Below are 288,358 nucleotides of genomic sequence, written 5' to 3'. Positions count from 1 at the left end.
AATGACATAAAATAACAGGCTCGATGGTTTCTATATGGACGTCATAAGGGTAGTAGGCAATGTAGATGAGGAGACAGGTGCCTGTGAAGTCCTGCATGGATAGGTAAGGGAAGTAAAACAGGAAATCTCGGTACAAATGTTACAGTTTGTGGTAGTGGAACCCAAGAGGGCTATTTGCGAAGTAAGGTCTGATCGGTAGCAAAAATCAAAAATGTTTTATTTGCAGCTACTTATCAACATAGTTGCCGCTCTAAATTAGACATTTGCCGTAGCATTGTACCAACTTCCCAATACTCTCGTTACGGAAGGCAGCCACCTGTACTTTACTACTGTGGTCCACAGCTTGTTGCCTGTGTCAGAATGCTTCATAGCTAGCGGTACATCTGAGCAGAAGAACTCAGGAGGAACCAATAACGGGCTTTACTGCGGGTTATCAAATATTTGAAAACGCTGGTGGAGCGTCTTCGTTCCCCCCACAGAGCGCGGCCGAGAAATGTCATGAGGAAGAAAACGCATGGCAGTTATGTTATGTGGGCTGCATGACATCAGGAGAAATCTCTCACCGGGCCGTCATACTTGGAGGGGGACACTATCTTCTAAGCATCTTTACATGCTCACTGTGCACTCAGAAATGAAAAGAGCAAAGTGACGCGATCGACAGGCATGCTATAGACGCTGCCAACACATCTACGCAAAGCTTCATCGGAACTTCACTGCGGTTTCCATTTCACGCGCGATCGGATCTTGCTTTCCGAATAACCCTCGCAGATCGAAGGACTGGAGCAGACTTTAGAAGGGATCGTTGGTTTTGTGGAAGGAGTTGTGGACAAAAGGCCGAAAGTCACTGTCGAGAGTTTGTTGGAAATCTCTCCTCTCTGTCGAAGAGACATTTACTAAGAGTAGAGTGAAAAACTACTTAATCGATTAGATAGCGAGGTACAGTATATGAATGCCATAATAGACTTTCTAGTCCTTGTAGTAGGTGGTATGCCGTTGCATTTGGGTAATGAAGTCAGTTTACGTACCATGAGGAGAAGCATCTGTGGCCAATAGGGCACCTTTCGCCAAGGAAGGAGTCAACAAACTACCTCGCTGTGCATCCAGCATAATTGTCAATACGGGCAACCCGTGCCACACTGACGACAGAACAGGCATCTGGGGAAGCAGCTCGAGTCACGACAGCCACCAGCTCTGTTCATAATGTCTCACACAGACATGTTTCAGGTCTACGAAAAACGCCTACCTGGCAACTGCCTACCAATATCCCTACTCCGTCTTGCGAGTAGTTCAAAGGGCTGAATTTCAGGAGTCACCTTGTGGACTTTGTCTCCCAACCTCCGAGACTTGATTCCTCGCTATCAGACAGACAACATTTAACCTATTTCGTGGTCACCTGTGGGGATGGAGCCTAATATGGCTGAACACCATTACCTTAAAAAGCAGACGCGGCTGTGTGAGTGCGTCTTGTTGTGATGGTGAAAGGATGCGTGACTGAGTATGCAGGTGTTTGACAGTTGACAGTGGCGTGCCGACCGTGCTGGGTTGGACTCAGTGGCAATCCACACAAGGATTGTAGCGTTTGACAGGATGTAGCGGCATGAATGTCACTTGGCCCAGCAGACAGTTACAGACATCAAATTCCTGAGGGGCAGACACTGACAGCATGAGAAATCACACAGCAGCAGGAGGGCAGCAAGTAAACTCTTGGTTTAGTGCGGTGTCTGGAACATTGTAGGAAGTTTGGCAGTAGGAGCACGGAAGCGGCTAGCCGACGTGGTGAAAAAGAATGACCACATAAACCTAAATTCGATAAAAATTTATCCAAGACAGTAACAGAAAACCCCGCATCGCCTTTAAAAAGAGAAAATTAAGACAAGTGTTTGTGTGTGTGAATATGTGTCTCCCGTGAAATCAGTAGCTTTTAGGTTATTCATTTCCAAAGTACAATTTTTTATTTAATTGCCCTGATCGTAGTTCTTTGAACAGAATTGTCTGTGCCAGCTGACTTGTGTTATTTTTATGTGCTTATGACTTGCTACAGCGCAGCAGAAAGAGATACTCTGAAGATGGCTAGTGTATAGCTGAAACAGGAAATTCTCTTCAAAATCTTTGGGAGCAAGACAGTTAAGTAAGAAAAACATGTGCATCACGTGATAACCCTCAGAACAGATATCTTATGTGAAATTATATTCATTATCAAAGGCTTTACAAATAATAAAAAATTAACAAAATTATGTCTTTTAAACGTTAAAGTCGGTTTTTGTAAACTATGTGTCCAGGGATAGAGCTTGTGCGCTCTATCAGAACACATTATTAAAATTTTTGTAAGTTATATGTAGTTTAAACAAGACAGAACATGCGCTACAACCGTAAAAACGTCAGTTTGGCACAAAACTGTTAATATAATAATAAAAGTAGCGGCAGCATATTAATTTAGATGTAGTGGTTTATGTATAAGGGTATTCACTGCTATTTGTTTCTGAATGTTTAAGAGCAAAATATCCAAAAGTAGATATAACGCATACAAAACTTTAATTTTTATTAAAACTAATGAAATCAGCAAAAACCTGCCGACAGCATCAGAAAGATTGGAAAATTTCCACTTAATATGATGTTTTGCACATATGTGACAGTAAGATAAATGGCTGTTAACAGTTTATGGTAAATACATGTAAGGGGAATATTCGTAACAGCAGTGCGAGAGCATAAAATGGTATCTGTCGCAATTGCAGTGCGAGAGCAGAAAAGGGTGCCTGTCGTGTGGGAGAGTTAGAGTAATATGGACGTATATATCCATGAATGTCGATTGGTTTCCAGTTGTTTAGCGTTCTTAAATTTTACGAGTCGGAAATATGTGAATTCGTGCACATCAGTGCTACACTTGGGAAAATGATTGCCAACATGAGGTTAATTCCCCTTGAGGGCTGAAAACTTATCTTTTTAAGGGTAAAATCAAAAGGTTACAGTAATGAAACTAAATTATTTTTATTAGATCATTACTGTTATCACTGTTTCATGAGATGGTCATGCAGATTATAAAACTTTCCAAATAATTACAAATTTTATTAAATTATTAACACTAACATATAACACAATGTGGTGTGGGTCACACTTTGTGTAACAAATATGTGAGCCGTGCGTACCCTACATAGTACACGCCCTACATACATACTTTTTAATTTCTGGTATGGGTCTATAACAACAAAACTGAGACATACACATCATATATATTTAAATATCTCATGAACATGCCTTCTCCAAGTTGTGTGTATTTCCCAGAGTTGATCAGATGTTTCTTCATTATTCGTTTCGCTACAATAAGAAGACCAAGTGAGAGCATAACATGGCAGTATTACTATTACTATTAAAATTGTAAGTAGTAGTAGTACTAGCAGTATCAGTGGTCAGACACAAAGAACTGACAGCCAAAAATCTTCCAATTATTCCCAGTTGAGAAATAAGGAGTCCAGCGATCAAAAGAGTTACAGACAGCAGTTCATTGGCACACTTTTTAATTTGGTCGATCCTAAATGGGTTGCAGGTATAGATGAAAAATTTTCTGTACGGAGAGAAGTCGTGCGGAAGAAACATGTTTTGTTGTAAGTATCTAGCTTCAGCATGGATAGCTTTCATTTTTGAGAAGATATTGTATGTAACTCCCGTGATGCACTAAGAATTGCGTCATCATTACGTAAATAAACTGGCTTTTGGAAATAAACAGTACCAGCTGTGTCATTGACTCATCAATACGATATTTACAACGACACAATATCATTTACCTTATGTCATTCAAAAAGTAAGGGTTCAAAGAAAATTGTTTTCCGTTCTAAAGATTAATTATGATTCTGGAAGTACGGGTATGGGGGATCGTACTAGATAACATCTGATTACACTTAAGGGTAATGGTCCCAGAATGGCTGCCAACCAATGATTTACAAAATATTTGGGCGTATAATATATAACTGTGTTTGGTCAAGGAGCATGTTAGTACTGTAGATTCAGCAAATGTGAATGCAACAGAAGTATGAGCATGTACAAGACTGTTGCGACAATGAGAATCTTTTATCTTGACTTCTTGTTTCAAGGACGGAACACATCACGTGGTGTGAGTTTAACAATGTGTTAACACATTGTGCGAACGGTTACAATTGGATTCACTTGTTTGAGACAGGATTTAATCAGTGTAGTCGTAGAATATGGAAAGCAAAGGGAAACCACGATATTAAAGTCCCATGTTGTACCCATAGTCTAAGGGGATTGTGTTCTTAAGTATGGTTGTTCTGGAAACCGACATCCGGGTGGGCGCCTACCTGGGACAGTCAGGCATTTTGTTAAATCAGTACAAGAACACAAAAGGTGAAAATACCTGTTGAGGATAGCTGCATTGCATGTGAAGACGATGAAAACGAAAGGAAAGTTAGAAAACTGGAAGAAATAAGTGGAGAGACATAATATCATTCTCTTGGGGTTAAGCGAGTTTCGATGAGAAGGAGAATTTGAATCTGTAAGGTAAAAGACAGTTTACAAAGGATAAGAGAGGAAGGTAAGTAGAGTCGGAGCTATATGCAGGAAACATCTTTGGAAGAATATAACTAGGGTTCTTCCACTTAGTGGCAGAGCGTTAGTAGTGAAATTAAGCAGTACCCCTGTGGATACATTTTAATTCAAGTGTACAAGCCGGCATCAGACGCAAACGAAGATGTAGTGGGCAAAGTACACGAGAAGATCTAGGAAATCTACGAAGAAAATGGAATAGGAAAATAAGAACTGTAATATTGGGAGACGGAATAGTACAGGGGCAAAGGGGAGAAGAAACGACGTAGTCTGAGATTATGATCTGACAGATAATTTTAAAACTAGCGCAGCCACAGCTAAAGTAGTTATACATAACTGGTTAACGAATTCATACAGTAGAACAGGTATTTACATGTATGTGTTAACACCTATATATAAACACCTGTTATACTGTATGAATTGGTCAGTCAATTATGTATAAACATGAACTGGAAAAGACCAATAATAAGTGGCAAACCTTCTGCAAAAGATTTGATCTCTCGAGACCTAATACTTGGTTTAAGCAGCAAAAACGACGATTATTTATTTGGAACGCAATGGGTGATATTTCTAGACACAAAACTGACTTTCCTGTTGTCAACCAGAAATTCAAAAACAGCATTGAGGCGGTAAATACCTGTCCAGGATACGAAGCCAGATTAGACCAAAAGTCACTCTTAGCTGATATTATGGCAAAACTGAAGCCAATAAACAAAATAAAACACATAAATAAATGGGATGTTGGGCAACTGAAAAATAAGAAAGTCAGCAAGGACTTCAGTTGTAAGGCAGAAAACGGAACGTGTAAAGAGAAGTGCAGAGATCGCTGAAGAGTGGAATATCATCAAAGATATGATGTATTAGAGAAAGAAACTGGAGAAGTGGGAAGAACAAGAAATGAGAGAGAATGGGTAACGAGAAGTCTATTTGATAAAATGAATGAGCATAGGACACAGAAAAGTGACAATTCGGAAGGAGGCAGCAGACAACAGGGACTATGTTGGACTTGTAGGATACTGTACCTAGCAACACATGAGGGTTCCTGGTCGGTGTTTCCATCTGGCGATCGATATCAGAGTAACGCCAAGCAGTGCACACTAGAGACCACCCTAAGCAGTTTCCGGCGTTTTCTACAGTTTTTGTTGTGAGAGGTGAGGCAATGTTTTCTGTAATATTTGTAAATATTATGAGATCTACATATTTAAGTGCTGTATAATATATTATAGCTATTTGGAGGATATTGTCAATACTTCAGTTACAGTTGTGTACAATTTTTTAACTGGTTAGATAACACTTGCGCGCCCGGAGATCAGAACGCGCTACTGTTGAGGAATCTTTTGCCAATGGAGAGATGATCATGACACTTTTTCAATTACAGGCCTAATGTTCTGTGGATACACACAATATGTAGTTAATGCACTGGTTTACATTTCCTTCTGCATCCTCATGCTGTTGATCATCGATGATTTTTCCATCTTTTGAGGCAGTTTGCAACCCCAAGGCCGAGAGAGTGCGCTGCCTGTCTGTCCTCTCCTCCGCCCTCTTTGACGAGGCCATTGGCAGAATGAGGATGACTTCTTATTCAGCCACAAAAGCTGATAATTTTTATGCAGAATTTAAGTGCATAAAAAGTTCTCGGTTTACTTGCCGCGTCAAATTTGGATAAAATCCCAAGCTTTCGATGACTACCTCTGTCATCTTCATCAGGGGTAAAACTGACTGTCGTGGACCGGTGCGGCTTACGCTTTTATAAGCAGTGGACGGCTTCTCATTGGCTGGATGACGTCACGGTGAAACCGATGCGTACTGAGGTGGCGGCCTCTATATCCATAGATTTTGTTTGCGCGCTTTATCCAGCGTTGCTTGCAGCGCCATCCATCGCAACAGGCGGAGAACTGCGAGGAATGTAAGAAGTCTCCCTCTGCACTCTTTCTATTTCAATTGCGCGCTTCCATGCATTGCTGAGCGCATAACCGGAATCTCTGTTGAAATTATTTTCACAGAGTCTAATTTCAACTGCTTCCCTGATGACAGAGTCCCAATAGTTTGAAGCGTGAGCAAGTAGTCTTGTTTCATCGAATAAAATCTTATGTTTATTTAACAAACTGTGCTCAGCCACCGCTGATTTTTCTAGATACCTGTATTTCAGGTGACGCTGATGTTCCACACAGCGATCGGCGACAGTTCTTATAGACTGGCCCACATAACTTCTGCCACACTCGCAAGGAATGCTGTAAATTCCCGGTACTCTCAGGCCAAGATTATCTTTCACGGGTCGCAGCATTTCCTTAATCTTCCTGGGTGGCCGGAAGACTGGTCTGATTGCTTGCCGGCTCAGGACTCTGCCGATCTTGCTGGTCGTTGCACCGCAGAATGGTAACCGCGCGATGTGTTGGTCCTCTTGATCTGTTCGAACAGCGTCCTTTCTTGGTTTCTTCGCCAGAGTAGATCTGATATCACGAAAAGAATAACCATTTTTTATGAATACCGTCGTCAGATGGTTAATCTCGGAGCCGAGATGATCCTTGTCCGAAATAGTCCTTGCTCTGTGTACCAAGGTGTTCAGCATAGCTCTCTTCTGAGCTGGGTGGTGAAAACTACGCGTGTTTAGGTATAAATCTGTATGCGTCGGTTTTCTGTGCACAGAATGTCCGAGACGTCCATCTGATTTTCGCTCCACCAGTACATCTAAGAAGGGTAACTTTCCATCCTTCTCCACCTCCACTGTAAATTTTATGTTCTGATGTATACCATTCAAATGTTCAACAAACTGCTGCAGTGCCTCATTCCCATGTGGCCAGATTAAAAATGTATCGTCAACATACCTGAAGAAGCAGGATGGACGTAAGGGATCACTGTTCAACGCTCGTTCTTCGAAATCCTCCATGAAGAAGTTAGCTATGGCTGGTGACAGTGGCGAACCCATGGCTGTTCCGTCAATCATTTCATAAAATTTCCACCATACAAGAAACAGGTGGTCGTCAAAGTGTGTCGAAATAACTTCAGTATTTCAGGAGAGAAATGAGCAGCCAACATTTTAACGTATCTTCCACTGGAACCTTTGTAAACAAAGAGACCACATCTAGGCTGATCATGATGTCATTCGGACCTATCCTCATCTGCTTTATAATGTCAACAAACATTTTTGAGTTAGTAATATGATGGCTACAGTGGCCGACTATAGGAGCTAATAATTTGGTTAAGTATTTTGCCAACCGATATGTAGGAGACCCAATAGCACTAACAATAGGTCTCAACGGAACCCCATCCTTATGGACTTTGGGTAGACCATATTACCTGGGTGGCCTTGTTGCTCTTGGTCGTAGATTCTTGACTAGTTCTTCTGGGAGGCCAGAGTTCTTCAGTAGCTCCCCTGTCTTCCTACTAAGTGCTGCTGTGGGATCCCGTTTAAGAATACGGTACGTGGCATCTTCCAATAATATGGCCACTTTCTTATGATAATCGGTAGCATTGAGGATAACTGTGGCATTCCCTTTGTCGGCTGGTGGTACAACTAACTCTTCATCATTCCCCAACGATTTCAATGCCAGTTTCTCCACTCTGCTCACATTGGGCTTAGGAGGCTTGGCTGTTGCTAAAATCCGACTAGTTGCAAGCCTTACCTCATCTGCTGCCTCTTCAGGAAGGTGCCGAACCGCTTGTTCTACTCCACTGATAATCTCGGCCACTGGTAGCTTTTGTGGAGCTGGAGAAAAGTTCAGTCCCTTACTGAGAACCGAGATGGTGGCGTCGTCAATTTCCTTGTCGGAGAAGTTGATAACAGTGCGATGTGCGTCGCTGGACCCAGAAGTTCCATTTCCCCGGTTTAGGCGCACAAATTTATCAGCCTGTTTTGCTGTAGTCTTGCTGTAGGATCATCTCGGCTCCGAGATTAACCATCTGACGACGGTATTCATAAAAAATGGTTATTCTTTTCGTGATATCAGATCCGCTCTGGCGAAGAAACCAAGAAAGGACGCTGTTCGAACAAATCAAGAGGACCAACACATCGCGCGGCTACCACTCTGCGGTGCAACGACCAGCAAGATCGGCAGAGTCCTGAGCCGGCAAGCAATCAGACCAGTCTTCCGGCCACCCAGGAAGATTAAGGAAATGCTGCGACCCGTGAAAGATAATCTTGGCCTGAGAGTACCGGGAATTTACAGCATTCCTTGCGAGTGTGGCAGAAGTTATGTGGGCCAGTCTATAAGAACTGTCGCCGATCGCAGTGTGGAACATCAGCGTAACCTGAAATACAGGTATCTAGAAAAATCAGCGGTGGCTGAGCACAGTTTGTTAAATAAACATAAGATTTTATTCGATGAAACAAGACTACTTGCTCACACTTCAAACTATTGGGACTCTGTCATCAGGGAAGCAGTTGAAATTAGACTCTGTGAAAATAATTTCAACAGAGATTCCGGTTATGCACTCAGCAATGCATGGAAGCGCGCAATTGATATAGAAAGAGTGCAGAGGGAGACTTCTTAGACCTCCAAAAGGCCTACGACCGTGTCTGGCATCCCGGTCTCCTGTTTAAACTCCAAACCTACACCCTTCCTATCAACTACACCCGTCTGGTGGCCTCCTTCCTCTCCCACTGCCCCTCCTATGTTACCATCCACAATGCCAATTCCCACACCTTCTACCCCTCTGCAGGTGTGCCCCAGGGCTCTGTCCTCTCCCCTCTCCTCTACCTCCTGTACACGGCGGATATGCCCCAACCCCCCCCCCCCTCCAGTACACCTCTTGCAATATGCTGATGACACCGCATTCCTCGCCCTCGCTCCTACCCTCCGACGGTCCCAACGCCTTCTCCAGAATCACCTTGACCTTTTTGCTGCATGGTGTAACCAGTGGCTCTTGATACTCAATCCTTCCAAGACCCAGGCAATCATCGTAGGTCGTACCACTCGCTCCTTCCGGCTCCTGGATTTCTCCCTTACTGTCTGCACACGTCCTGTCTGCCTCACCCCCACCCTCACCTACCTTGGCCTTACCATTGACCGTCACCTCAGCTGGATCCCTCATCTCCGCTCCATCCAATCCAAAGCCCGCAACCGCCTCCGACTCCTCAAACTCCTCTCTGGCCGGACATGGGGGTTGCACCCCTCTACCATCCTCCACACCTACAAATCCTTAATCCGTCCCATCCTCTGTTATGCCAGTCCTGCCTGGATATCTGCCCCCCCCCCCAAATTCTGTAAGTCCCTCCAGATCCTTGAGCGTCATGCACTCCGCCTCGCCTTCCGTATACGCCTCCCGTCCCCCACGCAGATCATCTATTATCTCATTCCTTTCCCTCATCTGCTCCAATTCCTCGAACATATCCGCATCTTCTACACCTCCCGCCGTCTTGAACCCCCTCACCCCCTGGTTGCTCCTCTCGTCTCCCAACCCCGCCCCCTGCCACTTCTTCACCGTTGTGTCCCCCCTACCCTCCATCACTCCACCCTACATCTCCTTTCCCAAGGTGGCTTCCATCAACTCCCCCTCCCAGACGATGCCCTCTCTCCCTCCATTTATCCCTCCTATCAACTCTGATCCTCACCCCCCTCCTTCCTCCGTCCTTTCCCAGGGCTCCCTCTTCCTCCCCCCTTCCATCCTGCGTTTTTCTCCCCGCCCAACCTCCCCCAATGTCCCTTCTGCCCCCCCCCCCCGAGTCCTTTTGCATTCCCCTCCTCTGCCTTCCCCACTCCCTGGCACGTCTGCTCAGCATCCCCCACCCCTCTTATGGGTCCTCATTCTCCATTGGCTTCTTTCCCCCCTCCCACCCTTCACTTTTCCTCTCCTTCCCCCCCTTTTTTATTTCTCCATCATCTGTCTAGTTCCCCCCCCCCCCCCACCTGCTCTCGGCTGTGGTATGTCATATTTGTGCCAACTTTTTAGTGCTGTGTTCAGTGTTGTGCGCCTTTCCACAGTGTTGCAAACAGAAATCATGCTGTCGCTGGGTGCGCATTTTATATCTTGCGAACAGAAACTAGACTGTCGCTGTGTTTTTCTTTTTGTTTTTTTTTTAACTGTCTGTCTGTTATTTTTCTGCTTCTTGTGTATTTTCTTAGCATCATCAACCCTGTGTTGTATGTTTTAAGTTCTAGAATTTACTGCCATTTTACCTTAAAGTCACCGATTTTATCACCAACTGTTATTTTTTATTATCTTCATCTTTTTAACACAAATTCTGTAGGCTGAAGAGTGGCGTAGTAAGCTGCTGCCAGCCCGCCCCCCTTCAGGGGGAATTGAAATTCAATAAAGAAAAAAAAAAAAAAAAGGAGACTTCTTACATTCCTCGCAGTTCTCCGCCTGTTGCGATGGATGGCGCTGCAAGCAACGCTGGATAAAGCGCGCAAACAAAATCTATGGATATAGAGGCCGCCACCTCAGTACGCATCGGTTTCACCGTGACGTCATCCAGCCAATGAGAAGCCGTCCACTGCTTATAAAAGCGTAAGCCGCACCGGTCCACGACAGTCAGTTTTACCCCTGACGAAGATGAAGGAGGTAGTCATCGAAAGCTTGGGATTTTATCCAAATTTGACGCGGCAAGAAAACCGCGAACTTTTTATGCAAGGACTCCGTCGCGAAAGACTCCATAGTCATAACAGAATTTAAGTGGTGGCGGAGTTCGACCGGGGGGCCTACGACGTATTGATTACTAATTAAAGATGCTACTGTCACACTACGGATTCTGGGTTATAGAAATTATTACGACAACGATAGGCGAGCAGTGTCTCCTCAAGGTTGCTTACCGCTGACGAGTGCACAGAAGATGTGAACTGAATGGGAACTGGTTGTGTGTGAACTTCGGAATGAAGTAAGTGCCGAGGCCATCTGAAAATTGCAGTTAGCGTGATCATGGCTCAACAGCAACACTCTTTCTCAATCTGACGAAGCAGATGCACAGATTAAGAAACGAATTCCTAACTACAGGAAACGAATCCACAAAGAAAGGGCAGGAATTTCAAGATTCGATACATAAAGTTCTAGATTTCGCCGCAAATATGTCGAATCATGAGATTACCAAGAACGCACTTTTTAGAGCAAGAAGAGAAGCTACCGAGACGGTCCTGTACCCTGGCAATATTTCAAAGATTCAGCTGAATGAAGACATTTTGAAAGTAAATGAAGGTAACAGATTTTGAAGCCTGGCGATAGGTCTGCCCCTGACTAAAGAATCCTGGTGTTCGGTTGTGGAGAAAGGGAGAAAATCCTGTGCAAAAATGGAACTGTTCTTACGGGCAGGGCAACGGCAATTGTTCGAAATAATTGAAACAACTGTACAACGTACATGGTAATATCGGAACCATAGGAGAAGATACGAAGGTAGGACACCCGATAGGTTAGCTGAGAGCGCTAATGCGATGCTTCCTGGACTCTGGTAGGCGCGCCGGCCCCGGACCAAATCCGCCCGGCTGCTTAACGACGGAGGACGGTGTGCCGGCCAGCCTGGATGTGGTTTTTGAGCGGTTTTCCACATCCCGGGCTGGTCCACACGTCCCGCCTCAGTTACACGGCTCGTGCACATCTGAACACATTCGCACTCTCCCATGGATTACACTAGACACAGGCAGTTGGGGTGCACTAATTCTGTCCCGGGGGGTACGGGGTGGCGGCTTGAAGGGCATCCGGCCACCCCTTACATTAACCTTGCCAAACCAACTAACTATGCCGACCCTGCGTCATTGCGGGCTAAAGGCACAAGCATAAGAAAGAAAGAAAGAAAAGAAAGGAGGAGATATGAAGGTATTTCCTGTTTAGTTTGCATTGCACACAGACTAATCAAAATACAAACAGAAGTCTTTTTACTGGACTGAATAATGACGATTCCTGGGTGGTCACCAAATAAGTGCAGTGTTATACGTTGAAATGGTTTCTATTAAAGCTACGAAAACCCTATTCCACGAAACATCCGTCTCCGGTGGCAAGTTTCAGTTCATCCAATTTCTGTGGAAGAAAACACAAAAACTGGGATTACAGACCGAATACAGAGAGAAGAAGTCAAATTGTTCTGCTGCATGTCTATGCTGTGCTACATCTTCTACCAAACTGTGCTCATGAAGTGTGGATGGTAATAACGGAGAAAATTCCCACTGGAGACAATGTCAAATGGCTCTGAGCACTATGGGACTTAACATCTGAGGTCATCAGTCCCCTAGAACTAAGAACTACTTAAACTTAGCTGACCTAAGGACATGACACACATCAATGGCCGAGGCAGGATTCGAACCTGCGACCGTAGCGGTCGCGCGGTTCCAGACTGTAGCGCCTAGAACCACTCGGCCACACCGGCCGGTTGAAAGAGTCCATGACAAATAATATGTAACATTGAAAACAAGCCCATTCAGCTAGGAGGTTAACTAGTATTCGAGTAACTTACCAGAGCATAGCATGCGATAGGGAGCGGCAGCCATCAAGATGGCGACCACAGCGACAGAGATCCTCATGTCGACTGCTGCCGAGCAGCGAGTGGCGGACGTTTCCTGTACTGCCACACCCTCCCTCACCGCCCCCTCCTCCGTCAGGTGGCGTCATATAAGAGCCATAACGGATCTTCACTGGCGAGTTATGTTCTCTGACTTTCTGGAAAAGAAGTTCCTCGAAGTGTCGGTTGTTACATCTCTGAGCTCAGTAAAGCAGTTGTTTATGTCAGCGCCTTCATTGCAGTGCACGATGTCGGACGCTCATCCGTTTACTGCAGGTCGTAATGCACACCGATAAAGTGACGACAAAATTATCATACCTCATGAGTCTGCTAGGGCCGTGTAAGCTACGTCTCTAGAAATTCTTTCTGCGTCTGTTTCTACATGTACAGTCGTGGACAAAACGAGCGAGACCCCTCGCATTTTCGTTATGCTGACCCGCACAGCTTTAAAGCCTGCTACACAGCATAACAGGCAAGGTGACGAAGTGCTACCAACATACTATGCACAGGCGTCATATTGAAAAACTATCCGAACTTTGTCAGCCTGTTTTCAATCATGTGTTAAACACAACACGTAAATATAAGATATAAATGAAAGAAGAAACGCTAATTAGTATGAACTGAACTAATAAAAATGAATTTCAGCTTATCGAGATAACATAACTGTTTTAGTAAGACAAAGTACCCCAGATCGTTACGAATTAGCAAAATATTACGCGCATTCGGCCGCGAAACGATCTGTGTCAACGTTCAGACCAGTCATATTGGATTACCATTGCTGACCTACCAAAAAAGTGTGCAGATTTAGCAATGTGTGAAGATTCATAACGAAAGTCAGTTAAAAATAATACAGTGCCACACGTAAATCAATTCAGTTATTGACACAAGCGGAAAATGTAGGCAGTAACAAGTATGAAATTCTACAAGAGTTTTATATTGACATCCGCAGGGCGCCGATACCGAATAACGGTAGCAATAAAGCGCACTGGGGGCTCAAGAATTTCTTAAAATTGCTTTACTGATGGTCTATCTGCCTGCATCGAGATTAGAACCGAAAACAAACCAGACCTCCCTTGCAGTAGCAAACAACTTACACTATGACTACAGACAACCCAGGCTAAAAGCCCTCTATTATTACTCCAGTCATGAATAATCCGGCGATTCCCCAATGAAAATGGCAAAATGATCTGCAGTTTCTGTTGCATAGCGCTTTCTGGACTCAAAAACATGAATTTTCTACCTCTATGTCACCGCTCATTTGACAGTCAAAACGTTCACTAGCCGAAGTATTTCTTAAGCTAGCTAGCAATGGTAATGCTTGAACTTCTAAAACGCGGTGGCATTAATACTGGGATCTGAATTATCACGTGTATAGGCAAATGGATTTTATTTGCATTCCTGTAAAGGTGATTTGGATCGAAAGCGTAGCTACGATTAATATGCTGATGTATCGACTGCAACTAGAAGATTTCGAGTGAAGAGTAGGGGAAATTATTTATGGCCGGCCACAGTGGCAGAGCGGTTCTAGGCGCTTCAGTCTGGAACCGCTTCACCGTTACGGTCGCAGGTTCGAATCCTGCCTCAGGCATGGATGTCTGTGATGTCCTTAGGTTAGTTAGGTTTAAGTAGTTTTAAGTTCTAGGGGACAGATGACCTCCCATAGTGCTCAGATTCATTTAAACCATTTATTTTAAAATATTTATGCTGCCCTCATCTTCAGTAACTGTCGTAGTTATTTTCGTTGTTAGGATTTTGTCACCTAAATCGGTAAAAATGGAACCCTACTAGTCTCACTTTCTTTACCATCTATCTGTCTACCCAACCCTTAAAACCGGTTTACCTCGAGTACGGGTAGACATAATAAGCGGAAATGTATCGTACTTACAGCGGTATACGGTCCCTTGGTGGAGTAAAAAAGTGAGCTATGTCAACGCAACCTAAAGATACGACCGTTAATGTAAAGAAAATTTACGCGGAAGGTCAAAAAATCGCCTAAGAACTAAGCGACCAAACTGCTTAGGTCATCAGTCCCCTGGACCTATAACTACTTAAACCTAACTAAGGACATCACACACATCCATGCCCGAGGTGGGATTCCAGCCTGCGACTGAAGCATCTGCGCCGTTCGTGACTGAAGCGCCTAGAACCGCAAGGCCACCGCACCCGACGAAACCCAAAAAAATGTTCAAATATGTGTGAAATCTTATGGGACTTAACTGCTAAGGTCATCAGTCCCTAAGCCTACGCACTACTTAACCTAAATTGTCCTAAGGACAAACACACACACCCGTGCCCGAGGGAGGACTCGAACCTCCGCCACACAGTCCACAATTGCAGCGCCTAAGAACGCTCGGCTTATCCCGCGTGGCCTGACGAAACCCTGCTCACCTCATGTGTAAAGATAATATATACCGTCTAGTGAGGATAAACTGTATTCACTAGCAACTGGGATCGTTTGATCACGGAACTTTTACGAAGCTACATTAATTTTTTTTTTCGAAGTCGTGTGCAATATCCACTTAAAAACATCCTAGGAACGTCGTATGCGGTATCCACTTCTGAAGACGCTGACAGATACTGCAGTACCATAACAAGTTGTTAAGAATTTATTGTTATTGGTCAATGCATGTCATTTTATTTCAGCATCAATTTAACGCACTTAGGTATTTGTCTATGGTTGAAACAAAAATGGGTAAACAGCAAACAACTTCGATGTTGAATCAAATGTAACTCACATGCCGCAATTACAACATAATTTCGTTGTTACATCTACAGGATTTCTTTGCAATCCAGACTTACGTGCCTGGCAGGTGTTTCAATCGAACCGCCTTCGGACTGTTTCTCTACCGTCCCACTCTTTAACAGCGTGCGGGAAAAAGGACCAGTTAAATCTTTTCTTTTTGAGTCCTGAATTACATTATTACTATGGTCATTTCTTACTGTGTAAGTTCCCGAGGAAATAATGTTTTGGCGTTCAGAACAGATGTTGATGATTGAAATTTCGTGAAAAGATCTCGCGGCAACGAAAAATGCATTTTTTTTTTCATGAATGTCACCCCAACTCTCTTATCACATCTGGGACTCTCTCTCCCCTATTTAGTGACATTACAAATCGTGCTACCGTTCCTTGGACGTTTTTGGCATGCACCGTCAATCACGTCTATCAAGGATCCCATACCGCCGGCCGTTGTGGCCGAGCGGTTCTAGGCGCTGCAGTTTGGAACCGCGAGACCGCTACGGTCGCAGGTTCGAATCCTGCCTCGGGCATGGATGTGTGTGATGTCCTTAGGTTAGTTAGGTTTAAGTAGTTCTAAGTTCTAGGGGACTGATGACCTCAGATGTTAAGTCGCAAAGTGCTCAGAGCCATTTTTTGATCCCATACCGCGCAGGAATACTATAGCAGTCGACGAACAAACGTAGTGTAGGCAGTGTTTTCAGTAGACCTTTTGCGTATTCTTAGTGTGCGGCCAATAAAACGCAGTCTTTCGTTTGCCTTCCCCACAAAAATATGTTTGCGATCATTCCAGTTTAAGTTTTACTGGGTACTGAGATGAAATGACAGCATTTCGACTTTTGTTTTGTCAGGTAAAATAAAGTTAATTATTGTTACTGGACGCAGTTTTCGTGTTGAATGTATTCCTCATTCAACAGAGAACACTCCTCATACACCACACATAACTGTTTCAAAGTATTAAATTGTTACTGATGTTACCAAGTTGCAGTGGTCAACTGAACTTGCAGTTTTGAAACAAAGGAAAATATTATAGCAAAATATGTAAACTAAGAAGCGGACTATCCAAATAAACAAACATTTCCGGTTCAAGTCGTTGCAGTAGGTCTACTACACAATAACGTAAAGTAGGAGCAAAGTCCATTAGTAGATCGTTATCAGGTTCAAATGGTTCAAATGGCTCTGAGCACTATGGGACTCAACTGCTGAGGTCATTAGTCCCCTAGAACTTAGAACTAGTTAAACCTAACTAACCTAAGGACATCACAAACATCCATGCCCGAGGCAGGATTCGAACCTGCGACCGTAGCGGTCTTGCGGTTCCAGACTGCAGCACCTTTAACTGCACGGCCACATCGGCCGGCATCGTTATCAGGAAAACCAGCCCTCAAGATGCAACTGCCACTACAAGGACTAAAGGACTTAAGTTTCCAAACATGTCAGTGAGCTGTCGAGGAAAGTGGACGCATCCCGTCTCCTGAATCGCAACGCATGCCACTTACGAAGGGACACGTAAGTATCATAACCCGATCTTTCCGAAACTTCGCTCAATGAAAGAGGGGACAAAATAAGCGAACACGTGTCTCGGCTTATCTGCATACACTCAACCGTTTCTGAGAAAAAGTTTTCAATGTGCTGTTGCTATATTGCAGATACCCTTTAGCGTGTAAGGATTTAATTGAAGCGGTGGCTCAGCGGCTACCGTCGCGACTTCAGAACTTCGCGCTGCGAGTTTGAAACCCGGGTGTTTCTTATTTCCCCCTCCCTCCCCTCTCCCTCCAATTTATGTTGAAACAATGTCGTTATTCGTCAATTAATTTACTGTGTAGCCGGCCGGAGTGGCCGATCGGTTGTAGACGCTACAGTCTGGAACCGCGCGACCGCTACGGTCGCAGGTTCGAATCCTGCCTCGGGCATTGATGTGTGTGATGTTCTTAGGTTAGTTAGGTTTAATTAGTTCTTAGTTCTAGGGGGCTGATGACCTCAGAAGTTAAGTCCCATAGTGCTCAGAGCCATTTTACTGTGTAATGAGAGACGTTAAAAAAATAAACGAATGAGAAAATGATGTGCAATGTTTGTGAATGTACTTGCAACCCTACAAGTTGTAAGGATGTTCAAAAATATTTCACATTATTTTCTCACTCGTTTATTTTTTTTTTAATTCATTAATTACACAAAAAGTTAATTGACGAATAATGACAACATTATTTCAACATAAATTCGAAAAAAGACATTCGTAGATAATTCTGATAGAGAGGGAGGAAAGAATAATAATAAAAAAAAACAATATGGTCTCGAACTCTTGAATCAAAGTTAAGAAGGAACGACGGTAGCCACTGAGCCACCGCTTCAAATGCACTCTCGGGTGTAAAAGGTATCTACACTACAGCAACAGCGCGTTGATAATTTTGACCGTCGTTTTCTCGGAAACGGTCGAATGTCTGCAGATAAGCCGAACACATGTACGCTTATTTTATCCTCTCCTTCACTGAGCAACGTTCTCGGACAATCAGCATATGGTACCTGGCGAGTTCCCCTCGTTAGTCGAGTCGCTTTTTACGCCCGGCGAGAACTATGTATGCATCACATTAAAGTGTGCCACTTGGAAACACGACGAGCGAGGATAAACACGTTTTCCCTATTATAAGTCAAACTTCTACAGCTAAAATTCACGGAGTGTTCTTCAGGTTGCCTCAGATATTTCAGAAATGTTTCTTGCGTTAGGCCTGCCGTATATGTAAAACGTAAAAATTTCATTTCATATAATATTTATCAGGATAATTCATGACAAGAGCGGACCAGTCCATTCTGAGAAAAATTATAGATTCTAAGTTGCTCCACAATGTAATGACACGGGTACGGGCTTGCGATCTCTCGTTTATACCATCGATTTCCAAGTTACACGTACTTGGCCATTACGTTGTGGCTGCAGTCGTGGAGGAGGCAGTCTGTTTCCTACTAGCGCTGATTTTCGCAGCAGACATTAACCGCGAGGAATCATTCAGTCAACTCTAAATGGCCCATCTGGCTGAGGCAGACAAGGGCACTATAATAGCACTCCATGCAGAGGGATTTTCTAATGGCTATATAGCCGGAACTAAGTCGACGGTAACCAGGTGGATTAGACGAAAGGAAGAGGGTGGTAACCTGAATGGAAGGACTCATGACCGTCGCTTCAAAACAACAGCAGGCCAGGATCGGCAGATACGCCGTTTCAGTGAGAACCACTCATTTGTCAACTCACGACAAATTCAGCAGACTTTGGGTCTCAATGTTAGCAGTGAGACCGCCACTCGTCGTCCAAGGGAAGGCGGACTGAGAGCAAGAAGCACTGCTGTGAAAGAGACATTGACTGTTTCCCACAGAGAAGCCCGCCTTGCTTTTGCTGCTGAAAATGTCGACAAACCTCTCCAGTTTTGGAGGCGAGTGATTTTTGCGGTTGCAAAAGTTTTCTCTACGCCATCAACCGGAAAGTACTTGTTTACCGGCCAAAAGCTGCTAGGTATAGTCAAAATTACATTTAAAGTTGCCGAAGGAGTGGCAGGCAGTCGGTAACGGTATGGGCTCCCGTGGGAAGTGGAAGGAACACTCGATGCGCGAAGTTTACATGTCAGTTCTGGAGAACGTGATGTTGCCTTCTGTGACAGCAACATTTGGCCATGATCAGATCATGTTCAAACAAGATCGGTCGCCTAGTCATATGGCACGTGTGGTTAAGAGGTGGTTCGACGACCATAGTAATATTACTGTAATGGAATGGCCACCTAAAGGAGCTGATTTGAATCCCATTGAGAATATTAGGGCAGAAATGGTCAGAGTAATAAGGGAAAAGGGACAGTCACCGTCGATTCGCAGACAGATTTCTGATGTGATTCATGACGCTTGGTTCAAATGCTTCAAATGGCTCTGAGCAATATGGGTCTTAACCTCTGAGGTCATCAGTCCCCTAGAACTTACAACTACTGAAACCTAACTAACCGAAGGAGATCACACACATCCATGCCCGAGGCAGGATTCGAACCTGCGACCGTAGCGGTCACGCGGTTCCAGACTGTCGTGCCTAGAACCGCACGGCCACCCCGGCCGGCCATGACGCTTGGAATGAGATACTTGAATCTCCTAGTTATGTGGCTAGAGTTGTGGGCTCAATGCCCAACAGACTTCGAGCCGTTGTGGAAGCCGAAGGAGGCTATAAGCGATACTAAGCAGCATCAGCAGAGGCGTTTCTTTTTTTCAGGCCTTAACCAATCAGCTGCAACAGATGTTTCAAGTTTTTTTTTACAGGCGTATATTTTATATAATTTTAAGGAAACACAGTAAACGGAATCTGGACAAACAAATTAATTCACAACAAGGTATGTACTATTTAATTTGCAAAGATAAGGAATACTCACGTTATACGGTATATTCATGCAGTCTCTAAAAATACATGACGCACGTGTATATGCATGAAGGGTAAAAAGCAGTTCAGCACAAATGAAAAATACTGAGGAGAAGCTGGCCGATGAAGGCGTAATTGGACAGCGAAGTTTGGGCTAGAAGGGGAGGTAAGGAGGCCCGAAAAAAAAGAGAAACGTCAAATACCCAATATACTTCGAGTCGTTCTCGCAGCAGAGGGCGGTTGGTGTATGCGATTTGGAACAACAGTAGAAGAATAGTTTTATTTACTGATTTTTGAGGCTTTATTTTGTGACGGCTAAACAGTGCTGCTTCATGAGGCCCACTATTTGTCCAGATGCGGCTAAACATAAGAGGCGTAAAAAATTTTGAGAGATGCCGAAGTTCTCTGGAACAGTAACGTGTCACAGAATGCTTTGAGATTCTAATCTATGATTTCACTTTATTATTATGTATCTTTTCCTCAGTGAAAGTGAACGGTAGTAAGTTTCAAGATATAAAGAATAACTGTAAGTCACAGAATGCTTTGAGATTCTAATCTATGATTTCACTTCATTATTATGTATCTTTTCCTCAGTGAAAATGAACGGTAGTAAGTTTCAAGATATAAAGAATAACTGTAAGTTTTTAATTTGTGGAATGATGTATTTAACAGTTGATATTTTCAACAAATCTGTAGTTATAGGACATATTACGAAGCAAGTCAAAAATGGCATTGTGGAAAGATCAGGTTGGTCTCTAAAGGGTGACGATGGTGAAATAGTAAATACAAAACTATGGATAACAACTATTGCTGATGGTAAGGAGCCATAATCGATATGCCACTATTCTTAAGATGTATTTCTGAAGTTTATCTTCGATCCTAGGATTGAAACCGATACTCTGTTTTACGTAAATTATATAATCCTTAAAATTTACGAAGCAGCGCGGAATGTTAGTATACAGTATACAGATCAGGAACCTAATCCCACTGCCTTTAATTTTGTTCTCATGGATGATATTGTGACAGTAAATAACAAGAGGAATAACAAAACTCTCAGAAGCAGTATAGAGAATTCAAGTGTCCAGTGGATTCAAAAGTTTGCTATAATAGCGAATAATTGCTTCCACTGACTCCTTCATGCCTACATTTTCTCCGTCAGACAATGTTTGAAACTAGGACTAGCAAGGTAAAACATTTTTCCACAAATTATCAAATTGGAAGTCGAAGGGCAAGTTACATAGTGTTGTGTACATAGTTCTGTGTAGTCAGCGCGTACACAACTTTCCCACTAGAGCGCGCCCCGCTAAGGAAAACGGCGCAGGCGCAGCGCTCGTCCGTGTCCGCACTAAAAGATGGCGCTGCCATAGAGACAGACCAAATTCTGCTTCCACCGATCCGCATATTAATATGTAACGCAGCCAATGAGATTGCTGCTAATGTAGAACCTTTTCTCCTCGCGGATCACACTCCCGCAGTGATACATGAACGCACGAGGTATTATAATGAGTGTACAGACCTCCAATTAGTCAGTCTGCATTAGTCTGTACCAGTCTGTACGTGTTCTATATTTGTCTGTACCAGTCTATAGTCAAGTTTCAGTCCGTGGCTGATAAGATTACCATATTCCTGTACATAGCCATGAAGATAAATGTATAGACACTTTTGTCAAGTACCAGAGATATACGTGAGAATAAGATTAGCGTACCAATACCAAAGGAACTTCAGCTTGTCAATTGTAAATAGCATCCAGAACCAAATTAAGTAATTTTTATGCTTGTTATTATTTTAATAAATGTGTGTAAAAATTAATCAAGTTCTGTTTAAAGTTGTTCACCGTAAATCTGCTACTCTAAGCGTGCAAGTGGCATTTCTATTGTCTGACCTAACGGCAGAAGATAAACACGCCACAATAAGACCACAAGACATATTACTGACACTCGCCTACTTCGTCAGAGCGACAAGTCAAATAACCTGATGGCATGTGTACTGAAGGTCTTACAGTACGCACACCACACATAGAATGTAAATCTTCCTGGCAGATTAAAACTGTGTGCCGGACCAAAACTCGAACTCGAGACCTTTGCCTTTGGCGGGCAAGTGCTCTACCAACTTATTTTTGACGATTACCATTTTTTTTATTTTTTTATTTAAGGAACCGCTGCAGGAGCAGGACGACGGGTAGGGCAGGGGTCGACACCGGAAGCCTGGCCATCCTGCCGCCATGCCCAAGCAACGTGTCCGAGGATCGAAGGATCAGGCAGAGGATGTAGTGGGTTGGTCTATGTTATTTTATTTTTTATTTCTTTAATTTTTATAACATTTTTAATTTTTTTAATTTTTATTTTGTATTGTATTTATGGTTTTGTTTTTGTTTCATTAGAAAAAAAGATCCTACAACTGCCGTAGCCGAGCGACCGAGTCATCTTCTCGTCTGTTGGGAGGGGCTCCCCCTATTCCGTCCGTAGAGGATCGATATGCTCGAGGAGTCTTCTTCATTTTCAGCGTCTCATACCCGGAACTCCCCAGTGAGCAGGAGGATCTGCAAATAATGAACCTAAATAATTTGCGAAAGGAGTTCTGTACTTTGGGTTGCGGCTGAAAGCTGCATGTGTCATCATCAGTAGGGACCAAAAGTCGAGTGTGCCTTTGGTTGGTTGGTTGGTTGGTTTGGGGAAGGAGACCAGACAGCGTGGTCATCGGTCTCATCGGATTAGGGAAGGATTGGGAAGGAAGTCGGCCGTGCCCTTTCAGAGGAACCATCCCGGCATTTGCCTGGAGTGATTTAGGGAAATCACGGAAAACCTAAATCAGGATGGCCGGACGCGGGATTGAACCGTCGTCCTCCCGAATGGAGTGTGCCTTTGGGAGCGTCGCAAAATATATAGTAAAGGACCATGCCTTTTAGCCAGTAACGGCGTTCGTCCTGGTTGATGGAAAGTATACTCTGTCGGGGCGTAATATATGATCAGGGGAGATAGACTCCGGCAATCGCCGCAAGAGTAATGCCAGTATGCGCCGCGTCAGTAGCAAGCACTCGCTGGTCACGGCACAAGTCAGACGGTGTGCATCCGGGTCCACGACTGAGCATGTTGTGCACAGAGGGTCGACCGTCAGGTGTATGGAATGTAGCCTCTGACGAGTAGCGAACATCCCATTCACAATCACGTACCACAATGAACGTACCGTCGTAGGTAGAAAAGGCGTGTGTACCGCTCGCCACACCGTGTTCCGGGCAACTTCAGGATGTCTGTGTGCGAACACATTGATACGTTGCTGCGGTTGATGGAGGCGATAATAGTTTTTCGTGCTGGGCATCAGTGTCGTCGGATTGTCTGACCGTAAGTAGCTGAGGTCAATCGAGAACTATCTGGTGTGGGTGAGTGCCGGTGAAATGTGTCCTACAGAAACCGGGGGATGCAGAGAGTGCGGTGCCACTTCCGCTATCAGGGTGCCCGTCAGAGTGGCGTGGGCAGAGGTCCACGTGCGACGCATAGTGTTGAGATAAAGCGATCGCGCACGGTTATATACACGAATTAATACGATACCGCCCGCCCGCTGCGGCAGTTTCAGGGTGGCGTATCGGACTTTAAAAACAAGGCCGGTTCTTACGAAATGTCCATATGATGCTTTAAATCTGTAGGCCATCGTAGCCGTCAAGGGAAGGACATGCGCAAAATAGTTCAGTTTGGAGGGAAGATGTAACGTTGATGTAACGTGTTCTGAGGAGCATATTCAAGCGACGCAATTTGTAGTTCTGCAGCAGAGCACGTGTCTGGTGTAGGAGCCGGCGGTACGTTGCCGCCGCCGGGCGGCGAACATTGCTATAGAATTATTGCACTCCTAAACACTTGAGTACGGACAGATTGTCAAAGGACACCGCCGTTGCGTGGGATAGCCCCCTCCGACGTCCATGTATTTTGTCTTCTTTATGTTGATGACGATCCCATCAGCGACCGCCCCGTACTGGCGTAGTCCTTGTAGCGCCGTATGCATTTCATCCTCTGATCTGGCCAGGAACACCAAGTCAGCGGCGAATGCACCACGATGAAAGGTCACGTGCAGCTTGGAAATACCTGTTAATCGCTGCCGTAGACCATGTAAAGTTGGTTCAAGGACCGGCGCAAATAATATACCCGACAAGAGGCACCCTCGTCGCACTGACCGTCCAATAACAATGTGACCAAACTGATAACCGTTGACCATCATGCGGGAGCGCGCTCCGTGGACCAGACGAAGGACCATCTGTGCAGACTCTGGAGAGAGGCCCATGTGTTGCAAAACTGCGCATAAGAAGCCGTGGTCGACGCGGTCGAATGCGTAGTCAAAATTTACGGCGACAAGGGCGCCTCGTATTTTGCAGGCCGCCGTCAAAGCAATTACGTTGCGGCATGCTCCTAACTCCGTATGAATGTTGCTGACACCACCTAAACATGTCTGATCAGTGTGGATGGCTTTTCCGATAGCGGTGTGGAGACACGCGTGGAGGATGCGGGCGAAGATCTTGTAGTTGTTGTTGAGGAGTATGAGTGGGGGAAAGTACTGCCACCTACAACCACCATTCGGTTTCGGTACTGGGATCAAGATGCCGCCTGTGAATTCTGTGGGGACAGTGAAATCAGGGAGGATCAGGTCTTGAAACATTTGGAGCCACTTGTCGCCCATAAGGTCGTAAAAAGTGCGGCAGAATTCCAGGGGTAAACCGTCCGGTCCAGTTGACTTGTTTGGTGCTCCACGTGCCAAGGCCGATGTCGGATGTAGTGCGCAACAGCAGACCAAAATCGGGTGCCACGTCCCTTCGGGCTACACGTACGTTTCACGGATCTTCTATGTACAAGGTCCCACAGTGTCAGGCGAACGTGTGCGATATAGTCGTTTGCGTCACTGCGCGGCCGCCCTCCTGCGTGTTTACCGCCCTAATGAACTGACGTTTGCGGTGGCGCCTCTCGCGCACAATGTGATGCACTGATGCCGTTTCGTTGGGGATGCAGTCTTGCACTCGCGCACGGATGCGGACACCTTCTAGCTGCTCTGCCCTGATGCGAAGTAGACGAGCTCTGATGCGTTGTACGGACATCTGACGCTCGGGAGACGTCGGTTGCGTCACCAGCTCACGTAACGCTGTATAGTAAAATTCCGATGTTGCCCTCTGCCAGTTAGATCTGTGACGCCCATAGGCCGTCAGGGAGTTTCGGAGTGCGGGTTTGACACATCCCAGCCACCACAGCAACGTGGAAACATACATGGGCAGACGCCTGATACATCGACGCCACGTGTCAGTAACTGCCTGCCGACACGCTTCCTTGCGAAGGAGGGAGACGTTCAGCGTCCACGGGCCTCTGCTGCGTCTTGTGAGTTGTCGCGGTAAAGTGATAGATTAGGTTAGATTAGATTTACTTTCATTCCAATTGATCCGTAGTGAGGAGGTCATTCAGGATGTAGAACATGTCAGAAAAACCATACATGACAAATATTTACAACTCAAACAAATAAGCTAATGTACCATTCTACAGGCCCCAGTGGCATGGTCGTCATTTTTTAATGAATGCTATATGAAAGAATCATTTTACAAATACTAATGCACTGAATTTAAAATTAAAAAAGTCTTTTATTTATTTATAAGGTAATAAACGTTTAATAAAACTAGTAAATACTTATTTACAATGAACACATTACTGCACTGAACTGGTGCAGGAGTTAGATTGTACTTACACACACACACACACACACTTATTTACAATGAACACATTACTGCACTGAAATTGTGCAGAAGTTATATGGTACTTAGTTGGTCTACTGAGAAATTCATCAATGGAGTAGAAGGAGTTGGCCACCAATAAATCCTTTAGGCTTCTTTTAAACTGAATTTCATTGGTTGTTACGCTATTTATGGCTGCTGGCAAGTTATTGAAAATCTGTGTTCCTGAATAATGCACACCTTTTTGTAAACAACTAAGTGACTTTAAATCCTTGTGAAGATTATTCTTATTTCTGGTATTCATTCCATGAATTGAGCTGTTGCTTTGAAAAAGTGATATATTTTTAATGACAAATTTAATTAAGGAATAAATATATTGGGAAGCAGTGGTTAGTATCCCTAGTTCACTAAACAGGCTTCTGCGGAATGTTCTTGAGTTCACACCACATATAACTCTTACTGCACGTATTTGTGCCAGTAAAACTTTAGCTTGTCTTGATGAATTACCCCCAAAATAATCCCATATGGCATTATGGAATGAAAGTAAGCATAGTATGACAGCTTTTTCATTTTTATATCCCCTATGTCTGACACAATTCGCATTGCAAATAAGAGATTTGTTAAGAAGCTTCAGCAGTTCTGTGGTGTGCTCCTCCTAGTTGAATTTATTATCAAGCTGTAATCCCAAGAACTTAAGACTGTCCACTTCTTCTATCTGCTTGTCATCGTATGTTAGGCATATATTCGTGGGACACCCCTTACAATTTCTGAACTGCATGTAGTGTGTTTTTTTCAAAGTTTAGTGACAAAGAATTGGCTAGGAACCAGTGATTTATGCCCACAAATATTTTATTAGCTGACCTTTCTAAGACTACACTTGATTAGCTATTTATTGCAATGTTTGTATCATCGGCAAACAAAACGAACTTGTCTTCTGGTAATGTTACTTATGAATGGTCATTGATATACACAAGAAAAAGTAAGGTCCCTAAAATGGAATCTTGTGGGACCCCACATGTAATTAGTTCCCAGTTGGATGATGCCTGATATCCTGATGCATGTCTCTTTCCTAATAACACCCTTTGTTTCCTGCCAGAGATATAAGATTTGAACCATTTTGCAGCATTTCCTGTTCCACTATAATATTCTAATTTACTTAAAAGGATATTATGATTTACACAGTCAAAGGCCTTTGACAGATCACAAAATATACCAGTTACCTGCAATTTTTTGTCTACTGAATTAAGCAAATTTTCACTGTAAGTGTAGATAGCCTTCTCAATATCAGAATACCATAGTGCAGATATACGCGATATGATCCGTGAAGTTCGTCGGCCAGAGTTCTGCATCACGGGTTTCTGTGCGGAGGGCACGTGAGACGTATATCCGGTCCAGACGACTGGCAGATTGGCTGGTAAAGTGCGTATATCCACGCTGGTTCCCATGATGTAACAGCCATGAGTCGTGGAGCGCGAAGTCACTCATCAATGCTTGTAGAGCCGGGCATAGGACGTTATGCGGTATCTGGTCCTCGGGACGCAGAACACTGTTAAAATCGCCGCCCACTATGTAATGGTCCATATTTCCTTGCAATAGTGGGGCTACCTCCTCCGAATGCCTGTCACCTCGGTGCGAAGTACAGGAGGGAGCGTAGACGTTAACGAGGCGGACTGCGCCAAGTGTGAGTGCGATGCCTCGCCCGTTCGGAAAGTACGTCACGTCCGTCGCGACTATTCCATCTCGGAGAAGGATCGCCGTTCCTCCTGCGTCATCACCAGAGGGTAGGCTGTAGGTGGTGTAGCTATATAGCTCTAAACGTAGCTCGGGACGGACCTCCTGGAGAAGTGCAATGTCCAAGTCTGCCACTCTGATCATGACGTGTAACATGCGGGTCTTGACAGTGGAGTGGACACCATTGACATTGACTGCTCCCACACGGTATGACTGAGACATATCATTCGGCGGAGGCAGTGTGCTGGTGCAAGCCCATAGTGATCTCGCACACCACACAACCATCCAGCCGCATGCTGTGCCTTACTGTGCCGTATGATCCCCTGACTGGCAGAGCCCCCAGGCTCAATGTCAGCCATGGGCTCTAGTGGAGATATCGATGTTTCCTGTGCATCATCGGCCTCCATATCGTCTGCCAAATCACCAAGAGAGGATTGTGATGTCAGTGGTGGATGGTCGCTTTCACAGGAGCCCACATTTTGGGAGTCGACGCAATGCGCCTCGTTTTCTGGGCCACCAGATGTAGGAGAGTGTTCCTTGTCTTCAGGCACCTTCTGGTGAATGATGCCACTGGAGTCCGTTGCAACTGAGGATGAGTCAACGAAGTCGATGTCTTCCGCCAGCTTCACATCCCTGTCCCGTTCTTCAAATGACAATCGTCTCTTCTTGTGTCGCTTGGGTGATTTCTGCTTGCGGGTCCGACATTCGACATCCACTGGAGGGCGGGGCTCGACACGGTCTCGGTCATCAGGAATCCCTGTGTCGGATCCCGATAGTGACGAAGCTGCGGTTGGCAGAGGCTGTAGGAATCTCTGCACCGTTTGGCTGCGGCGTCCTCGACGGCGCTGACCCTCCAACGGAGCTCGCAGCGGCTTGAGGAGGTAACAGGTTTTGATCATCCGTCACATCGTGTCGTGCCGCCTCCACATACGTTAGCGGGAGAGAGGTCATCATGGATCGTTGGGGAAGTTCATAGCGGGTCACCTGAACGAGGCGGCGCAGCAGACAGTTCTAACATGGCCCTCCTGGCCGCAGCCCGAGCGGGTCCTCGGTTGGCCATTATATATAACAATTGCGCGGCAGCCACCAACGAAAATATACGATGGAACGTGCTTTTTAAGTTCTATGCGCACTTGTTGTACCCCGTTAAGGACAGGGTACGTTTCTAATGTGTTCCATTTCTCCTCTGTGTGGCTCAGAACTGTGCCGTGTGGGCGCAGCGCATCAACGACAAGGTTGGCAGGAACTTCGAACGGTAGTTCAAAGATGCGCACGGTACGCACCCCCAGACCGGCATGGTCAACTCCTACCACGCTCACATTACCGTCTGCGTGACAGAAGCGAAAGCCGTTTGCAGATCGTAGGAGTAGTCTGTCGCAGGCCGCTTCGTCAATCAGTTTGAGGTACGCTGTGCTGGATACAATAGACACGTGAATGCCTATCAGTTCTTGCGGTTCTATGTGCATGATGTCTCGAAGAAACCGTTCAATTTCATGGGCCTTCGGTCTCTTGTACGATGCGTTGAAAGTTAGTTTGATTGTAGCTTTTCGATATGAGAACGCCATGGCGGGTCGGTACAGGTACTATAAGGCAATACAACGACGCGACCGCGCGCTAGCGGGTAAACAACAACACCTGCGGAGCGCTGCCCGGCGCGCCCAGCCCGTCCACACGATATCACGGCTGAAAGCCGACTGTTGAAGCACGACTCACGCCCCGTCTCACAGCTTTACTTCTGCCGGTACATCGCCTCCTACCTTCCAAACTTTTGCAGAAACTCTCCTGTGAATCTTGCAGAACTAGCATTCCTGAAAGAAAGGATATTGCGGAGACATGGTTTAGCCACAGCGTGGGGGATGTTCCCAGATTGAGATTTTCACTCTGCAGCGGAGTGTGCGCTGATATGAAACTTCCTGGCAGAATAAAACTCTCTGCCGGACCGAGACTCAAACTGTAAAGGTTTGGAAAGTAGGAGACGAGGTACTGGCAGAACTAAAGCTGTGAGGAGGGTCGTGAGTCGCGCTTGGGTAGCTCGATGGTACAGCACTTGCCAGCGAAAGGCAAAGGTCCCGAGTTTGAGTCTCCGTCCGGCACATAGTTTTAATCTGCCAGGATGTTTCAGCAAGTTACATAAATTAGGATGACAACAAACGTTTTTCAAGTAGACTGATCACTCTAGCCATCCAACGCTTTTACTGTCTGTTACATGCCCAGTATGTAAACTGGCAACGCCACCAACACACAATACCACTAAGGCATGAAACAACTGTAGCAAAACAGAGCATCCACGTTGTCCATGTGATGGATAGGACGACTAATTTGCAACATAAATGTCAATGTAAGCAGCAATTTCTGTTGGAACGTGCATTCTGGACCAAATAACGTACATTGCCTACGTCTTCAGTGCGAATCATGTAGCAAATTAATTTAAAGGACATAAAAATATCTAATGGATTTACTAACATAGTTATGAACCACTCATAGATGTCGAACGTATTCTACGGTGTTACCATTGTCCATTAGACTAGCTAGAAAACTTTCGATCAGCTGATTAGCTGAGATTGCTGGCGAAGCTCGAACTTCGAAGACGCCACAGCATCGTCTGCCACCACTTCTGGTAATGGATAGTACGTCTGCTCAGGTTCCGAATGTAACATCATAAATAAGGACAAGGGGAAACGTATTCCATAACATAAAATATATTTTAGTTATTCTATCTCAAATGAACTGCGCAGAAAAACATTCAGCAGAAGTGAATAACTTTTTAACAACATTAGATGATATTAACAGCTTGCCGGCGCGGGTTAGCCGTGCGTTCAACGGCGTCATATCGCGGACCGCGTGGCTGCTTGCGCCGTCAGTTAGAATCCTTCCCCGGCCATGGATGTGTGTTAGGTTAGGTAGTTTTAAGCAGTTCCAGGTCTAGGGCACTGATGACCTTAGCTGTTTCGTCGCATAGTACTTAGAGTCATTTTTTGACCATTCGAGTAAATTTTCTTTACATAAACGGTTGTATCTTTAGATTGCGTTGACATAGCTCACTTCTTTACACCACCAAGGGACCATACACCGCACGTAGTGCAATACATTTCCGCTTAAAATGACTACCAGTACTCAGGGCAAACGGGTTTTAAGGAATGGGTGGACAGATAGACGATCAAGAAAGTGAGACTTTTACCGATTTAGGTGACGAAATCCTAACAACGAAAACAGCTACGACAGCTACTGAAGACGAGGGCCGCATAAGTAATTCCCGATACTCTTTATTCGAAATGTTCTAGTTGCAGTCGATACATCAGCATATTAATCATAGCTACGCTTTTGATCCAAATCACCTTTACAGGAATGCAAATAAAATCCATTTGCCTATACACGTGGTAATTCAGATCCCAATACCAATGCCACCGCTTTTTAGAAGTGCGAACATTCCCATTGCTAGCTACCTTAAGAAATACTTTGGCTAATGAATGTTTTCTGCTGTGGCGAGTCTAATAGAGAACTCGACACATTGTAGAATACGTTTGGCAGCTATGTCGCCTTTTATTTCCTGGGACGGTGCAGAATTTTCCTACTAAATTTACTCGCTAATAAAAGTATTGGGTTATTTCGATAAACATCCCGAATGGCTGTCAAATGACCGGTGACATAAAGGCAGAAAATTTATGTTTTGAGTCCAGAAAGCGCTATGCAAAAGAAACTGCAGATCATTTTGCCATTTTCATTGGGGAATCGCCGGAGTATTCATGTCTGGGGTAATAATAGAGGGCTGTTTGCCTGGGTTGTCTGCTAGCATAGTGTAAGGTGTTTGCTACTGCAAGGGAGGTCTGGTTTGTTTTCGGCTCTAATCTCGATGGAGGCAGATAGACTGTCAGTAACGCAATTTTGAGAAATTCTCGTGCACCCAATATGTCTTATTGCTACCTTAATTCTGTACCGGCGCCCTGTGGATGTCAATATAAAACTCTTGTAGAATTTCATACTTGTTACTGCCTACTTTTTCCGCTTCTGTCAATAACTGAATTGACTTACGTGTGGTACTGAATGATTTTTAACTGAATTTCGTTATGAATCTTCACACATTGCTAAATTTGCACACTTTCATGGTAGGTCAGCAATGGTAATACAATATGACTGGCCTGAACGTTGACACAGACCGTTTCGCGGCCGCACGCGCATAATATTTTGCTAATTCGTAATGATCTGGGGCACTTTATCTTACTAAAACAGTTATGTTATCTCGATAAGCTGAAATTAATTTTTATTAGTACAGTTCATACTAGCTAGCGTTTCTTCCTTCATTTATATCTCATATTTACTTGTTGTGTTTAACACACTAATCAGCATTAATATAGTCTTACACATGATTGAAAACAGGCTGACAAAGTTCGGATAGTTTTTCAGTTTCACGCCTGTCCATAGTGGGTTGGTAGCACTTCGTCTCCTTGCCTGTTATGCTGTGTAGCAGGCTTTAAAGCTGTGCGGATCAGCATAAAGAAAAGGCTAGGGGTCTCGCTCGTTTTGTCCACGACTGTACATGCATACTCCAAAAGGCACAGTTCAGTGTTAGTGCAGTGCACACTGTGTCACAAATATCTGTATTACTCAGCACCTGCCAGCCGATGTCGCCGAGCTGTTCTAGGCGCTTCAGTCTGGAACCGCGCGACCGCTACGATCGCAGGTTCGTATCCTGCCTCGGGCATGGATGTGTGTGATGTCCTTGGGTTAGTTGGGTTTAAATAGTTCTAAGTTCTAGGGGACTGATGACCTCAGATGTTAAGTCCCATAGTGCTCAGAGCCATTTGAACAATTTTTGAACTCAACACCAACACTAATCTCCCCTTACTTTGCCTTTTGATCCTTTACATTTACGTATGTTACAGGTGGGAGAATCCTTCTGATTTCTGTCGTAAGTCCAGTTCGTATGAACTTCCTCAACAGTGTTTTCGAAAAGAATACCCCAGTTCATATGAACTTCCTCAACAGTGTTTTCGAAAAGAATACCATCTCAATTGCACAGCTACTTGGGGAATTTCATTGATTAATCGTAAACAGTTCATTAAATACAATCGCACGTGTGACACAATGAGGTATTTATGGTGTGTTCATATTCTACGTAATAGTGGAGAACACAATCGTCTGACAAACACTTGCATAATGAAAAAGATATAGAATACATCATAAATCAATAAATATAACAGATACAGTTAGGTACCTTTCAGGGATGATGGCTGTAGTGCAATTCTATAATCCAAGATATCGTATATTGAAGCATTTAAATGTTGTTAATTCGTAGGTCCATTGTGAAAATGTTTATTCGTTGTGAAATATTAACTTCTGTAGTTCCAAAGATATTGAAAAACTATTTGGTCACTCGATGTGCCTAATTTTGTTGGGAGTGCACGTTATTCAAATTTCCTTAAATATGTAACAGATTTATTGTCGAAGATCAGAGAGCTGTGACTTAGCCATGAGATTGTCTGACATCTCGCCCTTTCTTGGATCACTTCCTGTAGTACAAGGCGACCGTCGTTCGCCACATTACCCCTCATTGGGCTCTACCGACGTCCGGCCCACTGCTGAAGTGGCTGAGGCTGGGCTCTCCTGGGGCCGCAAACAAATTCACCTCACTTTCTGACAGTCGCAGCCAGATGATTAGCTCGCCTACACACGTATAACGTTACACACCTCCACTTAATGTGGCAGATTAGCTTGCTAACTCGACACATTGAGTCACTCCGAATGTGACATACAAATACAATAAATGAGTATCCTACGAGGTGCATTCAAGTTCTAAGGCCTCCGATTTTTTTTCTAATTGACTACCCACCCGAAATCGATGAAACTGGCGTTACTTCTCGACGTAATCGCCCTGCAGAGGTACACATTTTCCACAACGCTGACGTCATGATTCCATGGCAGCGGCGAAGGCTTCTTTAGGAGTCTGTTTTGACTACTGGAAAATGGCTGAGGCAATAGCAGCATGGCTGGTGAATGGGCGGCCACGGAGAGTGTCTTTCATTGTTGGAAAAAGCCAAAAGTCACTAGGAGCCAGGTCAGGTGAGAAGGGAGCATGAGGAATCACTTCAAAGTTGTTATCACGAAGAAACTGTTGCGTAACGTTAGCTCGATGTGCGGGTGCGTTGTCTTGGTGAAACAGCACACGCGCAGCCCTTCCCGGACGTTTTTGTTGCAGTGCAGGAAGGAATTTGTTCTTCAAAACATTTTCGTAGGATGCACCTGTTACCGTAGTGCCCTTTGGAACGCAATGGGTAAGGATTACGCCCTCGCTGTCCCAGAACATGGACACCATCATTTTTTCAGCACTGGCGGTTACCCGAAATTTTTTTGGTGGCGGTGAATCTGTGTGCTTCCATTGTGCTGACTGGCGCTTTGGTTCTGGATTTAAAAATGGCATCCACGTCTCATCCATTGTCACAACCGACGAAAAGAAAGTCCCATTCATGCTGTCGTTGCGCGTCAACATTGCTTGGCAACATGCCACATGGACAGCCATATGGTCGTCCGTCAGCATTCGTGGCACCTACCTGGATGACACTTTTCGCATTTTCAGGTCGTCATGCAGGATTGTGTGCACAGAACCCACAGAAATGCCAACTCTGGAGGCGATCTGTTCAACAGTCATTCGGCGATCCCCCAAAACAATTCTCTCCACTTTCTCGATCATGTCGTCAGACTGGCTTGTGCGAGCCCGAGGTAGTTTCGGTTTGTTGTCACACGATGTTCTGCCTTCATTAAACTGTCGCACCCACGAACGCACTTTCGACACATCCATAACTCCATCACCACATGTCTCCTTCAACTGTCGATGAATTTCAATTGGTTTCACACCACGCAAATTCAGAAAACGAATGATTGCACGCTGTTCAAGTAAGGAAAACGTCGCCATTTTAAGTATTTAAAACAGTTCTCATTCTCGCCGCTGGCGGTAAAATTCCATCTGCCGTACGGTGCTGGCATCTCTGGGACGTATTGACAGTGACCGTGGCCTCATTTTAAAACAATGCGCATGTTTCTATATTTTTCCTGTCTGGAGAAAAAAAATCGGAGGCCTTAGAACTTGAATGCACCTCGTACTTGCACGTCAGAATAACGGCGTAAGTATCTTTGCGGTGTTGTATGAAACAGTGTATACCTCCTAGGATTTGTTGTATTATCAGCTTAAATTTCCTAAATGTAGCACAAATTATAAATTTATGGTTTGTTAATTTCATATCAAAATAAACACGTAAATTTAAATAAACTCTTGAGTTAGCTCTTTCTTCTCAAATGCTTTTAGCACTTTTGCGTTCATTTAATGACACCTTTCGCTTCGACCAATACACTTCAGTTTCAGAAACACAGCAAATGATCAGTGTTGTGACATGGAAGTTTAGATTGTTCGCAGTCCAGTTGCCTCTGCAGAATCTCTTTACCCTCTTGGCCACTTGCCGTCATTGCTGAAGGACTATAGCTGTCACATTACTACTGTGGTTTGATTACCAATAAACCCCAAAGATCAGGCACTCCCCAGTGAAATCGATACATTCACAAACAGGACAGAAAAGTTAACTGATTTATAGCCTAGGCCAAAGACTTGAATCAGCTCGATATTTCAAACACTCTCTCCGTGTTCCCAGCAGAAAACATGTTTCTCGTGCTATGAATCGATTAAAATTTTAACGTTTCTCTACCATATTACCACATCTAATTAGAAACTTCAAAACCAATACTATCCCGTGCAGATATAACCCACTTAACGTTTCTTTTAACTCAATGGATAGCTGGATCATACGATCAACAAATGTTCAGTGACATTCGCAATAAAGTAGCAGTGATTAGAAAAATTGCTTACGTAAATCTATTCAAACACATTTCCAAAATAACATATATTTCAAAATTAACCCACGTAATATACCCAGAAAAGCTTAGCTCGTACTTTGCACGTAACCCTGTGGTCTGCTCCAACAAACAACTGACAGTTTAATGATATCCGATGAACTTCACATGCCAAATTTTGCGAGATCAATAATCATAAATGGACTACTAGCCGCGTGGTGGCTTGCACCGCTTCCCGAGCGGGAAGGCGTGCCGGTCCCCGGCACGAATCCACCCAGCGGGTTAGTATCGAGGTCCGCTGAACCGGCCAGCCTGTGCATGGTTTTTAAGGCTGTTTTCAATGTGCCTTGGCGAATGCGGGGTGGTTCCCCTTATTCCTCCTCAGTTCCACTATGTTCGAGATTGCTGTGCAAACACTGTCTATTCAAATGTGTGTGAATTCTTAAGGGACCAAACTGCTGAGGTCATCAGTCCCTAAGCCTACACGCCACTTAACCTAACTTAAATTTACTTGAGCTAAGGAGAAGACACACACCCATGCCCGAGGGAGGACTCGAACCTCTGACGACAGGAGCCGCCCGTGGTGGAGGGGGCGGGGGGGGGGGGGGGAGGGCGGAGGGCGCACTGTAACGCTGTGTTCTGCGTGGGGTGGCGGTGAGGTGTGTGGCCTGGTGTTGTGGGTTGTGAATCACTAAGGACTCGGGAGGGACGAAGCCTCTCCGTCGTTTCTAGGTCCCGATTCAATACACGATACACACACACACACACACACACACACCCAAGGAACCCATGGAACCCATTAAAATAGTACAATGACACATTTTAATCACCCCTATAAATTCTTCTGAACCCCCTCCCCCCACCCCCCCACACACAGACATCTTATGTATAGTACAACTCATTCCTCTCTCATGTGAATAACGAAGTCAATTACGTTCTTCCGAGCTTCGCGCACCAAGAATCGTGCGGCCAAGGTTTAAACACTCTTTGCAATGAGTTGCGCCTTCGTGCATCTTACAGACATCTTAAATTCACCAAGTTTACACTTGACACCAAACAGAAATAGTCCCCACCATTCTTATAAATTACGCTTTAAAATGTATATACCCACACATTTGTACACATCTACTACTTTCTTCTTTCTGTGTATAATCGCAGCTCTGTCACGTTCCGTAGACCCGGTAATTTTCCAAAAACAGAATATTTGAGCCTATTCACATTGGGGTGTGGACTTGCAACTGCAACAAATCGTCCATAGAATTTCGAAGTACTTTACTCTCTCTCTCTTTTCATTTTTCTTTCTCTTTTTTTTTTTTTTTTTTTTTTTTTTTACATGTTCTACAGTTGATTTTTCTTTGTTTTCCACATATACGCGGTCCCTATTCTTGTACTTAATCGTCTTTTAAAGCCCAAAATGGCACTTTTTTCTTTAATTTGCCTTCTTCTCTAAATGAGCCTTCACTAGATCCTCTCTTTTGCCTGCTCATACTAGATGACCTAATGGAAAATCCACGACCTCAGTAAGTAAGAGCTTTCGCTTGCTTCCTGTCATTACTTGTAATGGTGAGTGTCCTGTGGCATTACTCTTAATAACTCATATCAGGTGATACACTCCGTTCACATGGAATATTTGTTACTGAGATACTTTCTACGCAGGCGGCCAATTTCTCGGATATATCGTTGATAGCGTTGACATATGCTACTTGCTGGGTGGTATACTGATATCTTTTTCTTTTATACCTTGATTGTTCATGCAAACATTCCATAATTTAGACGTAAATTGTGATTCCTTTTAGGACAACAGCCACTCTGGTTTTGTTACCGTAGTAAAGAAATCCATTTCTAGTTTACCTAACAGAATTTTGCTATTAGCTTTTCGTATCAGATACCATTTGATAAACTTTGCAAGTACATCGCCAACCACAAATATATACTTCATACCACCACGGCCAGTTGGGAGTGGCCATAAATTGTCTACAACAACCAACAGCTCGCACAACTTTGCCGGGATGATACTTTGCGTTTCCCACTGGTGCGAGGTAGTGTAACGCCTCACCCGCTGGCCTTTGCCACAAGCGGCGAACATTTTTAACATATACACATTCTTCAATGATTTCTGCAGCTTTTTGCTGCTCGTGGTCTAGTGGCTAGCGTTGCTGCCTGTGGATCACGGGGTCCTGGCTTCGACTGCCGGCCGGGTTGGGGCTTTTCTGTGCCCGGGGACTAGGTGTTTGTGTTGTCCTCATCATTTCATCGTCATCATTCATGACAGTAGCACGATGCGATTGCGTGAAATGTTGGACCGCGCAGAAAACTGGGACTTGTACAGGCGCTGATGATGGCGCAGTTGAGCGCCCCACAGACCAAACATCACCCGCATCTGCAGCTTTTTGTGCCCCGTCAAGCCCATAACTTAATTGGGCATAATCTATTTGCTGCTCAATATAATTTTACGGAAATCACAGTCTCCTCCGCTCTCTTTTCGCGTCTTTCCTACGAAACAAAGCATCCTCATGAATTTTACTGTAACGGGGTGTCTTTTCGTAACCCTAACTACCAAAATTGTGTATTTTTCAGTTAGGAGTCGTCAGTTTGCGCTCGTCGCATTGAATATGGCACGAATCTCTCTTTTTCCCCTTCTACTCCTATCATGTGTGAGAGTCGAAACTCTTCATTTACTTCTTCCTCATCACTGCACCATTTTTCCAACAGGTGTTCATGAAAATGCGTCAGCTAAGCAGTTTTTTGTTCTTTTTGTATATCTTATGCTATAGTTGCATTACTGCAAAAACATTGCCCGTTGCATAATACGATCGTTTAGCAACTTACCATCTTGCAGAGAAATGAGAGCTTTATCATTGGATAGCACAGTCACTTCGTGACCTATCAGATACAGCCGGAACCTTTTGAACCCGTACATAACAGCAAGTAACCCTTTTTCAAATATGCTATAGCCGCGCTCATGTTTATTTAACATACGGCAAGTAAAATCTACATTCCTGTGTTCTGTCTTTCCTTCTGCTACTTTTCCTGAAATATCTCAGATCTGATGCCGTAGCTTGACAAAATGGCAGCGACACGTGATGGAAGTATAATGTTTTACTACAGCGTAAAATGTTCTTTATGGCTAAGAATACCCAGTCACACTCCCCGCTCCATAGCCAAGTCGAGTTTTTCTTTTCGGTAAAAATAGCACAACTATAGGTCTGATTTTACTTGTTTTCTGGCATTTGGCCTTTTGCACTGGCAAAAACCGAACGGTGTGGCGCAATGGTCAGTGAACTCGTGTTTAGGAGGACGACGGTACAAACCCACATCGGGCCATCCTGATTTAGGTTTTCCGTGATTTCCCTAAATAGCTTAACGTAACGTTTGAAGGGGCACTGTCGGTTTCCTTCCCCATCTTTTCATTATCTGAGCTTGCGATCCGTTTCTAATGACCTCCTTGTCGAAGGGACGATAAACGCTAAACTTCTCCTCCTCCGCCGGCCCCTGTGGCAGAGCGGTTCTAGGCGCTTCAATCCAGAACCGTGCTGCTGCTACTGTCGCAGGTTCGAATCCTGCCTTGTGTATGGATGTATGTGATGTCCTTAGGTTAGTTAGGTTTAACTACACTCCTGGAAATGGAAAAAAGAACACATTGACGCCGGTGTGTCAGACCCACCATACTTGCTCCGGACACTGCGAGAGGGCTGTACAAGCAATGATCACACGCACGGCACAGCGGACACACCAGGAACCGCGGTGTTGGCCGTCGAATGGCGCTAGCTGCGCAGCATTTGTGCACCGCCGCCGTCAGTGTCAACCAGTTTGCCGTGGCATACGGAGCTCCATCGCAGTCTTTAACACTGGTAGCATGCCGCGACAGCGTGGACGTGAACCGTATATGCAGTTGACGGACTTTGAGCGAGGGCGTATAGTGGGCATGCGGGAGGCCGGGTGGACGTACCGCCGAATTGCTCAACACGTGGGGCGTGAGGTCTCCACAGTACATCGATGTTGTCGCCAGTGGTCGGCGGAAGGTGCACGTGCCCGTCGACCTGGGACCGGACCGCAGCGACGCACGGATGCACGCCAAGACCGTAGGATCCTACGCAGTGCCGTAGGGGACCGCACCGCCACTTCCCAGCAAATTAGGGACACTGTTGCTCCTGGGGTATCGGTGAGGACCATTCGCAACCGTCTCCATGAAGCTGGGCTACGGTCCCGCACACCGTTAGGCCGTCTTCCGCTCACGCCCCAACATCGTGCAGCCCGCCTCCAGTGGTGTCGCGACAGGCGTGAATGGAGGGACGAATGGAGACGTGTCGTCTTCAGCGATGAGAGTCGCTTCTGCCTTGGTGCCAATGATGGTCGTATGCGTGTTTGGCGCCGTGCAGGTGAGCGCCACAATCAGGACTGCATACGACCGAGGCACACAGGGCCAACACCCGGCATCATGGTGTGGGGGAGCGATCTCCTACACTGGCCGTACACCACTGGTGATCGTCGAGGGGACACTGAATAGTGCACGGTACATCCAAACCGTCATCGAACCCATCGTTCTACCATTCCTAGACCGGCAAGGGAACTTGCTGTTCCAACAGGACAATGCACGTCCGCATGTATCCCGTGCCACCCAACGTGCTCTAGAAGGTGTAAGTCAACTGCCCTGGCCAGCAAGATCTCCGGATCTATCCCCCATTGAGCATGTTTGGGACTGGATGAAGCGTCGTCTCACGCGGTCTGCACGTCCAGCACGAACGCTGGTCCAACTGAGGCGCCAGGTGGAAATGGCATGGCAAGCCGTTCCACAGGACTACATCCAGAATCTCTACGATCGTCTCCATGGGAGAATAGCAGCCTGCATTGCTGCGAAAGGTGGATATACACTGTACTAGTGCCGACATTGTGCATGCTCTGTTGCCTGTGTCTATGTGCCTGTGGTTCTGTCAGTGTGATCATGTGATGTATCTGACCCCAGGAATGTGTCAATAAAGTTTCCCCTTCCTGGGACAATGAATTCACGGTGTTCTTATTTCAATTTCCAGGAGTGTAGTTCTAAGTCTAGGGGACTGATGGCCTCAGATGTTACGTCCCATAGTGGTCAGAGCCATTTGAACCATCCTCCTCCTGTGCTTGGCAAAATAACTTCCGATCAGAGTTTATGACCTAAAAACTGAATATCAGCTCTAATAAAATCAAACTTAGGGAGTGTTAAGGTCACTCTTCCCTTTCCTAAGACCAAGAGCACTTCCTCCAAGAACTTGCAGTGTTCTCACCAAGACTGAATGTCATTCTAAATATAAAACAACATGTTCGCTCATTATTCGACCTTCCAGTACGTGACTTAAACTCTCACGGAAACCGCAACAGATATTGTTAATCCATATGGCATCAGTTAGAAGCGATAACTTCACCCTTCGAATAGGAAAGCAGTGTACAGCCTAGTCACTTAAGGCAGCGGAATTTTCCAAAACCCAGAGGTCAAATCGGCATTAGTTTCATATTGCAAAAATTCTGTATGAGTTATTCCATGTCGCCTGACTGATGTAGTTCCCTTACTATAACCTTGTTCAGTTTTGCACGTAAACCATTCTAACCAAATTATCCTTCTTTTCAACGATTACAGCTTGACTCTAGTAATAACTCCCACATTGTTTCACAATACACCATGCTAACATCTGCTTTAATCTGGCCTGCACAACCTCTCGATTAGCAATAGCAGTCATGTACGGTTTTGATCTGATAGGCTCTTGTACTCTCACCTTAATTTAGTGTCCGGAAACGACCACCCTAACAGGCTTGTCTGAGAATATATCTTCGTACCGATTCAACAAGTTACCAATTCCTCCTTTTCCGCGTTCTAAATATCTTTAGCCGCTTCAGCAGTTTTCTTTATTCGGTTATACATAGAACTATCTTTGTAGAACCCTGTAGTAATTACTGTATGAACAGTTCGTTGGTCTCCAGTTAACAGATTTCCAACACCCGCTTCCCTTCTCTTATCCTCCAGCTCAAATTTAAGGTACTTTTCAACACAGTTTAAAGAAGGTTTACATTTACTCAGGAAATACCTACCCAATGCGTCTTTAACTAGGCAATTCAGTATAAAACATCTCATACTAAAACAGTAACCAACATACTTAAACTCTAAGCGCATTTAATTATTTATAGGTTTAATTAGCCCAGCAACGGCGGTCTAGACACTACTACCCAAAAAAAATCAAAAATTCCTTATACTTATTTCTATTTACAAATTGCTCTAATACAGTTGACACATTTCTACCGGAAACTAAAAGTGCACTTATTTCTTTCGTTACCCACCTCGATTTCTAATATAGGTTGCACAGTGATGATTTCTTCTTTCCCTAAAGACTATTCTCTCAAAAGATCATTTCCAATATCCATAGCTTTCTCCCCCATATCTATTGTACACATTACATCATCAGACCAACCTCCGATGTCATCACAACCATCAAAAAATTCATTAAACACTTCCTTCACCCCGGTTCCGTCTCTCTTTCTTTCAAGACCGGCTGCTACTTTAAATTTATTCTGTGCCCACCAGTGGGATAGTAACGCCTTCATAATTTTCCCTTGCCATTTCCAATCATTTATGGAGTAGTCACTTTGTTCCTTGCCGTACCATCCAGCACTAACAGCATCTCCTAAACAAATATTTTCCCCGTTATCCACTTGTGTATTCTCTCGATCAACCTCTAAATCATTTGCAGGCTTTAAATCGCCGTCAAAACCCTTTGTTTCATCATCCTGTTCAGAATCAAATAAAGTGTCTCCTTCGTCCGAATTTACGGTATTAGTAGCTGTAACATTTTCACGATTAACCACATACCTTAAAACTTAGTATCCCTTACCCAAATACTCACTTGTTCCCACCGAATCACTATAAGCTTTATAACAATTAACTCCGCTAACATCCACCGACAACTCATAAGCTTCTTTATTTAAAACACCTGTCGATACATTACAGAAATCATCACCAATAACTCCGCTAACCTCTACCGATACACCATATAAATTCTCGTTACCGCATAGCTCTGCATTAGAATTTACAGTACATACCAATTCCGGCACATTCGAAACTACCTCTGCGTCCGTAACATTCTCTCTGAGCTCAAATTTCTCCGTTACTTTGCATTCTGACCCACTAGCTGACACATAGTTTTCACATTCATCCCTCCACATGCACTCGTAATTCATGCGTTCATCAAGTGCCATCGGTTCACATCCATTAAGAGAAGTAAATGCACGAATTCCTGCCTCCGAGATACCTACGACTAGTTTCAACCTTCGCACCTAAAATATCACCTTTACCTCCCTCTAACAACTACTCACCCATATCTGCCGATATATAATAAAATTCATCTACAGCTGACGAGATTACCGCTTCGCCACCAAACAGATAGATTCACTTACTTCCTCCAATACAGAATCTTCTACATCCCTTGCACTTATTTTACTATACTCGTTGCTACAGACAAGTACCTCATCAGAATTCGTCGTACATTCCACCTCTACCAAATTCAGCTCCACCTAAGATGATAGAATCTTTCAACAAAAATACATTCACTCCATCATTTACTTCCCTTTCAATAAATAAATTTTCCATACCCATGTTACCATTATCGTATCTCTCAACCAACTATACAATATTTCTTGCGTCCTCTTTATGGTTGAAATGCATAAAAATTATTCCCCATTTTTTTAAATTTCGTATAATCTCCATCTTCAACATTTGTGGCATACTTACCGAATTTCTGGCACCAGCAGAATTTTGAAAATAACGTGTCCTATTCAACGCCAGTTTATTTCACCAACTCCGGACCTGAGATGCGACAATCTCTAGTTTACCGACCTTCGTAGTCTGGCGTTGCATTTCATGAGGCTCCTGTACCTCAAATCTTCTTTCCACGTTTCGATTTCCCTTATGAATGTTACCGTTTCGATTTCCCCGTTGAAGATTGTAATTATGGTGATAATTATTTATGTTATGATCATTATAATTATCGTGGATATTTCTGCTGTTGCCGTTCTGGTGTCCATTTTCCTGTCAAAGTTCCAATTACTTATCTTCAATTACAATGCCTGTTCATGTTTCTCAATAAAATATAAGACCTCGCCAATGGAATTTGGTGGACTGTGGACAAGATTTCGTTGAAGGAAACTGCGATAGTTGTCTCTTGAGCGTCGTAATCTCCGTCAACACACTCAAAGCACGATTTATACGCGTCAACCTAGCCAGTCAAAATCACAAAAATCCCCGCATTAACCCACTTCCATGTTTTCACAAAACTATTCTACATGCAGCAAGAAAATCAATTGGGTGGTATTTTCCATCATCTGCTAAACGTTTTGTCGTTCCTGAATTAACCCATGGAATATCTATCATAGTAGTAGCCTGATTCGCTAGTTGCAAAATTATGGGTGTTCTTAAGCGCCTCTTTCTCACAGTCTACTGCTCTTACTGATAGATGGTTAACCGATTCCAACCGTATATATATATATATATATATATATATATATATATATATATATATATATAGGGTGTAACAAAAAGGTACGGCCAAACTTTCAGGAAACATTCCTCACACACAAAGAAAGAAAAGAAAATATGTTATGTGGACATGTGTCCAGGAACGATTACTTTCCATGTTAGAGCTCATTTTATTACTTATCTTCAAATCACATTAATCATGGAATGGAAACACACAGCAACAGAACGTACCAGCGCGACTTCAAACACTTTGTTACAGGAAATGTTCAAAATGTCTTCCGTTAGCGAGGATACATGCATCCACCCTCCCTCGCATGGAATCCCTGATGCGCTGATGCAGCCCTGGAGAATGGCGTACTGTATCACAACCGTCCACAATACGAGCACGAAGAGTCTCTACATTTGGTACCGGGGTTGCGTAGACAAGAGCTTTGAAATGCCCCCATAAATGAAGGAGGGTTGAGGTCAGGAGAGCGTGGAGGCCGTGGAATTGGTCCGCCTCTACCAATCCATCGGTCACCCAAATCTGTTGTTGAGAAGCGTACGAACACTTCGACTGAAATGTGCAGGAGCTCCATCGTGCATAAACCACATGTCGTGTCGTACTTGTAAAGGCACATGTTCTAGCAGCACAGGTAGAGTATCCCGTATGAAATAATGATAACGCGCTCCATTGAGCGTAGGTGGAAGAACATGGAGCCTAATCAAGACATCACCAACAATGCCTGCCCAAACGTTCACAGAAAATCTGTGCTGATGACGTGATTGCACAATTGCGTGCGGATTCTCGTCAGCTCACACATGTTGAGTGTGAAAATTTACAATTTGATCACGTTGGAATGAAGCCTCATCCGTAAAGAGAACATTTGCACTGAAATGAGGATTGACACATTGTTGGATGAACCATTCGCAGTAGTGTACCCGTGGAGGCCAATCAGCTGCTGATAGTGCCTGTACGCGCTGTACATGGTACGGAAACAACTGGCTCTCCCGTAGCACTCTCCATACAGTGACCTGGTCAACGTTACCTTGTACAGCAGCAACTTCTCTGACGCTGACATTAGGGTTATCGTCAACTGCACAAAGAATTGCCTCGTCCATTGCAGGTGTCCTCGTCGTTCTAGTTCTTCCCCAGTCGCGAGTCATAGGCTGGAATGTTCCGTGCTCCCTAAGACGCCGATCAAGTGCTTCGAACGTCTTCCTGTTGTGACACCTTCGTTCTGGAAATCTGTCTCGATACAAACGTACCGCGCCACGGCTATTGCCCCGTGCTAATCCATACATCAAATGGTCATCTGCCAACTCCGCATTTGTAAACATTGCACTGACTGCAAAACCACGTTAGTGATGAGCACTAACCTATTGATGCTACGTAGTGATGTGCTTGATGCTAGTACTGTAGATCAATGAGTCGCGTGTAAACACAAGCACCGAAGTTAACATTACCTTCCTTCAGCTGGGCCAACTGGCGGTGAATCGAGGAAGTACAGTACATACTGACGAAACTAAAATGAGCTCTAACATGGAAATTAAGCGTTTCCGGACACATGTCCACATAACATCTTTTCTTTATTTGTGTGTGAGGAATGTTTCCTGAAAGTTTGGCCGTACCTTTTTGTAACACCCTGTGTGTGTGTATATATATATTGTGGTCCATTGATCGTGACCCGACCAAATATCTCACGACATAAGCGTCAAAAGAAAAAAACTACAAAGAACAAAACTAATCTAGCTTGAAGGGGGAAACCAGATGGTGCTATGGTTGGCCCGCTAGATGGCGCTGCCATAGGTCAAACGAATATCAACTGCATTTTTTTAAAAAGGCACCTCCATTTTTTATTACGTATTCGTGTAGTACGTAAATAAATATGAATGTTTTAGTTGAACCACTTTTTCGCTTTGTGATAGATAGCGCTGTAATAGTCACAAACATATGGCTCACAATTTTAGACGAACAGTTGGTAACAGGTAGGTTTTTAAATTAAAATAGAGAACGTAGGCACGTTTGAACATTTTATTTCGGTTGTTCCGGTGTAATACATGTACCTTTGTGTACTTATCATTCCTGGGGAGGCATGCTGTTACAGCGTGATTACCTGTAAATACCACATTAATGCAATGAATGCTCAGAATGATGACCGTTAACCTAAATGCATTTGGCGATATGTTAAACGACATTCCTGTTAATAACGAGTAGGTCGCCTTCCGTTATGTTCGCACATGCATTGACAATGCGCTGACGCATGTTGTCAGGCGTTGTCGGTGGATCACGATAGCATATATCCTTCAACTTTCCCCACAGAAAGAAATCCGGTGACCGTGCGGGCCATGGTATGGTGCTTCGACGACCAATCCACCTGTCATGAAATATGCTATTCAATACCGCTTCAACCGCATGCGAGCTTTGTGCCGGACATCCATCATGTTGCAAGTACATCACCATTCTGTCATGATGTGAAACATCTTGTAGTAACATCGGTAGAACATTACGTAGAAAATCAGCATACATTGCACCATTTGGATTGCCATCGATAAAATGGGGGCCTATTATCCTTCCTCCCATAATGCCGCACCATACATTAACCCACCAAGGTTGCTGATATTCCTTTTGTCGCAGCCATCGTGGATTTTCCGTTGCCCCGTAGTGCATATTATGCCGGTTTACGTTACCGCTGTTGATGAATGACGCTTAGTCGCTAAATAGAACGCGAGCAAAAAATCTGTCATCGTCCCGTAATTTCTCTTGTGCCCAGTGGCAGAACTGTAAACTACGTTCATAGTCGTCGCCATGCAATTCCTGGTGCATAGAAATTGTTACGGGCGGAATCGATGTTGATGTAGCATTCTCAATACCGACGTTTTTGAGATTCCCGATTCTCACGTAATTTGTCTGTTACCTGACGTGGGGATTAGCCGCGACAGCAGCTAAAACACCTTCTTGGGCATCATCATCAGTTGCAGGTCGTGGTTGACGTTTCACATGTAGCTGAACACTTCCTGTTTCCTTAAATAATGTAACTAACCGGCAAAGGGTCCGGACACTTGGATGATGTCGTCCAGGAGGCCGAGCAGCATACAATACACACGCCCGTTGGGCATTTTGATCACAATAGCCATACATCAACACGATATCGACCTTTTCCGCAATTGGTAAACGGTCCATTTTAACACGGGTAATTTATCACGAAGTAAATACCTTCCGCACTGGCGGAATGTTACGTGATACCACATACTTATAAGTTTGTGACTATTACAGCGCCACCTATCAAAAAGCGAAAAAAGTGGTCTAACTAAAACATTCATATTTCTTTACGTACTACACGAATATGTAATAAAAAAATTGGGGCTCCTATTTAAAAAAAACAGTTGATACGCGTTTGACCTATGGCAGCGCCATCTAGAGGGCCACCCATAGCGCCATCTGGTTTCCCCCTTCAAGCTAGCCGAGTTTTTCCGTTTGATGCTCATTTCATGAGATATTTGGCCCAGTCACTATCAGTAGACCACCCTGTATGTATATATATATATATATATATAATTTAAGTTCTTAACAGTGTCGTCCTGTATCTTTTCCAGCTTCCCCCAAAATCTTTTTCTACTGTATCGACTCCGGTCTTACCTCAACTTTTACTCTTCCGCTACCTGAATTAGGATTAGAATTTCCCTCTTCCATTGTTGTAGTCACTGCCTAGTAGAGATCAAATTTGACAGAACTTCCTTTAACCACGTCGCTGTACCAACCGCAACAACATTTCTTTCCTATGATTTCGTACTATTTGCCCCGCTAATATTGTCCCTATCAGTAATACTCCGTTCAGATTTAGCGCTAGCTGGCCTTCTAGCATTGTATGAACCACACATACTGGGTGATTGCTTAATTATTGTAAGCTTCATCACTGACAATGATCCTGTGGGATCACACATATTAACACTATCGGCTCAAGCATGCTGGTTGCTTCTGCTGCGCTGCTGCTGCCGAATGCGCAGATGCTGCCGACGTTGACAATCTCGAAGTCGCCACCGGTGGTTCGCGTTGCTGTGGCCGCCGCTGACACTTTGCGGCCCCGAGGACTTCGCTGCTGCTCGCCGCTGCAGACTCGAACTAAGCATGCCCCTGTGTAGCCCTCTTCTTCATTCTGATTTCCCGACATGTAACTCTTGCTACCGATTCCCATACATGCAACTGCTGCAAAATCTTGCGCTTGGAGCCCCCACGAAAACTGCCTGTCATACAGTAGATTTGGGACCTGTAGCATAGAATATTGTAACGTGTTAGAATTACAACTGCATTTCTGAAGGGGTTAGATTCATATCCTGGACGAGATAACCTTATCTGCAACGGTGCGTAGTGTTATTGCTACTGCAGTTGCTATTCCAAACAGCATCCCATACAAGCGAACAAGTTATGAATTAGTCTGATATTGCTCGCACCTTAGATACTTCGGCTGTGAACATATGTATTGAAAAAGCTCTATTTAATCACAAGGTCGAGCCCCGCACGTCTGCTTTGATGGCCTGCTACTAACTCTCTGCAAATAACTCGCTTCAAATAATAACCTGTAAATGTGATCCTGCTGTCACATTGTCTACGCATTGATTAGAACTGCGAGTTAATACAAAACTCAAAAATCCAAAATAAAAGGTAAATGAATGATTTAATAACAAGGGGTTTTATTCTAACCTCTGCAGTTGATGTGGACGACAGAGAATTATGCTGAATAAGGTTTACTCAAGGAAGGGCGGCTCCACTATATGAGATCTGGTCCTATGTGATTAGTTAAAATACAGACAGAAAATCCCCTTATCAAACGAAGCGAAGATACGTTGACAACTTACAAGAAAGATAGCAAAATCCCAAACTAAGTAGACATCAAAGATGCCCAAAATCTAAGTCCATTTCCTACTTGCAATACACGAAATATTCACTAGATCAAAAGGGTTCAGAGTTTAGCATGATGATATACAAATTCTAGCATACAATACAAAGAACGTAAGACACACTCTATTCTTAATTTCGTAAATCAAGCGGAAAGCTTTAGTCCCACTCTGGAGCAGATTCAGAGCTCTCCAAATATAAAAGTCCAATAAGAAATTAAAGGAAGATAGCGGCTTTTACCGCCCAGAATCAATCAAGTTTACAATGGAATCATGCACATTACCGAAGACAGGTCAGCCTTCTTCAAAAAAGGGACCAGATTCGCTCCATTGAGCTCTTAACTGGAAAACTCCCAGTCTCTACTTGATTCCCATAATGTTACACTACTATCGGCTTTTCCATTGGCTGAAAGCCATGCCCACAAAAAATACATCGTTCTTACATGCTACAGACATGATTTGACTCATCTTTACCACTTCCTAAACTAAATCAACGTTTTACAACAATGAAGAGATGTTATAAATATTTTCTTACACTCAGAACATTCCAAATAAATATAAATAAACGTTTACTCATAAATAAATACGCCAGTATTCTTCCACAAGTTGGCTCTCGATAAATGACCACAGTTTGTCGTTAAGTATGGTTTGAACAATTATTTATGCCGGTTTGACAGAAGCGTCTGTTTGCTCTCTTTACCACAGTGGTGTCAGGTAACACAAGAGATTCGTCATTTTGAAATTGTCACGATTTAATAACAGCACTTTCAATCAACATTTTTGTAAAGTCACTGGTGAAATAGTAAACAGTTCATTAAATACAAGTGCAAGTATGACATAATATGAGGTAGTGATGCTGTATTCATTTTCTGTGTAATTGTGGAGGCTATGATGTTCTGACAATCGTTTGTATAATGAAGAAGATATAAAAGACGTCGTAAATCAGCAGATGAAATAGATACAGATATTTAGGTTTCAGGAATGATAGCAACATTACAATGCTATAATCTGAGATATTGTACACCGAAATCGCATGTAGCGCTTAAGAGTTGTTAATTCAGAGGTTCATTGTAAAAAAGTTCATTCTCCGTGAAATATTAATTTCTGTAGTTTTAAAAGTATTGAAATATTGTTGTGTCACTCGATGTGCCTCATTTTTCTGGGATCTCAGATATATTCAGATTCGCACTCATATATAACAATTATTATTGTCGAGGTTCAGAGAACTTTAACTTAGCCATCTTTAAGACCGTCTGGCACCTCGCCGTTTCTTGCAGCATTATCTGTCGTCCTAAGCGACCGTCTATCGCCATATTTCCTTTTAATGTGATTTGCCTGCAACCGGCCCTTCGCTGATGCACCTGGCCCACCTGGAACGACTGTAGTGGCCGCCAAGGCCCCAATGCGCTCTCTGCCCTCACTCCTTCACAAACAAATTCACCTTAACTTGCGTGAATTCTAGGTGGCCGATTAGCTCGCCTGCATAAGCAGGACGTTACAGTATCCAGATACCGTGATAAATGCGGAAAGAACGCCAGAATAAGAAGTGTGGAGAAACCTGTGAGGTCAGGAGGAGCTAAAATGTATCAAGATTTCTCTTACCATTCTGGCGGCGTGGGGCATGCAGATGTGAAGTGTGCCTACATAACTTATTGAAAAGTATCAGAGGCGTGAGCAGTAGCAAACGACTGTCTGACGCCCAGACGTTGTATGAGTGTCTGCTGGAAAATAATACCTCTGAATTTTTTGTCCTGTTCTTACAAGGGAACCTCCCCATCGCACCCCCCTCAGATTTAGTTATAAGTTGGCACAGTGGATAGGCCTTGAAAAACTGAACACAGATCAATTGAGAAAACAGGAAGAAGTTGTGTGGAACTGTAAAATATAAGCAAAATATACAAACTGAGTAGTTCATGGGAAGATAGGCAACATCAAGGACATTGGGAACGCAGGAGTGCCGTGGTCTCGTGGTAACGTGAGCAGCAGCGGAACGAACGTCCTTGGTTCAAATCTTCCATCGAGTGAGAAGTTTAATTTTTCATTTTCAGTTTATGTGACAAACTTTTATGTTTTCATCACTTTTTTGGGAGTGATTATGACATCTACAAGAAAACCTAAATCGGGCAAGGTAGAAGAATCTTTTTACCCATTCGAAAAGTGTACGAGTTGGGTGGGTCGACAACATATTCCTGTCATGTGACGCACATGGCGTCACCAGTGCCGTATAGAATATATCAGATGTGTTTTCCTGTGGAGGAATCGGTTGACCTATGACCTTCCGATCAAATGTTTTCAGTTCCCATTGGAGAGGCACGTCCTTTCGTCTACTAATCGCACGGTTTTGCGATGCGGTCGCAAAACACAGACACTAAACTTATTACAGTGAACAGAGACGTCAATGAACGAACGGACAGATAATAACTATGCAAAAATAAAGAAAATAAAACTTTCACTCGAGGGAAGACTTGAACCAAGGACCTCTCGCTGAGCAGCTGCTCACGCTACCACGGGACCACGACCTCCCTAAGCTCATTTGTCATGATGTTGCCTATGCGACCCGTGGACTACTCAGTTTGTATATTTTGCTTATTTTTTCACAGTTCCACACAATTTCTTCCTGTTTTCTCAATTGATCTGTGTTAAGTTTATCAAGGCCTATCCACTGTGCCAACTTATAACTAAATCTGAGAGAGGTGCGATGGGGAGGTTCCCTTGTTAATATCGGCTGAGGTAGGCTATTCCATGTTGTGCGTATTACGTGGTTGACTTTCCCACTTCGCTGGCACAAGTTGCAACATTCTGCCGCTAAAAGGCTCCAAAGTGTAATATGTAACATGACGACACGTAGTGTAACTGCGTCATTGGCCGAGATACAGACTAAAGAAAACTGAAACCCCGAGTACGAGGATTTTGTTCACGCAACGAGCACCCTCTTCCTTCAGCATGACGGTGCCAGACGACACACTATTGTGGCCATATTTGCAACAAGCTGACGCTTTGTGTTCACTGCCATCTACCGTCTTCCATATGTTGCCAACTTGGCCCTATACGATTTTCACATACTTCCAAAACATAAGGACACCTCTAAGCACATCACATTGATAGTGATCCACATCTACATGGATACTCTGCAAATCGCGCTTAAATGCCTGACAGAGAGTTCATCCAACCATCTTCACAGTAATTCTCTGTTATTCCAATATGGAACAGCGACCAGAAAAAGCGAAAACCTCTTTCGTTCCATGCGAGCGCTTATTTCCCTTATTTTACCACGATTATCGTTTCTCCCTATGTAGGTTGGTGTGAACAAAATATTTTCGCATTCGTAGGAGAAAGTTGATGGTTGAAATTTCTTGTGGAGACACCGCCGCAACGTTTAACGCCATTTTGAACTTCCGTTTCTTCTTCTTGTTCTCTTGGCGCTGTCTGTCTGAATCCGAGTCTTATTTGCTTCTGGTTGTACCAATTTTTCCGAAATGTTGTTTCGAGGTGATGCAGTTATGCTGGAAGGCTCTCTTGATCGCAGATCGATCGTGCCCTGTGAACAAGTGCGCAAAACGCAAATCGAGGACCACCCCCACGGCGGCAGCAGGGATACTGCAGACCCCAGTTCAGACCCAGGCGCCGCTTCCCTTACCACCCCCAGTGGCCGCACCAAAGACACCAGGAGAGGAACGGTGGAGGGGGTAACTGCTAGTATATATAGGCCGCCGTGAGCAACAGCACAGCATTCGTCAGGAACCACCTGAAGGTGGACGCGTGTACGCCTGCCGAAATATTGTGGAGAAATTACGACGCTACCCGGTCAGAACTGTTCAAATTGGAAATACGCCGGGAAAACCTCAGTTCGCATTAACGCCTTTGTTTTAATGATATCCACCCAAAATCCAGTATGTCAGTGACACAGTCTCTTGTATTTCGCGAAAGTGCAAAACGTCCTGTTCTTCTTTTTATTTTCTCGACGATCTCCGTTCACCCTACCTGGTATGGATCCCAGATCGCGCAGCAGTGTTCCAAATGAGGACGGACAAGCGTAGTGTAGGCTGGCTCTTTACTAGATCTGTTACATTTTCAGATTCTTCTGCCAATAAAACACAGTCTTTGGTTTGCTTTCCCCACAACACGTTCCATGTGTGCTTTTTTTTATTTTTTTATTTCAATTTAAGTTGTTAACGGTTGTAATTCGGAGGTATTTAGTTGAATTTACGACCTTTAGATTTGACTGAGTTATCGTGTAACAGAAGTTTAACGGTTCCTTTCAGGACAAATGTGGGTGACCTCTCAATTTTCGATATTTAGGGTCACCTGCCAATTTTTGCACCATATAGATATCTCTCCTAAATGGTTTTGCAGTTTGTTTTGATTTTCTGATGACCTTCCTGGACGATAAACGAGACCATCATCTGTAAACAACCCAAGAGAGCTGTCTCCTAAATTGTTTATACAAATAAGAAGGCAGTGATAAAGTAGTGCTTTGGGGTGAGATTGTAGACTTGCCAACATAGCCAAAAAGTATATACTGGCTGTATCAACAAACTCGTCTACCGTTGGGAAAAACGTGTTCGTCGCCACGGTGACTATCTTCAGAAATAAATATGTAGAATAAAGAAGCAGATTGTTCATAAGGTTCGTTTTATTTGAAAAGCTTTATGAGTTTTCACATACAAAATTCAGATCCATTACTTTCCATCATACCCCCGTATGTGTATAGACACACATGGTTATGGACATACAATTACGCTGTAGAGCAAAGCTCAAAAAGCCTCTAGGGGAAAAGATGGGAAATTTAGCACACGTTACACCCAACAATCACACGTTGCCACCTTCAAATGGCCCAATCTTTGGGTAGCAGACTGTAAATCAGAGGACAATGTAATAATGGCCGACTGGAAAGACTTCGGTAAAGACTTAAACTGAACGTATATGGGAGCGCATATTATTTTAATTAAAGAATAAGCTGTGATGAAATATATACCGTTTATCAGTCGTGAGGTACGAAGTCTGAAAGAGGTAACACAAGGTACACTGATCATGCTTGGGATGGTGATGCTGCTGGTGGGGATACCTGGAAACGTGTCAGGAGAGCAAAAATTCCATGTTTTGATGAAGGGAACAGACGTCCTTTGCAATAGTTTATTAGGAAGGGATTTCTTCACAAGACAGGGACTGGTCATTGACTGTAGGAACAGATGGTAAGAAATGAATTTTTTTGGAGGGGGGAGGGTGGAGAGCAACCCACTGTTGACGTTGTCTGATGGTGAGATAGTGTGAGGACAAACGTCCCCACAAAAGTTTATTGTACGGATCGATGCATGAAGAGGGCATCAGGAATATAGAAGCGTGAGAAACGTGCGCGCTGTTGGTGAAGCAACTGACCAAGCCAGTTGTCAGGTGAATGGACCACAGGAGGAAAAAGAAACTTCGCGGCCGAGGGAGAACGATAAGAGCAAAGTAAGAGGAGGTCACTAGGAATCGAATAAGGGTAATTGGGAGTATTCCGGACAGTGAAGAAATGATAGTGCTGAAGCAGAAAGTACTAGAGCGGATAAACATTCCAGAAACTCCAGCATGAAATACACGCGGATACAGTATTAACAACGTTTTACAAACTATTAAAGTTCAGTAAGCACTGTCGTTAGGACGACAAGACAAACACTGGTACAAAAATAAGAATATAAGACATACTGGTCAGAGATGTTTTGCAAACAGGACACCTAAATGCAGAAGAAAAGGCCGAATTAGAGAAACTGTGCATTACATATTGCAATGTATTCCATTCAAAGGGTGACAGATGGTTATTTATCAAACCTGTGAAGCGTTCACTTCCTACACTACCGAAATATGAAGACAAAGTAGTAAGCATCAGACCCTATAGCGTCCTAGAATCACAGAAAAAGGTATTACAGGAACGTATACCACAAATTCTAGCCAATGAGCTAATAGTCTTAAACGAAAGTCCATGGAGTGTTTCGGTATCATTAACTCCTGAGAAGATAGATGGCAGTGCTCAAATGAAATACAGGTAACTTACAGATTAAAGTAGTGGAAACGAGACCTTAGTAGGAGGAATGTTCCCAATACAGAACACTGCAGATATGCTGGAACAGTTTGAACAAGCTAAGTATTTCACCGCACTGGACTTAATAAGTGGGCGTCATCAGATACTAAAGACCTGGACGACAGGGAAAAAAACCGCCAACAATCAGAACCATGAAAATAGTGCGATGCCAATGGGATTAGAAAGCGCACTAAGTAAATTTCAAAAATTGATGAATGTCATATTAACATGGTTCCAGGGGACTAAATGTTTAGTATATCTCAACGATGTTGTTCGTTATAAACTTCCTCTGAGAGAGCATAATGAGAATTTGCGAAATAGTTTTCACAGGCTAAGGACAGAGTGACTAAAGAAGGAGTCACAAAAGTGTGAATTTTTGTGGAAGTAGGTATTGTTTGAAGACCTAACATGTAAGCAATGTCAAGCCACATTCAGTGGCAAACGGCGCTACTCAAATTTTAGGTGATTCACTTTACTACTATTATCTGAAAGTAATACGTTAATCCGAGGGACAGCAGCTGTACTTCGAAATTCAGATTCTAGCTTGTGGCGTCTTCGAAAAGATGTGTGCATGTAAACACTGCGCAGCATACCGATCAAATATGGACATATTACTGCGAGCCAAAACGGTGTACTGCAACAGTGCTGACAGCAGGTTGTGACGAAACAGGTTTGGACCCAACCTTCACAATTTGTCTTTTATACTCCTCATTAGAATAGCTAGTTTCTTATTCTTTTCATGCTGTTATTCTTTCAAAAAAATTTTATGATAGAATAATTTATCTGAGCACACATTGCATGAATTTAAGAACTATTATAATTTCCTTGTGCAACCTATTTTTTCACTTTATTTAATCAACTGTTCTAAACATATTTAATTAATTAATTAATTTTGTTGGAAAGATGCATTTCAAAAATTATGGTATTTCAAAGTTTCCAGTCTAGAAGGCATCCAAGAAAATCTAGTGAGCTAATAAATAGATTCAGAAAGTAGATTATCTGTAAACTGTAGACCAGTTTTTGCAAATTACTATAATGTCAAGACATGTTTATTTTAGTTCAGACCTAATTAATTCAGAAAATACAATTAATCAAAGACTTCAACCAGTCCAAACTTTCAGCTCTTATTATGACCACATCAATACAAATTTCTGGAACATGTTAACATACTATTCATGGACTAAATTTCCTGAATACAACGACCCTAGTAACAACTATTTAATTGTCATAATTAAGAACTGCATAATTTTTAATATCGAAATTTTAATCATTAATATGGTTGCCATGCCTAAAAAGAAGTAATTTTAATTGTGTAAACATTACTTGGTTTTGTGTATATTAACAGCTAGTGCTCATATTGGCAATTTGATAAACAAAGTCTCACAGTAATTATTATATCTGTTTAAAAAGGAATAATTTATTTGATCTATGCCAATTTCAAATAATAATAATAATAATAAAATAACCGAGATCACATAATATTCTAGCATGCATCTGTGTAAGAACGAAACGCTTGCAGTTCCGTAATTATGCTTCTAGTTTTTCTTGCAGTTAAGTCTTGTTCAGTATGTAACTTGCTCCAAGATATCAGTATTCTCTACATTATGTACTGTAATATTCTTTTGAAAACTTCCCTTGGGATTATTTGAGGATACGAGTAGTGACTATTAGAACCAGTGATAGACCGAACAATAACATTCTTAAACATGGTACAATGCCTTAACGAACTGTTATCATCATTCTGTGAGCCTTTCAGGCAATTTGTTGATATCCTACAGGAAAAATTACACTGTGAGCTAATTAATTAATGATTTTCATCCTTTTGACCGAATACGGTTTAAGGTTATCTGTCAAATGTGTCTACAAGGAGACCAGCATGAACACTTTTGATCTGTAATGAGTCCTGTTCGTTAGCCATAGGAACGAACTTCCGTAAATGAATATGTGTAGGGATTTATTGTGATCATTTGAAAAGAACTACTTCACTTTTGTTTTTATTTATTAGGAAATTCAATTCAGTCACGAACATTTTCAGCTAAGGGACCAATGGTGCAGCTATTGTGAGCCACCATTAGCCTACAAGTTGACTCCCTTTGAATACTTACGTCTGGTACTCCATTCGAAAAACAGTACCAGACTTAATATAGTGTCTGTTTTCGGACTTGCGAGTACTAGAATAGTGTGTAGAAGTGACTTTTAATGGACAGTGGTAATAATGGTGTTTACCCCTTATTTGTATAGAAGAGTGGGAAGCAATACAAAAAGTGATATAACGTTGTCGGGTGTTCTGGTGGAACACCCGTCAACCCAAGATGTCATTAGATCGCCGGGAAAGCCTGAAGAGTTACATGATATAACGTGAACGAGCAAGCGAGTGTTTAGAAAGTAATATAAAGAAGTGAGTTTCACTTTACATTATGTACCTGCAGTGTAAAGTACACTTTAGTAAGGCACTTTATATAGGAAATTATGAAACATTCAGGTGATTGTTAGAGGAGTGTACACTCGTACAGAGAACAAGAATGTGGCTAAATAAAATGTACAGTGGTTTGTAAAAAGCATTTTCAGAACAAAGTGTCTGTGTTAAACTACGACTGGAGCTGGACTGTGAGACAGAACAACAGAAGGGCGCCATAGGAATTATGAATAACTGACCTGTCTGTGGAAGAAGCAATGCTGAATACTTTAGCAGCTGAGGTGGCAGCCTGTAACCGTATTACCAATACTAACTATAATGGTCTTATCTAATTTATTCGTCTGTTTTTACTTAATGTGGCTTCTGTGTACCCATACTCTTTTATGTAATATTCATGTAAATATTATTGATATTCATTTATGTAATTGTAATTAATATATGAATCTAATGTCATATGTACCGTGCTGTAATAGAATGTAAAACATAGAGCTTTAATTGTAATGCTGGTTCTGGCATAAGAAAAATGGGTTTGTAATCATGTAAAATTTGGAGAGAAGTCCCTCCACAATGGAACTGGTTAGGTGGGAACAGAAAAGATGGATAATCACTCAGTTTCATATGATATTTGACGTTATTCACATGGCTCGAACAGATTTTTCAGCATACAGTGGTAAATTAGATATTAAACTAATTGATAAACATAGGTTAAAACTGTTTGATATTACAGTTAAAAAGGAAGACATATTTTATATAGAATAGAACATCTATTTATTTCTTCATCAGCTCTTATTAGATGAACATCTCTATCAAATGAATTGGCTATGGAAGGACATATTCTTAACAATGATAAAAGTAGAAACAAAGTGAAGTACTTCATCTATTCGCATTATTTGGTGAATTTTTCAGAATTTTAAAGAAATTATTTGGGTTGGAGATTTAACAGTAATTTTCACTTGGAGTTCAGAAAAGATCAAGAAGATTCTGTTCTTCGATGTACCACTAATCACGATAATGGTACACTTGGAGAGCAAGGTAAAATTGTTGTAAAAAGAATGAAAATTTGTGTTCTTGTTGTTAAATATGAACCAGAATATTCTATGAACTACAACAAGACTGAAAAATTCAAAAATTCCAGTTTCTTCCTTTGGGCTACAAACAACTGAAATTGCTGGATTAAAAGGAAAAAGAGATTTCGAACTGGGTATTACCAATTACTATAATTCTGTTGAATTTGATAGGCCTTGCTTTATTTTCTTTGTTTTCCAAAGTAATCTAAAAAATAATCAGTTAAGTGATTCTTCTTCATTTGATGATGTTAAATCACATAATATTAACGTAAAAAATGGAAGAAAGTAAGTTTTTTCTCAAGAATTACAGAATCTTAATCCTCCAAATAACTTTTTAAATGCTTACAACGCTTTTAGAGATTTTAAAAGACTAACACAATTAAATAACGATGTAAATGTAAATCCATTCAATTTTATTCAAAATTATCCTTTCTATGTCATAAATATGACTATAAGAATGAATTTTTTAACTACTCAAAAAACAACAAAGAAATAATGTGCATTTTTAATAAAAATATACCTAATGATAAAATTTCCTATATAATTATATATGGTAAAATGAATTTGTACTTCTGATACACAAAACCGAATAATAACTCAACATTTTCAGTTACATAAATGAATAAAAATTTTAAAAAGCTATAAAAATATTATCTTTAATTTTACCTTTCCATTTGAAATATTTTCAGAAAGATAGGGAAGATAAAAACAGAAAAAATTAAGTTTTCAAAAATTAAAGTGCTTGATAAACATTTTAATTTATAAAAACCTAAATATTTCTCTATGTAAATGAAAGCAAAACAAAATTGACATTAATGGTAGAACAGAAAACCGTGTATGAGAACTTAACAATTATAGTACTAGGTGTGCAGAATTCTTCACTAAATTATCAGAACATCAAGTAAGTAAATCTTACAATATTTGAAAAGTTAAAATTTTAATAACTAAATAACGTAAAAAAGTTTTATTACTCTTACATGATAAATATAAAATTACTCTTCCTGATTGTTTACTAAAATCTTTTAAGAAGCCAATGGTAAATTAAAGAAAACTGTTGGATTATAATTGTTTAACGAGGTATAAAACAAAATGCGGCTAAATCATTTCATGTTATTGAATCTGTATAAATTTTAGTTTCTTTGATTTTTTTTATTTTTAGTTAAATGTCACCATAGATAAATTTTTGAATGTGGAATGCAGTAAAACTAAAATCTTGGTTTTAAATATCGGATTAAAAAAAAAAATTCTCTTTGTTCCAGAACTTTCATAAATATACTACGCTTTCGGTGTCCTGCATGGTCACCTCACAGCACTTTTACCTGTGTTCCTGAGGTTCCAATCTCATTTATCTGCCCAGTTGTGCAGCACATCGGTGGGCGACAGGGTTGCTGCATACTTGCCATTGACGTCTGCAGTGCTCCTTTTCAGCTAGGAGGTTCTGCAATTATTGCGAAATCGAGGATATGGTATGACGAATTGTTGTTGTTGCTGCTTCATTGCTGCTTTATATGATGGTGTCCCTTATCGATTGGATTGCTTCGTTTATCGATGCCTTGGTGGTTAGGTTAGGAATATCTGGTATATTGTTTGTCACGAACATGTTGAAGAATGGGTTCCACTTTGGTCAGATGATAATATTGCTTGCCAATCATCAGGGTGATGGGCATTTCCTCTAAGCACGAGAAGGACGTCATTGTGGTCGGAATCGAGAGCGTCTGTGACGAATATGTCGATGTTTCCCGAATGTTCTTAGAGCAGGAAAACGCCGAGGATATGGGGTCGATGTCGGTGATTTCGTGGAAAGTGCGTAGGAGTATCGGGAGTCACAACAGTAAGTCCCTCGTAGCTTGCAAGATGTCGTATATGATTCGCCAATTTCTGTTTCTGCCTCTACAGTTCCATGTGCAGTCCTATGAATTCAACTCCCCACCGAGTATAACGTTTCAGCTTAGGTCTGTCACAGCTCGAAGCTCTGCTCCTCGGATTTTGGTTAAACTTGCTGGACTGTGCGTAGCTGTTAATATCACTGTAGTGTTTTTGACTTGGAGGTTTCCGTGTCATCATTGTGGGGCGTCCAAGCAGCCAGCCCAGCCGAACTCTGCAGCCATTGACCCAGTGTGCTACGCAGTGCAGGTACTCGAACAAAACAGTTGTTGTACTGTATTTCCAACTGCCTTTCTCTTGAGTCCCCGGGATTTTCATGCCAAGTCCTCCATCCACTCACATCATCTCCAGTCTCTACAACCTCTCCCTGCACTGAAGCATTGTCAGTGGTAAGCCCCACAAACATGGCTGCCTGTAGTCATAACGTGTCCAGTGGTCATACCAAGACAACTGTTACCATTAAATGAGCTATATAAATCTGATGGTCCTTCGTGATTTCTCGAAACAACCAAATGTCGCTTACTATTGTTTACAACCAAGATCTTCATTTTGGGGCCATAAAATAATGGGTATGGCCATATGAGTGGAGTGTAGAAGAAGTAAAAAACTTCCCAGTGGTATTAACTAGTAAGGAATTAAAGTGGTGCCTAGGTTTAATAGGATGTTACCGCAAATTTATTAATATGTCATTAAAATTGTGCGTTTATTGCGATGTTACAAAAAGCAGATAGAGAATATGAATGTTGAAGGGGACATCAATTTGCGCTCAAACAGCCAAAATTAAACTAGTAAAGGGATTTAGAGATATATATTAGAACATGTAATAAGTAATGACAGAATACATAAACTAAGAGAAGGATACAATTAGTAATTATAGACACAGAAGAAAACTATTTTGATAAGTATAATCTGAGCATAACACGTCAATTACAAAAAAATTGTTCAAATGGCTCTGAGCACTATGCGACTTAACGTCTGAGGTCATCAGTCGCCTAGACATCACACACATCCATGCCCGAGGCAGTATTCGAACCTCCGACCGTAGTGGTCGCTCGGTTCCAGACTGTAGCGCCTAGTACCGCACGGCCACTCCGGCCGGCAACACGTACACTACATTTAACATTGAAAGGAAATAGATACATTTTGACACTTCAGAATACTGCTGGTGTGTGAATTATGAAGGAGAAAGAAGATACAGACCACAGCTTTCATTCCCCTGACAAATGGAGCGTTGGAAAGAATTTGCAGCACGTTAGTAGAAGATAAGAGATATTCCACACAGGAAGACTGTAGCAGTTAGGATCTATTGGGTCTGTACTGTGTGTTTGTTTTCAATACTACACAACAAAGCAGCATTGAATATAAACCTTTCGAGTGGATATTTGGGAGTACAGTATATCTACTAGGAGTATTACAAAAGGACATAGATAAGACAAACTATCCCTAGATAAGATAGGCTACAGTTACGAAATGTGGAATTAGCACCAGCATTCAATATTTGACGATGCCACTATGTCTGCAGTACATTAGGACTTTGTTTTTATGAAACAGATCTGATAATGGTCATTAAAGATCGAAACCGGTAATCTGTTAACAAAAAGTTTGTGTCCATAGACGTAAATTAAAGGAAACTTGTTACATATGCAGGTCACTGTTTTTTCGCGACGATGTCGCAGCTTGTGATTCTAGGGGAAGAATTTCGCTTACAAAATACCAACCGATCCATGATGACTTAGCTCTCGGTTGTTACCTGCGGGTGGCGTGCCTTCAACATTCGAGTACATAGAACAGTGTACAATAACGTCGAGCAATGTAAAATAAAGGCATCACTAGGACTATATTACCGTCATAAAGAAGAGCTCGAAATTGCCATACAACCTGGAAGCTGGTAGCACATGTGAGTCTCAGAACAAAGTATTAAAAGTTGAAAAGTGTAACGACAGTAGATTTGAAGGCAGTTCAGCTGTGTTAGGACAAACTAGAGCATCTAAATACTAATAAAACATAGTGCGATATGTTGATTAATGATGTAATAGAAATTACTTTAGTGTAGAGAGATTACAAGAAAAGAAGTATTTATTACGCTAAGTAACAAGATACAGGGACACCCAAAAAAGAGGGGTTCTTAAATATTGTAGGAAGCCTTGGTCGTAATCAATTCTGCGTATTATAAGACGCCAGAACAGCTGCTGGAATTATACGAAGAGTAAGTGGCTCTAGTCATGGCCACATTGTCTGGTTTTAATCGTATGGAAGATTTATTCGCCACAAGCGACCAATTGCTCAAGAATGGAATGACTAAACTGAACAATTCCTCAATACCCCTTGAGAACTATTTATTTGGATATAAAGGGAGTTGCAGCTTCCATAACGATCAATGAATTACAACACAACGCAGTTACAAACCCTATTTAGTGAATTAAGTATAGAAATGAATAACTAATTAGGACCATAGTTCATGCATAACAAGGCATATATGTACGACATATATTGAATCCAGTACAGACTGTTCAACACTTAAGACTAATCTAAGCTGAATTAAAGATGTAAGGTTTCAAATACCTCTAATGGACGAATATGGATGTATATTACCTGAAAATTACGAGCAACTTACATTGGAAAGAGAACATCGATAATATTATGGGGAAGGCAAAACAAAGACTGCGCTTTGTCGGCAGAACACTTAGAAGATGCGACAAACTCGCTAAAGAGATAGCCTACATTACACTTGGCTGTCCTCTACTGGAATACTTCTGCGTGGTGTGGGAGCCTTACTAAATAGGATTGACGGAGGACATCGAAAGAGTGCTAAGAGGTGCAGCCTGTTTCGTGTTATCGCGCAATAGGGGTGAGAGTGTCACTGATATGATACGTGAATTGAAACAAAGGCCGCTTTCTTTGCAGAGAGATCTATTTACGAAATTTCAGTCAACAACTTTCTCTTCCGAATGCGAAAAATTCTGTTGACACCCACCTACTTAGGGAGAAATGATCATCATAACAAAATAAGAGAAATTAGAGCCTGAACGGAAAGATTTAGGTGTTCCTTTTTCCCACACGCCGTTCGAGAGTGGAATGGTAGAGATTCGATGAACCCTCTGCCAGGCACTTAAGTGTGAATTGCAGAGTAGCCGTGTGGACATAGATGTAGATGTAGAAAATCACGAATCTACATTTGCCTGCAACCGATGATGTGTTAGGCCATGCATTTTATTCACCAATTGTTGAGAGGAACGAGTTCGCTCTGTACATAATTTCAAGGCAAAGACTGGAAAGGAACAGTATGAAAATACACCAGAAGAGACAAATTAGTTATTGGTTGATAGGTCAAAGAATTTATACTGAAAGTTATCAACTCACCATATAGAATGTAAGGAGATGGACAAAAGAAAGAATTTATGTAAGTAAAATTTTGTGTCAATATCGATATATAACCAAGAAGACAAAATGCAAGTTCTGATATAAAGCTGGTATTGTGGCAAAGATATGAATTCATAGGAGTTTAGGATCACACGTAATTGAAATGAAAGGTTGTATGTAGTTCCTAGATGGGAAGACAGGAAGATATGACAGCACTGTGTAATGCGTATTTATCTCAAGATATGAAACTAAATGTTATGGAGATAATAACTGTATTCTGGAAGATTGGTAAAATGCGCAGATCACACACATATATATTCAATCAGGTGCAGTGATCCAGATGAACTTGGAGGGATATAGCACTACATTCGGATTTGAACGTATGTTGTTGTGAGGACCCAGAAACACATCTTAATACGTCAGAGATACGGTTAAATCTACACCTGAAACAAGTAACGCCGAATGAGATGATTGAAGAATGGCTGGTAAGAGACTAGAGGAAAGTGAAAACTTCAATGATACGAAACAGCTCGAAATGGAACTTGAGAAAAGGGCCCAAACGTGTTATATTCCTACACATATAGTTGCAATTATAAGGATTATTGTATTTTTGTGTTGTTGCAAATATAATTGTTGCAAATATTTGGATAACAATTATTAGATGAACCTAGAAGAAGTGTATGTAGCGGTTTTTTTGTGTAAGGAAAATTGTAGTCAGTTCACCAGAGACACCTAGATTGTATCTGCAAACAGGAGAGAGAGGACGATGAAATGTTGATATATGGCAGACATCCTAGAGAAATGGGTTACAAAGTAGTCACAAAATGCATACAGTAATGCATAAAATGCAGTTCTTTTTTTCTTTCAGGTCAGTGGAACGAATCCAAGTAAAAGTCTTACTTTATTTACAACACCAAGTGTAGTGCAGGTTAATGTATATTTCGGGATGGTGAAACGTGATGACCTGGAAATATTTTACTTAAATGTCAGAGTATAAGTGGAATTACTTTCTACGAAACCTCATGGTAGGCATGCATGTGTTTACGTGGGGAGTAACCCAGGCGTGCATGATAATTGCTGCAGAGATTACTCTGGAAGCAGCTGGAGCAAGTTATCACCTGAAGGTCGGCCAAGGAACCAGCACACAGCTACCACATTTGAAAAGGGCCAATAATGTGAGGGTCGATGCCATACTTACGATGCAGCAGGAAGCATACAATTGTTTAACGCATATACTACGTTGATGGCCTCACAGTCGAGGTCCGGTACTCATGGCTCATATGATTTAACAACATGTGGAGCTTGGTGGAAGCGGGAGAGAAGGCTTCAGGCATACAATTACAATTTGGGTAACTTCTGTGTTACCAGTTTATTTTTATTAAAGATTTACACAGTGTAAACTTTTGAACAAGTCGATGTCGTTGTTAATTAACATTTGCAATACTACTGTTGGCATGGGACGATGTTACTGCAAGCTCAGGTGCTAATGCTGCGCAGGTAACCAGCACTCAACCTGAAATTAGAAACAACCAGCATGAGGCAGTTTTTTATGTATCGACAGTGGAAATAACATATGAAAGCTATATAAGTTTCTCTTTCTTCGAAAAGTTGGATGCAATGAGGACCAAGGTACTTCGGCCATAAGTACACAGAATCTTCTGGATATTTTCGTTGTTTTTATGTCCACTCTTCTAATTTGTCTTACAGTTATTTAGGAAAATAGTCAAACATCAAAGTTTACATATTGTCTAACTACAACATGGGACCATATGCAGTTACAAAGATTCCCCTATAATAACTGCAAATATTCTCATTTTCAGTTACATGGTAAGGGAATTTGCAAGTCTGACTGTTTGGAATATCTTTGAACTTGTACTAAAGTGTTTTCTAGACATTTTAATGTGTACGTTGCAAAACAAAGTGTACATTGGGCATTTCTTCCTGTAGTAGAACATTTCAGAATGATTGAGCATCGCTACTATGCAACACACAGTAGAATAGGTATTGTAAGTTGTTGTTGTCTTCAGTCCAAAGACTCGTTTGATGCCATTCTGGTATATCTTGTGCAAGCCTCTTCACCTCCGAATAACCACTGCTACCTACATGTCTGAATCTGCTTACTGTGTACATCTCTTGGTCTTCACTTCCGACGGTTTTAAATTCCCAACCTCACACACGCTTCCGTCCAACATTAAATTGGTTCAAAATGTTCAAATGTGTGTGAAATCCTATGGGTCTTAACTGCTAAGGTCATCAGTCCCTAAGCTTACACACTACTTAACCTAAATTATCCTAAGGACAAACACACACACCCATACCCGAGGGAGGACTCGAACCTCCACCGGGAGCAGCCGCACAGTCCATGACTGCAGCGCCCTAGACCGCTCGGCTAATCCCCTGCGGCATTAAAGTGGTGATCCCTTGTTGTCTGAAAATGTCACCTGTACTTACATTGGCTTGTACTACAACGATGATGTTTAGTTTGTATTTACAAAATAAATGTATATGAATCGATCCTCACCTTTGGATAACTTAGGAGGGCAGACTCTTCGGTAATCAATTTTTTTGGGAAGGCATTTACATCTCCAGGTGTTCTGTGTTTCATAACACATGTGGGATTCGTGAATACGAATAAGTTGGAGGGTAAGAAGAATTATGGGTGCTTTATACAGAGATCGAAGTTATAAGTGGTTTATTTTCTGCGCACCTACATGACCATTCAATAATAGGTATGCAGGTTCAATATTATAGTGTGTGGATGGTTCTGTCTGAAAGTTGAACTTTTCCTTTCTTTTGCTTGATGCTACTGGTGTTAAGCCTCCAAGTAGTACTGCTCAGTAACTGCTCCCTCTAGTGACAAGTGCTCCACTTTTGCCGAGGAACAGAAGATAATGGTGAGCAAAACCGACACGTTCTGAAGAACGTAAAGGGCTTTTCTCGACCTTAGTTCCTTTTGTAGTGCTAGTGTATGCAACATCCCTTTGTATGCAATATTTAGAAGCAATGATGGATAAGTAACTATTAGTACAACAAACAATTTGAAACTTCCTGGTAGATTAAAACTGTGTGCCCGACCGAGACACGAACTCGGGACCTTTGCCTTTCGCGGGCAAGTGCTCTACCAACTGAGCTGCCGAAGCACGACTCACGGCCGGTACTCACAGCTTTACTTCTGCCAGTACCTCGTCTCCTACCTTCCAAACTTTACAGAAGCTCTCCTGCGAACCTTGCAGAACTAGCACTCCTGAAAGAAAGGATATTGCGGAGACATGGCTTAGCCACAGCCTGGGGGATGTTTCCAGAATGAGATTTTCACTCTGCAGCGGAGTGTGCGCTGATATGAAACTTCCTGGCAGATTAAAACTGTGTGCCCGACCGAGACACGAACTCGGGACCTTTGCCTTTCGCGGGCAAGTGCTCTACCAACTGAGCTACCGAAGCACGACTCACGGCCGGTACTCACAGCTTTACTTCTGCCAGTACCTCGTCTCCTACCTTCCAAAGCTGTGAGTACCGGCCGTGAGTCGTGCTTCGGCAGCTCAGTTGGTAGAGCACTTGCCCGCGAAAGGCAAAGGTCCCGAGTTCGTGTCTCGGTCGGGCACACAGTTTTAATCTGCCAGGAAGTTTCATATCAGCGCAACTCCGCTGCAGAGTGAAAATCTCATTCTGGAAACATCCCCCAGGCTGTGGCTAAGCCATGTCTCCACAATATCCTTTCTTTCAGGACTGCTAGTTCTGCAAGGTTCGCAGGAGAGCTTCTGTAAAGTTTGGAAGGTAGGAGACGAGGTACTGGCAGAAGTAAAGCTGTGAGTACCGGCCGTGAGTCGTGCTTCGGTAGCTCAGTTGGTAGAGCACTTGCCCGCGAAAGGCAAAGGTCCCGAGTTCGTGTCTCGGTCGGGCGCACAGTTTTAATCTGCCAGGAAGTTTCATATCAGCGCACACTCCGCTGCAGAGTGAAAATCTCATTCTGGAAACAAACAATTTCTTCGAATATTTCATTTGTGAAGAAAAGCTATAAACGATCAATTGGACACTTGGCGTTTTTTGCTTCGCCTGTGACTCCCAGTAAATGCTTGACTACATTATGTTGAGGTCTTCTTACCCTCGTGTTTTGAATTAGATGTCCATGGCTCCACTGCATACCGCCTTTCTCAACACACAAATCAAATTTATCGACAGTATCATTTTCGTCCAAAGACTTATCACTTTCAGAATTGCGATCGCTATCGAATATTGACTCTAGACTGCTACGGTCTTCATTAGCTAACTCTTCGTCCAATCATTTCAACAACTGCTCATCAACTTCCATTCTTTTCAAGATAATGAAAAGCAAAACTTTATTTAATAATCAATGTTGGTCAATAAAAACATTTACGATTGTATGACAATTAAGTTAAGTAAACTTTATAAATAAAGAAATAGATATACAACATTTCTAAGCGTTATTTTTTTATTTCATAATGTTACCATCAAGACTTACTTGCAATACAGCATCAGAGAACAGAAGGCTGAACTGACTCACAAGAATGCACTTGCCTGGACTGACTCTCTGCAACTTTACAATTTGCTGCCTTAAACAGTGATATCTGTCTCCAATTTTATCCAGTGATTTGTTAATGAAGGAGGGAAGATAGAAGAAGCTGCTAAAGGAAATCTTGAATTTCTAATTCGTTGTTGACGAGAAATTAAAACCACAGACTTACCTTTCATCGTATGTTGTGTGTAATGGAGGATTTAGATTAGATGCAACGAATATGTATGTAGTGGTGGACTGACCAATAACGAGAGTTGTGAGTGGTAAATAGTACAACTATTTGTTTGGCACAGGGGTGCATGTTTCGATTGCCCATAGAGAATTAGTAGGTTGAAAGCAAAGGAACCTTCCACAAAATAGGTTATATAGAGTTTGGGGATAATGAAGTGACAGTCCTGGCATCTTGATGTACAAAAAACCTAGTGGAATGACATTCCAGCTATAGGAAGCTGTTGTCATTGCTGAACTACCATGAGCAGCGTCTAGCGTATTGAACAAACCAGTTGAACGGCATATAATTGCACTAAGGCTTCATTCACATGACTACATCTCAGGTTGACCCGAGAAGTCACTTTGGGTGAATGTGCAGCCAGATCTGCCTCTGGATATATTATGTGTTGTGGAGCCTCAGCGAAGGAAGAACATACTGATCCAGCAAGTTGTTTTATTAAGAGAAATGTTGTACAAATACAAGGGAGGAATGCAAGAGAGCGGCTTCCATAAATATAGATAATTTTGGCGCTGGGGAAGTTCTCAAGGATTTATTTTGTCTACACATTTGTGTATGTGTGGGACTGTACTGCCTAAGTTTTCTCTTTGCTCCATGTGAACGGACTTGCTGTGCCAGAAACATTCTGAGGAGGGAAGAGGGGTGAGAATAGTACCTGTCCTCAGACTGCAATATATTGAGGCGAAGAATGGAAGAAATGCGAGTCTCAACAGTATTGTAGTTTTTCGCCTGGACCAGGACACTGGAAGTGATGAGTCGGAATTTGGGATTGCTGCAAGCACAGGTAGAGATAGTGGCCACGGGAACTAAAATGACAAGGTTTATTACAAAAATAAGATGACAGCTTATGGGACGCACGAGGAATACTGTCAAACTTGCAAGAAGCCATAAATCACGCATTGCATGTACAACAGAATGCTAATCTTTTGTAGGCTCGACAGTAATTGTCAGGGTTGTAGAAAGCCCAGAGCGAGATACCGCCTGGGTTAAGCCTAACTATGGAACTCAGTACACAAAAGCCACCTTTCTTGTATCACACAGTAGCAGCAGAAGTCAAAACTGACGAAGAACGATTATACATTCTAGCTTGATTACCAGTAAGAGGAAGACATGCACAGTTTAAGTGTTATGAAACTGAGTAAAGTGGGGAGTCCTTGGAAAATCCCTGCAGGTGAGGAACTGTGGGCTGTTTAATTTCGGCAGACGTTGCAGTGGGTGCTCAGCTAATTGAATACGTTGGGAAATACTAATCGTAGAAAATGCTCCAGTTGTTGTGTCTTACTTACTGTAGATTTCTCACCTAAAATCATTTGATGGTTCTTCATGTCGAGTGTGCTTAACAATAACACATTTTCTTCCTTATAGTGTTGTTTTCACTTGAATAAACGTAACTTGGATCGGAAGGAACAGTCCGTCAGGAGCTTTGGGAATGTGCACAAATATGGAGTCAGGAAACCCACCTCAAGGAAAAGGAGAGGGGCACTTTTTGTTCGTGCATATGACGTCGGTGCCACTCTTGTTGCAGGCACACACGTTGCAGTTCTTCATGAATACCATCTGTGGCAGGCAGTGAATCCCCCAACGACTGGTGGCATCATGGTCATCTGTATGACAACGAGCGAAAATATAATTTCCAACAGTTATAATAGAACAACTAAAATGAACACATCGAATAAAAAAATTTATTCTTCGATGCAACTGTAGTTCGATTACTATCGATATGTGTGTTTTTTTAATGTAGATGTCTGAACAACTTATGAAATCAATAATTTAATACATGAAATACTTTCAAAAGAAAATCAGGTGGGAAAGTTGTTTTTACAATTGTAAATGGCTCCACATCTCCAAGGGTTTAAATCACGAGTCAATCAAGATTAAAAATGTAGCCACGAGAGTGGAGATTCTGATTGAAGGCTGTTAACGAAGGTATGAGCATACGCAATACATTCCCACATATGTGACTGGCTTAAAGACTTCTTAAGTAAAGAGACCCAGTAGTTGACCTCGATGACGAGTGTTCATCAGAGAGAACGCTGACGTAAGGGGTTCCGCAGGGAAGAGTGCTAGGACTGTAATTATTCTATGTATGCATAGATCATCTGATTGACAGGGTGAGCATGAATCAGTGGGTCTTTGGTGCACAGGAAGGTGTCATCTTTGAGTGGGTGTAGGTGGATATAAGAGGATAGGTAGAAAAATATTAGTTAATGTAGATGAGTAGGATAAACTGTCCAGTAATACTCGAATGCAGCATTAGCAATGTGCTACTTGATGCATTCATATCGATTAAATATCAGGGCGTAACTTTGCAAAATGAAGTGTGACAAGCGTGTAAGAATTGTACTGGGGAAGGCGAATGGTCGACTTTAGTTTATTGGAAGAGTTTTAGTAAAGAGTGGTGCACCTGTAAAGGAGACCTATTTTATGACCCCGCTGCAACCCATTCTTGACTACTGATGGAGTGTTTGGGAACCCCACGAGGTCGCATCAAAGAAAGATATCGAAGCAATCCAGAGGCCAGCTTGCTAGATTTGTTACTAGTCAGTCCGACCAAAATGCAAATATCAGAGAGATGCTTCGCAAAACCAGATCGGATCCCTGGAGGGAAGGCGACGTTCTTTATGAGGAATGCTACTGAGAAAATATGGAGAATCGACTTTTGAAGTTGAGTGAAGAACAATCCTCGTGTTGCCAACGTACATAAATAACAGTAATTAGGGCTCATAAGGAGCCGTATAGATACCTGTTTTTTCATCGCACACAACGTGTGCTGACTTGTAGAGTATGTATGTAGATGTAGAAGCAGATGTAGATGTACATTCCATTCTCGTAATATGTCCGGAGATTCGATCTAGATAAAACGGTAATTTTCGGAGGAGAAGAACACACTCCAAATATGAGGTTAGCGCAAAGTAATACTGATTTCGATGTTTATTCGCTCCACGAGACAGAAATAAACAAACATGCAGCAGCACAAATGATTCTGAAGATAATGAAAGCAAAGAACATATGGTATTTCATTAGACAGAAACCACTTTGCCCCAAAGTACATATATAGAAGTTGATGTAACACAGCTGGATATAATCACTAGATCAGTGGTAGATGAGCACAAATTTTATGATTCTGATGATTATATGATAGAACAGATTGAATTTGAGAAAGGAATATACAGATTAACAGAAGATCTTATGTTATCATATACGAATAAGGAAGCCGACTATAACGAAAGCGAAACAGGTGCTCGTGAAAATGGAGGGGAAACATGTTTACAACAAGACGGGTTTGCAGAGATTACCGTAACTCTTGAAGAGACAGCAATTGAAGGTCGAGAAGATGGTAGCGTTTGATGAAAAGAAAATACTGTGAAATATGTAAAGGATAGGATGAGGAAGAAACCTCTGGACAAGAAATAATCACTAAAAGCAGGAGGGGTTTCAAGGAAAGCAGAGAGAATAATAAGATATGTCTTTTATGGGAAGTAAAGGAATTACGAAAGGTTGATAGATGGCAGGGATATTGGTGGAATGGGAGAAAAATCGCATATGTCGAAATGGTATCGTGAAAGAAGAACCATTCCACCCACACGTGATATGTAGTATTGTAAGTAGGCTATTTAGGTTTTCTTATTGGTAACGCCACGTAGCGCTCTGTATGAAAATCACTGCCTGTGCTGTGTGCAGTCTGTGGCTAGTTTGCATTGTTGTCTGCCATTGTAGTGTTGGGCAGCTGGATGTTAACAGCGCGTAGCGTTGCGCAGTTGGAGGGGAGCCGCCAGCAGTGGTGGATGTGGGGAGAGAAATGGCGGATTTTTTAGGGCGGATGATCTGGACATGTGTCCACCAGAGGCAGTAAATTTGTAAGAATGGATGTCATGAACTGCTGCATATATTATGACTTTTGAACACTATTAAGGTAAATACATTGTTTGTTCTCTATCAAAATCTTCCATTTGCTAACTATGCCTATCAGTAGTTAGTGCATTCAGTAGTTTGAATCTTTTATTTATCTGGCAGTAGTGGCGCTCACTGTATTGCAGTAGTTCGAGTAATGAAGATTTTTGTGAGATAAGTGATTTGTGAAAGTTACACCTTATTGTTAGTCAGGGCCATTCTTTTGTAGGGATTTTTCAAAGTCAGATTGCGTTGCGCTAAAAAAATATTGTGTGTCAATTTAGTGTTGATCAGAATAAGTAAAGATAATAATGTCTGAGTACGTTCAGTTTTGCTCAGCTGTTTGAAAAGCAAATAACGTAAGAGGTTTATCAGCACAGTAATTCAATAATTTTTCTAAGGGGACGTTTCAGTATTACACCTAAATGTACTGAAGTTTATTGTCGATCGAAAGCTGGAGAACTATATAATTTGCGAAAAGCAACAGACAAAGCATTATAATAATTTGGTGAAAGAATTGATAGACTATCCTATATGCAAAGAGTTTATAATTATTGAAATGAAAAATTTATTGAAAGATAAACGGATAATCAAGCTGAAGCTAGAATATGTAGTTATGATGGAAAGATAAATGGCACAAAATTTAATATTGATGGCTTAGTTTGGATTAATACCCATGAGAAATGAAGTAATATTAACCATAAAATAAATAATTTGCAGTCTGTGCATAAAAGTCAATTTAAAAAGTCAACATTCACAACCCCAACAAATATTACTTAGTTCGTTACATCTGGGTAACCATTAGCAGTACAGAATATTATAGATCTATAAAAATATGAATCAAGACTGGTAAATGGTAATAACCAGACTTAAAAGTATAGTCTGAATGATAAAGTGATTGACGTGTCTTGTTAATGTAGAAATGGTATAAGATATTTAAATTTCCTGATTTAGTAATTCAGTGTATGCATAGATTTCTTATATTTCCCAAGTATCAAAATGCTTCTTAAAAGTTTCAGATAATGCTGTACGTAAAATGGTAACGCAAAAGATTAGAGAGAAAGACGTTTTATAGCTGGAAATGCATTAATGGACGTTACAGCAACGACCAGGGACCATACTAAAAATTAAGCGAGTAACATAAAGGTAAAATATGGTTAAAAATTGTTTTGTGGAAAATAATACTTCACACGTGAGTACGAAATAAAGAGTAACGTTTCAAAATTGCAAGAAAAGGTCTAATTAGGTAACCAAATGTTTGAAAAAAGCAAAATAAAAGATTAGGAATATGGGATGCGCAGAGACACATTGTCCTAGTGAAAAATATTGATATAATATGTTGTAAGTTTTGAATTATTTGTGCAAGTGGTGAGGTGATCTATGCCTTTACAGAAAATAAGGCAGAGAAAAATTGTAAACTTCATTATGAATATAATTTATCCTGTTAATGAAAAGCAAACGTTCTGATGAAAATCATCAGACCACAACTTCGTAAAATTACATGTACACTGTGAATATTTACTGAATATCCCTCTGTTTATATTGTTGAGTATATATAAAACAGTTGATACACAGAAGTAATAGTTCTTGTGAGGTTACATTTTCTTGCAATCATCCTTTAGATGATAACTGAAAATGTGGGGAATACATAACAGAACAACTATTCTGATCATATTTTAATAAATTTTTAAAAACATTTTTCGTGCAGTTGTAAATCGGTTAATATGAAGTGTGTATTTTAACATGCAGATGTCTGTATAACTTATATGTAACACTTGAGAAAGAGAATAAGTTATAACAGTTGGTTTTATAGTTGTAAATGACTTTTAGTGATGGCGTGCGCAACTCTAGTAAGAAGGACACGGTAGCGCGGCTCTGAAGTGAGCAGATGAATAGCCAATGGACCTTAATGTAAAATTAATATTGTAGTGAATTGCGAGTCGAAAGATTTATAAAATGCTCGCTGTTAAGTCGTCACTGAAATTCTGAAGTCGCTGATATAAGGATTTCCGAGTTTATGCAGCAGTAAGGTTTTGCGAGCGGTGCCTCCTGTGTGAAGAATGGCTCTGGAATGTAAAATGTTGATTGGCGTTTAAACTATTTGTGGCAGTTATGAATAAGGTGTGTAATATCGTTGGCCACCACAGTTTCCATGACGCGACTGCGATAATTCGAGGTTGTTACACGGAAGAGCCAAAGAAACTGGTACGTCTGCCTAATATCGTGTAGGGCCCCCGCGAGCACGCAGAAGTGCCGCAACACGACATGGCATGGACTCGACTAATGTCTGAAGCAGTGCTGGAGGGAAGTGACACCATGAATCTTGCAGGGTTGCCCTGCTCATAGATTCGTAAGAGTACGAGGAGGTGTAGATCTCTTCTGAACAGCACGTTGCAAGGCATCCCAGACATGAATAAGAGTTTCGCTCTGCAGCGGAGTGTGCGCTGATATGAAACTACCAGACAGATTAAAACTGTGTGCCGGACCGGGACTCGAACTTGGAATCTTTGACTTTCGCGGGCAAGTGCTCTACCAACTGAGCTACCCAAGCACTTCTCATGACCCTCCCTCACAGCTTCAATTCTGCCAGTATCTCGTCTCCTACCGTCCAAACTTCACAGAAGCTCTTTGTTTCGCAGAAGAGCTTCTGTGAAGTTAGGAAGGTAAGAGACGAGGTACTGGCAGAACTGAAGCTGCGAGGGCAGGTTTGAGTCGTCCTTGGGTAGCTCAGTTGGTAGAGCACTTGCCCGCGAAAGGCAAAGGTCCGGAGTACGAGTCTCGGTCTCTCGGTCCGGCACATAGTTTTAATCTATCTGGAAATTTCATCCAAGATATGCTCAATGGAGAGTTTGGTGACCAGCGGAAGTGTTTAAGCTCAGAAGAGTGTTCCTGGAGCCACTCAGTAGAAATTCTGGACGTGTGGGGTGTCGCATCGTCCTCCTGGCACTGCCCAAGTCAGTCGGAATGCACAATGGACATGAATGGACGCAGGTGATCAGACAGGATGCATACGTATGTGTCTCCCGTCAGAGACATACTTAGAGGTATCAGAGGTCCTATATCACTCCAACTGCACACGCACCATTACCATTACAAAACCGCCTCCAGCTTGAACAGTCCCCTGCTGCCATTCAGGTCCATCGATTCATGTGGTTGTCTCCATAATTGTACACGTCAATCCACTCGATACAACTTGAAACGAGACACGTCCGACAAGGCAACACGTTTCCAATCATTAACAGTACAATGTCGATGTTAACGGGCCCAGGAGAGGCGTAAAGCTTTGTGTCGTGCCGTCATCAAGGCCTCACGAGTGGGCCTTCGGCTCCGAAATCCCACATCGATGATGTTTCGTTGAATGGTTCGCACGCTGACATATGTTGATGGCCCAGCATTGAAATCTGAGGCAATTCGCGGAAGGGTTGCACTTCTGCCACGCTGAACGATTCTCTTCAGTCATCGTTCGTCCCGTTCTTGGAGGATCTCTTTCCAACCTCAGCGATGTCGGCGATTTGATGTTTTACCGAACTGTTGATATTCACGATACACTCGTGAAATGGACGTACGGGAAAATCCTCACTTCGTCGCTACCCCGGAGATGCTGTGCCCCATTGCTCGTGCACCGACTATAGCACCAAATTCAAACTCACACATCTTGATAACCTTCCATTGTACCTGCAGTAACCGATCTAACAACTGCGCCAGACATTTGTTGTCTTATATAGGCGTTGCCTGTTTACGTATCAATGTATCTGAATAAGCATGACTATACAGCTTCTTTCGCGCTTCAGAATATGTTGTTTAGTAAAAGTAGAACTGTAATAGAGCAAGAGTCATAATAGCACAAGAGTTGGATATAGTTTGAACATTACAGTTCATTATTCAATTTAACTCGAACTTTATTTAATAAACAGGTAAGTCACGGTCCTAAATCCTGCGTCATATGTTCTAATTAGCAATTTATGTTAAAATTATGATGCTAGAAAACGTATCTGCATAATCTGGAAGCTTACAGATTCAAAGCATTTATCAAAACAGAGTGGAATATAAAGTTCGTGTGCTGGTCGCCTTTGTTTGTCCATCACCCGACGTGATTTTGCTGAAAGGAAGTTCATAATCAAATACGTACAATTCAGTGATTTACAAAGTGATATCTATAAATATGGCTCCCTCAGCGTAGCAAAAGAAACAATACTGCTTGCTTCTAAATTCAATTTTATGTACAAATTACATTTAAAAAACTGGCTATAAATTAACAGTAAATTTCAGAATTAATAAATTAAATTAGTTCCTTTGTAGCTTGCTGACCACAAAAAAAAAGGTATGGGAGTTATTTCAGAGGCTTAATAGACGAAACAAGCAAAATATAAGATACCTAAGAAACTTGACGCAGGTATATGTAATTTTTCGCCAGAAAATGTTCAAAGTTAACTAACGTAAAATAGTTAGTTATTTCAAAAAATTTCAATTTAGTGTTGTGAGACCGTTCAAGTGTCTTTGGCACTCACATTTACACAGATTTAACAATAAGAGTGAAAGCGCACCTGGTTACTAGGGATGAGAAGTTTTATAATCTGCGGTTTACTGTGAATCGATGAAGAAAAAGAAGAGAATAATACTCACACTCTCGAGAGTTTTGTTTTTACCTGCCCCCCCCCCCCCTCCTCCAAATGCATCTCCAGCCTGACGTACAAATGCCTAAGATGGAGGTCACGTATTGGGCTAAGCGAGTTTTTTAAGTAACTGTCGTTCTAAAAGATGCTCGCTATAGGTGTGAGTTCGGCAATCTAGGTATTTGTACTCATTGCTTTCATCTATTAGCTGCCCACAGGTCTGCTTTGCTTGCTGATTATTTTTTATACCTACGCCAGTCATAAATCCTGCTGAATGTACGTAGGTGTACACTGGTTCGATTCCTGTGTCCAAAAGTAAAATTAGTTGTCATTCATCAATAAGTGGCTGAATTTCATTGAGGAAACACTGTGGAGGATTAAATGAAGAAAATTGGAGATTCCAGTGGTGGTCGTAGTGATTTAAACGTCGAAGTGCAAAGTGGGCATCCACCAGCCATTGCTAATGACTAGTAGAGAAAGTTGATGTAAAGATCAAAGGACCACTTATATTGCGATTTCATCATTATCTAAGTATTGAGAAGCATTAACAAACGTTATTAATTAAATTCTTACTGAAGGCACAAGCTACTGTGAAATCCACCATTCAATAGTGCTTAACAAATCGGCCAGGCTGTTTCTATGACAATGAAACACAGAAGTCGGTAGTTCATTAAGAAAAAAAGCGCTGAACATTGATGGCAGTGACGTGAGAAAGTAGATGAATGTACAGGGTTAAATGAAATAGTAAAATTACTTTAAAAATACACTTCAGTTTATTAATGGAAAACGGTATCTTGTTAAAAAACCCTTTATAGGTCTCAATAGCTTATGAATAGCAGCAGTCTTTAGAAATGCAATAAGAAGCAGTTTATCATTTGTTGTTAAGAAAAGCATTCATTGAAGGGATTTATAATATAGAGAATATACATATTCTAAATGGGCCTTTGGACAGCTGGACTTATTGAAGAGAAGTTAACAACACATTTAGTACCTTATACGGTGCTTTGCTAGCAAGGAAACACAGTTATAACTTTTCATAAATTAAATATAAAGGAAAGACAACTGGCTTCCACATTATGTCTTTCAAATCCTAGACAGCCATCTGAAGGTACTAAACGTGTTATGTCGCAATTATTTCTAAATGATACTTTCCACTCGTTTTGCGTAAATAAAATTCAGCTTCATGATTACATAAGATAGAGTACTATAAATATTTTTACGGACTCTTACAAACTTATTCTGTTCATTACATCTACATCATACTCCGCAAGCAACCTAATGGTGTGTGGCGGAGGGTACTTTCGGTACTACTATCTGATCCCTCCAACCCGTTCCACTCGCGAATAGTACGTGGGAAGAATGATTGTCGGTAAGCCTCTGTACTGGCTCTAATTTCTTGAATTTCCTCGTCATGGTGACTACGCGACATGTATGTGGGGGGAAGTAATATGTTGTGTGACTCCTCCTGAGAAGTGCTGTCTCGAAATTTCAATAGTAAATCTCTCCGTGATGCACAACGTCTCTCTTGTAACGTCTGCCAGTCGAGTTTGTTTAGCCTCTCCGTAACGCTCTCTCGCCAGCTAAACGATCCTGTAACGAAACGCAACGCTCTTCGTTGGATCTTCTCTATCTCCTCTATCAGTCCTACCTGATAGGGATCCTAGATAGATGAACAGTACCCAAGAATCGGGTGAACCAGTGACTTATAAGCCACATCTTTCGTGGGTGAATCACATTTCCTTAAGATTCTTCAGATGAATCTTAGCCTTGTGACTGCTTTTCCCACTACCTGTTATCGTTAACAAGGACTACTAATGTTTTAAAAACATATTTTTAACACGTAGCTATTCGAAATTTCAACATATCAATACCAACTGTAGTTGTGCACTTATCCTGTTTGCTATTGGTGAAGCTAGGAAAAGCTTCTGGCCTTCTGCCAGCCTGAGGGTGATGGGTCAGTCTACCTGTAGATTCTCTGGTTGTGGTTGCAACCTCCCACCCAGGTGGGTGCTTTGCAGTACCTTTAGGAAAATCTCTGGAAGTTCTGGCAGGAAGCAGAACATTGCAGGAAAGTGCTGTTAGTGGGAACAGTAGGAGACCAATAGAAATGACCGCACGTGGTTCCTGGGCCTGACTGCTAGATAGGACTGACGTTAAAGGAATTTCGCAGAAAGGTCCGAAGCTCGCAAATCTCTGGGGTGGAACTGAAAGCTCTCGTCTGGTGTTGCAGGCCCATTGTAAGCCCTATGAGGTGAAGTTCCTCACTTAATGTGTTTAAATTTCTTATTATTGATGCTTGGTTCCAGTTAGTGGTACGTAGTGCCCAATGAAGTTTTGTTTTAAATTCAGAATACTTGAAAAAAGTCTCTTCCGTGGTCATTTATGTCTGTCATTTCTGATTTTTCTTCTACAGTGGTGCTATTAACTGAGTGCACACCTGCTGAGTACACAGACTCTGATCCGGTAGCTAGATGGATATAGTGCTGAATAAAAGTGATGTATTTGGACAGATTCAAACGAAGTCAATAAATGAAGTTTGGTTTTGGGAAATAATTGAGTCTAATGTTTTTGTGTGTTTGTTGACCAATTTGAGACATCACAGCGGTAGGTTATTCCACTGTACATGCTAATACACTCCTACTTAATAAGTTATAAACTTAAGTAATGAAGGAGAGAGGCAACCAGGAGGGTTCATATCTAGTGCTATGTAGGATTTTATTACAGTAAGTTTAGTGTAAACAGCATCATGATCCAAGTGCCTTATCATGAGATATTTCAATTTTAACGAAACAAAAAAATTAGAATTTATGGGACTGCACAAAGACAAAAAGCTACCATTGTTAAGTTACCAGAGCTGCGGCACACTGCACGACGTCACGACATCATGGCAAACTGTAGATGTTTACTGAAGCTTTCGGATGGCCAATGCAGGGATAGAAACAGGCACAAACTAAAAGTAGAAGACAGTTTCTGAGGACTGGCGGCTCTCGGAGATCAGTTGATGGACGAGTACAAGGAAGGAACGACAGAAGAAAGAGAAACAGCCCACCGAAACAGGGCATTTTATAAGAATACAAATGAAGAGAGCATTGCTTTAAAGTGTGTCCCTAAAGAGTTTCCACAGGAGGAGTCGATGTAGAAGACTACAAAGTGAATAGAAAAGTACCTGATAAAGTCGCTTGTTTGACAGCACAGAAAAATGAAAAGTTATAAGGGTAATCGACATGCCATTATGTACAGGCGAACACCGAAATTGACTGAAGCCAGACCTATCACACATGGCAGTCCACCTTGGCAAATTATACGCTTTTTATTCATTTTATGTTAAATATGTTTGACTGAAATCAGTCGTTCGCACAGGCAGTGCCTTTAAAACGTATGTCAAATTATATTTCAGCTGATGACAATATCTACAGAGTTGGACAGAGATAATTTAATTGAATGAACAAAGCTTACATCACATTTTACGTCATCATGACACAACCAGCTGTCATTAACTGTGATGAGGCTAATTCTTCATTTGTGTGTTGACTCAGTATTAATATAGGATCTACGTCATGGTCATGGGGTGAAACCTGGTGATGGCGGGGGGGGGGGGGGGGAGGGGGGGGGAGGGGTGGCGTTAGGTTAGTTTATGTCCTGGAGAAATCGTGTGTCTTACTGCTGGCGGAATCTAAATCTATCCTGACGGTTTGTGTTTTAGTCCCACATTATAGAAGAGCAAATTTATAGTCACGTTGTGCACGAGCAGATAAATTCCGCAGGGCGGAATTGTTTTGTCAGTCTGATTTGGTTTCAGTGATGCAAGTTCCATGAATTCTAATGGGTGCTATAGTCAACTCAGCATAAATGTGGTAAATTTAATTGGATGACAAATGGGCTCAGTAATATAGTTGATTTTACTGCATTATTTTCGTCTTTCATTTTCATATATGGTACCCTCTCCTACTGTTACTGTAGTCAGGTAAAGTTCAGTTAGATTCGTAGACGGGAGTGCAGTGTGACAACAACGGCATCGCAGGTAAGGACCGGTAGATTTATCAGGCTGAACTTGCGCTACCGCATTTTAGTGCCACAACATCGGAAAGTAGGTCTGTGTCGACATTAAGTGCCGCAGTCCTATTTGATGGCTGCATACCATCACATGCGATACTATGTTTCAGAACTGGATATTGGACTACTTCTTTCTCTTGATGTAATATGATGTACTTAAAGTGCTGAAACAAATTATTCAAGAAAGTTGATGCATGAGAAATTTTATTTTTATTAACCTCCATTCGATGGACCTTATTTATAAAATAACCAAGAGGAGGTAAACCATGTTTGTAAATGAACTGTATTCCTGTATGTTGTTTAGGAAGTTATCGTCAGATGCTACCAAGAACCAGCTCAAGACAGGATATAAGATGCTAGTCGTTGCATTTTTCAGTCTAACTGTCAGATCAGGGAATCGTTTCCAAAGTAATAAGTAACGAAAGGGCTTTAGTTGTTAACTGCAAAGTATTGAGAAGTTTAATTGGATAGCACAGGCCAAAGCTAGGCTGGCGACACTTAAGCTGGCTATTTTAGAAGTGCAGCAGCTCAGAGAATTATTGCTGGTCTGCCTACAAACGTTCCTGATAAACATGTGGAGCAGTACGTTCTCCATTTTCTATCGCGTGCCACACATAGCACAGCGGTACACGGATTCATGCTGTGATACCGAGTGCTACTTCAGATGGCTTCATGGATGTTCCTGGGTATGGAATATGGAATGATTCCAAACGTTAACATCTGAATGTATGGTCAGTGTGATTTTCTACACTTCAAGAATTGCCATGAAGAAGGAAATGCGTGGCAGTTATGTTAGGTGGGCTGCATTCACTAAGGCGAAGCCTCTCAGCGGGCCCGCCTACTTAGCGAGGGACATTGTTAGTCTAGGCACCTTTACTCGCTCACAGTGCGCTGACAACTGAAAAGAGCGTCTTGTTGCGATCGACGGGCATACTAGAGACACTCCCCAAAGCATCTGTGAAACGCCTCGTGGGATTTTCACAGTGGTTTGCATTTCGCGACAGATCGTTACTCACTTTCCAAATAGTCATCGTACATTTGTTTAGATAACATATTTAAGCGATTAATAATGAAAGATCACAGGGTCAGTGTGAGTGCGAGATAAGCCACCGCAACTGTCAAATGTGATATGCTGGTACATTAATGACAGTGTAGCCTCCAGAATGCTAAATACAAACATGTAAACGTGCATGCATTGTGCTGTGCATGTGCCGAATGTCAGTTTGTGGGATGCAATTCCATGACTGGAGCACTTGGTCGGTCAATACAGTTAGGGTTAATGCTGGTTGTGGATGATGATCGAGTTGATGTCCGGTGAGTTCCCATATGTTGTCGTCCCATGACGTTCCAGATGTGCTCGATTGGAGACAGATCTGGTTATGGAACGGGGCAAGGCAACATTTTGACACTCTGTAGAGCATGTTGAGCTACATCAGCGGTTTGTTGGAGAGCGTTATCCTGTTAAAAAAAACACCCTGTGGAACATGAATGGCAGGCAGAACAGGTCGGATCACCAGACCGATGTACAAATTTGCAGTACGGGTGCGCGGGATAAGCATGAGGGTGCTTCCGCTGTCATACCAAGTCACACCCCAGTCCACAACACACGGTTTAAGTCCAGTGTGTCTAGCACACGGACAGGTTGGTAGCGAATCCTTAACTGGCCTCCCTCTAGCCAGCATACGGACATCACTGGCACCTAAGCAAAAAAACGAAACTCGTTCCTGGAATCCAGTGAGATCTCTTTTGACGCCACTGAAGTGGCGAATAACGTTTGTTTGGGGTCAGTGTAATGCACGCTACAGGCCCTCTGGCTAAGAGCTGTCCTTGAAGTAATAATTTGTAAGAGATTGTTGCATAACTGCGGTGTCAGCTGGTGCTCAGATTCCTCCTGCAGATGCAGTTCGATGCGCCAGAGCCATATACCGAACACGATGGTCTTCCCACTGGGAAGTCCCACATCCTTCTTAGTACATTCTCACGATCGCCGCTGCCAACAATCATGTTCCGTGATTACATTCCTGCCAAGTATTTCTGCAATATCGCAGAGCAACATTCAGCTTAGCCTTAGGTGCGCGGAGTGGCCGCGTCGTCAAGGGCGTCATGTTACGGATTGCGCGGTCCCTCCCGCCAGAGGTTCGAGTCCTCCCTCGGGCATGGATGTGTGTGTTGTTCTTAGTATAAGTTAGCTTCGATTAGTTTAAGTAGTGTGTAAGCGTAGGGACCGATGACATCAGCAGTTTGGTCCCTTAGGAATTGACACACATTTGGACATTTCGTAGCCTTATTACACGACCTCGTTCAAACTCAGTGAGGTGTTGGTAATGGCGTCTTTCTCGCCTTAAAGGGATTTTCGACTAACATCAACTCACCACGACCAGTCTCTAAGGTAACTAACTCTCGCGACCGTTAGACTGTGTATTTAAAGCAAACCTTATTTCATTCCTGTTAGTGATCCTACTAGCGCTACTCTTATGTAACTAGCGCGAAATTCTAATAGTCATCATCTTTCAGATTGGCAACACGCCCGCCAACTTTTGTTGATGTCGCACAACTCCTTCTTAGCGTTGCGATTTTTTTCCACCAGTATAGCATCTTGTAAACATGTTTAATTTAGCCACAGTTGGCTCATTATCAAACTGAACCATATTTTTGCAGCAGAATCACTGTGAACAGTCATTTAGAAGTAATGATGCAGTAGTAAGAGGGCCTCAAGGGTTCGACAAGCATGTCGGTATTCAAAGAAACCATAAATTGAAGATATGAAGTGAAATGGTTTCCCAGGGCGACAGTAACAAAATCGGCGTTCACCAGCAGAATCACTTGGCCATTGAACGGACATCATCTCTACCTGATGACTGGCTAGTGCCAAAGCTTTGTGCTGTAGAGATGGCGACGACGTACACAATATAGGTATACTGGAAACATGGATTTATTAGGGAAGCAACAGCAATGTTCATACGTCGATATTATACCGATGATATATCTAAAATGTCACTACAGCCCCTCGATATACAACGTATTTAATAAAAGGTGGTAGTAGAGCTAATACGAAAATTTCCTACAATGAAATGACCGGACACCAGTGTGTGTTGAGATATGGGCAGTTCAAGTTCCACAGCTAATTTGAAATTTGAACAATCAGCCCTAGACAAAGCTAATAACAAACCATCTCTTTGCTATCGATATGTAGATGACACATTTGTGGTTTGGTCCCATGGCAGAAAGGCCTTGGACGATTTCTATGATTATCTAAATAAAATTCACCCAAAAATACAGTTTACCATGGAAATAGAAAAGGATAACAGAATATCTTTCTTGGATGTCTTAGTTATGGGACGGTCCGATAGAAGCTTGGAATATAAAGTTTTTCGGAAGGCAACACATACGGACAGATATTTACATAAAAATTCTAATCATCATCCACAACAAAAAAGGGGTATCATAAAAAGTCTTGTCGATCGAGCGGAACGGATATGTACACCTTAACATTTGGATGCTGAAGTGAAACATCTGAAGCAGGCTTTTGAAAAAAACGGCTACTCAAGAAAAGAGATAAATAGAATTTTGCGTCCAAGGAATAGAGGACCAAAAGATAAGAATGAGCCTCTACGACAGAAAAATACAGTAGTTCTCCCTTTTATTACAAAATTAACAGATCGGATCGGTAAGATTTTACGAAAACATGACATAAAACCTGTCTTTAAACCAACAAAGAAAATAAGTCAAGTACTACGATCTGTGAAGGATAAACGCCCTCTCCTGTCGACATGTGGTGTGTATAAAATTCCATGTACCTGTGGTAAAGTTTATATTGGTACTACCAAAAGAAGCGTAAACACGCGACTGAAAGAGCATAAAAGTTTTTGTCGACTCGGAAAAATAGAAAAATCAGCTGTAGCGGAACATGCTCTTCAACCAGGCAACCACCAAGTGAAGTTTTCGGATACCGAGGTTTTATCTACAACGTTAAATTACTATCCACGGCTATATAGAGAAGCTATTGAGATTTATAAACATCACGATAATTTTAATAGGAAAGAGGAGGCTATGAAACTTAGCGATATATGGACAGTGGCTCTACAAAATTGCTAACAATTTTTATCTTTGACAAGGTGGTAATCGATAGTCAACCTTATCTTTGCTATGGATTATCACTGCTCATCACGTGTCACATGAACCACGCCCCCCTTTCTCACAATATATAAGTCGCTCTCAGACACACGACCAGCCAGTCGGCAAGACTCAGCGGAGCAGCGCCTCTGAGGAAGTCCAGCGCAGTCCTGGACGAAACGTAAGGAGCAGAAAAGTTCTTGGACCACGACCTCACATCCCGGAAAGTATATCACCAGCCACAGCTAACAGCCTGCATTTTACTGACACGTGAGGCAGGGGTCAAAAGAGATGTCTTAATAAATTGCCGTAGTGTGCACTTATTGGGCACGTACATATTGTCGAGTGATCATGGAGGTGATGGGCAGGGATTGTCGATGACATACTCATAGGGCCATTCACTTCACCAAAAAAATTAAAAGGTGCTGTCTGTCACCCGTTTCTGCAGGATGATTTAACGGCGTAGCTGAAGCGCGTTACCGTTGCAGAAGAAAACGAATATCTTTTATGAACGATGGCGCAACGCCGCTTTTTTCACGTATCCTCCCTCAGCGCCTTACTGTTACGGTTCATGAAGCACGGATTCGTCGAGGAGATCCGGTAGCATGGCCTCCCCTTTCATCGCACTTGAATCCTTTGGCTTTCTAGCCGTGGGCACGTTTAAAGGCACTGGAATATGGCCAACTGATCGACAATAAGCAGACCTTACAGAACGCGTGAGTAGTACGTGTGACGCACTCCGAATGGAGCACAGTGTATTTAAAGGAGTGCGTGGTTCATTACGACGAAGGGCTGAGGCATGTGCTTGGATCCGTGGTGACGACATACAGCACTGCCTAATGAGGCAACAACTATGGAACAGACTGGTGACAGATGGGAATGTGGTGACAAACTTGCCCATATTTGTTTCTGGTCATATTGTTGCAGGAGCTTTTCTTCTACTTTCCACACTGCCACATCCTAATGGAATGTACGAGACTTTACTAAGAATGCTGTATAGTGCCGCCATTTTCTGTAAACATTTCCTTTTTCTCATATACTTCTTCACGTTAGTCTATCATTATTTCGCTATATAAGTACACAACTTACACTCATATCTACCTGTTCACTGCATATGAATCACTTCCTCCTACTAACTGCATTAATATTGGCTTACCATAACTTACCAGCTAAGTTACTTACCTATAATTAAAAAGAACCAAAACGGGAACACTAAATTTTTTATAAAAATTATAGTCCTACACAAATCGTGTGGAAACCAACAATGACAGAACTCAGGCCGGATTTAAATAATGAAATATTCCTGTTTCGAAATAATGAACTTTTTCCAAGATCAGAATCTATTATATGTCAAAAATTTCAAACGTCGCTTCCGTGTGGAAACCAACAGTGTCAAAACTCAGGTCGAATTTAAATAATGAAATATTCCTGTTTCGAAATAATGAACTTTTTCCAAGATCAGAATCTATTATATGTCAAAAATTTCAAACGTCGCTTCCGGTACATTGATATTATCGCAATGTTAGCCACCTCCGTGCTGACATCGTTCGTATTCTTCAACAACATTTCTTTTCATCGATGACAGTCAACACAAAGATATGTTACAATCGTATGGAACATAGAAATGACTGTGGGGTGGCCACATGAGAGATGTTATGTACGTGTGGCCCAAGGATCGGCCGACGCTGCGCGAACATGGGGGCGTATACAGATACATGTAGCTCACCTATTAAGCCGTCAGCGCCACATTTGTAGTTAGTACACGTGGCCGAGGTGCCTTCCTCATCGCAGAAACACGTGTTGCATCTCTTCTTGTACGTCGTACGTGGCTGACAAAATGCCGGCTGTGCCGAAATCGATGCACGTTTCACTCGCCTTGCAGGTTCGCCAGCTGTACGAAAATGAGCGAAGATGCCAGATTAGTAATAGTTCTTTAAAAACAAAGAAATCGACCTTACTAGATGACTTCTTCACTTATTAACCTATTTCTTCACTCACACAATTAGCCCCTCCTCTCCCCCCTTCCCCACCCCCCGACACACACACACACACACACACACACACACACACACACATGTAGTGATGCAATAATGTATCTGTTAGTAATGAAACATGTACTAATCACGAAAGCACAAAAGCCAGAACCGTTTCCAACTTACAAGTACAATTGTAAACTGTAAGATGTGCAAAGTCAAAACCATCAGAGCTTCAAAATATACGCAATTTCAATTTTAAAAAAAGTTTCACCAGCAGTGAGGAAACAGCTATATGGAACACAGCAACAGTGGTGACAGGGTAAACAATAAAGATGATTAATCTAATAAATAAGATAGTTCCACAATTGCAGACACTTTAAATAATCTTTCTCTGTCAGTAGATAATTTGGATTTCAGTCCTTAGGTAGCCTACAGTTTCTACGAAACCTATATCAAAACAGTTTTTAAAAAAGTTACATCTTACATCACAAAAAGAAATTTTTAATTCTATTAAAACTAAGTGTTGAACTGATTTTCATTAAGTATAGTAATACGACCTAATGTAAGACATAAAACAATTAAATACAATAGCTGCCAACGGGCATTCACTTATTACAACGGGGAAAGTTGAAAATGTGTGCCTGACCAGGATCCGAATACTTGTCTCCTACTTACTAATAAGATGTGCTGACCACTACGTCGTACGGACACACTGGTCACAACAACTTCATGGTCTACCCTAGGAGCCTTCATCTGCTAGTAAGCATGAGGCCCAGGTTCGAATCCTGGTGCATCAAAATATTTCAACTTATCCCATTGATACAGATCAATGTCCACTTCGAGCTAATGTATTTAAATTCTTTGTGCCTTGATTCATAATGCCCACAGGATCAAAATGGTATCTTTTTTTGTTCATGTCCGAAAGAACAGACATCAAATATATGAATATTTGTTTCAATGGAGCTTCGTTACACTGTATATTGAATTAGTTAATGAATCTTTTCACGCTCGTACTTTTCCACACAGACCTTAACGTACTCTTATCAAATCACTTCACTTAGAAACACGAAACATTAGCACAGAATTGTTGGCTGCCGCCTGTCACAGCTTTGGAAGTCCGCTTGGAATGCGCTGCTAGCGAGGTCGCAGAAGAAACCTGTGATCAAAAACCACTGACGCTGTCACCTCAAAGTCAGCCAGTCCGGCCTGAGGCTCATCGCCCGCCTCCTGCGGGTGCGCATTTTCTGTGCCTGTCTCGCTTGAAAATCAATAATTTGTTCCGTCAACCACTGCTCCTCTGCTCAACCTCATACAGAGAACCACTCGACCACACCTCCCTGCAGAAGTGATGTCAGAAAAGCTCCGGAGTTGAGATTTCTTAACTGACGAGTGCAGCAGTTACGACAATGGCAGTGCAGCAATGGCGTTCAACGACTTTGTGAAAACAAGTGCCGACAAATTTTTTTCACCATGGTGTGTATGACTTTTTCTCGTGCTGCCTTATATTTTTATTTGTAATCTTCTGGTAGTATCAGTGAAATGACAGTAAAGAAGTTTCGGCTTACAGAGCAGTACAGCACTTGTTTTATCAGTGAACTGAAGAGCGAGTGTATAATGTGAATTTGCAAAGGGTATTAGAGAGACTACAGGAGAAAAAAAAAAGGAACAGTCAATTCCTATCTAATCTCCACCTGTTCCAAGAGCCAGAAACGCCTCCTTCAGCAAATATGGTGATCATATTTTTAGTTTTTTTAATAACTCACATCCTGCTGCAAAGTTAGGGAACTAGAATGACGAGCAGAATTTAAGTTTGTCTCGACTGAAATTAGCAGGGAATGCCAAGAAGTACGTGGTGCGTCATGAAAAGTTTCGAAATGTTCAGTCCTCCCTGGACATGCATGTTCAAATGGTTCAAATGACTCTGAGCACTATGGGACTTAACTTATGAGGTAATCAGTCCCCTAGAACTTAGAACTACTTAGACCTAACTAACCTAAGGACATCACACACATACATGCCCGAGGCAGGATTCGAACCTGTGACCGTTGCGGTCGCGCGGTTCCAGACTGTAGCGTCTAGAACCGCTCGGCTACACCGGCCGGCGGACATGCAGGAAATGATGTAACGTTGTACACGGTCAAGTAACGTTAATGTGGTCATCCTCTATGTTTGACGTCAGCGTGCAATGACAATTCACAGACGGAAGGTGGCTGACTAGTGTGAAGGTTTTATAAAGCTTGTCCAGGGGACAATGACAATAGTGTAATCGTTGCCGTAATGTGGAATAGATCAATATATCTGACGCCCAAAATGACACGATCATTTGTGTTTGGGCCAAGGCTGGAGGCATTTCAGAAAAGGCTAAATTCGTAAACTGTTCGCGTGTCTCCATGATAAAAGTATACAGAGTATTTCAAAACTGCGCTATCCAAAACTTTCACTGACACACTCTGGTGCACCACAGGAAATAAGGGGGAACGACGGCTGTAGAAATTTGTAAAGGCAAATACACGTGCAATTGTTGAACAGCTATCTGTCCAGATGAAACCAGGGCTACCAACAGTGTCTCCTCAATGTCCGTTCACTGAAAGTTGCTGTGTGTGGGCCTCTGCAGTAGGTATGTTGTTCATGCACCCATCCCGACTACTGTTCACTGCCGACAAAGGCTGAAATTGGACGCCCACTGATTGGTGACAGGTCATATTTTCAGGTGAATTACGTTTTATGTTCCATGAGAAAGATGGCCGTTAGTTTGAAAGGCGTGAAATTTCAGAAATCCATCGCCTTAAACAATTGTCAGAAGAATATAGTCAGAAGACATTCCCTCATTCTTGTCATTTTGGAAGGCACAGTTGATCAAAACAATTATGCTTCTATCCTTGGGGACCATTTACACCTCTACAGGCAGCCAGGCTGCAACACGATGGTATCAACCAGCAGGACTGTTGTGGCGTAACAAGCTAGCTACGCCACACTGAGAAGGGAGCCGAAAGGCACGCGTACACACACGCCGACTGGCGTCAAGTCTGGAACAGGATACGTTATGGTTCAAATGGCTCTGAGCACTATGGGACTCAACTGCCGAGGTCATTAGTCCCCTAGAACTTAGAACTAGTTAAACCTAACTAACCTAAGGACATCACAAACAACCATGCCCGAGGCAGGATTCGAACCTGCGATCGTAGCGGTCTTGCGGTTCCAGACTGCAGCGCCTTTAACCGCACGGCCACTTCGGCCGGCCAGGATACGTTATGACTGCTATAAAGAAAATACGTAGCTTTGGAATATACTTAACTTTTAATCACACCTTGTGATACATCTCTCTTGACTATACAAATGAGACTCGTAAGATACATGCACTGTTACAATTGGCGCCTTGCTAGGTCGTAGCCATGGACTTAGCTGAAGGCTATTCTAACAGTCTCTCGGCAAATGAGAGAAAGGCTTCGTCAGTGTAGTCGATAGCAAAGTCGTCGTACAACTGGGGTGAGTGCTCGTCCGTATCTCGCGACCTGCCTTGTGGTGGCGCTCGGTCTGCGATCACACAGTGGCGACACGCGGGTCCGACATGTACTAAATGGACCGCGGCCGATTTAAGCTACCACCTAGCAAGTGTGGTGTCTGGCGGTGACACCACAAGGACAATGCAACATGTCAGACATGAACCACTTTGACTGGGCTGTTCGCACCACGGATTCTCAACCAAGAAACCTAGTGCAACGGTCAACAAAAAAGGTGTCAGTGAGACTCCACATTCCTACCAGTATCTTCCAGAACCTCACTGATTCACCTCCTGGACATCTCACAGCAGACCTCCCTGGGAAAGACGGTTGTCTTCTGACAGGTGGTAAAAATTACTGTGACTCGACAGTGTAGAAGAAAGAACGTGTTTAGGAACCAGTTACTGGGATACCTGTGAGACAGGGAGATCAGTGTAATGTTTGGAGAATCAAATTAGGACGATACATAGTAACACATATCATTTAACAGATGATGACAGTGCCAGTAGAGCCATTTTCAGCCTGCAGAGCAAAGGCCGTTCATTGCATCTTGCAGGGTTCGTCTGCTGAGATGTCACATAAAGCATGCATGGTGTCTCCAAAAGTTTTAAATGAGACTGTGGAAACTGAGACTCAGGTAGAGACTAGCTTAGGGAAAAAGGAATTGGTTTTTAATACTGAAATCGTACGTCATAAAGGAGGTCATCTACGCCACATTCAACAAAACCATAGAAAGCCTTGATGAATGAAGTGTAAGCGACTACAAGCATAAGACACTCCTGAGTAGAATCAGTGACAGACTATTATTTACCGGCCGGGGTGACCGAGCGGTTCTAGGCGCTACAGTCTGGAACGGCATCACCGCTACGGTCGCAGGTTCGAATCCTGCCTCGGGTATGGATGTGTGTGCTGTCCTTAGGTTAGTTAAGTTTAAGTAGTTCTAAGTTCTAGGGGACTGATGACCGCAGAAGTTAAGTCCCATAGTGCTCAGAGCCATTTGACTATTATTTAAGTGGCTGTAAGGAGGGGTGTGGGGTTGAAGAAGTGGAGATTTTTGTTAGGTATGGCATTGCATGCATCCACAATACTTGTGGGCATATTTGGTATAAAAAATTTGAACCTAACTCTCTTTAGGCTATGTGGTGTTGGTGGGGATAGTGTTCACTTGCCTTGTTGTTTGGATTCTTAGTGGGAGGGAAAGACTTCTGCATTAGCATGAAAGTACTCCCTAAGCTACAATGTCACACTTGGGCTAGACTGCCTTATCAAACACCATGCCAAAGTCGATTTAGAATGGTGCATGTGCAGCTGAATGCGACATCGTTTCATCTCGGTTTTCCTGCCGAAAAAGCCTTACTGTGACATAGAACACTCCAGATATCAGGAAAACTGCTTTGGATATGTCTCAGATTTGACTTGTAGAATATGATACTGAAAGGTACACATAAACTAATCTGGATGGGCGTTGGAGCAGAGCTGCCAGTTAATATTTCACGTGTCATTGTGACGTTGATGGAAAATGAAGAACACCGTACATTCGGTATATGAGAGGTTGACAGAAGCTGGGCAGTGCCTGTTAGTGAAGACAACTTTAGTTCGCTAGAAGCAGAGCTATCACATGCTGCATTAACAGCTACCTTGCAGTTATTGAAGGAGGGAGAATTAAATAAGGAGGATTGGGTTGGGCTGTTTTGGGGAAGAGACCAAACTGCGAGGTCATCGGCCTCATCGGATTAGGGTAGGATGGGGAAGGTAGTGCCCTTTCAAAGGAACCATCCCGACATTTGCTTGGAGCGACTTAGGGAATTAAATAAGGGTTTCATGGAAGAATATTAGAAACTGGGGCAGTCATTTAATTTAGGAGAAAGTGTCACATTGGGAAGGATGTAACCGCAGGGGGGGGGGGGGGGGGAGATGGAAAGATTATTAGAAGAATATGTGGAATAATTCATACTTCCTGTCTATTACCAGCTGCACCAATAATGCAGTATACATTTCCCACTGGGAATGAACCACTCATGTATAGAAAGCCACATCAAATTACAGCGTTATCTCCTACTTCTTATGGGGGAATGTATTCACCAACATATCCCTGATAGTATTATAGGAGCTATCACAAAGCGTTGGGAGCACCTCTAATGATTTTGCGATAACGCAGCTTGGATGGAAGTAAGACTTATAGATCTAGTTGCGACTGTCTGTATCCAGATCACTTGTATACATGGACATATACCCAGTGCCTAACATCACAGCACAAGGAGCTAGCACTAGAGGATGGACCCATGACGACATTTGTGGTTCCATCCAGTCATCATCAGTACCAACGAATGCCATTCAATTAATGAATATCCTGATGACACTTCACCACATTTTAGACAGGGTGTTACGAGGTTTGAAACAGAAACAATGTGTAGTGTATCTGTATGACATAAAAATCTTTTCTAAGGATGTCCAAGAGCATTGGTACGTTTATGAGATGTGTTTAGTCGATCAAGAGCAGCATGAGTTGAAGTGTGTCAGTTTGTTTTAAGAAAGTTCAGAAATTTCTCATGTTATTTCCCAGGTTGGTGAGCAAAATGACGCCAATTTGTAGAAGTCATGCAGCAGTTCTCAACACCTAATACAAGAAAGAATTTCAAGTCCTTTCAGATATGGACAGCTATTACAGAAATTTTTGCCAAAATTTGCAGAAGTATCATGAACCATACCCATTTGTTAAAAAAGGAAGTAATATTACAATAGACTTCTGACTACTATCAAACCTTTGTGCAATTTAAATATTTAATAACTACTGGTCTTATCTACTGGTCTCATTCTTGGTTTTCTGGATTATTAGAAACAGTTCATATTACCATGTGATGCCAACTATCAAACTTATGTTCCACACTGCGTCAGCAAATAGAGGATGCTACTAAAGAACTAAATAAGATGGATGAAAATTCTTTGGTTTCTGAAAAAGGGATACTTGGTTTGATCTATGGTATCACTTACTTATGTTACTACTTTTATGACTGACAGTACAAAGTTACAGACACAACTCTTATGTGCCTTAGGTGTCTTGAAGATACTATCAACTATCTGACTAGACATAGTTTACGATTAAGTGAGGTTCATTTTGAAACCATACATTTTTCTTGGAAGACCTGCAGCAATGCGTATGGGTTGAGGCTCAAAATATGGCCCTTGGAATGCATTCATGTAGCCAAAGATAAGTGCAAAATGGCTCAAACTGCTGCCCAAAATTGCCAGAAATTCATAACAGAAGCTCAATTCTGTGCTGACAAAGAAGTATTATATTGACAAATAATGTGTGGTTGACATGTAGTCTGGCCAGCAAGGTTACAGGATGAAGTACTTAAGCAAGCCCATAATGCTGAATTGGCATAGCATGGAAGCCAGCGACAGATAGATCAGATAGATGTGTTTCAGAAGATTATTTGTGGAAAACGTTCATGCATGATGCGGAAACACATCGAAACCAGCATTTCTTTTGCACAAAGAGCCAAATTATGTTGTGAACAGGTTCCATTACAAAGCTTATCTGAGGCCACTAGACCATTACATATAATCAGACATTAGTAGGTCTTAGGAGTTTGTCATTTTTCGATAGATGTATTTGTAATTGTAATGCTAAATCAGCAGGTGGAAACAGTAACACAGTTAATGGTTAACATGTGGATATTGAACCTTGGGATGTAAGAGACTGTAATTAATAGATCAGGGCATAAAGTTAAGTGACAACTTCAATAAAGGTTAGATAAATTCAGTAGACTGAATGTAAAACGTAACATTAAAGTATTAGAGATCAATGCACAAACTGTTTGATTCAGCTTTGCAGGAGCAGAAAGATAAATATACTGCACGTTACGTTATTAATGTCAACTGTGTCTGAAGAGATTGTTCCAGAGATACTCCAAGCTGAAAATTCGAGGCGAATTTTCTAAAGAACACCTTCACATGTTTATAAAGAGTTAAAGCTCTTCCGCTACAGTAAAAGAGGCTACGGAGAAGGAGTCAATGATGAGACAAAATGATAGCAGGAGAGAAACAGCTATGGAGTAGCAGCAAAAATGGAAGCTACTGTGACACCCTGACAAAGCGAGAGCTCATTAGAGACAAGAATATCGTCAGGAGTGCCCCAGGGAAGTATGATAGGACTGCTATTGTTTTCTAAACACGTAAATGGTCAGGTGAACAGGGTGGGCAGCAATCTGCAAGTGTTTGCTGATGATGTTGTGGTATATGGTAATGTGTCATCGTTGAGCGACAGTACGAGGATACAAGGTGATTTCAACAAAATTTATAGTTTGTGTGACGAATGGCAGGTAACTCTAAATGCATAAAAATGTAAATTACTGAAGATGAATGGGAAAAACAAACCAGTAATGTTCGAATGCAGTGGTAGTAATGTGCTGCTTGACACAGTCATACCATTCAGATATCCTGGCGTGGCGTTGCGAAGAGATATGAAATGGAAAGAGCTTATAGGGATTGTAGTTGGGAAGGCGAATGGTTCACTTTGGCTTATGGAAGAACATTAGGAAACTGTGCGTCATTTGTAAAAGAGAGTCCATATTTGACATTAGTGAAACCAATTCGTGAGTACCGTCGAGTGTTCGATACCTCCTCAAGGCGGATTAAGGGATGACAGCAGGAAGAAAGCAGTTTAAAGATGGACTGCAAGATTTGTTACAACATGAAAGTATTATGGAGAATTCCTTGAGGGATGGCAACATTCTTTTTGACGAACATTATAGAGAAAATTTAGCGAACCGTCGTTTCAGGCTGACAGCAGAACAATTCTACTGCCGCTGAAGTACATTTCACGAAAGGAACACAAAGATATGATAAAAGAAAGTAGGTACCGTACAGTTATTCTTCACTTACTTTACTTGTGAGTGGAATGGGAAACAAAATTACTGGTAGTGGAACACAGTAACCTCTGCCAAGCACTGTATGGTGGCATGCGAAATATATATATATAAATGTAAATGGAGGCTGAGTGCTCAAGCAAACAACTTTCCAAAATAATATCATAGCGACAGAGAGATCTGGTCACAATAATGACAGCACAAACTGCCTCAAGATGTTTCATATCGGACGCAACACTGTCTATACAGTTACTGACACAGCAAAGAAAGAGCGTGTGAAGAGGTTTTGAAATCCAGAAGTGGCCAACGGTGCTAACACGATCAGAAAACTAGGACACATTCTGTCATCATTGCAGAAGGATAGCTTAGGTTGACAAGTCCAAAAACCAGGAATTGCACACCTAGATTCTCAGTGTTGCAGCTAACTAGTACTGAGGCAAAAGCTGTGATGTTTCACCCACTGCCCACTGAGGTGCGAATCCTCTAAGTTGACACTCGCAACTAAATCTGAAAGACTCTGCTGCTGCTGCCTCACCCTTGCGTTCACAGAAGGATAGCTTAGGTTGACAAGTGGGTGTCTTCCGACACCAGCACCATGCAAGCCCTATTGATGATCTCTGGCAATCTGATCAGCCACAACCGTTACTGTGGAGCGTGGTAGCTGCTTCTTCCCACCCCTAACTGACAGATACAAGCAGATTCTGGTACCGCAGGCCATCATCTCGCAGGAAAGCTCAGACATAATTCTTCACGACTACATCTATAGAGTGAAGAGTGAGCTAGCAATAACGACGCTATTTTTAGTTCCGAAACATCAGTCTTTTGACTCCTTTAATGTGGCCCACAACGAATTCCTCTCCTGTGCCATTGCATCTCAGAGCAGTAACTGAAACCTACATCCTCAGTTATTTGTTGGATGTATTCCAATCTCCGTCTTTTACTACAGTTTCTACCTCCACAGCTTTGTCTCTTACCATGGAAGTTATTGCCTAATGCCTTAACAGATGACCTATCATCCTGTATCTTCTTCCTGTCACTATTTCCCTTGTATTCCTTTCCTAGCTGGCTCTGTAGAGAACCTCCTCATTCCTTACCGTATTACTCCAATTAATTTTCAACATTCTTCTGCAGCACCACATCTCAAATGCCTCTATTCTCTTCTGTGCCCGTTTCCCCACACTGTATGTCTCACCGCCACACAATGCTGTGCTCCAAAATTAAGTCGTCAGAAATTTCCTCCTCAGATTATGACCTGTGTTTGACACGAGTAGACCTCTCTGGTTTATAAATGTGTGAAATGTCGCTAATGTTGCATCGACATTTTCGGGTGTCTGACACATTCTCACCATCCCATCCCGCACGATGCTACCCAGATGAATGTATCTCCGCCCCATATAACTTGATGACATGCCATAAGTGAAAATTATTTAAAGTATGTAATTGAAATGACAAGAAAGAAACAAATGAATTTGGCGATATTGTTCTGCACCACTTCAGGAAGTAAGTCGGCTGTCACACTGTTACCAAATCTACACCGAGACGCCGAAAGTCTTGGTATAGAGATATGCAAATATACAGACTGCGGTAGTATCGCGTACATAAGCTATAAAACGCTAGTGCATTGCCAGATTTGTCATTTCTATTCAGATGACTCATCTGAAAAAGTTTCCATTTTGATTATGACATGACGGGAATTAACAGACTTTGAATGTGCAATGGTAGTAGGAGCTAGATGCTGCGAAATTTCATTTCGGAAATCCTTAGGGAACTCAATACTTCGATATCCACAGTGTCAAGGGTGTGCCGAGAATACCAGATTTTGGGCATTACTTCTCGCCGCAGAGGGCACAGTGGCCAACGGCTTTCATTCAACGACCGAGAGCAGCGAAGTTTGTATACAGTTGTCAGTACTGACAGACAAGCAACTCTGCGTGAAATCAATGTGGTATGTACGACGAACGTATCTGTTAGGACAGTGCTGCAAAATATGGCGTTAATGGGCTACGGCAGCAGAGGACTGACGCGAGTGTGTTTGCTAACAGCACGACATCGCCTGCAGCGCCTCTCCTTGGGCTGCGACCATATCGGTTGTCTCCTAGATGACTGAAATACCGTGAACTGGTTAGATGAGTCCCGTTCAGTTGGTAAGAGACCATTGTAGGACTCGTGTATGACGGAGACCCAACGACGCCGTGGACCCAGGTAGTCAACAAGGCACTGTATAAGCTGGTGGTGGCTTCTTCATGGTGTGGGCTGTGTTTAAAAGGAATGGACTGAGTCCTCTGGTCCAACGGAACTGATCATGGATTGGAAATGGTTGTATTCAGCTACTTGGAGACCATGTCCCAAACAACAACAGGATAGTTAAGGATGACAATGTGCCGTAACACTGGGCCACAGCTGTTCGCGACTGATTTGAGAAACATTTTCTACAGTTTGAACTAATGATTTGGCCACCCACATCGTTTGACATTGGTCGTAATCGAGAGGTGAGTTCAAAATGGTTCAAGTGGCTCTGAGCACTATGGGACTCAACTGCTGAGGTCATTAGTCCCCTAGAACTTAGAACTAGTTAAACCTAACTAACCTAAGGACATCACACACATCCAGGCCCGAGACAGGATTCGAACCTGCGACCGTAGCGGTCTTGCGGTTCCAGACTGCAACGCGTTTAACCGCATGGCCGAGAGATGAGTTCCTGTTCAAACTTCTGCAGCATAAACACTTCTGCAGTTATGGTCTGCTATAGAACAGCATTCCTCAATACTTCTGCAGGGGTTTCCAACGACTTGTGGAGTCTACAGCCACGTGGAAGTGCTGCACAACCCTGGTCAAAAAGCGGTCCGACACGATATTAGGTGGTATCCCGTGACTTTTGTCACCTTGGTGTATTCTATATTGCTGTCAGTTCTCATGGCAACAGGAAGAGTAACATTTTCCAGTCAATGTGCTTTTGAGCAACACTACCAGCTGCCAATAGCCATGAAATATACAAAGAGCTGAAATATAAAAAGTATAAGCAAATGGGTACGAGCGGGTGAGATACTGTTCATTAAGAGCAGTGTAATCAGTTGCATAGCCCTTCTTTTCAGTACGAGTCATGACCATTTCTCTAACCACCTCCAGGTTAAGAGAAATTTCGTAAGAGAAATATTGAAGAGTAATTATTACAGTAGACTGCTAAGTTACATTTATAACAACCCAGTGCCAAGAAGGCCATAAATAAAAATGTATTTTTAAAAAGTTGCTTGGAGTCATGTTTACACACAGTGGCCTCAGCAACATGTGGAGATGAGAATTTGACGATATAGCTGTGAAGGTAACTTTGAAAAATGTGTAGCCTGTACAGATATTTTTGATTCATTATGTTACACCATCATGATTTCTTAACAGTGGTCATCGTCAGCCGGTTTTAATTCAAACTTCATTTCTGCCAGTGAAACAATTGCTCAAATGTATGTATAAAGCATCATCATTCTTGTGTCTCACCCACAACACAGTTCCATCACAACTTACTTAATCACAGCAGTAAGCCATATGATTACACCTTCCTGCAGACGATTTCATTTTTTTTGCAATAGGCGGTAACACATTTTAAGGGCGATAAACAAGAGTAAAAAATTCTCACACACTCAGAGATTAGCTATTCTCTATCATCCAGGCTACCCTGTGGATTTCGTAATGCCTCGAGGGGTCTACATAGCATTATAGACTGCAATCCTCGACTGCGCCGTCGGTGTCCTACGTAACACATCGTGCACATGTGTGTGATTAACGATAAGGAATGCGCCAATTATTGGAGGTACACGTTTATGCCACCTGGTAACTGAATAACACAACAAAGAAATTCACTGCTAGGAACCGTTAGGCGGCAGTGTGCCTTAAGAATCGTAACTACAAAGAATGCTGTTTGTCAAAGATATATAGATTAGATGTATTTGTATTAATAACGTTCAATGTATTTAGATATAATCATGAGTAAATAATTCAATGTTTCTTAACAATAACCGTAATATTTTGTGCGTAAGTTCGTTTGAGAGAGGGTTTATAATTATCTACTGTGATTTGGTTATAAGTTGTGCGTACATGCGTTTGGATGATGTTTCTACGAGAAATAGGGAGGTTTTACAATTGAGGAAATTGGCACGTGAATAATCTGAACGTATACAAAGATCAAGTAAGGCTACACACTGCCAGCAGCCGGTTACGTTCTCATTGTTATTAATAACTACTTTCAATTACTAGTAGTGTAGTGTGGTATTACGTGGACTTCCCCCTCCTGTTTATATGTCCAACTACCTATGGTACACACTGTTTACTTTCTATAGGTAAAGTAAATCATACATTACCAAGAGTTTTAGTGCGATTCATGTTCTCAGAGTAGCAATATAAAACTGTTGAAATGTAGATTAATGAAAGGAGGGTAGGCATTGCGGTTTGTCAGTTATTACGCTTCCGCCCACATAAGCGTAATTTAAATTCTTGTAGACTTTCCGCTCGATAATATCTTGGATACTACCTGATGATCTCTAATGTCTGAAGCTGCTACACTACCGAAATTAATTACCGTGTGGTGTGACTCTTACCGCCAGGACATCTTCTCTACCTTCGACGAGGAATAAAACCCGCCTCTTCGTACCGCAATTTCAATGAGACTCCTAATTTCGTTTAGGTTTATGCGTTTGTGGAAAACGTTGTTGTACCTGCAGTTTCACTGGCATCTCTCATCACCTAAGGGACTTCGCCCCTGCGAGCACTACTCTACAAAGAGCTATGTTATTGCAAAAGCAAATGTAACTCCCTAACAGGGAATATTACAATCGTTCTCTTGACGTCACGAGAAACTACCACATCAACGAAGACCTGCAGCAAGAGCTGCATCTCATCACTAATGTCTGTAGGCAGGTGGGTGCATCTACCTTGTGTAAGCTCAGCTCCCAGATCGTTGAGATATCCGATGTTCTGACAAGTCGTCACCGTACTAAGAGAAATCATTTTACATCTGTGAATAATAAACTGAAAGGGATGAAATATTCCTCCACCGTATCGATACCATACGTCCATAAACTAAAATTTACACATTACCTCTGCTTTCCCACAGCAGCAAACTACGTAGTTTCTCAGTCCTATATGTCACAAGGCAAACTATTAGTCAATAGCAATGGGATTTTGACCCAAAAGCAAGAAGTAACTTATAGTTAAACCCCTTCAGACACAGTTAAAAGTTACAGAATTCCAGTGTCGTGAAAATTTTCCACCATTTTCAGTTAATTCAACGAAGCCCACAGACGAAAAAGTGAAAAACGATTCTAACTTTTTCATTCCTGTCGTCCCACATTTGATATCCTCTCTGTTTCGACCAACATCCGTTATTTTGCTGTCCAAATAGCAGAAGTTGTCCACTACTTTTAGTGATCCGTTTCCTAGTTCAGTTCCCTCATCAATGACTGATTCAATTCAACTACATTCCATTATCCTCGTTTCACTGTTGTTGATTGTTATCTTATAATCTCCTTTCAAGACACTGACCTTCTCTCAACTGCTCTTCCTAGTCCATTGCTGCCTGTGTTAGAACTGCAGTGTCGTCGGCAAAACTCCAGGTCTTATTTCTTCCCCACGAATTTCAGTTCCTTTTCCAAATTTCTCCTTGGTGTAACGCAAAAATGGTGAATGATCATGTCACATTTAATAATGTGAGTGGAAACAGAACACTAAAATCAATCGAAACCTTCAAGTATCTGGATGTTTATGGACAGAGTGAATTAAGGTGGAGCAAGCACACAATCCTAGCTGTGAGGAGAGCAGATTTTTTTCCTTTATTTATTTTACTGAAGAAACCTATGGCACTGTAATTAATGCAGAAAGGATTGGTTCAAATGGCTCTGAGCACTATGGGACTTAACTTCTAAGGTCATCAGTCCCCTAGATCTTAGAACTACTTAAACCTAACTGACCTAAGGACATCACACACATCCATGCCCGAGGCAGGATTCGAACCTGCGACCGTAGCGGTCGCGCGATTCCGGACTGAAGCGCCTAGAACCGCTCGGCCAACCCGGCCGGCAAATGTTCAAATGTGTGTGAATCTTATGGGACTTAACTGCTAAGGTCATCAGTCCCTAAGCTTACACACTACTTAACCTAAATTATCCTAAGGACAAACACACACACCCATGCCCGAGAGAAGACTCGAACTCCGCCAGGACCAGCTGCACAAACCATGACTGCAGCGCCTTAGACCGCTCCGCTAATCCTGTGCGCCAAATACCTTTCATGAGTACCATCTTGTTGCGACCCATTTGCTGTGGTCACTTTGCTGTCAGTAGATCGAGCATTAAATAAGGAAATAAGGATGAGTATTCCAGTGCACACCCGGAGACATCCTGATACATTGGTATCTCTCATAATATTTGTTTATCTTGAAGAGTGTACAGTGATGTAAGTGTATTCAGAGCTGCAGTCGGACTCTGGGCTCAAGCCCACATGCTGCGAAGGAGTGTTGACGCCTCGCCAGGAAGTCTTTGAAGTCGCCGCCACAGGCCAGTGCTACAGCCGTGTACTGCGCTGGCAGCGGCAGTCAATACCACGGATCGACCAAGACTGCAGTAGACACTAAATGGTCGGCAACAGGCTGCACTGACATGCTTTACCTGGTCGACGGTGGCTTGCAGATGATCCACAGTGACCCAGTAGTGGAGGAGGGCTTGCTCCTCACCAGTGTGTTCATACAAAATTACTCAGTACGCAGCAATGGCTGATGGGCGCCTCTCGAAGTTGACATCAGGAAAAAAGTATTAGGCTGACCATCATTGATCAACCTGCCGTGATTTCAGTGAAACTCAGTAGTAATTCTCTCTGGTTCTAGTCCTGCCTCAGGCATGAATGTGTGTGTTATGTCCATAGGTTAGTTATGTTTAAGTAGTTCTAAGTCTGGGGACTGATGACCTCAGATGTTAAGTCCCATAGTGCTTAGAGTCATTTGAACCATTTGAACAGGAAGGCAGCACAACAAAATTACTTACTAAGCTCTGGAACTCTCTCTCTTTAAACGGCCAAGCCCACCCTTGTGTCGTGGTGTCTCTTAGTGTATGACCGCATTTATCCTAATTTATCTGAACTGCGAATACTTCTTGGCACCCTGTAGTGATTGAATAATGTCTGGGTTGTCAAGCTCGCTTCTATTCTATCCATGTTTGACTTTGTAGTGGCGCCAAGGCAGGGAAGTGCATAGTGTTACCTCACAGTGGCTTGATAACAAGCACAACAGCGCTTGCGTTTCTGTCAGCCCCACTTGTGGTCTACTTAATTGTCAGTACGTCTTGTTGACGAACTGATCGCCACATCAGCCCAGCGCTAACCCCCCGTATTCCCAGCTCGCGTAGCAGAACTTTTACAAAATCTTATGCTTCCACAATAACATTATTATTCTGGTGCGAAATAGAAAACCCCAATGTGTATTCACAGAATAATCAAGTAACATTCAAAGAAGGACTGTTGATACATCTTCATTTCGACCTTCTCTTAATGTATGGGTTATCATGACGTAGAAATCAAAGCAATGACCAACATTAACAAAGAACGTAGAGACGAGTAGGCCAGGAACTTACCTCTCTGTGTGCCAGTGTTACACTCTAAATACGTGCAGACTGCGTTGGTGCCATTTCTATTGCAAAAACAAACGTTGCAGTCTTTTTTATACGCTGTGTAGGGTTTACAATGCTGTGGTGAACGCTTAATTCGTTTTGGAGCACTGTGAGCTGTACGAAAGTAAGAGAGAAAGTAATCATTAGTAATAGTTCTTTTGCCCCATACACGCTTGCGCGCACACACATACGTACATACACACACACACGCACACACAAACACACAGGCACGTTGTGATTACTTGCATTGCAAACGAATCCGTCTCCAGGCTTTCATTTAAATTCTAAGTATCCACTCGCAAGTGGTGCTGACATAAACCAAACGTCAATTTACAGTTCATTTTGATGTCACACAATGAGTCCATGTTACAGTTATTTGAAAAGTTATTACATATTAAAGGGAGACACACGAAAGAAATTATTTAAAATCTTTTGCAGTCAAAAGTTAAGGAGAGATTTGTGTCCCGTTCTACACCTATATACGTTTGCCTTTGTCACAAGTGTAGTTACCTATATGTGATTTGTAACTATACAACTATCAAAAGGTAACCGAGGCGCTCAAGGAACTTAAAGTGTAAAGTTTAGAGAAGAGGCGATGCTATACTCTCTAAACACTGTTGGGGACAATTATAGAACTGGAATTTCAAGCTGGGCAACATGAAAGCTTCACTCATCATACACCTCATCTACAGTTCGCGCCAGTAGAGGAAGAGGGGAGTGGGATGTATACGAAGGGGCACAGGGAAACACCTTTAACCAGTACTGTCAAAGGCATCGTATAGAAAAATACATTTTGTTGTTAATGCATACTCATTTTCTACCTAACATAAGCAATTTACGATTCATAGTAGCAACTTAAAACACATAGTAACTTGCAACTACCTGTTTCAAAACAATAATTACAAAGAGATGGGAAATTTTTAATATTCCTGCAGATTTATCTTGTTGAGCTGCATAAAGATGCCCTCGCTAAGGATCCTTTCTTGAGTGAAAAAAGTTGGTTTCACGCTCTAGCCACCCTACATAACATCATCGGATACAAAGCTGACAGTTGACAATTAATGATGTTTCTCCCATATGATTAATGTCAGCTCTTCATATACAACACACGACCGGACGTGGTATAGACCTGCTTAGCAGCGTACAGGGTTACCTCCACCACACACTGTACGGTGGCTTGCGGAGTATATATATAGATGTATACGGAGGTTGAGCGCTCAAGCAAGCAACATACCAAACTAATATCATAACGACATAGAGATCTCGTCATAATGATGACTGCACAAACTGCCTCAAGATGTTTCATATCGGACGCAACACTGTCTATACAGTTACTGACACAACGAAGAAAGAGAGTCTGAAGGGAGAAGTTTTGAAATCCCAAAGTGGCCAACTGTGCTAAAACGACCAGAAACCTAGGACACATTTTCGTCCCTGCAGAAGGATAGCTTAGCTTGACAAGTCCAAATACCCGGAATTGTACACCTAGATTCTCAGTGTTGCAGCTAACCAGCACTGAAGCAGAAACTGTGATGTTTCATCTACAGCCCACTGAGGTGCGAACCCTCTAAGATGACACTTCCAACTAGATCTGAAAGACTCTGCTGCTGCTGCCTCATCCTTACCTACACGGAGTTGATCAGCCAGGTAACAGCTGTTTTCCACCGCTACCACACAGATACAGGCAGAGTCTGGTACCGCAGGCCATTCTCTCGCAGGAAAGCTCAGGCATAATTCCTCACGACTACAGCTACTGAGTGCAGAGTGAGCTAGCGAGAACGACGCTGTTTTTAGTTTCGAATCATCTGTCTTTTGACTGCTTTAATGTGGTCCACCACGAATTCCTCTCCTGCGCCAATCTTTGCATCTCAGAGCAGTAATAGAAACATACTTCCTTAATTATTTGTTGGATGTATTCCAATCTCTGTCTTTTTTTTACAGTTCCTACCTCTACAGCTCTGTTCCTTTCCATGCAAGGCTGCCGGTGTGGCCGAGCGGTTCTAGGCGGTTCAGCCTGGAACCGCGGGACCGCTACGGTCGCAGGTTCGAATCCTGCCTCGGGCATGGATGTGTGTGATGACCTTAGGTTAGTTTGGTTTAAGTAGTTCTAAGTTATAGGGGACTGATGACCTCGGATGTTTACTCCCATAGTGCTCAGAGCCATTTGAACCATTACCATGCAAGTTATTCCCTGATGCTTTAGCAGTTGTGCTATCATCCTGTAACTTCTTCTTGTCGCTATTTTCCTCATATTCCTTTCCTAGTTGGCTCTGTAGAGAACCTCCTCATTCTTTACCGTATTATTCCACATAATTTTCAACATTCTTGTGCAGAACCACGTCTCAAATTCTTCTATTCTCTACTGTTCCGTTTACCCCACAGTGTATGCCTCACCGCCACACAATGCTATGATCCCAACGTAAATTCTCAGAACTTTGTTCCTCAAATTATGACCTGTCTTTGACACTAGTAGACTTCTCTTGTTTATAAATGTGGGAAATGACGCTAACGTTGCATTAATATTTTCGGGTGTCTGACACATTCTCACCATCCAACTCTGCACGATGCTACCTAAATGAATGTAGCCCCACCCTATATAACCATAAGTGAAATTCATTTAAAATATGTAATTGAAGTGACAAGGAAGTAACAAGTGAATTTAGCAGTATTGTTCTGCACCACTCCAGGAAGTAAGTCGACTGTCACACAGCTACCAAATGTCCACTGAGATGCCAAAAGTCCTGGGATAGACATATACAGACCGCGGTAGTATTCTGTACATAAGGTATACAACGCTGGTGCGTTGGCAGAGCTGTCATTTGTCTCCAGATGACTCATCTGAAAAGGTTTCCGTTGTGATTATAACCTCATAACGGAAATTAACGGACTTTGAATGCGCAATGGTAGTAGGATCTAGATACTCGCGACATTCCATTCCGGAAATCCTTGGGAAACTCAATATTCCGAGATCCACAGTGTCAAGAGTGTGCTGGGAATACCAGATTTTAGGCATTACTTCTCACCACAAAGAGCGCAGTGGCCAACGGCCTTCATTCAACGACCGGGAGCAGGAAGTTTGTGTACAGTTGTCAGTACTGGCAGACAAGCAAGACAGCGCGAAATAAATGTGGTACGTATGACGAATGTATCCGTTAGGAGAGTGCGGAAAAATACGTCGTTAATGGGCTATGGAAGCAGAGGACTGACGCGAGTGCCTTTGCTAACGGATCATCGCCTGCAGCGCTTCTCCTTGGGTTGCGACCATATCGGTTGGATCCTAGATAAATAAAATACCGTGACCTGGTTAGATGAGTCCCGTTCAGTTGGTAAGAGACTATTGTAGGGCTCGAATATGACGGAGACCCAACGAAGTCGTGGATCCTGGTTGTCAACATGGCACTGTACATGCTTGTGGTGGTCTCTTAATGGTGGGGGCTGTGTTTAAAATGAATGGACTGGATCCTCTGGTCCTACGGAACTGATCATGGATGAGAAATGGTTGTATTCAGCTACTTGAAGACCATTTCCAGCCGTTCATGGACTTCACGTATCCAAACAAAGGTGGGATTTTTATGGATGAAAATGTGCCATAATACTGGGCTACCGCTGTTCGCAACTGATTTGAGAAACATTCTCTACAGTTTGAACTAATTTCTTAGCCACCCAGATCGTTCGAAGTGGGTCGTAATCGAGAGGTTAGCTGCTGTTCAAAATCCTGCAGCATATCACTTTTGCAATTATGTTCTGCTATAGAACAGCGTGGCTCAATACTTCTGCAGGGGCTTCCAACGACTTGTGGAGTCCACAGCCACGTGGAGGTGCTCCACAACCCTGGTCAAAAGGAGACCCGACACGAAATTAGGAGGTATCCCGTGACTTTTGTCACCTTGGTGTATTCTAAATTGCTGTCAGTTTTCATAGCAACAGGAAGAGTAACATTTTCCAGTCAATGTGTTTCTGAGCAACACTGCCAGCTGCCAAGAGCCATCAATTATACAAAGGGCTGAAATATAAAAAGTATAAGCAAATGGGTACGAGACAGTGAGATACCGTAAATGAAGAGCAGAGTAATCAGTTGCATATCCCTTCTTTTCAGTACGAGTCATGACCATTTTTCTAACCACCTCTAGGTTAAGAGAATTATCATAAGAAAAATATTGAGGAGTAATTGTTAGAGTAGACTGCTAAGCTATATTTTTAACGAATCATTGCCAACAAGACACTAAATAAGAACGTATTTTAAAGAATGTTGCTTAGAGTCACGTTCACACACAGTGGCCACAGCAACATCTGGAGACGATAATTTGACGATATAGCTGTGCAGATAACATTGGAAAATTTGGAGCCTGATCAGATATTTGTGAATCATTATGTTAGACCACCAGGTTTTCTAAACAGTGGTCATGGGCAGTAGGTTTTGAATTCGAACTTCATTTCTGCCAGTGATAGAATTGCTCAAATGCACGTATGAAGCATCAGCATTCTTGTGTCTCATACACAATACAGTTCCATTAAATTTTACTTGATCACAGCAATAAGCCATAAGATTAAACCTTCCAGCAGATGATTTCATTTCTTCTGCCACAGATGGTGGCCACATTTTAAGAGCGATAAACAAGAGTAATAGATTCTCGCACACTCATAGATTAGCTATGCTCGAACACCAGGCCACCCTGTGGACTTCGTAATGATTCGGGGGGGGGGGCGGGGGGGGGGGGGTCTACATAGCAAAATAGACTGCAATCGTCGACTGCACCATCAGTGTGCTATATTACGCATCGTGCACATGTGCGTGATTAACGGCAAGGCGTGCGCCAATGATTCGAGGTTCACGTTTACGCCATCTGGTAGCGGAATAACTGGACATCAAAGAAATTCAGCGCCAAGAACCGTTAGGCGGCAGTGTGCTTTAAGAATAGTAACTACAAAGAAGCCGTTTGTCAAAGATATGTAAATAACATGTACTTGTACTAGTAATGTTGATTGTACTGATGTAATCATGAGTAAATAAGTATATTTTTCTTAACAATAACCGTAATATTTTGTGCGTAGGTTCGTTTGAGAGAGGGTTTATAATTATTTACCGTGATTTGGATATATGTTGTGGGTACATGCATTTGGATGATGATCCTGGGATAAATAAGGAGTTTTTTTAATTTAGGATATTTGCACGTGATTAATCTAAACGTTTACCAAGATCAAGTAAGGCTACACACTGCCGGCAACCGGTTGCATTTTCATTGGTATTAATAAGTACTTCCAAGTAATTATAGTGTAGTGTGGTATTACAGTGACTTCCCCCTCCTGTTTATTTATCCAATTACCTTAGGATACACAATGTTTACTTTCTATAGGTAAAGTGAATCACACATTACCAAGAATTTTAATGGGTTTCATGTTCTCAAAGTAGCAATACAAAACTGAAACTTCCTGGCAGATTAAGACTGTGCGCCAGACCGAGACTGGAACCCATTCTTAACACAAAACTGTTGGAAAGTAGAGTAGTGAAAGGAGGGTAGGCATTGCGGTTTGTCAGTTGTTATGATTCCCCCCACAGGAACATAACATAAATTCTTGTAGACTTTCTGCACTCGATAATATTTTGGATAATTCCTGATGATCTCTAATGTCTGAACTTGCCACACTACCGAAATGCATTACATGTGCTGTGACTCTTACCGCTAGGACATCTTCTCTACCTTCGACGAGGAATAACAGCCGCCTCTTCATCCCGCAGATTCAATGAGACCCCTAAATTTCGTTTATGTTTATGCATCTGTGGAAAACGTTGTTGTACCTGCAGTTTCACTGGCATGTTTCTTCACCTATGGTCCTTCGCCCCTACGAGCAATACTCTCCAAAAGCTACGTTATTGCAAAAGCTAATGTAACTCCCTAACAGGGAATATTAGAGTCGTTCTCTTGACGTCACGAGAAACTACCACATCAACGAAGACCTGCAGCAAGAGCTGCATCTCATCACTAATGTCTGTAGGCAGGTGGGTTCATCTAGCTTGTGTAACCTCAGCTCCCAGCTCGTTGAGATATCCGATGTTCTGACAAGTCGTCACCGTACTAAGAGAAATCATTTTACATCTGTGAATAATAAACTGAAAGGGATGAATTATTACTCCACCGTATCTATACCATACGTCCATAAACGAAAATTTACACATTATCTCTGCTTTCCCACAGCAGCAAACTACGACTGCTCACACACTGTACTTAACGAATGATACCAAGGGCCTCAACCCAATTTTTCAGTCCCGTATGTCACAAGACAAACTATTAGTCGATAGCTATGAGATTTTGACCCAAAAGCAAGAAGTAACTTGTAGTTAAACCTCTTCACACACAGTTAAAAAGCTACGGAATTCCAGTGTCATGAAAATTTTTCTGCCATTTTCAGTTAATTCAACGGAGCCTACACATGAAGAACGATCCTAATCTTTTTGTTTCTGCTGTCCCACATTTTATATCCTCTCTGTTCCGACCATCATCATTTATTTTGCTCTCCAAATAGAAAAAGTTGTCTACTACTTTTAGTGATCCGTTTCCTAGTCCAGTTCCCTCATCATTGACTGATTCATTTTAACTACATTCCATTATCATAGTTTCACTGTTGTTGACCGTTATCTTATAATCTCCTTTCAAGACTGATCTTCTCTCAACTGCTCTTCCTAGTCCATTGCTGCCTGTGTTAGAACTACAGTGTCGTCGGCATAACTTGAAGTTTCATTTCTTCCCCATGAATTTCAGTTCCTTTTGCAAATTTCTCCTTGGTGTAACGCAAAAATGTTGAATGATCATGTGACATTTAATAATGTGAGTGGAAACAGAACACTAAAATCAATCGAAACCTTCAAGTATCTGAATGTTTATGGACAGAGTGAATTAAGGTGGAGCAAGCACACAATCCTAGCTGCGAGGAAAGCAGATTTTTTTTCTTTATTTATTTTACTGAAGAATCCTATGGCACTGTAATTAATGCAGAAAGGATTGGTTCAAATGGCTCTGAGCACTATAGGACTTAATTTCTAAGGTCATCAGTCCCATGGAACTTAGAACTACTTAAACCTAACTAACCTAAGGACATCACACACATCCATGCCCGAGGGAGGATTCGAACCTGCGACCGTAGGGGTCGCGCGGTTCCGGACTGAAGCGCCTAGAACCGCTCGGCCACCCCGGCCGGCAAATGTTCAAATGTGTGTGAATCTTATGGGACTTAACTGCTAAGGTTATCAGTCCCTAAGCTTACACACTACTTAACCTAAATTATCCTAAGGACAAACACACACACCCATGCCCGAGGGAAGACTCGAACTCCGCCAGGACCAGCCGCACAGACCATGACTGCAGCGCCTTAGACCGCTCCGCTAATCCTGTGCGCCAAAGCAGAGTACCATTTTGTTGCGACCCATTTGCTGTGGTCACTTTGCTGTCAGTAGATCGAGCATTAAATAAGGAAATAAGAATGAGTGATCCAGCGCACACCCGGAGATATCATGATACAGTGGCATCTCTAATAATATTTGTTTATCTTGCAGAGTGTACAGTGATGTAAGTGTATTCAGAGCTGCAGTCGGACTCTGGGCTCAAGCCCACATGCTGCCAAGGAGTGTTGACGCCTCGCCAGGAAGTCTTTGAAGTCGCCGCCACAGGCCAGTGCTACATCCGTGTACTGTGCTGGCAGCGGCAGTGGCCCCAGGAAGGCCTTGCCCATCTAGGCGTTCTGCAGTGACCTTGCATGACTCCTTCCTCAGCAGTCCTGAAGACTGCCTGTCATACGCTCAGGTGGAGAATTCTGACTGAGGTCCAGCCTGTCAGCTGTCGTGGCGACTAGGCCTCAGTCAATACCACGGATCGACCAAGACTGCAGCCGACACTTCAAGGTCGGCAACAGGCTCCAGAGACATGATTCACCTGGTCGACTGTGGCTTGCAAATGATCCACAGTGACCCAGTAGTGGAGGAGGGCTGGCTCCACAGCAGTGTGCTCATCCACAATTACTCAGTGCGCAGCAATGCCTCTCGAAGTTGACATCAACAAGAAAGTATTAGGCTGACTATTATTGATCAACCTCTCGTGTTTCCACATAAACTCGGTAGTAAACCTTCTGGTTCTAGTGAGACTGACAGAAAAGCAGCACAACAAAATGAGTTACTGAGCTCTAAAAGTCTAGCTATTTAAGGGGCCTAGCCCACCCTTGTGTCGTGGTGTCTCTGAGTGTATGAGCGCATTTATCGTAATTTATCTGAACTGCGAATTCTCCTTGGCGCCCTGTGTTGGTTGTATAATGTCTGGGTTGTCAAGCTCGTTTCTATTCTACCCATGTTTGACTTTGTAGTGGCGCCAAGGCAGGGAAGTACATAGTGCTACAGTGGCTTGATAACAAGCACAACAGCGCTTGCGTTTCTGTCAGCCCCACTTGTTGTCTACTTAATTGTCAGTACGTCTTGTTGACGAACTGATCGCCACATCAGCCCAGCGCTAACCCTCTGTATTTCGATCTCGCATGGCAGAACTTTTACAAAAGCTTAAGCTTCCACAGTACAATTATTATTCTGGTGCGAAATAGAAAGCCCCAAAGTGTATTCACAGAATAATCAAGTAGCATTCAAAGAAGGGCTGTTGATACGTACATCTTCGTTTCGACCTTCTCTTAAAGAATGGGTTATCATGACGTTGAAATCAAAGCAATGACCACTATTAACAAGGAACATAGAGACGAGTAGGCCAGGAACTTACCTCTCTGTGTGCCAGTGTTACACTCTAAATTCGTGCAGACAGCGTTGGAGCCATTTCTATTGCAAAAACAAATGTTGCAGTCTTTTTTATACGCTGTGTAGGGTTTACAATGCTGTGGTGAACGCTTAATTCGTTTTGGAGCACTGTGAGCTGTACGAAAGTAAGAGAGAAAGTAATCATTAGTAATAGTTCTTTTGCCCCATACACGCATGCGCGCACACACATACCTACATACACACACACACACACACACACACACACACACACACACACACACACACACAAACACACAGGCACGTTGTGATTACTTGCATTGCAAACGAATCCGTCTCCGGGCTTTCACTTAAATTCTAAGTATCCACTCGCAAGTGGTGCTGACATAAACCAAACGTCAATTTACAGTTCATTTTGATGTCACACAATGAGTCCATGTTACAGTTATTTGAAAAGTTATTACATATTAAAGAGAGACACATGAAAGAAATTATTTAAAATCTTTTGCAGTCAAAAGTTAAGGAGAGATTTGTGTCCCGTTCTACACCTATATACGTTTGCCTTCGTCATAAGTGTAGTTACCAATACATGATTTGTAACTATACAACTATCAAAAGGTAACCGAGGTGCTCAAGGAACTTAAAATGTAAAGTTTAGAGAAGAGGCGATGCTATACTCTCTAAACTCTGTTGGGGACAGTTATAGAACTGGAATTTCAAGCTGGGCGACATCAAAACTTCATTCATCATACACCTCATCTAGAGGTCGCGCCAGTAGAGGAAGAGGGAAATGGGATGTATACCAAGGGGCACAGGGAAACGCCTTTAACCTGTACTGTCAAAGGCGTCGTATAGTAATATACATTTTGTTGTAAACGCATACTTATTTTCTACTTTCCATAAACAATTTTCGATTCATAGTAGCAACTTAAAACACATTGTAACTGCCAAACTACCTGTTTCAAAACAATAATTAAAAATAGATTGGGAATTATTAGTATTCTTGCAGATTTATCTTGTTGAGCTGCATAACCATTCCCTCGCTAAGGGTCCTTTTTTGAATGAAGTGGGGTTCACGCTCTAGCGACCCTACATAACATTATCGGATACGAATCTGACAGTTGACAATCAATGATGTTTCTCCCATATGATTGAACGTCAGCTCTTCATATACAACACACGACCAAGACATTATGTAGACCTGCTTAACAGCATGTTGGTCCACGTTTGGAATGCAATGCAGCATCGATTCCGTGTGGTATGACGTTAGAGGACGGTTTGGGGTGCCACTTCTTTTCGTAGCAGGAGCCATGTTGTTGCCGTCTGCGATTCCCTCACAGCACAACGGTACATCGACGATCTTGTATGTCTCTGATTTTGCCCATTGTGGAAAGCCAAACTGGGCTTACATTTCAGCGCGATAATTCCCCCTCTCTCCACAAACGGCGAAACCTCACTTTGGCCATCCAGGCACCAGATCTCTCTCCTATTGTGAACATCTGGAGCATTAAGGGCAGGGCTATCCTACCTCGTGATTTTGACAGTCCAACACTCCAATTGGACAGAATTTGGTTCAAGATCCCACAGGAGGCCATCCAATAACAATATTATTCAAAGCCAATCCCAGTAACTGATTGCACCCGGGTCAGTGGTAAATCAACATTTTACTGGGTTGATCAATTTATGAAATTCTCTCTCTTGCATAGCTCTCTGACAGTCCAACACTCCAATTGGACAGAATTTGGTTCAAGATCCCACAGGAGGCCATCCAACAACAATATTATTCAATGCCAATCCCAATAACTGATTGCACCCGGGTCAGTGGTAAATCAACATTTTACTGGGTTGATCAATTTATGAAATTCTCTCTCTTGCATAGCTCTCCAATTTTTCTGAAACTGTAATGATTTATCTGTCTGTACATGTACATCTCATGTACCGGTTTTCATCCCATTTGGATAATTCCTTGGGGGTGCGTCATTTTTAAAAAAAGAAGGCTGGGAGACAAGGCGAATGGGTCACAGATTATGGTGTTTGTGGATCTGAGATCCAAGATGTATGTATCCCTTACTACAACAACAATCACCTAATGGGAGCAACATGCAGCCTCAACGGCTCTCATGACTTATGATTACATTTCTCCACAACAGATGAGTAGCGTCGCCACGTAGTGAATGTTTGGTAGGAATTAAATATTTCTGATTTAAAACGGTGTGTACACTTACACAGGGACATGAATGTACTACTACTTGTCCATATTTTCGCGAAATTCTGGACTGCATGTACGACCACATTCAACCTGGGTCCAGGTTGGGTTGGGTTGTTTGGGGGAAGAGACCAAACTGCGCGGCCATCGGTCTCATTGGATTGGGGGAAATCACGGAAAACCTAAAACAGGATGGCCGGACGCGGGATTGAAACGTCGTCCTGCCGAATGCGAGTCCAGTGTGCTAACCACTGCGCCATCTCGCTCGGTAGCCTGGATCCAGCATTCTATTACCCCACACCAGTGCTTTCATGGGATGCAATGTTGAAACTAACATGAGTCAACATCGAATTACTCATTATGTCAACAGGCTGTTCTCTTTTGGGCGTAGGATCCACTGGGGACTTTGCCAATGTGTGCATATGCACACCAAGCCGAATAACCTGTGAAACGGTGGACAGGTCAAAGAATCTGAGGATGTGAGTTATATCGTGCTCTCTGATGTTAATAACTAAATTTGATACATTTTTCAACAATAATAACCTGGTGAAAATTTTGTATGGCTATCCAATGAGGGCATCCGCAGATTAGATGACTCAAAGTGAGGCAGCAGATTCGGGTGAAGAATATGTCATCTAGGCAGACCTAGCAGATCCTGCTAGTTTGCATCCAATTGTTCGATCCACAAACTGATAACGAAGCTGGTAGGAGGGGGAGGAGCGGTAAATCGAGATAATCCTCTATAGAAACCTCATCAGTGTCTCAGTTTAGAAATGAAACTGATTAGAGTCATCCTCTTTATCTTCCTCATGCAGTCATGCTCGTTGTGGAGCATATACATTTATTAATATCAAAAACAGGACTCTCATGTCGTGTAACTTAGAGAACGAGTTTTTAAGTTAATGAATAATGCTGCTTTTGCGAAAACTATGGAGAATTTGACAAACATTCACGAAATTCATGTAGTTTCACAATGGTAGGGGCGCTGTAGTGTAGAAGATTGGTTATCAGGCCAAATTTTAAATGGGCAACAATTTTCAATCAAAGATTTGTCGCTGTGCAGATGTCTAAGATTTTGATGGAATTCATAACGATTCCATTATGAGTTCTGCAAAACCAAACTTCGCTAATCCCAAGTTACCTTATATGGATACATTTATGTGATCCATACTGAGTAATTAGGAACAATCATAAAGAATTCGAAATCTTGGAATATGTAGCCAATTAGCTTATGGTATTATACTTCAAAACGAAAGGTTATCGACCTGCTGGGAGGCAAGGCGAATGGGTCACAGATTATGGTGTTTGTGGATCTGAGATCCAAGATGTATGTATCCCTTACTACAACAGCAATCACCTAAAGGCAGCAACATGCAGCCTCAGCGGCTCTCATGGCTTATGATTACTTGTAGTGCCTGCGACCTGATGTGGCTTCTTCTTCTGCACATACAGTGCAACAAGTAAGCATTTGATCATGAGTCAATGAAATGCGTACTGTATCACGACCTAAAATCGATATGATGACAAATGATGCATCTGTGCAGATGGCACTGAGACTCTGCATTCTCGGACTACTCGCTTGAGTGACTGAGTGTGTGAATGATTACTTATTAGTAAATAGCTGATGTGTCTGTAGGTGTATGTTGAATAGTTGTATGAATTGTTTGTGATAGTGTATAGAAAATTGTGTATGGTGTTGCCTGGATACCATGTTTGCATTTAAATTGAATATGTAATGTATGTACTATGTACACAATAGGGTGTGTGTGTGTTTGTGTGTGCATGTACATATGTACATTGTATGTAGTTCATTTCCTCACCTGCTGTAGCTGTCCCAGTGTTATTACTGTGTATTGGCCGTGGGATTACCCTTTTGCCATTTGTCGGTTGACAGGCAGTGCTCTGCTTGTCAGAGAGTGTAGCGCCAAGTACAGTTGTGCATTGTCGATCTACACAACATTGGTAATCCTGGTTCATACTGGCATCAGGTGAAAATGGTCATTCTAGCACACTGAAAGTTAAAGTTTCTGATGTTGCTTCCTGGAAATAAATGTACTCAAACCTATCCCTGTTGAATTAAATTTTAATTGTTTTTCGATGTTCATGAACAGCTCTAATAAACACTTTGTGACAACCCAGTAACATGGTGGGTGGAGGGGGGTTTGTCTGACCATTGAATAGATACGAAATCTTTAAGAAGTTGTCATGTAACTGACACCACTCATATAATGAAAGTATAAAATTCTTGCTGCTAACTTGAGGATGTTCCATCACTTTCAGAGTGTTGAACTCACGACATGAGAATATGCATGCAACTACACACTCACTCGTAATCACAATTAGTCTGCATGTAACTTTGAACGGAGAGACTTTAATACGTGATGCATGCTATTGTGACTACACAGGCGGTGTCTGCAGTGCCTGTGATAGTAAGAACTCATGGCGATAAAAGAAGAGTTCCATTATGTTGTTGTGCGATACCGGCATGTTGTTGGTGGACCACCGCTGCTGCCACACTGAAGGCTCGAAGTTGGACGAAACAGGTGGTGGAAATATGTCTAGTAAATCATGTACGTGCTGCGGAAAATCGAATGGCTCCAACAAATCGTTCTGGCTGACTGCATCATCATCAGTAGTCCACACCAGAAAAAATAGTGCTGAATGATAAATAATAATAATAATAATAATATTAATAACAGTCATCCTCTTTTTATTCTCCTTGGAGAGGTGAATGAATTCTTGAACTTCGTGGTCGTATGGTTGTTCGAGGGAGGTGCAGACTACGAATGATAAGTCCCCTCTCATGATGCTAGGGACCCCAAGGGGGGTAGTGGTGGATGGGCCCAGAGTGTGGGATCAATAGCAGCACACAGCACCAGTGAGCGAAAGTGGATGGCACTTTTGGGTCACAAATCATCTTCATTAAAATGACAATTGTCACACTAGATTAAAAAACACTTGAGTAAACTACCCTGTGACGATCTTGGCTACAAATTATGATAATTATAATGACAGCTGTAGCCCAGTAATTCTAAATAAACAAAACAAGAGCCCAAGTGAGTAATTAGTTTGCATATGGGTCATTAAATTGGGCTAGGGTAGCTGGCCAGTTTGTTTATTTAATGGCACGAATGTCCCCCATTTCGCCACAACACGTCTAACCCCCAACTCATACTTTCATAAGGTCTAAGTCATAATGTAAAACCCATCAAATGTGGGCTCCAGCTGAAAACGACAAATGCAATACTGCGTCTCAGAAATTTTGCTTGTGACATAGAGAGCGTTTTTATATCTTATGTGTTTCAACCTTTCGTAACTCGTGGCAAAAACATCGAAGAACGTATTTTGTGTGTCGCGCGAAGCAATAGCTCACCAGCATGAAGTAACGAGTAGTGACGTCTCTAAAATCGTACAGGTCCGAATCAACGTTAGTCACCTCCAGAGAAACGCTCTTTCAGTGTCCTCCGCAAAACCAGAACACATTACAGCGCCAGACAGTAAGTTACTGCGCACCTGATAGGCTATTTGTATCATATGTGATCTAGATACTGCTTGCAGTTAACGTTTAACTAAAAAAAAGATGGTTACTCACTTCTTCCTGAATCCGTGCAAGGCCAGTTCGTGCACACGGGACCGCTGTCTTCATGCTCGCAAACGCAGTAGTTACAACCTTCCGAGAAAACTGTTGCTGACGAGCTGCACTTCACTTTCTTAGTCACCAAGGGAATGCTCCTCATCTTAGGTTTGGCAAACACAAAGCGTTCCAGAGGGCCCGACCCTGTAGAAGAAAAAAAAAACATGGTTGTTACACACGTACCTTTATCAATTTATTTATTCGCCTGAGTCTGGAAAGCGAATGGAGAGTTATAAGAAAGTTGGTACGTCTGGCAAATACACTCCTGGAAATGGAAAAAAGAACACATTGACACCGGTGTGTCAGACCCACCATACTTGCTCCGGACACTACGAGAGGGCTGTACAAGCAATGATCACACGCACGGCACAGCGGACACACCAGGAACCGCGGTGTTGGCCGTCGAATGGCGCTAGCTGCGCAGCATTTGTGCACCGTCGCCGTCAGTGTCAGCCAGTTTGTCGTGGCATACGGAGCTCCATCGCAGTCTTTAACACTGGTAGCATGCCGCGACAGCGTGGACGTGAACCATATGTGCAGTTGACGGACTTTGAGCGAGGGCATATAATGGGCATGCGGGAGGCCGGGTGGACGTACCGCCGAATTGCTCAACACGTGGGGCGTGAGGTCTCCACAGTACATCGATGTTGTCGCCAGTGGTCGGCGGTAGGTGCACGTGCTCGTCGACCTGGGACCGGACCGCAGCGACGCACGGATGCACGCAAAGACCGTAGGATCCTACGCAGTGCCGTAGGGGACCGCACCGCCACTTCCCAGCAAATTAGGGACACTGTTGCTCCTGGGGTATCGGCGAGGACCATTCGCAACCGTCTCCATGAAGCTGGACTACGGTCCCGCACACCGTTAGGCCGTCTTCCGCTCACGCCCCAACATCGTGCAGCCCGCCTCCAGTGGTGTCGCGACAGGCGTGAATGGAGGGACGAATGGAGACGTGTCGTCTTCAGCGATGAGAGTCGCTTCTGCCTTGGTGCCAATGATGGTCGTATGCGTGTTTGGCGCCGTGCAGGTGAGCGCCACAATCAGGACTGCATACGACCGAGGCACACAGGGCCAACACCCGGCATCATGGTGTGGGGAGCGATCTCCTACACTGGCCGTACACCACTGGTGATCGTCGAGGGGACACTGAATAGTGCACGGTACATCCAAACCGTCATCGAACCCATCGTTCTACCATTCCTAGACCGGCAAGGGAACTTGCTGTTCCAACAGGACAATGCACGTCCGCATGTATCCCGTGCCACCCAACGTGCTCTAGAAGGTGTAAGTCAACTACCCTGGCCAGCAAGATCTCCGGATCTGTCCCCCATTGAGCATGTTTGGGACTGGATGAAGCGTCGTCTCACGCGGTCTGCACGTCCAGCACGAACGCTGGTCCAACTGAGGCGCCAGGTGGAAATGGCATGGCAAGCCGTTCCACAGGACTACATCCAGCATCTCTACGATCGTCTCCATGGGAGAATAGCAGCCTGCATTGCTGCGAAAGGTGGATATACACTGTACTAGTGCCGACATTGTGCATGCTCTGTTGCCTGTGTCTATGTGCCTGTGGTTCTGTCAGTGTGATCATGTGATGTATCTGACCCCAGGAATGTGTCAATAAAGTTTCCCCTTCCTAGGACAATGAATTCACGGTGTTCTTATTTCAATTTCCAGGAGTGTATCTACAAAACAGTGGTTCCTTTTATTACGTAACCAATAACGTTTACCGGAGCCTACAACGTTTCTATTAGAAAACAGTCTTGCCAATAAATAAACATGTCTTCACGGAATACTACACATGAAAAACATAACTCCCTTTATTCACACATATTATCGTGCTAACAGTAGATGTCAGTGAACAGATGGTTTCTGTCTTAACGTATTTCCGATAGGCATTCGATACTGTACCACATTACCGGCCAACAGCCAAAACATTCAGTCTCTTCCGATGTCGTCGGGTGAACCGCCGAATTTCTTATGAATATAAAACTGTGTGAATTTTTAACGTAATGCCTCATCCGGCGTGCGAAAGGAAGCATGAAACGATTTATTTTGTTCCTGACTAAGTGCACAGAGAGATGGTATTGCTAAACGATCCTAATAAAATGCAGAATGAGTTGAGGAGAATTTCCGGTTTGCATGATAGCTGGCAGCTGTCTACAATTTGTGTGCATATGCTATATAAGAAGCCGATAGTACACCATTACATGATTAATGGCGAAAATCTCTAGCACGTCACAACATTTTAATATTTATTATTTAATGTTTATAGGTAACAGTGAAGTGGTGTGATGTAGGATGAAAAGGTAAGATGAGCTGTATTGAGGACCAATATATGGCGTAGATTATTTTGGAATTGTGTGGTGCATCTGAAAATTACAAACACGGAGCAAGTGTGAACAATTCTCTGGCGCTATTGCTGTATAAGGAGTGTTTATCAAGTAAGATGGCAGCATACGATGAACGAGATGCTGCCACGGGAATGTAATATTAACGAGAGTTCAACAGAGATGACCAAATGTTCAAATGTGTGTGAAATCTTATGGGACTTAACTGCTAAGGTCATCAGTCCCTAAGCTTACACACTACTTAACCTAAATTATCCTAAGGACAAACAGACACACCCATGCCCGAGGGAGGGCTCAAACCTCCGCCGAGACCATCCGCACAGTCCATGTCTGCAGCTTCCGAGACCACTCGGCTAATCCCACACGGCAACAGAGATAACCAAAGAAAGTAAATGAGAACGTTGGCAGAAAGCCGACATTGTTGTCGTGACATGTTGTTATGCCAATTTAGAAAATGTTTATTCAGGATGATTTTTTTTAAATTCTTTGTCGGATGACCAGAGTCATGTAGAAGTTTTTGAAAGAAATTTCCGCCATTCGACTGTAAATTTTTATTCATTTATCACGATTTCGGCATTGCAGCCATTCTCAAGTGCTTACTGAGGCCTCAGAGAATGTCCGACCCTCTTAAATGACGTGTCAGCATCGGAATAACATTTATCAGGTCTTAAAAAAAGTCGTCACATTAAAGGATATAAATTGCCTTCGTATCAAATATGCAATAAATTTGGCTGCAACTCTAATTGTGCAGAGCAAATAAGCATTAACGAACTGTAATGCCCGTTTGGCAATCAATACGCTGTAGTGACGCCATGTTATGGAAAGAGATTTACCTACATTGCAAAATGTCGTCTATTTGTATGCGCAGCGCAGTACGTTACTTTTGTTTATGTCCAGGGGCAACTTAAAAAACTTGCTCCAGTCATCGGTCCTCGTCCGGTCTTCTATTTCGGTGCACCTTCATATGGACTGGGACACTCAGATGTTTAGGACGGGTGGTAGGGACAGAGCATCGAGTGACATTATACTGAGTGCACTATCTGAAAATTACCTCTACAAATTAAACAGAGAACCCACTCGGGGAGATAACATCTTGGACCTACTGATAAAAAACAGACCCGAACTTTTCGACTCTGTAAGGGTAGAACAGGGAATCAGTGACCATAAGGCCGTTGCAGCATCTCTAAATATGGAAGTAAATAGGAATATTAAAAAAGGGAGGAAGGTTTATTGTTCAGCAAGGGTAATAGGAGGCAGATTTCAGACTACCAAACATCAAAATGAAAGTTTCTGTTCCGACACTGACAATGTTGAGTGTTTATGTAAAAAGTTCAAGGCAATCGTAAAACGCGTTTTAGACAGGTACGTGCCGAGTAAAACTGTGAGCGACGGGAAAAACCCAGCGTGGTTCAACAACAAAGTTAGTAAATTACTGGGAAAGCAAAGAGAGTTTCACTGCAAATTTGAACGCAGCCAAAACCTCTCAGACAATCAGGAGCTAAACGATGTCAAAGTTAGCGTAAGGAGGGCTATGCGTGAAGCGTTCAGTGAATTTGAAAATAAAATTCTATGTACCGACTTGACAGAAAATCCTAGGAAGTTCCGGTCTTACGTTAAATCAGTAAGTGGATCGAAACAGCGTATCCAGACACTCTGGGTTGATAATGACATTGAAACAGAGGATGACACGCGTAAAGCTGAAATACTAAACACCTTTTTCAAAAGCTGTTTCACAAAGGAAGACTGCACTGCTGTTCCTTCTCTAAATCCTTGCACAAATGAAAAAATGGCTGACATCGAAATAAGTGTCCAAGGAATAGAAGAGCAACTGAAATTACTCAACAGAGGAAAGTCCTCTGGACCTGACGGGATACCAATTCCATTCTACATAGAGTACTTGAAAGAACTTGTCCCCATTCTAACAGCCGTGTACCGCAAGTCTCTAGAGGAACGGAGGGTTCCAAATGATTGGAAAAGAGCACAAGTAGTTCCAGTTTTCAAGAAAGGTCGTCGAGCAGATGCGCACAACTATAGGCATATATTATAACACCAGCTGTGTGCATGGATTGAAGAGTTTTTAGTTGCTTTTCACAATATATATATATATATATATATATATATATATATATATATATATATATATATATGTGTGTGTGTGTGTGTGTGTGTGTGTTGGGGCTTATGGGCGCTCAACGTCGGGGTCCTCAGCGCCCTGACACAAATTAAAAGGAACGAATCTGGACAGACCTAGTAGATATTGTCGGAAGTTCCACGCGGATTTTCGCGGATGATGCTGTAGTATAGAGAGTAGTTGCAGCATTAGAAAATTGCAGCGAAATGCAGGAAGATCTGCAGCGGATAGGCATTTGGCGCAGGGAGTGGCAACTGACCCTTAACACAGGCAAATGTAATGTATTGCGAATACATACACTCCTGGAAATTGAAATAAGAACACCGTGAATTCATTGTCCTAGGAAGGGGATACTTTATTGACACATTCCTGGGGTCAGATACATCACATGATCACACTGACAGAACCACAGGCACATAGACACAGGCAACAGAGCATGCACAATGTCGGCACTAGTACAGTGTATATCCACCTTTCGCAGCAATGCAGGCTGCTATTCTCCCATGGAGACGATCGTAGAGATGCTGGATGTAGTCCTGTGGAACGGCTTGCCATGCCATTTCCACCTGATGCCTCAGTTGGACCAGCGTTCGTGCTGGACGTGCAGACCGCGTGAGACGACGCTTCATCCAGTCCCAAACATGCTCAATGGGGGACAGATCCGGAGATCTTGCTGGCCAGGGTAGTTGACTTACACCTTCTAGAGCACGTTGGGTGGCACGGGATACATGCGGACGTGCATTGTCCTGTTGGAACAGCAAGTTCCCTTGCCGGTCTAGGAATGGTAGAACGATGGGTTCGATGACGGTTTGGATGTACCGTGCACTATTCAGTGTCCCCTCGACGATCACCAGTGGTGTACGGCCAGTGTAGGAGATCGCTCCCCACACCATGATGCCGGGTGTTGGCCCTGTGTGCCTCGGTCGTATGCAGTCCTGATTGTGGCGCTCACCTGCACGGCGCCAAACACGCATACGACCATCATTGGCACCAAGGCAGAAGCGACTCTCATCGCTGAAAACGACACGTCTCCATTCGTCCCTCCATTCACGTCTGTAGCGACACCACTGGAGGCGGGCTGCACGATGTTGGGGCGTGAGCGGAAGACGGCCTAACGGTGTGCGGGACCGTAGCCCAGCTTCATGGAGACGGTTGCGAATGGTCCTCGCCGATACCCCAGGAGCAACAGTGTCCCTAATTTGCTGGGAAGTGGCGGTGCGGTCCCCTACGGCACTGCGTAGGATCCTACGGTCTTGGCGTGCATCCGTGCGTCGCTGCGGACCGGTCCCAGGTCGACGGGCACGTGCACCTTCCGCAGACCACTGGCGGCAACATCGATGTACTGTGGAGACCTCACGCCCCACGTGTTGAGCAATTCGGCGGTACGTCCACCCGGCCTCCCGCATGCCCACTATACGCCCTCGCTCAAAGTCCGTCAACTGCACATACGGTTCACGTCCACGCTGTCGCGGCATGCTACCAGTGTTAAAGACTGCGATGGAGCTCCGTATGCCACGGCAAACTGGCTGACACTGACGGCGGCGGTGCACAAATGCTGCGCAGCTAGCGCCATTCGACGGCCAACACCGCGGTTCCTGGTGTGTCCGCTGTGCCGTGCGTGTGATCATTGCTTGTACAGCCCTCTCGCAGTGTCCGGAGCAAGTATGGTGGGTCTGACACACCTGTGTCCATGTGTTCTTTTTTCCATTTCCAGGAGTGTAGAATGAATGATTCTTTATTTTACGATTATATGATAGCGGAACAAATGCTGGGAGCAGTTACTCCTGTAAAATATCTGGGAGTTTGCGTACGGAACGATTTGAAGTGTAATGATCATATAAAGTTAATTGTTGATAAGGCGGGTGCCAGATAAAGATTCATTGGGAGAGTCCTTAGAAAATGTAGCCCATCAACAAAGGAGGGGGGTTACAAAACACTCGCCCGACCTATACTTGAGTATTGCTCATCAGTGTGGGATCCGTACCAGATCGGGTTGACGGAGGAGATAGAGAAGATCCAAAGAAGAGCGGCGCGTTTCGTCACAGGGTTATTTGGTAAGCGTGTTAGCGATACGGAGATGTTTAGCAAACTCAAGTGGCAGACTCTGCAAGAGAGGCGCTCTGCATCGCGGTGCAGCTTGCTGTCCAGATTTCGAGAGGTTGCGTTTCTGGATGAGGTATCGAATATATTGCTTCCCCCTACTTATACCTCCCGAGGAGATCACGAATGTAAAATTAGAGAGATTCGAGCGCGCACGGAGGTATTCCGGCAGTCGTTCTTCCCGCGAACCAAACGCGACTGGAACAGGAAAGGCAGGTAATGAGAGTGGCACGTAAAGTGCCCTCCGCCACACACCGTTTGGTGGCTTGCGTAGTGTAAATGTAGATGTAGATGTAGTTGATGTAGACCGTGCCGTCGTCTGTAGACTGTTAATGAAGGTGCGAGCAAATGGAATAGCTTCCCAGATAAGGGAGTCCAGGACGCAGCCAACCGGGGAGGGGGAATCCAGAGGGATCAGATCGCCCCTATCACCAAAATGAAATTAGAGACGAACTAGTTGTCGTGTAACGAAACTGAAAGATAAATGGGACGATCAGAAAGTTTTAAGCTGAGGACGTTGCTGCAGCCTATGTGAACGTACCACGGCTCCGATGCTGGCATATAAGCACCGACATGTAGGCAAGATACTAGTGTGGCTTTCGCGTCTTTCCAAGGTGAGTGCGGTAAATGCGGAAACACGAACTGCGGGGACCTTAGTATCAAATGCGCCTAAACAGAACCAACGCGCTGTTATTTTTTTCTTGGCTGCCGTAGGACAAGCACCGATAGACATCCATCGGAGAATTAAGAATGTGTAAGAGGCAGCATGACTACCGAAAACCACCGTTACAGAATGCTGCGACCGTGGAAGCTGCTTCTACATTATAACGCACGTCGGCATGTCGCAAACGTCGTATCGTAGAAGTTATGGAACCTCCTGTAGAAGAAAGTAGAGCACTCGCCCTATAGTACAGACCTCTCTCCATGCGGTTATTACGCCTTCGGACTCTTAAGAGAAGGCCTTGAAGGGAAGACCATTCCTGTCGGATGAGGATGTGGAGCAAACAGTTACGGACTTTTTCACGCAGCTTTTCACAAAGTGGTCTCTTCAACCTGGTGGGTTGATAGTATAACTGCCTCAATGTCTTTTCGTCAAAAATCTGTTTACACTGTTGTACACTGGACATTAAAATTGCTACACCAAGAAGAAATGGAGATCATAAACAGGTATTCATTGGACAAATATATTATACTAGAACTGACATGTGATTACATTTTCACGCAACTTGGGTGCATTGATCCTGAGAAATCAGTACCCAGAACAACCACCTCTGTCCGTAATAACGGCCTTGATACGCCTGGGCATTGAGTCAGACAGAGCTTGGATGGCACGTACAGGTACAGCTGCCCATGCAGCTTCAACACTATACCATAGTTCATCAAGAGTAGTGACCTACGTATTGTGACCAGCCAGTTGCACAGCCACCATTGACCAGACGTTTTCAGTTGGTGAGAGATCTGGAGAATATGCTGGCCAGGGCAGCAGTCGAACATTTTCTGTATCCAGAAAGGCCCGTACAGGATCTGTAACATGCGGTCGTGCATTATCCTGCTGAAATGTAGCGTTTCGCGGGGATCGAATGAAGGGTATAGCCACGGGTCGTAACACATCTGAAATGTAACGTCCATTGTTCAAAGTGTCGTCAATGCGAATAAGAGGTGACCGAGGCGCGCAACCAATGGAATCCCATACCATCACGCCGGCTGATACTCCAGTATGGGGATGACGAATACACGCTTCCAATGTACGTTCACCGCGATGTCGCTAAACACAGATGCGACCATCATGATGCTGTAAACAGAACCTGGACTCATCTGAAATAATGACGTTTTGCCATTCTTGCACCTAGGTTCGTCGTTGAGTACACCATCGCAGGTGTGATGTAGCGCGATTTTAATGACCAGCAGTGTAGATGAAGATGAAATGGGAAATATGATACTGCGGGAAGAGTTTGACAGAGCACTTGAAAGGCCTAAGTCGAAACAAGACTCCGGGAATAGACAACATTCCATTAGAACTATTGACAGCCTTGGCAGAGCCAGTCCTGACAAAACTCTACCATCTGGTGAGCAAGATGTATGAGACAGGAGAAATACCCTCAGACTTCATGAAGAATATAATGTTCAGATCTCAAAGAAAATAGGTGTTCACAGATGTGAAATATACCGAACTACCAGTTTAATAAACCACGGCTGCAAAATACTAACTCGATTTCTTTACAGACGAATGGAAAAACTGGTAGAAGATCGGTTTGGAACGCGTGAGGCTATACTGACCCTACGACTTATCTTAAAAAATAGATTAACGGAAGGCAAACCTACGTTTCTAGCATTTGTAGACTTAGAGAAAGCTTTTAACAGTGTTGACTGGAATACTCTGTTTCAAATTATGAAGGTGGCAGGGGTAAAATACAGGGAGCGAAAGGCTATTTACAATCTGTACAGAAACCAGATGGCAGTTATAAGAGTCGCGAGGCATGAAAAGGAAGCAGTGGTTGGGAAGGGAGTGAGACAGGGTTCTAGCCAATCTGTATATTGAGCAAGCAGTAAAGGAAACAAAAGAAACATTCGGAGTAGGAATTAAAATCCAAAAATGGTTCAAATGGCTCTGAGCACTATGGGACTTAACTTCTGTGGTCATCATTCCCCTAGAACTTAGAACTACTTAAACCTAACTAACCTAAAGTCATCACACACATCCATGCCCGAGGCAGGATTCGAACCTGCGACCGTAGCAGTCCCGTGGTTCCGGACTGCGCGCCTAGAACCACTAGACCACCGCGGCCGGCAATTAAAATCCATGGAGAAGAAATAAAAACTTTGAGGTTCGCCGATGACATTGTAATTCTGTCAGAGATAGCAAAGGACCTGCAAAAACAGCTGATCAGAATGGACAGTGTCTTCAAAGGAGGATATAAGATGAATATCAACAAAAGCAAAACGAGGATAATGGAATGCAAACGAATTAAATCGGATGATGCTGCGGGAATTAGATTAGGAAATGAGACTCTTAAAGTGGTAAATGAGTTTTGCTATTTGGGGAACAAAGTAACTGATGATGGTCGAAGAAGAGAGGATATAAAATGTAGACTGGTAATGGCAAGGAAAGTGTTTTTGAAGAATAGAAATTTGTTAACATCTAGTATAGATTCAAGTGTCAGGGAGTCGTTTCTGAAAGTATTTGTATGGAGTGTAGCTATGTATGGAAGTGAAACATGGACGATAAATAGTTTGGATGAGAAGAGAATAGAAGCTTTCGAAATGTGGTGCTACAGAAGAATGCTGAAGTTTAGATGGGTAGATCACGTAACTAATGAGGAGATATTGAGTAGAATTGGGGAGAAGAGGAGTTTGTGGCACAACTTGACTAAAAGAATGGATTGGTTGGTAGGACATATTCTGAGGCATCAAGGGATCACCAATTTAATATTGGAGAGGGCAGTGTGGAGAGTAAAAATAGTAGAGGGAGACCAAATGATGAATACACTAAAGAGATTCAGAAGGATGTAGGTTGCAGTAGGTACTGGGAGATGATGAAACTTGCACAGGAGAGAGTGGCATGGAGAGCTGCATCAAACCAGTCTCAGGACTGAACATGTCAACAACAAACAACGCGAAATATATGTTGGCAGCAATAGGATCCTTCTGCAGTCAGCTTCAGATGTTGGTTCTCTAAATTTCCTCAATAGTGTTCCCTGAAGTAACGTCGCATTCCATTCAATGATTCCCATTTGAGTTTCCGAAGGATCTCCGTAGTACTTACGTGTTGCTCCAAGCTACCGGTGACAAATACAGGGTCCCGTCACTGAACTGCTTCTCAGTCTTCCTTTAATCCGACCTGGTACGGACCCCAAACACTCGAGCAGTACTCAAGAGTACGTTGCACTAGTGTCCCCTTTACAAATGAACCGCACTTTCCCAGAATTCTCACAGTGCATAGTAGTCGACCATTTGCCTTTCTTAGCACAATCGTGACACCCTCGATCCATTTCAAATCGCCTTGCGATGCTACGCTATTTAAACGACATGACTGTATCAAGCGGGACACTACTAATGCTCTATCAGAATGTTGCAGGTTTGTTTCTTCCACTCATCCGCATTACTGTTTCGTACGTTTAGAGGTAGCTGTCGTTCATCACACCGACTAGAAATTTAATCTAAGTCATCGCGTATCCTCCTACAGTCAGTTAACTTGAACACCTTCCTGTCCACCTCACCATCATTAGCAAATATCCGCAGAATGCTGACCATCCTGTGTGGTCCACCACATCATCATCAGCAAATATGCGCAGATTGCTGCCCGTCCTGTCTGCCAAATCATTTGTTTGTATAGAAAATAATAGCGGTCCTATCACACTTCCCCTGAGAAACGCGTGACGATACGCCTATCTCTGATGAACACTCGCTGTCGAGGACAATGCTCTGTTCTATTACTTAAGAAGTGTACGAGCAACTCACTCATTAATGTGAAAGTGGCTCTCCGATTTGTTAAAGAAGATCTTATAAAAATTGGAATTTAACGTTTTGCCTCTATGCTAATAAAACAAAGCTCAGTCTTCTAATATAACGTTCAGTACCACAGATCAGAAGAATATTAACGTTGGTTTGAATAATTTATAAAATTAAGCGGGTTCAAAACTCTTTTGACAATAGCCATTTTTCTCCTACGAAAATCTTATCTGATATCAAGTCCGAATTTCTTCAGCTCTTCAATGCAGTCCAAGCAACTCAATTCAGTCTTTGATTTTATTAAAGCGCTTCTCATTTCATAAAATTTTTCAATTTCTTTAAATGATCAAGACCTTTTTTTAACTATTTCTTCAATAGTCAACTTGAAAGTATTGCAACCAGGTATATTTACAAACCAAAATGGAACACGAGTATATTAAGAGCTACAGTTTTGGGATCTTAACACGGGTTCACGCATTAATTTCAAATGGATTTCTAACACATGAGATGTCATAAATGAGTTTGTATTAACCTATGTTAATATGGTTATTCAGTAGTTGATTCTAATAAATTTCTCGTCGAGGTACAATATACGTTGTCGCTTATATTACGTTTATTTGCAAATACGTACGTTAGAGGTGTGATGGTTGGACTCACTGTTACAAGGTTATTACAAATAAGACATTTCACAGCAGAACATCGTCCATGCAGTAAAACTTTAAGATACGATATATCGGCGTTTCACAGTTAAGCCGTATTTATGCAAAGATACATACTACAAAATGTAGATATGGCTTTTAGTGCTGGGTCCGAAGGCATGTTTGGCTCCCTTCGCAGCAATTCTTCTCATTGAGTTCTCATTTAAGCACAGAGGCCGCATTCCTAAGGGAATTCGAATCTGTCGGAAAAGAAAGGAACTCGCAAGGCATTGGCTGTAGCCTATGCAAGGGAGCAGCCTCGGGATTTACCCAAACTGAAAATGGGAAAACACAAAAATCACTTTCAAGGATGCCGACGGGTGGATTCGATTCAAGGCACAGAGCTATTGCGGTCAGTGGATAATTTGGAAAAACAAAATAAAATGCTGCACAACAAAAGACAGAATTCTAATGTTGCATGTTTTTCCTTTATTTCTGCATGTTTCGTTATCTGATAGTGCATGAATGCATACATGTTTTAATATGTAATCGTGCAGGGAATTCATGGCTCCATTTATTATAGCATTAGACTACTGGCCATTAAAATTGCTACACCACGAAGATGACGTATTACAAACGCGAAATTTAATCGACAGGAAGAAGATGCTGTGATATGCAAATGATTAGTTTTTCAGAGCATTCACACAAGGTTGACTCCGGTGGGGACACCTACAACGTGCTGACATGAAGAAAGTTTCCAACAGATTTCTCATACACAAACAGCAGTTGACCGGCGTTACCTGGTGAAACGTTGTTATGCTGCCTCGTGTAAGGAGAAGAAATGCGTACTGATGTGGACTGACAATGCAGCCAGTCCACAGTGACGGGTAGCCGAAAGAAAGGCACGCGTACACACACGCCGACTGGCGTGAAGTCTGGAACAGGATAACTATTGAATGCTAATAAGAAAAGTATGCAGCTCCTCGAATACTTAACTTTATTCTTTGTTGGTTTACAACGTTCTTCTTGAGACATTTATACGATAACTATCAAACTATGTAAGGCTAATGGCGCCTTGCTAGGTCGTAGCTATGGACTTAGCTGAAGGCTATTCTAACTGTCTCTCGGCAAATGAGAGGAAAGGCTTCGTCCGTATAGTCGCTAGCAATGTCGTCGTACAACTGGGGCGAGTGCTCGTCCGTATCTCGAGACCTGCCTTGTGGTGGCGCTCGGTCTGCGATCACACAGTGACGACACGCGGGTCCGACATGTACTAAATGGACCGCGGCCGATTTAAGCTACCACCTAGCAAGTGTGGTGTCTGGCGGTGACACCACACGTACCATCACGTTTCCGACTATGATAAAGGTTGGATTGTAGCCTATCGCGATTGCGGTTTGTCGTATCGCGACATTGCTGCTCGCGTTGGTCGAGATCCAATGACTGTTAGCAGAATATGGAATCGGTGGGTTCAGGATGGTAATACGGAACGCCGTGCTGGATCCCAACGACCTCGTATCACTAGCAGTCGAGATGACAGGCATCTTATCTGCATGGCTGTAACGGATCGTGCAGCCACGTCTCGATTCCTGAGTCAACAGATGGGGATGTTTGCAAGACGACAAGTATCTGCACGAACAGTTCGACGACGTTTGCAGCAGCATGGATTATCAGCTCGGAGACAATGGCTGCGGTTACCCTTGACGATACATCACAGACAGGAGCGCCTGCGATGGTGTACTCAACGACGAACCTGGGTGCAAGAACGGCAAATGTCATGTTTTCGGATGAATCCAGGTTCTGTTTACAGCATCATGATGGTCGCATCCGTGTTTGGTGACATCGCGGTGAACGCACATTGGCAGCGTGTATTCATCATCGCCATACTGGAGTATCACCCGGCGTGATGGTATGGGATGCCATTGGTTACACGTCTCGGTCACCTCTTGTTCGCATTGTCGACCCTTTGAAAAGTGGACGTTATATTTCAGATGTGTTACGACCCGTGGCTCTACCCTTCATTCGATCCCCGCGAAACGCTACATTTCAGCAGTATAATGCACGACCGCATGCTGCAGGTCCTGTACGGGTTCTACGTTTTTCCCGTATTCTTACATTTTTTTTACTGTTAATTTAGCCTTACGTTTTTTATTTCCCCGTACAGCACTTTTTTCCGTTCTTTTAATATTTAGCGCTAAACTACCGGAGAACCCAACACAATTCTTCGCCTTAATATACATATAACAAAAATTCACAATAATTTGGTTACATTTGTTATTATTACCGTTCAGATATAGATTTTAGGCTGGTCTACGTCTAAATTGGTACTTCTGACGATCACTCGATTGCATAATCGATAATGTTGTCGATATACTTATCTCAGATTCTGATGTGTACAGCTACAGATGTTTGTAAACTAATAAACTTTGTTGCAGTGATAATTTCTTGAATCCGTAGAGTGGAAAGTCTTGTTTTCTTGATTTACTTTTGTTCAAGAATTGTATTGAGTTCAACAGCGAAGAAGAAACGCGGCAAGCAACAGCAATACAGTCAAGTGTACTTAAAGAAATGGGAAGATACTTTCGCGTGGGTTAGGCATGGTTTAACTTCTGATAAACATGCGTTTTGTACGTTGTGCAGGAAGGAATTCAGCGTTTCTCATATTGGTCAGTTTGATCTCAAGCAACACGCTCAGTAAAAGGACATCAGTTAAAGGAGAAAGCAAGTAGTCAAACCACGAAAGTATCCAAATATTTTGTGAACTCTAAGAAATCTGAAGCCAACGTTGTCGTAGCTTGTGAGTTAGGACTTTTGTATCACACAGTCAAACACAACCTAAGTTACTCAAGTTTGGAATGTAGAAATAAATTGACGTCATGTGTATTCACAGATTTAGAAACCGCTGTAAAACTTTCCTGTGGCAAGACGAAGGCAGAAATGTTGATGAAAAACGTATTAGCACCTAAAAGTGTCAGTGATGTTGTTAATAGTCTAAAATCTCCTGAAAATAGTAAGTTTTTCTCAGTAGCAACAGACGCTTCGAATAGAGGTAACACAAAGATGTTCCCAATTTGTGTAAGATAATTTGTACCTTTAGTAGGTGTACAGAACAAACTGTTGACATTTATTGAACAGCCTGATGAAACTTCAAATGCAGTGGCAAAGTTAATTGTTGACAGTCTGGAGAGCCATTCACTAAATATCAATAATTTAACTGCATATAGTGCTGACAATGCTAATGTGCATTTTGGCAGGAAACAATCTGTTTATCAATTACTGCTTTCCATAAATTCCAACCTTCAGAAAGCCAGTTGTTCAAACCACATGGTTCATAATGCGATGAAGAGCTGGAAATGGATGTAGAGAATCTTGTTTTGAAGATCTATAATCATTTCTCAGTATCAGCTGAAAGGCGTGAGGAACTGAAATCATTTTTTGAATTTGTGGATTTTGAGTGGTCTGAGATATTAAGGCATGTGCCCACAAGATGGCTGTCCTTAACTCCTGCCATTAACAGATTGATTGAGTGCTGGGCAGCTATAAAGAACTATTTCAGGAGCATTGATGCCTGTCCAAAGCAACTTGCATCAGTATTTTTAGCTGAAGACCCAGTGAAAGGAATTAGTCCTGATATTTACTTGCATTTTGTGTCAAATATAGGAGGTCAAATACAAACAGTATCCAGATACCTGGAGAAAAGGGAGCTAAGCAACGTTGAATCACATAACAGTCTGTGCATGATGTATAAGAATATTACACAAGAAAGAAGTATAAATTCTATAGGAGTGAAACCATGAAATTAATGGGAGAGATTTCATCAACATATCTTAATAAGATTTCATGTGAATTTGATTCTTTCTATGACACACTGTTGAAATATCTTGAAAACCATTATGACCTCTCAGCTAGTAATAAGTATGCAAGGTTGCAACCTCTTTCTTTGAATGGGAAATTACAACATTGTGATTTTGAACGTGCTGTGGGAACACTTAATCTACAAGATAGGATCAACCTGGATCAGCTATATGAAGAATTTTGTGAAGTGAAAGATAACTTTACTAATTGTATCACTAAGGATGGTGATGTTGCGATAAGTGGGAAAAATTCTTCACACTAGTGCCTCATCAAAAAGTGACAAATATCTCTCGTCTCATGTGTTTTGTACTAAGCATAACAGGTTCAAATGCATTTGTGGAACGAGTGTTTTATATTATGAAGAACAAGTGGACTGATGTTAGGAACAGGTGTTCACCAGAACTTATAAAATCAGAGCTTCAAATAGTAATAAATTTTGACATTTCCTGCAAAGATTTTTTTAACTAGCTAAAGAATAACAGCACATTCCTACATAAAGCTAAATCAGTTTCAAAATACCATAGTGATATGAAGGAATAGGGCTTAAGATGTGTTTGTGAGCTATTTTTGATTGAAAATGGCATTTAATAAAAATATGAATGCACTAGCCATTAAAAAATATATCCATGAAAAATATTCCCTTTTTTTGTGAATACCCTGCTGTACACGCCATCCAAGCTCTGTTTGACTCAATGCCCAGGCATCAATGCCGTTATTACGGCCAGAGGTGGTTGTTCTAGGTAATGATTTCTCAGGATCTATGCACCCAAATTGCGTGAAAATGTAATCGTATGTCAGTTCTAGTATAATATATTTGTCCAATGAATACCCGTTTATCATCTGCGTTTCTTCTTGGTGTCGGAATTTTAATGGCCAGTAGTTTATATCCTCTTCCATTTCCATAATATTGTCCTCAAGAGTATCGCCCTTGTATAGATCCGCTGTATACTCCTTCCACCTTTTACTTTCCCTTCTTGGATTAGAACTGGGTTTCCATCTGAGCTCTTGATTTTTATGTAAGTGGTTCTCTTCTCTCCAAAGGGCTCTTTAATTTTCCTGTAGGCGGTATTTGTCTTACCCCTAGTGATATATGCCTCCATATCCTTACATTTGTCCTCATCCCTGCTTAGCCATTTTGCACTTACTGTAGATCCCATTTTTGAGACTTTTGTATTCCTTTTTGCCTGCTTCATTTCGCGTAAGGAGTGAAAAGATAAGGTACGAAAAATTACGGCTCATATGGAAGCATATGGGTAGTCGTTTTTGCGTCACGCTGTTTGCGAGTGGAACAGGAAAGGAGATGACTAGTAGACAAGGTTCCTTTCGCCACACATGGGTCAGTGCAACTTCACTATTCAACAAAATATCAGTATGACTGTTTCGGTGTCGGTCCATTTCCTTAAATGTTGATGGTGGTCCTGTATTTTCAATGCAGTTTTTCGGCATTACGGTCTTTGCACGGACAACGGCATCGTCTGGGAAAAGCACTGTTGTGCCGCCAACGTTATTGTAAACAACGGAGGACAAGAGATGAGCAACCTGACAGACTATACTTCAGGTTGTTGAAAGCAGCCGGTCGTCCCAAGTAAGGACAATGTTGACTAATCCTTCCAACACTGGAGAACTAACTGCATCAAATAAAAGCTGAGGCTGTTCCACTGAAAAGGCTTTTGCCAAGTTCGGCTTTAACGACGACTTTGGCAAATATCGAACGCCTTTGTCGGGATAAGGAATTCTTACTATATGTGCAGAGAAACAAACTGCCACGTCCCCCACTCCAGGAAATGAAGCGAGGAACAGAAAGCCGAAGACCTCGGGTTTTTGGGATGAAGCTAATAGGATAGACATCTCACGAATGATATGGAAATGCAATCTTCGCTAAAAAGAGCATTAAAGTAACTCAGGAATCTCTGACGTGTGAAAATGGAAGAATCCCAATGTCCAGGTCAACTCTGGCAATGTAATTTCTTTCAACAAACCACCACCTGTAGACTTCGTCTTCGAAGAGAGTAAAAATTTTAAGTGTCAGCTTTCATAATTTGTTATTGGTGATTTTAATTGCCATAAAGTGGCCTGGGTGTACTATGAAACATGTAAATGGTGAGAGACTAGAGAAAAAGGCAGCAGGGGTGAATTTAAAAGTAATACATTATGTGAAACACAAGCATCCTTCAACAGTTTGAGATGTCACAGAGAATTCAACCCGGACCGTGCGGTTTCAGTGAATTGTCCAGTGGCCATATAACAAACGTTTCTGATAGAATGCTCATTCCTCCCTATATAGAAATGAGACAAAAATATATTTCCACTCAGATGGAGCAGCAACGCTCACTGTGTAAGGATGTGGAAACAGAATGGGTGTACCCTTCTCTAAGAAACCATAAGTCCTATCTGCTAATGGCTCCACGGCGTATGGCAATAGTGCAAAAGAGGATTGACATAGTGTAGAGTTTCTCTTTAGCAGATCTCATGCATCTTTAAGTTACTTAAAACACGAAACACGCTAAGCAATGTGTAATAATTACGAACTTAAACGAGACCAGGTACTATGCAGTGCACAATTAACAATGTTACACATTGTTGGTGTAACTGATGAAACTACGTTACACATATAGTCTAATCTGGACTTCACTGCGGGAGCAGATTAGTGATGTGTGATGATAACATGTAAGTTTATCTAGCAGCTGCTATATACAACATTGTAAATAATGTGTAAATGACAGGTTACCATACACTCGTATATTTAGCCAGCGGCTCCCAAGTGTGTGGTGCTAAATAGTGTGGTGGAATGGTTTTAAGTGATAACTATGCAGCTCAGAAAGTATAACAGACAAACAGGAGGTTTCCTTTCATAGGCCGTAGGTCCAGAATCAGTATCCCAACCACGGAAAATGGCGTTGAGCCTTCAGGCAGTTATCCCACCGACACACCAAGTTGAAGATACCCGTTCGTAAAACACCCTCTCCTGCTGCATGAAAAAGTATATAACTGCCTACTTTACATCCTCGGCCGACATGAATCATCGAACGGTAGAGGTTTTTTTTAGGGGGCCGAAGGTGTGATAATGACACAGGGAAAGATCAGGACTATAGGGCAGGTGCTCGAGAGTCTCCCATTGGAGTTGACGTACCATCTGCGTCACGACATTTGCGATTTGGATGCGTGCGTTATTATGAAGCAGCAGCATAACCATTCCACAACAGTGGATTTTGACAGGCATGCTGCCTCCTACAAGTTCTTCACTCTCTGACGGATATTTGCTGGTGTTTATCCTTTGGTGACCAAGAAAAGAATAACATCATGATGGTCCTGGTAGGACCCATTTGGTAATAATTGCGCCTTAGTGCACATTTCCGCGTTTACAGTGCGCACGTCCTGTAGACACGAATGCCACACTCTTCCCTTGTCTACATGTCGGTGTAACAGACGGAAGAAAGGAAAAGCAAAAGTCCAAATAATAATTAATGTAGGGTAAAGAAATTTCAGGGATAGATTTGAGAAACATATGCACATCAAAAGAAATTTTGCATCACCTCGTTTCCGACAGTTCTGGAACCTGTACAGAAAATTGGTATAGAGATCAACATAAACATCATTTCCACCCTTTTTATTGCTCATGAAAACCACACATTGCATGTTGTACCACCATACAGCGAGACTTTCAGAGGTGGTGGTCCAGATTGCTCTACACACCGGTAACTCTAAGACCCAGCAGCATATCTTCTTGCATGGAGCCGGCCGCTGGTAGCCGAGCGGTTCTAGGCGCTTCAGTCTGGAACCGCGCGACCGCTACGGTCGCAGGTTCAAATCCTGCCTCGGGCGTGGATGTGTGTGATGTCCTTAGGTTAGTTAGGTTTAAGTAGTTCTAAGTTCTGGGGGACTGATGACCTCAGATGTTAAGTCCCATAGTGCTCAGAGCCATTTCTTGCATAGATGCATGCCTGTATTCGTCGTGGCATACTATGCACAAGTTCATCAAGGCACTGTTCTACCAGATTGTCCCATTCCTCAACGGCGATTCGGCGAAGATCCCTGAGAGTGGTTGGTGGGTCACGTCGGTCATAAACGGCTCTTCTAATTTATCCTACGCATTTCTGATAGCGTTCACGTCTGGAGAACATGCTGGCCACTCTAGTCGAGCGATGTCGTTATCCTGAAGGAAGTCATTCACAAGATGTGCACGATGGGGGCGCGAATTATCGTCCATGAAGACAAATGCCTCGCTAATATGTGGCGGATATGGTTGCACTGTCGGTCATAGGATGGCATTCACGTATAGTACAGCCGTTACGTCGCCTTCCATGACCACCAACTGCGTACGTCGGCTCTACATAATGCCACGCCAAAACTTCAGGGAACCGCCACCTAGCTTCACTGCTGGAAACTGTGTCTAAGTCATTCAGCCAGACTTGGTTGGCTCCAAACACGTCTCCGACGATTGTCTGGTTGAAGGCATATGCGACACTCATCGGTGAAGAGAAAGTGACGCCAATGCTAAGCGGTCCATTCGGCATGTAGTTGCGCCCATCTGGATCACGCTACATGGTGTCGTGGTTGTAAAGATGGACCTTGCCGTGGACGTCGGGAGTGAAATTGCGCATCATGCAGTCTATTGCGCACAGTTTGAGTCATAACACGACGTCCTGTCGGTGCAAGAAAAGCATTATTCAACATGGTGGCGTTGCTGTCAGGGTTTCTCTGAGCCATAATCCGTAGGTAGCGGTCATCCACTGCAGTAGTAGCCCTCTGGCGGCCTGAGCGAGGCGTGTCATCGGCAGTTCCTGTCTCTCTGGATCTCCTCCATGTTCAAATATCATCGCTTTGGTTCACTCAGAGACTCCTGGACACATCCCTTGTTGAGGCCCTTCCTGACACAAAGTAACAATGCGGACGCGATTGAACGGCGGTATTGACCGTCTGGGCATGGCTGAATTGCAGACAACACGAGGCGTGTACCTCGTGTCTGGTGGAATGACTGAAACTCATCTGTTGTCGGACCCCCTGCGTCTAATAGGCACAGCCCATGCATGGTTGTTTGCATCTTTGGGTGGGTTTAGTGACATCTCTGAATAGTCAAAGGGACTGTGTCTGTGATACAATATCCACAGTCAACGTCTCTCTTCGAGAGTTCTGGGAACGACGCTGATGCAAAACTTCTTCTTATGTGTGTGTCTAAGCCATTAACTTTGCAAGATCACAGGTTAATGTAAGCGCGAGATAAGCCAATGCAAATGTGATATGTTGGTGAATTAATAACCGGGGAAACCGCCAGAATGCTGAATAAAAGCACGCAAACTTGAATGCGATGTGTTGTACAGGTGGCGGATGTCAACTTGTGGAATGGAGTTGCATGCCTGTCGGTCAATACAGAGACAGTTAATGCCGGTTGTGGATGACGCCGCAGTTGTCGTCCGATGATATCCCATATGTGTTCGACTGGAGACAGATATGGTGATCGAGGAGGCCAAGGCAACATGTAGACTCTGTGGAGTATGTTGGGTTACAACAGCGGTATGCTTGCGATGACGAATACACGCTTCCAGTGTGCATTCACCGCGATGTGGCCAAACACGGATGCGACCATCATAATGCTGTAAACAGAACCTGGATTCATCCGAAAATTTGCCATTCGTGCACCCAGATTCGTCGTTCAGTACACCATCGAAGGCGTTCCTGCCTGTGATGCAGCGTCAAGGGTAACCGCAGCCATGGTGTCCGAGCTGATAGCCCATGATGCTGCGAACGTCGTCAAACTGTTCGTGCGGATGATTGTTGTCTTGCAGACGTCCCCATCTGTTGACTCAGGGATCGAGACGTAGCTGCACGATCCGTTACGGCCATGGAGATAAGATTCCTGTCATCTCGACAGTGAGACGAGGCCCTTGGGATCCAGCACGGCGTTCCGTATTACCCTCCTGAAACCAACGATTCCATATTCTGGGATTGGATCTCGACCAACGCGAGCACCAATATCGCGATACGATAAACCGCAATCGCGATAGGCTACAATCCACCTTTATCAAAGTCGGAAACGTGATGGTATGCATTTCTCCTCCCTACACGAGTCGTCACAACAACGTTTCAACAGGCAACGCCGGTCAACTGCTGTTTGTGTATGAGAAATCGGTTGGAAACTTTCTTCATGTCACCACGTTGTAGGTGTCACCACCGGTGCCAACCTTTTATGAACGCTCTGAAAACCTAATCATTTGCATATCACAGCATCTTCTTCCTGTCGGTTAAATTTCGCGTCTGTAGCACGTCATCTTCGTGGTGTAGCAATTTTAATGACCAGTAGTATATATATATATATATATATATATATATATATATATATATATATATACACTCCTGGAAATGGAAAAAAGAACACATTGACACCGGTGTGTCAGACCCACCATACTTGCTCCGGACACTGCGAGAGGGCTGTACAAGCAATGATCACACGCACGGCACAGCGGACACACCAGGAACCGCGGTGTTGGCCGTCGAATGGCGCTAGCTGCGCAGCATTTGTGCACCGCCGCCGTCAGTGTCAGCCAGTTTGCCGTGGCATACGGAGCTCCATCGCAGTCTTTAACACTGGTAGCATGCCGCGACAGCGTGGACGTGAACCGTATGTGCAGTTGACGGACTTTGAGCGAGGGCGTATAGTGGGCATGCGGGAGGCCGGGTGGACGTACCGCCGAATTGCTCAACACGTGGGGCATGAGGTCTCCACAGTACATCGATGTTGTCGCCAGTGGTCGGCGGAAGGTGCACATGCCCGTCGACCTGGGACCGGACCGCAGCGACGCACGGATGCACGCCAAGACCGTAGGATCCTACGCAGTGCCGTAGGGGACCGCACCGCCACTTCCCAGCAAATTAGGGACACTGTTGCTCGTGGGGTATCGGCGAGGACCATTCGCAACCGTCTCCATGAAGCTGGGCTACGGTCCCGCACACCGTTAGGCCGTCTTCCGCTCACGCCCCAACATCGTGCAGCCCGCCTCCAGTGGTGTCGCGACAGGCGTGAATGGAGGGACGAATGGAGACGTGTCGTCTTCAACGATGAGAGTCGCTTCTGCCTTGGTGCCAATGGTGGTCGTATGCGTGTTTGGCGCCGTGCAGGTGAGCGCCACAATCAGGACTGCATACGACCGAGGCACACAGGGCCAACACCCGGCATCATGGTGTGGGGAGCGATCTCCTACACTGGCCGTACACCACTGGTGATCGTCGAGGGGACACTGAATAGTGCACGGTACATCCAAACCGTCATCGAACTCATCGTTCTACCATTCCTAGACCGGCAAGGGAACTTGCTGTTCCAACAGGACAATGCACGTCCGCATGTATCCCGTGCCACCCAACGTGCTCTAGAAGGTGTAAGTCAACTACCCTGGCCAGCAAGATCTCCGGATCTGTCCCCCATTGAGCATGTTTGGGACTGGATGAAGCGTCGTCTCACGCGGTCTGCACGTCCAGCACGAACGCTGGTCCAACTGAGGCGCCAGGTGGAAATGGCATGGCAAGCCGTTCCACAGGACTACATCCAGCATCTCTACGATCGTCTCCATGGGAGAATAGCAGCCTGCATTGCTGCGAAAGGTGGATATACACTGTACTAGTGCCGACATTGTGCATGCTCTGTTACCTGTGTCTATGTGCCTGTGGTTCTGTCAGTGTGATCATGTGATGTATCTGACCCCAGGAATGTGTCAATAAAGTTTCCCCTTCCTGGGACAATGAATTCACGGTGTTCTTATTTCAATTTCCAGGAGTGTATATATATATATATATATATATATATATATATATATACTCCTGGAAATGGAAAAAAGAACACATTGACACCGGTGTGTCAGACCCACCATACTTGCTCCGGACACTGCGAGAGGGCTGTACAAGCAATGATCACACGCACGGCACAGCGGACACACCAGGAACCGCGGTGTTGGCCGTCGAATGGCGCTAGCTGCGCAGCATTTGTGCACCGCCGCCGTCAGTGTCAGCCAGTTTGCCGTGGCATAGGGAGCTCCATCGCAGTCTTTAACACTGGTAGCATGCCGCGACAGCGTGGACGTGAACCGTATGTGCAGCTGACGGACTTTGAGCGAGGGCGTATAGTGGGCATGCGGGAGGCCGGGTGGACGTACCGCCGAATTGCTCAACACGTGGGGCGTGAGGTCTCCACAGTACATCGATGTTGTCGCCAGTGGTCGGCGGAAGGTGCACGTGCCCGTCGACCTGGGACCGGACCGCAGCGACGCACGGATGCACGCCAAGACCGTCAGGACTGCATACGACCGAGGCACACAGGGCCAACACCCGGCATGATGGTGTGGGGAGCGATCTCCTACACTGGCCGTACACCACTGGTGATCGTCGAGGGGACACTGAATAGTGCACGGTACATCCAAACCGTCATCGAACCCATCGTTCTACCATTCCTAGACCGGCAAGGGAACTTGCTGTTCCAACAGGACAATGCACGTCCGCATGTATCCCGTGCCACCCAACGTGCGCTAGAAGGCGCAAGTCAACTACCCTGGCCAGCAAGATCTCCGGATCTGTCCCCCATTGAGCATGTTTGGGACTGGATGAAGCATCGTCTCACGCGGTCTGCACGTCCAGCACGAACGCTGGTCCAACTGAGGCGCCAGGTGGAAATGGCACCGCAAGCCGTTCCACAGGACTACATCCAGCATCTCTACGATCGTCTCCATGGGAGAATAGCAGCCTGCATTGCTGCGAAAGGTGGATATACACTGTACTAGTGCCGACATTGTGCATGCTCTGTTGCCTGTGTCTATGTGCCTGTGGTTCTGTCAGTGTGATCATGTGATGTATCTGACCCCAGGAATGTGTCAATAAAGTTTCCCCTTCCTGGGACAATGAATTCACGGTGTTCTTATTTCAATTTCCAGGAGTATATATATATATATATATATATATATATATATATATATATATATATATATATATATATATAACCTAACTTTACCGCTGGATATATTTCGTAAACCAAATGAAATATTGACGAACCGATTCCACAGACCGAACGTGAGGAGAGGGTCTAGTGTAATTGTTTAATACAAACCATACAAAAATGCACGGAAGTATGTTTATTAACACAAACCTACGTTTTTTTAAATGGAACCACGTTAGTTTTGTTAGCACATCTGAACATATAAACAAATACGTAATCAGTGCCGTTTGTTGCATTGTAATATGTTAATTACATCCAGAGATATTCTAACCTAAACTTGACGCTTGAAACCTTCGACGTTCAGTTGCTTGTTGTAACAAACACGGGCCACGGTCGGCGAGCAGCATCTGCAGGGACATGTTTACGATGACGACCGTGTTTACGAGTGTGGCTGTAGTGCACTGTTGTGGTTTGGTCTAGCTGTCGCAGTGTCCGTATGTAGTGCTTGCTTCTATTGTTATTCTGCATTCGTCTCCGCACGCAGACCAACTGTAGTACACCGTGTTACCAGACGTCTGTGATAGTGTAGTGTTGTAGGAACTGTGACCATTGTGTATTCGAATTCTGAATAGGCGGAGATGATACTCGTCTATGGCGAGTGTCGAAGAAATGCAGCTGAAGGCTTCAGGGTGCATGCAGAACGGTACCCGGACAGAGAGCATCCAACGTGCCGCACATTGCTAACATCTACCGCCAACTGGATGCAACAGGTATGGTCGTAGCACGCAAACGTGTCCGTAACAGGCCCGTCACAGGAGAAGCGGGTGCAGCTGGTGTGTTAGCTGCTGTTGCCATGAACCCACACACGAGTACACGGGACATTGCGAGAGCCGGTGGACTGAGTCAAAGTAGTGTCATGCGCATGCTGCATAGTCACCGCTTTCACCCGTTTCATATGTCGCTACATCAGCAATTACATGGTGATGACTTTAATCATCGAGTGCAATTCTGTCAATAGGAATTAACAGAGAATGCGTTGCAGTTCTACCTGTTTACCGATGAAGTGGGTTTCACAAACCACGGGGCAGTGAATCTACGGAATATGCATTACTGGTCCGTGGACAATCCTCGCTGGCTCAGACAGGTAGAGCGACAGCGACCGTGAACTGTAAATGTATGGTGCGGAATCATTGGCGACCACCTCATTGGTCCTCACTTCATTGCAGGGGCCCAAAAAGCTGCAACATACATCGCGTTTCTACAGAATGATCTGCCAACGTTGCTCGAAAATGTCCCACTGGAAACGCGTCGACGTATGTGGTATCAGTATGATGGTGCACCTGCACATTCCGCAATTAACACTAGGCTGACCCGTGACAGGATGTTCGACGGGCGTTTCATAGGACGTGGAGGACGCATAAATTGGCCAGCCCGTTCTCCTGATCTTACACCTCTGGACTTCTTCCTGTGGGGTACGTTAAAGGAGAATGTGTACCGTGATGTGCCTACAACCCCAGAGGATATGAAACAACGTATTGTGGCAGCCTGCGGCGCCAGTACACCAGATGTACTGCGGCGTGTACGACATTCATTACGCCAGAGATTGCAATTGTGTGCAGCAAATGATGGTCACCACATTGAACATCTATTAGCCTGACATGTCGGGACACACTCTATTCCACTCCGTAATTGAAAACGGAAACCACGTGTGTACGTGTACCTCACCCCTCATGGTAATGTACACGTGCGTCAGTGAAAAAGGCCAATAAAAAGGTGTTAGCATGTGGACGTAATGTGCTGTTCCAGTCTCTTCGGTACCTAAGGTCCATCACCGTTCCCTTTGGATCCCTACGTAATTCGGTGCTCTCCGATACACACGATCGAACAGCGGAGGATGGTACTCAAGCGTCAACTTTAGGTTACAGTATCTCCGGATGTAATTAACATTTTACAATGCAACAAACGACGGCACTGATTACGTATTTGTTTATATGTTCAGATGTGCTAACAAAACTAACGGGGTTCCATTTAAAAAAACGTAGGTTTGTGTTAAAAAACACACTTCCGTGCATATTTTTGTGGTTTGTATTAACCAATTACAATAGCACCTCTCCTCAAGTTCGGTCTGTGGAATCGATTCGTCAGTATTTGATGTGGTTTACGAAATATATCTAGCGGTAATGTTAAGTGACCCCCCCCCCCCCCCCCCCATGAACCATGGACCTTGCCGTTGGTGGGGAGGCTTGCGTGCCTCAGCGATACAGATAGCCGTACCGTAGGTACAACCACAACGGAGGGGTATCTGTTGAGAGGCCAGACAAACGTGTGGTTCCTGAAGAGGGGCAGCAGCCTTTTCAGTAGTTGCAAGGGCGACAGTCTGGATGATTGACTGATCTGGCCTTGTAACAATAACCAAAACGGCCTTGCTGTGCTGGTACTGCGAACGGCTGAAAGCAAGGGGAAACTACGGCCGTAATTTTTCCCGAGGGCATGCAGCTTTACTGTATGATTAAATGATGATGGCGTCCTCTTGGGTAAAATATTCCGGAGGTAAAATAGTCCCCCATTCGGATCTCCGGGCGGGGACTACTCAAGAGGATGTCGTTATCAGGAGAAAGAAAACTGGCGTTCTACGGATCGGAGCGTGGAATGTCAGATCCCTTAATCGGGCAGGTAGGTTAGAAAATTTAAAAATGGAAATGGATAGGTTAAAGTTAGATATTGTGGGAGTTAGTGAAGTTCGGTGGCAGGAGGAACAAGACTTCTGGTCAGGTGACTACAGGACTATAAACACAAAGTCAAATAGGGGTAATGCAGGAGTAGGTTTAATAATGAATAGGAAAATAGGAATTCGGGTAAGCTACTACAAACAGCATAGTGAACGCATTATTGTGGCCAAGATAGATACGAAGCCCACACCTACTACAGTAGTACAAGTTTATATGCCAACTAGCTCTGCAGATGACGAAGAAATTGAAGAAATGTATGATGAAATAAAAGAAATTATTCAGATAGTGAAGGGAGACGAAAATTTAATAGTCATGGGTGACTGGAATTCGAGTGTAGGAAAAGGCAGAGAAAGAAACGTAGTAGGTGAATATGGATTGGGGCTAAAAAATGAAAGAGGAAGCCGCCTGGTCGAATTTTGCACAGAGCACAACTTAATCATAGCTAACACTCGGTTTAAGAATCATGATAGAAGGTTGTATACATGGAAGAACCCTGGAGACACTAAAAGGTATCAGATAGATTATATAATGGTAAGACAGAGATTTAGGAACCAGGTTTTAAATTGTAAGACATTTCCAGGGGCAGATGTGGACTCTGACCACAATGTATTGGTTATGACCTGTAGATTAAAACTGAAGAAACTGCAAAAAGGTGGGTATTTAAGGAGATGGGACCTGGATAAACTAAAAGAACCGGAGGTTGTACAGAGTTTCAGGGAGAGTATAAGGGAACAATTGAAAGGAATGGGGGAAAGAAATACAGTAGAAGAAGAATGGGTAGCTCTGAGGGATGAAGTAGTGAAGGCAGCAGACGATCAAGTAGGTAAAAAGAAGAGGGTTAGTAGAAATCCTTGGGTAACAGAAGAAATATTGAATTTAATTGATGAAAGGAGAAAATATAAAAATGCAGTAAATGAAGCAGGCAAAAAGGAATACAAACGTCTCAAAAATGAGATCGACAGGAAGTGCAAAATGGCTAAGCAGGGATGGCTAGAGGACAAATGTAAGGATGTAGAGGCTTATCTCAACTAGGGGTAAGATAGATACTGCCTACAGGAAAATTAAAGAGACCTTTGGAGATAAGAGAACCACATGTATGAACATCAAGAGCTCAGATGGAAACCCAGTTCTAAGCAAAGAAGGGAAAGCAGAAAGGTGGAAGGAGTATATAGAGGGTCTATACAAGGGCGATGCACTTGAGGACAATATTATGGAAATGGAAGAGGATGTAGATGAAGATGAAATGGGAGATACGATACTGCGTGAAGAGTTTGACAGAGCACTGAAGGACCTGAGTCGAAACAAGGCCCCCGGAGTAGACAACATTCCATTGGAACTACTGACGGCCTTGGGAGAGCCAGTCCTGACAAAACTCTACCATCTGGTGAGCAAGATGTATGAAACAGGCGAAATACCCTCAGACTTCAAGAAGAATATAATAATTCCAATCCCAAAGAAAGCAGGTGTTGACAGATGTGAAAATTACCGAACAATCAGTTTAATAAGCCACAGCTGCAAAGTACTAACACGAATTCTTTACAGACGAATGGAAAAACTAGTAGAAGCCAACCTCGGGGAAGATCAGTTTGGATTCCGTTGAAATACTGGAACACGTGAGGCAATACTGACCTTACGACTTATCTTAGACGAAAGATTAAGGAATGGCAAAACTACGTTTCTAGCATTTGTAGACTTAGAGAAAGCTTTTGACAGTGTTGACTGGAATACTCTCTTTCAAATTCTAAAGGTCGGCAGGGGTAAAATACAGGGAGCGAAAGGCTATTTACAACTTGTACAGAAACCAGATGGCAGTTATAAGAGTTGAGGGACATGAAAGGGAAGCAGTGGTTGGGAAGGGAGTAAGACAGGGTTGTAGCCTCTCCCCGATGTTATTCAATCTCTATATTGAGCAAGCAGTAAAGGAAACAAAAGAAAAATTTGGAGTAGGTATTAAAATCCATGGAGAAGAAATAAAAACTTTGAGGTTCGCCGATGACATTGTAATTCTGTCAGAGACAGCAAAGGACTTGGAAGAGCAGTTGAACGGAATGGATGGTATCTTGAAGGGAGGATATAAGATGAACATCACCAAAAGCAAAACGAGGATAATGGAATGTAGTCGAGTTAAGTCGGGTGATGCTGAGGGTATTAGATTAGGAAATGAGACACTTAAAGTAGTAAAGGAGTTTTGCTATTTGGGGAGCAAAATAACTGATGATGGACGAAGTAGAGAGGATATAAAATGTAGACTGGCAATGGCAAGGAAAGCGTTTCTGAAGAAGAGAAATTTGTTAACATCGAGTATAGATTTAAGTGTCAGGAAGTTATTTCTGAAAGTATTTGTATGGAGTGTAGCCATGTATGGAAGTGAAACATGGACGGTAAATAGTTTGGACAAGAAGAGAATAGAAGCTTTTGAAATGTGGTGCTACAGAAGAATGCTGAAGATTAGATGGGTAGATCACATAACTAATGAGGAAGTATTGAATAGGATTGGGGAGAAGAGAAGTTTGTGGCACAACTTGACCAGAAGAAGGGATCGGTTGGTAGGACATGTTCTGAGGCATCAAGGGATCACCAATTTAGTATTTGAGGGCAGCGTGGAGGGTAAAAATCATAGGGGGAGACCAAGAGATGAATACACTAAGCAGATTCAGAAGGATGTAGGTTGCAGTAGGTACTGGGAGATGAAAAAGCTTGCACAGGATAGAGTAGCATGGAGAGCTGCATCAAACCAGTCTCAGGACTGAAGACCACAACAACAACAACAACAATGTTAAGTGACTCACCCTATATATATATATATATATATATATATATATTTGTGTGTGTGTGTGTGTGTGTGTGTGTGTGTGTGTGTGTGTGTGTGTGTGTATGTATGTGTGAGTGAGTGAGTGTGTGCAGGTAGTGAGTGGAAAGGGAAAAACGTGATTTTCTTTCTTTCTTTGGGAAGTGTGAGAGTGGTATTGCCATGTAGTACTCACTCCGATTTCGCCCTTTTTTTCTTTTGGCAAGTGTAATCTGAAATGAAAAAAAGCGCTTAAGTGCGTCCCTGCAAACTGAGAGATTAAAAAAAGTGGTTAAGTGGACAGCTGGCAAATAAAAAAAAAGTTCGCTTTGTTGATGTAGGTGTGGAAGGACCTTGGTCCAGTTCCCAGTACTGTAAGTCCAGAACACATATGGCAACAATTTCTGCAACATGCTCACCGTTAAGACTGTCTTTCTTCAAACCAAGCACAGGACATTACTGTGGTATCATCTGGGTTAGGCAAAGTTTCCCACCATCTATGAACATGGACAGAATGATATCATAAATATTTGTTTTGCTTACGTAATATATTAGGCGATCCATGTCTGTATGACACATTTTAACATTTTTGGCGAAAATTTCGTTAGTATGTATAGTTAATGAAAGTCCATCATAACAAGTCACGTATTGACAAGGGAAAAGTGTATTCTCACTGTTATAAATTAAGTGTTGTACCCTCACTCCCCCTGTAATATACTTGCACATATAAAAGTGTATTTATGTATGTTACGCATCTCCTCCCAAAGCACTGGATGGAGTTCAACCAAATTTCGTACAAAATATCACTTACTGTCTGAAGAGGACCACTGTGGGTGCAAGAACTACCTACCTATCAACAGGGTGGGGTGGGGGGTGAAACCGAAGTGTAACCCAGAGTGTGCGAACACCCAGACATTTTGCATCTAGTACTGGACAATAAGAGCACTCAGTGACTTTGCAACACACTTTACATGTACAAAATTCCAAACGTTTATGAGACTTTTTGTCACTCACACCACCCACAAAATGAGGAAAGGAGAAAAATATGTCACTAGTACATTTTCACAGTTCATGCAGTAAAGCTGCAACATCAGGCATGAGCCTTTAATTTATTACCTCCTTATTCGCAACACATTCGCAGACACTGCCCACAGATGTTACTAGATGCACCTGCAAAATTATATCATCGTGCAACAGATAATTCAGGGAAAATGACGTCTTAAACATGAGCTGCGAGGAAAGGATACTGCAGGTCGAAATTCACTAGAGGTACGAGAGAAATATGTGTTCAAATGTGTGCAAAATGTGTTACATATATATGTGAAATATATGTGACATGATCGAATGCACCAAACACAATGATAAAAATTTCCTTTTAAACCCCTGGAGCGATTTCAACAAAACTTAGCGCTCATATTATAGGATAAGAACAAGTGACTTCCTATTGTAGGGGTGGTAACGTGGAGAGAGAGAAAGAGAGAGAGAGAGAGAGAGAGAGAGAGAAGGTAGGAGAAAGACATCGACAGATACGAAAGTCGAAGGAGGAAGTGGACACAGACATACAGGAGGAGCAGATAAACAGAGAGAAGAGAGGCGATAATGGGGAGAGAAAGGGTAGAGGACGGTTTGGACAAAGAATGGGAGGAGGGATGGGGTGAGAAAGGTAAGAGGAAAAAATGGACATACGGGGAGGAGGAGATGGACTTAGAGGGAATGGGAAGGAGATAGAGGGGGTTGTAGGTGATGGGCTTTTAGCGGAAGAACAAAGTGGACAGACAGAGGGGGAGGAGCAGATTCATAGAGAGGCGCGAGTAACAACTGGATGGAGGTGCCGCAGAAGATAGAAAGAGTGTGCAGGTGGAGGAGGTGGAGTAACGGAAGTGCAATAAATGCATGGGAAACGCTCAGAACTCAGCTAATATATACGTGAAAAGTCCAGTAAAATGGGTACTAAAGTCTGTGCCTTACAGTAACTGTAACAACGTATTTTCCATAACGTGTACTACGAAGGGGGAGGGGGTACTTTACGCCCATCACAATAAAATTCTTGAAAAGTATGATTTCGTTAACTGGCGTTAACTTTCATTAACAACACACTTTTTAAATAGCCACTCATATACAATCTGGATTCAGAACGTGAAAAGACCTTCTAGTGCGATCTTAGCAAAACCAGCGAATCTTCCATGAGCAAAGGGCGATACTTCATGACCATTGCAAAAGATGTTTGAAAATGTCGTTGAATTTTATTCGAATCATACCTTTTTAAAAATATGCTCAATTGTAAGAAGTATCCTGAAACTCAAAATATGAATATCACCTTTGTTGTGAAGAGTAACATCCTCCACTGAGGTTAAGATTCTCGGGTTAAGTTTTGCTGAAAGATTTAAAAGAATTACTGAATGTGGTAGAAGACGTCATTAGAAAACTAACAATTTTTGTCCAAATTTTAAAATATAATGTACAGATCTAGTTAACAATATTTTCAAAATATTGGCATAAACTACCCCCTACTCACCTCGGTATTTCGAGGGTTAAGAGCTATGAGCATATGTAGACCTTTCCTAGTGTGAAACAGATCTTTGCTACTGAACACAGCCCATACCTCTTAAGGGTTGCAATGAAGAGCCCATGTTTACTAGACAATCTTCTCTTCTCTCGCTCGGAACAACGGGCTCCAAAAATAAGGAAAGCAAAAAGCTTTTTTTTCAGTGTTAGAGATGATGAACTGCTCGTAGCCCTTAAAGTATGCATTTTAGAAAACATGTTTTCTGGGCGTCTTTACTTCGAATGATCGTTCCTTTTATATCCCAAAGTATTGAGCATTCCTCCTTGGATACCAGATTTCTATTAATTATTCTTGATTATTCGTATTTCAGAACATGAGGAAACGAGGCAATCACAGCTACATTTCATTTCTTTTTTCTCCCAAATTTTCTTCATTAATTCACAGAGTTTTTTTCTTACTATGGTCTATCCATTTTTGCTGTTAAATATGTTCTAGTTTATTTTTGCTTTTCTTGTTTCCTGTCCTCCATTTCCTCTTTTGAAATTTTCAATTGCTGCAGGCCGTTTAGTGTTTCTTTTATCCAACATATCTTTAATTTTCTTGCATTAATAACCTTAAAAAGTGTTCTTACTCTGCCTGTTTTCATCCATCCTGCATAGCTGTCTGTAGAAATGTAGGACTCTTTCCTAAATTTATGTGTGACATTGTCTGCATGTTTGTAGAGCTCTTTTGTAGGTCGTCTGATCCAAATTCGGTCTCAGATAACAGTGTCAGGGATTTTTTCTAAGAACTTTTTGTTCTTCTTTCCCTGCTAGATGAATTTATGTCATCCCGTTAATTAATGTGGTTTCTGCCAAATTCGAGGCTCCTGTTAACACAGCTGTGTTGTATTGTCATAGTTTTGCATTATGAGTTATTGCTCTTTTGTTGTAGTGATTTCATGTCACTTTGTGTGCCTTTCAGCTTTTGAATATTCTGCAAACTGTGTTCAGTACAGTGTGTAAGATTGTTCTCCTGAAGTAGTTAATGTGAGTGACGTGTGACTTTTTACATACTATATTTTCAGTGGGAGTTTACTGCTGATTTGGTGTCTGTATATTGATTCCTTTATAGGGAAGTTGTAGTCCAGTTTTACAGGAGATTTCATCCAGTTTGTCGAATGATAGCCTGGCTCCAGCTTTGATATTCATTAATACAGCTGGGCGCTATACTCTGACTCTTCTTCATTTCTACTCTACACTTCAGATAACTTCAACAAGCTTTTCCTGCTCTCTGATTATTTCTTCCAAGAAAATGTTGAATAAACATGACAGTGAGATATCTATATATATATATATACATGCATACATTGTACATAATTTTTTCATACAGCTACCCCCAAACAGTACTAGAATACTGTCCCAAATTCTATAAAATTACCTGCAGACTATGTCAAATTACATCATTAGTGAGAAACACGTGTTTGAGACGGCAGAAATCTATAATGTCTCCAAGGAATGTTTCATGAAAACAGATGTGAAACACAGGCATATTTGTCATTTTACAGGAATATTTCATGAAGCCAACCATGGAAGACGTAACGTCAGGTATATGTCGAATTTTACAGTGTCTGTAGTGTTTCACCACCTACTGAGTTATGATAAGCCCCTTATTATCATAATTTGATACAATTTTGATGTACTACGACACTGTTTTGGATAATTTTATGCAGTTTGGGAGTAATTTGATGCAGTTTGTGGGAGAATGATAATTTTACAGTTTGAGGCAAGTTGATACAGTTTGAGGGGTAATTTTATAAGGTTAACAGTTGCACACAAATTCAAAAAAATTACATAAATACATCTGCTCATCATCATCATCCTTCTGCATGTCAGAGGAAATTTCCCCTCACTCTTTATTTTAATGAATTACAACATTATATATACACTATGGTGAAGATGAAGGAGTATAATGCTCAATGAAGTAAGGAAATAACATTACAGTCTGTTACAGAGAGAATACAGTTTTCTCTCACCAGTAGCTGACCCATTCTTGCAGATTTTCTTGTTGGATATATGTTAAAGAAATTTCCACTAAAAAGCACTAAAATGTGTTGTACAAACACACATTATATATATATATATATATATATATATATATATATATATATATATATATATATCTGTGTGTGTGTGTGTGTGTGTGTGTGTGTGTGTGTGTGTGTGTTTGATGTAATTAAAACCAACGTGCACTGGTGCTCAGACACTTGGGCTTACCTTGATGTCAACATTTATAGCAGCCCACATTTGGCTTGATGAAAGATGAACTTAATGGTGAACCTAGTGCAGAATTTATTCGCCTTCTCGTACAGGAGTTTCCAACACCAGAAAAATCTCAAGAGATGCCAGAAATCCAACACATATTCTTTTGTAATGACGGTAACAATTCGGCTATGGAAATCGTCGGTTTCATTGTATATGTAAATACAGGGTGTTTCAAAATGAACTTAACGGTTTTAAGGTGTTGTAGCATTTATTATGTTCAACTTACAATAGTACATAGTACACTAAATGAAAGAGCAACCCGTACACTTTTGTTTGCATACGTGTGCGCAATGGGAAGAGTATGGAATGACAAAGGGTGACTGAAAAACGTGTTGAACAAGTGCGAGTCTTTCACGCTTAACCCCAAGAAATATCCCAACAGAAAGTTTATGGGCCTTTCATTTTCGGTAAATCAACGGTAACTGGTGTTCCTTATCTTGATGTGGCACAGCTATGGCCCGTGCCTCAATGGGAAGAAGCTGAGCAACACAGTTGGTCGCAAGATGGTGCATCGCCTCACTGGCATACCTCAGTACGTGACTGGTTAAACGATGCTGTGTCCGACCGGTCGATTGGGCCCAAGAGGCCGGTTGACACAGCATTTTAAGCATGACCTCCACGTTTATACATGATCTGACGTGATCATGTGTATGTGCCTCCGATACTAGCTGATCTATCCAACTTAAGAAACAGTGTTATTGCAACTGTTAATCCTGAAACATTACTCAAGGCTTCGGAACAACTCGCCTATCGACCCGATGTGTGATCGGTGTTCGCACTGAATAATTGTAAGAAAAATTGTTTTTGTTTCTCTTCCATAAGGTGTATTATTTATTGTAATGTGGATGTGCTACAAAGGATTAAAACCTGTATATTCATTTTGAAACACTCTGTATAATGTTGATAGTGATGATGATGAATAAAACCCACAATCTCTCACTGTAATGCTTACTTTAATCAAGCAGTAACACTATGATGTATATTTTGAATGGAATACATTCAAAGTTGTAAGATTAACGGTTTTTTCTAATGTTCTCAGTGTTAACTTTGTATAATTTTTGTGCACTTTAGTGTAAGTTATATCAGCAGTAGTGCTCTGGGTTAGTGTTATGTTGTCATTGAGTGAGCTGCATGTATTACATTGATTGATACAGGGTATTTAGACGTGGGGCATTTAATTTTAAGGTCCATTGTCATTTAAGGTGTGCGAAATCTTACATAAAATACAATTTTGTTTTGCTCTAATTTATATAGAGAACTGTATAATGCTTGGATATTACAATAAACATTCAAGCTTTGTATATTTTGTAGACACAGTTGTGTCAAGGCAGTAACATACACTTAAAGAACACACTTGCAAAATATAAAAACATGGTGTAATTTTTGTTTGTGAGTTTATTAATATCAGTACATAATATGAAACGGTATGTTTCAAAGTGTGCGCCACTGTTATGCAACTGTAACCAGTAACACCATCTGTTAATGGTGTAAGGAATTTTTTGCACTTTGAGCACTTGAGTATTTGCAGCTAATATTATCTGTGTAATCAGTTATTTCCAAAGTTAAACTATACAGAAAAGTAGAAAGCATATTATCAAGAAAGAAAGTATGTAAAACATTTATTGTACATGTACGAGAGCTGCACTTTGACAGTAGTAGTTAGTGGCCATCTTTTCATTGTAGCTACTGCGTGTTCTCTATGTGCTATGGCGACTATTCTATCATGGTCAGTGAAATATCTAAGGAGGAATATTTATAATATGGCTGTATATGGAGAAACTATGGCAAAAGATGTGTCAATATGTAATAATTAATGTAATATAACAGTTAAAGGAACGAGGAAGGATATGGGACTTACTTTCTGAATACACCGAAATAGAAGCTTAGTTCCTACAGGGCATCATACAACTCTCTTAGAAAAAATGCTTTCCAAGACTCTTGCTTAAACACTACCCTTTTTGGAATGGTCCATTTCCTGGCCAACTAAAGTACTCAGTAGTGATGCGACTTTATAAAAAACGAGAATATGGGTGGAATGGGGAACTACAAACTTATAGCTTGAAATATATCCAGTAGCCAATAAGGGAAGCCGAAAATAGGAAAACAAGCAGATTCTATATTACAGACAATGGGTGACAAGTTGGTGAGAGAATTAGTCTGAAGGGGATAGCGGTACAGAGAATAGTTTAGTCTGTAGCACTACAGAAAGTGCACATAAAGTTATAGCGACTTGTAACTTGGATGAGATAAATAGTAATTGTGATGTAAATATCTGTAATACCTGTGTGAACATTTCCTCTTATGAGATGATGTATAATAAGCATGCAGAAGAGATGAAAATGTTAAGTGAGGGTCTTAAAAATGTTCAGAAGAAAAGGTAAATATAGCAAAATGGAGTTGTGAATGATGTGCAGTATACTACAATGTAGTTAGTGAAGAGGATAATGTGATGTGTATTAGTGAAGATGGTGAGATAATTGATGATGGGGAAGAATCAGAGGATGATACTAAAGAGAATGGTAGGGGGGACAGTCAAGTGGGAGATTATGTTGGCACTGGTCAATGTGGTGCAATACTTGTTAAATACAGAGGCAATTGAACTTACAGGTAATGAGCAGGATGATAAGCTCAAGTCTATTCTGGGCCCAAATGAGACCAGATAAACTAGACACTAGGACTGCCAGAGTACAGAATCTATTGAAAAGGAGGAATAGGGAGATGATCCAAGACAAAGGGGATTTGATGACAGTTTACAAGGAAAAGTAAATGTTGTGGAAAAGTTTAATGAAATCTAATTGGATTGCAGAGACTACAGAACAGCATATGTTGAGGTAGGAAGATGAAGAGGAGCTATATAAAAGGAGTCAACCCATGATAATGATTAACATATATAGTTTAACGAGAATGGTTTTGCTGGGCAGTGGAAGCGAATTTGTACTTGTTGTGTTGAATGTCAGTTAGCTCTAAATGTACGTTAATGGGTATGAGTAGGAAAAACAAAACTGTAATTAACAGATACAGCATTAATAGTGTACTATTCGAAACAGTCACTTAATTTAAATATCTGGGCACAGCGTTGTCGAGCAATATGAAATAGAACGAGTTAATGAGGACTTTGGTACCGATTTCGAATGGTTATCTTAAGTTTTTTAGGAGAATTTTAGGAAAATGCGGTTCATCCATATAAGAGTCCATATAAAGAACGTTGTGCGACCTATTCTTGAATGCTGCTTGATAGTTTGGGATCCATACAAGGTTGGTTGGATTTAAGAAGGACATCAAAACAATCCTGAGGCGGGCGGCTAGATTTGTTGCCAGCAGGTTCAAAAACCACATAAGTGTTAAAGAGATATTTTCGGAACTCTACAAGCAACACTATTGAGAAAATTTAGAAAACTGTCACTTGAAGCTGATTGCCGAATGATTCTACTGCCACCAACACACATTGCATGTAAGGGCTACAAAGATAAGATATGAGAAGTTACGACCCATATGGAGGCATATAGACAGTCATTTTCCGTCCCTCTGTTTGCGAAAGTGAAACCGGAAAGGAAATAATTAGTAGTGGTACAATGTACCCTCCATCATGAACCATACAGTAGCTTGCAGAGTATATGCACAGAAGTAGAAGTAAAAATTGTCAGAAGCATTTTCGGAACTTATAAGTAAAAATAGTAAAATTGCACAGGAACATGTACCTGGGGCAACAGCGGTTCATGCCACAAGTAGGTTGAGTAAAAATATAAAAAGACAAGCTTACCTGACATTACAGATTGATGGATATGAATTAGAGCATTAATATTTTGCAGTAACTGATTTATGTTTAACTGTAGTTTAGTGTGTGGACATCATGAGTAGATTCAGCATCTAAATTCATTGTCAAGGGGGAATGATTAATTTTGTATGTAAGCGTGTGGAAGTTTCAGTAAGATTAAATGAGTAATTGATGGATAGGGATGATAAAATACACTGTATGCAGTGACTATTATGCCATTAGGTACATGTTGTGATGATTATGTATCAGAAGATCATTAGGACTGCACTGAATCAAATGTTGGTAAAATGTAATTTCTCAAGACGATGTGGATGAATTCAAGGTATTAATGGAGATCAAATAGTTGAGTTATATAATATATTGATCAATAAAGAGAAGGTATTTTGGTGAATCAGGGAAAAGGAAGGACTTTGAATGGCAACTGAGTATACTAATTGTTTTGCAAAACCTTACTGAATTCCTTTGACTTGAAACAAGGCTGTGGCAGAACTTTTGGCCCATTTGGAAAAGTGAATTGATACTGAAAGGAGCTACAGCAAATATAATTATCCATGACTGATTGTGGATAAGAAGGATGTACGTGTATGTGTAGTGACAGAAGCTAGAAAATTGAGCACCATACCCTGGAGGGAATGTTACAAAGCAAACAGTATAGAAGAAACAATATGAGAGTCTAATGGTGATAAATTCATGACAAATCTCGTCTTAACTGCAAGCTACTGGGAAATACCTATACACAAGGAGTCACACAAGTAAACAGCACTTTTGTTTGCTGGAGAAGATACTAACATAGTGTTGTCCTCTTTGGACTAAACATTTCTGTCTAATTTTTTATTAGAGCATTGAATTTAGTTCTATAGGATGAGCTAAACTCAAAAATTCCTGTGCATATGGATGAAATTATAGTGGCAAACAAGGACTGTGACAGTCATTGTAGAATTTCGGAAGAATTATTTTAAGGCATTACAAAAGGTGGAATGGGTTTCAAATTGCAAATGAAAATATAATTGTTTAGGAGAGAGTTAAATTATCTAGGATATATTATGACAAAAGAAGGAAAATTAGGGGATTTAGAAAAGATGAAAGCCAGTAAAGAATTTCTAGTGTTCAAAACTAAAAAGCAGTTGAAAATTTCTCCAGACATGCAGTTTTTATAGAAACTTCGAGTACAATCTGTACTTAATGAATTACTGAGTGAATGGAAGACTCGTGTTTGGAAACCAGTATCCCAGAACAGTTTTGAAAAGATAATGGTAGCATAAATTTCTAAATCACCCCGATCTGAACCAACCGATTTATATGAGCATGGATAGCAATGCATATGGTATTGAATATCAACTCTTCCAACTGGTAGAAAATGAAGAAGGTGAAGAGCACAGAACTACAGCGCTAGGAAGTGGAATATTCACTAAATGTGAAAAAGTTATTGCTTTTGAGGAAGGAGACATCTGTGTTATATGGTAGTTTGAACAATTTTATAATTTTCTTTGGGACATAAAGTGATTATTTTTACAGACTTTTCTCATACATTTGAACTGTGCCATAGGAGGCTGATAGGAGGGGTACCTTATTTACAACAGTTCAACACTGAAATAAGATAAATTTGTGGGAAGTGATATATAGTGTCGCATACACCTTGTCTAGGTTCCCTATGGGTATGAAAGTGAATAGGGATGCAATTATGGACGAAAAACTGAAAATGTTTTATATGGAGGAAGCATCTGTTCAGGAGGAGATGTGAACTATATCTTAAAGCTTGCATAGATAACAACATGACGACGAACATCTAAAATCGGTGAAAAGAGAATTCGAGGAAAGAGGAGATAATAAATTACTTCGATTGTACTGTGTAGTTTAAGGGATACTTTTTAGATGAAGGAAGGAACACTGTACCATGTAGAAGCTTTATTGGCCAGAAATGTATGTGTAAGTACTCAATGGCTGCATACACTTAACAAATGGTAATTGCGGGGCTGAAAAGTGTGTGGGAAAATTAGTAGAAACGGTTATTTTTATTAATATGGCTAGGAATAAATCTGAGGTGTGAAGTCCCATACAGTCTATTTTACCTAGTGAAGTACTACAGTTGGTTGCTGTTGGCTCACTGGGCCCATTACCAGTGGTTACAGTATATATTTCCTCAAAGTAGAAGTTGTATCGCTTAAGATAATCCACTGATACAGTAGTAATGAACAAAATGATTTAAGATTCCTTGGTTATGTGAAGTTGAATTGAAGTACATATGTCGTAACCAACAGCGTCGTTCTTGGGGGATTAATGTAAAGGATTTTGAAAGTATCACAAACTGTTTAAATCACGAGAGTACTCATTTCACTCCTGGGGAAATTATGACAGGAGTAAAAACGGAAAGCATTATGGTAGAAATCGTTAAATTTCCACGCAAACAAGATAGGAGCATTATGAAGAAAAGAAAATTGGTGAGGCAGTATACGGAAAAACAGATCCTGGCAACAAAAAAGAGACATGGTGTGAAAGTCATATATTTTATGATTAAGATAGGTTCCTAGTGTTAGTAAGGACCGATGAGAAACCTAAGATGGTAACATCTGAGATCTCAGAATTCTTTTACATACATCATGGACCTATTGAAGTAGCAGACATAACCAATACTTATGTTCTTTAACTAATGGTTGCAAAATCTAAGAAGACATTCGGTATAAGAAATATTGTGGTCATAGAACTGTACAAGGAGTTTACTGGAGTAGTTGACCACAGGGAATTCACATTCTCTGTGTATCACATGATTGGTGACCACAAGGCTATAAGCAATGCAGTGGTATTTTCCAATTTCGTTTTTCTTCTAATATCCTATCAATACATTAAGAAACTCTTTTAGTATCATAGCTGTCTATATTGTAAATAAATTTTAATGATTGTGCAGTAAATGGTTAGTTAAGCAGATGATTTTTTCAAAATTTAGCTGGCTTGTAATAGAAGTTTTTTATGTTATTTTCAAACTTGTAAGGTGATCTGTGGAAAGAATGATTAATTTTAATATTGTACTTACATATAGTTCCAGATGAGAGCTGTGATTATCTCATAATACACATTTGAGTATGGATGCTAACTACACATGGAAATGTTTACCAACTGGCTACTAAATCGTTTCCCAATGGATTCAATACATTATATGGGAATGAGACCAAGAATGAAGGAGGGGTCATTACCAGTTGCACAGAAATTAGTTGTGTCATGAATTTCACTATTTGCTTTACCGTTGAAATCTAGAGAGAATCATGCTTAGAATAAAGTAGGGGATAATTATGGTAGGACCATGTCAGTATGGAGTTTTGTACTTTATGGATATTATTATGGCTTGGAGAACTATGGGACTCAACTTCTGAGGTCATCAGTGCCCTAGAACTTAGAACTACTTAAACCTAACTAACCTAAGGACATCACAGACTGTTAGATTCTCATTTACCTTTATATACAGAATTAGCCTTTCAATATCTTCATATACTTCCTCTATCTCTTCATTTTTGGCCAGCAACGTCGGCAAGTGTAACTGAACGATTCTGATGAGAAAAGACCTATCACTGACCTGTTCATAGTAACTATTCTCTGCCCTACCTCCCTATCCTTAATGAATCAGATCCCTGATACAACACTTTCTGTACTGTTGTTGTTACCCTATACTCATCTGACCAGAAGTCCTCTTCTTCTTTCTATTTCACTTCACTGATTCCCCATTGTATCTAGATTAAGGCTTAGCATTTTCAACTTCAGATTTTCTAGCTACCCTGCCTCGTTCAAACTTCTGACATTTCATCCCCGATTCGTAGAACACTATCCTTTGGTTGGTTATTCAGTCATTTGTCATGGTAGCCTCTCAGTAGGCAGTCCCCTCCTGGAGATACAAATGAGAGATTTTTCCGGAATATTTTGTCAACAGAGAGACCATCATACCATTTTCTCAATTACAGACCACATGTCCCCATGGTTTCCATTACCTTCTGAATCATCATTCCGTTTATCATTGCTTATTCCTCCGCCATGTAGGGGCAGTTTCCCAACCAAAATGCAAGAGATGACCATGGATCTCTGTCCGCTACTTTGCCTTCTTTGACAAGGCCATTTGCAGAATGAGGGTGACTTCCAATATGGGGTGTCTTCGTCCACCATTGCTTATGACTTTTATTCAAAATTGAAGTGATGGTGGGTTTCAAACTTCGGACCAAGGCTCTTTTGATTTCTAATCGAAGACGCTAGCCATAGACCACAGGTTCATGTGCCAGTACATAATAACTGATGTAACATGACAGTAAAGTAATAAGAAAGAGTATGGAAATTAGTCGTTGTACCCGCGGTCTTGGGGTAGCGTCTTTGATTCATAATCAAAACGTCTTCGGTCCCAGGTTCGATCCCCGCCACTGTCTAAATTTTGATAAATAACCAGCATTGGCGGCCGAAGACTTCCGGCATAAGAAGTCAGCCTCATTCTGCCAACGGCCTTGTCAAAGAGGGCGGAGGAGCGGATGGAGGTTCAGGGCACTCTCTTGTCCTAGGGGTGAGAAATTGCCCCTAAAGGCGAAAGAATCAGCAATGATCAACGACATGAGGATGCAGAATGCAATGGAAACCACTGCATTAAAGACACATAACGTGTATCCACAGGACATGTGGCCTGTAACTGAAGAAGTGTCATGATGATCTCTCCATTGGCAAAAGATTCCGGAATAGTCCCCCATTCGGATCTCCGGGAGTGGACTGCCAAGGGGGAGGTTACCATGAGAAAAAGATTGAATAATCTACGAAAGGATAACGTTCTACGAGTCGGGGCGTGGAATGTCAGAAGCTTGAACGTGGTAGGGAAACTAGAAAATCTGAAAAGGGAAATGCAAAAGCTCAATCTAGATATAGTAGGGGTCAGTGAAGTGAAGTGGAAGAAAGACAAGGATTTCTGGTCAGATGAGTATCGGGTAATATCAACAGCAGCAGAAAATGGTATAACAGGTGTAGGATTCGTTATGAATAGGAAGGTAGGGCAGAGGGTGTGTTACTGTGAACAGTTCAGTGTCCGGGTTGTTCTAATCAGAATCGACAGCAGACCAACACGAACAACGATAGTTCAGGCATACATGCCGACGTCGCAAGCTGAAGATGAACAGATAGAGAAAGTATATGACGATATTGAAAGGGTAATGCAGTATGTAAAGGGGGACGAAAATCTAATAGTCATGGGCGACTGAAATGCAGTTGTAGGGGAAGGAGTAGAAGAAAAGGTTACAGGAGAATATGTGTTTGGGACAAGGAATGGAAGAGGAGAAAGACTAATTGAGTTCTGTAACAAGTTTCAGCTAGTAATAGCGAATACCCTGTTCAAGAATCACAAGAGGAGGAGGTATACTTGGAAAAGGCCGGGAGATACGGGAAGATTTCAATTAGATTACATCATGGTCAGACAGAGATTCCGAAATCAGATACTGGATTGTAAGGCGTACCCAGGAGCAGATATAGACTCGGATCACAATATAGTAGTGATGAAGAGTAGGCTGAAGTTCAAGACATTAGTCAGGAAGAATCAATACGCAAAGAAGTGGGATACGGAAGTATTAAGGAATGACGAGATACGTTTGAAGTTCTCTAACGCTATAGATACAGCAATAAGGAATAGCGCAGTAGGCAGTACAGTTGAAGAGGAATGGACATCTCTAAAAAGGGCCATCACAGAAGTTGGGAAGGAAAACATAGGTACAAAGAAGGTAGCTGCGAAGAAACCATGGGTAACAGAAGTAATACTTCAGTTGATTGATGAAAGGAGGAAGTACAAACGTGTTTCGGGAAAATCAGGAATACAGAAATACAAGTCGCTGAGGAATGAAATAAATAGGGAGTGCAGGGAAGCTAAGACGAAATGGCTGCAGGAAAAATGTGAAGACATCGAAAAAAGATATGATTGTCGGAAGGACAGACTCAGCATACAGCAAAGTCAAAACAACCTTTGGTGACATTAAAAGCAACGGTGGTAACATTAAGAGTGCAATGGGAATTCCACTGTTAAATGCAGAGGAGAGAGCAAATAGGTGGAAAGAATACATTGAAAGCCTCTATGAGAGTGAAGATTTGTCCGATGTGATAGAAGAAGAAACAGGAGCCGATTTAGAAGAGATAGGGGATCCAGTATTAGAATCGGAATTTAAAAGAGCTTTGGAGGACTTACGGTCAAATAAGGCAGAAGGGATAGATAACATTCCATCAGAATTTCTAAAATCATTGGGGGGAAGTGGCAACAAAACGACTATTCATGTTGGTGTGTAGAATATATGAGTCTGGCGATATACCATCTGACTTTCGGAAAAGCATCATCCACACAATTCCGAAGACGGCAAGAGCTGACAAGTGCGAGAATTATCGCACAATCAGCTTAACAGCTCATGCATCGAAGCTGCTTACAAGAATAATATACAGAAGAATGGAAAAGAAAATTGAAAATGCGCTAGGTGACGATCAGTTTGGCTTTAGGAAAAGTAAAGGGACGAGAGAGGCAATTCTGACGTTACGGCTAATAATGGAAGCAAGGCTAAAGAAAAATCAAGAAACTTTCATAGGGTTTGTCGACCTGGAAAAAGCGTTCGACAATATAAAATGGTGCAAGCTGTTCGAGATTCTGAAAAAAGTAGGGGTGAGCTGTAGGGAGAGACGGGTCATATACAATATGTACAACAACCAAGAGGGAATAATAAGAGTGGACGATCAAGAACGAATTGCTCGTATTAAGAAGGGCGTAAGACAAGGCTGTAACCTTTCGCCCCTACTCTTCAATCTGTACATCGAGGAAGCAATGATGGAAATAAAAGAAAGGTTCAGGAGTGGAATTAAAATACAAGGTGAAAGGATATCAATGATACGATTCGCTGATGACATTGCTATCATGAGTGAAAGTGAAGAAGAATTAAATGATCTGCTGAACGGAATGAACAGTCTAATGAGTACACAGAATGGTTTGAGAGCAAATCGGAGGAAGACGAAGGTAATGAGAAGTAGTAGAAATGAGAACAGCGAGAAACTTAACATCAGGATTGATGGTCACGAAGTCAATGAAGTTAAGGAATTCTGCTACCTAGGCAGTAAAATAACCAATGACGGACGGAGCAAGGAGGACATCAAAAGCAGACTCGCTATGGCAAAAAAGGCATTTCTGGCCAAGAGAAGTCTACTAATATCAAATACCGGCCTTAATTTGAGGAAGAAATTTCTGAGGATGTACGTCTGGAGTACAGCATTGTATGGTAGTGAAACATGGACTGTGGGAAAACCGGAACAGAAGAGAATCGAAGCATTTGAGATGTGGTGCTATAGACGAATGTTGAAAATTAGGTGGACTGATAAGGTAAGGAATGAGGAGGTTCTACGCAGAATCGGAGAGGAAAGGAATATGTGGAAAACACTGAGAAGGGACAGGATGATAGGACATCTGCTAAGACATGAGGGAATGCCTTCCATGGCACTAGAGGGAGCTGTAGAGGGCAAAGACTGTAGAGGAAGACAGAGATTGGAATACGTCAAGCAAATAATTGAGGACGAAAGTTGCAAGTGCTACTCTGAGATGAAGAGGTTAGCACAGGAAAGGAATTCGTGGCGGGCCGCATCAAACCAGTCAGTAGACTGATGACCAAAAAAAAAAAAAATGGAAATTATTTATTAGCCACAGAAAAGTGATGTCAGAGAAACAATCCAATTAAGTGATATTTACCTGTAGAGTGCATATTCTGACCGAGTTTATTGATCAAATTCTGATACCTCGCAGGAGAGCTTCTGTAAAGTTTGGAAGGTAGGAGACGAGGTACTGGCAGAAGTAAAGCTGTGAGTACCGGGCGTGAGTCGTGCTTCGGTAGCTCAGTTGGTAGAGCACTTGCCCGCGAAAGGCAAAGGTCCCAAGTTCGAGTCTCGGTCGGGCACACAGTTTTAATCTGCCAGGAAGTTTCATATCAGCGCACACTCCGCTGCAGAGTGAAAATCTCATTCTGGAAACATCCCCCAGGCTGTGGCTAAGCCATGTCTCCGCAATATCCTTCCTTTCAGGAGTGCTAGTTCTGCATGGTTCGCAGGAGAGCTTCTGTAAAGTTTGGAAGGTAGGAGACGAGGTACTGGCAGAAGTACAGCTGTGAGTACCGGGCGTGAGTCGTGCTTCGGTAGCTCAGTTGGTAGAGCACTTGCCCGCGAAAGGCAAAGGTCCCGAGTTCAAGGCTCGGTCGGGCACACAGTTTTAATCTGCCAGGAAGTTTCATATCAGCGCACACTCCGCTGCAGAGTGAAAATCTCATTCTGGAATTGTAATTATGCTTGCATATTATTATGAGCAGCCTGCATGTTTCTGTTTTTGTACTTGATAAATGATAAATAATTTTATTTACTTTCAAGATATTGACTCAGCCATTGTTTTGGAAGTGTTACATCTCTAAAACAATCTTTGGTTATTGACTATATGATTATTTTGTAGTTTATGTGATATTTCACAATAAAACATCTTCGGAAATCCTTAATAAAATCTTGTTGCATTTTAACTAATACATACATCTATGTCTTCCCTTACTTTCTAAAATCGTGGATTGTGTGAAAGTCATAGAATTTATATTGAATACTTTGTAGGTGATTACAGTTTAGAGAGCCATAGTGCCAATTCCAGCAGTCATAGGATAGGTTCAAACATTTGTACTACTTGCTGCACAATGTCATTGATTACATTTTGCTAGCGAATTGGAGGTGAATTGGTGGTGAGACATTACACTAGTCAACAGCCATTTTGCATGTGGGATGTGATACTTCAACTAGTATGTATTTTGATGTGTACAATCCGAATATACCTTTCAAAATGTTCTAGCACGTAACATTGTTGAGTTATTAAAGGTTTTCTACATTTAATATTTAGTAATTCGCTTTTTGCTCTTCTGTTTTGATGTTTAATTGTTTGTTTATGATTTGCAGAGGAGAGCTAGAAGATCTACAGATCGACCGTAAATTATTGATGTGGTAATCCAGTGGCGTGACAGAGATCTTCAGTGAGTGCTCCCTGTAGAAGACAGTGCAAACTTTTTGTGTTTAAAACTTACTGTAAAGAAAAACGGCAACTAGTAAATCTCGTTGCTGACTAAACAACCCTGACAACTTTCGTTCTGTGTGTGGGAAATTCACTCCTAAAGCCCAAGGAAAACCAATCACTGATTTGATTAAGAAGGCATATAAATTGTGTTTTTATTGTCCCGTTGGTGATCAAGATAGATATTTTGCACCCCATATTGCCTGCATAACCTGTACTACAACCTTAACCGAGTGGTTGAAAGTAAAATGCCAAGCTATGCCATTCACTGTTCTGATGGTGTGGGGTGAGCCTAAAGGCCATTTTTCTGACTTTACTTCTGTCTTACAAATATTTCGGGACATTCAAGCAAAACTAGACATAAAATAAAGTATCCAAATGTATCTTTAGTGCATTTGCCTGTGCCCTGTTATGAGGGGTTGCCTGTTCCTGTCTGTAACATGAAAGCCACGGAAGCAGACACCATGTCAAGTTAATCGGAAAGTATTGAACATATAGAAGAGTACTGCCCTCACTATCATGACATTTTGCCTCAGCTCTTTAATTAAAAGAAAGTGAACGATTTGGTTCGCGATCTAAAACTTTCGAAAGAGTAAGCTGAATTCTTGGGGTCGAGACTGCAACAAGGGAACCTTCTAGCTCCAGGGACAAAAACTTCCTGTTTCAGATCAAGAGGGGCTTCCCTCGCTCAGTATCTCGATATCCAGAATTCAATGTGTGTATTAGAGATGTCAATGGTCTGATGATGCAGCTATGTGTACAACATAATCCACAGGAGTGGCGACTATTTATTGTAGTAGTAGTACTAGTAGTAGTAGTAGCTTTATTCATCTGTAGATCTCTTTTCACAATGATATGGGATATTTCAAAGTATTTACAAGTTTAGACCAATTTAAAATAAGCTAATTCGTATACACATACATTTACAGACTACTAGTTAGAGACAACCATAGTTTTACTCCTGGTATACAATACTTTTTTTTACAAATAACTTATTAAATAATGTAATGCTACTCTGTTCACTCATATCTCACTATCAGTCACTGAACCCACTATACACACAAACACACATACACACACACACACACACACACACACACACACACACACACACACACACACACCGATGATCTCTGAGCCATTTTCTGTACCACAACTTCCCATTTGATATCCTGAAAAGCCGAGTTAGTAGTCCACTATAGTGAGTGAGATGTTGAGCTCAGAAAGAGGAAGAGGTGTTAGTGTTGTGCTACACATAGCTTGGGGGTAGGTATTTATAGAAAAGGAAAAAAAAACATAGTGTGAAGGTGTCATGTGGAATGCTGGATGTTTTATAATCATTAATATTATTTTGTTGTATAACTTTTTACCAAACCCCTACTCTGTTGTATCTAAATGATTTAAAAGTTGCTGCACTCCTTACATGTTTACAGGCTGTATTCACGAAATACGGCTGCTTTTTGTGCCTTTGGGAAAGCTGTGACAGCAAGAATCACTATACAGTCAAGGAATGGCCTATAAGGAAGTCATATGTTCCTGGAAACGTAAATGTGAACAATACCCCATTGGCTGAGCCCGATAAAATCATTTTGCCTCCTCTTCATATCACATTCTGCCTTATCAAGAACTTTGTAAAAGCTCTGCATAAAGAAGGTGGGGCCTTCAATCACTTCAAAGGTAAGTTTTCTAAACTAAGTGAGGAAAAGCAGAAAGAGGATTTAATTGTTGGATCACAAACAAGAAAATTGCTGCAAGATCCAACTTTGATACCAAACTCACAGATATCAAATTAGCTGCTTGGTCTTTTTTTAAACCTATTTTGAAGGACTTTTTGAGTAACAGAAAAGACCAAAACTATGGTACCATTGTGAATGATGTGTTGGACAACTATGAGAACATGGGGTGTAGAATGTTGCTTAAAATTCACTTTTTACATTCTCACCTTGATGTCCCAGAAAATTTGGGAGCTGTAAGTGATGAGCATTGTGAACACTTTCACCAAGACATTCTTCGCATGGAACTCCATTACCAAGACCATTGGAACCCTTCGATGATGGGTGACTATTGCTGGGATTTTTTTAGGGTGATGAAACGGCAAACAAGAGCTCCATCGTCGCATTTTTCAAAAACGAAAGACGATTGATTAAAGGTGAAAACCTCTTCAGGGAACACCACCTTGATGAAGCACTGTCTGTGGGGGTGGAGAGGCTTATGTATCCATGGGAAGCTGAGGGCTATGCCGAAGGTAGAGGACCTACTGCTGGAAAGGCCTCAGCTGATGGATCAGACTAAGAGTGTCCCACAACGTCCCATCTTCCCTGTCCACTCCTAGTCCTACCCTATTCCCTGAGTCAACCCAAGGTGTGATGCGATCTGTGCTGAGGGGTGAATGGCACATTGGCAGATGTGTCGCAAACAGAGCCTCAGGGATACCGGACGATCTCCCTGAGTAATTAGCCTTATACCACGCGGGGTATTCATGATGTGGACCTTCTAGATCCCCAGATCTCGTGGGACCAACATGGACACGACTACAGAAAAGGGAAAAGAAACTGAGGGGCAAATTGAGACCTCAGATACCCAAACATCAGGGACTGAACCGATGGAAGGCATTTCCACCACTGAATCAGGGTCTAGACCTGAGCCAGAAATGGGAACTGTAACCGAAAAACTAGAGCAGATTAAGATGAAAGACTTGTGTGGGGCCCAAAGGAGGAAGCTATTCAGGGAACAGAGAAAAAAGGAAGGAAAACAATCGCTTCCTAAACACAAGTAAAGGGACTAGAACCCAAGACCCCAGGAAAAAATTCTCTCAGGTTGAAGGGGACACACAGACTCCCACAATGTTAAAGACAGGTAGTAAGCAGATAAGGGAGGAATCAATGACACTCTCCTCCCTGGATAAGCGAGTCCAGAAAAAACCGAGGCAGGAAATAGGGAAACAGACCTATAGTACTGCAGTCTCGGATTTTAGGATGGCAGTTATCCAGGAAGGTTATCCACTGGTGGCCATCATCTCGCAGCAGGAGGAACTAGTACAGATGGCCCTGTTTGAAAAGATTGGGGGGGGGGGGACGCTGGCGCCAGGAGGGTCCATCTAGATCGTGGTGCACTCATTTTTGTCTGTGAGGGGGTGCACACAGTAGAATGGCTCAAGGATAAGGTGCCCATGATATCCCCATGGGAATATGCGAAGCTGCTGGTCAAGACGGTAGCGGAGCTTCTTAATACCGCAAAGATATCATTATGGGTACCCAAGATCCTTAAGGAAGTCTCTCCCAAGACTCTGTTAAGGAAAATACGGGCCCAGAACCCAAAAGTCCGGACAGAAGACTGGAGAGTGATTAACCAAAGGTTGCTCCGGAAGGACGAACCCTGCTGATTGAGGCGATGCGGGAACAGGACCTGGAACTTTTTCTAGGGTTCTTGCAGGTCACTCTCAGGGTTCTCAAAGACCTCAAAGATGGCAGTAAGACAGAGCCTGCAGATTAATCTGCAGCACAGTAAAGGGGCCTCTGCTGCCCTGAGCCGCTGCGTGGGGAGACAGGAAGTGGACGTGGCCCTGATACAGAACCATATTTATACAAAGGGAGTATATCGGGCCTAGGAGGCACTGGAGGTAAGCTGATCTATGCTAGGAATCTAAGAAACTCCAGAACATGCATCTATGCTAGAAATAGCATTTCTTTCATGCCAATGATGGATTTCTGCTCTAGGGACATAGTGACAATCAAAATGCAGCAATGTGAGGAAGGTATCACGAGGGAAATTATTTTGGCCTCAGCATACCTTCCTTACGAAGACAATTCTCCCCCTCCTTTGAAGGTGAGGAGACTGGTGGAGACTTGCCATCGGCAAGGTGACCAACTGCTGGTGGGGTGCGGCGCCCGTGCCCACAAACTAGTGTGGGGCAGCAAGGACACCAACAGTAGAGGTGAGTACCTTCTTGAATTCCTCTTAGTTAACAACTTAGAGGTCCTGAATAGGGGCAATGAATTTACATTCGGGAATAGCAGAAGGGGAAAGTAATTGACATAACATTTGGTTCCATGACGATGGGTAGCTATTCAAACAATGGCATGTGATGTTGGAGCCATCTTCATTGGACCACACGTACATTAAATTCAAGGTTGAAATAGGAATCAGACAGGCCATGACTTATACAAATCCCAGGAAAATAGACTGGGAGATATATAGGAGGGACCTTGACTTAGGCTTATCGGAAATTAAAACCACGATAAGGAAGCCAGTAGAACTTGAGGAAGTAGCAGAGGCTGTTACCTCTGCCATAGTGCCCTCATATAAGGATAACTGCACAATCACCAGGAAGTGCACAAATAGGAGTGTTCCTTGGTGGAATAACAAATTGGAAACGCATAGAAAACAGGTACGGAGACTGTTGAAAATTGTGAGACGCAAAGGACAATGGGCTAAATATCGTGAGGCCCTTGTCAATTACAATCTTGCAATAAGACAAGCAAAGAAGGCGTCCTGGAAGACATTCTGTGAGGAAGTGGAAGGCGCAGCTGCACAAGCCAGACTTCACAAGATTCTTACTAGAGTACCAACTAATCCAGGAGGTATGTTGAGGAAGGAGGATGGGGAATATACAACGACAGCACATGAGATGCTGGAATTGCTCCTCAAAACTCACTTTCCCCTATATGCACTGCCGGATAACACAGACCAGCATGTGACCACAAAGAGACAACGGTACTCAGGCACTCGAAGAGAGGACTGGGAATCGGCCAAGGAGTGTGTGAACATCAACAAAATCCAGTGGACGGTGGGAATATTCCAACAGTTCAAGTCACCTGGCCCAGATGAAATTTTTCCAGCTCTCCTACAACAGGCAGGAGGAAAGCTTATAAGAGTCCTATGCAGGCTATTCAGGGTTAGCTTAGCAGTAGGAGTCATTTCCAATGTTTGGAGGGCAGTGAAGGTTGTCTTCATTCCAAAGCCAGGGAGAATTGATCATACCAAGGCCAAGGATATGAGACCAATCAGTCTGTCCTCCTTCATTCTCAAAACATTGGAAAAACTGGTTAATGTATATGTTGGGGAGGCGAGGCTAAGTAGGGTGGTCCCTCTACACCTGAACCAACACGCATACCAACCAGGTAAATCATGTGTGACAGCTCGTTGGGAAGGTGGAAAAAGCACTTCACTTCCAAGAAATAGCCCTCTGCAGCTTCCTGGATATCGATGGGGGCCTTTCGTAACATGACCTTCGATTCCATGGTAAGGACAGCAGAGGTGCATGACAGGGGGACCACTATATGTAGGTGGACCAGAGCGATGCTTAGTGGAAGGAAGGTAGAGGCTACCATGATGAATGAAAAGATGGTAATTAAGACCACTAGAGGCTGCCCACCAGGAGGAGTTTTGTCTCCTCTATTGTGGAATTTAGTAGTGAATGAACTCACTGAGGAACTAAACTCCAGACAGTTCTTTTGCTAAGGATACGCAGATGACCTTGTCATGGTAATACTTGGCAAATTCACTGACACAGTCAGGAATATGGCACAAGGAGGGTTGTACATTGTGCAAAAATGGTGCATTAAACAGGATCTGAGAGTTAATCCTAAGAAGACTGTTGTGGTGCCATTTACGAAGAAACATATGCAGCAAGCAAGTTGGAATCTAAAGCTCTTAGATGAAACTCTACCTGTGAAGGGGACAGTGAAATATCTAGGGGTAACCTTGGATGAGAAGCTAGCTTGGACCCCTCATATTAGGAGTATCTGCTCCAAGGCAAAAAGTACTTTAGTGAGTACTAGGAGGGCTTGTGGCAAAGACTGGGGCCTAAGCCTCAAGGGTATGCACTGGATATACACCATAGTGGTTAGACCTAGGATTTCCTATGGGGCTGTAGTATGGTGGAAGAAGATAGAACAGCAGGTTGCTGCTAAGAGCTTGCTAAGGTGCAGAGATTGGCCTGCTTAGCCATAACGGCCGGAATTAGCAGCACGTCAACTGCTGGGATGGGAGATGGTGGATATGCCTCCACTTCACCTTTGGGTTAAGATGGAGGCAGCAGCTGGGGCATACAGACTTAAAACTGGCCAAAACTGGGTCTCATTCGGATATCAAGAATCACACACTAACATAGTGAGTGAAGTAAATATAGGTATGGCTGGGGAAATGTCTGCTGACGATATAATAACTCAAAACTGCTTCGACAAGCCTTACAACATAATAATTGGAAGTCGGGAGCAATGGGAGAAAACAGTTCGACACCGTATGGAGGACATCGTTTGGTTCACTGATGGGTCGAAAACAGATCAAGGCGTTGGGGCAGGGTTGTACGGGGTTCAGCCACGGCTGGAGACCAGCATCTCTCTAGGGAAACTGGCCTCTGTATTCCAAGCCGAAATTACTGCAATCATGGCATTTGTGGAGGAGAATATGAGTAGGTGCTACAATGACCGTAGCATCTACATCTATTCAGACAGCCAGGCAGCCCTGAAATCATTGGCAGCTCCTGCAGCACGATCTAAGATTGTTGCCGATTGCCACAGGGCTCTCGTGGAGCTTGGAGGAAGCAATAGGGTGTACCTAGGGTGGGTCCCTGGCCACTCAGAGATCTGTGGCAATGAAAAAGCCTATAGATTGGCTAGGATGGGGGCAACAACTTCATTTATTGGACTAGAACCTGTCTTGACAATTACCAAGGCTATGATCAAATTGGAACTACAGAACTGGCTTAGGAAACAGCACGTAGTAAGGTAATGCACATGGTAAGGTAATGACGCCCAAGCCATGTTTTGAAAGAAGCGCTGTACTCCTGGGATTGTACAGGAAAGAGATCAAACTCATGACTGGACTGATGACCGGTCATGGGAACTTCAAAAACCACCTACACACAATGGGTATAATGGAAGAGGACCCTAAATGTATAATCTGTGATGATGGTGAAAAAACTGCATCATACCTAACGTTTGAATGCATGGCACTGGAGGGTAAAAGATACAGAATCTTCGGGACAACTAGACCTGAAAAATTGTGTCGAACAAAAAACTGGTAGAGGTACTCCCTGCACTATTTAAGGGCACTGGTTGACTTTACTAGATATGCAGGGAGTGATACCGCACAATAAACCTAGTTTCAGTGCAGACAGTTGCAGGTCAAACCTAAGTTGTTTTGGCTGTTCCGTTAAGATCAACCAATCAGTCAATCAAGGTGAAAATATCTTCTGAACTAATTTGAACCTTTTATTTGGCATCATGCCCATATATGCGTACAAAAGTGTATTGATTTCAAACGTTCTGAATGTATATTTTTATTTGATTTAATTGTGCCAATTTTCGCTATTACCGTGTGTATCTAGGAAATGTGACGTCACAGAGAAAAACTGATTTTACCAGTGTATTCAGCACTCCAAAATTAGGTAAATCCACCCATTTACAAACCACATGCAGAAAAAAGTTTAAATTTGTTAACTAGTGTTATCAGGGAAATAAGTTAGGTGTGACAGTAAATGGCATCAGATGGAAGACCCTTTGCGTATTTAGATATCACTGTAACACTTCAATATTTAATTTGAGGGTGTTACACGATAAATGTGCCTTAATAATTACTTTTGGAATGCGTATTTGTCTATGTGCTTGTCCAACATTTAATCCAGGTGTATTCAGGTGCGAGTAGCTTCAGTCTCTAAGGCCTAATTTTAAATGTGTTTTATTTCTTAAGGCACATGTGTTTCGATAAGGAAACAGCACTGAGACGTTTAATGTGTTTTTTGTTTTTTGAACTCTGCCCTAGTATTCGAAATGACATATATATATATATATATATATATATATATATATATATATATATATATATATTCTACAGTTATAATACTGAAAATGGTAGCTTCAGTCGATTGGTCCTAACTTGGAATGTAGAAAAGGTTTTTTTCTTTTAGTTATGAAAATAGCACTGTTTACTTAATTTGAACGTCCATAGCGATGTTTGAGGCACCATCCTGACGAATGTGTGTGTATAATAACAATGTCTTACTTGAAGTAAATATTGAGATACTCATCATAAATAGTGCAATTTTTTGTCCTTCTTATGCATTTTTGCAGGCCTTTAGACTATTGTAATGTTTACTAAGCATCGTAGATGTGGTTAACAATTAATTCAAACCTCTGTGGTATCTTACATTATGCTGCAACATTTGGAGTTTGAAGGTCTTATCAAAGCAACCTACTGTTGTCGAAGACAAGCGACAGGGCATTGCAGAATGTTTAAAATAAAATTCGTTTTTGAGAACTACATATTCCTAATTCAATCTGAAAACTTCTGTTTTAACTATACCTGAAAAATATTTTTTACACTTTTCTATTTTCAGAATGAGATTTTCACTCTGCAACAGAGTGTGCGCTGATATGAAACTTCCTGGCAGATTAAAACTGTGTGCCGGACCGAGACTCGAATTCGGGACCTTTGTCTTTCGCGGGCAAGTGCTCTACCAACTGAGCTACCCAAGCACGACTCACGCCCTTCCTCACAGCTTTACTTCCGCCAGTACCTATTCTCCTACCTTTAAAACTTTACAGAAGCTGTCCTGCGAACCTTACAGGACTAGCACTCCTGAAAGAAAGGATATTTCAGAGACATGGCCTAACCACAGCCTGGGGGATGTTTCGAGAATGAGATTTTCACTCTGCAGCGGAGTGTGCTCTGATATGAAACTTCCTGGAGGATTAAAACTGTGTGCTGGACCGAGGAGTGGTTTCTTAATGTCCCATTAACACAGTTGGGCTGGTTCTACTGTCTTGGAATTTTGATTGGTTCTTTGCTTTTTAGTACTTTGCAATAATCTGTTGTAGTTAGGAATGAAGTGGAGGGGAGGAGGGGTAAATTGAATGAATGTGGGGAGTGGAGAGATTTGTTGCTTGATGATGACAGTTATAATGAGGGATGAAGTTGGTGATGTCAAGGAGAATAAAATGACGACTCTTTATGATGTTCAGCAGATGTTTCAATGTCAAAGTCTTGTGAAATGCCGTTATATACAATGCTGAGGGTACTTTCTATCATGTTACCACTTAAGGTTTTTTATATTAATTCTTCTTGCTGGATCGATAAATCCCCCCCATGGGCATATAACATTCCATGCCCCATCTCAATGAACATTATATTTTCTTTCGATTTTTCTTCTTTTCTTCATGCTCACTTCCCCCTTGGAAGCCCTTCCCAGAGACCGAAATGGCTGACTAATGTATGAACTGGTATATGTTCCTTTTCATCTACACAATCTACTTAGGACTGCTAATAGCATCCTGAATAACATTCATAGTTTCTCGCTTAATTCACAGTTCTTCATGTTAGAGAGCATATTCCTGCTAGATGTATTATGACTTTTTTCTAGCGTCTCTGGGTTGGGTTTTCGCAACGTATCTATTACACTCTTTTGTCAGAATTTATTGTTGCCTCCCATTTGCCCTACTTACAGCTAAAACTTTACGGTCACTCTACTTCAAATACTTTTACATTGTTACTCCCACGTATCTGTTTAAGTTGGAAGACAGTAGATGGTACCCAATAATCTGATAATCAAATTATACCACACTTCTAGGTAGTGTGGAGCGCACAACTTTCCTTTCTCTTTGGTTAAGCTAGTTGATAATTTTTGCACCAGGATGGCATTTTGTTGAGATGTAACTGGATATTTCTGCCAATTGCATGGCATGAAATATTCTCATAGATAACTGCACACTGAACTAAACTCCTATAATTGTAATTAATATTATCCACAGTGTTATTAATTATTACATTCTCCTGGGACATGCAAAACAGTGGTACTTATAATACGTTTTCTTACGGGATTTTGGTCTGTAACACAAATTTTCATCATGTCTCGTGATACAAACTCTTGCATCAGGGCTGTCACTACAGTGTATGATGAAATGAAGAAGAAATGATTTTTATTGGAACCTTTTCGACAGAGGTTTCAAGAAATAAATGTACCATGAAAGGCCAAGTAAGGTGTAGCAACATTAAAATAGTCGTTCAGCGATCTTTTGACATATCTGAAGAGTTCTGGTCGCTGATTGTGTAGTGTTACAGAGCAACAGAGTGTTTCATGTGTGATCAAGAAGTATCTTACTATTAACAAATAACACTAAAAAACAAAATGTGGTTTAGTTCTGAAATACAACTCACCAATGTCTGTAGGTTCGCAATCCATTATTAAGCACAACACGCTAGCACCATCCAGTAAACAATAGCAGGTAACGCACTTATCTTCATAAACAATATCTCCTGGCTGGCATGGTTGGTCAACCAGCAGTGTAAGAGCACCACTTTTCTCCTTTTGACCACCACCTCCACCTCCTCCACCTTCACCTTTTTCTCCATGTGAATCATCTCGTGTATTATCTCTACATCCATCTTTATCTCCACAGTTTGACTGCAATGGTAGTAATGTTCCTAGAAGGAAATTCACATGGGAAATATTAGTTTGTGTACATGGTGGGCTGGCAGCACTCTTAAGCCAAGAGCAGTCACGAAGCATGGGTGTACAGCTACAAAGAAGACTTAAAACGATAAACATTTGCATGTTATTTTAAAATAGTTAAAAATGATAGTTGTATGTTGAGGGTACTAAAAAAAATCTCTGTCTTTTAAAACAGATGTATTAATGTCAATGATTGTAATAAAATTGAACATTTCACTCTACGGCATTGAACTATGGGAGCTAAGCAATAGGAGACATTGTTTTTGTGAGACAGTATTTTGCAAAAGATGGGGAGGACTACCTCATATTAACTGCAGGAATAGGAAAGAGGAAAATGCAGAGATGAGTAGCTCTGGCGTGGAAAGCATAGGTAGTCTCTGTTGGAGGTGGAAGACTCTGTACGTAAGAGGAAGTGGCGAAAGTTACATTGAGATAGGATGTGGAGTGCATATAAGTGTAAGGCTGGGGGTATGCTGGTACATATGTGGCAGAGTACAGGGCTGGTAACCAGGGATGAAACAACTGTTTCTATTGTTATCAAGTACATGGAAAGTATGAGAATACTGCAGGTGTTAAGTGTGAGAGAGAAGGTGGGTGGAAATTAATAACCTGCATGATATGGATCAGAGAGGGTAGATGGGAAGATTGACTGATGTTCTAGGATTTTGAAGGAATGTTTAAATTTCTAGTGGATTACAACTCTAGACAACACTGGCCTAAAAGGAAATACATCAGAAAAGGATTTGTAGGTGCAGCATTTATATATCCTTAGTGCAAAACACAGTTGGGAAATACGTATGTAAAATAAAACAACAACACACTTTGCCTATTTTTCACACAAGAACCAACAAGTAACATCTGTCTGCACCTGATGCAGATTTTATTTTCGAAAATGGAGACATGCCAACAACAGCATTAACAATATTAGTGATTTCTAAAGAATTCAAGATGTAATTGGTATTATCAGACTTTCAGAAATTGCATACTTTCTTTGTCTGTCGCATTCTTCCAGCTTTCTAGTTCAAACTAGGTTATTATCAGGCTTTCAGAAGTTGCATACTTTCTTTGTCTATTGCATTCTTCCAGTTTTCTAGTTCAAACTAGGTTTAGACATTTAAGACATATTACACTTTGCTCAATCATAAAAAATACATAAATTAAACAAGACCAACTGAAAAAACGCAAAGGTCAGAACAAACAGTCAGATATACATTCACAGTATTTGAACTAAAACAGTACCAGAGGCACTTTCACCCTTTTGATGAATGTTTCATCAGATAATAGCTAATACAGCATTAGGTACTGATTACCTACTGTTGCTGATGATGGTAATAGAAATGAACCAGTAATACAAAACTTAACCTTCTTAAAATACGAGTTTATTGACACAAAACTATTGACATTCATTAATACCTTCACACTGTCAAATAGTTACAATTTTAAGATACGATTCATTCAGAACACAGTTTGCTTTTAGGTTTTACCAAAAATTCAGCCATAGTTTTTAAATTGGCCTCCTTATCTTCTGTAATAAGTGGCTTGCGCAACAACATAGGTATTTTTCCCTCTGATACTACCTTGTTGGTCACGACTTTCTTGAAAATATCAATTTCAGTCCATTGTTCAAGTTCACTAAAGGTCCTTTTAAGCAGTGTTCAGCCTGGTTTATTATAAGTAACTTTTCTCCGCTAAAGTCTTTTGGGGTGTACCCTCTGCCAGGCACTTCACAACCAACTCCTTCCTTAGATACCGCTTTGCCAGCCTGCAGTCGGTTACCTCCCCACTTAACTTACACCTTAGGCTATGCTGCAGGTCAGTATAATGTTAAAGGGACACAAAAGGTTATATGTTTTCCTTGCTAAAACTGCCAGTTTTAGGTACATTTTTCTTGGAATCAGCCTAAGATATTGTGAAAAATGTTTGAGGGTTGTTAAACACGCTTTATTCAGTATTTAAAAATGTTTTGGGAGAAAGGGGCTGCAGTAAGAAAAATTGCCATTATTTTATCTGAATACGAATATTTTAACAAGAAATGTCACATAGAATAGCACATAACATTTTTTCTATAACATGAAATTCAGCAGAAACGTTTTAAAATAATAACCATACATATTATAACAGCCTGTGAAAGACTGAGCCCTGTTTGTATTACTGTTTCACAGAAAATAGAACTTATAATGTGAAAAATGTAAATTAAAGAAACGAAGCTTTAAAATCTGCTACCTGTTTGGAGTATCACGGTAGGTTTAACCTGTTTTAACAAAACTTATTCCTTGGATTGTTGTAATACGTAAATAGACGCGGTTTTTGTTTGGTAAATACGAACGTGATTTCTCCAGTAAATTTGATGTTGTCTGAGTAAATGTTGTTTAGTGATGATCCTGCTCTAAATATTTAGGCACTTTCACGTTTAAAATTGATAGTTTAAATCTTTTCAGAGCTCTACAAGTTCCACTGTAATTTTTTTCCATACAGTAAGTTGTCATAGTCGCACCAAGTATGGTAGAAATTACTTCCAGCTTTCCAGAGCTCTGACTGAACATACGAATGTATAGATGTAGCAGAATGGAAATTTCGCAAATCTGTAAACAAAACTGTAAAGTAGAGAAATATGTATTGGTTTCGTGCATAAGCTCATAGCGCTTTACCGTAAGTTTAATAAACACAACAGTAACTCGTAACACAGATTGTAGTCAAAATAACATAGTTTCTTTCACTACATACGACAGTATTGCCTACGCTGCAGTAACTATTCGATTCCGTGACTGTAGAAATGACGCGGTTCTGTGGCGAGCCATGTTCGGAGAGCATTTTCTTCCGGACAGGAAGTTACTTGAAGATTGTTCCATTGTTGTTGTTGTTGTGGTCTTCAGTCCTGAGACTGGTTTGATGCAGCTCTCCATGCTACTCTATCCTGTGCAAGCTTTTTCATCTCCCAGTACCTACTGCAACCTACATCCTTCTGAATCTGCTTAGTGTATTCATCTCTTGGTCTCCCTCTACGATTTTTACCCTCCACGCTGCCCTCCAATACTAAATTGGTGATCCCTTGATGCCTCAGAACATGTCCTACCAACCGATCCCTTCTTCTGGTCAAGTTGTGCCACAAACTTCTCTTCTCCCCAATCCTATTCAATACTTCCTCATTAGTTATGTGATCTACCCATCTAATCTTCAGCATTCTTCTGTAGCACCACATTTCGAAAGCTTCTATTCTCTTCTTGTCCAAACTATTTATCGTCCATGTTTCACTTCCATACATGGCTACACTCCATACGAATACTTTCAGAAATGACTTCCTGACACTTAAATCAATACTGGATGTTAACAAATTTCTCTTCTTCAGAAACGCTTTCCTTGCCATTGCCAGCCTACATTTTATATCCTCTCTACTTCGACCATCATCAGTTATTTTGCTCCCCAAATAGCAAAACTCCTTTACTACTTTAAGTGCCTCATTTCCTAATCTAATTCCCTCAGCATCACCCGACTTAATTAGACTACATTCCATTATCCTCGTTTTGCTTTTGTTGATGTTCATCTTATATCCTCCTTTCAAGACACTGTCCATTCCATTCAACTGCTCTTCCAAGTCCTTTGCTGTCTCTGACAGAATTACAATGTCATCGGCGAACCTCAAAGTTTTTATTTCCTCTCCATGAATTTTAATACCTACTCCGAATTTTTCTTTTGTTTCCTTTACTGCTTGCTCAATATACAGATTGAACAACATCGGGGAGAGGCTACAACCCTGTCTTACTCCCTTCCCAACCACTGCTTCCCTTTCATGTCCCTCAACTCTTATAACTGCCATCTGGTTGTAGATAGCCTTTCGCTCCCTGTATTTTACCCCTGCCACCTTTAGAATTTGAAAGAGAGTATTCCAGTCAACATTGTCAAAAGCTTTCTCTAAGTCTACAAATGCTAGAAACGTAGGTTTGCCTTTCCTTAATCTTTCTTCTAAGATAAGTCGTAAGGTCAGTATTGCCTCACGTGTTCCAGTGTTTCTACGGAATCCAAACTGATCTTCCCCGAGGTTGGCTTCTACTAGTTTTTCCATTCGTCTGTAAAGAATTCGTGTTAGTATTTTGCAGCCGTGACTTATTAAACTGATAGTTCGGTAATTTTCACATCTGTCAACACATGCTTTCTTTGGGGTTGGAATTATTATATTCTTCTTGAAGTCTGAGGGTATTTCGTCTGTTTCATACATCTTCTCACCAGATGGTAGAGTTTTGTCAGGACTGGTTCTCCCACGGCCGTCAGTAGTTCCAATGGAATATTGTCTACTCCGGGGGCCTTGTTTCGACTCAGGTCTTTCAGTGCTCTGTCAAACTCTTCACGCAGTATCATATCTCCCATTTCATCTTCATCTACATCCTCTTCCATTTCCATAATATTGTCCTCAAGTACATCGCCCTTGTATAGACCCTCTATGTACTCCTTCCACCTTTCTGCTTTCCCTTCTTTGCTTAGAACTGGGTTTCCATCTGAGCTCTTGATATTCACACAAGTCGTTCTCTTATCTCCAAAGGTCTCTTTAATTTTCCTGTAGGTGGTATCTATCTTACCCCTAGTGAGACAGGCCTCTACATCCTTACATTTGTCCTCTAGCCATCCCTGCTTAGCCATTTTGCACTTCCTGTCGATCTTATTTTTGAGACGTTTGTATTCCTTTGTGTCTGTTTCACTTACTGCATTTTTATATTTTCTCCTTTCATCAATTAAATTCAATATTTCTTCTGTTACCCAAGGATTTCTACTAGCCCTCGTCTTTTTACCTACTTGATCCTCTGCTGCCTTCACTACTTCATCCCTCAAAGCTACCCATTCTTCTTCTACTGTATTTATTTCCCCCATTCCTGTCAATTGCTCCCTTATGCTCTCCCTGAATCTCTGTACAACCTCTGGTTCTTTTAGTTTATCCAGGTCCCATCTCCTTAAATTCCCACCTTTTTGCAGTTTCTTCAGTTTTAATCTACAGGTCATAACCAATAGATTGTGGTCAGAGTCCACATCTGCCCCTGGAAATGTCTTACAATTTAAAACCTGGTTCCTAAATCTCTGTCTTACCATTATATAATCTATCTGATACCTTTTAGTATCTCCAGGGTTCTTCCATGTATACAACCTTCTTTCATGATTCTTAAACCAAGTGTTAGTTATGATTATGTTGTGCTCTGTGCAAAATTCGACCAGGCGGCTTCCTCTTTCATTTCTGTCCCCCAATCCATATTCACCTACTATGTTTCCTTCTCTCCCATTTCCCACACTCGAATTCCAGTCACCCATGACTATTAAATTTTCGTCTCCCTTCACAATCTGAATAATTTCTTTTATTTCATCATACATTTCTCCAATTTCTTCGTCATCTGCAGAGCTAGTTGGCATATAAACTTGTACTACTGTAGTAGGCGTGGGCTTCGTATCTATCTTGGCCACAATAATGCGTTCACTATGCTGTTTGTAGTAGCTTACCCGCATTCCTATTTTCCTATTCATTATTAAACCTACTCCTGCATTACCCCTATTTGATTTTGTGTTTATAACCCTGTAGTCACCTGACCAGAAGTCTTGTTCCTCCTGCCACCGAACTTCACTAATTCCCACTATATCTAACTTCAACCTATCCATTTCCCTTTTTAAATTTTCTAACCTACCTGCCCGATTAAGGGATCTGACATTCCACGCTCCGATCCGTAGAACGCCAGTTTTCTTTCTCCTGATAACGACATCCTCTTGAGTAGACCCCGCCCGGAGATCCGAATGGGGGACTATTTTACCTCCGGAATATTTTACCCAAGAGGACGCCATCATCATGTAATCATACAGTAATGCTGCATGCCCTCGGGAAAAATTACAGCTGTAGTTTTCCCTTGCTTTCAGCCGTTCGCAGTACCAGTTCCATAGAGAGAAGAAAAGATGAGACTCTGAGGGTACAGGGTCAGGTGAATAAGGTGGGTGCGGTGTGACATCCCAATCAAATTCGTGTATAGCGGTTTTTTTTGCAGTCTAGCAGAATACGGGAGGGTGTTATCGTGGAGTAGCATTACTTCACGCAGTCTTCCTCGTTTTGCTCTTGGACTGCGTCTACTAGACGTCTCAGCTGTTGGCCATAGTCAGCAGTGTTGGTTACACCTGAGAGAAGTAATGCGTAGTACGCCACACCGCCGCTATTGTACCAAATGCATAACATTATCCTTTATGTGTGCACGCAGGTCTTTGTATGGGGAGTTCCCGCTTTGTTTGGACTCAACCATTTCTCTCTTTTTCTTATAGTAGCATAAAGACACAATCTCTCGTAACGAGTAAAGATGAACAATAAGATGGTCGGTGTTGTTCAAGAGCCAGTTGATGACGAGCAAGCAGAGATGCACACAAGACTACCTGCTGGTTTCTGTGGTTGTTTTGCCTTAAACTTGCGCTACCAACATATGCCATTTTTGAACCTACCTCATTGCGTGAAAATGTCGCTGAATGATAAAAAGATCATAATTCACCACATCTGGCAATTGTCGAGTGTCCGGACATGGATCATTGTGGATCAATGTGTTTAAACGAGCTGCATCATTCATGAAGGTCTTCCTAAGCGTTGAGTCACTAATGACTCAAAAACTTAAAACGAAAAAACTATTTTCTTGCCCTGCTGTGTTCAGTGACATTATCCTCAAACATGGCGCAAATGTTTCTGGCTTCCTCCGTTGCTTTTACTCCTCTGCTGAACTCAAACAGAAGAATATGTTGGAAATGTTCAGTTTTCTCCACTTGGTACTCCATTTTATAGCGCCCACAGCTCCATTAAGTATCCCCAAATAACAATATGACAATATGTAAACTCAAATAGCAATGGTGAACTACAAAATAAGAAATGATAATCGATAAATTAACCAAATACAAATGATATATCATCATGCAAAACTAAAACGCAACGAAATTATGCACGAACCTAATATCAGTTAGCACTCCACCTGGGATCTTAGCATTTAACTCATTTTCAACTAAATCGGTACTAACCGTTCATGAGTAAACAACGTATTTACACTGAAGAAGGTATGTGTTAATTCTACAATTCCCTATAGATTTCATCAGTATAGTCGAAAGTTCAGAACTGAAAGAGGAATCGGGAAATGAAATAAAATATTACCAGTCTATTGTAACAAGCACTAAGGGAAGCCTTCAGATTTCTAACGGAATACGTAATAATGGAATATATCTACATCACTTTCATTAGTGCGATGACTTAAGTGCCGTTAAATTCAACAAAGCATAGAAGGTCTTAATACAGCATGTCTGAAAGTAGGCCGGAGCATCAATTATAATAAAACTAAATTAATACTTGAGCAACACAGGGAAAACAAATTATTTGAAATTAATGACGAAGCCAATGAGTCACTGACCTTTTTAAAGAAGATGAAGAACGTACGTAAATGGACAAGAAATGAAATAAGGAAAGGAGTAGAAATAACTTGGAGTAAACATTAGAGGCTTTTCCAACTGAGCTTGCCATTTATGTGAAACAAATTTTCAAACCGTGTGTATTGCTAGTTTAAACTGATTCCAGACTGACGAAGTATATGGATTTTTAATGTTAAAAATTTTCAACAACTGGCGGTTATTCAGTAGACGTATGAATACCAGTTGTTACTAGGAGAGACATTGTGAAACATACAAACAGATAAGTGAACAGACTGGTGTGGAATACGTAACTATGTCTGTAATGAAAATTATATGCACATGCACAACCTGTAAGCCTTGTGCATAGATGTGATCCCCAAGAGACAGTAATAGTCAGAGACGACAATACAGGCTGAGCAGATAACGTCAGAGAACGTGCAGGTGAGACATGGATACATAAATTGAAGACTGTAAATCATGGAAAAGTCTTGCGTAGCCCTCAGTCTAGCAGTTGCTGCATAAGACTGACGGTGACATTGATAAAGAAGGTGATGCACGATATAGCGGCACAAAATTGTGCTCTGGAAGGCAAAAACTCACCAGAGACGCCGTGGCAAGGCTGGGACCTGCACACAACTGACATACCATCCGGTGAGCAGTAGCATCGGCTGCAGCCGCTCCTGAACGACATTCCTGGCCTACACGGCTGATTCGGCGCTCTAGAAATCTCTTTTGATTCTGTTTCGCAGTCATCCTCTAGAAACAAATACCAGAAAAAAAATAATTAGCTATGTACAATCATTAACTAGTACTTTCATCGAGGAAGTTTGTTTTACGTACAATCCTTAACTAGTACTTTCATCGAGGAAGTTTGTTTCTTCTTGCCAGAACACAACTCTTGTTGCTTTCAAACTTTTTGGGTCCATTACGTGCCTGTCTGGAACACTAACGCCCGCGGCGCCTTCCGCATAAAATATCCCACTCGAATCTGGAGTAAATAAACTGTAAGTTTCAAAAATTCGAATAACGGTAGTTATTTCTTTATTAGCTGTTGGCATAATACTCTTTAACCCTTCCGTGAGCCGTTGGAAACATGCTTCCCACTACAATGAACTCGCTCTTAGTCCCGTGGGATTCACAGTTCCCACCTCTGTACGGTGCTCTCACCTAGTGAACAGTATAGGATACTACTTTCAAACGGAAGGTCCCGTCGTTTTTGGTGTACCTTCTCTGAGAGGCATTGTATGGCTGAGTGTTGCTCTGTAGAGGAGCCTTTCAGTGCTGTTTGCGTGCCATTTTGTGATTTTTTCCTCAAAGCTATAGTATAACATAAATACTTCTGATTCACCCAAATTTACGAAGGAAAACGTAAAATTGGAACGAGCAGAATTCCAGTTTCAAACAAAAGATGCCATTTCTGCAGTAAAATGGATGGATAACCGTCCAGTCACTTTCCTGTCCTCAGTTCATGACCCATGAGAAACAGCCACAGTGAAAAGGAAAAACAAGGATGGTACTAGTACAAAGATTTCTTGTCGTGAAGTTGTGGCAGAATACAACAAAATAATGGGTGGTGTGGAGAAGTTTGATCAATTACGAGAAAGGTATGCTATTGGTAGACGTTCTGTAAAATGGTGGCACAGAATATTTTATTTCCTGGTGGACGTTGCTGCAGTGAACTGTTTTATCCTGTGGAAAATAAGTAAAAGAGAAAGTGGACAGCATGATCAGTTTACATACGGGATCCATCTAGCCAGACAATTGATCGCTGGTTTCTCACCCCAAAAGAGGCGTGGACAAAAACCTGTCTTTCTGGCAAAAAGGGGGAAAGTACCTGAAGATTTTCGTCATGTGGCTGTAGGGGAACATGAACCCATTTTAGGAGAAACCTACTGGACGTGCCGTCATTGTAGTACCAAAGCTGCGGAAAAGAGCACTCGCTGTGTTTGTACATATTGTCAAATACCACTTTGCATATAGCCATGTTTCAGAAAATTTCATGGCAAGTAATTGTGAACAATCATTGTAACAAGAGAAGTAAATTTATCAAATAAATATGACAAATATTGCAGTGTTGTCTTCAATTGTTTACATTTAGTGGAATACATATTTCCTCTTTCGTGTTGTGCTATTCAATTTGTGTGTTCCATCGTCATTAAGAGGCCCTGAACATTACAATTAACTGTCAGTTTTGCGTCGGATTCGAAATACTAGACTCACAGGAGAACGACCATAAGGTGCCCGAGGCCGCAATACACCCTTGGAGATTTTCGTCATGTGGCTGTAGGGGAACATGAACCCATTTTAGGAGAAACCTACTGGACGTGCCGTCATTGTAGTACCAAAGTTGCGGAAAAGAGCACTCGCTGTGTTTGTACATATTGTCAAATACCACTTTGCATATAGCCATGTTTCAGAAAATTTCATGGCAAGTAATTGTGAACAATCATTGTAACAAGAGAAGTAAATTTATCAAATAAATATGACAAATATTGATAAAGTTGTTTTTGTCATTTAACTCCAAGGATGGGCAGTGGGAAAAATTCTTCCCACCTTGTATACGAAGACAGTAACTCCTTGTCGAAAGAACAGTTAGTGTTGATGACGGTGTAGCTTTTCCCTGGAATAAATGATGACTGACTGAAAACCTCAGCTGCCGACAGGTGTTGTTGACATACCTCAATGTGGACAACTGAAAATGTGTGCCCCGACCGGGACTCGAACCCGCGATTTCCTCCTTACATGAAACTTCCTGGCAGATTAAAACTGTGTGCCCGACCGAGACTCGAACTCGGGACCTTTGCCTTTCGCGGGCAAGTGCTCTACCAACTGAGCTACCGAAGCACGACTCACGCCCGGTACTCACAGCTTTACTTCTGCCAGTACCTCGTCTCCTACCTTCCAAACTTTACTCCGCAGGAGAGCTTCTGTAAAGTTTGGAAGGTAGGAGACGAGGTACTGGCAGAAGTAAAGCTGTGAGTACCGGGCGTGAGTCGTGCTTCGGTAGCTCAGTTGGTAGAGCACTTGCCCGCGAAAGGCAAAGGTCCCGAGTTCGAGTCTCGGTCGGGCACACAGTTTTAATCTGCCAGGAAGTTTCATATCAGCGCACACTCCGCTGCAGAGTGAAAATCTCATTCCTCCTTACATGGCTGACGCTCTATCCAGCTGAGCCACCGAGGACACAGATCAATAGCGCGACTGCCAGGGACTTATCCTTGCACGCTTCCCATGAGACTCACTGTCCACAATTCTACATATGTACTGTACCTTATAGACATTTGCCCACCCACTCATCACTCGCGCACGCTTTGGCGATTCCCGTAAGAGTTTGGGCAACCTGTGCGCATTTGCACAGACGATGGTCAATGGCTGGGTAGCCTTTAACTATATATACGAAGACAGTAACTTGTTCTCGGAAGAACAGTTACTGTTGATGACCGTGCAGCTTTTCCCTGGAATAAATGATGACTAACTGAAAACCTCAGCTGCCGGCAGGTGTTGTTGATATACGTCGATGTGGACGGGAGTTGGTCAAATGTTTATAAGGTACAATATATATGTAGAATTGTGGACAGTTGGGAATGTGAGTCTCACGGGAAGCGTGCACGGGATAAGTTCCTGCAGTCGCGCTATTCATCTGTGTCTTCAGTGGCTCAGATGGATAGAGCGTCTGCCATGTAAGCAGGAGATCGCGGGTCCGAGTCCCGGTCGGGGCCCACATTTTCACCTGCCCACATCGAGGTATATCAACAACACCTGTCGGCAGCTGAAGTTTTCAGTTAGTCATCATTTACTTCCCACCTAGTTGTGTGATCTCACATTCACAGTTGGAGCAAATTTGATATTCTGTATGATAAATATATGTATCTGTTAACTACTATCTGATCTCCATTCATTAAAAAAAAACTGCTCAATAATTTTGCCCACGAAAGGGTTAATCAACTTTTCTATGTTATTACATCTTATTTTTGCAAGGAAATAAATGGTAATGATGAGCTTACTCCCTCACCATCAGTCCCTGAAACTGGAAATGGGCACTCGCATGTCTTTCTCCACGATCACTCGCGATCTACGAGGGACGTTCAGTAAGTAATGCAACACATGTGTTTGCTGAAAACTGGGCGATTTTATTCGAGATTTCAATACACCATATTATTCTCCACTCTTGTGTCTGGACAACCCCATTTTTGAAAAGAATCTCAGCTCAGTTGATGGCTTTACGTCACCTTACTGGGAGGACCTTTACGGCCGCTTGATACCACTCTACTGGTCGACGTTGGAGCCAACATCTCGCTGCATCTGTAACCTCCACATCACCCACGTACTGCTTCCCGCAGAGTGCATCCTTCATCGGGCCAGACGGATGGAAGTCGGAAGGTGCGAGATTCGGGCTCTAGTGCGGCTGAGGAAGAACAGTCCCATGAAGTTTTGTGCGTTGCTCTCGGGTGTGCAGACCCGTGTGAGGCCTTTCATTGTAATGGAGAAGCAGAGATTCTTTTAGTTTTTTGTGGCGACGAACATGCTGTAGTCGTTTATTTGATTTTCTAAGGGCAGCACAATTCACTTCATAGGTGATCGTTACATCATGAGGGAGAAAATCGAACAAAATAACCCCTTCAGAGTTCCTGAAGACCTGAAGATCGTTGCTATGACTTTACCAGCTGAGGACACGGCTTTAGAGTTTTTATGCGAAGGATATGTGGCGTGGCCTCTCTTAACGGATTGCCGTAGTCCTTCAGATTCAAAGTGATGAATCCATGTTTCATCGCCCATGACGATGATCGATAAAAATTTGTCAAAATCTGTCTCGTAACGAGCAAGCAATTCCCCACATATGATCCTTGGTTGCTCTTTGTAATCTTGTATTAGGTGGCGAAGAACCCAGCGAGTACGTTCCTTTGAGTACACCACCCCCACTTAATGTAAATCTCTGTCATCCCACTTTTTCTTTCAGAATAGTATTTTCTTTCTGAAGGCTGAAGAGAAAAAACTAGGGAATAAGGAAGTGCTGCACACAACGAGTTAGCGTATTATCTGTACGTTACCACTTGCCGCATATCTGCCGATTGCACTATTGGCTGGTGGGCCTGTTTCCATGACACTCCATAGCAAGATTTGTGACGCTACAACACAGTCCTTGCCATGAATTTTTTCGCTTACTTAACACATGGAACTGTTTCTATACGATGTATTGTCTAGTGTAAATATGTATTGTAAATACTATGTTTAAATTATGTAATATTTAAGACTGGCAAGTCAGGGCATATTTAGTTAACGTTGAGACTGTTTTGTCGCGCCTCTGGGCGCGGGAGCGCGCCAGAGGGTAGTAGTAGCAGTGACGCCGTGCTCGGAGTAAGACGTACACTCGAGCGCTGCTAGTCCTAGCAGTGTTACATCTAACGGCTAGTGTGTGGATCTAAGTACGACGGGAAAGTAACGGTCGGCGTATCTGGAAGCGTGGCCGGGCAAGTTATTATGGATTAATGGGCATAGTGCTGAAGAAAAGAGGACTTAAATGTGAAGCGCACTGTGGGCCCAAGTCGCAACCGTAAAATCCCGCTGCCACATTGTGTCGCTGCCGTGGACTTCCGTCGATCCACCGACAACGAAGGAAGTAAGATCTACGTAATTGCCGTAGGATAAAATTGTAGAAGGATTGCCAGTGACTGTGCTTTTCTCTGAAGTTGAACAGTTAATAACAAGCACTTTATAATCGAAGAGTTGCAGTTACGTTCCACCCGACAATAAGGCCAAGTAGGTTCCTTCCAATCCTTGCATCATTGAACCGAGTGTGTCACGCCATTATCAAGAGAAAATATGTTAATAATCAAATTATTTGCATAGTTGGTGAAGAGTAAATTTCAGACTGGTTATCGTAGTTAATTGTTGCACTTAATAAGCTTAAGCCAACCGTAGTAACTTAATAATAGACTGAAGTAATAAATTTGATTATTAAGATTTATTTCAATGCATATTCAGCTGAAGTTAATTCAAGGATATCTCATGAAACTATAAAGCTTATTCCACCTGACAATCCCCCAATTAATGAATTATTATCATTCAAAACATAGTTAATCAAGTACTGGCGATATATTTCATTATCAGTAGATTAAACTGTTCAAAGTACCTAATTTTAAACACAGAGTGATAGTCCATTATTCAAAATCTCGATAGGTAATTATCTGTGTAGTCAGCATTGCACTTAGCTGACAAATTATGAACAAAATAAGTGTAGTTAGATTGTTAGGACATTATTTTATATGACTACTGAGTCTCACACAGCACTTACGTAAAAGTTCCCGTTCCACCTGCTGCGCTACAAACAGGTAAACTTTATTTTTGACAGAATTATTCACGTACTTAACAGTACTGTCACTCATTAGCTGAGCTTGCAACCGATTTTTTAATTGATTTTACAACTTAATCATTTCTTTCGGCAAAAGTTCCAATGGCAAAATTTATTTCCAAATTATTTCCATTTTTTCATTTACCGATCGTTATTGAATGAAATTACTCATTCAATAACGATCAAGTTATAACGTCTCCTGTTTCCCGCGGAATAATCATTATTTACTTCGGATTCGGATGCCTTATCCCGACGCGGGTCAAAACTCATAATTCACGGTCAATGTCAACTTGTAATTTCGCAAATCCCGGGAAGCAGGGGGGTGTTATAGATGTTGAGCGGGTCTGTGAGGGTCTTCCAGTGAATAATACGCCCTGCCACACTGCCCCACCACCAGTGCCTCTCCCCACACATCTGTGCCCACAAGAGACTCTCCCTTTATTCTGGATTCGATACAACTCTTCATCTTGCACCTCTGTGAGCAGGTGTAAAGTGTAATATACGTATTAAATATCCATAGGCACATCAGAAAAAATTAACATACCACAAGCCGCGACCAATGATACACAAAGTGTAAAATAAATTTGTTTATTACCATCTATGATCACAAACGTGTTAGGTCCTCAGACTGTCGTTTTCGGTCAACATTGATCTGATGATTCTAGTATATACCACATGTTACATATGTGTGACAATGCGGAACTGATTTTGTGTTTATTTTGTTGCACTGCCACTGTGGTTCCATTATATTAGGAGGTGTTTTTAAAACAGTCCGAAGATAGTCACTGCTGACCGAAACCTGCAGTCTGTGATCATAGACAGTAATAAACAAATTTATTGTAAATCAACACACATTTTGTCTTTCACACAGAGGCCAGGCACTCTGTGTTGTACCAGGCACTTGCTTAATTTCTTCACTTGAATGTTTTCGCTGTGGTCAAGCTGTGACTCCTTCTTTATGTTGAGATAGGCTGCTTAAAAATGAATGAATGTATGATAATGCGTGTGAGTAGAATGAAAAATCCTACAACTCTTGCTGTACAGATTGTGATATTATTGGATTTCAGACATTTTGCATATGAGAAAAGGACAGCCATCAAGCTGTAGTTTGTAATGATACTAAGCATGACAACGCGAGAGTAAAGAAACGAAATCTGTTTATAACGTGCGCCTATACCAAGACGCGCGGCCATCGTTTAAAAGGTACTTTTTAACACTATGACTCGCTGGGCGCTGATATTTAAAATCATTGCCGCAGCGCTTAATAGCAAGAAGCTGCGAAACAGAAGAAAGAACAATTTATCATTTGTTAGGAAAATTCTAGAGTCTTTATAGTTAGTTGTACTTCTGGTCGCCGATATGTTAACATGTACTTCATTACCTTTGATGTTTGGTCGCCGACTTGTTAAGACGTGTCGTGTAGCACTGCTGCAAGTTATATTACATTTAGTGTGAAAAACCACGTTATCACCAAGAAAAAAAAAACGCTTCTGTAAACCTTGTGACGATAAAAAATACTTACGCGCACGCCAGGACATTTAATTTTTACAAAATATCACACATACAAAAGCAGCTATTATTGGACTGCTCCATGTATGAGAAAAACATAAAAATGTAAGTTTTGTATTCATTGTAAAATTGTTAATGTTTATAGTTTAACGCCTTTGTTCTTTGAGAATATATTGATGCTTCACTGTACAGAAAATCTATGCTTATTCTTTTCTTTAAATTAACCACAAATAATGTTTATGTTTAAATGTACTTTGTTACTGGTTCGCTCTTTATCGCGGTGTCTCGATTGTTTTTGGGAGACCATTAATGTGTACAATTTCCGATCTGACAACTTTTTTTACAAAATTTCACTGTTTTGCATTCATTTCCAATTTTTTTATTATGCAAATAGGTCCCTTAGGTAATTTCATTGAAGAGTCTGATTGCGTGAAAGGAATCCGGGTTAAGAGGTCATTTGAGAAACTATTTCGCGCAATCAATCTGTACGTCTCCTGAACACAATCGAGAACCGACGCATCGGCGATCATTCATTAATTTTTCTCTCTTTCCAAGTCGTACCAAAAAACGGCCAAGGAGAACTGCCGTGAGTACGCAATCTAGTGTTAAAGGTTGCATTCTTTATCTTGTCGGCAAACATTGCCATAAATTATCATCATCAATGCTATATTTGGTTAAATGTGAAAAGCAAAAGCCGGCCGGAGTGGCCGTGCGGTTCTGGGCGCTATAGTCTGGAGCCGAGCGACCGCTACGGTCGCAGGTTCGAATCCTGCCTCGGGCATGGATGTGTGTGATGTCCTTAGGTTAGTTAGGTTTAATTAGTTCTAAGTTCTAGGCGACTGATGACCTCAGAAGTTAAGTCGCATAGTGCTCAGAGCCACTTGAAGCCACTTGAAAAGCAAAACCTTTTAACGCTAGGAGATTCATATCGCTTAGCATTTACATAGCAAAACGTAACAGTGTGAACGGATGTGATATGGAAAAGAGATGAAAAACTAGGCTTCACTAAGAGAAACATATAGTTTATGGATAGCTATTCGACATTCCAGTTAACCTGCATGCGAGATTGCACACAAAGGAATTTGACGAACTCGCCCAATAAACCAACTGAGTATTGGAGGACCTCAGTAGCGGGACAAGGGAGGCACCACGCGATGTTGCATTGTTACCAAATTGATTCAATTTGGTGGATCCAAGGTGGCGGTGATAGAAGTGGCAACCTCATAATGACGTTATGGCGGGAAGTTCAAATTTTGGCGTGAAAATAGGTCAAATGGGCTACATTCACTAACCTAATCACCGCCCTCCATCCTCCCACCCCTCAGCCTCCCTCCCCCAGAAAATGGCGGGAAGTTCATATTTTCATGGAACAAAGGCCACTGGGCTACCTCGACTAATCTAGGTAAACGGTGGGAAAAAAGGTCACTTCAGTTACCTCCACTAACATAAGTCAGCTGACCGCCACCTCTTCCTAGGAATTGGTGGAAAAAGGACTCAGCCTTTGCTGGGCTGCTGGATAGGATGGATGTAAGTCTTTATTTAAACAATTCGAGGCAGTAGCTCCATCCACTGTGTCCACCATGAGGTCTAGAGTCCAACTGACCTGGTATGCAGTACCACCAGCAGAGTGCACTGGTGGTCTGTAAGAAAAATGGAGGGAAAAGGACTCAGCCTGTTCTCAGCTGCTGGATAGGATGGAGTGTACTTTATTTATTTTGGAATAATTTATTTAGGGATGGATTTCACGTACTTTATTTATTAGACTGCTTCAAAAAAAACTCGCTCTGACATGTTAGGGGTCACCATACGCAGCCAGACTGCTCGTAAGTCACAGAAATAATGCAATACGCTGATGTGCAGACATGAAAACAACTTTTAAATTGCCAAATTTGTGCATGTAAAATGCTCTGCAGACATGCTCACTAATTCTAAACTGACCAAATAATGCATAGCACAGCCTACAGACCTGTTCACAAAGTAATGCAACAGACACATCCACTACGTGTGAAATTGTCAAAATAATGCATATATATAACACACTGCCAACATGCTCACAACAGCTGAAAATAATTTAGTGCACAAACACTCATTGCACGTGAAAATAGCATTCGAAATATCGTCAACTGCAACGTATTAGAGGCTCCAAAGCGGGCACACGCTGACACTGCCACGAGTCACCGCTGAAAAGACGAATGCAGTGCGTAAGCCATTGCTCTCAGGCCACTGTCACCTATGGCCAGCAGGTGAAAGTCGCATCTACTTTCAGGTATACAGTTAGAATTCTTTGAGTGTTATACTGACGTCACGTGTCTATGTAAATAAGAACCAAGTCACCGTCAGTCACAGTCTGGTCACGCATGTGTTACCGTTGCTGGCATGATGTCTCTCTACCTATAGTCCAGCGAAGACCTAATTGCCAAGCGACTCAACCTCGCAGACACAGCTAAAAGATTCTCAGTATTGTACTGATGTCACAGGTCACGCTATAGAAATATGTTAAAAATGCTTCCCAGAATAGAACAGGGCAAATTGTTCCTAGTAATCTTAATGCGGCACGCGAGCTGCGTCTAGCCATGCAAGTGTTTACTTGCCCAGCGTGGCTGATGCATCACCGCGAAATTTTCACGTAGCAACTCACCATCACAGATGCATTTAAAAGTTTCTCAATGTTATACTGACGTTACTTGGATATGTAAATAACAGTGAAAGCGACCTCTCGGAAATTGTAAAGTGTCGCAGAAATATTTAATGGTCGCTTTGCTAGGAGCTTCCGTCATGTCTCAGTTCATCTGCTTGGAAATACTTGTCCTAACAGGAGCTGTTTACGAAAATGGACCAGAATAACGTTGAATGCATTTCTCCTGATGGTCCAAACGTGGCACCCCGTCCATCACGTGTTACCCTTTCTGGAAATCGTTAAGTCTGCCTTTCAACAAACATCTACGAAACGCAAATGTTCTCACCCCTATGAGTATGTTCCTTTGTCCCAGCACAAAGCATGTCTTGTGAATAAATAGAGCGTTATGATCAGCTCTTACTGAATTTATCCGCCAGATTACTGATGCTTCTGGTGTGGAAGCACTGTCCAGCTATTTCTTTCTGCAGGCGAGACTTTCAGTGGCAAAACTATTTTGTACAGATCGCCATATTGCACTGACAGTTAAACCCTGCAAAAGCGGCCTACAGATCGTCAAATATGTAAAGTTTCTAACTCAATTACACTGCTCGGCCACTGAGGACGAAAGCCTGAGCATTAGAGAGTCAAAATGATCTCCAGCCAGACAATATATCACCGTGGACCATGTCAGTTCGTATCCTGTGGCATACAAAATCACTACTTTTGCATCATTCATACAGCTATCGACAGCCAGACACTTGTACTTAAACCACAAACACAGATAGCATAAGAACATGCACTATAGGTATACTCCTAGCAGCACTAAACATTTTCCCGCATTCAGAATATCATACCATTTACGTGACGCTTTTCGATATCAAGCACACAGCAATATCGCTTGCATAGCAGTAGTATCACTCGCACGGTATTGTTTGGAAGATATAGACTGGAAATTATTTCTCTGGAAACCCGAAACTTAAGCGAGGTGTAGTATCCTGCAAATCACTGAGTAACTAGAAACTTATCCCATCTGCGAAGACCTTTACGTGATAAATAGAAAAAAAATAGTGAAATCTGATATTTCCACTCGCGAATACCGATGTCAGTGATGTAACAGATTTCAAATCATTCTTATAATATACAAAGTGAGCTAAGGTGTTTCTCATGTCTACAGAACCAGGAAACATGTCTTCCACCTTTCTTTCACCTGCTAGATGCACACACCACAATCGATGTCCCATCAATTAAAGAAAGGTGCGAAATGTGTAGAAGCACTCAACCGGACAATTTACATAGGAGGGAATAATGGTCCAGCGTGAACACACGTCCATATCAAATCTTCTCAGACATCCACGCGATCACGAATGCTATCCTACACATACTATGCATTAGTTCGATATTCGGCCATGGGTAAGTCAGCTACATTCCTGCATCCCAACAGGCCTCTCCATTCGGACAGCTCCTACCGTTAGCTGAAAACGTGAATTATTCCCGCTACAGACCACCAGCGCAGACAGAATCATCCTGGTAAACCGGCCACATTTATATTTTATCATTGTACTAACAACTGAATATTACGATTGCTGTCTCAATTGGATGACATTCGACAATGAGCTTAGTATCGGAAATACACCCTGGTGACGGCTGAGGCTTTGGAAATAGAAATGTCTGTACCATTCCTATGACCTGACATACTTTTCCCTTGCTATCACAGTACTCCGCATTAAATCAATACTTCCTTGCGTCTGAACGTAGCCATTCCCTTTGCACATGTTGGAATACACACACGTACTTTATAAGAGTGATGCTCAAGTCGAATCTATCAAGCATCCCCTACTACTGAGTATAATACTCTGCCAATAACTGATTGCCGGTGATATGATATAGTACTGAACCAAAATCCGCGATGGGTGGCCATGTCTCATACGTTTTTCATGCAAGTGCTACCATTGTGTCTTAGAAATACAGGTGTAATAGTCTTACAAACCGATTTATGTTAAAAAACACAATCGCAACGACCATAGTATTGTCTTTTTTCTACAGGTGCAGACAAGTATCCAACTTAAAAGGTATACCACAACTTCGAGATGTGTGTTAGATTCTAAACTGTGATTAACATGTTCTGATCCATTGCCTCTTGCAGAAAACTAAACGTCGCAAGGTGTAAATCATGTTGTTACTGCTGCCACCATGACACACTGTATGTCTGTGTATGTGCATGTGTCGTGGCCGGCTCCCAGGACCAAGTCCTCTCGCTGGTGGATCCAGCTTCAAACATAGAATACATATTTGGACGTAACATGTGGTTGGCCCACCAGCGAGCCCTACCCCGGATGTTATGTGTGGTGGATCCGTCTCTGATCATCGGTCTGGATATATAGTGGGATGTAGTATATCGTGCATTTGCATCCCAACAAGCTCCGTACATTGTGCTTGGCGGATCCACCTTCAAACCCTATCCTGGACATGGCATATTATGGATCCGCTTCCCAACATCACTTCGAATATAACGCGACACATTCACACACACGGACATACAGAAAACAGAGCAAATGCACTTCAAATGTAGAATATTTGGTGGGGGCTCCTGCATGCAATCGAGAACACTGATATAGTACGCCTTCCGATCAGAAAAACGGAACATTTGTGCTAGGTGTTGGCAGCTGGGCTACATTTACATGAAATTTTAGAACATGGAACGAGAGGTGATGTCATGATCGATTGGGTAGAACTGACATAAAATTGTTATAATTGCAAGATACGACGGAAAATATGTATAAATTGAGGGAATACACACAGAAATGCGGGTAATTGAGGAAGTACTTGAGTGACTTCTGGTTGGCGTAGAACAATTCTTGTACATGGGAAGAAGTATGCGACTGCAAGAGGGATCCGGGAAAACATCGACATGGAAGCGAAGGGAAACAGTCACTTTTTTCGGTCGAGGCAGCATTCGACTGTGTGTCTATTGAGGTAACAGTGATGCACGTAAGTTGACTACTGTATTTGACGCATTACAGGAAAACAGAGAACTATCTGCCTCAAACTTACATGCATCTGCATTATTGGATAACAGAGAGTGGGGCTGTAAGAGGCTGTAAGAGGTACGATTTAATGGCAGACTGACGATGCATTCTAGCGAGGGAGATGTTGCTGCATGTCATTTGACCATTTTTTCCGCTGTTCTGTTAGGATGCAAAGGTCGTGTGACATAGCCTGCGTTCGACTCGTATACAACCATGTTTCCTGTATGTGACTCAGAGCACTGTCCAATTGCGATCGATAGCAGTAAATCTCTTGGTCATCAGAGAACTTCCATCTCATGTGTGACGAAACGTGACCCTCCTGATTTGACACATTCCTCTAAATGAACGAAACATTATGCGACGTACTCCATTCCCTTGTCGAATCTTGGGTATAAAATTGAGACTTCAGTTTCATAACTAAGATGATTCTAAGTTAGCAATATTGTGCATGTATCACACAGAGCCGCTGTTTCAAGGAAGTAGTTTTTTTTTCATTTTACAATTTGTTACCATAGTTTATTGTAGAGAAACCTGCAAGAAGGATGATGTCATGTACTGGAAATGTATTTCTTACATTGGGATATTAACAACACTACATTCCATATGACTGATTGGTTGGAAACTGAGCGCTATAACATTATAGCCTGTCTTAAGTGCAGAACCGTGTAGCCTTAGGAGCGTGTTCGTTTATATTCTCTCCTGCTACTGAAACCAGACACTAGAACACTACTTTAAATTTGGTAACGCAGTTGATTTACGTAAAATGCTTCGAACTCCATCTGTCTCGAGCGCATCATGCATAAAAACAACCTGTTCTTGATCTTCTTAATCGTCTGCTGTTACAACACTTTCAAGTCTGTTACTATAAAACGATAAGAGGTGCTAACCTCCTCCACATGGACCCATCTGGATAAATCTGGTGCACTTCGATTGGCGAAGACTCGGCAAGCTCCATTCATTCACAAAATGTGGCATGTAGTGGTCTGCTTCTGGTCAGCTCGCAGATTAAATTGGTAACAGTGTTGCAGGGTGGGTTGGTCGAAGATAGTGCTAGCGAGTCTCTCAGTCTCTAATTTTGTCCTAAGACTCCCATCCGCATAGAGATAGATCGTTTATCATGCACTATGCCTGAGGTGCTAGAAACATGTAGAGCGCTGTCTGGTATACTTTGATGATATATGTTCAAGAATTAACAGTGAATTGACGTACTGCAAACTCATCTATCTGCATTTGCAATGATACTCGCAAAGTAGAGAATGGGTGGTTTACCGATGATACTGGAATTGGGAAACATGATGCTGCATCGTTTGCCAGTATCGAAATTACTCAAAAATTGCTAAACATATTCGCACTATCAAGTGTGATGCTTATTATTACATTGCATCGACGGTCTCTTTTCCATCCCATCCATCTACTGGTACGCTTTTGGTCACTACATAATGATTGACTGACATCGTTTGTTTGGGATGGAGAAAGAGTTTTGGTGGAGAGTCAATACCTTCTGGGGATGGCTAGCATCAAAACAGTGATCGCATACATGACTGCAATATGAGGAATCAGTCGAACCGGAATACAGAGCCATCAGCTATTCCGTCACAGTGGCAGATGAGTTACAATGTAGAGCTGCACGTGGTAGCCAAGTGGTCTGAGGCGTCTTGTCACATTGCCCCCCTAAGAGGTATGAGACTTCCCCCATTCGTGGGTGGGTGTGTTATCCATAGCGTAAGTTAGGTTAAGATAGATTAATTAGTGTGTAAGTCTAGGGGCTGATGACCTCAGTACTTACCACAAATTTCCAAAACTTTTAAATGAAGAGGTCACTAACCACCTTTGGACTGAAATTTGGAAACGCTGCACAACGCCGCCAAACTCTTCCAGGTTCATTATGTTGTAACCGTCTTTTATTTAAAATCATCCAGTATGTGTGGTGTGTTATGGTAGCAGCTGTAACAACATGATTTAACCCATGCGACGTCTAGTTTTCTGCGAGAGGCAATAGATCAGAATGTGTAAATGTCAGTTTAGAATCTGACACACACCACAAAGTAGTGGCAGTAAAACAAAATGTATGGCAGTGCAGAAAGCATGCTACAGAAAAAAAAAAGCATTATTTCAAACAACAACACAGGGTAACAGGGAGCGTCTCTTGTGACTTACAGTATAATCTAAGGGATACAGTCGTCCCCCAGTAGTACAAGTCATGAAACCTTAAACTGGTCTGTGCAGTGGATCAATACCTGTATATTTAACAGGACCGTCACATGTGCTTCGTGGTGCCATGCATGCAGTATTTGTTTTCGATACATGGGAGGAGAGAGATGCGGTAAAAGTCTTATCAAGTTCTCTATTGGATGAAGTTAGTGTAGCTTTCACAGCTCGTAATTTTTCTCTGTTGTATGGTACAGAATAACGATAGAAGCATGTTACAGTAATATAGGTGAATGGGCCCTGAGGGACGCAATCTACTTCACATTGCAGTATCTGTATGTAGTTTAGAGAAGCACCACAATGACATAGCAAAAGTCTCGTCTTTCTCCCAGTTCCCATATTGTCTTTCATACTGCCTCTTGTTGCAGGAGCGAGTTTCGTTTGGCGCTGACCTTACACATAGTACATAGTTGGAGGAGCTACCACAAAATGTACGAATGGTCAAAACACAGTCCTGGCGAACTAACTCATTTTACACAGTTTCTACATGAGTTGCAGAAGGTGGTAAATATTGCTTTCTCTGACTTCTACTCATTTCCGACTTAAATTGTAACAATGACAAGCGCAAAGTTGCAGGGATGGTAGTGCAGAGTCTGAGGGGCAGTTACAAGATGCATAAGGACCACCTAAAACCACGTTGGAATTTTACTGTAGCAGATAGGTTCGAGAAAGGTGACTCGTTTCGAGATATGGGAGTGACAGGAATATGATTTATTAGTGCTGCAATCATTAAAAGCCTTCTCCATAGGATCCAATGCAGGTATGTGGTTAAATGCAAAAACTTGATTTCAAATCCCTGACAGCATTTGTACCGGATAGCTAAACACTAGACATCTGAAAAGCCTGTGTTAATTTCTTAAAACCTCAATCAGCACATCATCTACTGTTTGTGATGCTTCTCAATCAACCTATGCCTGTAACCCAGTGGATATATCGCAGTACCTCTGACATGGCATTGAGACAGAATGCATTACAAATACTGGAGAAATATCTAGTGTCAGCATGAGGGGGTTGCAAGTACTGGTTTCATACTACCTTCCTTAGCCGAATCACTTTCTGTATTCAGTAATTTTATTACAATGATGCACCGTCAGTGACGTGTAACCGCACTGTTGGTCTGATAATATACACTCCAGCGATCACCAACAGTATTCAGGGTCGCGGTATTAGTCTGTAAAAACCACTTTATTCCGAGAGAATGCCAGACTTCGATTTGTAAAGCCAGTGTAGCTTTTAACATGGATACTTGTCTGCACCTGTAAGACAAAGACTGCTTGTGACACTTCCATGGTCGTGGTACAATTCGCAGGAAAAACTTATGAGACATGTCCACCCATCGATGATTTTGGGTCAGTACTAATTCGTATCACCGGCAATTAGTACTTGACAGAGGACTATACTTAGTAGTGGAGATGTGTGATATATTCATCTTGAGCATCACTCTTAGATAGTATGTGTGTGCGTGTTCCAACATGTACAAAGGGACTGTCTATGTCCAGTCGTAAGGAAGTATGGATTTGATGCGGATTACTATTTTACAAAGGGGAAAGTATTTCACATGGTTGACATGGTTCTAAGCACTATGGGACTTAACATGTGAGGTCATCAGGCCCCTCGAACTTAGAACTACTTAAACCTATCTAAACTAAGGACAACACACACATTCATGCCCGAGGAAGGATTCGAACTTGCACCTAAAACCACTCTGCCACACCAGCCGGCCGAAAGTATGTCAAGTCATAAGAGTGGTACAGATATTTCTATTTCCAGAGCCACAGCCACCATCAGGGTGTATTTCCGATACTTCTCTAATTGTCGAATCTCATCCAATTGAGACTGCGATCGTAGTATTTAATTGTAAGTGAACTCATAAAATATATACGAGGCCAGTTTCTACAGATGTACTGTCCACGCCTGTGGTCTGTGTCGGGAATGATTCACGTTTATAGTTAACTGTAGGAGCTGTCCGAAAAGAGAGGCCTGTTGGGATGCAGGAATGTAGCTGGTTCCATGAAGTCCTCTAGACGGCCGAATAGCGGACTAATACTTAGTATGTGTTGGATAGCTTTCGCAGTCGTGTGGAAATTTGAGAAGATTCAATATGTATGGGTGGCTATCCTGGATCATCATTCCCTCCCATGTAAATTGTGTGGTTCACTACTTCCACACATTTCGCGCCTTTCTTTAGTTGAGGGGATATCGATTGTGGTGCGTGCATCTGCAGGTGAAACACGGGTGGAAGACACATTTCCTGGTTCTCTAGATATGAGAAACACCTTAGTTGACTTTGTAAATTATGAGAATGATTTGGAATCTGTTACATCACCGACATCGGTATTCGCGAGTGGAGATATCAGATTCCTCTATTGTTTATCAAGTTCTCACGTAATGGTCTCCGCAGCCGGGATAAGTTTCTAGTTACTCACTGGTTTGCAGCATGCTACACCTCGCTAAAGTTTCGGGTTTCTAGAGAAACAATTTCCAGTCAACATCTTCGGAATTATAGAGTGCGAGTGATACTACTGCTATCCAAGCGATATTCTTGTGTGCTTCATATTGAGAAATATCGCGTAAATTTTATGATATTTTGGCAAATCATGTGATATTACGTATTTTATTGTAACCCCAGAGTCTGGAGATGGGTGTAGAAAGCAAGCAAGAAAGCATGCAGATTGGAGCCAGAAACAGTAACGCCTTTGTGCCAAGGAGAAAAGAGCCTGTCATTGTAGAACAGTTTGGTGAGTGACTTAGGTCCGCTAAGGGCCTCTGGTCATGTGTTGGGTGTGGATGACTTGTGACCATCGGCTACAGTGAATGAGCTTGTGGGAAAATATCTAGTGCTGCGAGGAGTATACATACGGTGAATGTGCTTATGCTGTCTGTCTTTGCAGTATATGTACAGGTCTCTGGCAGTCGATAGCTGTATGAATATTGCAAAAGAGGCGATTTTGTACGTTGCAGGATACGAATTGTATGTTTACTACATCGTCATGGTTCGCAGTGATATATTGTCTGGTTGTAGATCAGTTTCACGATCTAATATTCAAACCTTCATCCTCAGTGGCAGAGAAGAGTAATTGAGTAAGATTCTTTCCGTATTTGACGATCTGTAGGCCGCTTTTGCAGGGTTTAACTGTCAGTGGAATATGGCGATTTGTGCAAAACAGTTTTTCCCACTCAAAGTGTAGTCTGCAGAAAGAAAAAGGCGGACACTGCTTCCACACCGGCAGCATCAGTAATTTGACGGGTAAATTCAGCAAGATCCAATCATAATGCTCCACTCATTCAGAAGACATCCTTTGTGCCATGACATAGGATCCTCTACATAGAAGTGAGAACGTTTGTGTTTTGGAGCTGTTTGCTGAAAGCAGGACTTAACGACTTCCAGGAAGGGTAAGACATGATGGACGAGTTCCACGTTAGAAGCATCTGGAGCAATGCATTCGGCGTTATTCTGGACTATTTTTTAAACAGCTCCTGTTAGGAGAAGCATTTACATGCAAATAAGCTGAGACATCACGAAAGCTCCTAGAAAAGCGACCGTTAACTATTTCTTTGACACTTTACAATTTCGAGAGGTCAACGTGGCTCTTATTTACATAGCCATGTAACACTGAGAAACTTTTAGATGTCCCTATTATGGTGATGCCCTACACGAACATTTAGCAGCGATGTTTCAGCCGCGCTAGGCAGGTAAATGCACGCATGACTAGATGCAGCTCACATGTCCCGTTAGGATCGCTCAGGAAAATGCACCCTGTGTTATTCTGGCAAGCATTTCTGTAGCGCGGCCTGTGACGTCAGTATAACATAGAGTACATTTTAGCTGCGTCATCGAGTTTGAGTCGCTCGGAAATTCAAAAATGGTTCAAATGGCTCTGAGCACTATGGGACTCAACTGCTGAGGTCATTAGTCCCCTAGAACTTAGAACTAGTTAAACCTAACTAACCTAAGGACATCACAAACATCCATGCCTGAGGCAGGATTCGAACCTGCGACCGTAGCGGTCTTGCGGTTCCAGACTGCAGCGCCTTTAACCGCACGGCCACTTCGGCCGGCGCTCGGAAATTAGGTCTTCTCTAGACTGCAGGTAGAGAGGCAACGGTAGATTCGTGCGCGTCCAGTGGGTGACTTGGCTCTTATTTACATAGACATGTGACGTTAGTATAACGCTAGAAGAATTCAAACTGTGTACCTGAAAATAGATGCGATGTTCCCTTGCTGGCTGAAGCCAATAGTGGCCTGAGAACAGTAGCTTTTGCCCCTGCATTCGTCCGGCAGTGGCTCACGTCAGTGTCAGCATGTCTATGCATTGGAGCCTATGATATGAAACTTTCTGCCAGATTAAAACTGTGTGCCGGACCGAGACTCGAACTCGAGGCCTTTGCCTTTCGCGGGCAGATGCTCTACCAACAGCTACGGCCGGCCGCAGTGACCGAGCGGTTCTAGGCGCTTCAGTCCGGAACCGCGCGACTGCTACGGTCGCAGGTTCGAATCCTGCCTCGGGCATGGATGTGTGTGATGTCCTTAGGTTAGTTAGGTTTCAGTAGTTCTAAGTTCTAGGGGACTGATGACCTCAGCTGTTAAGTCCCATAGTGCTCAGAGCCATTTTTGAACCAACAGCTACCCAAGCACGACTCATGCCCTGTCCTGACAGCTTTACTTCTGCCAGTATCTCGTCTCCTACCTTCTCAACTGCACAGAAGCTCTCCTGCGAGCCTTGCAGAACTAGCATTCCTGAAAGAAAGGATATTGCGGAGACATGGCTCAGCCACTGCCTGGGGATGTTTTCAGAATGAGATTTTGACTCTGCAACGGAGTGTGTGCTCATCTGAAACTTCCTGGCATATTAAAACCGTGTGCTGGACCGAGACTCGATATCAGGACCTTAGCCTTTTGCGGGCAATTGCTCTACCAACTGAGCTACCCAAGCATGACTCACAGCCCGTCCTCGCAGCTTCACTTCTGCAGTACCTCGTCTCCTACCTTCCAAACTTCTGTGAACAGGTCCGTAGGCTGTGCTATTCATTATTTGGACAGTTTAGAGTTAGTGAGGATGTCTGCAGAGCGTTTTACATGCATTATTCTGACAAATTACGAGTTGTTTTCATGTCTGCATATCAGTGTACTGCATTATTTCGATAGATTAGGAGTAGTTTGCAGGTATGTAGGCTGTGTATTGTGACCCCAAGCACGTCAGAGAAAGTGTTGTGTATCAGTGTAATAAACAAACTATGTGAAATCCATCCCTAAATTAATTATTCCAAAATAAATAAAGTAAACTCCAACCTATCCAGCAGCCCAGAACAGCATGAGTCCTTTTCTCTCCTTTTTTCCCACACACCGCTATCTTAGATAACGTCACAGAAGGGGCGACAGTGCCCTATGGTGGCGGTACTGTGTACCAGATCAGTTCTACTCCAGACCTCATGGTGAACACATTGGATCGAGCTACTGCCTCACATTGTTTGAATAGACACTGCCTGTAAAATAAAGTCTTACATCCATCCTGTTCAGCAGCCCAGCACTGGTTGAGTCCTTTTCCCCACCAATTTCTAGGAAGAGGTGGCGGTCAGATGACTTGTGTTAGTGGAGGTAGCCCAAGGTACCATTTTTCAGCCAAAATTTGTACTTCCCACCATTTTATGAGTGAGGGGGAGAATGAGGGAGATGGGGCTGGGGTTAGGTTTGTGGAGGTAGTGCAATTGACCTATTTTCCCGCCAAAATTTCAACTTCCCATCATGACGTCATTGCGACAGTGCCACTTCTATCGTCTCCATATTGGACCCGCCATCTTGAATAAATTTGGCAACAATGCAACGCCGCCCTTGTACCCCTACTTACCTCATTTGGTTGATTTATAGAACAAGGTCGAAAGAATGCACAAGGGCTCCTTGACTTTTAACAAGCTGGCTGTGTTACGATGGAAATACTCAAGAGACGTTCAGAGAATTTTGGAAGAAAGACGTCGTTGTTTCAGTTTCGGGGAAGCTCAAAGAACTGCTACTGATTTCATGCGAAGGCAGATGTAGGAGCAAAGGCAGATTGTTAAATGGTTGGGTCACACTGCAGGATGAAGCCTAGGGGATCTTAGTATACATATGAATAAGCAAGACCCTGGCAACTGACGCCATCTGTTGACACTAGGAAGCGAAAAATTAGGTTCTCCGTGGTGCGTCAGGAGAGGAGAAGGGGCAAAGAATTTCGTGTCGTGGGTACCATTGTCCGAGCGCACTCAGCATATAGGAAATATCCTCATTGCAAGAGTTAAACAGCTCTAGGTCGTGTAACGTTCCCTGGCAAACTCACACATTAACAAACTGAAATTTATTTGTACCATATACGCCACTCTGAGCAATTTGTATATAATGTAATTATTTAACAAAAAATATTATTGAATTTTGTGTAAAAGACATTTGTTATTATTGTAATATTTTTGTAGTAATATTCTCTCTGTATTTAGGATGGTAATATTTCTATATTAAATATGTAATTGCGAAATGTGTCAATATCTGAGATAAGAGAGATGTGAAATTCAGCCAGAGGGAAATAATGTCGTGAAATTACAAAGAAATGTTAATAGTCAGCAATACTATAAAAGCACAATGCACTATGTATTCTTTGGTCTTCCTCGTTTAGAGCTGAAAGCGGTAGGAAGCTGTGTCGATGTATTTGGTGAATGGGTAGACGTCATTTGTCTGTATCTAGATTTAGCCGCCATTGAAGGAGAAATTACGAACTAATGTGAGTTGAATTATTGCTTGATCTAAGTATATCAGAATTTATAAAAAGTGTGTATTATTAATGTAAATTAGCTTGCCCATGTCATCTATAATATTTCTTTAAAGAGTTTTCAGCATTTTTTTAGCGGTGTTGCTGGGCTGTGCCGCGACCGATCGATTTGCAGCGGCGGCACATTTAAAAAATTGTTCCGCTAAAGGAAAAATCAACCAAACCCGTAAATTGGGAACAGATAGATAAAAAAAATTAACAGTGAATTAAGAGAATGTTCTTCTTTTACAGCGATCCAGAGACTGAGTGTTAGGAGATTTTAAAAAATAGTTACACATTTGTGCATTCTTAGACGGATAGTTAACATTGAAATTTAACAATTTTGGTTCTTTCAAGTAACTTTAATGTATAGCGAAGTAGGTTTGATCAGTGATAATTAAATGTCGGCTTGGTAATAATTAACCATTTTCTGCTAATAGTGATAATCTTGTGTTCAAAAGCTAACGCCGGGAAAGAATTCAGTAAAAATATTTAACAAAAAAAATCCACTGCATTTAGAAAATGTGTGCCAAGGCCGAATCATGTAAAGAATTTAATTTTCAACCAAATATTCTTAATCAGTTAATATGAGTTCACGTAATTTTTAAATGTACGTAATTCTTTTGAAAGTGAAAAATTTTTATTACCACACGTAAATAAGAGAGAGGTTCTACAACAAAGTTCGTACGTACGGAAAAGAAAAATTAATTAACTTAAAAGCAAATTTTATTCTTTAACGAAATTTACACAGAAATTTCGTTAAAGTCGGAAAGAGAACCACGACTACTGTGTAAATAACCGGTTTCTGTTTAGCATACCGGAATCGTACAGATTATTCATATATTACCTGTTTCGAATGTCAAACAATGCGTCCTCCTATCTAGCCTGTATCAGATGAGGGGCTTCCACACGTTAAGGAAGGTAGTACGCCAAATCACACGTGCATAAGCTCCCATTTTCTGCAGTTATTATTCAGATATGGATTGGTGACAGGAGGACAGGGTACTTGTGATCTGCTAGTGAAAAATATCTGCATCTGTGTCTACATACACCTCCGCAAGCCCCCGTATGGAGCATGGCCGAGGGTACCACGTGCCCCTACTGACCATTCCGGTTCTCTAAATTTCCGCAATAGTGCCTCCCGAAAAGAGCGTCGTCGTCCCTCCAGGGATCCCAGTTTGAGTTCACGAAGCAATTCCGTAATACCGCGCGACTGCTACGGTCGCAGGTTCGAATCCTGCCTCGGGCATGGATGTGTGTGATGTCCTTAGGTTAGATAGGTTTAAGTAGTTCTAAGTTCTAGGGGACTGATGACCTTAGAAGTTAAGTCCCATAGTGCTCAGAGCCATTTGAACCATTTGAGCCAATTCCGTAATACTTGCACGCTGATCAAACCTACCAGTAACAAATCTAGCTGCTCTCCTCTGAAGTGCTTCGATGTCTTCGGTTAATAAGACCAGGTGGGGATTCCAAACACTCGCGCAGTTCTCAAGAATGGGACGCACTAGCTTTCTACATGTTGTATTATTTATGGATGAGCTACGCTTCCCCAAAATTCTCCCCATAAGAAGGAAGAATAGCGTTCGCCTTTCCAAGTATCATCCTGACATGCTCAATCCATTTCATAAAGCTTTCCTAGTTTATGCCTTATATTTAATCGATGTACTGTGTCAAGCAGAACATTAATAATGCTGCATTTGAACATTACAGGTTTGTTTCTCCTACTCATCCCCATTAATAGCATTTTTAATTTTTTTGTTCCTGCTAGAGTCACAGTCACTTTCATACACGACAGCGTCATTGACCAAAAGCTATACATTGCTGTTCTCCCTGCTCGACTAATCATTTATTTATGTAGAGAACAAGAACTGTCCTATCACACTTCCTAGGGGCACTCCTGTCAGTACCCTTGTCTCTGATGAACACTCACCATCGGGGACAACATAACGTATCCTGTCACTTAAGAATACTTCCCACCACTGACATACCTGGAAAAGTATTACATATGTTTCTACATTCGTTAACAGATTGCAATGGGACACGTGGCAAATGTTCACGCAAATCCAGGAAGTTGAAGTCTAAGAGTTGCCCTGCAGCCATAATTTGGAGGAACTCATGTGACAGGCCGGCCGGAGTGGATGTGCGGCTCTAGGCGCTGCGGTCTGGAACCGTGAAACCGCTATGGATGCAGGTTCGAGTCCTGCCTCGAGCATGGATGTGTGTGATGTCCTTAGGTTAGTTAGGTTTAAGTAGTTCTACGTTCTAGGGGACTGATGACCTCAGAAGTTGAGTCCCATAGTGCCCAGAGCCATTTGAACCATTTGAACTCATGTGGCAAAACCACAAGCTGAGTATCATGTGAGTGGTGCTTTCTAAATGGGTGCTGATTTGTGGACAGAAATTTTACTGTCTCAAGGACATTTATAGTGGTGGAATAAAGTTCGTTTCAGCACGTTTTGTTAGTATGGATTGCCTACACCAAGGGGAAGGAATGCACTGAGGGGCAAACCTATTGACCTATTGTTCCCCTTTGATTGACAGGTACTTAACCTATTGTTCTGCTAAAAGAAGCACTTATCTTATTGTCCTTCCCCCCCCCCCCCCCCCACTACCTCCCACTCCCGTCCCCATTCAGGAAACATTCAACCCAACACTCCCCCTCATTGCTACAGGTACACTTTCAGGTCTGAGTTATTGGAATAGCCCCTCTCACTCTTATCAGTTTGATTGACTACTCAGTAAAATTGATCAGTTAATTAACCTCTCTCCCTCTCATAACCCCTCCCCACCCCTCCCCCAGAAAATGGTGGGAAATTCAAATTACATCAGAACAATGCAACACACCACAGCTCGCTCTACTAACCTAAGAAAATGGCGGGAAAAAGGGGCACTTGGGCTACTTCCACTAACCTAAATCATCTGACCACCACCTCTTCCTAGGAATTGGCAGCAAAAGACTCAGCCTGTTATTTAAACAGTCTTTATTTAAACAATTTGAGGCAGTACCAGCATCCAGTGTGTACCACAAGAGGTCCAGAGTCCAACACAGTACTGCCACCAGAAGGTGCTGTTGTCCCTCCCGTGACATAAGCCAACATGACAGTATGGAGGGGGAAAAATGACAGGAAAATGACTCAGCCTGTTCCGGGCTGCTGGACTGAGGAAGGAATGTACTTTATTTATTTCGGAACAATTATTTAGGGATGGATTTGACATAGCATATTTACCATATTACACTGATACAAAACACTCACCCTAATGTGCTTCAGGTCACAGTAAATAATCTACAGATCTGCAAACTACTCGTAAATAATGAAAATATGTTACATAACCCAATGTTCAGTACTGTACTTGGGGTGTCTTAACCTAATGTTTGGCCCTTTGTTGGCACTTAACCTATTGTTCTGTTAAGTGGTTTTCTATGTCAGCCCCATTTCCTTGAACTGTTGTACCGCCTTTTATACCAAATTAAGTAATTAGTTATGTCCTCCCACAATTTTCTGGTTTACCTTTCGAATTTCACATGCTTTTGAACACCGTTTCTATGGCAGTCTTCTCAGTCACCTGCCCTTTTAAACTATTGTACTGCATTTTACATAAAAATTATTCAAATTAACATAGTGTTCTGCACTTAACCTGCTCTTCTGCTCCATGTCACCCACTCACACAAACCCTTCCCTTAACTATTGCACTGCTAACACCACACTGATATAAGAAATTTATGCAAATTTATTAAATCGATTTTCTTCAAATGTGTGGGGTAGTTTTTTTTTAATTCATGGGATCCTATTGGTTGGTGAAATCAATGGAATATAGTGTAAACAAAAGATCACTATAAGAAACACATTCCACCACCTGATGCCCAATGCCGATGATGGAGTCGAGGTACACTGGTGGCACCCACGAAGTGACGATGCAGCCATCAGCTGCTGACCCATACGCAGGTGCCCATTTGGGTCCCGCAAGCATGAGGTGGCTGAATCCCGTTCATACTTAACACTTGATAAATTCTTGTCGAAATATGTGTTCACATAGGCACCATTTCTGACATGATGGTGCATAGCTGCAATGTGAGTCCAGGGCTGAGAGAGATGTTTGCATAACAGCAATGTCACCCCCTGGGCCGTTGGCGCGAAACCCTCTACCTATGGATAATGACGTCACAGGTCGCACTACAGTAATCTGTTATAATGCATCACAGAATAACATTGAATGCTTTCTCCCTAGTGATATTAACGGGCCATGTGAGCTGCGTCTAGCTATGCACTCGTGCCCAGTGTGTGTGACGCAGTGAGCAAAATGTTTCTCCTGCTGTTAACTTACATCTCAGAAACGTTAAACGTTCTCACTGCTAAAAGCTTTCTCCATGTCACTGCACGCTCGTGAAAACACTGTTAATCACAGAAGCATTCTTGTTGTTTGGAAAGAGAGCTCTGTCTAAGCAAAGATGGGGAAAAATCTCAACAATTACGCATACATACTTCGGAGCACAGTCCTACAGAAGAGAAAAATGGTGGGAATTTTCGGTATCCTACAGCTACTGGTCTGGTGACTTCCTAATGCCACAGTGGAGGATGAGTGACAGCATCAGCATGTGATATGGATGGTCTGCTTCAACTTGTCTCTGAACACTTGCTTTCTCAGAAATTTCCATAGATATCTAGCATCCATCTTGTTGGAATCAATTCGTAGCCACTCCTATGCCCCAGGGCGAAGGACATCTTGTGATTGAAATGGAGCATTCTGATTGACCCTTTTTGAATATACCCATCAAACTGCTGGTGCTGCCAGTGTGGGAGCATTGTCCGCCATTGTTTTCTGCAGACGAGACATTCACAGGCAAAAGTATTTTCTACAGATCACCATATTGCATTGACAGTTAAACCTTGCAGAAGTTTCATACAGGTTGTCAAATATGGAAAGACTCTAACTCAATTACACTGCTCTAGGATGGAAACTTGAATATTAGAGTGTGAAACCGATCTCCAACACGGCAATATATCACTGCTTACCATGTCAATGTAGTAAACATACAATTAGTATCCTGCACCATACAAAATCGCCCCTTTTACATCTTTCCTACACCTATTGACCGCCAGACGCTTGTACATACATCCCGAATATAGACAGCACCATACACACTAATCTCCGCACTAGATATTTTCCGCAAGGTTGGGTGGTTATCCACTCCCTACAGGTGACCCTATCGCTCTAAGTGGACCTAAGCCATTCTGAGAACTGTATACAAAGGCTGGGTCAGTTCCCATTGACACAAAGAGGTTACTTATTCTGGTCCCAACCTGCTTGCTTATTAGTTTTTCTACACCCATCTTCAAACTCTGAGGATTGCAAGAACACATGTACTTTCACATGGTTTGCCAGAATATTGTACCATTCACGCGATACTTCTCGATATGTCATATAACAGTATCCCTACTAATTACTCGCACAACATAATTCCGAAGATATAGACTGGGAACTATTTCTACATCTACATCTACATCTACATCCATACTCCGCAAGCCACCCGACGGTGCGTGGCGGAGGGTACCTTGAGTACCTCTATCGGTTCTCCCCTCTATTCCATTCTCGTATTGTTCGTGGAAAGAAGGATTGTCGGTATACCTCTGTGTGGGCTCTAATCTCTCTGATTTTATCCTCATGGTCTCTTCGCGAGATATACGTAGGAGGGAGCAATATACTGCTTGACTCTTCGGTGAAGGTATGTTCTCGAAACTTTGACAAAAGCCCGTACCGAGCTACTGAGCGTCTCTCCTGCAGAGTCTACCACTGGAGTTTATCTATCATCTCCGTAACGCTTTCGCGATTACTAAATGATCCTGTAACTAAGCGCGCTGCTCTCCGTTGGATCTTCTCTATATCTTCTATCAACCCTATCTGGTACGGATCACACACTGCTGAGCAGTATTCAAGCAGTGGGCGTACAAGCGTACTGTAACCTACTTCCTTTGTTTTCGGATTGCATTTCCTTAGGATTCTTCCAATGAATCTCAGTCTGGCATCTGCTTTACCGACGATCAACATTATACGATCATTCCATTTTAAATCACTCCTAATGCGTACTCCCAGATAATTTATGGTATTAACTGCTTCCAGTTGCTGACCTGCTATTTTGTAGCTAAATGATAAAGGATCTATCTTTCTGTGTATTCGCAGCACATTACACTTGTCTACATTGAGATTCAATTGCCATTCCCTGCACCATGCGTCAATTCGCTGCAGATCCTCCTACATTTCAGTACAATTTTCCACTGTTACAACCTCTCGATACACCACAGCATCATCCGCAAAAAGCCTCAGTGAACTTCCGATGTCATCCACAAACCCGAAACTTTAGCGAGGAAACTGATATTTCCACTCGCAAATACTGATGTCGGTGATATAATGGATTCCAAATCATCCCTATTATTTACAGAGTCAACTAAGGTGTTTCTCATGTTTAGAAAGCGAGAAAACGTGTCTTCCACCTGTCTTTCACCTGCTAGATGCACACACCACACTCAGTGGTATCTCAACTAATTATAGGCGCGAAATGTGCAGAAGCAGTCAAACGAACAATTTACATGGGAGGGAATGACGTTCCAGCACGAACACACATCCATATAGAATCTTCTCAAATTTCCATGCCATCACGAAAGCTCTCCAACACATAGTATGTATTATTTCGCTATTCGGCCGTCTAGAGGAAGTTACAGTTAAGTTAGCTACATTCCTGCACCCCAAAAGAACTATCCATTAGGACAGCTCCTACTGTTAGCTGGAAACGTGAATCATTCCCCCCACAGGTCACCAGCGCTGCACGCCAAGCACGCATAGACAGAATCGTCCTAAGAAAAAAAAAACAGCCTCATATATATGTTATCCCTGTACTTACAATTAATTATTATGATTGCGGTCTCAGTTAAACAACACTCTAAAATGTGGGAAGTATCGGAAATACACCCTGCTAACGGCTGTGTCTCTGGAAATAGAAATATCTGAACTATTCTTATGACCTGACACACTCTTCCCTTCGCTATCAAAGAATTCCACGTCAAATCCATACCTTCTTTACGACTGGAAATAGTATTATCCTTTGCAAATGTCGGATTATACACACATACTTTATAAACTTGACGCTCAAGGCGAACCTGTCACACATCCCCTACTACTAAGTATAGTACTTCGCCAATAACTGGTTGCCAGCGATACGAAATAATACTGACCGAAAATCAACGATGGGCGGACATGTCTCATAAGTTTTCCTTGCGAGGGCTGCCACTGTGTGTTAGAAAGAGAGGCATAATCGTCTTGCAAATCGCTATGTATTAAAAAAACAGAAACATATTAGCATCACAAGCTATCTTGTTTTTACAGGTGCATACACGTATCCCTCTTAAAAGCTACACCAGCTTTATAAATCCACATTTGGCATTGCCTACGAATGACATAGTTTTTCCAGACAAATACTGCGACACTGAATATAGTTGGTGATCGCTGGAATGTACATTATCTGACCAACAGTGCAGTTACACTACGCCAACAGTGCAACCTTGTAATAAAATTACCGAATAAAGAAAGCGATTCGGTTAAGGAAGGTGGTATGAAACCGGGACTTGCACCTCCCTCATGCTGACTCTAGATATTTCTCCAGGATTTTTAAAGCATTCTGTCCCAATGCCATGCCAGAGGTACTGCAATACATCCACTGGGTTACAGGCGTAGGTTGATTGAGAAGGATCACAAACCGTAGATGGTGTGCTGATTGAGGTTTTAAGAAATTAACACAGGCTTTTCAGATCTCTAGTGTTTAGCTACCCGGTAGAAATACTGTCAGGGATTTGAAATCAAGTTTTTCCATTCAACCACATACCTGCATTGGATCCTATGGAGAAGGCCTTTAATGATTGCAGCACTAGTGAATCACATTTCTGTCACTCTTATATCTCGAAACGAGTCACCTTTCTCGAACCTGTCTGCTACAGTAAAATTCCAACGTGGTTTTAGGTGGTCCCTATGCATCTTGCAACTGACTCTCAGACTCTGCGCTACCATCCCTGCAGCATTGCGCACGTGATCATTCCAATGTAAGTCGCAACTGATTAGACATCATCAGAGAAAGATATAACCTTCTGCAACCCATGTAGAAACAAGCTAAGCTGAGATACAGCAACCGGACTTTGTTTTGATCATTCGATGGAAACGGGAACTGGGAGAACAACTAGGATTTTGCTACTGCACTGTGGTGCGTCTGAAGGACGAGCGATCTGTAGTACTTGTGTGTAGTTCGGGGACGCACCACAGTGCAGTAGCAAAATCCTCGTCCTTCTCCCAGTTCCCGTCTCCATCGACTGGTCAAAACGCAGTCCATTCAAGCCTGTCACCCCAACATTCTGTACCATGTAACAGAGAAAAATTACGAACTATGAAACCTACATTAACTTCAACCGATAGAGAATTCCACAAGATATTTACCGCATCTCTCTCCTGCCATTTATCTAAAACAAATACCGCATCCTTACCAACATTGAGGTATTCATCAAATGCACAGACCAGTTTAAAGATTCATCACCTGTACTATAGGAGGATGACTGTATCCCATAGACTATACTGTAAGTCGCAAAAGACTTTCCCTGTGACCCCACGTCGCTGTTTTAAACATTGTTCTTTCTGCTGTAGCACGCTTTGTACACTGCCATAGATGTTTTTCCGCCACGACTTCGACATTGTAACAGCACCTAACTGACATTATCACATTATGATCCATTGCTTCTCGCATAAAACTAGAAGTTGCGCGGTGTAAATCATATTGTTACTGCTGCTACCATAGCATACCACACACAATGGAAGAGTTTGGCGGCACTGTAGAGAATTTCCAAACTGAAGTCCGAAGGTGACTGACGATCTCTACTTTTAAACTCGTCTGTCACAGTGAAGTAATAGCAGATGGCTCTGCGTTCCGTTTCGACTGTTCCTCATATTGCATTCATGTACGCTATCACTGTTTCCGTGTTAGCCACCCCTCTGCACCAAAACACTTTCTCCAACTCAAACAAGCGATGTCAGTCAATCATTATGTCATAACCAACAGCGTGCCAGTGTGCGGATGGGATGGAAAAGACACCATCGATGTAATGTAATAATAATCATCACAGTTGCTAGTGTGAACCATTTTAGCGATTTTACACTAATTCCAACACCGACCACTGATGCCACAGCATGTTTCCCAAATTCAGTATCATAGTTAAACAGCCCCTTCTCTACTTTGCGAGTATCACTGCGAATCCAGATAGATAACTGTGATGTACGTCCATTCATTGTTAATTCTCGAATACATATGGCTCTGAGCACTATGGGACTTAACTTCTAAGGTCATCAGTCCCCTAGAACTTAGAACTACTTAAACCTAACCAACCTAAGGACATCACACACATTCATGCCCAAGGCTGGATTCGAACCTGGGACCGTAGCGGTCGCGCTGTTCCAGACTGTAGCGCCTAGAACCGCTCGGCCACTCTGGCCGGCCTCGAATACATACATCATAAAACAATACCAGACAGCGCTCTACACATTTCTAACAGCTCAAGCATAGTGCTTAATTTACGATCTATCTCTGGGTGGATGGGAGACACAGAGCATTCTCGCAGTCTTAGGATAAAATTAGAGACTGAAAGAACCCCTTGCACTGTCTTTGTGTGACCAACCTGCTCTGCAGCACCGTTACTGATTAAATCTGCAGCTGACCACAAACAGAACGCTGCATTCCGCGTCTCGTGAATGAATGGAGCTTGCCGAGTCATCACCTGTTCAAGTGCACAAAATATCTCCAGACGCGCCCATGTCGAGGAGGTTAACACCCCTTGGGTGATTTTATGCATGATGGAGCTTCAGACGGATGGAGTTCGAACCTTTTTTGTAAATCAACTACGCTATCAATTTTAAAGTATTGTTCTAGTGTCTGGGACCAGTACCAGGAGGGTATTGGTAACAGAGAACATAAACACACACACTCCTAATGCTACACAGTTCTGCACTTAAAACAGCCTGTACTGTTGGGTCACTTGAGTTTACGACCTATCAGTCATATGGAATTCAGTGCTGTTAATATTGCAATGTAAGAAATATATCTCCAGCCCATGACATACATCCTTCTTGCAGGTTTCTCTACGATAAACTATGGCAACAAACTGTAAAACGCAAAAACTACTTCCTTACAACAGTGGCTCTGTGTGATACATGCACAATGTAGCTCTCCAGAGATGTATAGCGCCCATTGTTCACATCTTATCACGGTTCAGAAGTTATACTATGCTCCATCAGCCCTATATAAAATGGTCGTTAGTAATGGAGAATACCTCCTACAAGAAATCAGATAGACCCATGTACGAATAGTGGCCACAGACACCATATCCTCGCGCCGAGGGTGTGCTCCTTCAATGATGGGCATCGTCGAGCGTATGGGTGGCACGTTATCTTCCCTTAAAATGACCAGTGCGCCAGGCTGCACATTCTGACTGGGGGCCATGCACATAGCCCGCTGCTGCAGATGATGTAGGTAGTCAGACGGCCAGCGTCGCCAAAAGATCTGCTGTAGTAGTTCCCACCTTGTGAGCAAGTTCAGTTTGGCTGTACGTTGATCTGGCTGAGCAATACTAGAGACAGCAGTTCCAATCAGGAAATGACCTGGGGTAATGACTTGAGGATCAGCAGGATTGCAAGACAGCGATGAGAGAGTACGAGAGTTAAAACAAACCTGTGTTTGACAAGTCAGGGTTGCCAGCTCTTCAAATGTTTAACACAAGCTTCCCATCGTTTGCCGAAAGTGGTACTAGAAGGACTTTACTCCTGCTTCCCATATACAACCAAAGTGTAGTGACGCTAGAGGAATGAAGGGCCAGTCGATGCCTTCTTCATGCACCAAGGTTTTCACCTGTGTCTGCTGATAATGGCTGCTCACAGCAGCTTGTAACTCACGGAGTTCCCGTCTAGATCCGACAAAGTTTATACCATTGTCGCTGACCAAGTTTTGGCATCTACCCCGTCATGACACATATCTTCTAAGGGCCGACAGGAATCAGTCAGTAGTGATGTGGCCAGCCACCACCAAATGCATTGCTCGTGTTGCCAGGCACACAAACAGGGTAACACAGCACTTTTCCTTTAATTCCGATAGCCATGATCCGGTTTTCTCATAGAATCGTCCTGTGTAATGAACTCGACAGCTGGAGAAAGGCCTCACAGCTCCTACACGAGGGCATGGTAAGTCTCCCACAAGCTGATGCGCAGGCTTTGACTTTAATCGCTAACAAGTCAAGCACTGAAACTTCTTGGCAGATTAAAACGGTGTGCCGGACCGAGACTCGAACTCGGGACCTTTGCCTTTTGCGGGCAAGTGCTCTACCATCTGAGCTACCCAAGCACGACTCACGCCCCGTCCACACAGCTTTACTTCTGCCAATACCTCATCTCCTACCTTTGCAGGAGAGGTTCTGTAAAGTTTGTAAGGTAGGAGACGAGGTACTTGCAGAAATAAAGCTGTGGGAGGCGGCGTGAGTCGTGATTGGGTAGCTTAGATGGTAGAGCACTTGCCCGCAAAAGGCAAAGGTCCCGAGTTCGAGTCTCGGTCCGGCACACAGTTCTAATCTGCCAGGAAGTTTCATATCAGCGCACACTCCGCTGCAGAGAGAAAATCTCGTTAATTCATGCACTCATTCAGAACAGCCCGATTGCATCTCGTCCATCAGTATCCAGTATTGCTTCCTGAGAGATGTAAGCAACAGTTGACATCCAACGCGGGGAAGATGACGATATTCACTTTCCACTATTACCCTTGTGAGATGTTGACCAGGTGGCAGTATCACTTGATGCTTCTCATCATATGACAGATCAGCATTTCGCAACGTGTTACTCATGTCACCAAGGATAGGATGAAATTATTTCAGTTTGATGTAGCTTGCTAGCCTAAAATTGGTAGATTTCTGTTGCATATGTGGCTCCTTGTGCCATTATGACGACCCGTAGCAAGGCATTCTGCAGTTCACTGCGAGACAAGTCAGCAGTAACTCTTGTTTCCCTTGCAGTTTTGCAGTTATTGATAAATCTGATACGGTATGACATTATCCACTGTAGTCGTGACAACATCGAGAATCAACAGATGAGATCATCTTGGATTACTCTGTTTATGTGACAGAGGACTTTGGCTCTATCTTCTTACAACTCCTTACACACATACCCGCTAGAGGCATCTAATACAGACCATGAAGTGACGTCCTCTTTAAGCCAGGATGGTCCTTCCCACCACAGGCGGTTTTCTTGCATGTCTGCAGGAGACACTCCTCGCGAAGTCAGGTCAGCTGGTTTTTCCATTGTAGATACATGGCTCCATAACGCAGCTGCTGTGGTGTCCTGTTCCTCGGAAACACCGTCCACGCGAAGGTCTTCCACGTGTGGGTGGAGCCGCGAGCCATTTCAGCACAATCGATGAATCAGTCCACAGGTAAGTTCGTTCGATGTTTAAACCCAGAGCGCTAACAACGTGCTGCACTAGTCGTGAAAGCAAGAGAGCCCCACTCAGTTCCTAACGACAGCCCTTTCTGTGGAGCAAGTCGCGTTTTGGAGCTGAATAGTTTGACACGCGTGACTCCATACTGATTAGTTGATGGCACATAGATACACCAGTCATACTTCTCCGAAGCATCACAGAATCCATGCACTATGGTGATAGGTGTCCCTCCTGCAATGAATCTATGGTCAACACGAATATTGTCTGTAGTTAGATTCCAGGGAGGGCACCAAATAGCAAGGCCATCACTCCCATCGGATGAGTGAAGGAAGTCGGCCGTGCCCTTTCAAAGGAATCTCCCCGGCATTTGCCTGAAGCGACTTAGGAGCAGCATGGAAAATCAGGATGACGCGGGTCTGAACGTCGGCCTCCCGAATGCGAGTCCAGAGTGCTAACCACTGCGCCACCTCGCTCAGCGAATGTTGTCTGTCATATGAATTTCGCTGTATAGTGTCTGCCACAAACAGTGCAACTCTTGAGGCAAGGGCTCGTCCCACGATAACTTATGCTGCCATAGACGTTGCGAAAATGCCTTGAATGTGATCACAACCGGACTAATTAATCTCAATGGATCAAAAATTGATGGCGTGATAGACAGTACAGTGCGTTATGTGAAGCTGTAGACAGTACTTGCTGGTTTGACATTTGTTGTGGACTGGCAAGACAGCCAATCCACTAGGAGGAAGCCGAAAGGCACGTGTTTGAGCTCACGCAGGCTGGCGTGAGGTCTGGAACAGGACAAGGAAGTTATAGTAGCAAAGAACGTACGTAGCTGCCGGAATACTTAACTTTAATCCATAATTGGTGAACATCGCTCCTGACGGTACATGTTTTACAGCATCAATAGTAACTGCTAATGGCGCCTTGCTAGGTCGTAGCAAATGACGTAGCTGAAGGCTATGCTAACTATCGTCTCGGCAATTGAGAGCGTATTTTGTCAGTGAACCATCGCTAGCAAAGTCGGCTGTACAACTGCGGCGAGTGCTAGGAAGTCTCTCTAGACCTGCCGTGTGGCGGCGCTCGGTCTGCAATCACTGATAGGGGCGACACGCGGGTCCGACGTATACTAACGGACCGCGGCCGATTTAAAGGCTACCACCTAGCACGTGTGGTGTCTGGCGGTGACACCACAACAGTGTTCACAATTTGGAACTGATCAGCACCTTGATGCCAGAGTAAACCTGAAGTTTTAAGATCTCCGTCGTTATCAAGTCGTAAAGGCAGTTGTGTTTCTCGCAACTCTGAAGGGATATGTTCGACTAGTACCACGCTGTTGTTGCAGCATTTCCGTAATGAGAACGCACCTTTCTTCGGTAGCTTCTTGAGATCTTGCTGGACATAAGTCATTAGCAAGAATGTTTGGGGCCTCGCTCCGCTCACCCTTTTGACTAGAAAGATGAGACAGACATTGTACCGCAAGAAATGGTGCACAAGCCACTCCATACGTGACTATCTTCAACTGATTTTCCTGCACTGGTGAAGACCTATCATTCCACCACAAAATTCGTTGGTAAGCGCGATCTTCATCCCCTACCATATGGTTCAAATGGCTCTGAGCACTACGGGACTTAACATCTGAGGTCATCAGTCCCCTAGATCTTAGAACTACTTAAACCTAACTAACGTAAGGACATCACACACATCCATGCCAGAGGCAGAATTCGAACTTGCGACCGTAGCGGTCGTGCGGTTCCAGATTGAAACGCCTAGAACCGCTCGGACACATCGGCCAGCCCCTACCAGACCCTGTCGATACAGCTGTATGTCTGCTGAGAAGGCAATGCGATACATGCGGGAAGCGTAATATTATAGGTCACAAAACCTTTAGAATGGTAGGAAGTACCATTAGCAGACTGTTTAAAGACAAATTCGTGTTCGTTTTGGCGGAACAGTCAAACAGTACTCTTGTGTCGAGATGTCTTCCTTCACGGCAGCACGATGTGGCATGTAATATGAAATTGAGGTTACGTGACTATTGGCTCCAAATGTCCTAAGTCTTCATACTCCATTAATAAGCTCTGTGTTTCCTTCCTTCAGCTTTGGTTGTGTCGCTAGTATCTGTTCAATCTGAGGGAAGCGTTTTGCTGTAGTGTGGGCTGAAATGGCTCTAAGCAATATGGGACTTAACATCTGAGGTCATCAGTCCCCTAGACTTAGAACTACTTATACCAAACTAAAGACATCACACACATCCATGCCCCAGGCAGGATTCGAACCTGCGACCGTAGCAGCAGCGCGGTTCCGCACTGAAGCGCCTAGAACCGCTCGGCCTGTAGTGTGGGAAGAATTGCCTAATTGACTCGGCTCTTCGTAAAACGGGAGACGCACAACGAATCTACCCGTGGATTCTTTAGTTGTGTGTTCCACAAAGTCTCTTTCGCATTGGTCTCCTTCTTTCGTCATTACAACACGATTTCATTATTCTATCTCCGAGAATGTCTTCGTGAATGTTTGAACGTCAGTGTGGGTTATTACAAAGCACGAGACGATCGGCAGCCTTGACGAAATGTTATGCTCTACCATTTGATACTGCACTGACGTAATCCAACTTAGTTCTGCTCTTGTAACACACGATGACCAGTTCCTACGGAGATAGTCCTTGCCTTCTGAATGTGTGGGTAAACGTCTGCTCCCAGCAACACGTCGATCATGCCAGGTGACCAGAATTCTGGTTCAGCGAGTTGTACACTCTGCAAGTCCCATCCACTGGGATCAATTGTTTTCTTCGACAAAACTAAATATTTAGTACATAATACGAACCTCTTTACACAGAAGCTGACTTGAACAGAGACGCCGTGTTTTGTTTCTGAGAGGGCTACACCTATTTCTTGAATCGGTACTCTGCTGTTCCATGTTTGAAGTCTGCGGCGTTGTGCGTTTGCTTCCGATATAAAGCGTGACTGCGACCCAGAATCCAAGCGAGCACGACAAGTTTGTCATTTGACACTGCTATGAGGGTGAGTCAAAGGAAAATTTTAAATATTTTTTTAAATATTATTTATTGTGCAGAAGTGGTACTAAGCTCTATCACTTTTCAACATAATCTCACCCACGCTCAATGCAAGTCCTCCACCGCTTACAAAGTGCATAAATTCCTTTAGAAAAAAATTCTTTTGGTAGTCCGCGCAACCACTCATGCAACGTGTGGCGTACCTCTTCATCAGAACGAAACATCTTTCCTCCCACTGCATCTTTGAGTGGTCCAAACATGTGGAAATCACTTGGGGCAAGGTCTGGTGAGTATGGTGGATGAGGAAGACACTCAAAATATATAAAGGGCCGTGTAAGCTACTTACCGTTTCTGTTCTAAATAGTTACTCTCCTGTCTCTTACTTCAAAATAAACATTATTTAAAGCGTAACGTCCGCAGCTCGTGGTCGTGCAGCAGCGTACTCGCTTCGCGCGCCCTGGTTCCCGGGTTCGATTCCCGGCGGGGTCAGGGATTTTCTCTGTCTCGTGATGACTGGGTGTTGTGTGATGTCCTTAGGTTAGTTAAGTTTAAGTAGTTCTAAGTTCTAGGGGACTGATGACCATAGCTGTTAAGTCCCATAGTGCTCAGAGCCATTTGAACCATTTTTAAAGCGAAACGGAAATTTTCGATGTTTAATTCAGGGTTTATTCGAAGGCTGTTCATTTATAACATGAAATAGTGGGATGTCGTAGTAAAACTACTAAAAAAAGATTCTTATTTATCACGTTGCACTATAAAATGCAACTTCCTCAAAAAGAAAAGAAACAAATTTTAAAAAATGCAAAATAATATATACAACATTGCTTCAATATATTGGCGAACATACACACACCTCAAAAAAAGTATTGCATCACCCCGGTTCCGACAGTTCGGGAACCTGTACAGAAAATTGGAACAGAGATCACCATAAACATCATTTCCGTAATTCTTTATTGCTCATCAAAACCAAACATTGCATGTTGTACCACCATACAGCGAGACCTTCAGAGGTAGTGGTCCAGACTGCCGTACACAGCGGTACCTCTAATACCCAGTAGTATGTTCTCTTGCATTGATTCATGCCTATATTCGTCGTGGCACACTATCCACAAGTTCATCAAAGCACTGTTGGTCGAGATTGTCCCACTCCTCAACGGCGATTCGGCGTTAGATCGCTCAGAGTGGCTAGTGAGTTACGTCGTCCATAAACAGCCCTTTTCAATCTATCCCAGGCATGTTCGATAGGGTTCATGTCTGGAGGACATGCTGGCCACTCTAGTAGAGCGATGTACGTATCCTGAAGGAAGTCATTCACAAGGTGTGTACGATGGGAGCGCTAATTGTCGTCCATGGAGACAAACTCCTCGCCAATATGATGCCGTTATGGTTGCACTACCGGTCAGAGGAACGCATTCACGCATCGTACAGCCGTTACGGCGCCTTCCATGACCACCAGCGGCGTACGTCGGCCCCACATAATGCCAACCCAAAACATCAGGGTTCAAAATGGTTCAAATGGCTCTGAGCACTATGGGACTCAACATCTTAGGTCATAAGTCCCCTAGAACTTAGAACTACTTAAACCTAACTAACCTAAAGACATCACACACACCCATGCCCGAGGCAGGATTCGAACCTGCGACCGTAGCAGTCCCGCGGTTCCGGACTGCAGCGCCAGAAACGCACGGCCACCGCGGCCGGCTCAAAACTTCAGGGAACCTCCACCTTGCTGCACTAGCTGGAAAGTGTGTCTAATGCGTCCAGCCCGACCGGGTTACCGCCAAACACGTCCCCGATGATTGTCTGGTTGAAGGCACATGCGACACTCATCGATGAAGAGAATGTGATGAAAATGCTAAGCGGTACTTTCGGCATGTTTTTGGGCCCATCTGGATCAAGCTGCGTGGTGTCGTGGTTGTGAAGACGGACGTCGCCATGAATGTCGGGAGCGAAATTGTGCATCATGCAGTCTATTGCGTACAGTTTGAGTCGTAACACGGCGTCTTGTGGTTGCACGAAAAGCATTATTGAACATGGTGGCGTTGCTGTCAGGGTCCCTCCGAGCCGTAATCCATAGGTAGCGGTCATCCACTGCAGTAGTAGCCCTTGGGCGGCCTGAACGAGGTATGTCATCGACAGTTCCTGTCTCTCTATATTTTCTCCATATCCGAACAACATCGCTTTGGTTGACTCAGAGACGCTTGTACACTTCCCTCATTGAGAGCCCTTCCTGGCTCAAAGTAACAATGCGGACGCGATCGAACCGCGGCATTGACCGTCTAGACATGGTTGAACTACAGACAACACGAGCCGTGTACCCCCTACTTGGTGGAATAACTGGAACTGATCGGCTGTCGGATCCCCTCCGTGTAAAAGGCGCTACTCAGGGGTTTTTGTTTACATCTTTGGGTGGTTTTAGTGACATCTCTGACAGTCAAACAGTCAACAGTCAACGTCTATTTCAGGAGTTCTGGGAACTGGGGCGATGCCAAACATTTTTTTGATGTGTGTGTTAAATTTTTCTTGTTATTTATAAACCTGTTTCACATTTATGAATATCAACAGGAAACTCTAGGCTTTGATTATGATGAAGAAAATTCTGTTGTATACAAAATAACAACATCAACATTCATACAGATGTTCATGCGTGTCACCCGTAACTACACTAAAAGTAGTTGCTTTGGTTCCACGCACTGAGGTGATAAAAGTCGTGGGATATTTCCTAACATCCTGTCGGACCCCTGCCCCTAGCGTAGTGCAGCAGCTCGACTTAGCGAGGACTCGTCGCTGGACGTCCCCTGCAGAAATATTAAGCAATCCTGCCTCTATAGCCGTCCACAATTGCGAAAGTGTCGCCGGTGCAGGAATTTGTGCACGAACTGACCTCTCAGTTATGTTGCATAAATATTCGCTGACATTCATGTTGGGCGATGTGAGTGGTCGAACCATTCGTTCGAATTGCCCAGAATGTCAAACAAACCATGTAAGTAGGCTGTTTATGTTTTCTCTATGTAAGTAGGCTGTTTATGTTTTCTCTATGTAAGTAGGCTGTTTAGGTTTTTTATTGGTAACGCCACCTCTGTATGACAATCACTGGCTGTGCTGTGGGCAGTCTGTGTCTGCTTTGCATTGTTGTAATACTCGCCATTGTAGTGTTAGGCAGCTGGCTGTGAACAGCGCGTAGCGTTGCGCAGTTGGAGGTGAGCCGCCAGCAGTGGTGGATGTGGGGAGAGAGATGGCGGAGTTTTGTAATTTTTCATGAACTGCTATATTTATATATGATGATATCAAGGTAAATACATTGTTTGTTCTCTATTAATATCTTTCATTTGCTAACTACCCCTATCAGTAGTTAGTGCCTTCAGTAGTTTGAATCTTTTATTTAGCTGGCAGTAGTGGCGCTTGCTGTATTGCAGTAGCTTGAGCAGCGAAGATTTTTGTGAGGTAAGTGATTTGTGAAAGGTATAGTTTAATGTTAGTCAGGGCCATTCTTTTGTAGGGAATTTTGAAAGTCAGATTGCGTTGCGCTAAAAATATTGTGTGTCAGGTTAAGGACAGTCGTGTATATAATTGTTCAAAGGGGACGTTTCATATGTCGACCCTTAGCCTAGGATACCTCACTGGAATCTTCTGATTTTTTCTTGTAGTTTGTGTAATTAGTGTAGATTTTGTTTATTGTTAGCGCGTAACTGTAGAGAGAATCTCCTTTGTAGTTGCAGTCTTTCATTGTTGTACAGTAAAACAGTTGTGGCATGCATGTAGATTTGCACCAAGTATTTCGCAGCTGCCATTAACTAGATATTATTTTCAGTGCTATTTTAATGTGTTCTCTTATTTTTGATCTTCAAATTGTGTTTTTCTGTGTTGTCGTGTGAAATACTGTGACAATAATGGCGTGTGAAAAACGTAATACTAGGCTCCAAAGTAAACTGAGAAATGACAGTGAAAATGAAAGCAGTGTGTTAGCGCCACCGAGTAATGAATTAACTGATGTTCAAAGTAGTAATTTGATAATTGTGCATAGGGAAATGGAGCGGGCGGCAAACAATGGCGTGGACAGTGAAACAATTAGTGAAGAGGGAAGCATTATCGATCGATCGGTCGGCAACAGCTCGCCTCAGGAATCCGAAATGATAGGACACAATTTTGCAAACACTGTAGATTCAGGTTTTGCGTCCTCACCGTTTTCTCAAATGAGTCAAGACACGTTTTCCGCTTGTCAAAATGTGAATGTTGCCGGTGCAAATTCACTGCCGAAAAGCACTGAGGAACATGTTTCAGACACCAGTGCATTGTTATTACAGTTAATGCAACAAATGGGACAAAAGCTACAAAAGTTAGACACAACACTTGAACAAAATCAGAGACAAACACAGCAAAAGCTTGAAAAGTTAGACACAATGGAACAACATCAGAGACAAACACAGCAACAGTTAGACACAGTGGAACAAAATCTCAAAAAGTTAGACACAATGGAACAAAATCTTCAAAAGTTAGACACCACACTTGAACAAACACGTGAAGATTTAACTAGTGAGTTACATAACATTGAATCGAAATGTCAAAAAGTCTGTAATGACGTAAAATCACAAATTTGTGAGCATTTCCAACCTATTTTTTCGCGGCATGAAAATGCATTACAGAATCATGAAGCAGCCATAAAAGAACTGCAAACTATTTTTCATGAAAATCACAACACCTTGCAAGCTAAAATTGACTCAGTTGCATCTACCGATTCGGTTACGCAACTTGCAATAACTCAGGAAAACTTAAAGGACACAGTAGATTCGATTTCAACACAAATGGACATTCTGAAACTTGGTTCAGAAAAACACAATGAGGAAATGTGTTCACTATCGGAGAAAGTAGCCGAACTTTCGGATCAGGTCACTAACTTATCTACAAAGGTAGATGATGATCTGAATGACACAAGACCTGTAGCCTTCACTGACACTGAAGAGTGCGAACAAATTAGGAAATTCAAACAAAATCAGAATCAGATTAATACGCAACACCAAAGAGAAATCCGGGAAGTACAAGATCAGCTGACACAGTTAATACAAGAATTACGTATTTCAGAGGATACTCGCGCCCCAATACGGGAAGAGGGACATACAAATACGGAACAGACACAAAATAACAACACAGGGCACTTCGGAAATTGTGAAAGAAGTTGGCAAGGTACGCCGAATTTTGAGATGGAACCGCCGAAACGACGTAACAATGACCGACATGCGACTTGCCGACATGATGATTTTGACTATAAGCTGTTCATTACTACACGTAAATTCAAAACATTTAAGAATTCTGGCAACGACATTCATCCACAAGCATGGCTCCATCAATTCTCGCATTGTTTTCCTCCCAACTGGTCGTTAGAACACAGATTAGAATTTATGTGTGGCTACTTAGAGAATGAACCAGCTGTAAGAATGCGATCGGTCATTCACGATTGCCACAGTGAGGGAGAATTTTACCATGCCTTCCTCTCAGCATATTGGTCTCAAGCCACACAAGACCGTGTAAAACATAGCATCATGATGATGAAACACTTTGAACAGTCTGAATTTTCCAGTCTTGTGAAATATTTTGAAGACATGTTGCACAAGAATCAGTACCTGACAAACCCATACAGCCCCTCAGAACTCATCCGCATTTGCTTAATCAAACTGCCTGAACATTTACGACATATTATTTTGGCAGGACGTTGCAAAGACGACATTGAAGCATTTCAGGGACTGTTACAAGAATTAGAAATTGACACTGACAATCGCGGAACGCGAAACCAGGAACACAACAATTACAGGTCACATCCGTCGCAATTCCGCGATGAAAGAAGTAATAACTTGACACGACAAGGCTATTCTCACAACACAAATCGTGACCAAAACAGACACCACCCGTATGACAACCGTTGGCAGAGTAGTAATAACTACAGGGAAAGATCACCTCTCCATGGTAATGATTATCACAGAGACAATAAGAGAAACAGACAATATGGGAACCAAAATAAATACTATCAAGGGAGACAGAATAACTTTAGACGCAACGGACCAGCGCGCAGTTACGATTCAGGGAGAAATTCTCCACCATGTGACCGACAAGAAAGAAACTATGGAATCTACCGACATGACGACAGACGATATGATCGTAACGACAGACCTGAATTGCATCAGAACTGGCGGGATTCAAACAGAGCAGGGCCCTCTCGTCACGGTGAATTTGTAGAAGTTAGGTCTCCAAATCCCAATAACGACGCGCGCCAACAAAGGGACAGACAATGACTCGCACCGCAGGCAGCCGCGTGCGGCCGCTGGCTCAGGGAAAAATAACATAGACGCTAACCTTGAGAAAAATTCCAGTATTCTTTACCGACGTATACTGCATGATAATTGTATTCCAGCCAAACTGTGAGTACTATGAAGAGTAAAGGATTGCACCACATTTCACATGCAAAACCGTTTATTGAAAGATAATCTGCTTTTTAACTTTGTCTTTGCCATAAAACGTTTCACTTCACATTTCTAGTATGCTTTAGAAACTGTTACCATGCAACAATGTTTGAAGTTAAATATCCAGCCAAGAACCATGAGAACTTATTTAAACAGAAATTACGAATGCATTGTTATAGTGAACAGACGACACAGTGTTGTATTTGTACGTTCTTGCTTGCTAGTTGCACGATTACGTAACGACTATCAGGCTTACATACATAGAACATGTACTGGTACTGCTCATGAGATTTTAATGCAATATTTTGGTTTACTTGAAAATACATTCCGGATTTAAAGTACTTTCTGAGAGATACCAGATGACACAGAGGTTAGTTTATGTGACAGCTACACGATTTTTATCACGACGCTACTAATGAGTGACAATTTACAATGTTGCTTTTGCAGTGTATCTGTTTTATATCTGCACAGTTTTCTGAATTCTTCTAGGAAGAAAAACATGTTTTAGTAGTAACTTTTGTGGTATAGCAACAATGAGACAGCCTTTTTCGTGGCATAACAATACGTTACTGTACAGTACTTTCCTCATCACGGCAATAAGCGTAATAACTAAGATATCTATACGCAAAGCATTTCACTTTTGTGTTTCATGAGGTAAGTACATTGACTTTAGCAGAACCTTGCTTACAGAGGACGATAACTACGACAGTTCCACAGAATTATCTTACAGCAAGACGCGCATTTAGCGCTACAGGACACGCATTTGAGTGATTAATCTTATACTTAAAACACTTATTTTCAAAGATTTTTTTATTTACAAAGAAAGTTTTCCGTGATACATTTCATTCCATTGCTGTAATTTGTAACACCTGAGGGTATAATTACATTTATCCTCAGGGGGGTACACGCTTAGTTTGTGTACCATGTGTGTGGCAACCACAAGGAACCCTAGCTAGTATGGTATTTGCTTATACAACTTTACACATCGGTACCATATTTCTCTAACACACAAATTACACAGCTATCTGATCATTTAACTGAGAGATAAACATTTTTTTATTACATCAGTGACACATGTTTACGCAATTACACAGTTGAATAACTTCACACTTATAAAATTGTATTTTGTCTGTACTTTGTAAACTGTTCATATTTTTTTTGGAACCATTGTGATACTATGAGAGCTTTGAATGATGTATTTGGTATGGATTCATGATTTTTAAAGTACGTTTGAGGCAGATGACACTTTTGACATGAGCAGAGAATTTTTTTAATTATTGGAGGAAGCTACGACGATTTTGAGATTTGACTGAGGTGTTATGAGGTTATTTTTACGACGACGATGTGTATTATGCTGCTGAGGTATGTTTATGATTAATAGGCTGAGGCTATACGAGTTATTTGAATATGCTTCATATTTATAATGACGAAATATTGACGAGTGTCGATGGATACGTATATGTGTAATAAGGTAAGGAGTAATGAATAGTGGGTAGGGACTCTTGACTTGTGAAACAGGATGTTGGAAACCAAGAATCGTACTTTAGAATTATGAAATGTGTGAATCATGTGTGAATGTATCACAATGCCACTGAAAATTTTTTTGGACACTGTTATATTCATAGGATTTTGTTTCTACACATTTGCAAAGTAAATTCTCGACCTGTGAAATTTTGTATATATGACTGTCACTGTAGTGGAAACTGCTGTCGTAAATATTTCCGTACGAAAGTTAAGTGACCACCTGCACATAATGCGTCGTGGGCACCCAGGTGTGTCAGACGCCTGGAGAACAAGCCATTAGTGTGAGTGCCTCGTCAGAAGCACAGGTAGAAAAAAAAAAAAGAAAGGGAAGGCCATTGTCCGCGCTACTGACATCTCCTTGTTGAAAGCATACTGTGGAGCTCGTAATTTATGATATTTACTGAAATGCCTAATGAAACGATGAGAAACATTTCACAGCTATTGCCTTGCTAGTTAAGAAAAATGCCATATGGCTTACTTTATGTATTTATTTACACATTTTGTTTAATATCAAGTTTCTAGCTGCACTGCAGCATTGGTCAAAATAAAATTTTATAGATGTACTAATATAAATATTTTCTGTCTACAGATCGAGTATATAATAATTTTTTTCAAAAAAAATGAGGGAGCACAAAGCGACAGTTACCTTCACAGGAACTGCATTCATAATTTTCTTTTCAAGTACTTGGTAATTTCTTTTGTAGAATAAATTGTGATGCATCACTCTAATGTTAAGATGTGACATAGGTATTAGACATGGCCATTTTAGTGTAATATTTTTTCTGCTTGCGCTATGTCATGTTTAGGTATAAGTTGCTGCTGTTTGCCAGGCATAGTGTTATTGAATTTGACTTTTGCTAATTTATACTGTAGCTTGCTTTGCAATTTTCCATTTTTTTCATTGCTGTTTATAATAATTGTCTTACGTGCTGCTGCATTGCCTCGTCCCTTAGTTTAGCATCTGAGCTCAGTAGATTTAAGTTAGCTTAAGAGGGGGTAGACTATATGAGAAACTGACTATGGAGAATAGGTAAAGAATGCATTGCGAAGTTATATAAAAAGGATTTGGGCCCAAATGAGTATTGTACAATCAGAAATAATTATTTTGAAAGAAATATGAACAGAATACAGAAAGCATGCTTGGATAAGATTTTTTTGGTGGAAGCAAAGGTTGAAATAAGACGAAAGATCTATGGAATGAAGTTTTGGGATGGACTGCAGTACCAAATGTTACACTGAAAACGAACCCTGTCCTTTCCTTTTGTGTTATCCCACTATGTGTTTGTGTACCCTTGTGTATTTGTTTTCTTCCTGTCTCTGTGTAGTTTCATAGAATTTTTTCTTCTTTTAATATTAAGCTACATTCACTATGATGAGGAATACTGGTATCCTCAAATATAATTGGCATTAATAATATGTTATTTACTTTGTAGAGATATTAGACATTATTCATTCTGTTTAAATGCTCATGTGTGAAGTTGATGTTTCGCAAGTTATTCTGATCTTCTATGTATGTACTCATGTCATAATTCCTGTAACACTGACGTATATGTCTATTTCTATTCTTTTGTAAAGCCTGTACTACAAATGTTATCTATATTGTTATGTTTTTAATGATGTATTTTGTACCTTTATTGTATTTTTATGTTACCAAATTGTAATTGTTACCAGTTCTTCAAATTAAGTTACATTTCACTACACACGTTTCTGTTGGTCATAGTATATGGACAATATGTGAGAAGTAGGGACTGTTAGTGTTTGCACATGTGTTGATAATTCAGCAAGGGACTGGATAACAGCATTGCTCGTTCTAAGGACAATTCCAAAAAAACTTTGTGAGTGCACAAGTGGTGGTTATGGACTTGCTATATTAACTGCAAGACTCTTCACTGGTGATTGTGCACCTGCACAGTCGCAACGGATGGCTGCTGGCCGTCTCTACCAGGACTACAGTGGGTCTGCACCTCTGGTGGCCCACCAATACCATTATCTCTACAAGGACTACAGTGGGTCTGCATCTATGATGACCTACCAACGCCATTATTTCTACAAGGACTGCAGTGGGTCTGCACCTCTGGTGGCCCACCAATACCACAATCTCTACCAGGACTCCAGTGGGTCTGCTCTGTGATGACCTACCTACCAATATTCTTCCAAACTTCGAATGACTCTGCTGTGGGTTTGCTCTGTTGTGGCCCATTACCTGTCTGCATGTCGAGAGTCAGCACTGTCTTTCCGTTGGAAGGTCAACACTACTTCTTCAAGACTGCATGGAAATCCACTACTTCTATGTGCATTTTCTTTTACTGCTTGGACTTTGAGAAAAACTCTGCATTTTTACTGTGATGAACAATGTGGACTGTCTTTATGGACTGTGAGAAATTTTGATCTTTTGACCAACATAATATTAATAAGTGTGTGCATTTTATATCTTTGTTACTGTAATTGTGAAAAATTTTTGTCAAATCTGTATTGGCCAGTGCCCAACACCATTTGTAAAAATTTTTGTGGGGAGCATGGGGGCTATGTAAGTAGGCTGTTTATGTTTTCTCTATGTAAGTAGGCTGTTTATGTTTTCTCTATGTAAGTAGGCTGTTTAGGTTTTTTATTGGTAACACCACCTCTGTATGACAATCACTGGCTGTGCTGTGGGCAGTCTGTGTCTGCTTTGCATTGTTGTAATACTCGCCATTGTAGTGTTAGGCAGCTGGCTGTGAACAGCGCGTAGCGTTGCGCAGTTGGAGGTGAGCCGCCAGCAGTGGTGGATGTGGGGAGAGAGATGGCGGAGTTTTGTAATTTTTCATGAACTGCTATATTTATATATGATGATATCAAGGTAAATACATTGTTTGTTCTCTATTAATATCTTTCATTTGCTAACTACCCCTATCAGTAGTTAGTGCCTTCAGTAGTTTGAATCTTTTATTTAGCTGGCAGTAGTGGCGCTTGCTGTATTGCAGTAGCTTGAGCAGCGAAGATTTTTGTGAGGTAAGTGATTTGTGAAAGGTATAGTTTAATGTTAGTCAGGGCCATTCTTTTGTAGGGAATTTTGAAAGTCAGATTGCGTTGCGCTAAAAATATTGTGTGTCAGGTTAAGGACAGTCGTGTATATATTGTTCAAAGGGGACGTTTCAACCAATCGCGAACAGCTGTTGCCCAGTGACACAGCGTATTGTCATCGATAAAATTACCATGGTTGTTTGGAAGCATCAAGTCCATCAATGGCTGAAAATTGTCTGCGAGTACCCAAATATGGCCTTTCCATCCAAAGATCCGTTCAGTTGGACGACAGGACCCAGTCCGTTACATGTAAACACAGACCACACTTTCATGAAGCCACCACCGCCATGCACAGTACCTTGTTGCATTCCTGTGTCCAACGTTTCATGGGATCGGCGCCACGCTCGAATCCTAATACAATCAGCTCTTACTAACTGAAATCGGGACTCGTCTGACAAAGCCACGGTTTTCCAGTCGTCTAGAATACGAGGTGCATTCAAGTTCTAAGGCCTCCGATTTTTTTTCTCCGGACTGGAAAGAGATAGAAACATGCGCATTGTTTTAAAATGAGGCCGCGTTCATTGTCAATACGTCCCAGAGATGGCAGCACCGTACGGCAGATGGAATTTTACTGCCAGCAGCGAGAATGAGAACTGTTTAAAATACTTAAAATGGCGACGTTTTCCTTACTTGAAAAGCGTGCAATCATTCGTTTTCTGAATTTGCGTGGTGTGAAACCAATTGAAATGAATCGACAGTTGAAGGAGACATGTGGTGATGGAGTTATGGATGTGTTGAAAGTGCGTTTTTGGGTGCGACAGTTTAATGAAGGCAGAACATCGTGTGACAGCAAACCGAAACAACCTCGGGCACGCACAAGCCGGTCTGACGACATGATCGAGAAAGTGGAGAGAATTGTTTTGGGGGATCGCCGAATGACTGCTGAACAGATCGCCTCCAGAGTTGGCATTTCTGTGGGTTCTGTGCACACAATCCTGCATGACGACCTGAAAATGCGAAAAGTGTCATCCAGGTGGGTGCCACGAATGCTGACGGACGACCACATGGCTGCCCGTGTGGCATGTTGCCAAGAAATGTTGACGCGCAACGACAGCACGAATGGGACTTTCTTTTCGTCGGTTGTGACACTGGATGAGACGTGGATGCCATTTTTCAATCCAGAAACAAAGCGCCAGTCAGCTCAATGGAAGCACACAGATTCACCGACACCAAAAAATTTTGGGTAACCGCGAGTGCTGAAAAAATGATGGTGTCCATGTTCTGGGACAGCGAGGGCGTAATCCTTACTCATTGCGTTCCAAAGGGCACTACGGTAACAGGTGCATCCTACGAAAATGTTTTGAAGAACAAATTCCTTCCTGCACTGCAACAAAAACGTCCGGGAAGGGCTGCGCATGTGCTCTTTCACAAAGACAACGCATCCGCACATCGAGCTAACGTTACGCAACAGTTTCTTCATGATAACAACTTTGAAATGATTCCTCATGCTCCCTACTCACCTGACCTGGCTCCTAGTGACTTTTGGCATTTTCCAACAATGAAAGACACTCTCCATGACCGCACATTGCCTCAGCGATTTTCCAGTGGTCAAAACAGACTCCTAAAGAAGCCTTCGCCGCTGCCATGGAATCATGACGTCAGCGTTGTGAAAAATGTGTACGTCTGCAGGGCGATTATGTCGAGAATTAACGCCAGTTTCATCGATTTCGGGTGAGTAGTTAATTAGAAAAAAAATCGGAGGCCTTAGAACTTGAATGCACCTCGTACAACCAATACGGTCACGAGCCCAGGACAGGCGCTGTAGGCGATGTCGTGCTGTTGGCAAACGCACTCGCGTTGGTCGTCTGCTCCAGTAGGGCGTTAACGCCCGGTTTTGCCGTACTCTCCTAACGGTTACGTTCGTCGTGCGTACCACATTGGTTTCTGCCGTTACTTCATGCAGTGCTGCTTCTCTGTTACCACTGACAATTCTGCGGGAACGCCGCTACTCTCGGACATTAAGTGAAGACAGTCGGCCACTATATTGTCCGTGGTGAAAAGTAATGACTGAAATTTGTTACTCTCGGCACAGTCGTGACACCGCGGATCTCGGTATATTGAAGTCCTTAAATGTCTCGTAAATGGAATGTCCAATGCGTCGAGCTCCGCGTTCAGAGTCTGCTAATTCCCGTCGTACTGTCTTAATCACGTCGTAAACCTTTTTACATGAATCATCTGAGTTTAAATGACAGCTCCACCAATGCAGTACCCTTTTGTACCTTGTGTACTCGATACTACCGCCATCTGTATATGTGAATATCCCTATCCCATGACTTTTGTCACCTCAGTATAAAAGCGCAGCAGTTACGAAATTAACTAATATTCATTATTTATAAAACGCTGCTTTTATTCTATAAGGATATAAAGTACACAACGGACTAACACTGACCAGTAGATCTACTTATGAGCGAAAAATACTACCAAAGGATCAATAAAAGAACGAGAAGTCGCCGACTTGCAGTACCTCTCCTACAAATTCATTTGTGTTTCTTTCCCTACCAAACTACCACTACTATCGGTAATACTACCATTTACTGCGTCATTTATGTACTGCACCGCCGGCCGGAGTGGCCGAGCGGTTCTAGGTGCTACAGTCTGGAACCGCGCGACCGCTACGGTCGCAGGTTCGAACCCTGCCTCAGGCATGGATGTGTGTGATGTCCGTAGGTTAGTTAGGTTTAAGTAGTTCTAGGTTCTAGGGGACTGATGACCTCAGATGTTAAGTCCCGTAGTGCTCAGAGTCATTTGAACCATTTTCTGTACTGTACCAAAACTACCAAACCTTAGTTTTGCTAGAGCGCATCTACAAACATCAACAAAAGTTTTGCATCACCTCGGTTCCTAGAGTTCCGGGACCTGTACAGAAAATTGGAATAGAGATCAACATAAACATAATATCCACCCTTTCTATTGCTCATGAAAACCACACATTGCATGTTGTACCACCATATAGCGAGACCTTCGGATGTAGTGGTCCAGACTGTTGTAAACACTAGTATCTCTGATACCCAGTAGCACATCCTCATGCATTGATGCATGCCTGTATTCGTCGAGGCATACTATCCACAAGTTCATCAAGGCACTGTTGGTCGAGATTCGGCGTAGATCCCTCAGAGTGGTTGGTGAGTCACATCGTTCATAAACAGCTCTTTTCAGTCTATCCAAGGCATGTTCAATAGGGTTCATGTCTGGAGAACATGCTGGCCACTCTAGTCGAGCGATGTCGTTGTCCTGAAGGAAGTCATTCACAAGATGTGCACGATGGTGGGGGGAATTGTCGAATGTCTCGTCAATACGCTGCCGATATGGTGCGCTATCGGTTGGAGAACGGCATTCGCGTATCGTATAGCCGTTACGGCGCCTTCCATAACCACCAGCGGCCTACGTCGGCCCCACATAATACCACCCCAAAACATCAGGGAACCTCCACCTTGCTGCACTCACTGGAAACTGTGTCTAAGGCGTTCAGCCCGACCGGGTAGGATTGCCTCCAGACACGTCTCCGACGATTATCTAGTTGAAGGCATATGCCACACTCACTGGTGAAGAGAACGTGACGCCAATCCTGAGTGGTCCATTCGGCATGTTGTTGTGCCCATCTGTAACAGGCTGCATGGTGTTGTGGTTGCAAAGATGGACTTCGCCATGGACGTCGAGAGTGCAGCTGCGCATCAGGCAACCTATTGCGCACAGTTCTAATCCTAACACGACGTCATGTGGCTGCACGAAAAGCATTATTCAACATGATGGCTTTGCTGTCTGGGCTCCTCCGAGCCATAATCCGTAGGTAGCGGTCATCCACTGCGGTAGTAGCCCTTGACCGGCCTTAGCGAGGCGTGTCATCGACAGTTCCTGTCTCTGCGTATCTTCTCCATATCCGAACAACATCGCTTTGGTTCACCTCGAGACGTCCGGACACTTCCCTTGTTGACAGCCCTTCCTGGTACAAACTAACATTGCGGAAATGATCGAAATGCGGTATTGACCGTCTAGGCATGGTTGGACTACAGACAAGACGAGTCGTCTACCTCCTTCCTCGTGGGGTGACAGGAACTGATCGGCTGTCAGACCCCGTCCGTCTAATATGCGCAGCTCAGGCACGGTTGTTTACATCGTTGGGCGGATATCGTGCCATCCCTGCGAAGTCAAAGGGACTGTGTCTGTGATACAATATCCACAGTCAAGGTCTATCTTCAGCGGTTCTGGGAACCAGGGTGATGCTAAACGTCTTTGATATGTGTATTTTGTACTCGAAAATAATCTGAAGTTTTCCTTCGTGTCACAAATATACGAACTATGGGAATTCTTTGTCTCGGCTAGCTCGGCCCTCGTATAACAGAAGCAAAACTGATTTTTGTACTTAGATAACCAGTCTAGTTCGAACAAATAACATTTATTGGTGGCCAGTTTCAGTTCAAAGGCGGACAATCTTCAGACTGTACCCTGAAATATAGCGTACTATTCACATAGAGGAGGATACGCATTAAATATGAACGATATAATAAAAATAAAATGAAGTTCTACTAAAAATTTGTGTGTGGAAACGGATCCATGGGGCAGGATCAGCAGAAGTCTTCCGATGCTGTCAACTGCTGGAGAAAACGTGATGCGGTTTGTTTGAATAGCGCAATCTGTCCCCCCCCCCCCCCCCTTACCCTTGTCGTCTCCAACAAGTAGAATAAATGCTATTGGAATACATGACGAAAAAAATGTTTCAAATGGCTCTGTACACTATGGGACTTAACATCTGTGGTCATCAGTTCCCTGGAATTTAGAACTACTTAAACCTAACTAACCTTAGGACATCACAAACACCCATGCCCGAGGCAGGATTCGAACCTGCGACCGCAGCAGTCGCGCGGTTCCGGACTGAGCGCCTAGCATGACGAAAAGCTTTAGCTGATAAATTAAAAATGTTATCTATTTTTAGTATTGGCTGCAAGATTAACCACTAATATTTTTAAAACATAAAGCAGCGTACAATAAAAGGCTGATCAGTTACTTTGCCCTCTACGGGTATGAACAAGGCGTCACTGGTTACTTATCAGCGTGTATAACGCTTCTACTAAATTTTGGTTACCAGCTTGCTTATGGTATCTAACTATAATATCGGCTTAAGTTGGCTATTTTAAGTTTACGCTGTAAAATATAATATGTTTAAACGAAAATTAACGTAAAATAAGAAGCCAATAACGTCACTGTTGTAGTGACGTATACAAGACCGTCTGTACTACGTGAAGCTGCTGGTTACTTACCAACGTGCAGCATCGACAATTGTCAAAGATGTTACGATGTAATTAATTATGGATATCTGGTCGCTCTGAAGTACTGCTTGCAAGTTAACTAACGCACAGAAATATGATTTCTGCAAACTAGACCTTTTTCTCAGTACAGCTGTGAAATTGATCGCCGTTTCCCCAAAATGTTTTCGAAAACACGTTTTACCATTTGAATCACATTAAGAAAGGCACCTGAAGATTCTTTGGAGACAAACCCAGCGCGTGACTAGGCAAATATGCAATAAAGTGTTCGCATAAATCCAATTACGTGCTTCGGCTTGTAGAGAGCTATAGACTTAGAGAGAGAAAATGAAATACACAAAATTAGACCAACTACAACTTTATAGTACACATTACCACTAATTTCTGTTACCACGTGTTATAAACAAGTTACTGAAATGAAACTGCCAAGTTGTTAGCAGAAATAAAATTTTAGAGATTAACGAATAGCTAAATTTATAGATTAATTTGAAAAAAACGTACGGGGATAATGATACGCACCGCCTTGTTCTGACCTGCATTGCTTTTGAGTACACACCCATTTCTCTTGAGAACTGCAGATGCAAATGTTACAGTCAAATGATTTCGAACTCCCAGGTGCACACACTGAAAAAGCAAAACACAAGAAGTGAAAAATGATACGTATTCGAAAAATCGGAATCAGTTGAGTTGTAATGGGAAATGGAAATTGGGGTTGTAGGTGGTGAAACTCACCTTCAATTACACTCTCATACGAACAAAATAATTAAAAAATGTAATGAAGAACTCCTCGACTTTTTGTACAGACCGTATAGTTGAATGCGTGGTTTTCGGTTGATATGTGGCGTTGCAAAACGATTCAATAAAGTTAATACATAAAATAATTACAAACGACTCTTTTTGTGTTATGTATCAGAGAATTTTATTTCTCACTGCACGAATTATGTGCCGGGGGTACTGTTTCAAACACGTCATTTAGCGTAACATACAACGGAACAAAGAATCTACATAGATGAATGAAATTAAATGTTAAACCGAGACCTTACAATATGCAAAAGATAAATTAAGTTGTGATAAGAGAGCTTTTTTTCCATGCCCTGATCGGTCGCGAAAAGAAAACCACAGCGTAAATTATAACTGTTTTGTTTGCAACATTTAGCTACACCTTCCAACTACTTCTCTGCACAGTCGCCACTTCGACTTAGACATTTGTCGCGGCATGGTAGTAACTGTCCAATACCCTCGCCTGTGATTAACGCCAATTCTCTGCGCTGGTCCGCAACTTGTTGTTGTGCCATACTGTAGTCCTCATACCCAGGGGTTCATGTGAGGTAAGAGATGAAATCAGAGGGAGCCAAGTCCGGGATGTAAGGTGGGTGATCAAACACTTCCCCTCGAAAATCCACCTGGATCGGCTTCGTTGCCCTGCAGTATGCCGAGAACTGGAAAGAAAACACGCGACAGTTACTTTGTGTGGAGTGCATGAAAGCAGGCAAAATCCGTTATCAGGTCTTCCATCAGAGCGGGAGACGCTACATGCTAGGCATATTTACGTGCCCACTGTATGCTCATAACAGAAAGGCAAAGGTCCAAAGTTCGAGTCTTGGTCCGGCACACAGTTTTAACATGCCAGGAAGTTTCAGGTATGGCGTTGATTGCATTGATGCATTGAAGATAGTCCTTTGAAACCGAATATACCGGGTGATCAAAAAGTCAGTATAAATTTGAAAACTTAATAAACCACGAAATAATGAAGATAGAGAGGTAAAATTTGACACACATGCTTGGAATGACATGGCGTTTTATTAGAACAAAAAAAAAGCAAAGTTCACAAAATGTCTGACAGATGGCGCTGGACAGCGAAACTGCTACCGTAACGGCTGAGAGGTACGCCGATATTTTATAGAATCGCATCATCCCCAGCCTGGCTGATAAACACCTGCTGGAACGTACGATATTTACGCAGGATGGCGCTCCACCCCGTATTGCTAGACGCGTCAAAGATCTCTTGCGTGCGTCGTTTGGTGATGATCGTGTGCTCAGCCGCCACTCTCGTCATTCTTGGCCTCCCAGGTCCCCAGACCTCAGTCCGTGCGATTATTTGCTTTGGGGTTACCTGAAAGCGCAAGTGTATCGTGATCGACCGACATCTCTAGGAATGCTGAAAGACAACATCCGACGCCAATGCCTCACCATAACTCCGGGCATGCTTTACAGTGCTGTTCACAACATTATTCCTCGTCTACAGCTATTGTTGAGGAATGATGGTGGAATATTGAGTATTTCCTGTAAGGAACATCATCTTTGCTTTGTCTTACTTTGTTATGCTAATTATTCCTATTCTGAACAGATGAAGCGACATCTATGGGACATTTTTTGAACTTTTGTATTTTTTTGGTTCTAATAAAACTCCATGTCATTACAAGCCTGTGTGTCAATTTGTACCTCTCGATCTACATTATTCCGTGATTTATTCAGTTTTCAAATTTATACTGACTTTTTGATCACCGATAAGTTTTGTTTTCAGCACTTTTTATGTGCATGTAAAGCACGATATTACAGTTTTGTGTCGAAATATCAAACATACGGCCGAAGACAAAGAAAAAGTCATACCCTGAAGAAATTGTCTGAACGCGAGAGAAACTGATAGATGTACAAACAAATGATTACAATTCCAGAAACATTGGGTGATTTATTCAAGAGAAAGAACTTCACAGATTGAGCAAGTCAATAACTCTTTGGTTCACCTCTAGACCTTATGCAAACAGTTATTCGGCTTGACATTAAAAGAGTAGTCGGAGGGTCCTCCTGAGGGATGTCGTGTCAAATTCTACCCAGTTCCTGGGTTACATCGTCAAAATCTCGAGATGATTGGAAGGACGTGCCATAATGCACCAAATGTCCCAACTGGAGAGAGATCCGGCCACCTTGCTGACCGAGGTATGGTTTGCCAAGCACGGAGACAAGCAGCAGAAACTCTCACCACGTGCGGGCGAGCGTTACCTTACTGAAATGTAAGCAAGTGATGGCTTTTCATGAAGGAAAATAAAACGCAGCGTAGAATATCGTCGGTACTGTGCTTTGCTGTAATGGTGCCGTGGATGACAGCCAAAATGTTCCTGCTATGAAAAGAAACGGCAGCCCAGACTGGTTGTCGGGCCCTGTCGAGGACGGCAGTCACGTTGGTATCGCACTGCTCTCCTGAGCGTCTGCAGACACGTCCTCGGCCTGGAACCTCATTGAGTGGAGTAGAGTGGTCTTCAGTGATGATGCCAGCTTCGAACTGAACCCCAGTGAGCGGCGAAGACGTGTCTGGAGAGGCCCTGGACAGCGATGGGATACGAACCTGAGGGTCGCCCTTCGTGGCAAGCCATCCTGGGCTTACATTTCAGCAATATACTGCCCACCCACAAGCGGCGAGAGTTTTTGCTGCTCGTCTTTGTGATTTCCAAACCCCACATTGGCCAACAAGATCACCGCATCCATCCCGAATTGAGGTTTTTGTGAGCGTTTGTTGGCAGGGCCCTACAATCAGCTTGGTATCTTGACGGCCTAATTCGCCAATTAGACAGAATTCGATAAGATAACCGTCAGCACTAAATCCAACAGCTGTATCAACGCCAAGCCTCATAATTGCTTGCACAAGGGCGACGGTCTGACCAACGCGTTATTGACTTGCTCATTTTGTAAAGCTCTTTCTCTGGAACAAAACATCAGATCTTTCTGAAATTGTAAATATTTGTTTGTCTGTACATATATACCACATTAACCGATTTCCGTCCTATTCGGATAATCTATTCGTGACGCGTGGTTGTTAGAGGAGACTAGAATATCGTGCGCTACTTCTTGTGAAGAGTTTCACTGAGATTTTTTTAAATTTTTGTGTATACTTGTTTGTTGGGTGTTTTCTTATGATTTCCATTTTTGAAAATGGGTTGTAGTATTCGTGAAGGTTGGTAGGTTATTGAAAGTTTGAGTGTTTGTTCCCGGAGAGTGCTTCTTTGCACAAACCGTTCCTCACGATTGTTTCACTCCATAGTGGGTATATTTGCAAGAAAGGAGGAGTTGATAATTAATTTAGAGAGATCTGCTTCATTTGTATTAATTATTTATACAAACCACGACTGGTTTCGCGATTTTAAAATTCCGTCTTTATGTGTATGAAGTTATTCTGTTGCCTGTCGTTGGGCTGTTTCGGCCAACATGCAGCGATTGGAACTCTTACACTGACTTTCCCAACCGCATTTTATATGTTACCAGATACAATGATACCGTTCACCTGAAAATGGGATTTTAAAATGTCGAAACCTCTCGGGTTTGAATAAATAATTAATACAACTGAAGTGGATAACTCTAAACGAATTATCATGCCTCTTATCGGCGGATGTCCTACGTACTAAATCTTATGGGGAGAGTGTGTACTAATGCATGTAGGACGTCACGTTTTCACCGGTCAGTACCTTAATAACATAGGAAAGAGATGCGCTGATGGGTGAATTTTGTCTGTATGTTTGCAGGAAATCATTGCTATTTTAACCTGGACGGGCAGGCTTTTGCTTACACATACCTTCCTGCGCTCTCTCGAGGCAGTTGAATTTGGTGCAAATTGCGCTCCTGCCGGACCGTCTGCAGATGCATCTGTTGCAGCTCAGCATGAAGCTCGTTCCTGGTACGCACTGAGTCGCTTGGTTGTGGCCTCTTACACCTAGAAAAGAAAATGGGATTCAGTCCGCTGTCCCACGCTGTAGAACGCTAGGTGCCTTAGGTGAGTTCTTTGAAATGTAGAATAATTTCACAACTCTTTATGTCGGCGCGAGGATGGACATGACGTCGTGTTCCTAATATGCCGCTACACTAATATGCGACACAGCCCGTAAGGGGCTTTGCTGCCGGCAGTGATGTGACGCGTTGAGAAGTAGTTTGCTCCTGACGCATCGCAGTTTCCCTGGAATGCTCGCAGCTTGACAGTTGACACTTCAGTCAGATCGGTAAACTTCACACCCGAACCGTTTTCCGCTGACAAGCTGCTGCCGCAACAACTGAATTGGAATATCGAGAAATCCCACATGTCCCACAAGGTAAACTTTTCAGGAGATACAAAATAAACCTTCTAGGTCTTAAAGTTATGCTGAAATTCCGTGCAGCTATCTCATTTTTCGTTAAAATGAATGTAACGGGAAGAATACCAATGAGACCTTCAAACATTTTCTTGACATTACCATAAAATTTATGTAGTGGACAAGTGAGCTTACTCAATATTTCGTAATAAATATTAATCGTTACTTAACTCATACACTGTTCCTAATAGATATAAAAATCAAACAAACCGTTCTTATTTTTCCATTCTCTTTAGCAATATACTCTACATGTGGTTTACTCTTCCCCACACGTTAGCCAATTGTGCATGTCAGAGCAGAACTTGTAGATGATTTCTTCTTTTGGTAGAAACGGCATAACGCGCCTTTCCTTATGCATTTTCTCATCATTTATCGGCACGTGGTCTTGACAAGCCTGACTTACTGAGCTTGGTTTAATTAGAGATGATTCAGCCAGTTGGAATGTGTGCCCTTCTGCTCCATCAGTTAATGGCCTAACTTTAACAACACCAAGACTATCGCCAATAGCAGAACTGCGTGAATGTGTTACATGAGACCGCTGTTTGTTTTTTCTTTGTGTAGCCCTTCCTTGAGTTTCGACGGAAATAGCATTATTTTGGCAGGACGTGGACCACTGATTCTTAAAATTTAGCGTCTCTTCTTTTCTTTTGTGTTTTCACTTCAAAATTCGTCTTTTTGCTGGACTCTATTTTAATTAGCAAATATATCTTATTGTCCTTTATAATTATTCTTTTCAGCATGCTGACATCTCTGTAATATGGAAGGTAAGTGGACTCTTATTGGAAAGTAATGGCTGAAGAAAGTGAATCTTCCCTGTACCACAAGCATTAAACAAAATCTGACCATAACTGGGTTTTTACAAGAATCAGAGAACAAGTGAAGATGTTTAAGAAGTGATACAACGTTTTCATATATATAATGAAAACGAAAAGAGCTGACTTCACAGTTTCTTATTTGGGAAGAAATTAAACATATCAAAATACCATCCAGAATCAAATCCTGCAGGGAGGGTTATGAAAGAGTCAGGCATATTCTTTCGTACCTATTGCACAGAAAAATATACCAAGTGGTCAATAGTAGTTGCAGATTTAGATCTAATTTTAAATGAATTACCACATTTAGTTACAGGACTAGTACCAATTGAATTAGTAACTTGAACATTTGTTGGAGAACCCATATTAAAATACTTTTTGTGCTTTTCCTCCACGACACTAAGTAATGCACATGAAAGGTTTACTCGAAGCTTACGCAAGTACATCACATCTTGTATTGATATCTGAGGGAACTGCAGGTGTGGCCCAGCGGTTCTAGGTGCTTCAGTCTGGAACTGCGCTGCTGCTGCGTCGCAGGTTCGAATCCTGCCTCGGGCATGGATGTGTGTGATCCCTTAGGTTAATTAGGTTTAAGTAGTTCTAAGTTCTAGGAACTGATGACCTCAGAAGTTAAGTCCCATAGTGCTCAGAGCCATTTGAACGATTTGTGTGCTGTCCTTAGGTTAGTTAGGTTTACATAGTTCTAAGTCTAGGGGACAGATGACCTCAGATGTTAAGTCCCATAGTGCTTAGAGCCATTTGGAACTGCAGGTTCTGATAAAATCAAATGGGAGGCCTTCAAAGGTAAAATCTGTTTGTTGTCTCTTTAACTACATGTAATTTCCCAAGGGCTTTATCAGAATGCCCCTTATGCACTGCTAACTCAGTTGTTGCTGCCCTTTTAGCACTAACAGTCAGAGATGGATTCTCGATTTTTACACCGAGCTCCTCGCATGTGGAACACGACTCCTCATGTGGCTGTCAAAATCTTAAATTGAACTCTCCATGGGAAATTTTCAAATAAAATTGATACTCAGCAGTGCTGGTAATTTAAAATTTTGAGGAAGTCGGCGCCTTTTGCACATGTGGGGTTTCTCTTCCGTTTAGGTGATACAATGGCTCCATAAAAACACTACTGGTGCTTAGAGAAATTCTCTAACCACGTCCGACGTCACCTGAATGCCACCATTCCAGGACGTGGGATTGGAAGAGGAGGAGCGGAAGATGAACGTCATCGCCGGTGGTCTTCCAGGTCTCCAGACCTCACACTTCATGACTTCTATCTGCGGGGCTACGTAAGAGATCGCTATTCTATCCCCCCCCCCCCCCCCCCCCCCAACGCATGATGCTCTTGAAAGTCTGCGACAACGCAATGTGGAAGCTGTGAATTCGATAACGAGTTGTCAGGTGCTTCGTTTGTGGCAGGAAATGAGCCACCGTTTTAATATTTGTCGTGTAACGAATGGTGCTCAAATTTGAACTTTCGTCTTTGCAGGAACGTTTGAATTGTGTTTGGAAGTAATAAATGTTTGAAATCTGTTCTCTCTTTTAAGACGTGGGATTGGAAGAGGAGGAGCGGAAGATGAACGTCATCGCCGGTGGTCTTCCAGGTCTCCAGACCTCACACTTCATGACTTCTATCTGCGGGGCTACGTAAGAGATCGCTATTCTATCCCCCCCCCCCCCCCCCCCCCCAACGCATGATGCTCTTGAAAGTCTGCGACAACGCAATGTGGAAGCTGTGAATTCGATAACGAGTTGTCAGGTGCTTCGTTTGTGGCAGGAAATGAGCCACCGTTTTAATATTTGTCGTGTAACGAATGGTGCTCAAATTTGAACTTTCGTCTTTGCAGGAACGTTGGAATTGTGTTTGGAAGTAATAAATGTTTGAAATCTGTTCTCTCTTTTAAATAGCCCTGTATCTAAAAAAAATTTAATTCCTACCATTGGGTTTAGGGAGTGTTTGTACATATACACGTATCGTACATGTGCACACTATGTTATGCGCTATTCTGATAGTGTTTTGATATCGGTATATATTACTGCCTGTTGTATGGCGTTAAATGTTAATGGTTGTTTATTTAACATTACCATTTGTTACGGACGTATAAATATTTATTCAAAGTTCTGAAAGATTCCTTTTTGCACTTATGGCTAAGCTCTACTAATCATGCTTCATGAATAACCTCATGTTGTCTGCTTTCATATTTCTATTATTGTGCACGTTCTGTCCATTTCCGCGTCTTATGAGAGTTTTTCAGATGTTGCGGTTATTGTGTGCGGACAGTTTACGACTCTAAAAAAATCGCAAAGCTACAGCTAGTTATCGGATAGTGTGCACGTCAAGACTTGGTGACACGACCGTTGCTTATGGTAAATACAGAGCATTAATGCACGTCTTATAAGTTCTTTTTGGGCCAGTGGAGGACTTAATTAGTTCTTACATACTTGTGTTAAGCCTGATGCCAACAAACTTTTGTAGCGTTTACAGTTTAAACAGGTTTGTTGGAAGCAGCCCTGACTTTGAGACAAATAAAACAATCCGTTTTTCTTTTTTTTGGGGGGGGGGGGCGGAGGTGTTTTACTGGCGGCTTTACCAGCTTACCCTGTCCATGGAGAGCGTGGTTGTCATAGCCAAACCATTAATGCAAAACAATTTGAAGTTTCTGAATAAATATTTACAAATCCATAATAAGCTATAGTACTCAGTAAAAGAACTGTTAATAAACGACAATATGAAAACACAATCAAAGAATAGCATAATATAGTAAGCACGTATATGGGCATATTTAAATATATTAATAATTCCTGAACAAAATGGCAGTAATTTAATATATTTCTTCTAGCAGGGGAACTATAAAAACTGTAATGGAAAGCACAAAGCATAAAGTCAGGCGCTCAAAGAGCAAATGACACTTGGCAGTTTGTAACACTTACGTTAAGTTGATACGAGTAAATCATAATTTAGCTCAATGTGGGACAAGTTCTACAGTGTGAGCAGAGAACTACGTTGGGGTCTAGCTGACGAGTTATGACGTCACACCCACCTGGAAACAGCGTCCTCACTTGCCAAGGGCTAAGCAAAGCTCTACATTAAAAAATATCACAATAATTCCTACGGTGTGAGCAACTGAAGCAGTCGAGACAGCAGCTCCCTTTTGCTTCTGCTGGCAGGAAGAGTCCGGTGTAACAGCCAAAGTGAATATCCGTGCTGGTTATGAGTGCAGCCATTTTTTATCATACATTTCATTAATAGAATTGGGTGGCAATGGTCAACGTGAAAGTTCACAGACGTTGGAGTGGGTTAATACTTTGAGATTTACTACGAAAGAGTCTCACATGAAGGGCTGAAGTGAGTGTGGTCACATAGGTGAGCAACTGTATTAATTTCAAACTGCATTTGACGTCATCTTGATTCACAATACTGTAGTACTAACTTACACGGGTGCTGTTTACAGAGCTGTGTTAAGAAGTAAAGCAGAGAGTGAATCCTTTGGAACAAAAACTGTGTAATGTTTACTCAAAAATAGTTACAGAGTGTAGTAATGTTCTCTCTGTTACAACACACCTTTTTAAACAAGGCCATTACCATGGGTATCGCTTGCAGTGAGAGAGAGAGAGAGAGATCTTCACAAGACAGCGTTCTACCGAAAAACTGTGAGGTGTGACTGATGTTGTACATCTCCAACGCCAGCCCTCATATGAACTACCAGCCAGTTACAACCAGCTATGGAGGTACTTTACTTTTTCAAGTGGAGGTATTGTATGTGGCATCGCTGGTGGGAACGATTTTCAGAGACTGTGAACGAAGAAATATCTAAAATAGTGAATTTATGATAGTAGGCGTGAAGCAGTGTATCTGACTGGATGTACAGTTACAATTAACAGTAGGCATAAATAGCACAATGGAATAACACATAACACTGCTTACAGTGAAGTTGCCGCGGAAAAACTGTGAATTCTTTCTATTCCAAAATTACGTAACATTTCAGTGAAAGTTAATGACACTCGATGTTGTCATCAATGCCACAGGATACAATGAAAGCTGATACGGGATGCCAAGTAAGAGACTGATTTCACAATGAGAAGATAGCGAGCTTTCGCCTATAAGACTATGCCCTATTGATGCGTACAACTCGCTGGCATACAGCATGTAGCAGTAGTTAAGCACACTCGTACTTCATTGTGGGTCGAAGACGTTTTTCACATTGGAAAGCAGCCACAGAAATCGAAACGCACCATGTGCCGAACGAGCCCATGCAAGTCTTGACAACACATGGGCAGACATCGTAAAATACGGTAGGCCTGTCGCGAATAGTAGAAGATGGTGTCGCGAATAGTAGAAGATAGAATTAAAATCATGTAGGCTGTAGGCTGGAAAATTATTGCTACAGATCAAGCGAGGCGGACGTGACCAGACTATCTCATGTGTAATGTGTAATGTGTACTCGACTAACAAGAGCGGAGTATGCAGTATCACGAGGCTCAAACACAGTTAGTGGTAACCCGTGGACACAGCAAACAGTGGAGAATGGCTAGTTCATCACGTAGGCATCACATGCTGCCGCGTGACTAGCCTACTCAGGGCTCAAAGTTCGGGGTGCTAGAACCTTCTAGAACAAGTGGTGCCGGGTGCACTAACCCCTATAAAAGCGGATAGCTGCTAGATCGAAAGACAGTGATGGAGCGAGGTACTTAGGAAGCCGGTCCACGTCAGTCTGCGTCGGGATGCTGCAAGAGTTGCAGGAGAGTATTGAGCACATCAACAAGTAGGGACTTAGGCTGAATCGACACAGCTGACACTTAGTCTGGTGCGCTCGCCTCTGCTGTATTAGGACTTAGGTTTGGGAAGTTAGGGATGGCAACTGCATAGCCAGATAGACAATCATTGGAGACTGTATATAGAACCTTATTTAAATCACAAGTGCCAGGGGTACTTCCAGTATAATCGTTCTATACATCGAGTGTTCATATATGAAAGCTTCCCTAAGATCCTATCCGAGTTCCGTACTCTAGCTCACCTTGCAGCCTTCTCTACAACGGAGCAGTGAGGAGTTGGCGGCCCACACCACCGAGACCTCATGCCAAGTAAGTTCTCTGACGCGCACCAACGCAGTCCTTCCACTCCCTCTCAGGACACGTCAGTAGGACACGACAGAGGTTTAGACCATTTTTCTGGTGCCAGGTGTGGGGTATAGGTGAGGTATCTACGGGTGAAGAAGCGACAGTATAGAGTACTGGAATAGGCAGAGGGGCGTTAAGTAGCACCAGCGTCGCAGAACGAGAGGGTCGACACATCGCGCCGTCGCAGAACGAGAGGGTCGACACATCGCGCCGTCGCAGAACGAGAGGGTCGACACACCGCGCAGCTGCGGAGCCAGAGGGTCGACGCAGCGCACCGTCGCGGGTCCAGGGGGTCGCCGCGGCACGTCTAAGCAGAAGGTGCTGATTCACGGCAACGCAGCACCAGCGTCGCATCGCGCCGCCGCCGGGGTAGAGAGGCGCCGGTCCGCGCCGTCCCAGCAGCTGTACCGTCTCGCACCGCGCTCATCTCGAGCGGATCTACGCGCCGCCACCGCGACGCGCCACATTCAGCGCCAGCCAGCAGGAGTCAAGGTTAGTGGAGATGTCAACCTCCAATGAAGTAGACTCGGGCGAAGGCCCGCAGACACTCTCCAGTGTAAGCAGGCTATATTTAAGTTATAGTGAGGCTACCAAGTTGGTACCCCATAAATTTGATGGGGACAGAGAAAGATTGTCCGAATTTATTGATAATTGCGATAATGCGTACCATTTAGTGAACCCTAGTTATAAGCAAGTGTTTCTGAAGTTCATTATTGGTCAGATAACGGGCTCAGCCCGCAGTAAACTATTGGTTAGGGATCATACAGAGACTTGGTCTGCCGTGAGGTCTATATTGTTGGAAAATTATGAGAGCAAACGCACAATTGACTACTATGCTTGTACTATGTTTAATAGTAGGCAGGGAAACGGTGAAAGTGTGGCTCAATGGGGCTCTCGCGTTGATTCTATGCAGTTCCACTTTCGAGAGGCAATGAAGAGGGTCATGGATGAGGACGAGATTGCAGGATGCAATGCGCTGATAGGGAAGCTAGGACGGGCCGTGTTCATACAGGGATTATACGACGAGAGAATAAAAACAGTAATACGGGCACAAGGCGAACGGATAACCCTGTCAGAGGCTATTGACTTATCCGCAACGGAGGAATGTGCGATAACGTCCGAGCGAGATAAACGCCGAGTGGCGACTGCAAGCAGGACAGGACGGAAAAATAGTATGAAATGCTTTAGTTGCGGAAAAGAAGGGCATGTAGCGCGTGAATGTAGAACAAAGTATACCGTCCGAAAAACAGACGTGGTGAAGGGCGGCTCCCAGGGGACAGACCGAAATCGATTACCAGTCAAGGAAATTGACGTGCGGGAATTTAGGGGAAATGGGGGACGAGCTCAGTGTCCTCCACCCGTACGGTGTACAGCATGTAACCTACCGGGACACACACCCCCGTGTACCAAAGCCAAACCAGTGACATGCTTCACGTGTCACCGACACGGACACTATGCTCGAGATTGCCACGAAAGTAAATGGGTTAACATCCGTGGGAAGAATATGCAGGGAAACGAGAAGAGGGCGTAATGCCGCAGTTCCATTACGCTGCGTCAGGAATAATAAGAGCTGCCGAATGCACGGGCAAAAATGACTATATATGTGTGAGGAGCAAAGATGTAAAAGGAACTGAGACGAGATTACTAATAGATAGTGGGGCCCACATTAACCTCATTAAATCCAGGGTTTTGAGGGATGGTGTAAAGAAGGAAACCGACAGGGCAGTGACAATAAAGAGTATCGTCAATGAAGAGGTCAGGACGGAGGGTCCTGTATTAATCGAATTAAGTAGCGGTATAGGAAGAAAATGGGTTACTCAGTTTCAAGTTGTAAATGAATGTCTTGATCTGCCGTTTGATGGGTTACTTGGACGGGAGTTCCTGGACGAACATAAAGTCGTGCTGGATTATGGGCGACGGAGAATGTATGTGCAAGACGAATGGGTAGAATTACGAGAAGCGTGCGAAGAGGACACTGCAAATCGATTAGTTGCGCAAAGTGGTAAGATTGGGACGGAGGTAAGAGCCAGTTACGCAGATGTAGCGCGAGGAGATAAGGCGCCGGTCGAGGTTACGACGCGCGCGCGGGCAGTCGCTGGGAGACAAATAAGAGATAGCGGTCCAAGTTATACAGATAGTAAGGGTGGCGGTTGCTCCAAATACCCGACGAGGCGAGACAGCCGAGTGCCGGCTGCGCCAACTTGTAAGAATTGTGCGACGCCAGATGACAGTGCAGTTATTCGAAACGAAGAGCTGCCAGAACGAGCAAAGAAGCCCTGTAATATCACGACGAGTAGGCGTGACAAGTCACTAGCCCCGGAGGATCTGGAAGAAGTCAGGATAGGACCCCGGGAAGAGAGGTTTATAAGAGTCCGCGTGACGCGGAAAATAGGTAGGGAGGTAGTAATTCCCAAACAAGAGATTAGGCCAGGGGTCTATATACCAGAAGCCATAGTGGCCGTCCAAGATGGAACATGTATAACGAGCGTAATGAATACCCGAACCCAAGAAGTGCGGTTTAGGGTGCCGGAAGTACTAGCAGAAGAGGTCCCACCGCCCAGTAGCTACAAAGTTAGACGTGCACCCCAGAACAGGAGGATCGAGAGAAAAACGAGGCAAAAGTTGTTAACGGAAAATATGCGTATAGACCACTTAAATCGGGAGGAGCACAACACCATGCGGGAATTGTGCTTGACGTATAACGACGTGTTTTACTTACCAGGGGACGTGCTCACCTACACTACCGTAGTGAAGCACCAGATCCCACTAACGCCGGAAGCTGAAGGGACAGTTATAAATCAAAGACCGTATCGCATCCCACAAGCTCAGCAGGATGCACTGCAAACGGAAATTCAGGGCATGTTGAGAGACGGCATAATCTCGCCGAGTACCAGTCCATTTAATTTCCCCTTGTTATTATTGCCAAAGAAACTTGATGCTAGTGGTAAACCCAAATGGAGAGTAGTTGTTGATTATAGGAAACTAAATGATGTCTCGATAAATATGGTTTACCCGTTACCTAGAATTGACGAAATTCTAGATAGTCTAGGAAAGGCAAAATATTTTTCAACGTTAGATCTCGCGAAGGGATACTACCAAGTATTAATAGATGAGAAGGATCGAAAAAAAACGGCATTTAGTACGCCGACGGGACATTACGAATATAATAGAATGGCCATGGGCTTAAAAACGGCCCCATCTACATTTCAACGGCTAATGAACACCGTGCTGACGGGCGTGCAAGGGAATAAAGTGTTCATTTATCTAGATGACATCGTCATCGTAGGTGCGTCGCTTGAGGAGCATAACGCACGCCTTGAAGAAGTATTTGAACATTTAAGAAAAGCGAACCTGAAGTTGCAGGTCGACAAATGCGAATTCTTGCGGATAGAAGTTACGTTCTTAGGACACGTTTTAACGGCAGAAGGTTTGAAACCCGATCCCACGAAAGTAACGGCAATAGAAAATTACCCGCCGCCAAAGACAACTACGGAATTGAAATGTTACCTGGGAATGGTCGGATATTACCGACGGTTTCTGAGCAATTTTAGTAAAATTGCCAAGCCTCTACATGAACTACTAAAAAAGGGAGTTCCGTACGAATGGGGCGAAGTGCAACAGGAAGCTTTCCAGACCTTGAAAGAGAAGTTAACCAAACCTCCAATACTACAGTACCCGGATTTCACTAAGGAATTTTTGGTAACCACAGACGCCAGCAAATACGCGGTAGGAGCGTATCTGAGTCAAGGTCCTATAGGAAAAGATTTACCGGTTGCGTATATATCGCGCACTCTCAATAAAGCAGAGATAAACTATAGTACAATAGAGCGAGAGTTAACTGCTATAGTGTGGGCTGTTAAATATTTTCGTCCTTATCTGTTTGGGAGGAAATTCAAAATACTCACGGACCACAAACCCCTGATGTGGTTAGGCAGTATCACAGATCCATCGTCTCGATTAATGAAACTTCGGCTAAAATTGGAGGAATATGATTACCAAATCCTGTACAAGGAAGGGAAACAAAACCGCGTAGCTGATGCATTATCACGGATTCGGAGTGTACAAGACAGCGATAAGGAAGTACCGCAGGATAGCGGGAGGCAAGGAGAAATAAAGGCGGACGCCGCGCAGCGGGACGAGAACCGAGAAGTAGATAACGAGGCAGCGACAGAAGCAGTAGCGACAGCTGAGATAACAGACCCCGAGGAAACAGCTGACGCGACCGAGATAAGTGAAGACGGAGCCGCACCGCCGATAAACGAAGAAGACGCTCTAAGCGCAGAGGACAAATTGGAAATCCTAAAACAGATGCACATATCTCCCATAGGAGGCCATCAGGGAATGGGAAGAACATATGCGCGAATAAAGCAGTACTGTACCTGGCCGGGTATGAAAGCCGATATAGAAAAATTCATAAGAATGTGTGAAAGTTGTCAAAAGAATAAGATAACCCAAGCAAAAACGAAGCAACCGATGGAACTAACGCCGACTCCCGAATTCGTATTTGAGCGATGTGACATCGATATAGTAGGTCCCTTACCAGTTACCCGAGTTGGCCACAAGTATATTTTGACCTTTCAAGACTCTCTTACGAAGTTTGTAATAGCTGAACCGATACCTCGACAGGACGCGGATACAGTAGCTCGAAAGTTAGTAGAAAACATTATTTTGAAGTTCGGCGTTCCGACCGCCCTATTAAGTGACATGGGGAGTAATTTTATTGGTGATACGATGAGGCGAGTCTGCAAATTACTGAGAATTGAGAAGATACAAACAACGGCGTATCATCCGCAGTCGAACGGAGCATTAGAACGTACGCACCGCACGCTAACAGAGATGTTACGACATTACGTGAACCGGGACCAGACGGATTGGGACGAATGGGTATCGTTCGCATGTTTTGTGTACAACACAACACCACACAGTACCACGGGATACACTCCATTCCAGTTATTCTTCGGCAGGAAGTGTAATCTGCCAGGGTGGTTACAGAAGAAGCCAGCCAACGTGATCTACAATTATGATGATTACGTGACGGAAATCCGACAGCGACTGCAGTTAGTACACCAAGAGACCCGTAAGGCAACACAGGAAAGCAAAATCAGGAATAAAAGCGATTACGATAAAACACAGAACCCGAGGGAATTTAAAAAAGACGATCGCGTGTTACTGTATGATGAAAGCGTGCGTCGGGGACGCTCAAGGAAGTTAGACAGCCAGTGGCGAGGACCGTTTACTGTAGTAGATGTACGGGGACCGAACGTGATAATTAGACTGAAAGGAGATAAATGTATAAAAGTGCACGCGAATAGACTGAAGGAATTTTACTAAGCAGGCAAGAATATCTTTTAGTTGTTCGTGGTAGAGGAAGTGAACAGATTGCAGGCGATAGCAAAACAGGAGAGTGGCACGTGCGTTTCTATTACAGATGCCACTGATGAGGGCTTTGTGGATGACAGCGATATTCGGGAGTATATGGCAGATCGGACTCGCAGGACGCGAGGCAAACCCACAAGATGTAAGAGTGCAAAAATTCCAGTCTGCACCAGGAATGTATTACGACAACCAGGGCAGTGTGAAACTATACAGCACAACGTGGAGAGTGGTGACCTATTTCAACCTCAAGGAATTGCATGACAAATTTGAAGAGACGCAGGTGGGGGCCAATAGAGCGATAGCACATTGTATAAGTACGATGAATCAAGCAAAGTTAGATGCCAGAGAATGTGAAAATGTACAACAAACTGTAAAATGGCAGGTGGGAGAGATTTCTAAATCAAAGGACTTGATTGACCAGTTGGCTAGACATGAACGGCCCAGAACCAAAAGGGGGATATTGAACTTTATTGGGGTAACAAGCAAGGTATTGTTTGGTACACTAGATGAAGATGATGCGGAATTCTTTAAAGCTAAGATAGATGTTTTAGAGGAACAGCAAAGGGAATTATTGCGATTGTCCAAGGAACAAGTAACCATTGTGAGGGCGTCACTGACGGGGGTGAACCAAACAATTAATGCAGTCACCAGGAATACTCAAATAATTGCGGATGGGATAAGGAAGTTGAGTAAACATGTCGAGGATTACGAAAATAGTACCAACAGGAAGATACAACACACCCTGATTGTTTTGACTATTACGGAACAACTGATGCAAATCTCTAATATGTTCAATGAGCTCGAAAGGGAATATGATCTATTGATCTCTGCCATAGTTAATGCGCAGAAAGGGCTACTGGAACCACACTTGATTAACCCTGTACAAGTAGTCACGTATCTCGAACTGATAAAGGAGGACTTAAAAGACAAGAAATTTCCCGTTGAACTCACGAAGGACCAAGGGTATCTGTTACTTCGTATAATAGATATAGATGTAGTTCTTGCCGGCAATACCTTAAGTTATGTACTAAATATACCTTTAGTAGATAGTAGTGTATACACTTTATATAGAATATGGCCATTACCCGCAGAATATGATGCAACTAAGAAGTTATTTGCGTATATCGAGCCTGAACGAAACTTTCTACTCATTGACGATGCGAAACGACAGTACGCACTACTGTCTCGGGACCAATTGCAGTGTAAAACGGTTACGGCGAGAAATCAAATTTGTAAACAACGGTTCGTTCTGATGTCGACCTATGATCACGAGCGATGTGAAGCTCGAATGCTACAGCCTATAAGGGAAATTCCGAAAGATTGCAATCAAAAGTATGTCATACTGAACGAAAGTATCTGGACGCAGATACAGGACAATGAGTGGCTGTATGTCGCTCCCAAGGATGAAGGACTGACAATATTATGTAACGGATTACCCCCAAATGACCTTATTGTAAGGGGTACCGGAAAGTTAACCTTTACGAGTCAGTGTAAAGGATACGGTGCGCAGGTCATGTTACAAGCTGACCATATAATTAGTACTAATGTAAGTAAGAATGATATAGTACCTATGCTAAACTTAAATATAGATTGCTGTATCATAGACGAAACAAAGCAAGAGGTCACACGTATACCTATAGATTTACCCTTAGAACATATTGTTAGACACTTAGATGACCTCAAGGTAGCCAGTCACAAAGTGGATGAACTGCAGAGTGAAATAGAATATCAGCAGCGAACCACCTTTAGTGGATGGTCTAAGAGCGTATATTCCGTATGGGGGTATACGGGTTCAGTAGTGTTAGTTGTCATAATTATATCATGTTGTTTATGCATCTATTGTAAGTGTTGCCGTATGTGTGGCAAAAGATTGTGTGAAATCGGAGGACATTGTTGCGCTAAAGTGTGTGTGACAAATACAGTGGTAGCGGATGGCCGCTGGGAACGAAGTGTTCGGTACACCCCTGCCCGACAAACCGAGCACTGTGAAGCGGCAGCAGAAGGTGGAGAGTATGAATTAAGTTGTACACGTCGCACTCCTCTCTCCGATAGGGTACAATGGAGAGAACAGAGTCAAACGCCACAACTCTCTGAGCCCCGTGCCAGAGCAATGGAGCTGTCAAGCCCCAAGACAGACAGGAGATAACACAATTGTATGTTTATTGATAATCTTACCCTCCTGATGTATCCTAAATTGATGACAAATCAGATCTTTTGTATGTGTATAAAACTCAAATGTGTACTTATGTATGTAACTATTCTGTATGCTCTTGGTAAAAATTTGCAGCATTTTTGAAAATGTGACATGAATTTTGTTTGTTCTATGCACATTATGGACGGCACTCAACTGTATCTTATAACTTCTTGTGTTTTTTTATTTTTGTGCCATGTATTTTTCATGTTTATAACGTCAAGTCTTGATGGCGATAAAGACTGGTAAGTTTTACTGGCACCGCGAGTAGAAAACGAAAATTTTGTAATCTCGAGGGACCGAGCTTACAAAATTTTCCCCTGGGGATGGGGAGGTGTCGCGAATAGTAGAAGATGGTGTCGCGAATAGTAGAAGATAGAATTAAAATCATGTAGGCTGTAGGCTGGAAAATTATTGCTACAGATCAAGCGAGGCGGACGTGACCAGACTATCTCATGTGTAATGTGTAATGTGTACTCGACTAACAAGAGCGGAGTATGCAGTATCACGAGGCTCAAACACAGTTAGTGGTAACCCGTGGACACAGCAAACAGTGGAGAATGGCTAGTTCATCACGTAGGCATCACATGCTGCCGCGTGACTAGCCTACTCAGGGCTCAAAGTTCGGGGTGCTAGAACCTTCTAGAACAAGTGGTGCCGGGTGCACTAACCCCTATAAAAGCGGATAGCTGCTAGATCGAAAGACAGTGATGGAGCGAGGTACTTAGGAAGCCGGTCCACGTCAGTCTGCGTCGGGATGCTGCAAGAGTTGCAGGAGAGTATTGAGCACATCAACAAGTAGGGACTTAGGCTGAATCGACACAGCTGACACTTAGTCTGGTGCGCTCGCCTCTGCTGTATTAGGACTTAGGTTTGGGAAGTTAGGGATGGCAACTGCATAGCCAGATAGACAATCATTGGAGACTGTATATAGAACCTTATTTAAATCACAAGTGCCAGGGGTACTTCCAGTATAATCGTTCTATACATCGAGTGTTCATATATGAAAGCTTCCCTAAGATCCTATCCGAGTTCCGTACTCCAGCTCACCTTGCAGCCTTCTCTACAACGGAGCAGTGAGGAGTTGGCGGCCCACATCACCGAGACCTCATGCCAAGTAAGTTCTCTGACGCGCACCAACGCAGTCCTTCCACTCCCTCTCAGGACACGTCAGTAGGACACGACAGGCCAACTGATCCGATTTTTCTTAAAAGCCCAGGAGCATAGCATGGCATAGAACCACCTCGCAGTGCAGTGAAACAGTGTGCACCCTTGTTCTAACAAATAGTAAATATATTTTATAATTATGCACATAAGTGACATTTTAACTATAAGTGACCATACAAAACTGTGACGTTAAGGAATGGGGAAGAATGTTACTCTTCTCATAGAAGAGAAAAGGATAACAAAGTTTTGTCAGAATCACATTACAAATTGTCAGAAAAGATCTTTAATGCAAGAAATTTCGGATCTCATGGGAAACACTGCATGACTAGCTTCACATGACCTTGGTTTAGACGTAAGTGTACTTGGTGGAAGTCACCGCACTGCATCGGCAGACACTGTACCTTTCGACAGTAATGGGGCAGTGTTTGGCAAGTTCCATTTTCTAATGTGTGCAGGAAATAAACAGTCTTTATCTATAGGGGGTAAGGATACCAATTCAAGGTGTTACCATTGAGCCTGAAAATATCGACAGCCTCTTCTTGTGTTTCTCACAGTGTGAGGTAAGGACTTTCAGAACAAAATAACTTTCTGCGTCGATGGTGCATTCAAAATGTTGACGTGAATGCAGTCAGATATTGGAAGACATCTTAGTGGTATTCGAGTAAATGTGAAAACGTAAGAGTTTAAAAAAAGGAAATTAAATTCCTAGGGCATATTATTTCAGCTTCTGGAATAAGAACGAATGCTGAGAATATTTAAGCCATTAGAAACATTTATGAGCAGAAGAATAGGAAGCAATAAAGAGTCGCTCTGCTGTGTTGATTTTATCGCAAATTTACGAAAAACAGTATTGAATGCAAAACTGTTGTTGGACGTAACTAATAATAACGCTGTTTGCAAATGGACCAAAGAACACAATAAAGAATTTGAGGAAATTAGGAAAACTTGGGCAGGTGAATCATGTTGTCACACCTGATCTGCCACAGAGTTCAGCGTAGAAGTACCTGTATATGGAATTGGTGCAAGACTATTTCTGGTTATACTATAAGAAAGAAAAACAATCAGCTTAAACAAATGGGAATAAAAATTACTCTGAGATAGAAAAAGAATTTCTGGTCATAGTACAGGGTTTTAGAAAGTTTTAGTATTATCTCGCAGGTAGAAAATGTACGTATACACAGACCACTGCGCATTAACCTTTTCGTCCAGCTGCAAGCTAACAATTGGGAGACACATAATAAGGGCACGAGCGCTACAGGAATAAGACTTCCAGATTTTATACGTCAGGTTTTCACAGAATGGATTGGCTGTCATGGGCTTGTATTGTTAGATTCTAATAATAATTAGAATGTGGATTTTGTCTGATAAAAAGCACATTTTTAAATGGAACAATACTTATTGACATTAACAAGTAAAATAAGGGTAAATTAGAATTTCAGTCGTGTTGGTTGCAGTATTCCAGTGTGAGTCGTTTATAAGATAGCTCACTCTGACACGTGTACAATATCTGTGGAAGCGCATACTAAAGAGCAACACAAGTACATACTATAGTTGTATGGATTCTGAACAGTAACGAAACAGTTCACAAGGTAAGTGGCCGTTACAATTTCATACAATAGTTGTGTGGATTCTCACCAGTAACGACACAACTAACAAGATAACTGACCATCACAGGTTGTGTTGAAAATGACCACTGGCAGTGGTAACACATGCTCCCAGTCTGGTATGGAAGGCCTGCAGCACACGTGCTAACATTTCAGCGAAGATTTCTGACCAGGCTAGAGTAATACATCGTTGCATATCATCTTGGGGAGTTGGTATGTCCTTGTAGACATCTTTCCCCCACAGGAAAAAGTTAACAGGCATCACATCTGTGCAGTACAAGTTTTAGGTAATTGACGAAACTCGTCTAGCTTAGGCCGCTAGATGACGCTGCCATAGGTCAAACGGATATCAACTGCGTTTTTTTAAATAGGAACCCCCATTTTTATTACATATGCGTGTAGTACGTAAAGAAATTTGAATGTTTTAGTCGGACCACTTTTTTCGCCTTGTGATAGATGGCGCTGTAATAGTTACTACACGAATATGTAATAAAAAATGAGGTTTCCTATTTAAAAAAAACGCAGGTGATATCCGTTTGACCTATGGCAGCACCATCTGGCCGGTCAACCATAGCGCCATCTGGTTTCCCCCTTCAAGCTATACAAGTTTCGTTCTTTGTAATTTCTTTGAGATTTTTGGCCCGGTCAGGATCAATGGACCACCCTATACGTATATATATATATATATATATATATATATATATGGGAGGGGGGGGGGGGGTAAAAGGGTGTACAGGAGCGCTCGGAGAACCTTATATCTTATATTTAACAACCTGGAGAAAGGAGTTAGAAGATTGTCATAAGACTGTTATAAGCGTGAAAAAATGAGTTATTTAATGTATATCCAAAAGAAGAACTTTATCCAGTCATTCCTGAGAAACGTTTTAAAAAAGTAAACCGCCATCTTACTGTGTATTATTACATTTATTTTTTTGTACTCTCCAGATTTCGGCTTCTATGACAATATGAGGTACAACGCTAAAAGCCGTTAGACCATTATTAAGTCATCTATGTTAAGGTGAACAGGTAAACAAGGCCAACACATGTCTTTATATCTTAAGGGGCTCCGGAACGCCCTATACTTGCAATGTTAAAATAACGCTTATAAATTACATCTTTCCTCACAAAGTATTTGAGGTAGGTAGTTGAACTTTTTACAGATTATTTATTGGAATATGGGCTACAACGTAACACAGGGATTTTACAAAATTTTGGTTCAGTTATTAAAGATGATTTTTTTTTCAATTGTAATGAAAATTCACAACATTTTTTGCAATTTTTTATTTATATATTCAAAAATATACAGTTTTTTGGAAAAAGGCTGTGTTAAATTATGCAGAAGGTACTGTGTAACATTTACTGAAAGTTTGAAACAAATATGTTTGGAAGATCCTTAGAAAACATGTAATTAGTATGAGAAAATAAAAGTTTTGGGAATCGAGCGACAAAGATTGGATTAACTTTTTAGTGCATTCCAGGTCCATAGGATGGATTATCTTCATCCTCTGCAAACTCCTCCTCCAGCTTCCTCTTGTTCCTCCTCCTGTTTACTCTTGCTTGTATTTCTAGACTCTTTACAGCCCTGTCTGCAGCCCGAAGACGTTCCTTGTCTAAAGCAAGCATCGCTCGTTGTTGTGTTCGTAGATTTTGCTACCATTTTCTTCAGTTGCAGTTACTGCAACACTGTTCCAAAAGGTGGTCATGTATGAACACTTATCACATCTCAGTTGTATTTCACTAGCAAGTCCTACGTGCTTTATTATGGAGAGTTCCAGACCAACTTCACTACAATGAATACATCTTACACAGTTTGAAAAACTTCCTTTGAGAACCGACATATCAAATATTTCATTCACATCCGATTCGCCCATAAAACATTCATAGTTTTCACTCATTGAACCAAGCTTCTTCTGTGAAGTATTTGCTTTCCCACTTTGACTGCTATGGGCAGGTGTACTTGAGAGGTTAGGTTCACTCACTTGGTTATCGTCTTTATTGTTTACAGTAATAACACATACCTTTGGCTTTCCAACATTTCTCCTTTTCTTAAAAGTCTTCAGAGGATTTCTAATAACTTTACTTTTACTCATTATTATACTTCAACAAAACAGAGACTCAAGAAACAGAATTAATTACGAATATTTTCGAGATAACGACAGAGTAAATAAACATGAAACAATCGACAATCACACCAGCGATATATACTGAACCATCACAGGTTAGCCACAACACATACTTTATGTCACATCACTAAAATGTACCTGATGAACACGGACGTTAATAATAACACCATTTGACAGCAGTTTAACAGCGCCACAGTGGGTCACGCCCGTGTAGAACACATTTCAAAAAAAATTTAAAAATAGTTGTAGTCTTCGGAATTGAATAAATTATATATCTATTAAAAGGTAATAGTCTGAAGATTCAGAAAACGCAAAAAAGTAAAAATTGAACTTTTCATGATTTTGAGCCTTTCCGGAGCCCCTTAAAGACACGTGTTGGGCTTGTTTAACTGCTTTGGACTGCCTTAACATACATAACTCAGTAATGGTTATAGAACTTTTACCAATGTATTAGATAATGCAATAAAAGCCGAAATCTGGGTAATAGAAAAATTTATATAATAATACACAGTCAAACTGCGGTTTACTCTTTTAAAATGTACTGAATGACTGTGGATCAACGCCATCGAAAGCTTTTCATTCTTTAGAAAGTTTTGGATAAAATCGTAGTCAACCTCTACAACTCACAGTCATGATTAAAAAGGGGATTGTACCTGTATTTGTAGTGCTAGATAATTGTTCTAAGCGTGTCAACCCATACCATTTTTAAAAAACCTGAGGGAGAGGGTTAGCCACTAAGATCAAAAATGTAGTTATCCAGGCTTTCCCACAGATACATAGACATATTGAGAAGTTGAGTATTCTGCTAAATGTCAATATCGTTCCTGCACAGTATTTCGACAATGTGACTCGTTACCTTAATTTGGTGCTATCTGTGACTGCTCATTCAGTGGGGAAAAAAAATGGCTCTAAGCACCATGGGACTCAACTGCTGAGGACATAAGTCCCCTAGCACTTAGAACTACTTAAACCTAACTAACCTAAGGACATCACACACATCCAACCAGAGGCAGGATTCGAACCTGCGACCGTAGCGGTCGCGCGGTTCCAGACTGTAGCGCCTAGAACCGCTCGGCCACTCCGGCCGGCCATCCAGTGGAACAGAACCAGTATTTAGAGTTGTCTTCCTTCCATGGTCAGCTTCAGGCGATCAAAAATTACTATGAAATCAGGGTAGATAGACTCACACATATTACAAGAGATAACAGACACAACTCCGCTTCAAACTCTGGAAATCAACATTGCAGAAGTTGGGAATAATACCTGTTTGTATATCTAAATATCATCCACCCTCTAAGTCGTTGAAAGGATTGTTAGAAAATTAAATGGGCTGTGCAGAACCTATGGTTCAAATGCGCATTCCAGTTTGTATGGGGAGATGAGACTGAGAAGCAGATGCAGCCAGAATGTTGTGTATTAAGCACTGAAAACATGTAGAAAACAGTTACACAGAAGACGCTGGACACCAAATGAACGTTTTTGGCAGTGGGAAGGAGTATTTCAGGCCTGAGGTAGGACATTTTCAGTCAACAGACGCACAACCTAAGATGTAAACATTAAAGCATCATCTACAGTGTGCAACAGCGATTGCAATAAGGAGTATTTTAACACATAAATGTAAATTGATAGTATGTATGAACCAAACTCTTATGCTTTGAGAAATGAGGGCACAGAACTGTGCTAAAGAGTTGGCGTGCGTACAGGCCCTGTGGCAGTGCACAATGTGAAACTCTTTCCACAGCGGGGAGCTCTACTCTCACCCAAGTAAACTCTCAAAGTGAGTCTCACAAAAAGTACATATGGATCGCAAACATAGGTGGATTTCCAAAATGGGTTGGGTACAATACTTAGTCTTAATGAAAAATGAATAGAATGGTGGCTAACAACACTGCCAATGATAGTATTGGAGTATTTGAATAATATGAATCTCTAATTCTGTTACTGGATTATCATACCACTACTTGTCACTAATTGATAAGTTTCTGTTATATGTAAAGACCTTGAATGATTTACCTGTGAAGAGACAGATAGAGAACACAGAGAGCTCAGTAATAGAAACAAGATAGCATTATCAAGGGGCAGTACCTTCTGATGCCAATAGCAACGTAACCTCTGCTGGAAATGTGTAGGTGTTGCTTCCTGTCGGAAGAAATAGTGTTCCTGTGAAGCGTGAAAGATGGCAAAGTGCTGAAAGATTGAAGCAGCCTTCGGTGTGTTATAATTTATGTAATCAAAAAATATTTATTTTATAAAGACAGCATGGTATCACGTAAGGAGAGGTAGATAATTGTACATAAGGATAGGTTAGAATTACGAAGAAGTGCATTTAATTAAATATAATGAATTTAATGATATATATATTAAGTATGATGTTAATGTAACATTTGCAAATGAAACCAAAAAAGGATTTATGTATCCTTAGCAAACACTTAATTTTACCTGAAAATATTCCATAAAAAGTGAGCAATTTGCCACAAGAATTTATGCCATAGTTCATGGGTTTCTCATAAATGTTACTGTCTTTGAGAATTTCCAATATTTGAAAAATAACCTTCAATAGGAGTTGATGTAACACATATTAAGACAATATCAAGTAAAGTGTAACATAGAGCAAATCTGGCACAGAACCTACAGTACGAGAAGAGAAAGACTGTGGCATCCAAGTAACGAGTTACGGCATCACAACCAGTCTGGAAACAACATCCTTACATGCTACTGGCTGAGCAAATCTCGATTAATGATAGCATGAAATTTCCTGTGATATGACTGCTTGATATGACTGAGGCAGAAGTTCTCTTGTGCCGGCGGAAAGAGTTATTTGGCGAAGGCCACAGGAGACAGTCATGTAGGTTATGGATCTAGCTAATCGTGGACATATACTGCATTATGAACGCATGGTCTAGGAGTAGCGTCTTTGGTTGGCATTCAGAACATCTTCGATCCCAGTTCGAACCCTGCCACTCTTTAAATTTTGAATAAAAACCACCAACAACGGCAGCCGATGACCTCTGGCATAAGAAGTAACTCTTATTCATTCAGCAAACGGCCTTGGCAAAGTGGGTGAAGGAGTGGGCAGAAATTCAAAGCTCTCTCTTGCACTGGGGTGGGACACTGCCCTTAAAATGTGGAGGAATCAGCAGCGATAAACAGCATGAGGATACAAAAGGCAATGGAAATCACTGCGTCGAAGGCACATAATGTGGCCTGTAATTGAAAAGGTGTCGTGATGATCTCTCCGTTGACAAACAATTCGACACCATTGATGAAGGTGTCTCGTGTATCCAGCCGGGTGGTGGCGTTGATATCTCGCGACGTTGCGGGAAGTGTCATACTACCCATCTTCTGGCGACGTGTCGAGATTCTCGGAGAGCGGGCCATTTATATACGCGGTCACCATCCTCCACTAGACCTCGTGTAGCTGCTATGGGCCAGCGGCGTGCGCGCGGTGGTGTGGATGGCGGTAGTTCCTGGCGTCCGTGTTCAGTTCTCGGTGCAAGCATTCTGTCTGCTTCCACGGAGGAGGACGTTGAAGGGGGTGCTCCCGACGGATTGCCGCTGTCGCAGGGTTCCATGCTGCGCTGAGTTGGTATCCGACATCTCTGTTGACTAGATTGTCGTGGATCCTTATTTCTATGGATCTTTCGATAACGCTTTCCCAGAAGCCAGATGCTCGGCACAGTGCCTTCGTGTTTTCGAAGTTGAAGGTGTGTTCTTCATTTATGCTGTGTTCTGCTATGGCCGATTTTTCTGTGTGACCTAGTCGCACACATCTGATATGTTCCTTGCAGTGTTTAGATATACAGCGCTGTGTCTGCTCAATGTATTGATTACCGCATTCGCATGGTATGCTGTATACTCCTGGTGTGTTAAGGTTCAGCGCATCTTTGGCAGAACTTAGGAGTTCCCTCGTCTTCGGTGGTGGTCGGAGAACGGTGGTTTTGATAATGTATTTGCCCAGAGGACGTGCAATGTTGGCTGAGAGCGGACCCACATAAGGAAGGAACGAGAGTCGTTTGTGTTTTTCTTCTTTATCACCTTCTTCTGGGTTTCTCACTGCTTCCTTCTTCCTTTTAAGTGCCCTGTTGATCTGCGTTTCACTACAGCCATTTTGGTGGAAGGCTTCCCTCAGGTGTTGCAGCTCGGATGATAGGCTGTCTTTGCCGCATATGCCGCGCGCCCTGTGAACCAGGGTGATCGGTACTGTTTGTCTTTCTGCTGGATGGTGGCAGCTTGTTGTTTACGCCGGGACAACTTACGGTCACATAATACAGTCACAAATTCGAGACCAGTCCCCCATTCAGGTCTCTGGGAGGGGAGTACAAAGGAAGAGGTGACCATGAGTGAATAATGAACGAAAGGATAAGTTTCTTGCCCATGGATATGTTGTTCAAAACGGTTTTTTTTTTTTCAACATTGGCTACCTACATTTTCATGGATTTAAAAGAAACCTAAGGTGAGTTTGGACCGAGAATTAGAGAATCTCTTTCTGAAGCCACAAATGTCGTTGTGACAGAACCTAAACCTGGTAAACAAAAGTCTGACCACGTCAAAAGACATTTTAAATATATTTTCTTTCACAGTGAGGGAGAAAAATCTGTATTATTGTTAGATTCTTGGGGCTGTCAGTGGAAAGAAACATATGGAGCACCATACCTGAGGATAAGGAACTTGTTCATCTGGTGATCCCAAAGCGCTCGACGGCACTGGGACGGTCAATCGACAGATCTATATGGCTTTCGATGTGGGAAGAACCTTGTGACAAGATTTTCGGATCTGGTTCTGTTAAATGAGCACGAAGTCAGTTTACAATTGAGAAACGATATAATGAAGCTGCAGTCGCTAGTACGCAATTAATTCTCTTCGTCACGGCTTACCATTGTAGTCTACTATAATATGGCTGAGACAAATCAGGGTATTAACAGCGTCACCCGTGACAATTTTAAATTCTACTGAATTCTCTTTTATATTGTGTTCTCTGTCCTGTATGTTAGTGGTGCAGTTTATTTTATCGGCATATTGTAAGAAAACGTTATGTTTGAAGCACTTATTTACAGATTATGATTATTGTAATGATTTTGTATCACAATAATGAATTACCTTCAACTGACAGAATACACATATATTAAATGGTAAACTAGAAACAAAAAAACTGAATGTGAAACGTAAAATAACAATTTAAAACATAAAACAAATATAAGTCAATAAATAACTGGAGTAATTATGAATGCTGAGGTATTTCAATTAGGTATGTTGAAACTACTACAATAGCACATTGCGTGTAGATCATTTTCCGAAAACTCTATTTCAGAAATCAGCTTTATTACACGTGGATGTATTTAGCCGGAAAGTTTCTCTTTATTTCTGTTGCAAAAAAGTTTTATTTTCCAAAATTAATTTTTGGTGGTGCGGTATTTTACCAAATCTCAAATTGTTATAAAATTCGATTATGTAGTTTTCAAGAACGTTAAGTACGTGTCTTCTTATATATGAGATACATTTTTTTTTGTGTACCGTCGTTTGGATGATAGTCGTTCCAAACCTAATATGCCAAATTACCTTTCAGGGTGTGTTTTACCCCTTAAAATTGAAACTAGACACAAACAAAAAAATGCGTATTGTATTATTTTGACACCTCTAGACACCCACCAAGTTACATCAGCATCGCTTATTGGCACTTGGGAATGTTCCCTTGGCAGTCGCAGTATTCAGTCGTGGATTCTAGTTAGATCTGAAGCCACCAAGCGGTCAAAACACACTGGTAGCGAGGCTGTGCACGCAGCGTTCTTAAATCTGTCCAGCGGGCAATGCTGTACTCTCTAGCAGGACGCTATAGCACTTCTTGTTACGTTACATCTACCAGTGGTACAATATAGGTGAGAGCCCTATCGACAGTAGCCTCTCGAGCCAATAAATGGATAAAAATCTAACCAGAAAATTTAGTATGACTGTGACGGATGTTTAAAAGTTTTGATTATTGTACCCCAAACCTGGCAAAATAAGGAATGAATTCATTTTAGTGAATGATATTTGAACTACGTCCGTTTTGCATATGGTATTAATCTGTTCATCCCAAGTGATATAAAATTCAACAACTAACGGAAGCAGTGCATTGCGCTGGTTTGAAAGTAGGGTAAGAATCGAGACTATTAAGACTAAAAAATGAGTTACGGACATATTGAAAGGAAAACAGTGCAATCTGGCAACGAGGTCATTGAGCCAAATGATGCGGTTCTATGTTCATGACAGATATAAAAGAGTGTCTCGACAGACGAGGATGAATATTCACAAACTTAAAAAGATGTGGAAAGCTTACAGTAAACTATACAGAGTGTTCTGTTATAACCTTCCGAAAACGAGAGTTTACGACCTGGGTGTATTATCACTTTCTCCCTACGGCAGTGAGTCGTGAACTTTTAGTGCAAAAATCGCTCACCAACTGACGGTCCATCAGCGACTACTGCAAAGATGTATGTTATGAAGTATTGTAAAGTATACGAAAACAAGAAATAACGGTTCAGTGAAAAGACTGTAATGAAATACGTAGTTATGACCTTAACTAAATTGAAACGAATGAGGGGCCATGTAGGAGGCATAAAAGTTGTTAGGCGGACCAAGAAAGTTTTTATCCGAATTCAAAAAGGTAAGAAAAGACCCATACGACTATCTGATGGAACGTGGATAGATGTAAAAGATATACAGGCCTGACATGGATTCATACAAACATATGTAAACAAATAAATGTAAATGAAAATACGATAACATGAACATTGTCACTTTAATATATCCCTCAATCAAAAATTAAACTGTGTCTTTTGAGTCACTCAATACAGTAAAAAACAATTAATGCTATCTGAGGAGAAAATGAAAAAGTTGAAGTTTTCCACAAACATAGAAGACGAAAGTAATCACTAATACTGCTTCAGTTATTCGATAGTATTGACTGAGACCATTTTCTCTTAAAAACAACTAATTTGTCTTTCACGTACGTTGATGAACTAAAACAGGTTTAACGTTCAAAAACATTATTGTAGTCCCTGAAAATGATATTGTACGTTATGTTTCTACTGGAAATATCCATGTCCCTTAGCGCTACGATAGAGAGGTGCGTCATGGCGAGTGTTTCTATAGCGTAATGTTTAGTCGTGAAATGGTGAGCAAGTGGTTTGGTATGTACGAGTATTCTGCGGAGTAAACTGTGCCGCGCAAAGAGAGCATACTACACTACACTGTGTGTGCCACAAACGCTCACCTCTCTGTGCGAGAGATACGCATCTCAGCCCAGGTCGCTCTCTCCAAGATATCTGGGGGCTTCGCTTCCTTCGGAAACCTAAAAAAGAAAACAGAAATCAAGTAATTTTTATAACGATAGTTGTGTTAACATAATCATTTAGGTACCTGATCCAGTTTACGGTAAACCCACTGTTGCATCCTGAATTAAGCAGGGACTATAAGGCTTTCAAAGTACAGCCTAACATATTCTAGCAACCTGGAGACTTGCTAAATACAGGGTTATTATAATTAAAGTTAATCTTTCAAACCGCTGTAGAAATAACACCACTGGTCAAATTGACGTCAAATAGCAACGGAATATTGTCGGAAAAAGGGGAAAATGTATGGCAGAAGAAAAATAAATAGTTACAAAATGTAGCAATATATAGAGCTGTAAGCATCGTAATTTAATAGTGATCAACTACATATGACAAATGAATCATACAACAATGGCAAAGGTGTACGTTTGACGTTAAACTAACTGTACTGTTCAGTGTATATGGATGTACAGGTGCGATACTGTTAGTTACGTAAGCCCATCCGCCACAGCAAGGTCATATCACATAAGATGGGAAAAATTGGGTTTTAATTGTCCTGAGGCCAAAAACCGCACAAAAGGCATGAATCAAAATCAAATCGGATTATTAATTTCCGTGTGACTGGCGCAAAACATGTTCAATATGCTGTCCACCGTTTTCTGCAATAAGTTGAAACCCAGAAACAGCATGATCCACAAGTGATCGAAGTGTTTCCGGGGTCACGTTCAGAATGTGATGCGCAGTGCGTGCCTTCAATGCAGCTAAGTTTGCAATCGGAACACTGAAGACATCATCTTTCAGATAGCCTTGCAGCTAGAAGCCACACGGATTAAGATCAGGTGATCGGAACGGTCAGGCTGTAGGGAAATGGCCGCTGATAATTGTAGTATTTCAGGAAAGGCGCTTTAGCAGCTGCTTAACCGAATTTGCAATATGTTGATGTGAGCCATCTTGCATAAAAATGACCCCATCCACACATGCGTGTTGTTGGAGAGCTGGAATGACGTGGTTGCACAAAAGACACTCATAGCGCTTACCAGTGACGGTACAGGTAACAGGACAGGAAGCACCTGTCTCTTGAAAAAACTATGGCCCTATGATAAATGATCCCGTAAATCCGCACCACATAGTGACCATTTCAGGAAGAAGTGGTACTGGTTGATTTGCGTGACGGTTTTCCGTTGCCAATATTCGAGAATTCTGTGTACTGACATATCGTGTCAGATGGAAAAGGGCTTTGTCTGTCCACAAAATCTTCCATGGAAGCAAGAAATTCTAAAGCAAAGCTGCGCGGGGTAGCCGCGCGATCTAGGACGATTGTCACGGCCTGCGCAGCTCCCTCCGTCGGAGGTTCGAGTCCTCCCTCGGGCACGGGTGTGTGTGTCGTCCTTAGCGTAAGTTAGTTTAAGTTAGATTAAGAAGTGCCTAATCTTAGGGACCGATGACCCCAGCAGTTTGGTCCCATGAGACCTTACCACAAATTTCCAAGAAGTTTCTCTTACTGGCAGGTCAACAGGAAGCAAATCGTGCACATAGGTAATTTTGAATGGGTAGCAAAGAAGGATGTTAAAAGAACCCGTCTTTACGAATTTCCGAATCATTTTCTCCAGACCCACGGCAGTCATTGTGCACAGTCATCATTCGTGTAATACAGCTTTACAAGCACAGCGCGATCCTGCATTGAGTTAGTCATGGCCAACGCCGTAGACGCGAAAAGAGGAAAAGCTGTGTACCCGGCATGTTTATACCAACCTCAATGGGTCGTGCGCAGGACAGGTGTTTGCATTTACGTTCAAAAATGGTTCAAATGGCTCTGCGCACTATGCGACTTAACTTCTGAGGTCGTCAGTCGCCTAGAACTTAGAACTAATTAAACCTAACTAACCTAAGGACATCACACACATCCACGCCCGAGGCAGGATTCGAACCTGCGACCGTAGCGGTCACTCGGTTCCAGACTGCAGCGCTTAGAACCGCACGGGCCAGTCCGGCCGGCTTCATTTACGTATTTTGATACATACAGTGCCATCTATTGATCAATTTTCACACTATTATCTTTCTTCTGCCGTACGTGTTTCTCCTTCTCCGATAATATTCCGTTGCAGTATGCCGTCATTCTGACCAGCGATGTTATTTCTAAAACGTTTTGAAAGTTTAACTTTATTTATAATCTCTCTATATATCACAATGCCTATTCATATCTCTTCACGGAAGCTAGTGGGTGCTTCATAACCAACGGAAGAAACATACCTCACTTCTTATTGTGGAAACCAGCAAGCTAGGAGGATGATCTAAATCCCGGCATTTTTTCCTGCCAAAGTCCTTGCACTAAGAGAAGCCAATTGGTCTGCATCCATCCAACGCAATTACAGCGTTACTGTTACCTACTCTCGAGGTTCTTTAGTAATGATTAGAACATTAGAAACTCAAAAGCCAACTGTCATGCCTAGGGTATACTTAAATTTCTCCACAGATGGAGGCCACTAAATGAAAGTATGCAACTTAGGCACATCTTTAGTAGGTAAAGAGACAGGCAACTCTTTCCTGTGGAATTCACCAGAATGAATTTGTGGGTCACAAGCACGTCATTCTGCGGTTCCCCAGGTTCTAAGGAGAACGTGTCGAGTGTTATTCCGTATCAGCCTCCGAAGTAGTAGTACCTCCACACACACGTTCCTTCAGCTACGGCTAGTGAAGCACGTCATTCCGGCAAATGTTTTGAAGGACGTGCGTATCCAACTCTGCACCATTTGGAAAGATATAAATGTTTCGGTCTACAGTGGCTACTTCTTTATTTTATCTACTGGCTTCTGGTTTCAGTTCACAGCACCATCCTCAGGCCATCATTAGATCGAAGAACTGCAGTACCTAATTACAATTGTAAAGCAAGTGAATTTTACAATTTTTTTCTTCGTTACAGCAAACATATGCTATATTCCGCAGCCTCAAAATGATTAGTGGCCCCTTATCCCTCGCATGCACTCGTCAATCTCGATCCCCAAGTAAATGTCACAAATACTGCAAGTAAGGGTCAATAATGATCTTTAAATAGATGCAGATTACGGCCAGTAGTGATAGGTCTGCCCCCAATGTACAGAGTCATATTTTTTTACTATTTAAAATACGGTCACAATGTGGGAAATGTCTAGGAAACAAATATAAGGTAAAATACGAAATCAAGAAATCACGTAATAAAACAAAGATAAAACTGTCCCCACTGTAATAAAACACAGAAAAACAACAAGTCTATGTAGTCATATGCATGAACATGAAGACCATTATGGAATGAATCTCCTAACATTTGTCAGCTTCATTCTAAGCCGAGAGTCATTCTCTAAGTCACTGTAGTTTCGTTCCCTTCTGTGACTCATTATCGAATACATGAGACTTAATGTCTAAATTATTTAAGAACGTTAGTGATAAGTTCAAAGGGGAACAGAGGCTAAACACACTTTTTCAATGCTAAATTGTATTGCACGAAAGTCAAATAAATAAATAACAACACTTGGAGAACAACTTCATGTAGAAACGAAGAAGTTAGTCACGTGGGTAAGAATGTGTGACATTACGTAATATACGTTGATGAGCCAAAACATTATGACCACCTGCCTAATAGCTTGTTTGTCCGTCTCTGGAACGAAATACATCACTAACTCTGCGTATCAAGCATTAAGTCTCTACACATAGGCCATGCAATTCGCGTAAATAACGGGTCGTTCATTTGTGTACGCGGTGATGGCTCCTGATAGCGACCCAGACGGCTTCCGTAGGATTTACATAAGGCGAAATTGGTCGCCGAGACATCAGCATGAGTTCATTATAATGCTCCTCAAACCACTGTTATAAAATGATATATATAAAAGGATATATATAAAAAAAGGGAGGAAGGTTTATCTGTTTAGCAAGAGTAATAGAAGGCAGATTTCAGACTACCTAAAAGATCAAAACGAAAATTTCTGTTCCGACACTGACAATGTTGAGTGTTTATGGAAGAAGTTCAAGGCAATCGCAAAATGCGTTTTAGACAGGTACGTGCCGAGTAAAACTGTGAGGGACGGGAAAAACCCACCGTGGTACAACAACAAAGTTAGGAAACTACTGCGAAAGCAAAGAGAGCTTCACTCCAAGTTTAAACGCAGCCAAAACCTCTCAGACAATCAGAAGCTAAACGATGTCAAACTTAGCGTAAGGAGGGCTATGCGTGAAGCGTTCAGTGAATTCGAAAATAAAATTCTATGTACCGACTTGACAGAAAATCCTAGGAAGTTCTGGTCTTACGTGAAATCAGTAAGTGGCTCGAAACCGCATATCCAGACACTCCGGGATGATGATGGCATTGAAACAGAGGATGACACGCGAAAAGCTGAAATACTAAACACCTTTTTCCAAAGCTGTTTCACAGAGGAAGACCGCACTGCAGTTCCTTCTCTAAATCCTCGCACAAACGAAAGAACGGCTGACATCGAAATAAGTGTCCAAGGAATAGAAAAGCAACTGGAATCACTCAACAGAGGAAAGTTCACTGGACCTGACGGGACACCAATTCGATTCTACACAGAGTACGCGAAAGAACTTGCCCCCCTTCTAACAGCCGTGTACCGCAAGTCTCTAGAGGAACAGAAGGTTCCAAATGATTGGAAAAGAGCACAGGTAGTCCCAGTCTTCAAGAAGGGTCGTTGAGCAGATGCGCAAAACTATAGACCTATATCTCTGACGTCGATCTGTTGTAGAATTTTAGAACGTGTTTTTTCTTCGCGTATCATGTCATTTCTGGAAACCCAGAATCTACTCTGTAGGAATCAACATGGATTCCGGAAACAGGGATCGTGTGAGACCCAACTCGCTTTATTTGTTCATGAGACCCAGAAAATATTAGATACAGGCTCCCAGGTAGATGCTATTTTTCTTGACTTCCGGAAGGCGTTCGATACAGTTCCGCACCGTAGCCTGATAAACAAAGTAAGAGCCTACGGAATATCAGACCAGCTGTGTGGCTGGATTGAAGAATTTTTAGCAAACAGAACACAGCATGTTGTTATCAATGGAGAGACGTCTACAGACGTTGAAGTAACCTCTGGCGTGCCACAGGGGAGTGTTATGGGACCATTGCTGTTCACAATATATATAAATGACCTAGTAGATAGTGTCGGAAGTTCCATGCGGCTTTTCGCGGATGATGCTGTAGTATACAGAGAAGTTGCAGCATTAGAAAATTGTAGCGAAATGCAGGAAGATCTGCAGCGGATAGGCACTTGGTGCAGGGAGTGGCAACTGACCCTTAACATAGACAAATGTAATGTATTGCGAATGCATAGATAGAAGGATCCTTTATTGTATGACTATATGATGGCGGAACAAACACTGGTAGCAGTTACTTCTGTAAAATATCTGGGAGTATGCGTGCGGAACGATTTGAAGTGGAATGATCATATAAAATTAATTGTTGGTAAGGCGGGTACCAGGTTGAGATTCATTGGGAGAGTCCTTAGAAAATGTAGTCCATCGACAAAGGAGGTGGCTTACAAAACATTCGTTCGACCTATACTTGAGTATTGCTCATCAGTGTGGGATCCGTACCAGATCGGGTTGACGAAGGAGATAGAGAAGATCCAAAGAAGAGCGGCACGTTTCGTCACAGGGTTATTTAGTAACCGTGATAGCGTTACGGAGATGTTTAACAAACTCAAGTGGCAGACTCTGCAAGAGAGGCGCTCTGCTTCGCGGTGCAGCTTGCTCGCCAGGTTTCTAGAGGGTGCGTTTCTGGATGAGGTATCGAATATATTGCTTCCCCCTACTTATACCTCCCGAGGAGATCACGAATGTAAAATTAGAGAGGTTAGAGGGCGCACGGAGGCTTTCAGACAGTCGTTCTTCCCGCGAACCATACGCGACTGGAACAGGAAAGGGAGGTAATGACAGTGGCACGTAAAGTGCCCTCCGCCACACACCGTTGGGTGGCTTGCGGAGTATAAATGTAGATGTATATGTAGACTGTAGAAAGGTTCTGGCTCCGAGACGCGGAAAACTATACTGCTGAAAGATGACATCACTGTCGGGAAAGACATCAAGCTTTAAGACGTGCAAGTGGTTCGCAGCTTTCAGCTTGTAATCGATTACTACCAAAGGTCCCATGAGACTGTGTCCGTAATGAGCCCCACGTTCCAAGCTACGGTTGACTTCGACGACATCGTTTGTGGACACGACCATCGACCTGGTGTAGTAAGAATGTGATTCACCCGAAGAGCCGGTACGTTTCCATTTTCGACGGTTGAGTTCCGATGTCGTCGGATCAACATGTGAACACGCATGGGTGGTCTACTACGGAGCTCCATATTCAACAATGTACGATGAACAGTGTGCTTCGAAACACTTGTGGCCTGCCGGAGTGGCCGTGCGGTTCTAGGCGCTACAGTCTGGAACCGAGCGACCGCTACGGTCGCAGGTTCGAATCCTGCCTCGGTCATGGATGTGTGTGGTGTCCTTAGGTTAGTTAGGTTTAATTAGTTCTAAGTTCTAGGCGACTGATGACCTCAAAAGTTAAGTCGCATAGTGCTCAGAGCCATCGACTGAGAATTGACGTAATCGATGGATAATTATAAGTTGAGCCTTTTTAATCAACATACATGGAATGCATAAACACTTAATTACCTACAAATCGAGAATAGAAACTTTTTCGACTGTCTATTATGTACTCAGTGGGGTGCTGGAGGTGTTCCATAAAAGCACCACTTGTGTAGCGATCGAACTGTCTCGCCGATTCGCAGTGGCCTTCTGCAGGTTTTCTCACTTGTATATATTCTTTTTTTCGTTTCGTAACTGGTAGGCTGAGAAGGGTTAATAATGTACGTAGATCAACAGGGATTAATAACAAAGTCGGCAAAAAAAATTCTCAGACGGCTTCGAATGGTAAAGAATTAAATGTTTAATACTGGTGTCTTTCACGTACGCTGTTACACGATATCTGTTTCCGTCGAGCAACAAGAAGGATGGTTCCAGAATGAGATTTTCACTCTGGAGCGGAGTGTGCGCTAATATGAAACTTCCTGGCAGATTAGAACTGTGTGCCCGACCGAGACTCGAACACGGGACCTTTGCCTTTCGCGGGCAAACTGTATGGTAGAGCACTTGCCCGCGAAAGGCAAAGGTCCCGAGTTCGAGTCTCGGTCGGGCACACAGTTTTAATCTGCCAGGAAGTTTCATATCAGCGAACACTCCGCTGCAGAGTGAAAATCTCATTCTGGAAACATCCCCCAGGCTGTGGCTAAGCCATGTCTCCGCAATATCCTTTCTTTCAGGAGTGCTAGTTCTGCAAGGTTCGCAGGAGAGCTTCTGTAAAGTTTGGAAGGTAGGAGACGATTTACTGGCAGAAGTAAAGCTGTGAGGACCGTGCATGAGTCGTGCTTCGGTAGCTCAGATGGTAGAGCACTTGCCCGTGAAAGGCAAAGGTCCCGAGTTCGAGTCTCGGTCGGGCACACAGTTTTAATCTGCCAGGAAGTTTCAAGAAGGATGGTAGTTGTATATAAACGTTGGAAGAAAATACGCTCGCGGCGCCGAGAACATTCAATGAATGCAATCTTCGCGCAACGACATCGTTCTTGCCGAGGGTCTGGAGATAAAAAAAACTTGGTTTACATTTAAAAATAATTTCTTTTTCGGCAATTAATTTTGAAGCTTAGGGTAACATGGTTTGGAGAAGTAGAGCTGAAATATGATCACGAATTATGTTGTGAATAGTTTCTGCATCCCATATGTTGTGCAATTCCCGTTGGGTTTCAATAAACAGACTGTAATTCTAAAGTCTTGAACTTGAATTTGTAATTTTGAGATTAAACTGAAGCAAGGGCAGTACTCTCAATATTCTCTGAGAAATCTGTATGATGCATCTCCTAAGGCTACGCCCAAACGAAAGACTGAAGGTTCTGCTGGATCTGAGACACAGAGCCACAATTTTTTCGCTTGCTTATGGCCTCCTATAGGAGGAACCCCTTCACAATAACAACTGCAGTATCTCATTTCCACCGCACTTTGAATTTTGGTTCTCATTCACCTAGTGTTACTACACATTGCGGTCCCCTCGTCAATTTTAGTAATGTTCCTAAATCACCTTCCAATCGTAAGCATCGAGTGATTTAAACTGGTTGTTCTTGGGTCCGAAAGGCAATTTCAGTAACTTATATGTTAATCTGTTTTAAGTTTTAATTAGCTGGAGTTGTGCAAAACCTAGGATATGAAGCACATTACACATAATTTTTCCACTGTGTTAAAGATGATAGTAATGCTACCTATGACAATTCGCTCCCGTTGTTATTAAATAATTTGTCTTCATTTATCGATTTCATTCGTAAAACGACTCCAGACCTTCGAAAAATAAGGTACAATCGCGTTTGATGTTGCCAAGATATGTACCTTATCAACGTTGAGATATCGTATTCGCTGAGTGAGTTAAAGCAATCCAGCCAAGTGAGTATCTTCTTCTCCTTCATGGTAGGCACTATTAAATGGTTTCACACCTAACGGTCTCTACTTCGTTTGTGTATTGTTGCTGATGAACCTGAAGATGCGATTCATTACCGCAAAACTGGTTGCATTTTGATCCCACAATAAATGAGAATTTGAAGCTACAAGCGGCTTCTTCTATTTTTTTAGCACTTTTTAAATATATTGTTATCTACACAATGACTTGCGAGCCTTTTTGTATTTGGCTGTGGAAGAGCTCCTCCACAAAAACAAAAAAACAAAAAAAACCTGCATCCATTTGCTGGTTTTACCAGTAGCAAGATATTTTGTGATGCTTTGTGATTCCAAACCTATTTATAAATGACGTTGGCGCTAGACTGTTATTATTATTTACGATCACTATTGCAATTTCGACCACAAAAGACGTTTATTTATTAGCCCCATACTGAAAAAAGCATAAAAACACATAATACTAAGAAATAGATACTCTAGCAGAATTATTAAATACATAGGCAAAGACTGCATCTATAATTCAGGGTATGTTGTATGTGACGTTGACATTCCTTGACACGGCGAAAATGAATATATATATATATGATGCAGGCACAGCTTTACTGATTTAAAAACCCACTTATCGTATAATTAACGCAACTTGAAACTTTCTTACACATTTTTAACCTTAATCTGAGGACATAACTGATATGATGTTTGTGTTAATGGTCTGAAAATAGTCCGCTTCGTCCACAAAGATTTTGGCTCATGAATGAATAGTAACGCTACCTGCCTTTATTTATGACATTCAGCAGCAGGAAGCATTTTAGGGGAGCAACGATAAATATAGGGATCTTGAAGATGTATTGAAGTAATGCATAGTTACAACGAGTACTCTAGAACCTGATAATACAACCTGTCCAATGTAGTGAGTGCACGGAATGGAAATGTAGTCTTCACGAAGTATTCGAGATGCATTAAACACACTGTCTTTCTTAATATAAATAAATTCTTAATGTAAATAATACGAAGCACATTCTCTAACAGACGGCTTTCAGACTGTCACACTTCTGTGAGCTTTTGCCAATTGCATTACGTACACAGACGTAGGCTTTACTCTACTTAGTTGTTGTTGTTGCGGCCTTCAGTCGAGAGACTGGTTTGATGCAGCTTTCCATGCTGCTCTATACTGTGCGAGATTCTTCATCTCTCAATACTTACTGCAACCGACATCCTTCTGAATAATCTTAGCGTATTCATTTCTTGGTCTCCCGCTACGATTTTTACCCTCCACGCTGCCCTCCAATACTAAATTGGTGATCCCTTGATGCCTCAGAACGTGTCCTACCAACCGACCCTTATTATAGTCAAGTTGTGAGACAAAGTTCTCTTCTCCCCAATTCTATTCATACCTCCTCATTAGTTATGTGATCTACCCATCTAATCTTCTGCATTCTTCTGTAGCACCACATTTCGAAAGCTTCCATTCTCTTCTTGTCCAAACTATTTATCGTCCATGTTTCACTTCCGTACATGGCTACACTCCATACAAATACTTTCAGGAACGATTTCCTGACATTCAAATCTATACTCGATGTTAACAAATTTCTCTTCTTCAGAAACGCTTTCCTTGCCATTGCCAGTCTACATTTTATATCCTCTCTACTTCGACCATCAGCAGTTATTTTGCTTCCCAAATAGCAAAACACATTTTCTACTTTAAGTGTCTCATTACCTAATCTAATTCCCTCAGCATCACCCGACTTAATTCGACTACATTCCATTATCCTCTTTTTGCTTTTGTTGATGTTCATCTTACAACCTCCTTTCAAGACACTTTCCATTCCGTTCAACTGCTCTTCCAGGTCCATTGCTGTCTTTGACAGAATGAGAATGTCGTCGGCAAACTTCCTGGCAGATTAAAACTTTCGGGCAAGTGCTCTACCATCTGAGCTACCTAAGCACGACTCACGCCCGGTCCTCACAGCTTTACTTCTGCCAGTATCTCGTTTTTATTTCTTCTCCATGGTTTTTAATTCCTACTCCGAATTTTTCTTTGTTTACTTTACTACTTGCTCAATATACAGTTTGAATAACATCGGGGATACACTACAACACTGTCTCACTTCTTTCCCAACCACTATTTCCCTTTCATGCCCCTCGATTCTTACAACTACCACCTGGTTTCTGTACTTCGTTATAGTCGAGAAATTGAGGCATATACACCGATCAGTCAAAACATTATGACCGCCTATATAATAGCCGGTATGTCCACCTTTGACACAGATAGCAGCGGTGATGCATCGTGAAATGGAAGCAACGGGGCCTTAGTAGGTCGCTGGAGGGATCTGACACGACATCTACGTACAAGTCACCTAATTTCCTTAAACTCCGGCGATGAGCTTGGACGCCATGTTTAATCACATTCCAGTTGTGTTCGATTGGGTTCAGATCTGACGGTTTGGGGAGCCAGCACGTCAACTGTAACTCGCGAGAGTTTTCCTCAAACCACTCCATTGCACTTCTGGCCTTGTGAGTTGCCAGTGCCGTTGTGAAACATGACCATCATAAAGAGGTGCACGTGGTCTGCAACCAGTGTACGATACTCCTTGGCCGTCATGGTGTTTTGCACGAGCTCCACTGGACCCCCTTTGCCCACAAAAATGTTCACCACAGCATAATGGAGCCACCGTCAACATATCTCCGTGCCGCAGTACGTGCACGTGGTCTGCAACCAGTGTACGATACTCCTTGGCCGTCATGGTGTTTTGCACGAGCTCCACTGGACCCCCTTTGCCCACAAAAATGTTCACCACAGCATAATGGAGCCGCCGTCCACATATCTCCGTGGCGCAGTACAGACGTCGAGGAACTGTTCCCCTGGAAGATGAGAGATTCATTTCAGTCGTAGTTGCCAATGTTGTGGTGGTAACATTGGTGCATGCGTGGGTCGTCGGCTGCTGATGCCCATCATTAGGTGTGTACGGTGGACCGAGAGTTCAGACACACTTGTACTCTGCCCAGCATTAAATTCTGATATTAGTTCCGCCACAGTTCCCAGCCTGTCCCGTTTTACCAATGTGCCCAGCCAACGAAGTCCCACATCTGTAATGAGGGTGGGCCACCCAACCACACGAAGTCTGGACGTGTTTTCACCTTCGTTTGGCCACGTGTTGTAGGCATTCACCATAACACTCCCCTAACTCACTACAAGTCTTGCAGTTTCCTAAGTGCTAATGCCGAGCCTCCAGGCCATCACAGTGTGCCCTAGATCAAACTTAGATGGATCATGCGCCTTCTCCGTCCTACTCGCGGACAGTACTCCCACTGACACTACTCTGGAGAACCAAAGAAACTGGTACACCTGCCTAATATCACGTAGAGCCCCGCGAGCACGCAGATGTGGTGCAACATGGACAAGGTAATGTCTGAAGCAGTGTTGGAGGGAACTGACACCATGAATCCTGCAAGGCTCTCCATAAATCCGTAAGAGTACGAAGGGGTGGATATCTCTTCTGAACAGCATGTTGCAAGACATCCCAGATATAACTCATTAGTGTTCATGTCTGGGGAGTGTGTTGGCCAGTAGAAGTGTTTAAACTCAGAATATTGTGCCTGTAGCAGTTCTGGACGTGTGTGGTATCGCATTGTCCTGCTGGAATTGATCATGTCGGTCGGAATGCACTATGCTCATGAATGGATGCATCTCTGTTGGTCCATCATGGCCAGGGGACATCGCCTAGATAGTAATTTGTAATGTCAATAAAATTCACCAACAGCTGTATACTCTCAGATATTTTATTTTATTCTGAAAGCAAACAGTTTCGGCATTTTATTTTGCCATGTTCAGGCCCCATACGCTTGTATCCAAATAAATGAACTTGTAGTATCGCACCATAAATTACTGGATATTGTGAATTGCAGTCGTTGTGCAGCTGCTTCATTCCAGCTCGTGACACGTTGCTTTCAGAATAAAACAAAACATCTCGAAGTATACGGATGTTGGCGAATTTTATTACTGAAAATGAGTGGATGCAGGTGATCAGACAGGATGATTAAGTACGTGTCACCTGTCAGAGTCGTATCTAGACTTATCATGGGTCCCATATCACTCCAACAGCACACGCCCCACACCATTATAGTGCCTCCACCAGCTTGAACAATCCCCAGCTGACAAGCAGGGTCCATGGATTCATGAGGTTGTCTCCATACCCGTAAATGTCCATCCGCCTCATACAATTTCAAAAGAAACTCGTCCGACCAGACAAGTGTTTCCAGTGATCGACACTCCAATGTCGGTGTTGTCGGGCCCGGGCCAGGGGTAAAGCTTTGTGTCGTGCGGTCATCAAGAGTACACGAGTGGGCCTTCGGCTCCGAAGGCCCATATCGATGATGCTTCTTTGAATGATTCGCACGCTGACACTTGTTGATGACCAGCATTGAAGTCTGGAGAAATTTGCGGGAGGGTTGCACTTCCGTCAAGTTGAACGATTCTCTTCAGTCGTCATTGGTCCCGTTCTTCCAGGACCTTCTCCGGGTGCAGCGAAGTCGGAGATGTAATGTTTTACCGGATTCCTGATATTCACAGTACACTCGTGAAATGGTCGTATGGGAAAATCGCCATTTCATCGCTACCTCGGAGATGCTGTATTCTATCACTCATGCGCCGACTGTAACACCACGTTAAAACTCACTTAAATCATGTCAACATCCATTGCAACATCAGTAACCGATCAAACAAGTGCGCCAGACACTTGCTGTCTTATGTAGGCGTTGCCGACCGCAGCGCCGTGTTCTGCCTGTTTACATATCACCGTGTTTGAATACGCATGCCTATACCAGTTTCTTTGCAACTTCAGCGTACATGCACCGTACGTTTGTCAGACTAGTAGTCATTCCTTGCCACGTGACGCTGCTATCGCCTGGGATGGGTTTATATCGATAGCACGTCGGTGGTCATAATCTTTTATCTGACAGCCAATGACAACTATCGGCATATCTATAGGAAGATGTGTATAGTTTATTACCTACGAAACTATAAAACGGGATGTTACAACAATGCAACCGATCGTTAGTTATCTCTTTCTCATACGTTTGTTGACATTTCAGCGTCACACTTGCCTCTTTATCACCCGTTTCGAAGTCGAATATCTTCCGACTCAACATTGGCACCCAATGAACCATCTGCAGACCAACTGAAAGCCCTGCCTTCACAGTTGTCTCGCTGGCGCCTAACTTTGGAGCTGCTAGTATTCGGTCACGTGGCTCGTCAATTGACATCACGAGGCTGAGTGAACCCTGTACCAGTCTCGCCACCAAGGAAAAAATCTTCGATTCTATCGGGAATCGCACCTGGGCCTTCTGCATTGCCGCCTCCTTCACTGACCACTATGGAGGCGGACTCACTAGTCAAGAACTGTCTCAAAATTAGGTACAGTTCAGCTTATAGCCTCTTTGGTGCTGTCACCGAGTTATTCAGATAATGTGGTTTAGGGAGTCACGAAGGAACTAGATTTTAACGGCAGTTCCAAAATCTTGGTCTTCAGTCTTTACGATTTCCTCTCCCTTACAGCTCGGAGTAGCTCTGGAACCTAACATCTTCCGTTCATTGTTGTGTACAGGGCGTCCCAGGAGGAATGGTCAGTGTTCAGGGATACGACAGGGAAGATCATTCGAAGCAAAAAGGTTGTACACATGGGCTCTAAAATGCGTATCTTAATAGCTACGAGCGTTTCTTGTTTTTCAGTACTGTGAGTCACATCTCTTCTACCGCAACCCTTTGCTTTCCATGTTTTAGAAGGAGGTAGTATCTAGCACAATACGAAAAAATGACTACCTAACATCGGGTCTAATAAGCGTAATTTAAGAGCTATGAGCACTTGCTCAGTGGATGGTATGTGTTTTACAGTAGCGAAGATGAACACGTGCTAGCAGTTAGTTAAGTTGCCTACGTTAGAATCCGTATTTAATGGACACTTTGGCCTTGATCATGTTGAGCACCACTGACACTAACAATAATGATTAATGAAAAGCACCTCAGCTTTATTATTACACATTTATGGTGTTACGACCGGTTTCTTAGTAGAACATTTTAAGACCAGATCGTTTGTGCCATAGCTTGAGCTCAACTCTGCGCACGAAATCGGTCGTAACACAATAAATGGCTAATTGTACAACTGAGGTGGTTTTTATCCATTATTAATATTTTGTTCTTATTTTGGTCTATACTGCGACCTCTAAAATACGGAAAGCAAAGTGCCTGCAGTAGAACAGATTCGTTTCACAGTATCAAAGATACAGAAGTGCGCATAGTTTATAAGATACCCGTTTTAAAACCCCTGTTTACTAGACTTCTTTACTTCGAACGATAGTTCGTTTTACATCCTTGAATACTGCCCATGCCTCTAAGGCGCCCTTATATCCCGGTCTCTGTTTTTCCAACATTTTTTTACCCTTTACAGTTATTTATACTGCCGTGGAAGCTGTTCTCTGATATATTAAATTATTTCCTGAAAACTTAAAACATCTTCTGTCATGTACCTTTCAACTATGACAAAAAGTTACGCAGGAAGAATGCGACCATACTGCAAATTATCATCCCATACCTTCTTCTAATAAGTTTCTACAAGTTCTGTGGAGAACCTCCTCATTTATCTTAATAGTCCACTTAATTTTTGTACCGCACCTAATGGTATCGATATTCTTCTTCTCTAGCTTTTCCACACGCCATAATTCATTCCCATACACTGAGATGAATAAAGTCATATGACAGCAACATGCACAAGTACAGATGGCGGCAATCTCGTGTACACAAGGTATAAAAAGGCAGTGCACTGGCGTAGTTACCGTTTATACTCGATTCATGCGAAAAGGTTTCCGATGTTATTATGACCTTAGGACGAGAATTAAACGACTTTGAACGCTGAATGATAGTTGAAGCTAGATGCATGGGACATTAAATTTCGGAAATCGTTAGGGAATTAAATATTCTGAGATCCACACTATCAAGAGTGCACCGAAAATAACTAATATCAGGCACGACTTCTGATTTCGGATATAAGGTGGGCATGTCACTTTGTTTTTTGTAAGTTACCGATGTGCACGTCAGAGAGAGAGCAAGCTATATTGATGGTGAAGAATCTTTGGTCTCGTTGTGGCACAGTCTTTGTTCTGTGCAGTCTGCTACATGCTTAGTAGAAGAATGGTAGGTGACGGACGTATTCAGTAGTACTGTTTTGACTTGTGATTTTATCTTTTAGATGAAGAAAGATTTATTGTACAGGACAGCAGGTATGATGTATTTGCTGAACGGCGAAAAGAATATAAACAAAAAAAAACTGAAAGAAGAAGTTTGAGGTAAGACTGCAGCACTGCCAGTGAGTTTGCCAGAATAATTATTGCCAGCTAGTTAACATTCTTCACTCGCTCAGAGCTGAGAGAAAGCCCCTTCGATTGCCCTGAGTCATTCATTAATATACAACTGATTAAGCTTTTTGGTTTTTATAGATATTCTCTGTTAACACTGCACCCTTTTTAAATCCTTGTTCACTTTGTTAAGTATAGTATTGTTCAGATCAATGTTATGTGTAAAGATTAGACGAAATTTTAATCTTTTTTTAAATACATACTCCAATTTACAATTTTTTACTTGGAATATTATTTAATATGAATAGTTACTCTCCCCATCCCATTGTTTAAAGCAGGTTTATCACTACGCATTACCACATTGCACCATATGGTATGCAACAATTTTAATATTGTTGGAAATTTCATTTCAAAACAGAAATCTAGGTAAGCCGCTGCCTGTTCGCCGTTTGCTGTTGAGCTTTTGAGAAATCTACGAAAATGTTGTCAAGATGAGAGGTAAGTGAAAATTTTGATTAGGGCCAAATAACTGTTTTAATTCAGTTGCGCATTTAATATCAAGATAAGATATATTCAGACCCCTTACACTTCAATTCAAATTAGGTTCTGTTTCTTCAACGGTTAGCATACGAGATTAAGTAGGGTAACAGTTTGTGGCTACATAGTGTTGGTAATATGTAGCCTTTTTTAGAGTGGGAGGTAAATCAAAGCTCGTACAGAAAAGCGTGCTCCGGATCTTACATATGCCGACCCAACCTGGGTAGTTGGGTAGTTCGTTGGGTCCTTTGACAATACGTAGTCAGATAGTGTTGGATTTCTCATCTACATCTACATCCACATGCTTACTCTGCAAATCACACTTAAGTATCTGGCAGAGAGTTCATCAAACCACTTTCACAACATTCCCCTATTATTCAAATCCAGAACAGCGCGCGCAAAAAACGAACACGTATATCCTTCCGTGCTAGCTCGGATTTTCCTTATTTTATTTTTATGCTCGATTCTCTTTATGTAGGTCGGCATCAACAAAGTATTTTCGCATTTGGAGGAGAAAGTTGGAGATCCCGCCGCAACGAAAAATGCCTTTGTTTTAATTATGTCCACCGTAAATCCTGTATATTTCAGTGACACTGTCTCCCATATTTCGTGATAATATCAAACGTGCTGCCCTTCATCGTACTTTCTCGATGTACTCCTTTAATCCTATCTGGTAAGGATCCCACACCGCGGACACGCGTAGTTTAGGCAGTCCTGTAACAGATGTGTTAAATTTTCTAAGTGTCCTGCCAATAAAACGCAGTCTTTGGTTTTCCTTCCCCATAAGATTTTCTATGCGTTCTTTCCGATTTGATTTGTTCGTGATTGTAAGCCCCAGATATTTAGTTCAATTTACAGCCTTTAGACTTTGCGATTTATTGTGTAAACGGAGTTGAACGGATATCTTTTAGCACTTACGTGGATGACCTCAAACTTTTCGTTATTTGGTGTCAGTTGCCAATTTTTGGACCCTACAGATATCTTTTCTAAATCGTTTTGCAGTTTATTTTGATCTTCTGATGACTTTACTAGTCGATAAGAGACAGTATCATCTGCAAACTACCTAAGACGGCTTCTTAGATTGTCTCCAAAATGGTTTATATAGATAAAGAACAGCAGAGGGCCTACAACACTACCCTACTGAGAGCCAGAAATCACTTCTGTTTTACTCTAAGACTTCCCGACAGTTACTACGAACTGTAACCTCTCTGAGAGGAAATCACGAATCCAATCAAATAACTGAGACGATATTTCATAAGCATACAGTTTCACTACAAGCCGGTTGTGTGGCACAGTATCAAAAGCCTTCTGGAAATCTGGAAATACAGAATCAATTTGAAATCCTTTGTCTATAACACTCAACACTTCGTGTGTGGAAATAACTAGTTGTGTTTCACAAGAACGAACATTATAAATTAGCTTCGAAGAGAACCGTCTATTGTCACACAGTCAACACTGATTTAGAATATATTGCTGCATATTGACGTTAATGATATGGGCCTGTAATTTAGTGGATTACTCCTACTACATTTTCTAAATATTGGTGTGACTTGTGGAGCTTTCTAGTCTTTGGGTACCGATCTTTCGACGAGCGAACAGTTCTATACGAGTGTTAAGTATGGAGTCTGGTGTATAGTCTGGACCGGGAGACTAGCTTTTACCAACTGATTTAAGTTGCTTCACTACTTCGAGGGTATCTAATTCTACGTTACTTATGTTGGCAGCTGTTCTTGAATCTACTTCTGGAATATTTACTTCGTTCTGGCTAAATTTCGAGATTCTGCGAAAGATCCCCAGTCTTGGAGATTTTGCGTTCGTTTAAATTTTGTGAATCAAGGAGGAACAGCTCAATCGTTTGTTGGCTTACTTCGTAGAAATCTCTCAATTACTCTCCATACTATTTCTCTGAATTCAAGCCGCATCTGGTTTACACTTACATTGTTAATTTGGAAGGAGTGGAGATTGTCTCCCAGGAAGAAGTCAAATAAATTTTTATCTGCTTTTCTGAATAGGTATATTTTTCGTTTATTTTTGGAGGATTTGGCGATTACGATATTCAATCTCGCTACGAGAACCCTGCTTCCCCTCATCCCTGTATCAGTTTGATGCTTGTTATTAGCTCATGATTATTTGCTGCTAAGAGGTCAAGTATGTTTTCACAACCGTTTACTATTCATGTGGGCTCATGAACTAAACGTTCGACACAATTTTCAGAGAATACGTTTAGCACAATTTCGGATGATGTTTTATGCACACCTCCGGATGTAAACAAGCATTTTCGCCAACATACCGAAGGTAAACTATAGTCACCACCGATTATAATTGTGTGAGTCGGAGATGTGTTTGAAATTAAACTCAGTTTTCTTTGAACCTTTCAGCAAGTGTATCATGTGACTTAGCAGGTCGGTAAAATGCTCCTATTTTTATTATATTCCGGTTGCAAAGTAACAAACTCTTCACCACCAACTGTATTGAGCCTATCCTTTTGGGACTCCGTTAAATTCTTCGCAAAAATTTCTGCTGAAGTTATCTCCTGCTTTAGCCTGCTTTCAGTGCCTATAACGATTTGAGCATCAGTGCTTTCTGTTAGCACTTGGATCTCTGGTATCTATGTTCTGTCAGCCGAAGTGGCCGTGCGGTTAAAGGCGCTGCAGTCTGGAACCGCAAGACCGCTACGGTCGCAAGTTCGAATCCTGCCTCGGGCATGGATGTTTGTGATGTCCTTAGGTTAGTTAGGTTTAAGTAGTTCTAAGTTCTAGGGGACTAATGACCTCAGCAGTTGAGTCCCATAGTGCTCAGAGCCATCTATGTTCTTCCTGTATTCGGTCTGCACCCTTTGAGACCGGAGCCCTTTTTTGTGTTTTCCTGAGACCCCACAAGCTAAAAACCACCCTTTCCACGCCACACAGTCCCTGTTACCCATGTAGTCATCTCCTGCGTGTAGTGGGCCCCTGACCTTTTCAGCAGAAACAGAAACCTAGCCACACTATGGCGCAAGTCGAGAAATGTACACACTGCACCGTCGCAGAACCCTCTGAGCTTCTGATTCAGACGTTCCACTCAACTCTGTATCAGAGCATCACTGGTACCGACGTGAGCCACCACCTGCAGTTGGCTTCATCCTCTGCTCTTCATGGCATCTGGGAGGACCCGTTCCACGTCTGGAATGACTCCACCCAGTATGCACACGGAGTGCACCTTGGCTTTCTTTCCCTCCTTGGCAGCCCTGTCCCTGAGGGACCCCATAATGAGCCTAACATTGAAGCTCCAAACTTCCAATAACCCTACTCTCTGTGATGTCCCGGATCTTGAAGTCTGAGAGGTTTCCTCTGAAACAGGGCAGGTAATTGCATTTGGCTGAGCGACAGTGTCAGCCACAGACAGCACCTGGAACCCGTTTGTCAGACTAACCGTGGAGGCCTTACGTGCGGCCCCCTGGGAAGCCTTTCGCTACCTGCAACGCCCCGGGATGCCGTCCCACTCGACCACAACCTCAGTGCGGGATGTAACTGTGCTGGACACCGGTGCGGAACGATCGGCGGTCTCAGACGTGCTGGACGTCCGTTGGATTCCCACGGCCGGCCCACGACAATGATGACCATCCAGTGCAGCTTCGAGCTCTGTAGCCAAAGCCATCACAGACTGGAGCTGAGAGCGAAGTGTCACCAACTCGGCTCGCATCCGCACATTGCACTCACAGTCCCTACCCATACTAAAGATCGTGGAAAAGTACACTACTCAGACTATTGATACGTGCTGCAGAACTCTAACGTGGACACTGACGAAAGCGCAAAACCTGTGTCTAATATATTAGATTAATACGCAGAGATTCAAAAATTGAACTATCAAAGCACATGGGTGACACTAAGTAATTCGCTCCTGATTAGAAACTGGTAGTATATCACAACATCGGTTTAATTTCTAACGCAAACGAAAACGCGCGG

At 42.4% G+C, this 288,358-nt stretch overlaps 2 protein-coding genes across 2 annotated transcripts; both read right to left on the bottom strand.

Annotated features, from left to right (window-relative positions):
- Nucleotides 1-64,964: 64,964 nt before the first annotated feature.
- On the bottom strand, nt 64,965-175,376 carry LOC124545150 (pacifastin-like protease inhibitor cvp4). The gene is made up of 6 exons (XM_047123980.1): nt 175,269-175,376; nt 117,472-117,657; nt 111,681-111,830; nt 102,895-103,044; nt 86,667-86,831; nt 64,965-65,020 (listed from the first exon to the last, which is right to left on the bottom strand). Exons 1-6 carry the CDS (start codon nt 175,291-175,293, stop codon nt 65,016-65,018), a joined length of 681 nt encoding a protein of 226 aa, XP_046979936.1. The 5' UTR covers nt 175,294-175,376; the 3' UTR covers nt 64,965-65,015.
- LOC124545902 (pacifastin-like protease inhibitor cvp4) lies at nt 175,296-248,255 on the bottom strand. Its single transcript, XM_047124862.1, has 7 exons — nt 248,194-248,255; nt 247,815-247,903; nt 241,811-241,948; nt 237,766-237,870; nt 183,559-183,714; nt 175,407-175,535; nt 175,296-175,309 (listed from the first exon to the last, which is right to left on the bottom strand). Exons 1-7 carry the CDS (start codon nt 248,253-248,255, stop codon nt 175,296-175,298), a joined length of 693 nt encoding a protein of 230 aa, XP_046980818.1.
- Nucleotides 248,256-288,358: the final 40,103 nt, after the last annotated feature.

The sequence above is a fragment of the Schistocerca americana genome, chromosome 8 (genome assembly GCF_021461395.2).
Source record: "Schistocerca americana isolate TAMUIC-IGC-003095 chromosome 8, iqSchAmer2.1, whole genome shotgun sequence".
Taxonomy (NCBI): domain Eukaryota; kingdom Metazoa; phylum Arthropoda; class Insecta; order Orthoptera; family Acrididae; genus Schistocerca; species Schistocerca americana.
Note: the sequence above shows the minus strand (reverse complement) of the source record. Positions and strands in the feature narration are given on the sequence as shown.

Coding starts and splice junctions, on each gene's coding strand:
- LOC124545150 (XM_047123980.1), bottom strand. CDS start 175,293: ATGGATTGCGAACCTACAGACATTG. Junction 117,658..175,268: donor TTGCGAACCTACAGACATTG/GTGAGTTGTATT, acceptor TTTCTTCTACAG/GGTCGGGCCCTCTGGAACGC. Junction 86,832..102,894: donor TAACACTGGCACACAGAGAG/GTAAGTTCCTGG, acceptor ATTTTCGTACAG/CTGGCGAACCTGCAAGGCGA.
- LOC124545902 (XM_047124862.1), bottom strand. CDS start 248,255: ATGAGGTCTCGGTGGTGTGGGCCGCCAACTCCTCACTGCTCCGTTGTA. Junction 241,949..247,814: donor AGCTATCCGCTTTTATAGGG/GTTAGTGCACCC, acceptor TTTCTTTTCTAG/GTGTAAGAGGCCACAACCAA. Junction 237,871..241,810: donor CCTCGAGAGAGCGCAGGAAG/GTATGTGTAAGC, acceptor TTGCTTTTTCAG/TGTGTGCACCTGGGAGTTCG.